The sequence below is a fragment of the Lynx canadensis genome, chromosome A3 (assembly GCF_007474595.2).
Source record: "Lynx canadensis isolate LIC74 chromosome A3, mLynCan4.pri.v2, whole genome shotgun sequence".
Lineage (NCBI taxonomy): Eukaryota > Metazoa > Chordata > Mammalia > Carnivora > Felidae > Lynx > Lynx canadensis.
In genome coordinates this window covers 127,253,792-127,542,149 of record NC_044305.1, presented here as the reverse complement: position 1 = coordinate 127,542,149, position 288,358 = coordinate 127,253,792, and the positions used below count along the sequence as shown (strand labels likewise).

The window sequence follows — 288,358 nt, the reverse complement described above, 5'->3', positions numbered from 1 at the left end:
TGAACATAGGAGAAGGGAAGGAACATTAAGAGAAAAACAGAGAGGGAGGCAAACCATAAGAGACTCTTAAATGCAGAGAACAAACTAAGGGTTGCTGGAGGGGAGGTGGGTGGGGGATGGGCTAAATGGGTGATGGGCATTAAGGCGGGAGTTTGTTGGGATGAGCACTGGGTGTCGTACGTAAGTGCCGAATCCCTAAATTCTACTCCTGAAACCATTATTACATTACATGACAATATGTCAACTAACTTGAATTTAAATTAAAAAAAAGTAAAATAAATAAAAATTAAAGACATTAATACATATGCACATACTACACAGATATATGTGATTACAAAAATAGTAATATGTGTTTATATCAGGCGTCCAATGATTTTCAGATGTCCGTGTCCTAGGAGAGCCCACTGTGGGAAACAAACTAAAATATTTGCCCTGGTTCCCGGTTGCTGGGGGCCAAGCACATCTGAAGGACATGCAGAGGCAGTGGCATAAAGCCCAGGAGAGACACGAGGCTGAAGATTCCAGAGGGCCAGAGGCCTAAATTGTCTCACACATATTCGATCCACCCGGGCGTAGTTTGTCAGAGTATGCTTAGGTCCTGTGACCCCGGGGACCAGAAGCACTTGACCGGTTGGACAAGATACAGGCCAGCCTCTCAGAGTGGCTGGGAGCTTGCTTCATTTGACTTCAAATCTCTCTCTTTAATTCCTGGCCATTTCCTTTTCTTCTCTCCTCCAGGAGACTAGAAGAGCAGGTCATGACCTTTCTTATACTTGGGCTCAGCCCAGCAGAAGCCATAAAGATAACCACCAGCTCTTCAAAGCCAGTCAGATCCCTGATAATTCCACCAAGGATTTTCCCAGCGCTTAGGGGGAATGAGGTTTGGGGAAGCTGCCGCTTCTCCATGGGGGGGGGCTAGTGTAAGGACTGGATGCCAGTGAGGCTTGAGGGCACCGCTTCGGGGGATGAAAAGGCACTTCACAGGGACACCTCTGCTGGGGATGCCTCAAGGCACCGAGGGGAGCTGGTCTGTGCAGAGACCGTGAGCACACGTCCGTGGAGCCCGTCTCTGGGAAGCCAGCTGCGCTGATGAGAAAGCTTGTTTCCAGTGGTTTTAGGAAGTTTTCCAAAGTTCATTTTTGGTTTGGGATGATGAAGGTGGGTGGCGAATGAAATGAGGGTTAGACTCTAACACATACCTGAGAACTTGCTTGCAAGGACTCTCAGTCCATTGGTATTTAAGTTAATATACTGCACTTTATATAAGTCTATGTATGTATATATACATATGTGTTTGTATCAGGCGTCCAGTGATTTTCAGATGCCCATGTCCTAGGAGAGCCAACTGTGGGAAACAAACTACAATATTTGTATACATATATGTATACATATATACATACATAGACTTATATGAAGTACAGTATATTAACTGCACATATATGTACGTATATATGTGTAGGCATACACATCTAACATACAGATATAAATATCTGTATCTTTAGCACCTACTAGGTACTAAGCATTTTAATACAGTAAAACCTTGGATCGCGAGGAACTTGTTCTGTGAGTGTTCCACAAGACAAGCAAACATTTCTAATAAATTTTAACTTGATAAAAGAGAGATGTCTTGCCATACGAGGAGTACGTGACACCGAACATCGCACGATCACAAGTGAACCAATGGTTTTTGAAATTCATTTCGATAGACAAGTGCTTTGGACTACGCGCACGTTTCAGGAATGAATTCTGCTCGCAAACCAAGGTTTTACTGTATTTGTCATCTAATTGAATCCTCCAAAAAACTGTGTTATAAATCGTCACACCCATTTTACGGATGCGGGAACTGAGAAGCTGAGAGTCTAATTTGCCAAAGGCAAAGCTGGGTTTCAGTCTTGGGGCCTTCTGATTCCCGTGCCCGCTGTTTTTACCGCTATGATCAGCAATATATGATCAGTTGTGGAGAGATTGAGTTTCAAATTACAGGCCACTGTTACATTCCTGCAAATGCTGTTCTGAGTTGTTTTTAAAACTTTTTTTTTAATGTTTTATTTATTTTTGAGAGAGAGGGGGGGGGAATGGGGGAGGGGCAAAGAGAAAGGGAGACACAGAATCCGAAGCAGTCTCCTGGCTCTGAGCTGTCAGCACAGAGCCTGACACGTGGGCTCGAACCCACGAACCTTGAGGTCATGACCTGAGCTGAAGTCGGACACTTAACCGACAGAGTCACCCAGGTGCCCTTGAATTATTTGTGTTTAAATGACACTATATCACATTATGAAAATGTATGAGCTTTGTGTGGAAATAGGAAGACTTCCAGAAAGATATTGCCGTTCTCTAAAAGCTGCCTAATTCTGCTTGCTTATAATTAGAGCTCTTTACACACCAGTGCTTATTATAAATGTAATAATATAATGATGTATTGAACAAATGTTTATTGTGAGCCTGCTATGTGCAGTCCCAGGGACACAGCAGTGGAGGAAATTGTAAGTGTCCTTGTCTTCCTGTAATGCACAATGAAGTGGTAAGTGATGATTTATCAGTGACCCCATTTCCCTGTAGATGTTTTGCTTGTGGGTTGAGAGAACTCAGCTTGACTTCACTTGGACAGGGACACATGTTGCCTCACCTATCCAGGTGGAGAAAAGTAGAATGGCTTGGCCTTAGGGACATCTGGAACCAGAGACTTGGGCACTAACAGCCAGACTGAACTTCCTTCCCCTCTCATCTTGGCCTCTCTTGATAAATGTGCTCTACCTGTCTAGACCAGCCTTCTCCTTTCTGCCAAAACTCATCCTCCCAGGCCTCACATTGCTTAATGTCATTGTCAGAGAGGGAATGAGTCTCTCTGTCTCTCTCTCTCTCTCTGTGTCTCCTGGGTTTGAAAAACCTGAGCAAAGGCACTGTTTGGTCCAGCTTGGATCACAAGTCCATCCCCGTATCCTCTGATGGTGGAGAGTAGCAGAATCTGTAAGACGATGCTCTCCAGCGAGCAGTTGGACCGCGCTGGGGGAGAGAGCAACAGTTTCCAGGAGGGAACCGTGATGGGCGAACAATACATGCCCACTACAATGATGGTCCCTGTAATGCTGTATCACATACAATGAGACTTTATGGATGTTCCCCTACTCAAACTAACCCCATCAGCTTTGCAGGACAGAAAGGATGACCCTCATTTGACAGATGAGGAAAGTAACGTCAAAGAGGTGAGGCTGGGCCAGGGGTCTCACAGCCAAGAAACTGAGTGAGAATTCAAATGCTGATTTTCTGGATTCAAATTTCAAATCATGAAAGACACCGAGAGGCCTTCTGAATCAATCGTGCTTTGTGTAATTTCACGGCTACGTATTTTATTGTGTGTGGGTACCCGCAATGCTGGAAATTCCAGCACAGCTTAACAGCTCTCGATTGACAAATGCGTTGGGTCAGTACCAAGCATGGTTTCCTGGGCAAGGTAGACGACTGATATCTTGTATTTGGATGGCAATGCTAGGTGGTATGTGGGCAGAAGCATTAACTGGATTTTTCTGAGCCATCCACTTTGTTACTGTGCGAAATTCTATAGCATCCATCATGGCTGTATGTCAAAAGCTTTTTGTTTGTTTGTTTTCTTACTGAATCTCCTTCTAAAGCAAGGATGGAATCGGGATTCCAGTGGCATTTATTCCCCCATCCATCTATTCATCTATGCTCTCATCCATTCAAACATCCCTCCGCTGACACCTCCACCCACGATTCCGTCTATTCATTCAAAAGTGGGTTTACCAAGTGTGTTACGCCAGGCCCTGAGCTGACTAATGAATGGGATAGAGATAATGGAACAAGCCTTTTCTTCACGGGGCTCTCAGTCAAGGTTGGGTGATGTCATCTACTGTCTAACGCCAAAGGTAACTCTACGGAGTCCACCTGAGACTCAGAGTGATTAAATATCTACTCAGTCCATTGTAGGAAGCAGATTGTTACCAAGCCATTTAAACCTGGTACTTGGTTACAATTTCAGAAGGCATTAATTCTTTAAAGGAAAAGGTACCATTAGAGAGGCCATGGACATATAAAAGCAGGGTTAAGAGAGACGAGTGTCTGAATCCGTGTAGCACTCTTCACGTGATTTGCATCCGGGCCCTCAACTGATGCCCTATGAAAACCACCCTTCAGAGGGCTAGCACAATTACCTCCTGAAATTCAGGAGCAAATATCCTTCCCGAGTCATTCTACTTCTCTACCGTGTCTAGGCTAACCAAACAACATGTGTGCAAATAACTTAAAAATTTTTTTTAAACATTTATTTGTTTTTGAGAGACAGAGAAAGGCAGAGCATGAGCAGGGGAGAGAGAGAGAGAGAGAGAGAGAGAGAGAGAGAGAGAGAGATACAGACTCTGAAGCATGCTGCAAGCTCTGAGCTGCTTTTAGCACAGAGCCCGACACGGGGCTCGAACTCATGAACTGCAAGACCATGACCTGAGCTGGAGTTGGACGCTCAACCGACTGAGCCACCCAGGTGCCCCAATGTGCAAATAATTTTAAATCTAAGCTATCAGGATTCCAGGATGAGGCAAGGGGTGTGGTACCACAAACAGAGTTTTCAAGCACTTTAGCATCTGTGGGTCACTGATTTTCATAGTATCGCTGAATGGGTTAACATTCTGATTTATTTATCAATCCTTTGTACTTTTCATTAATTTGACTCAGTCGCTGGGATTCTGCCAGAGGCAAGTACCCAACAGATCAGGGTCGAAACTCTGGAACAGAAACGCTCAACCGAGGTGCTGTCCTTAGAGAGTCCTGCATGGAACCAGGTAGCCCATGTGGAAGGCATTTCCATAGGCATGACACATGCTCACCTTTGTCTCCTTCACCCTGCGCCCTCTCGGCCCCATCAAAACATGGCTGCTGCCAGGGTGAATGGAATAATTCAGACAAGCGGAGAAGGAGACATAAGCTCTTGACGAGATTGGAATGTATTGTAGATGGGAAGTGGAATTTGAGCTGAGCCTTCGATGTGAGCATGATTTTGACAGGCAGGGAATGTAGGTAACTGCGCTCCTGGCTGAGGGAAGCACACGAACAACTGCATGGAGGTCAAGGGCGAGGCATGTTCAGAGAAATGTGCATGGGGAGGCGATGAAAGCCTGGAGAGTTAGCAGATGAGGCTGGGAAGGTTGATTGGCTCAATATTGTGGAAATTTGCAATGCTTCGTTAAGAAGTTTGGTTCTTCTCTGAGGGAAACAGGAACGTTAAGCAGGGCGAATGATGTGATCGGATGTGTGTTTTTGCACGATCACCCCAGAAGCAGGGGGAAGGACAGACTGGAGCCTGGAGGCTGACAGCACAGGTGTGGGATTGTTGCCCTGGGCCAGGATAATCAATTTCTAATCTTTGAGGCAGGATTAAACTTTCCAGGGACGCTGTGATGTTTTTTTCTAAAAGAGGTCAGATTTGCTTCTGAATAATTATGAGTGCGTCCACACTTTTCAACTACTTAGTGTGTTTTGATTTATTTATCCAGTCCTGCCAATCAAGCTGAAAATGCCAGGAAGCTGTTTCACATGTGTATGCAAACTTAGGAGAAATGAAACTCAGCGCGCAAATATTTACTGCGAGCTGATTCCCCACACAGCACACTGCCAGACTCCTGTGGATGATAAAGGAAAGGCTTAGGACTTGGGTGTGTTTCCATTTGATGGGTGGGAGAAAGCCTGGTTGGTCCAGACCACAGGGTATTTGCCTCTCTACCAGGCTGAGTGACAGGGTCCATGGCCTTCAAAGAACCAAGAACCCTAAGGTGGAGAAAAGTAGAGAAAAGGGGCTTTTAGGAGCAGGAACCCTGGGATGAGATTCTATAGAAACCCTGAGATCCATTCCTGACTGAGACCTTCAGTGAAACCAGTGTCTGGGTTCTGACATTCTGCTGCATCACAGTGGAACATACCAGAACAGACAGTCTACTTACGACAGGTTGGATCACAGTCACACTGAGGGGATGCTGTCACCAGTGCTAGACTGTATTCCTCTCCTGGAGGTAGAAGGGGTCACCCTTGGGGCACGGCGAGATGCCAGACCCAGCTAGAGTAGGGTAGGGCCTGTCAGGGTCTTGTCCAGGAGCAACAATCGATGGCCAGAGTCCCAGATGCTTTGCAATTCTCCTGGGCTTTTTCCCTTTCCTGAAACCTGAGCAGACAGCAGGTGGAGGTGGCTTACTTGGGCCCTTATGGTTCGAAGCCGCTCTCAGGCAGTGACAAGTTCTGCTTCCTACGTGGGCATGAGATGCGCCGAGAAGAGAAGCCAGGATGGGAGGCCCGGTGGTGGTCCACCACTTGTCATCTGGGATGTCCTGGGAGCGACGGCAAATGTCCGAGAGCTGTTTCTCTGTTATAAGACACTTTTCATGAGTCCTTCTGACGTTCTAGCCGAGAGAACCGAGACTCAGAGAGGACGTTGCGGCCGCTCCAAAGACCGTAGGGTAATGCCGAGAACTTCTATCTGCAATCCTCGTGTCCTTTTGGCCCAGAGAGAAAAGCCCCTTAAGCCTGAAAAAACTCTCAGGGCTAGGATTTGTAAACCAAAGATAAGAACATAGTAGATGCCTGTATGGCTTGGCTGGGGCTGCCATACCAAAGTGCCGCAGACCGGGCGGCTTAAGCAGCAGAAACGTGTTTGCTCGCGATTCCGAGATCAAGGTGTCCGCCGGGTCGGTTTCTTCTGAGGCCTCTCTCCTTGGCTTGAAGACGGTCGCCTTCTCCCTGTGTCCTCGCATGGTCTTCCCTCTTTGTGCCTTTGTGTCCTCATCTCCTCTTCGTATGGAGATACCAGTCATATTTTATTAGGGCTCACCCTAACGCCTTCACTGTAACTTTGTCGCCTCTTTACTTTTTAAAATTTTTTTTAAAGTTTTTAAAAATGTTTATTTATTTTTGAGGGACAGAGAGAGACAGAGTGAGCAGGGGAGGGCCAGAGAGAGAGGGAGACACAGAATCTGAAGCGGGCTCCAGGCTCCGAGCTGTCAGCACAGAGCCTGATGCGGGGAACTCACGAGCCGAGAGAGCATAACCTGAGCCGAAGCCAGAGGCCCCACCAACTGAGCCACCCAGGCGCCCCGTTAGTAGCCTCTTTAAATGCTCTATCTGAGAATACATTCATATCTTAGCCACCAGGGGTAGGACTTTGACACATAAATTTGTGGGGGAGGCGGGGGATCCAGTTCAGCCGTCAACAATGCTTCACGAACACTTATGGCATGAAAAGTATCTGCTCCATACAGTTCAGGGAGTTTGCCCAAGCTCACTGGAGACAACGCATCCATTTATTCAACCACTGAGTTCCTCTTCTTTAGCTATTTTGACTACTTCAGACACAGGACCGCATCCAGCAGCCCCCGAGTTGCACAGACAGCGAATGGTGCGGTGGGGGTTCGAACTTGCGTCTTTGCGGCCAACCTCATTCTTTGTAAAAAAAAAAAAAAAAAAAAAAAAAAAAAAAGTGGTTCGGGTTTAACAGCAGACGTGCCCTGTTCCTTTCCCAGTTGCCCAGCTTTTGCTTGCCCTGAAATTATTAAGCAGACAAGGGGGGGTGGGGGTGGGGGTGGGCGGAATGCAGATACTATTGCTTTCAGAAAATGAGGCTCCATTGGGCGACTCTTTCTTACTGTCTCAGCCGGGGGAAGGAGCCCCTAGCCAGAGGGAATCAAATACTTTTCAAATGTCTCATTAAAATAAAAAGGTGATTCTTGCATTGGTACCATGATAAAGACTACAAAGCAGCAACATGAAAACTCCCTGGTTTACCCCTCTGAATAGGCCTCCGCTCCAGCCGCAGAATGAATTAGCGGCCACCCCATTATCTGTAAGCCTCAGAGAGTGCAACCCAGGCTTTGATCTGCCAGTGTCGAGGAAACTGATAAAAACTCGTTCTGTTTCTAAGCTTTCCCGGCCTGAAATTCTCTTTTCCCTTCAGCACGCTGTAAATGACCCTCTGAAGTGGCTGGGCATTCTTTCACAGCCTTGTGTCCAATCTATTCATAACCACGGTTATCAATTATTATACCAGCTGGAATTTCTGAGGGCCAGGAGGCTGTCAGGAGCTCTAATTGTGGTTCGGGGATAAAAGCAAAAACACACAAATTTTAACCAATCATAATTAACTTATTCTCCAAGTGCAAGGAAAAAAAAAAAAAGAAACCCCCCAAAACAAAACAACACAAAACCAAGGCTTATGAATCCCTCCCAGCTAATCACTCTTGAAAGCAGTCATGGACAGGGAGAGGGGCGCTTTTATTGCAACGGTGGCTCCCGATTGGCCTGTGGCGCCAGGTTCCCCAGGAAGGAGCCGGGCCAACTGGCAACCAGAGAAGTTCTCAAATCATTGGGCTTTTTTTTTTTTTTTTAATCTTAAAAAAACCCTCATTTTTCAAAGTAGCGTGATGTTTTCCAAGCTCCTGACAGAGCTTTGAATAAAGAGGCATCAATTTCTCATTGAGCCCAAACAACTGATCGAGTGGTCCAAAATATTTCAGTAAAAAGAAGTTCGGCGGCAACTATCACATTAATAAAGGAGGCGCGTGTGACCTGGAAAAGGGCCTGAGGGATCCGATCCCCAGGAGCAAGGTCAGGCAGCAGTGGGAGCTGGGAAAAGCCTCCGCACAGGACCTGGCACTTAGTAGGTGCTCAAGAGGCTAGCTCCAGTCCCTGCCCTGCTCCCTCTTAGACTGGCCAACAGCCAAATGTCTTGCAGGCATCTGGCTCGTGGCAGTGGCATCTGAATGGAGGGCCCATGATGTCATGGAAAAAGCATGGTTTTGGAGTGTGACAGGTCTCAGTTTTTAAGCCTCTCTGAGCCTCGGTGTCCTTTATTTTATAATGGTGATTGCGTGGCCAATTTGTGGAGTTGCTGTGGAGGTTAGGAAAGAAAGCTCCTAGTGACATGCCCGACACAAGATAGGTGCTAAATAAATGTCTGCTGTGGTTCCTGGTGGTACTTTGGGGATGTGGTCTTAGTGAATGCATTTCTGGCAAGGGGCTGCAAAAAATCACTTCCTCCCTCTAGCTTGTTATTTTGCATTTGCACAGAATCCTTCACTATCCTCGTTAGGCCGGCAGATCTGAAGAAGGGCTACAGTCTTCATATAGCACAGACGCCGGGGAAGCACATCAAAAGAAGAGACGTCACTGAACGCTTTCCAGAACAAAGGCAATAAAGCGCTGATGCAACAATTAAACAATATCTTTATCGCCACACAGAGTAACTGACTACAGAAAAGGAGATTTGTGTTTTTGTCTTCGGTGTCGAGCATGGCGAAAGCAGCTTAACCAGATCTCACCACTGTGGGCTTATATCGTTCTGTGAGATCAAGAACCCAACTTTATTTGTGACATTTGTTGATCTAGTTGTAACCTAGAAGTGTGAAACGTTGATTCATAAAAGATGTGAACGCAGGGGTTCCCGGGTGGCTCAGTTGGTTAAGTGTGCGACTCTTGATTTCGGCTCAGGTCATGATCTCATGGTTTGTGGGATGGAGTCCTCAGTTGGGATTCTCTCTCCGTCTCTCTGCCCCTCCGCAGCTCATGCAGTCTCTCTCTCTCTCTCTCTCTCTCTCTCTCTCAAAATAAATAAATAAACATTTGAACAAATGAAAAAAAAAAAAGATGTGAAAGTATTCTCTTGGTAGTTCTTACAGAAGCAGACATAATTGTCCTAAATTTTTTCAAAGGAGGATTTTCTGAAAACATTTGCATATGTGGTAAGAGGCAGCATTTGAAGACTGGCTTCTCACTGAGTCCAAGTTGGAAGATGCATGGCTCAGATGAATTATTATGAGTTGTCCCAAGAGTCAGACTCTGAAGCTGTAATGGTCTAACATAATAAGGATTATTTCCTACTCAGGTGACATCGGATGAGGGTGGGCACCCTTGTTGAGGGGGCTGTTGCATCCAAGGGTCTTACAGCCTGGGAAGAGAGGAGGAGAAGAATCACATGAGCTTGAAACAACTTCATCCCAGAGGTCATACAAATTACTACTTCTGCTCACTCTGATCTGAGCTATCACAATGGCCCCACACCAACGGAGAGGGAACGTGGAAAATGCAGGGAAGAGTGCGATGTGTTTGCTGAGCAGAGGTTGTCTCTGCCGTAAGGATGATTGGAGATGGTAATCTGGCCGAACCCATGACATAGCGAATGTTCCCAGGAGGGAAGGGGAATGAGATGAGGTTGCTGGGACATAATTTTCTGAATAGAGTAGTCTGAGGCATGAGGTTGGCTCCCTTCAGGAAGAGCATATAGTCTCCAAAGAGCATGGGAGCCTTAGCGTGGGGCAGTACCAATGGGTTGATATTTGGGGCTGGGCAATGCATGCATTTTTCAGCTTTAGGTGAGGATTTGGGTGTTCGACATAAATTAGGAAGGTCCATTAGTGTTCATGAAAAGGACTGTAGATGAGGAGCTGTCAGTACTTTGATTGGGGGTAGGGTTGCCCCTGACCTGCCTGATTCTCAGAGCTTGGATTCAGCCACAGATGGAAACTGGTGAGAAGTGACCACCTGGTTAGAAGCCTGAGCAAGCAGACAGGACAAGAAAGGTAGGATAGGGAGGCTGTCGCCTTCTGCCATTGCAGGTGTCACTGTAATAAAGTTCACCCCAGTAGACATTAGTTAGAGTAGCAGCAGAGTATTTCCAGACTCTGCTCAAGGCGGGTTGGGGACAGTACCAAAAAATTCATCAAAGCCAGGTAGGCTGAGCCTGTAGGTATCTTTACTGGTTGCTTAAAGGGTCCAGGGCATCCTGGATCTAACAGCACATATCATCTGCTCCTACACAGTAATACCTGAGCTGAGAATAATTCCTACTACTGTATTTTTAAAACTATTCTTCTTTTAAGATTATTTAGTATTATTGTTATTATTATTATTATTATTTTGAGAAAGAGAGAGCAAGCAAGGGAGGGGCAGAGAGAGAAGGATAGAGAAGATCCCAAGTAGGCTCTGCACTGTCAGAGTAGAGCCGGATGCGGGGCTCAAACTCACAAGAACCTCGAGATCATGACCCGAGCCGAAATTAAGAGTCAGATGCTTAACCGACTGAGCCACCCAGGCGCCCCCTTACAACTCTATTTTAATAATTTTTGGTCAGCTTCTCTTTGTCGAAGATAAAAGTCACGAGGAGGGGACAAGATCCTACAAAAGACACAACGAAGGGTGTCTGAGAGGGCAGAGATTGATGCTGTTTGTGATCCTGCCACACCAAGGGTCTTCCATTGTCACCCATGAACTCATTTCTTCCTCCCTACGAGGCCGTTAGGTATGAGAGGATTGTATATTTTTCCCATTATGTTAATGAGGAAGTCGGGATCTTTTGGGAAAGCCTAAGTGATTAGCTCAGAGGAGCAGCTAATACGTTGGCGGGGGGTGAGGGTGGGGTGGCTGGAATTCAAATCCAAACCTGAGTGTCTTGTGCAAGGCTGCGTCTCGGCGGGAGGGAATCACTGCTTGCAGAAGCTCCATCTTCTCCAACATCATATTCCCCTCCTAAAAGTCATCCACCGCTCTGCCATGAACAACCTCTCTCCTCTGATCTGCCTCCCAGGGAACTGAGTTTGTACAGATTCCTTCACCACTTCCTAACTAATCAACACCAAAGAGTAACCATGCAGTGTGAGAAAGGATCCACGTTACTTCATTTGGCTTCATATCTTCTCTTTGGGCCCCCTCCAGGGGCAGTAGAGAGGGCCTATTTTAGTTGAGAAGCCAGGGGGAAATGAGTGTGGGAGAGGGGGAGGCATTTGGTGATTTGGTCTGTCAATAAACAACCACTGAGCATCTACTATCCCCTGCGCTGGCCTGGGGCTAGCTGGTGGTGTGACAGAGGTGAGTGAGTCCATTCCCTGCCATCGGCGTCTACCGTTGAGTTATCGCTACACTTTGCTGGATCTCCGTAGGAGTAAGTTCTTGGTTCTTATTTCAACTCCACAAAGCGTATGCGGCCTATTGTTTCAGTGTGAGCCCCAACTTCCAGCTCGCTGACAGTTTGAATTTGGAAGTAGTGAACAGACATGAGGATAGCCTAGACCATGGGTCAGCTGACTATGGCCCACCCAAACCATCTGTATTTGGAAATAAAGTTGTGTTGGAACATGGCCATGCCTACTTGTTTACATATAGTCTATGGCCACTTTAGAGCTATATCAGCAGAGCAGAGTAGTTGTAACAGAAAACATATGGCCCGCAAAGCCTAAAATAGTTGCTGTCTGGCCTGATGGAGGAAAACTTACTCCAGCCCTAGGTTCTTAGGGCCTCTTATTATAGATGAAGTGCTGTGCTGCTGTTCACTAGAGCCCATCCACTCCTGTCTACTCGAGGCCATGGCTCCAATGATTTCCCCACCATCAATACTGTACTCTCTACTAGATCTTCCCACCAGGATACACGCATGCTGTTATTCCTCCCATCTTCGAAAACAAAACCCAACAGAGCCTCCTCCTGACTCCTTTGACTCCACCAGTCACCGCCCATCTCTTCGTGCTTCTTGGAAACGTTTCCAAAGCATTGCCAACTGTAATTTTGCTTCTGTCCTTCTTTCGTAAACTTGTCCTAACACCCAAACTGCTCTTGCGAAGTCACTGATACTCTCCGGGTGGGCGAACCTGATGGTCAGTTCCAGGCCCTCACCGTGCTCGACCTCCCAGCAGCAGCTGACATGTTCGGTCACCTCCACTTTCTCCCTCATTTCCTTCACTTGACTCCAGAGTGGGTGCCTTGCATCTCGTCTCCCACGTCACCTGTGGCTCCTTCTCTACCGCTTTCACAATTCTCCTGCTTCTCCTGAAGTCTTACGTTGGCAAGTCCAGGCTTCAGTCGCTGACCCCTCCTGCCCTCTTTCCACTCACTTCTCTGATACTCTCAACAATCTCATGACTTTAAATGCAACCTGGACGCTAAAGACTCCCAGATTTTAATCTTTGCCCCAGATCTTTCTCAACTGAGTACGTGCCCATCAATTAGCCCAAAATCAACAGAACCAAAGCGGAAGTCTTGAGAACACTCCCTCTGCCCCACAGGAGATGGGGCGCCACCATCAGTGGCCTAAGCCTCAGACTTCAGAGTCACTCATGACTCTTTTTCCACAGTCTCTATCCAGTCCTCTAGAAGGTGCTCCCACCATGGGACTTCAGGTGCTGCTTCTCATCCAGGTTCCTGCAATAGTCCCCTAACTCATTTCTCTGCCTCTGCTTTTGCTTCCTTCATGTTTTCAGTCTATTTTCTTTCTTTTTTTTTTAATGTTTATTTATTTCTTATTGAGAGAGAGAGAGAGAGAGAGAGAGAGAGAGAGAGAGAGAGAGAGAGAATCCCAAGCAGGCTCTGCATTTTCAGCACAGAGCCCGATGTGGGGCTTGATCCCACAAACAGTGAGATGACCTGAGCCAAAATCAAGAGCTGGACGCTCAGTTGACTGAACCACCCAGGCGCCCCTTCACCCTATTCTTGAAAGAGTAGTCAGTTACTCCTTTTAAAATAGGTCAGATTATATTTGTCCTTTCTTTAGTCCTCTCCAATGGCTCTTTCCTTCTCTCAGATTAAAAGCTGAAGTCTTTCGTAGGTTTGGTAGAGCTGTATGTGATCCGATCCTACACAACCTGGCCCTGCCTCTCTGACCCCGTGTCCTAATCCTCTGCACCCCTCAAACTCTGCTCCAGCCACACCAGCCTTCTTCAATGCGTTGAACATGCCATGCATTCTGTTACTACAGGGCTTTTGCACTGGCTGTCTCCTCTGCCTAGAATGCTCTTTCCCTAGATAGTGCCTGCTCAACTACCTTATTTAAAATTGCAAACTGCCCCCCCCCCCCGCAGCGTTCTTTTCCATCTGCTCTTTTTTTTTCATAGCTCGGCCCCTTTGTAATAGAATACATTCTTCACTTATTTGTTATGTCTGCTGTTAATTGTCCATTTCCCTCTGCTGGAATGGAAGTTTGGCCAGGACAGGGGTTACAGTCTCTTCTGCTCACTGACTTATCCCGTGTGCCATGAACAAAGTCTGGCTCAGTGCAAGCACTCAACAAATATTTGTCCAAGGAATGAATCATTAACTGTGAGGTAGCGATCGATTCAGATGATTAATAATGTTCTCTACTCTTAAAAAGAAAACACTGGTAGCAAGAGATAGACTTGGGAGAACGTCAGGAAGAGGCAGCCCCAGAACAACCCAGGATGTTTTGGCTTCTGCGCCGCTGACCAGCGGTCAGAGGTTCAGAGGGCATGTGGCTGAGTGGGGCTCCCTGCACGTCCCAGATAAGGGGTATCATGTGCGGTGGTGCTGGCTGTAACGAGTGCAAGGACTATTTTTACATAACAGAGGGGAAGATAATCCTACAGACGTGATGTAAAGGTCTGAAACATGTTGTACCATCTCAGGGACGCTGGCAAGTTATGTTGTTTATCCCAGGGGCACCTCATTCCCAGACACTCTTAGAGAGGCTTAGGAAGGAATTTGTAGGTTGCTTCTGACCAGGGAAGATTTTCCTGTACTCTCATGCTGTTCCATGACCTATGCAAGAATTTGGAAGCTCTCCTTGAGCGGGAAAAGCATGAATTTGGAGTCAGAAGAAAGGATTTTGATTTATGTCTCTATCATTGTAATGTCTACACCTTGGGCAAGTTATTTAACCCCTCGGCACCTTGATATTTTTTTTTCTGTACAGTGGGGATAAAGGTGTCTCCTCTTTCAATATTGAGCTTAGGAGTAAATGAAATCACACACATGCATGCTATTATTAATCGAAGGAACCATATAAGGGAGTTCCTACAGTCATGCACACGCACACAAAAAAACAGGGAATGAGTGAAAAGCTCATGCAGATTTCCACGATGTCATCTTGCTAGTAAACTCCAAAACAACTACAAACAATTTACTAGCCACTTTTATGTTAAACCCTACACGTGTTCTGCATTGTGAGGGTTAGAAGGTCTGGAGCAACGTCATTACCCCTGATGACCAGGCTTGTACAAAGGGGCAGGTACTGAGCAAGGCCAGACAGCAAGTGCTGAGATTCCTAAGTGTACCTGAGTCATCTCCCGATCGTCTTCAGTCAAACTCATATGTACTGACTCATTATTATGTTCCGGACCTTCTCAGATAAATGACTTCATGAGCGACAACAACTGAGGGAGGAGGTGTTTATAGATCTGGTTTGCAGATCTCTGTAGTCTCTGTCAGGTAGAGCGATTTTTCCGGTATTATATCGTTAACAAGTGGCAGAATGAAGAAATAGACCATAAAAAAGCATGCATTGCCCTGCAATAGAAATGCAGGTGCTTGCAAGTTTAAGTTAGATGTCTGGAGCCTCTGGCCTTTTGATTTTGTGAACACAATCCATACCCAAGGCTGACATTGTCTTTGAGGCAGCTGTGCTGCATGGACATCTCATCCTGGCTTGATGTGCGTCTTGCCACAGCATCACAGAGTATAGACCGACGTTCAAAATTAAGTGGGTTACCTTTCAGTGAGCTCAAGTGTGTCTTCCTCTAACTTATGCCCTTGGGAACTAGTTTTTTTGTTTTTGTTTTTGTTTGTGTTTTTCTATGAACCGAGATTAATGGAACCTCGATTCTCTTCCTTCTGGACCACAGCTGGGCTCTGTTGCCCGGTGTCCTCTGCAGTTAGTTGGGGACACGTACCTGAGTTATAGCTGAGGAAATGAAGACGAATGGTTGTGTGTCACTGCTGGCCTAGCCCAGGCACTTTGCTGACGTTAGTGCCTTCATACTTTTTTTCCCCCTTCTTCCACCTGAATGTGGGTGAGAAGGAGGTCCTGGCATAGTAGAGCCACAATGGGGAAGGAGTTTGGGGTCCCAGGATGACCAAGTGAAAGATAAAAACCCCATGGACATATTCACTGTCCCAAGATTATCAACATGAGCTAGAAGCAGCCTTTGACTTTGTTAGGCCACTACCTGTTAGTGCTTCATTCAATAGCTGTGTTGAGCTAACTTGTGCTTATGTTTAATTTCATAGCAGAGAGTTCTAGCTCTCATGACTAATATACCTGGGACAGAACAGTGTATCTCCCAAGCATGCCCATGGCTTTCAAAACCTCTACATCATGCTGCATAGATTGTATCTGCAAACATGTCCTACCATCTACAGTTAATTCATATAAAACCTGTAGGGTTCCAAAAGACAAAATGAGGAAAAATACAAACACATATACAATCTTTTCTAAATCTTTATTTACAGCTTAGAGCACATAAACCGGCATTTGGTAGGGGGTCAACTATACTCTGATGACTTTATCTACCCAATGGATAGAGAGTGGAATTCTTTTTGTAATAGATATTTTTTTTTATTTTTTAAATTTTCGTTAACATACAGTGCAATATTGGTTTCAAGAGTAGAATTCAGTGATTCATCTCTTACATACAACACCCAGTGCTGATCATAGCAAGTGCCATACTTAGTACCCATCACCCATCTAGCCCATCCCCAGCCCACCTCCCTCCATCAACCCACAGTTTATTCTCTATCATTAAGAATCTCTTGTGGTTTCTCTCTCTTCTCTTTGCCTCCCTCTTCCCATACGTTCATATGTTTTGTTTCTTATATTCCACATATGAGTGAAACCATATAGTATTTCTCTTTCTCTGATTGACTTATTTTGCTTAGCATAATGCATTCCATCCACATCGTTGCAAATGGGAAGATTTCATTCTTTTTGATGGCTGAGTAATATTCCATTGTATATATACATACCGCACTTTCTTTATCCTTTCGTCAGTCAGTGATGAAATTTGGCTGTTGTTGATAATGCTGCTATAAACACTGGGGTGCATGTACCCCTTCGAATCTGTATTTTTGTATCCTTTGGGTAAATACCTACTAGTGTAATTGCTAGATCGTAGGATAGTTCTATTTTTAGTTTCTGAGATTGGTGTTCTTTGGCAGGTTTCTCATTTGTGCACATTTATGGGCCAATGTCCATGGATGGCTGCACTCACCACAGAGAGACCTTGAACATTATATTTTGCCGAAGGAATACACTGTCTTATTTCTGGCTAAAGGAAGACAGGAGAATAGATACTAAAAATGGTTTTCCCCACCTGTTCTATTTTCCTGGAGATTTGAATTCTAAAATTTAAATTCTGTATCCTTTAAAAAAAGGATTTTCTAGATAAAACTTCCAAAATTCTTCTAGAATGAGCGTCCTAGCATGGCCCATCTGTTCACCCTGTGTTATTAGGTGTTGCCTTCCTTTCAAAAGGGCCTGGTTGTGCAGACTTGAGCTCTGATGTGGAGAGGACTCTTTTGCTTTCAAAATTTACCAGGTCTTTACTCCTATATGGCAGACATGGGTCTATGCTCTTCACACACACACACATACACACACACACACACACACACACACACACACTAAGCAAACAAACTGCAGTCTTCAATCTCTGAGCTGGTCATTTGGAAGTGATGAGCGTCATGCCAGTAGGGGTGTTTGGACAAACCTGCACATCCATGAGTCTGTATGTTTTCAGACGTTCTCTTTCCTTTTCATAAAGTTGTTTCTGGGCATCAACTAAGTTCCAGTTATAGTTGAGGTTGTATTGTGGAGGTCTACAAATGTGACAATTCTTATTATTTATATTTGACCCTTTCCCAAAAGATCTATGGTAGTTTACAAAGATGGAATAATAGAACAAGTTAAAAAAATAAGACACCATTAGAGGCACATGATCGTTAACACAACAAACCTTGCAGAAATAGAAGAGTAATCTTAATATCCAGTTGCAAATTCTAATGTCCTGCATGGTCACTTATGTTGACCTGCAGTTCAGCCTCTGAATTGCCTTATAGCAAGTGGAACGAAACGTGTGATCACTTATACCATTCAGTCACACCTGATGAACATACATCAGTTGCTCAGGAAAAGTGCTAGAAATGAGACCAGGATAAATTCCCCCCCGGAGGGCCCCATGAGACAATTCACTGTTGTTCTGAATCAAGTCGACCATAAAGTTTTTGCAGTACATATAATGGAAAGAATATAACATCTCTTTGTGCCTGGCCCTGTTATAATGCCCAAGCACTCTTTGTAGGACAGATGGGAATGAGGGCCAACATGGTATTATTTAGGGACATAGCTTTATAATGATCGGATGCTGCAAGAGTTTTGATGAAATAGACGTTCTGTCTCACAACCAAGTCTATATATTTACTGTCTGTAAAGGAGCTTCTGGTAAGTCTCAGAGAACAGTAGGGGTTATACTCTAGTCCCTGACTGGAAGAATCCCAGAGCTTAATATTTGTTTGGGATGCCAGTCTCCTTGTCATCCCTTCCCACGTTCAAGCCCCAGGTTTCTAGAGATTTCATTCTTTCCTTTGTCTCTCATCAATGCCTGCTTTTTGGAGAACATCTACTGGTTATTTGAGAACCAATCTCTGTATAACTCCCCCTCCAGTGCCCACTTAAGGGGTCCACTCATGGTTCCAGAAATCGTTTTAAAATTTCTGCTCAAAATGCCACCTAATAGTATCTCACATAGTGTTTCATAATCTCACATTGAAAGGGCTGTAGAACTCCTGTGAGACTCTGGAAAGAAATTCCAGCAGCTACAACACTAGCAGATACATTGAGGATCTTGGTTTGTAGTTGGCAGGCATCGCCCCTGAAAGAGATCAATGTGACCATCCTGGAGAGAAGATGGGGAACCACCATGCTTCTCCCCATGGGCTGCATCCATGAGGGTTTGAACCCTCAACGGCTGCACCCTGAAATTCTACCCACCTGTTCTCATGCTGTCTTTTGAGGTAACCCACTTCCAAAAAAAGCGACTTTTTTTTTTTTTTTCAGCATTACTGCTCTCTACTTTCCTCATCAGAAGCTTCCATTTACTATCTGGAGAGAGAGTCTGATTCTTAGGTAATGAAAGACAAGTGGCAGAAGGGACTTCGCCAAAGAAGGCTGCCCCCTGAGTGGTGTAAATGTCCAAAGCAAAACATGGTGAATGCGGACAGAAAAGACCTGGAGTGGTGGTCCAAGAAGGAGCTTCAACTTGCCCTCATGGGGAGAGACAATGATTTAGGAACTGAAGAAAAGTTCCTTCACATGAAAAAGCAAATGTTAAAATCAGCAGCCAATTGCAAACTGCTTGAATTCACAACCCCGAGATCAAGAGTAGCATGGTCTACCGACTGAGCTAGCCAGGTGCCCTGTTTCAAGATGTTTTTGAGTAAAAGAACGTGGGGGACTTTTTCTTCCAAATATTAAGCCTTCCAAAGCTACAATCATTAAAAACATTAAATATGTGATACCAGTATAAGACTCAACGAACATTTTAATGGGCACAAGATACCGCCTTGGAGCAGATGGCAGCATACAATAAAAGTACCATCACAACCCCACGGAGAAGCAGGGGTGCACGTAACAAATGGGGTTAGATTTAACATTATGGTTTTAGGAAAGTCTCCCAGAGGGGTCTTGTTTTGAGCCATGGCGGTTGATCGAAATTATCACAGTAAGAACAAAATATTCATGAATTTCCTAAGTTCTGAATTGTGCACTCGAGACTCAAACTCATCAAACTCTTTCATGAACCCTTATCAGTAATAAAGTTTAATCCTTACCCCCAACACTTTTCTTTGAGAATAGAAGGTAAGAAACACCATAATAGAAAGAGGTTTTGTAATATTCCTTCTCAGCTGTAGGTATTACCCAATTTGGTTATAAAGTGTGATGAGTCTATAAATTGAATACATACTTTATCTCCACGGGGCCCCCAGATATTTTTGTCCAGTATGTTCTTAATAGTTTTTTATTCTTTAGATTTTTTTAAGTGGTCCCCTGAACAACTGATTCAGAAGTATGCTGGCAGACACACATATTTAAGGATCTTCGGTGTATTTAAATATTACTCAATGGGAAGAAACACTAACATCTTTTCTCTCTTCTCTCTCAGCCTGCAGTGACTAATTCACTCCTGTAAAACATTCAGAGTAATATAGCTAAAAAGAAATATCTACAGTTTATGAATATTTCAGAATGTTTCTAATTTTGTTTCCATTTCTTATGAGATCTCCCATTCCTAAATTCATTAAACTTAGTGATTAAACAGTAAACGTCACACTGGCCTTGTGAAGGGAAAATGCAGCTCAGAGCCACAACAGTTTAATTCACAAGGCTTTCCTGAGAATGTGTGGCCAGGCACCCAGAAATATGTGGTGTAGAGTCTGTGAAAAACCACCCTCAAGGCTCAGGCGAGTCTCCACACTCTTGTCCAAGCCTCCTTGGCCAATGTAATGCCTGGTCTTCTCTGATTATGGGTTGCTTGTTCAACCTGAGGCCAAAATTTTTCTTTTTTTTTTTTTTTTTCTGTGAGAAATGCCAAGATCTTGTGGGAATCAAACCAAAACTCCAGTCTTGGTCTCTGACACGTCATTCCCAACCATAATCCATAGACACAGTTCTTTCCACTTTAAAACTGGGTAATCATTAACCTGTTTTTGGTGGAGGAGAGGGAAGAAAGTGGGGAACACTGGTCACAGGAGTGAATTCAATGCCAACACTGATTTCTAATTTTAATTTAGACCAAAAAAAAAAAAAAAAAAGGAGGTTTCCAAGGGTTCTCACTCTTTTGAAACTTTAAAGATGGAGAAAATGCACCACTTATGGTTAACAGTGATGAGTTTCATCTGACTAGGGCCATTCTCTTGACTTCCCTTGCTCAAGGAAATTTCTACTTGGGAAAAGAAAGAGTACAAACCAGCCTTGGGAAAGTCATTGCTTCCAGCCATAGGAAAACGGTGACATATTTTCATTCTGGCCTTTATATAGAAGAGAAAGTTTGATCTCTAAGTTATAGGCATTTTATTATATTACCTGATCATAACAGGATAAAACCTCCACTTAGAAGTATGAAGAATCAGGACAATGACACATGTCAGCCTTTCATGTCTGCTATTAAAGCTTTGGTCACTCTGCATAATTAATCTCTGTTCTTAGCAAAGGCCTGGATAACTCATTGCTTAGTAGTAATCCCTTTGAACTGGTTCTCCTTTTCAATTGATTTGGCTAGATTTGGCCTATGTGTACCATTCAGGTGCCATCCATTCTGTAGAACCCCTGCTATTCATTGATCTCTGACTATATGCCATGCATTGAGCTAGGGTTTTGTATACATTCTTTTGTTCAATTCTCACCACGTTTGAGTAGGTTTTTAATTTCCAGTTCACATATTTAAGAACAAATAACCAATCGTGGTTTTGAAAAGAAAGTAAGTGGTTTTGTCTACTGGATTCACCCATTCATAATGAGGTGATGGATAGGCGGGAGAAGATTTAAAAGTGCTAGCTACTTCTCTAAATAGGTGCAGATGACAATATCTTAGAACAAATGTTACTTATGTGACGAATCACCGGCATGCCTTCCTAAGTTATAGAACTGTAAGGCCAGTAGGTACTATTGGCTTAGGGGATGATTCAACAGAAACTTCTGGGCTTGATTGAATCCACTCACTTGTAGGATGAGTGCTGGCATAGGAAACACAGACAATCACCTCCACACTCTAAGACTCTCAGTGTGGCCGATGGTAATGGTGAGTGGGGGTATAATGCTGAATAAGTGGTTGGTGGCGTGGAACTCTGAGTCCAATGATGACCAATGGAGCTGCCTGCCCAGGCAGTGGCACTGAAACTCTTAAGATGAGAAAAGCTATGAAGGAGGACACATCAATAAAGGCATCTTGGAAGAGGTGGGGTTTGCCCTGGCCCTGAAGCCTGCTTTATCTGGAGCAAGACATCCTGACTCTAACTGCCTTTGACAGCAAAGCAACTATCCTAATAAAGATGCCTCAAAAGAGTGGGCTCATTGTGCCTTGGTGCCCCGGCTCCAGCTCTGCCTCTCTGCGGTTTCTCTCAGCTGTGTCTTCCTCTGAGCTTTGGATGGCAGCATGATGACACAGTAGTTCTAGGAGCCAAATCCAGGCAGGACAAAACCCCCAAGAAAAACAGGACCTTCTCTTTTTCTGCCTCTTTTTTAGGAGCAAGGAGAAAATTCCCAGAATTCCACCCGGCAGAGGTTTTCTTATAACTCATTGACCATAATTACATCACATGCCCAATACTACACCCACCCTTGGCAATAGGAGGGAAATTACCCTGAATGGCTTGTACCAATTAGGATTTATTCTTGGAGTGGGGTTAAGGTGGGCTTGGGAGGGGGCCACTTTTTGAAAATAATGTGGGTTCCTTTAGAAAGAAGGACCAGAATGACACTGTGCTGTAGGCAACTAACTGAGTATATCATACACATAATTTGTTTTACATAATTAGTGTAGGGAGAAGACATTCTAACCAGGAGCAAAAGTGAGGTTGCCTCATTTGAGGGGGAATGATTAATCTGGCTGGAGTTTGAAGGCATGATGGAGAGCTACATCCACAGAAAAGGGTGGAAGCTGGGTTGATAGTATCCTCAGCCTGGAGCGTTCCTCAGAGCTTTGACGTGAATGCTTCATGTGCCTCTTGAGTGCATATATCGGGTGCTGATGTACCTCTAGTTAATTGACATTCTGCTTGAAGCTGGGATGGGTATTTTGGATAATGGCGAGTTAACAAACTGAAGACAGCCCATATCAAATAGGCTAAGGAAACTGTCAGAGTTAAGAGACCAGTCAGCTTTTGCCTTCCTTCCAATGATCACTGCCAACTTGCATGAGGCCAGGTGACTTTTCTGCATCTTCTTCCTCTTCACGGGAAATGTGTGGTCATCTCGTTCTCTGGCAGTCTGGTGACAGCAGTCTTCCCAGTTGGAGTCAATGTGGTACCTTCCTAGTTTTGTTTTGAACATGGCACTACTTTGGTGCTCCCAGGCATGGACAAGACATGGCATCCGATGAAGGAAAGGGGACGCTGTTGCTGCCTTGTGTTCATGTGGTGTGTGGTTTGAGACTGTGTTGACAGAATGGATGGGACAGACTGTTTTGAGAAGCTGAAAACCTGAATGACAAAAAGGTAGTTATGATACCAGAAAACTTCTGATTTCCCCCAAATACTTCATCTGACGCTCTTACCAACTGCGAGAGAAAAGGAGGGAAAGTTTTCTCAAAGGAATCCGAAGCTCATAGCAGACAGGTAGATTTTCCATGGTTACACAATTTGTAAATCATGAAGCAGATATTAGAATTCAGGTCCCTTGACTCTGCCCTGTGATCTTTTAGCGACTTCTCAGCAATGAGCTGAGGCAGGTGTATTAGTTATCTGTTGCGATGTGGCTAATTTTCCTCAATAATGACTTAAACAGTATTTGTTATCTCACAGTATCTGTAGGTCAGGAATCCGGGAGCAGATCAGATGAGGGGTCTGGTTCAGATGAGGTCATAGTCCAGCTGTTGACTAGGATAGGTCTGGCCCAAGGCTTAACCAAAGCTGTAGGATCTGTGTCTATGCTTAGTCACATGGCTTTTGACGGAAGGCCTTGGTTCTTTCCTGGCCATTGACAGGCAGCCTCAGTTTCTCACCACATGAACCTCTCCATAGAGCTTCTTGAGTCTCCGCATGACATGGCAGCTGGCTTCCACCTGAGCAAGCGATACAGGAGAAAGACCAAGAAAAGTAGCTGCAATGACTTTTATGACGTACACTTGGAAGTCACGCTCCATCATTTCAGCCACATTCTGTCTGTTAGGCAGTTAATAAGCATGGCCCACACTCAAGGGAAGGGGATTTAATCTCTGGCTCGTGATGGGAGGAATATCAAAGAATCTGTGGCTATATTTTAAAACCACCATAGCGGTGAAAGTGCAGCCTGTATCCTGACATCTGAGATGAGTTCACTGTAGAGAAATTACTAAGTCTGAAGGCATTAGAATACAAAAGTGACAATTCTCACCCATAGTAAACTCAGATGGTTCAGTAGGAAATATGGTGTTGGGAGGAGGGGTTGGAATTTGATGAAGGCTTATCAGTAAAAAATTTCAATTATGTTGATTCCATAGCTATGGATGAGTGAGGAGGGAAAGCATCTCTCCTATGTGGGATGGTGGGGAGTGGGTGAAATTCCCTGCAGGCCTGGTAACACCCCATAAATACTTGCTATTATAATCAGAATAACACTTCATCCCTATTTCCGCTGGCCGTGTGGCCATTGAGCACCTAGGTTTCTGTCTCAGGAGAGACACTTTCCATGATCAGAAAATACAAGATTTATAAGATTTCTTCTCTTCTTCTTTCTCTTCTCTTCTCTTCTCTTCTCTTCTCTTCTCTTCTCTTCTTTTTATTTGAGTTTTTAGTTTAATTCCAGTTAGTTAACATACGATATTATATTGGTTTCAGGTATACACTATAGTGATTCAACAGTTCCAAGATCTTTTTCTAGTGCAGCTGAACTTTGAACCCCAGGGGAGGTGGGGAGGGGCGCTGACCTCTCACACAGTCAGAAATTCATGTATAACTTTTGGTTCCCCAAAAGCTTAACTACTAATAGCCTGTATTGACAGGAAGCCTGACGGGTAACATGAACAGTTGATCAACAAGTATTTTCTGTGTTATGTGTGTTAGAGGCTGCATTCTTACAATAAAGTAAGCTAGAGAAAAGAAAATGGTATTCAGAAAAACATAAGAGAAAATACATTTACAGTACCGGACTGTATTCGTAAAAAAAAAAAAAATCGACTCATAAGTGGACCCAGGCAGATCCAACGTGTGTTGTTTCAGGGTCATCTGAGCTCTCTTAGCCGTTTCCAAAGTTCTGGAGAGAGCCTGGTGTTCTGGGACCTGAAAGGCAGACACAGAGTGGTACCCTCACCTTCCCCCACAGAAGCCCCAGTGAGGGCTTTCAATCCAATGGCTTCATCCTGGGGAACTTGGAGAGAGAGCTGGCAAATACTCTGAACAGATAAAAGATAATTGAACAAGGAGCGAGTAGTAAACGGTGACAAAGTGCTATTTCCATAATAAGCTTATCTGAGTAAACTTTCTCAGAGCCCCAGAGTTCCCGAGCAGGGTGTGGATTTGGCAATAGTAAAGAAACAGGCCACGCCAGGAATGTCTGGGGAGCTAATGAATGCCCCTGAAGTGGTTGACGTTCCTATCTCTGCTTTGGATCCCGGCCACCTTGACGCTAATGTCAGCCGGTGTTTAATTGGCAAACAGGGCTTCAAAGGGTTGCAGGGCCCTGCTCCCAGGGCCCTGGGGCCTGTTAATGTTTAATTGTCATGTGCAAGGGCCCACTAGCTCTTGGTAGATTTGGGCGTTTTATTGCACTTTGAAAAAGCAGTATTATGAGTCTCCTTCTTGCTCCGTGGGCATTTTTACAGACATGCCTTAGGGTCACATGTTGCCTAATCTAAACTATTGAGTAGCAAAGGCACCCAGATATTCAGCAGGGGTAGTAAGTGAGTCACCTTCAAGCTGGAAATAAATACTCCAGATTTACTACATTTGCCCTAAAATCAAGAAGTATCCAGGGAACATCTGGAATGTCAACAGAAAAAATTAAATGGGTTAGGGATTTGAGGTGGGGGTGGGGAGAAGGAAAAGTCACAGATGCGCAGCTACTGAATGGCCAAAATTATACAATTCTGCCGTGGAGTGGTGGGAGCGTCTGCCCTCCTTGAAGCCGGCTCTGGTAATCATGACTCTGCTGGAAATGCAACGTTTCTGTGTGTGTTGTGTTGTTTTGTGTTTTTTGTTTTTTTTAAATTTCTGCTCTTGAAAAAGGCCTATGTGCCATATAGTGCTCATATAATTTAAAAAGTCAAAAGAGACTGTCTTAATAAGTTTATATAACCTTCATCTAATTACAGAGGGAAGAAATAACAGAAGACAAATACATTTGCCCCCCCCCCCCCCAACTACATGGAGATTGTGAATACAAGAGTAGCTTCCAACTCCCAACTTTTGAAAAGCTCTACTTCGAATTGAATATGAGTGATTTCTTTGAATTGTCGACTCAATTCTATTTAATTGAACACATCTTCCTTGAGTGCTTACTAAGTGTTCATATGAAATAATTTCTTTAGTTTTGAATTAGTGGCTTTTCCGGAAATGGTTTCTTTTGCTGTACCGTGGAAATGTATCAGATTATTGTTTTAATTATCTTTTTGCTGATTGTGAATATCTCTCTAAGGAGGAATGTAAGGAAAAATCTCTAATTACACCATTTATATCAGAATGGTAAAGCATATATTTATGTCGTTTGTTAATTTTGTATGTCACAGCTAAAGACTGAACATCAGCTAAGGTCGACAGTAGCCAGAAGGTTCTGGTAAGCATCAGGAAGTAGGTGAATAATACATAAAAAATGATACAGCAAGTAGAAAGCATGTATATCCTTTATATGTTTAGATTGAATGAAAATCTCTTTGTTCTCCCTTTTTGCTCATTTCTGCTTCCAAAACGTAGTCAGGTTTTCATACCACGGTCTCTGAGAAGCATGGTGTACGCATGCGGTCAGGTTTTTTTTAAGGCAACGACACTTCACGTCTTTCAAAGGATTTCATCTCTTTTCTCTAGTTATCTTGTTTGCCTTAGTCCTGCGTCCTTCCTTCTCTACTGCTGACTTAGCAATTCCCCTCCTTTGCCAAGAGGAGAGCAGACAGCGCCCTCCAATCAGAGCCAGCACCCTGAAGTTCGGTTGCGTTCGGGGTTCCTGGCCCCTGGGCTCCAGCCTCTTCTGAATGCAGATTCAGGAATAACCTATTATGCATGTGCCCTCCAAATCCATATGCACAGTTAGTTTAGAGCCCTAAAATGTTATGTGATTCCTTTCTTAATAGAAATGAGAAGTGGTAAAGACGGGAGGCCTTTATTCACACTTTATCAGCTATTTTAAATTAAGGGGTATATTATTCTCTGGATAGATTTACAGGAACAGCCATTATGCACCTCACTCCTATTATCATTAATGGTGGTAAATGCATGCACGCACAAGCAAAGCACTCTGGGGTTTACACAAGAGGCCACTCTCTTCCTTCTATTATTAACAATTCCTGCTGCACATTTCTTAAATATCTCCAAAACGAAACAAAACATTGTTCAGGATTTAAAGACTATCTGGGTCTATGTTTTTCAAAGGAAATTGGAATGGTACATTACAAAGGTTTGCAAATTTGCTTTATGATAGCAAATGATTATGATGCCTGCTTACCCTCCAGGAACTGCTCCGGGGGGAAAAACGCAGGGGTGGGGGACCCATCTGAGGTTTTCCATGTCAGCACAGTAGAAGGCTCTGCTAGGGGGGAATGAGCATCTTTAGCCTGTTGACTATTTTCTTGCAGTGTTGACAAAGTCAGGATTAATGGCTGACAGAGACAGAAAACAGAAAAGTGGGAGAATAGACCATCTTTCCAACAACAGGGAAGAAGCTGTTATCTATCCATCCATTCATTTGTTTATTTATTCACTCATTCCTTTGCTCTATATACATGTGAGACACCTACTGTGTGCCAAACCGTACTAGGCAATGAGGATGGCAGAATGAGGAGGAGAGATTACGTGTTTGCCCCCGGGAAACTCACAATCAAACTCACAAAATTAAACAATTGATTGCAGTTAGTTCTGTTAGTATTGCCATGAAAGAGGAGCGTAAGGAGCAATAAAGAACTTGAATGAGTGGAGGGGAGAAGCAGGACAGGCACCTGGAGGGATAAATACATGAGTGTCACTTGAAGGAAGTGAAACAGTTATCACTGTGATGGTAGATAGCTGAGGAAGGCCAGGCAGGAGGAACAACATGTGCAAAGGCCCAGAGGCAGGTGGGATTCCAATGCTGGCTCCGCCACTCAGTAAATAGTAGTAACAATGGCTGGTGCCTCCTTCCCAAACACCCTATGGAAGGGTGCTTTTGCTTTTTTCTCCCTGCTGAAATAAAAGGGACGTAATGAGGGCTGCCCACTTGCCAAGAATCAGTTTGCCATGAATCCGAAGCTGGCCTCCAACCAAGTAAACTCTTAAGGTTTGGATTATAAAACTAGAAGGATCCTTGCTAACTCCTCCTACCCCTCTCCACCCCAGACACAGAGGACAAATCACCTTTGTGCTCCTTCTGACAGGGGTCAACCTCTGAGAGGTGGGTCTCATAGCTCTCTGTACCTGTGCTTCTCAACTTGTCTGTGATAAAGACCCGATTTTTAAAACCTCTGCTATGAACCAATATTTTTATAAAATATGATAAAAATGCATTCCTGGGGAAATGATCGTGTACTTTGATATCACAGCTGTATCATTTACTATAAAATTTTCTAGAAGCTTACGGTCAGTGTCTGTACTAATCTCCTTGTGCATCGACAACAGTTTGCAGAGCGGTCCTCCTCTTAAAGATTAAGACTCTCCCTAGCCTTCAAATATTGCCTCATGGATCCGGGTGAGCCTATCATCTGAGAATGTATCTACAACTCTTGAAATTATTGACATTTCCTGACTGAGTCACTTCTTGGGCAAGAGGTTTCCCTGCATGACTCCCCACAGCAAGAAGCAGGATTTCCTTTGATAAACTTGCATCTCTAAAACCCTAAGAGACACTTACCTTAACTTCTGGTATTTCCAGGGCCGGCAGGGTAGTCCCCGATGGCCCCAGTTGATGGCTTTTTTTCCAAAGACTTCGGTGTCGATGTGGGAACTAAGATTCAAAAACCAGTAGATGTGGAAGGCTGGAAAATCTGGGCTGGGGTGGCTCAGCATTCACTCAGGGGCTGAAGAACCCGAGTGTTTGGAACAGGAGGTATGGGTAGGTTTGCGGTGCTGTGGCTGGGCCTGAGAGAAAGACAAGTTAAGGCAAGAGATGGACAGCAAGGCAGAACTGTGGTGGGGTCCCTGGCAGAGCTCTCTGTAGGCAGACTGGCCATGGGCTCTGAGTGTGAGCAGTCAGGAGCCTAGTCACTGGGAAGTCGGGGCCCTGAGTAGAAAGCAGCCCCTGAGAAGTCTCAGAGGAAGAAACCCAACTCAACTCCTCGGCCCTCCTTGCTGGCTTTTCTTCCTCCATGATCTTTACCAATGTAGGGGACCATAATGCTCGGCTGGCATGTCTTTAACTCTCTTACTCTACACTCTCCCTCTAGATTATCTTGCTTACCCACATGGCTTCCATTATTTCATCAAAACCCATGACTTCCAGAGGATATCTCTTACATACAGTCTCTTCCAGGCTCTAGATTACATATCGCATTAACCTCTGACCCTTCGTGATGGGCTGAGTAATGTTTTCCCCAAAGACGACCATGTCCTAATCTCTAAAACCTGTGAATGTGTTATCTTTACATGGCAGAAGAGACTTGGCAGAAGGAATACACCCTGACTTTAGCCAATGAGTCTCATTCCATACTTCCAATCTCCGGAGTTGTGGGACAAATCTCTCATAAAGGGTTCAGCTCCGTGTGGCAAAAAGGAGAGTATGGGAAGGTGGTAGAGAGATGAGGCAGCTGGGACCAGACCATAAAGCCTGAGGACACCATGCTAAGGACCCTGGTCAGGCCGCATTCTCCTCACTGACCTAGGAAGGCAGGACCCTTCCTTCTCCTGCCTGGACCACCATGGCATGTAATTCACTTAGCAATGAGTACGCAGGGTATGAACCATGGCCAATCAGGTCACATGCTGGCCATAAATAGCTGCATGTCCTGGCTGCAGATTAGCTCAGCTCCTAGTCCTAGCACATGGTGCCCCTCACTCCAAGGCTGAAGGGACACCAGGGAGGAACTACATGTTGTCATATGGTAAGAACAGAAGTATGGGAACACTTCGTCTTCTGCAGTTACCTTCATCCATTAAAGGATTTCCACATAAAGAAAGAAGGGAGACTGGTACAGGAAAGGAGTCAGGGACCTGGGTTCAAAATCTGGTGTGACGTCTAACAGACCCTGGGGAATTGAGGAATTAGTTTTCTGTCTTGGATGTCCCTTTCCTTGCCCGGAAACAGAGTTAATCACACCTATGCTACAAGATTGTTGTGAGGTTCAAGTGAGAACAGGTCTGAAAAAGTGCTTTTTTTTTTTTTTTTTATATGTGCTGTTTAGAGCAAATAAAGCAAAAACAGCAAAATACCACAAATCTACTACTGAAAGGTCTTAGTCTTAAAGGACACAGACTTTTCAGGGCCCCCTGTAGAAACCATTCACTTCTTATCAAATAATGGTTGAAGCCCTATGCATTCCAAGAATTGTTCTCACGTACATACTTTCAGAAAATCTGTTATCGTCCATTGTGTTGAGGATGTCAACTGTACGTCTTCTCTCATCGGGACCCATGACTGAGTTCGGTGCCTCCTCCATCTTCTTCCTTGGCCTCCTGCCTGAACCATCCCTAAATTCTTCCTCTACCATCTTTTTCCTAGGTTCCCTTCACCTGCGGTAGCAGCCATCATGGCATCTGCTTTTAGCTCAGCTTGTCGAGACAGTGCTGCTAAATGAAAGCAGGTCTGTGTGTTAGAGGGAGCTGAGTATACTTGTGCTTGTGCTCAGTTAGGTAAGGCACTTGAACTTTCCTAGAGGCCTTGCAGAGTTACGGTGTCTTCATCCCAATGGGTAGCTGTCATGGGAGGAGTCCAGGTACTGGGGTAGCCAATGGCGAAGCTATTTGGATCCTCAGGAGGATCTCTGAGCACTTTTCACTCACTATCATCTTCTAGAAGAGGTCTTCATTTACTATCAGAGTCTCTGCATTGATCTTTCAGGTTCAGCTGTCTCACTGGTACAATTGGGATTACAACACTAAGAATATCGTTCTTTCAGGACTGTTGGAAGGAACAGATTGAAATGATCATGATCAGGAATCAACTCTGTAAATGTTGACCTCCCATGTATATCAGTGAACTACAGCTTCCAGAACAATATACCACAGGCTGGGTGGCTTACCTCACAGAAATTTATTTCCTCATAGTTCTGGAGGCTGGACATCCAAGATCAAGGTGTCAGCAGGGTTGGTTTCTGGTGAAGTCTCTCTCCTTCTTTCTGTGTCCTCACATGGCCTTCCCTTGATATGCACACAACCCTGTGCATCTCCTTTTGTGATACGGACGCCAATCCTGTTGGTTTAGGGCCCCACCATTATGATCTCATTTAATCTTAACTGCCTCCTAAAAGCCCTGTTTCTGAATACAGTCACAACGAGTGCTAGGGATTCAACGCATGAATTTAGAGGGAGACACAATTCAGTCCATAACACCCAGTGTTCATGCAGAACAATATTATTATAATGCTCATCTTGGAAACAAACACGAATAGGCCACAAATTTTTTCCAAGGTGGAATCTTTGGAAAGTGAATCATCAGTAGGAACATTTCCAGAATAAAATTAGATTGTGCCCTTTCACCTCTTTATGCACCCGAATTCCAGCTATCCGTCCAGCCCACATCAGACTGCATTTCTTCATTACAATTACCCCTTGGAGATCTGTGCAGTCACTGACCAGGGCATCATTTCCCCAGGGATACTGCTAATCCTGGCCGGCACTCAGAGCTTTCTCAGCTTCTGGGCTGTGAGCATAGACGTGGGCCCTGGACTTCCCAGAGTTTTCCTCTCACCAGCTTCTCACCTGGAGCTATGCCATGGAGTAATGCAGTTTCTATCTGCAGCTCAGGATAACTGACTGAGAACAATCTTGTCCTTTTACCAGAAAGCTTGCCCAGCATTGAAAGGGCCAAATAAAAAATCATTCTTCTGAATAGAAATCCTATTTGGGGCGATTTCTATCAGGGGCCATCTCATCCATTGGCTGAGCTGTGGACTGTAGAAGAGAGACTCAGGGGGCAGACCACTGAGGATGGGAGGAACCTTGTCCAGGACAGGAAAGTAAGATCCCTATTCTTGCTCAGCCTGGGCATGAAGAGGAAATGAGTCAGAGGCTCCTATGAAGCAAACAGCAGCAGGAATGGAACCAAAATACCTAGTATTAAGGATAACTCTTGGTCAAACTAAAAGATTTTTTATTTCAAGGCTTCTTTTGGTCCTAAGCTATTTCCAGTAAAAAAAAAAAAATGAGTTTATAGAGCGGAAAAGGGACAAGTGCCTTCTCATATTCACTTGGGGCTGCTTAGCCAATTCATTCAGCTCTTTGTCATGGGGCAAGTTGGGTCTGGGGACTGAAGGAGAGAGGTCAAGTCTTCCAACTCAGAGCTGGCGATGGTTGGAGACAGAAGCTGGAAGGAGCTCAGTAGAGAGCCAGCCCTCCAGTGTGTCCTATGCTGGGGGTACAGGGGTGGTGCCCTGGCTTAAATTGCATTCTCTGTGCTTCTGAATTAACGTTACCATTTCTCCATTTTGTTCCTGTAGGTATAGTCATGCATTTTATTTAACAAAGGCAACAGAACAGGAATGCTGGACACTGGAAACGCAGAGATTACTGGGAGACATCAGGACACTTGAAATCTGGAGGAGGAAACCTAAGAGGTGGGTGGGAACCAGGTTTGGTTTATTCATCTGCTTAAATATGTCACTGAGGACGCAGTTCTCTGTTATGCCAACTACAGCCTCTATTTCAACCTGAAGCCTTTGTTGGCTCACAATTGTGGCCAGTAGTAAAGTAAAGGGGGCTATTCACTGTCTTGTCCATACCCACAGGAGAGAGAGAAAGCCTCTTCTCAAACCATAAAACTTCCATGGGGCCAACTTAGATGCATAACCCTGGCCCTGTCACTATTGTTAGTGCAATGCCATCCTGGGACCCAATGCCATTCTGATCCCAACTCTTGAAGGAGTCAGAGGTACCACGATGGGCTGAGACAAGCCAGAAGTCTCAGATGAGTGTGAAACCACATTGCTGGTCCACACTGGGAAGATGGGATGGGGCCTTAGAAGAAGCCATTGCACAAACCATACCAGATGATATATAGCCCATAAAACCTAAAATATTTAAAAGTTTACCAAATGTTGCTCTACCCTTCTAATAGAGTAGTATTAAAATTTTAGCAACATCAGAAATGATTTTTTACATTGTTATGACTAAGTGAACATTGCTTATTATAAGCGCAAGTGATGCACTGTGAAAATATTCCCTTGTACATTTTTTTTTAATCTGGTCTTAATAATTGTACTGATTTTTCACCAGTCCAGTTTTTCAACTCTCTTCAATCATTGCCAGGCTCTAGAAAATGTATTGAATGTCTATTAATGTTATTTTTTTAAGCATAATTTATTGTCAAATTGGCTTACATACAACACCGAGAGCTCATCCCAGCAAGTGCCCTCCTCAATGCCCATGTCCCATTTTCCCCTCTCCCCCACCAGCCCCCATCAGCCCTCAGTTTGTTCTCTGTATTTAAGAGTCTCTTGTGGTTTGCCTCCCTCCCTTTGTGTTTGTAACTATTTTTTTCCCCTCCCCTTCCCCTATGGTCTTCTGTTAAGTTTCTCAACATCCACATTACTTTTAAATCCCAAAAATGTTTTGCATCGTGGGCCAATGTTTGTGTCCCCCAAAACCCATATGTTGAATCCCTGATGTGATGGTATTTGGAAGGAGAGGCTTTGGGAGGTACCTAGCTCATGAGGGCGGAGCCATGGTGAATCAGATTTGTGCCCCTACAAGAACAGAGAGATGATCTTCCTCTTCTGTGTACCTTTTTTGTTCTATTTTTATCTAAAAAAACTTGTGGAAATCTATTATCTGCTTAATATTTCCATTCTTGTTCCCTTTGTCATTGTGGGTTTATACTTGTTTTTTTTTTTTTTCCTTTGTTAGTATTTTAGTTGGAGGAGAGTTCATCAAAGCCTATGGTCAATATATTCTACTTAACTGTAGGTGTAAGTAACTCTACTACAGCTAGAATGTTAAGGAAAATAAAGAGGTGCAGAATGTACTATGAGGGATCCAAGGATTTCCCTTTGGTGATAGTCATGGACAATTTCATGGGAAAAGGGGATACTTGGGCTCAACCTGATGGATTGATATTAATCAGGCAGGTGGATGTGGGGTACGGGAAAGCAGTTCAGGCAATGGAAGGATTAAGAGCAAAGGCAATAGGGTGGGGAAGGATGGGGCACTCAGAATAACAAACACAGACCATTGTCTGATTTTCCTAGAGTCTTAGTTGTTCATTCCAGAAAAGGGCAGGGCAGAAACGAAAGATGGGAAGTAGAAAAAAGAAAAAAAAAGCAGATTTTTCAATGTTAGGAAGGAAACAGGTGGACTCATTTTCCAAGGAAGACTAATCTACAGGTGTAAGGAGTCAATTGGTAAGAAATAGTTCGCAGTAGAGATGTTCAGAGCTGACGGTGTCTGCAATATTGTAATTCATAAGAAATGTATATTTGGTCTTTGTCCACCTTTCCTGGCTTACAGTTCCCAAGACCCTTGGAATTTCCATAGCAATAAAAGCAATGGGCATATCTTTGTTATCATATTTGGTCTCTTGTCCTTAGTTTCTGAGTCCTTCAGAGTCACAAAGGTGAAATGGGTGTCTTATTAGTCACAAGTTCCTTTCCAGAACAACAGGGTTTATGTTAAAGATGTGATTTTTTGGAAAGCATGAAAGATGGGAGCTGGTTGCCAGGGAAACCCACCTGAATAGAGGGTTGGAACTTTCAGCCCCACCCCCTGACCTCTGGGGAGGAGGGAAGAGAGTGGAGATTGAGTTCAATCATTAATGGCCAAGGATTGAATCAATCATGTCTATGTAATGAAGCTTTCACAACACCTTGAAAGGACAGGGTTCAGAGAGCTTCTGGTTTGGTGAGCACATGAAGATTTGGAGACAGCGAAGTGCTCAGAGAGGGTGTGGAAACTCTTGCACCCTTCCTACATACCTGGCCCTGTGCATCTCGTCCACCTGGCCGTTCTTGAATTATGTAACCTTTTATCATAAACCAGTAAGTTCATAGGTAAAATGTTTCTCTGACTTCTGCCAGCCACTCTAGCAAATTAAACAAACCCAAAGTGGGGGGTGGTGGGAACCTCCAATCTATAGCAAGTTGGTCAGAAGCACAGATAATGACCCGGGCTTGATTCTGGTATCTGAAGTGGGTGATGGGGGATGGTAGGGATAGCTTGTAGGACTGAGCCCTTAACCCGTGGGATCTGACACTATCTCCAGGTGGATAGCATCAACATTGTGTTGAATTGCAGGACACTCACTTGGTGTCCTGAGCATGGCTTGGTGATGTGATGGGGAAAAACTCCTCCACGCATTGTAATTGGTGATCAGAAATTTCACTGTCTCAACATTTGCTCCAACAATGGAGTTGTTATTTTCTGGTTCTGTGCTAGGGGATAAATATGTATAACTGTAGGTCCCTGCACTCATGGAGCTCAGAGCCTGGGAAGAGCGGGCTGGTGAATAGTCAAACAAACGTTACAAACGTAAAGATGGGATTGTGACAAAGAAAGTCCTCTGAAGGAGAGAAATTCAGGGGCTATGAGTCCCAGCTGAGAGATACTTGGCTCAGGATGTTGGAGAAAACTTCCTGACTGAACGGCAGAATACTTGAATAGATTAAACTCTACAGTTGGATAAAATGGTTGCCATTGAGTCTCCTAGAGTCTTACATAGGCTGGAAAAACCCATGTTTCTCCATCGGCAGACATGGCTTGGGGTGTGCTATGAGCTTGGACTCTGTCCTATAGACACAATTCAGTTTATCAGCACATGTAAGACTGAGCTTTGTTCTCAAGGTGTGGGGCTCAAGGTTAACATATAAACCGGTATTTCTTGAGTCTCATTATATGCCCAAAATTGTGCTCTTTCTCGAGAATTTATTTCATGAAATGTTCATTATAGTTTTATGAGCTAGCCAGACCCTCGTATCATTTCTACTTTATAAGTAAATCAATCTGGAGTTAGAGAAATGAATTATCTTATCAAAATATCTTCTATAAGTGATGGGGCCAGAAACTGAACCTCGGTCTGTTTGAATCGTAAGATTGTCCTCTCAACCACTAAGATATGTGGTGTCCCACTTTTAGGGGAACAGTGATATGCTGGATGCCCTGAGCACACACTTGCACTCAGAGTTTAAAACCAACACAATCTCTGCCCTGGGTCAACCCTATAAGGTGGATGGTATCTGTGTTCATACAGAACAACCTTTAGACCACAGGTCTCAGGAAAATGTTATCGAAATGAGCAAGGATTTTTCTCTAAATGCATAGAGCATGAGAAGGCATTAGAAAAAATGAGGACTTTTCTTTCTTCTTACTGCCCAAAGCTCTGAGATGGTTAATGAAATTGATGGGTCAGGGCCCTCGGTTGCCTGAGGTTTATTAGTCTGATCTTTGAGTGGATCCAAACTGTAGGCACTCCAAACAGAGGCCACAAACCACAAGGCTGAGGCCCTGCTGATCTCCCTGCTTCTGAATGGCCCCACAGGACAGACAGACCCCATGGCCTCAGAAAGAGTTATGAGCTTTGGCATCCTGTAGTGAAAAGAACAGGCATCTTCCCTCAGCCAACTGCCCTTAACACACTGAAAATATGATTCATGATTCATGAGAACTATTTCTTTCTTCAGAGGGACCCTCTGGCTTTGCTTTGGGTGCAGGAATAAGTTGGCCACAATCAACTCCCCTGAAGAAGTGGTTTCCCCACCACATAACTCTTCATTCTGAGGACAATGGCTTTGCTCAATGTGGTAAAGGGGAAGTTTAACCAAAGGAAAAACTGAGCCCACACTGATAAAACATCACTGTTATCAACAGACTGCCAGGCGTGAGAGCTGAAGCACCCTCGCCTTGCGACGACTTTGGGGGCACCCTCGGTATGTGTTTCCCAACTAACTGCCCCCCAGCATGGATGTGTCCCCCCCTAGAACCACTGGCAATGCCAGAGTTCAAGCAATTTGGCCGTTTAAACTTCGACTTACTCTCCAACTCTCCTGCGTGCCTCACATAATTACATTTACCAAGGTTCACAGTTACGCATTTACTAAAGGATATGACACTCACCTTTCTGGAGGCAGCCTCTGCAGCACCATGGAAGCCGCTTATGACTTGGAGTAGCTCCTGGTGTTGATTACCACATGCCTATTATATGTCAGAGAACTGTATTCGATGCTTGTCCTTGTTCTCAGATTTAATCCCCACCAGACTCTATCAGGAGAGTAGTAATTGTCTATTTTTAGAAACGGGTGCAAAGGATTAAGCTACTTTCTTAAGGTAGCATAGATGTTACAGAGCAGGATTTAAACCAGGGACGTCCGATGCAGAGGAATGTGCTTAGGCTGTCGTGCAAATGTCCCTATCTATTTTAATACGTGAACCAGGTCTCAGGGAGAACAGAGAATGGAAATCACATATGTTCCTGTATGCAATTCAGAAAGATCTTCAGTTCCCCCTAAATCCAAAAGTGTAAAGTTTTCCTGATTAAGAAACAGAGATGCCTACGTTTTTAACTTCCAAGTGGGAAGTATGGCCCTTCTAGCGGACACCTTCCCTTGCGGGGAAAGCTTTCAGGTGTGAAGATGGAATCATGTGGGACAGGAAGTATATCCTTTCTTCTCAAAGGGGAAGAGTAACCCAGGGCTGGGTCTCTAATCCCACTCCCTGCCCAGCCAATGAAGGTGGGGACCAGGGAAGCCCCTGAATCCTAGAAGGCCATGCCCACCCCTCAGACAAATTAACTAGGGAAGATTCATATTTGGTCTGGTGCAGGAGCCACACACAGAGATCGCAAGGTTTTTATTTGATATATAATTTATAACACATACAACAAATTATACCGTAAGTTAACAAGGTAGACATGAATGTTATTTATTTTTAAAAAATGAATGTACAAGCATTTGGGGAAGCATGTGATCATGGAGGTTTCTTTTTTTTTTTTTTTTTAGATGCTGATACATGTATATTTTCCTAAAAGTTTTGAGACAACCATAATCTAAAGGGGGAGACTGATGTGACCGGAAAGCAGTACAAAGTACCATTGGGATGATCACAAGGCGAAAACACTATGTTTGCACCTGGTCCTGGGAAAGGGGCAATAAAGGTGTAGAAGGAAAAGACTATCATTAGATATTATTATTATTATTATTATTAATGGTGATAGTAGCACTGGATAAACATACTGTTTAGACATTTAAACTATCAATAGATATTATTTTCAATTATTTAGATATTGTCATTAGTAGCACTATTTAGGCAATTTTGTTTGAATTTTCAGAGTTCTCCCCTCCCTTTTCCTTTTACAGGCTTTGGACTGGCTTGAAAGCTGCATCTAGGACATTATTCCGAAGGAAAGAAGCCTCCTTTACCGTGAAGGCCTGCCGATGTCGGGAGCTTCCTGCTCCCCCAGCAGAGCCTCTCCACACCGCTCGTACCTTAGGGTCTGAGGAGGGAGCGCTGGGGTGGAGTGGGCTCCGACCTCATGCTCCTGTCTCTACAGTTGCTCTTCCTTCCCTTTTTCCTCCTTCAGAGAACTGACGCATTGTTCATCCTCTTCGTGGGGTCCTTCATCACTACACTCTGCATATCTGCTAATCATCAAAATGGCCCCTGGAGTCAATTTCCTAACATTCTGTCTGTCGTCTCCTCTCTGCCTCTACCAGTATGACCTTCCTTCATACCACCATCATTTATTGCTTAGAATACCACCACAGCTTCCTAAGCTTCCTCCCTGCTTCCAGACACACCTCTTTTAGTCAATCTTTACTCTACAGAGTAAACTTTCCAAAGCACACATGTGGGCCAAGCACTCCTGATGAAACATTCTTCCTTTGTTCCTCATTCCCTAACTTGGTAAACCATGACCTCCACAGTCCGGCCTCAAGCCTGAGTTCCCAACACAATCTGCCATGCTGCCTACATTCCAGCCGTACACTATACATTTGACTTGTTTCTAGAATTTTCTTCAGAATGTTCCATATGCCTTTCTCTTTCTTTCTCTATGGCATAATCTTTCCTGTCTTACAAAGCCTTGTTCCCAGGTTTTGTGACTCCGTTCCTAGACCATAGGAACAACTGATCTGGGTGTCTACTGCACCATAGCTCTTATGACCCTGTTGTCACTGTATATTTACATACCTATCTACCCTGTTAGATGAAGAGTTCCTTGGAGCACCTGAGTGGCTCAGTCAGTTAAGCATCCAGCTCTTGACTTTGGCTCAGGTCATGATCTCACGGTTTGTGGGTTCGAGCCCCAAGTTGGGTTCTGCACTGACAGTGTGGATCCTGCTTCTGATTCTCTGTCTCCCTCTCTCTCTGCCCCTCCTCCACTCGTGAGCTCTGTCTCGTCTCTCTCTCAAAATAAACAAACAAACAAACTTAAAATAAGAGAGTTCCTTGAGGAGGAATAGTGTCCTTTCATCATACTCTCTACACCAGTGGCTCTAGGCAGTTTTGAGTACCACAGTAGTTAAGCTGAATTCCTTCCTCCAATACAGGTCTTGACTGTCTCAACTAGTCAAGAGCCATGCATTTCCTCAATGAGAATTTTAAAGTCACTCAAACAGATAATGGCCATTACTGGATCTAAATATGATTGGCTTACTACCAACATGGTTCCACTAAGGGTTAAGAAATGCATTTTGCTTTGGAATCTAGAAATAAACCATCCTAGATAAAGCATCTGAATTCTGGCCAGAGTAGTTAGTACTCTAGGGAGGCACTAACACTCATTCACAATCAGGCTGCAAGATAAAAACCTCTTTTCTATCCTTAACCTCAACCCTCTCTTGGTGGTCCAGACAGCCCAGGATACATGTGGGAATGACAAACATGGTTAGAATCAACTGGTACATATACAAAAGGGGGATGGAAGTCAGAAATGTTGAGATACATTTCAGAGATCAACATATTCTGGGAGTCCAAGAATGAAGGTATTTGGAGGAAAACCCACACCAGGTGAAGGCAGCTAGGGAGGGGCTGTCTAGGATTTCAGTGAATCTTTCAGTCATTACTGGGATCAGGCGATTCGGGTTTTTCTCCTACACCAGCTGTCCTTTCCTCTCTATTCCTCTTTATATTCTTTTGTGTACTCTTTCTTCCTTCCTTTTAGTCACTCAACCCTCAGAGGCATGCCAGCTCCTCTATATCTTTTCTAGAGACTGAGTGAAGGGGGAGTGATTACCATCACCTCTAGGCAGCTAGAGGAGAAGAGCTAAGGACATAAAAGTGAGCCACTTAGCTGGTTACTTCTCATGCCCAGATTCAACTGTAAGGCTTTAAGAGGCTTTACTAGCAGGGACAAAGGATTGACCAATGCTCTGAAAAATATCAACCCTGGCTGCTGCAAGAAAACAGATCTCTTTAACTCTAGCTAAAATTCAGTGGGTGGAAGAATCTCAGCTAATTTCTTCCCTCTGACCAGATCTTAGTGGCCTTATCCATGGAATGGGAAATGGTGTGTGTCTTCTGAAGGTAAAAAGCTACCTGCACTGAGTAGGAATGCTAGATGAATCCTGGTATCTGGTTGGCTTCATTGAAAGCAAGAAAAGGATCTTGTGTTGGGTTTAGAACTTCTGCATACGGTTGCATAGATTGTGCTCTGTTCAACTTTAGGAGATGCCATTTGCTTAACCTCTATAAGGTGATAATCACATACACTGTAATGTAAGTGAATTGCCCTAGAGTTGAGCAGTACATAAGCCACGTAAAGGGAGAACCTCTGCCATGCCAGAGCAATCCTGGACCTCCGGTGACGTAACTCCCATGGTTCAGTTGGATGAGCTTAATTTCTGGTTGGAAGGATACATGCACACTCTGGGGAACCTCTCCTCTAGAAGGAATATCAGGACCCATGTCTAACAAAAGACTTTTCCTGGGAGACTGATGTCAGAACTGATGTCATTTGCTTGCATAACAAAATCCAAACAAACAAGGCTTTCTTTTTTTTCCCCTCAGGAAATTGAAGAAGGAGCTAAGAGTGGTTGAAGAGACACATGTGAATAAAGGAACCTGTTTTCTCTGTGGGAAATGGAAGGAATTTGATGAGCAGTAACTTCCCCGATGCAAGAGTAGACAACTCAAATGGGGTGCTGGTTTTTAATGACTCGTTTTTTTTTTAATGTTTACTTTTGAGAAAGAGAGCACAAGCAGGGAAGGGGCGGAAAGAGAGAGGGAGAGAGAGAATCCCAAGCAGGCTCCATGAATGGAGCCTGGAATGTACCCAGCAGGCTCCAGAGCCTGATACAAGGCTTGAACTCACAAACCATGAGATCATGAGATCATGACCTGAACCGAAGTCAGATGCTTAACAGACTGAGCCACCCAGGCATCCCCAAATATGGCAATTTAAAGAGAGTTTCTGCACTAGAATTTTTGAGGTAAGGTGAAAGGGATAGGAATAGTTCTTACACAGTACCTTGGAAGTGTCAGCACTATAGTGAGGTTCTACCGAGCCTGAGATGTGCACATACGAGGATACCCCAAACCATGCCTCAACCCTCTACCAAGCTGGACAATTACTGATCTTGCCCCTGGGTCTAAAGAGAGCCACAGCAAACTGAACAGGGGAAGTAGGTTTGCTTTGGACTAGCATCTCCCAACCCAAACTTGTCACAAGGGACCATGTCCTTTTGACCTGGCCGTGACTCATGCTCCTGCCCATGTCCTCTGCTCTATCCATCTTTACCTTTGCATTTTATTTTTTCAGTCTGGGCAACCTCTGTATGACCTCACCTCCTCTGATGGCTTCAATTACAAGACATAAACCGATGATTTCCACAACTGGTCTTATCTCCAGCCCAGATTCTCCTCTGAGCTCCAGACTCACAGTTCTAATCATCATCCAGGGAACAGCTCTAGTCGGACGTGTTATACTGAGGCTCTTTCTCCAAACCCACAATATCAAGATAAATTTGTATTTTGTTCTCTGCCCTTCTGTGATCAATTGGTTCTACACTTAGGGATGAATTGATTAAAGAGATATGATTCATATCATCCCTTAAAACCTCAATAATTCCCATTTTATAGGTGGGGTAAAATGAGACCTGAGGTTGATGTACACTGAGCCCAGAAGGTAAAAGTCTCATATAAGGTCGTTTATACTAAATAACAGACTTGCAATCTCAATGTACATTTTTATGAAGTCCAAACTTATGATTTTTAGTACATAATTCTAGGCTTAGGTTAGAATAATTTGTTTAACCATATCGGTATTTAACATAAGGCCATTTATTGGGCGCTTGGAAATCAGGTTTAAGTATCGTTGAAATTATCATTACTATGCCCCTCTGGGTTTTGTATAATAACATTTACTGCCTCCACCCACCAACCCCAGCCCAGCAGCCTCCAGAATTTTGTGTTTCAGGTGTGTAAAGCTAGGCCTCAGCAACAACAAGAGTATTCTCTCACCATTACTTAAAATTTCTGTTCGATGCTTAAAATAGAAATGCTGAAGAATGCATCGCCTTAGGTAAACCGTATCTGTTTATGATAAACCAAGGTTTGCAAGAGGATATTTTAAAAAGACTCATGACATATCTCTTTTGTACTTCAAAGGCCATTTGGTCCTGAGTCCAACAGGCAAAGTGGTTATTATGGTCCCATGTGGGAAAAGGCGGGTGAGGCTGGAATGTACCCAGTAAACATGAAACCCCATCCACAGAGCTCCACTTGCTCTCACTGCCCTGGTGAGGCTAATTGGAGGAGAGCAACCTTTTTTGAGAAAGGAAAGAAATTTCTGGATTTGAAGCAGATGTCTGGACCTTGCCGAATCTACACTGCAGGCTTTTAAAGGAAATATTGCAATAATTAGGAGTCCGGTTTGAAGTCAATGTGTTGCTGTAAAAATTAAGGATGTTTATAACTGTGGGAAGGTTCTCTTTAAAAACCCAATTCTGATTCCAATTTGCTAGCAAATTGCATCCTGGCCCCATGGAAGGAGTGATCAGGGGACCTGTTTAATAGCTCAGGATCCTCAGTGTCCGAAGAAGAGTATTCGTTGATGTTGATGAAAAGTAAATATGAATTCTCATGTAGCATCCAGAATTTAAACAGAATATTTTCTCAGTTGATTTACAAAAAAGAAAAGAAAGATGAAAAAAAGAAACCCAAAAAACAGAAAAGAAGGCTTGGCTTTCCTTGTGTGGTCCCTGGAATGGGAAATCTAGCATTTGCTGAAATCACAGTAGGTTTTCAGATATTGGTTAGTCAAGAAACACCATATTATATTCAATTTCAGCAGAGTCAAGGACAAGAAATTAGAGAATATGTGGATTGAGTTTCCCTGCAGTCATGGATAATTATTAATTTTGAGGGGGAAAACATTTGACTTGCATGCCCCAGAAAGGGAAAAAGGTTTCAGTTTATCAATCAGTCCAGAGTAAGACCAAGCAGAAAACGCTGTAGTGAAAGGAGGTTGGAGGAAGATACACTTGAGTGCAAAGCCAGTTTCTATTACACAGTTTTGTGACCATAACATTGTTGAGCCTTGATTCCTCAACTCTATTAGGGATAATGATATCTACCTTTCATTGTCGTTTTGAGAATTGATTATAATAGCACATGTAAAGCACTTATCATGGCAAGGGGGCATCGTAGATACATAAGGAAAAAAGAACTCCCCTCCATTCCCATCGATATGCCATATGTACACACTGCCCTATTTGTCAGCTCCCAGTGCTTCATTCACATATCAGTAGGTCAATGGCATTGTTGGGACAATACAACTTATAGCAGCACAGAGAGGAAAGGAAGGAAGCTATATTAGTCAACTAAATGTTACTAAATGCCTCTTCTTCTTTTTAGTAATTGGACACCCAAGTTATAGTTGGGCACAGGATTTCTCAGCTAAATACTACATTTCTTGCTTCTCTTGCAGTGAGGTGTACAACGTGACCAGATTCTGTGTGCGGATGTGACGATGCGCACAATTTCTACATCATGCCATTTGTCCTTTACCTGTTGTTTGTCTTCTCATGGACATAAACACGCACGCAATGGTAGTAAGCCAGTGTTTCCCTACAGATGAAGGCAATATCTCAATGGATGGAAAGACACAAAAACAGAAGAAGCCTGGGTGCCTGGATGACTCTGTGAAGCAGAGCTTCTCAGGCCTCTGGGATCATCTGTCTCTTCAGGCTTTTATATTAGAGAAAACAATAAAACTATTTTGCTTCGGTCATTTTTATTTTGCTCATTGTTAAAGCACTTCAACATACACCCCCCTAGTACAGTAACTTAACTGTACTGCGTTCTGAAGTACCAATTAGGTCACGTCAGTCATTTGATCCAGAAACTGCTATAGCCCCGCATTGTTCATCAATGAATTGCATTTAGGGTATCCCAGGCATGACTGGTGACAAGATTAAGAATGGCCAGTTCTGGGGCAGAGAGGACACCACCAGCCTAGCTGCAGGGTGGCTACGGGCTGTTAATAAAGGGAGATCACTGTGGACAGGTGGCTTGAGACCACCTCTCAAGGGGTGTAGTTGATCCTTGGGCTCAAATGAGGGGCTGTATTTGATCATAGAACCAGCTTCAGACTGTTAGGTTTAGGAAGTAATTTGGGGGACTTCTGTCTAGCCTGGCTGAATTCTACATGATTGACTTTGATTTATCTATCTCCAAGCCTTCATCTTTTAGAGGCCCCTTTTGAATATGCAAAGACACACTGAATTGGCACTAAGCGTCTTCTTTAAGGCCTCCCTCAAATGCCACCTGATTCTTAAAGCCTCCCCTCATTGCCCTTCATTGTCCCAGTCAGGTTGAATTCCAAGCTCCCCTATGCTCCGCAACATTTCGTTGCTCACTCATTAATTCAGAGGTCATTAATTTAACAGAGTTTATTGAACATTTACTATGTGCCTGGTCAGGTACTGAGAATTCAGATATGCCTAAAAATTAGCCCTCATTTCCATGGAGTATGCAGTCTAGACTCTATCAATACTCATTGTCAATGACTGGGCTTCCCCTTCATGACAGGTCTTTTGAAAGTGTTCTAAATGGAGAGAAAGCCTTTGTCTTCAGGAAGCCCATGATTTACAATTATTATTAAATACGGTCCTCATTTTAGTTCTGCCTTATAATTATAGACAGTTATATCGTACACTTGGACCTCTCAGTAGATGAATTCTTCGCGAGTGGAAACTGTGTTGAATTTATCTATGGTCCTCTCCCCCTCCACAGAAAATATTTTGGGCCTAGTGTATACTAAATATTCTGCAAATGTTTGTTGAAACTAAATCCATGCATCCCTTCAAAATCAGGCATCTCCATTCTATAAAGCCAAAGGCGCATGTGGAGCCATTTTTAATTTCTCAATCATCATTAAGCACCATCAAACTAATTATTACCAAGGGAATAATTTTAAAACACAGAACAAGCCTATCTGCTTCAATGCTCTTCCCCACTTTTCCTTTGCTAATGGGAAAAGATGGTGATACTTCATTTCTTCTCAATGTTTTCCAGAAACACTTTCTTTTGTAACTGGTAAAATTCGAGTGGTTTTTCAACTTCATTTATGAGGCAGTAACTGTGTGAATGGGTTTTACACTTCATTTATAAAGTAGCAACTGAAGTACATGTGTAAAAGTTATTTTGAACTAATTAAAAAAAATAATGTTTATTTTCGGGGGGCGGGGCAGAGAGAGAGGGAGATACAGAATCTGAAGCAGGCTCCAGGCTGTCAGCACAGAGCCCGACGCAGGGCTCGAACTCACGGACCATGAGATCATGACCTGAGCCGAAGTCGGACGCTTAACCGACCGAGCCACCCAGGCATCCTGAGTTTGAACTAATTTTTTAAGACTTTTGTGATTTTCAGTACCAAATTCCACATTTGCAAAAAAAAGGATAAATTCATGTCTCAAGACACTTACTTAACTCATTTTGCTTGGAGGACGATAAATTAATTTAGAAAAATGTATCCCCATATTCTAATAAAACACCAACTATAACATATTAATTTTTTAATGCCAGTTGAATAAAAGTCTAATGCATAGTGACACATATAGGCCAGAGCTATGTTGCTCCCAACCAATAAAGAGAAAGTCAAAGAACTAATCTTAAAGATTGGATGTAAGGAAAGCTTTAAAATATCATTCAGAGACTCAAAGAAACATCTTGAAGAAAGCATCAAATAGAAACACTTGCCTAGTACTAGCCTCCGTTAAGCGTAGTACCTCTAGCAATTACCCCAAATACGAAAACCAATGACCTAACATAGTTTTTTATTGGTGGTTTAAAAAGAAAATGCAGGGTTTATGTTATCTGGAAGAGGGAGAAAAGTGAAAATAACTGTCTCATTAGAGAAATACTCAATGGTCTTCTTTAAGTCAGGGCCTTAAGGCTTTTTGCTTAGATAATTAAAAGAACCTCTTAACTGGCCTCCCTGCCTGCCACCCTCCTACATAATCTCTCCTGAATCCTGGGGCCAGTATGAGCTGTCTAAATTGTATATTTGACACTATCACTCCTCCACTTCAAATCTTAAAACTCCCCATTACTTTCAGATATCATAAAATGATATACAACTGTGCTTTCCAGGCATGGGTCCAGGGACCAGTGGTGGCCCATATTCGTAAGTTTTCACTGGTCCGTGGCTAAATGAGACAGAGAAGGGCAATGTGGCAGGTTGTTCATAAGCTACACTGAATAGAATTTATTCAACTTATTAAAGGTCCTGTTCTTTATTCTGCGGTAACATCAGTCTGACTTTTGGAAACTCCTTATAGTGTATGAAATAATGGTCATTGGTAGTTTTTAAAGAAACACTCTTCACTGGCAAATTTAAAATTTGGGGTTGACCAGAGCTCTGTGGCCCTTCTTGCTGCCTGAGCCTCGAGTCCCCTCTCACTAGCGGTGTAGGCCTCGGCCATGGCCTCCATCAGACCCATGGTCTGGGATGCCCATCACTAACCTCCACTCCAGAGTCACCCAGGCAGGCCCACGCTCTCTCATGTTATCTTCCATGTTGCACAGGAACTAAAGCAGCCTCAGGAACCCCAAGACCCTTCTCTCCTGACCGTGTCTATTTGTCTCTGGAATTGGGTTGGGGCCCCACCGTCTCCACTGAGCAAAAGGGTGAGCAGGGGAAGAGCCCCTCTGCCCGTGATCTCACTTAGTCATCGTGATGATTAAGTATATGCAGTTATTATACCCATTTGTACAAATTAAGAAATGGGGACAGAGGACAGTCAGGTCTGTACTCACAGCGCCATGTCCAGGAAGAGGGGATCGCACTCCTTTTCATCCGTCTTTCCATCCCCAGCATCTAGCAAAGTTCCAGCGCAGAGAGAATATTTGATAAATGCCTCGAGTAAGTTTCATTTCTTAATTAAAAGTATAGTTTATTATTTTTTCTTTATAAGAATGTCATATAAATTAGATATTATACATGTTTTCCATAATCTACTTAAAAAAATGGTTATTTACTTTGAGAGAAAGAGAGAGGGATCACGCAAGCGTGTGTGAGCACACAAGTGGGGGCGGGGCAGAGAGAACGGGAGGGAGAGAATCCCAAGCAGCATGGGGCTCCAATCCACAAACTGTGAGTTCACGACCTGTGCCAAAATCAGGAGGTGGGTGCTTAACCAACTGAGTCCCTCAGGCACTCCCATAACTTGCTTTTTTACTCAACAGCGTCTCATGAACAATTTGTTCAACAAAAAAAATAGCGATCTGTATATTGTAATATTAAAGAATTCAGAGTATAAAGTCATTTGGATCTACCATGGTTTAACTAACCAATGCTTTAACTACATCCCGCAAATATCAATAAGTTGTTTTTTCGTTTTTATTTATTAAAAATATTTTCTAATTTTCATTATAATTTCTTTCTTTAACATAAGTGATTTAAATTGTTTTCAGCTTTAAATTTATAAATATTTGTGTGATTTTTCAGATGTAGCTTTGATTTTTAGCTATTGGTTTTAGTCTAATTCTGCCATGATCAGAAAGTGTAGGTTATATGATCTCAATGTATTTAAATATTTCGAGATTGTTATATGGCCCAGAATATGATTCCCCTTGGTGGATGTTTTTGTACACTTGAAATTAATTTGCATTCTGCTATTTTTGAATTCCATGTTCTATAAATGTCGATTTGATCAAACTGGTGTGTAGTGTGGCTCAGTTCTGCTCTGTCCTGAATGATTTTTCTGAATGTTTTATCAGTTACAGAGAAGGAAATGTTGACATCTCCAAGTAGAATTGTGGATTTGTTTAATTCTTGCTGTGGTTCTATCTGTTAAGTTATATAACTTAAGATTTTTGGAAGCTTTGTTATTTGATTTATACCAAATCAGGATTGTTATAGCTTCCTGATTAATTTACCATGTAATGTTGGGGCGCCTGGGTGGCTCAGTCGGTTGTGTCCGACTTTGGCTCAGGTCATGATCTCAGGGCTGGTGAGTTCAAGCCCCGCGTCGGGCTCTGTGCTGATAGCTCAGAGCCCGGAGCCTGCTTCAGATTCTGTGTCTCCCTGGCTCTCTGCCCCTCCCCGACTCATGCTCTGTCTCAATCTCTCTCTCTCTCAAAAATAAATAAACATTAAAAAAAATTTTTTAAATTACCATGTAATGTTTATCAAAGTCTCTATCTCTAGTAATATGTTTTGAAACTACTTTGACATCACTGTAGACATTTTATGTTCCTATGGGTTAGTGTTTGCGTGGTATATCTTTTTCTATTATTTAATGTGCCTATGTAATTATATTTACAGTAGGGTGGTTTTTTTTTTTGTAGAAAACAAAGCCTTGATTCAACTGGTTCTTACTTTTTTTTTTTTTTTTAACCAATCTATTAATCTCTGCATCTCTTTGGGACTGTTAAATCATTTCATTTAATGTAGTTGTCAATATGGTTAAGTTTAAAGCTACTACTTTGGTATCAGTTTTCTTCTTACCCGTTTTTGGCCTTTCCCCTCATTACCAGTTTTTGTGTGTTTTAATTTTGTATATTTTAGGATTCTATTTTAACTCTAATTGGTTTTGTTTTTCATTTCTTCCATTTTCCCCTTTAGTCCTTTGTATCCTTGTCATGCAGTCTCTATGTACTATAAACCCACAAGATAGTTACTCGTTTTTACCTTAAACAGCTCTATAACTTAAGTAAGTTAAGAAAAAGAAAGAAAGAAAGAAAGAAAGAAAGAAAGAAAGAAAGAAAGAAAATATCTTTAAAATTTACCTATGCATTTGCCATTTCTGGAGCTCTTCATTTCTTTAAGTAGATCCAAATTTCTATCTGGTACCATTTTCCTTCTGCCTAAAGAATTTCCTTTATCATTAAAAAAATGATATTTATTTATTTTGAGAGAGGGAGAGAGAGAGAGAGAGAGTAGGGGAAGGTCAGAGAGAAAGGGAGAGAGAGAATCCCAAGCAGCCTCTGCACTGTCAGCACAGAGCCTGATGCGGGACTTGATCCCTCACACAGGGAGATCGTGACCTGAGCCGAAACCAAGAGTCAGGTGCTTAACTGATGGAGCCACCCAGGTGCCCTTCATTAACACTTTTTAATAGCACATACCGGATGTAGATGAATTGTTTCAGGTTTTTCTTAGGAAAGTCTTTAATTCGCCTTTATGTCTTAAGTTCGCTTGGTAATAAATTCTAGATTTACATTTTTTTCCCACCACTTTAAAAGTGTTGCTCATTATCTTCTGTTTTGCATAGTTTCTGTTATAAGTCTGCTGTGATTTTGTTGTTGCTGTTCCTCTGTCTGTTCCTACTGTGATTTTTTTTCTGTATCCTTTAAAAAGTTTTCTTTATGACTGGTTTTAGAAACTTCATTACGATGTGCTTTGGTGTGGTTTACTTTGTTTCTTCGGTTTGGATCCATTGAACTCTTGGGATCGGTGTGTTTAGAGTTTTCATCCAATTCGGAAAAATTTCCAGCCATCATTTCTCACCCCTCCCCCATCACCCATATATTTCTCTTCTCCTTCTGGTACTTCACTCACATGCTTGATATTGTCTTATAGGTCACTGATACTCTGTTTATTTATTTGTTTATTTTCATTAGTTTTCTTTTTGCGTTTCATTTTGGTTCATTTCCATTGCTGTATTTTCATGTTCACCGATGGTTCCTTATGCATGTTTAATGTGCTGCAAAATCTTTTTCATGTTTTTTCTTGTCAGATACTTTATTTTTCAGCTCTTAAAAGTTCCATTTGGGTCTTTTTATATCTTCCATTGAACTTCTCATCACATTCATGTTTTCCTTTACATTCTTGTATCACCAGAGTGTATCTATCGTAGCTGTTTTAATGTTCTATCTGTGGATATCACCATATTTATCATTTTAGTGTCTGTTTCTACTGACTGATTTTTCTGCTGGTCACGGATCATATTTTCCCACTTCTTTGTATGGTCGACATTGTGTAGATCATAATTTTCATCGGATGATCTACATTGTGCACTTTACAGTGTTGGGTTTTGGAGTTCATTGGGATCCTTTAATTAGCATGGATTTTATTTTATTTTTCTTAGGCAGTTAAGTTACTTAGCATCAGGCTGAGCCTCTGTAGGATTACATTTAAGCTTTGTTAGAAAGAACCTAGAGCAACTTTTAGTCTAGGACTGGTTTAGACCCATTACTAAGTCAATCCCTTTTGGATGACTGCACCCCCACTGTGAAAAGGGGTGACTGCACCCCCACTGGGAATAGTCTTTCATGAGCTCCCACAATTTCTCAGCCTCCTGCTCTTTGCTGTTCCTTCCCCTTCTCCCCCCACCCCCCATTTCCTAAAGTTTTCCCCAAACATGCTGTCCTCCCTAGTCAAAGATTTGAGAAAACCTCTCTGTAGATCTCTGGACATATCTTTTCAGGTTCTTCCTTTTTTCACATACACTCTGCAAATCGTGGTCCTGCAAACTGGGTTCCCAGAACTCTTCTCTCTGTCCTCAACTCAGTGAGACTGTGGGTTTTGTTTGGGTTCTCTTCTGCTCTGTGTCCTGGGGGCTGTCTCCAGGCAGCAACATGGGCGACGGACCTCCAGGCTCATCTCATTTGTTTCTCTTCCCTTGGGGACAGTAGCACTTCTCTGCTGTGGCCCAGTATATGAAGACTTGTTTCATATATTTGCCTGGTTTTCTAGCTGTTCATGGTGGGAGAGAAATTCCCATAGCAGCTAATCCTTCCTGGTCAGAAGCAGATGTCGGCGTTAATATTTTATAAAGTCCATTGGGTGATTCCATTATGCAGCCAGGGTTGAGAACCAGTGGCTCGTCAATATTAGTTCTGTTTGTCTTTTAAATCCTTGTCAATTCTTGAGATGAAAAATGATACATCCATATTTTGTACTTCAATTATTTGTGAAGTTGAATGACTTTTCATATTTCCTGGCCATATACGTTTCTTCTCTTTATAGACTAACCTATTTAGGATTTTTTTAGCCATTTTTTTTTTAAATTGAGAGATTTGCTTTATGCATATAGATAGTCAAGAACTCTTATGTGTTACTGATGTTTTTGTTTGCCCTTTAAGTTGCAAATGGTTTTCCCATTGATCATGTATGTTTTTGTCTTGTTTATGGGGGGTCGTGATGTGGAGGGAGGCATTGTGCGTCGTGCTTCTAACTCTGTATGTAGCCCCAAATACTAGTTGTTTCCTTTATGGTTTCTAGGTTTCATCTCAGTCTGCGAAAGCTGCTGTTCTCTCAGTAGATGGATTTATTTTATTGTCCACAGCTTTCTTTAGAAATGCTCCTCCCAAGGCATTCGTTTTAGTAGTACTTTGCCTTTTCTTGGTTAACAGACTCAGGAATATGATAGAACATAACGGATTGTACGACCTCAGAAAGCACATGTACACACATGCTCCAAATTGGCATGAAGTCACGGACTTTGGGCCCCTGGTTAGTGCCCCTGAGTGTAGGCTGACTGAAAGAGAAGGTTCCATCACCAATACCTCTGAGTGGGAGAGCCAGGAAGGCACAGCGGACTTCCGGTCATCACCTGGAAAGGGTATTGCCATGGGAGGGGGCTATTGGTGGGGCATTTTTCCTGCTAGGATTCCCTGCCCACTCCCCTCAGGTACTGCTGCGTCCTCCTTCAGTGAAGTGCACGGTAGAATGAAAAAAGTCTGCGTTAGGAATTTACGAAGAGCTGAGGTCACCAGAGGTCAGTGGGATTTCCCGCAGGGCAGCTAAAGTTTGGTTCTGCAGATGAGCTCAATTCCCTACAAGTTCTTCCTCTAAAGACATAAGACTCCCGGGATGTTTGGAAGTCACAAACATTCCTATCTGGGTTTTTTTTTTTTTTCTTTTAAACCTTCATTTTCTCCCTTAGGTGACACAGGAAGACCAGAGGGGCTGGAGTAGAAGAAACGCCTGCCCCAGGTGGGATAAGGCTCTGGTGAAGCCTTGCCTCTAGAGAGTAGGCCTTTGTTGTGGAGAACACTCCGGACTATTTGAAAGTGGTCACCTTTCCTCTCCCTTTGTCACGGTTAGATGGGGTCTTTTCTCGCGATGAGAACCTGATGGGGTCCCAGAGGTAAACCCCATCTCTGTCCCACGGGGCAACCCTGCCTGCCAGTTGCCTGCGAGCAGCTGACAGAAATGTCTTCCTGCCCGACAGATTGAACATCATGCTTCCTTGACTCCCCTGGAAGGGATCAGTCTTTTGGGGGAGTTTAGGGACAAAGGTGGCAGTGGAGAGAAATGAGATTTGACGAGTGGGTGGGGCCCAGGCCAGGAAAAGGACAGTGGACTTCCCTCTGTGCCCATTCAGTGGGCAGTGGGGAACCCCCACCCCCACCCCCAGAGTGAAAGGGGTTTTCAGATTTGCATTTCTAAAAGGTCACTGCAGGCGAGCGGGTCTGGGGGGGCAGGGATGAGCTGAGAGTCTCTTGCCCTCATTAAGGCCAGAGACAGGGCAGGAGTGAACAGTGGTATCTCTGGAGGTGAGGAGGAGTTTAAGGACCCACGAATAGTGCAGAAGCCACATATTTGGTGACTAATGGTGCGTGGTGGCAGAAAAAGTCATGGAGTCTGGGTAGGCCCAGCATGTGGCAGCTCCAGAGGCCCCCAAAGTCCTCCCAGAGGTGCTTAGTGGAGGCTCCACCCCAGCCCAGCTGCCCCCCCCCACCCCTTCCTCCAAGGAGGCGATGAAGGATGGCGCGGAGGTGCCTTTAGAACTCCCTTTATCCACCGTCAGACACAAGCGTCAACGTGCTCGCAGGTAATTGCTGAGCACGGTCTAGTCAGATTCTAATCACACCAGGAAACGCTTATTTGAAATTCTTCACGCGGGAACAGTCCTGTTACACCACGAAAGACTGGCAAAATATAAAAAGAACCGGGTTTATATGACTAAACCTGAATGTGCCAATTAAGCTAACTAGCGGAGGCTTATGCAATTGTTTTGCATCTGGGAAGTCTCTGCACGGAAATGGGCTCAGCGGAGTAAGAAGAGTTTATATAGCACAGGTTTAGATAACGCTAGGCCAGCTGGGTACCCATGCCAAGTGACCTACCGCCACGGTCCTCAGAGTAGCAAGGACCGCCTGACCGTGGTCTGGACCAGCTCCCCGCCTTCAGGAAGGGACCGCTGTCATTCGACTGATGAGCCCTCGGATGACTGAGCCATCGAACGAACACCCGAGTCCTCTAGAAACCAACATGTCAGTGATTGCACAGACCTCAGGGAGTTCTTTTCATAAAATTAAAGGATAAAAGTATCAATCCCACTTTAAGGTAAACCTTATTCTTTTCATTCAACTGCTCTGAGTTGTTAGTTTCAAAAATGAATGGTAAAAAATGTCTATGGCAACTGGATAAAGATTTGAAGGCTTGGGGGATAGAGAAGAAGATAAAGAGGTTAAGAAATCCTTTTCTCTGTGGGCTCCTTTCACCAAAGCCAACACATAGCAGGCATCAGATAAAGAGTTTTAAAAATTAATTGTTTGTTATGTCAGATCTGCACTTCAGAGAGGCTCGGGCCGCCATTTTCCACATTCTCAATCATAATCAGCTATCTATGCAAGTATATTCATATCAGTAGTCAGAATAACATTTCTATTTCTCACCAAACTCTCAACCCCAAAAGTAAGGTTGGAATGCTATGCTCACCAGTCCTAGGCGGAACCGATCTGAACTCTCTACTGTCTTCATAGGGCAGGATAACGTGCATGTCCTTTTGGCTCCAATGAGTAGAGAAGATGATCAGCGGCCTTTGCAAAATCATTTGCAAATGCTTGTTATAACCATTTTAGAAGTGCTTTGGCATTTGGAAATTCCATGAGTCTCAGTGTTGATTTCCTCAAAAATTTTTGTTGTTCGTTATATGGGTGCTCTCACCTACCTAGGCCTTCCCACCCTGCAAAGGACTTTCTTTTTCATAGCCTATTAGCTTGGCATTGTTTAATTTCTGGCCAAGTGGGAAGGCAGCCCAGACTTGGGTCAGACAGAACTGGGTTTGAGTCTAAGCTCCACCATCATCTCACTGCAAGTATTTGAGCAAATCACTTCTCTCTCTGTACCTCAGTTTTCTCATCTGGCAAATACAGGTGTAGTCAAGGCTCATCTTAAGAATCAAAAAAGGAAACAAGGAAAAAACATGTGCAATCCTTTTATAAACTTTAAAGGAAGATATAAATATAAAAGATTACTTCATCTCTACATAATATAGGGAATTTTGTCTGATGCCGATCTGTCCCCAATTCTATTACACAATTGCAGAGCCTGAAAAGAAATGCCTAAAGAGAGACAAAGGACAGACAGACAACGTTCAAGGTTGACAAAGGATTAGTGGAAGACTCAGGTGATACAATGACCTCTATTACTTGTAACATGCTGATTGGTCAAATCTTACTGCACCTAAGGTCTTTTTAGAGCCTCAAGTCCATAATGACAGTGCCAGTGTCACATGGTAAAGGAGAGGGAGCCAGACCCAGGCCTTGTGGTCCCCACTCTCTTTTCCCATATCTCTACCTGTCCAAGTACATCCTTGAAAATCTGTAGCAGGACAAAATGGTACTGCTTCTGTAGATGGTGAATTCCCCATATTCAGAGGCTTGACAACCATAACAAGTGAAAGAGTTTGAATAATGTCGGTCTTATATTTGGGAGTCCGTGGGAGATGGTGGTAGAATCAGTGGCCTTTAAGGATCAGTGGCCTTTAAGAATCTTCTGACCTTGAGTTTCCGGGAGGTCCTGGCCCATTCTGAGCTTATACATCCAGTTCTAGGCTCCTGATGGTCACAAGAACAGGAGGCTGAAGGGGAGGGGTAAGGATGTGATGCAAATGGTTCCTGAGCTGGGCGCCTGTTTGCCTAGCTTCAGCTTCCAAACAATGCATTTTAGAATATTCCCAGGCTCGTGCATACCTTTCACCTCTGGGCACAGGGAACCCAAACAGACGCGCGGGTAGCCAAAGCCGCTTCTCTTCCTTCCTGCACCCCAACTCAGTCCTTGCTTTCTGCTCTGGCTAGAGAGAAAGACAGAATTTATCCCTAGATTCAAAATCTATCAGTCCAAGTCAGTGAGAGGTGAGAGGTAATGGGAAGGTAGCCATACTTCTGTCATCCTGGACAGTCACAGAGTGGCCCTTCAGGCAATAGAAGTATCGGGAGGCTTTTCAGAAATGCAGAGCCATGAGCAGGAAACTCCAGGAGAGAATCAACTTGCCCTACTCAGGAGAGGACTGCAACTCACCCTCATTTCTCCCCCAAAAGAGCCTCTTCCCAGACTCTTAGGTCCCTAAAACAAGCCTCTGTTATGCTGAAACACTGGGGCCTTGAGGGAAAGTCCTACGGAATATACTCCCATCAGGAAGGTTTTACTTGCACGTAGAGAAGCCCAAGTGAAGACTCGAAACCACATGCTCCGAGGAGTAGCTGAAGGGCCTGGGGTTGGTCAACATGGAGAAGAGATGTTGCAAGGAACACATCACTGCCCGTACACCTCACCGAAGGAGGTTTTCTGTGTGCCTCTGTAGGGCAGAGCTGGGGCCAATGGCATGGAAGTTACATTGAGATGGATTTGGATCCAATTTAAGGAAGAAATTTCTAATGGTGAAAGCCATTCAAATGTGCAAAGGGCTGTCTGATGAGAAAGAGTGCTCCCAGCTACTGAGCTTACATGAGGCCAGGCTGGCAAACCCATTAGGCATTTATTCAACACAGAATGAATTAATAGTTACATAACCATTACTGAGCAACTACTCTGTGCTTACACTGTGCTTGGCAATGGAAGACGGAGACAAATATTCTGCAGTCCCTGCCTTTTAGGAACGTAAGGCCCAGCAGAACTATGGTGACGGTAGCAAGGTGTTGTGGAGGAACTGGGGGTGAGTTGGAAAAAGCAGGTTGTCCTTAATGACCAGTGTAAGTACTCTCTGTATTGAAAATCCTATGAGATTCCCTAGCTTACTCTTTTTCTCCCCCAATTCAAAGCCCATTTCATCTGTGCCTCTTTCGAACTTTCAGATGACCAGATAGAGACAGACTGGAGGTGTAGGCCCCTGGGCACGGGCAGGCCAGATGGCCTGTGTCCCTTGTTCCATATCACAGCTGTTGTCTTAGTAGATCTGAGTGGAACACAAGACTTAGATAGTGCCCCTGAAATGCAAAGGGCATTCATTGTGCAGAAGACTGTGTGAGCGAAGAAAGGTCCTTGGAGAAATGAGAACAGCCTGCCTCGGGGGAGCGTTTCGGTGGAAGGTGAAGTCTTTGGGGCCAGGGTCCACACTGGGACAATCTGCATTGGTACCATCCAAATCGCTAGACTGGCTGGAGTTTTAGAAAACAATGTACTTTGCCACTGTAGGAACATTCCTCTTCTGAGATGATCTGTTTGTAAACATAACTCACAGTTTTGTGAGAATAGTTCACGGGATACAGATCATAGTAATGATCCAATAGGCCAACTGATAGTCACACATGATAAGATAACCCAAAAAGTAGTAATTAGACAGGGACAAATGGTGTGATTTGGGGATGCTGGTGGTTGATATATAAAGAGAATTGCTCACTGAAATGAACATGCAGACATATGCACACACGGTTCACCTAATGAAGTCTGTTTCTGCTCATGTGCTGGGGTAATTATTGTGCAAACCTGTCCCCTGACTCGTCACCCAGTTGCAGGTGTCAGCCAAGTCCTCTCAGCACAGTGCCCCAACTAAGAGAAGAATTGCCAGTGAACCAAAGTAACCTCTCTGTTGGCCCATTCGGCATAATCTGGGCTCAGCTAAAATGTAAGCCTCGTGTCACATATCAGTTACACAGACATGTAGCCAGAACACCTACTCATCCGTGGAAGTCACGCTTTTCTTTTTCTCCAGGATAACAAAAGGGAGAAGGGGCTTACTGCTCACTTTGGAGGCAGAAGGATAGTCTAAAACTCAGAATGTAAACAAAGTTCCACGGAAATTCAAGTTCGTGAAGAGAAAGAGCCCAAAGGCCACCCAGAGGAAAGAAACAATAGACAGAGACCAGCTTCCTGGTCACAGAAGGTAGAGCAAGTGGCTGTGTGGGGAACAGACAGATGGCCACTGGCACAGTTCAGATGCTCTTTAGGCTTTGGATAGCTGGTTTTCCCCAAAGGCCGGAGCAGAAAGTATGATATCAGCTTCCCACTGAATTTCCTAGGAGCAAACCTGCATCTTAAAGTTGAGAGGAAGCTTCAGAATGTATTGATTTGTACAGAAGGTCTGTTGTTGTATCTGTGTTGATATCAGCTCTAGTTCTGCAAGTTGAACTACAACTTCATCATATCAAAGAATTTGCAGTATAGGGAACTTTCCATTTTACAATGTCAGTAACTGTCAATTAAGATGTGTCCGTATAGATCATATGTATCCTGTGTTCAAGTGAAGCCTGTCCTTAATAGCCCTGGATGCAATGTCTTCTCTTTGTCCTCATGGCAGGAATGTGAAGCTGCTTAGCTGCAGCCACGTCGTCATGGGCAACATGATGTCAAGAAGAAATTCAATGGAAAGGAATGTGCCTAATCTATGTGTTCAAATCCCTGAAGGGATTTCATCAAAACACATGCTTCCAAGGCAATTTTTTCTATTTTTCCTTAGACTTGTTTCCTACTCTACAAAACCATTTCTAGTTCTCCCCACACCTGAACTTTACAGCAGGTTGAGAAGACAAGCAGACCAAGGAGAATGACCCCATTTTATAGATGAGGGTGTTGAGCCTCAGAATGCTTTGTTGACTGGGAAAGTGTCACAGAACCAGTGGGCAGGGTTCACCTCTAGCTAGTCTTGTGCTCTATCTCTGAGAGGCTTCTTTTTTTTTCCTGAGGCCTATGTCATTGCTAAACTGGAAGCACAGTGGCCTACAGAGCAAGAGGGTTGGATTCTCCTCTCTGCTCTGTCACAACCCTGCAGTATGACTACAGAGAAGCCATTTCTCCATGTTGGTCTCTGCACTTGGGTAAGGGCTCCCTTTCTCCCTGTGGGTTACGGCATGGATTCCTTACTAGTATCTCTGCCTCTAGAGCCACATGGGGCATGCACAGCTGCTGGAATGTTCCTTCTATAGCAGATCTCTGCATTACACCTGCTCACCTAAAACACTCCAGTGGCTCCCCATCCTTGGAAACATAAAGGCCACACTTATTAGCCTAGTGTTAAGGTCCTCAGTGAGCTTGCCCTTGCTTATCTCTCTAGCCTCATTTCTCGTTCGTCCTTCCCCCACGCTCTATGCTGCAGACCCATCAACACGAATGATGTCTAGACATTTCTCTGCCTGTATTACCTTTTCTCATTCCGTTTCATCCTCTAGCTCCTACTGTAAGACCCCTGTTGCGAATCTCTTCTCCTCAGAAACCATCTAAGACCCCTGCACACTGTCCCCTTCCTAAGCAGATATTTCAATTAGTGTTTCCCTTCTGGGGTCCTGTAGTCCTCTGTGAATGTCATGGCTGTATTTGACTTATATTACAGAGAAATAACTTCTTTTCATGATTGCTTTTCAATTTACTAGGACGTTTCAGCTTATTTTGTTTTGTTTTTAAAATTAAGATTATGTTTGAGTCATCTTTCAATCTCTAAGATATAGTATTATATCCAGCACATAGATGTTAAAGAAATATTCGTTGAATACATGAATGAATAAATGAGTGAAAATGGGTTAGAGCATCTCTCCGGGGCTTTCTACTTCTACGTTTTCAGAAGTCTGAGCCGTACGCACGCCCGGGACATCCTGCCAGAACAGATTTACTTCCCCCTGATGGAGTTTTATTGCTTCTCATAGGGAGCTCCATACCAACGAGCAGCGGGAAGAACTCAGAGGTGAATTCCCGGCACCAGAACCCCCAGGAACAAGGAGCTGGGCAAGGGCCATTGCGGCTGGTCCAGCTAATCCTGGTGGACAGCTCTGCCTGCAGTGACAGAGAGGCCACCCAAGCTGTCGTCTGATGTGGCCAGGGCAGGCTCGAGCCTGGGTGGTCAGTTTCTCTGGTTGGCCGAGGTGTGGGTGTGCGGGAATCCGCTCCTCGCCCACGCAGCCCAGGATGCCCGGTCTTGCCCAGAGGCAGTCTAGGGAGAAGGCGAGCCCACTCCTTCTGGGAGACCTGGCTGTTCAGGGCCTTTCTAGGTTTTCCAGGAGCTCAGAGGCACAGCCAGAAGTTGACTCAAGAACTGAAGAGAAGTGGAAATATCTTCATCTTGTAGAACAGATGGGCAGCTGGAGGCGTCGTTCCCTCCAGCATCCTCACTTACAGGTTTGGAAACCGATTTTTAGGAGGGGGATCTTTTATGGTCACTTAGCAAGTGAGCTTTAGGGAATTTAACTTTGCAGTGCAGAGAGAAATGAGATCGTGTACCAAGGTCATGAAACCACCATGAGTGATCCTAGGGAATTCACACCATCACATGCTCCCAGCCCTCCCCTCTGTCCCTCGACCTCCACACCTCTCCCCAAATTCATGCCCATCACACTGCTTCGTTGATAAGGCACTTGCCTCACACGCAGGTAGATTCACCTTACGCAATGCACATCCACCGAAAGAGAGGAGCCAGTGTAGACGTTAAGGGCGTGGGTGGTGAAGCCACCAGGGCAGGCGGAGTGTCTCAGTTCTACCACTTATTAGCTCGGAGGCCTTGGATAACATACTTAGCCACTCTGTGACTCAATTTCCTGAACTTTTAATTGGCTACTATTAATGCCCATATTATAGGGCTGCTTTGTTAACTCTGGCTACCTTTAGTTGAGAATTTACCACGTTCCATGACCTTTACCAGCTAATCTTAAACAACACACTGCAAAGCATGCCCTGTTATCTACTTTCCAGGACCAACTCAGCCTGTAAGAGGGGGTTGCTGACTCCATCCCAGGTTTGTCTGACCTCAAAGCCATAGCTCTTTTGTTATACCTCGGCCGATATCCCAGTTTCCAGGGAAGTTCTAATTAATATCTATTGTCTCGAAATAATTATTAATAGTGCCTCTTCCACATTCAAAAGGTCCTGGTTTGTGTGATAAATTATGTGGTTGCCTTACTGGCTCCATATTTCTTCTCTGAGAAGGAAATTCTACGTTTCTATAAAAAGCATATTTACCTTGGAAACTCTATCTGGAGAGCCAAAGGTGGCCAGGCAAGGTTCCTTGGTTTGGTAAATAGACTGGGTATCTTGTTTACTGACAGAATTTGGGGCCCGCTGGAAGGAAATATGGGAAGAAAGACCATCTCCCTTTCCTTATTTTTGCAAGTTTCATCAAGATGCATCTATAATCACCTGGTCTTTTCACAAACTATTGTGGAATTCAGAGACTCGTTTTGTGGTGGTTACTGAGTTATCTACCCTTAACTGGGATGTTCTCTTTCTACAGTATTTCAGAGGTCAGGCCACACAGCCCTGGTAGGAACCGCAGGGTGGTGAGTTCAGAAAACTTTTCTATGGACCGTTATCTGTTTTTATTCCTGGGCTCAGAGTTTTAATCCTTTCATAACATTTCTCCTCCTTTATAGAAAATGTTGATATTGGACAGAGAAACAACAATAACTAAAGAATTACAATAAAAACTAAAAAAGAAAAACCAGAAACAACTACCAACAGGTGAAAACAGAGTGTGTCCTATTTTGAAGTCAATAATGGAAAATCATTTTTGGAAGAGAAAGCATTTCCATTTAGAAAAGACTCAAGGACAAGTGGTTAAAGAAGAAGTCATATATATATGCAATGGAATATTCCTCGGCGATCAAAAAGAATGAAATCTCACCATTTGCAATAATGTGGCTGGAACTAGAGTGTATTACGCTAAATGACATAAGTCAGTGAGAGGAAGATAAATATCATGTGATTCCACTCATATGTGGAATTTAAGAAACAAAACAGATGAACATAGGGGAAGGGAAGGAAAAATAAGATAAAAATGGAGAGGGATGCAACCTATAAGAGACCTTTAAATACAGAGAAGCAACTGAGGGTTGCTGGAGGGGAGGTGGCTGGGGGGAAGGGCTGAAGGGGTGAGGGGTGTTAAGGAGGACACTTGTTGGGATGAGCACTGGGTGTTGTATGTAAGTAATGAATCCCTAAATTCTATTCCTGAAACCATTATTACACTATATGTTAACTACCTTGGATTTAAATTTACAAAAGGGGGCGTTGGAAGGCTTAAGGAAAACAGTTGGGATCTCATGAATGGTGATGACTTTGATGGCGCCATATTATTTATTGCCTAGATTTGCACTTGCTCAGAATTCAGAAGAAAGGAAGTCTTACTCATCGCTGATCCACACTCATGCACAATAGATTCCCAACAATTTCTGCTTCTTGATCTATGACTTTGAACAAGTTATCCTCGGTCTCTGCCTCAGTAGCTACTCTGTAAATTGAAGGGCTGGAAGAGGTGATTTCCAAGGGCCCTTGATTCTCTAAGTCACCAAGGCTCAGCACTTATACTATGTCCTACCTTTTATTTGGCAAAGTCACTATTCAGTGCAGTTATGCTGGGGAATCTATCAAGATAAATGGCTAATAACTGACTAGGTTATTCTGCTTATTGTAGAGAGGTTTGAAATTCTTAATCTTTCATTCTCATACTCTTTGAGCCCATCGGGGGAATTGTGTTACTTTCACCATAGTATCCCCCAATGCCTGGCATGAGGACGTATTCAACAATTATTTGTTGAATAAATGAATGCCTGATTAATTTTTTATCACCAAATGGACATCTGACATCTTGCTTTGATTGATTGATTGATTACAAGATTGATTACAATCTTGCTTGATTGGAACATCTCTTAATGATCCTTATGAAACAATAGCCATCATTTCAAACCCTCTTATAGAATTAGGTGGAGAGAAAAGATAGAAATATTAACAGGTGTGTATTAATCGTTGCACTTTCTTTTAGTAAGTGTTATTTTCAGGCAAAAAAAAAAAATGGGCTTGCTTATGTAGTGGTTCAGGTAGGAAACCTAATCAGTTGGTTCATTTGGCCAAATTTGGGCTCAGCTAAAATGCAAGCTGGATGCTAAAAAGGAAATACATACAATAATCCCTAATCCCTCAGCAACTATGGGCACTGTTGTCTGAAAAACAACCCCTCCCCCCGAAAATCCTGAGTCAGCAAAAAGAATAAAAGAATAAAGGTCTTACTGAAAATAAGGTGTTGAGGACAATACTTGAAATAGTGCTAAAAATAGATTTTTAAATGCAGTAAATAAAACCTCTAGGAAAAATCTCCACTTCCAAAACAAACTGGTTCTGTTCAAGGTAAACATTTAATCTTAGAAGCTATCCTCTGTTCAGGAAAGGTTGCTGCAGCCTCATGGATTTTCAGTTTTGTTACAGCCAGACTCATTTTACAGTGTTTGAACCCACCATTACCAACTCAAATTGCACTGTTAGTCCCCCTTTTAAATTTGTGCATCTGTTGGCAAAAACGCATTGGTAATCACCTGGACTTTCCATAGATTGTTGTGGAATTTACAAACCTGTTTTGTGGTGGTGACCAGGCCATCTGCCTTCAAAATGGGATACTTTCTCTCTGCAGTATTCCATAAATCAGGCCACATAACCTGGGCAGAGAGCAAGGGTGGGAAGAAATAAATTCTATTGTGTTCTCTTGTTTAACAGGACTAAATAAAATCTCAAGGATTAAAAAAAAAAAGTCCTGAGTTTGAACATTTTGACACACAATTATAAACCAGTATCAGCTCTAATCCTTAAATTGGCAAGAGATTATGAGAGCTTCTGACTAGAGGTGACACTTGACTTAAGCAGACTGCTCCTTCCTCCCAGCCCTTTCTCTCCACCTCCCCCTTACCGACAACTCCTCAGCATTTTCATGGGGGACTGAGCAAACACCATGGTCCTATGGGGTGAGGCAGCTAGGAGGGTCACCTCCTACCACGTTGAAGGGAGGTATTTGGGGATGTGCAAGTTGAGATCTGTGGATAATTAAACTGGAGAAAAGGTCCAAATAGGTTGTCAAAACAAGGAGGGCCTGAGGCTTATTTGAGGAATCAGATAACAGAGTCAAGGTGTGGGAGAGGCAGTGAGATTGAGCAAAGGCAACAGAGGGAAGGAACATGTGGAGGAGGTTCTCTGGGTGACTGTCAGAGCCAGGGAACAATGGAGCATGGCTGGCTCTTCAGGCTTTCTGTGCTGGCTTATGGAGTGGGTTGGAGCCATTTGAAAAGTAGGGGATGAAGCCAACATACTGCCTTCTTTTCTAAGCTCTTCCCAGACCCTCACTTTTATTTATTTATTTATTTATTTATTTATTTATTTATTTATTTTTATTTGAGAAAGATTGAGTGCACATAAGCTGGGGAGAAAGAAAGAGAATCTCAGACTCCATGCTCAGCATGGAGCCCAACACAGGGTTCAATCCCATGACCATGAGATCATGACCAGAGCTAAAATCAAGGGTCAGATGCCCAACCAACTGAACCACCCAGGCGCCCCTCAACCCTTCACTTTTACATCCCTATTTCTCCTGAACCTTCCCTTCCCGTACCATATCCTCTCCCACTAGAACTTGTGATCTAATTTAGGTTTTCTAGTACAATATACCCGATGGTCTCACTGTGTGAGGGCTTAGTATCATCAGCACATTATATGCATGAGGGCTGAGAGCGGGTATGGAGTGGGGACTCCTGTGTTCCTGAGGGTGCTGAACATTGAAAGGGCGGGCCTACACCGGCCAACAACATCTTGTTCTGTGTCCTTCACCTTGACCACACCTCCTCACCTTGAGTAACCTCCCGCTCACCTGCCTAACAGGACTCAGACCCTTCCCCAGCCAAATGGCTGAGGCCACAGCCATTACCTCACCAACTGCCCCTAGGCCCCAATAAAACCTTTGTCCTTTTGAAACTCGCTCTCTCTCCCGGTATCTCACCGCTGCGTCGGTGCAGGTAGGGGATTGAGCTCGAGCTAGCTCGAATAAAGGCTCTTTTGCTTTTACATCGGACTCGGCTCCCTGGCGGTCTTTGGGGATCACGAATTCTGGGCATAACAAACATCACTGTTGGTGATGTTCTTCCAGAGACATAGTGGGACGTAGAAGAAAGAAGATTGGACTTCAAGTGCGGGTCTTCTGTCCTCAAATCCAAAATTCAGTCCACAGCACTGTACTTGAAATCTTGGCTGGATGCAAGTGCTGACACTCCCAGGCCCTCTAGAAGAAACAGAAGATGGAGAGTCCCTTTCTTTAAGTCGAATACAATATAATAAAGGGGTTGGCATTAACATCCAGTGCAATGAGAGAACAACAGAAAAATGATACAAAACTCACAAGGTGGATGTGGAGGAGTTCATATTAGAAGGAGGATGCTGGAGGAGTTCATATTAGAAGCCAAGATCCAGACCCCAGGAGAAAGTTCCATGTGATGGTGATAATGATAAAACAATCAGTAGAATGAAAATAATGTAACTACCATTTTGAGTGCCTATTGTGGGTTAGGAACTGTATTAGGTGTTTTATTTTAGTTCGTTTTCTATTAATCCTCACACAAATCCATAAGGTAGAAGTTACTGGCTATATTTTGTAGATGAGGACATTGAAAATCAGATTAAGGGTCTAACCAGTGTCCCATAGCTAGTGCTAGATAGGGCAGGGGATATGTCCCTGATGCTTTTTCTTTTGCACTACAGTGTCTCAAATCAACAATGGAATCTTAGTTCAAACTCTTTCATTGAATAAAGTGAAAGCAAGTCACTGCTTTAATGGGCCCCACCCTCTGAATCTCAATTTAGTTACCTGGCTTCTTCAGTTCATTCATAAAAAGCTATGGCTGCAAAACTTCCCACAAATAGGATCCTTAACCAAAAAGTAAAGTGGAGACAGGAGACTCTGGAATTTCTTCATGTGTCTTATTTCAAACTGCTTTGTTGGGCTCAAAATAACCTACTGAAGCTTTTAATTTCCTTTCTAAATCTTTCATCATTCTTATTTACTTGTTTATTTAAGGACCTCCTTTTAATTACTAGGTGACATACTCATTATTAATTCCATTTTTTTTTTTTAAGAAAGTATAAACCCCACATGCTCAGTGAGTAGTTGGCTGTCTTCACTTCAGCCGTGGAAGGTTGATCTGCTCTGGAGAAAGCATCTTTACCAGGCAACAGAGACTCCTCTGCTCTGAGCCAGCAGTGGGGGACCATTACATCTGACCTTATTCAGTTTGCTGGGAAAAGAGAGGGCTTTGTGTGACACTGCTATCGAAGACAATATCATCAGGACATGAAAGCCATGACAACAGTGTGTATAGTGTGTGCATACAAGAGAAATGGAGGAGATGGTGTGTAATGGAGAGAGAGAGACAGAGAGAGAGAGAGAGAGGATAAAAATCACCATCATTGAGTGCTAACTCTCTTCTAGGCACTGAGCTGGGTGCTTTACCTAAATCACACGTCATCCTGACAATGTTGAAAGGTTTGTGACACCATCACCATTTGACGGAGGAGAAAAAACAGAAACTGAAAGCCAAGTTAAGAGACCAAGGCCCCAGGGAAATCCAGCTGACTCCCCAGTTTGCCCACATCTCCCCACAGCTCGTGCAGGTTAGGTTCATGGAAAGCCCAGCCCTATGCTGGTAGAGTCGGAGAGAAGTTAAGTCTGGGAAGTGGCGAGATGCAAGAGTGTGAATTTGCCTATATTCATGGAACATCTGAATTAAGGAGAAGGGCCCAAATACCCTGTAACAGGTCAAAGTTAAAGCCAAAGACTTAACTGCAGTAGTCTCTACTAAAAAAAAAAAAAAAAAAAAAAAAAAAATATATATATATATATATATATATATATATATATATGTATGTATATACTCCTAAGTGTCAAAGTGTGAATGCACAAAATCTGGGGTGATAACATTAATACTTTTATGCAGCATGTAATTCTAAGAAATTTGGTCATTTAGAAATCTCACTCACAGCAATACAGAACAAAGCAGGAGGATATGACACCATTATTGCTGTAGAATAGATGATCTGATTTTGAAGACAAAAAACCAAAAAAACAAAAGCAACAGAAAAAAAAAAACAACAGTCTAAATCCAATGTAGATTTAAGCTATCTCACACCGTGATGACATATATTCAAATAGTAAATGCACAGGGCATAAAAGAAAAGATTGGTCTATGTTAAGAAACATATCTTTAAGAAGATCACGAATTGTTCTTATATGGTCAAAGTACTTTCAACCAAAATGGGAATATACGATTACATAGAGAGTTAGGGACATAAATATAATAGCCTTGAGATTCTAAGCTTCAGGTCAGAGGCAGCAGGTTGAGTGAAAACTCCCACATCCCTTGGATTCAGAAGAAATGGGTTGGAGGCCAGCCTTCCCCACTTGCTGGACAAAAATTCTTGGACTTTACCTATCTGTGACGTAGCCTCTCTGGCTACAAAATGGGAGAAGACACCCAACCCACCTTCTGTCCAAGGGTTGTAGTGAGGCTAAAATGAGAGAATGGCTACCGATGTGTTTTATAAACATGATCGAAGGATCGTGGTCATGGTTGCCATCAGGAAAAAGTCTCATTTCCTGGCCATGCAGGCTCTATGAGGTAGCTTTGCACCTGGAATGACTGCATGATGGGACTGCTAGTCCCATTCTAGTTTTCTTTTTCTCGCTGTTTCTAGAGTCCTGCCAATCTCAGGCAAGGCAAACTTTGCATTTTGACTTTTATAAGCAGTGTGGCTCTTAGGCTCTAGGTTCAGACGATAACAAATAGGTTTGTCAGCTACCTGGAAGCCCAACGGATCATTAGAAAATTGTGGGAATATTTGTCATGCAAACTTATCTCATAAATTTCATTTAGTTTCCTTGGTGTTCATGCATTAAATGTCAGGCTCGCCTCCAAATACTGTGACAACAAAAACACCTGTAAAATTTACCAAAATGGCACCCATGGAAATAACTCTAGGTCAACTCAAACTGACTTAAAATATGAAAAAGATTGCTATGATTTTCTTTCAGTTCTTCTCTCTGCAACAGTTTCAGCCTCAATGCAGCAGCAAGATGGCTATAGTAGTCCTGTGACAATCATCTGTACTAAATCTCATCCAGAGGAAGAGAGACACCATATGCTCTGATGGCTCTCTATAGTGAAGAACTACTTTTGCAGGAGCACTAGAATATATCCGTTAGGTCTCATTGGACCAAGCTGCAGCCTTACAATTCCTGAACCAATCAGTAGACTTACTCGAGCCAATCAGTCTCGCTCCTGGAACTGGGAGTTCAGTTGGCTTTCTTTGAAATACAGAAGCAAACCGAGAATGTGTGGACGTCTAAGAAAAAGGGATGAAGGGAGAAATGGATTCTGCGTAGGCAACCTAAAATGTCGCCACCATGTTTGGAAGGTTGAAGATTGATTTGATCCAAGGACATTCCAGGTGTGTTTGTTCCTTAAAAGACCACCTGGCCCAGAGGTAACATATATATGAAATGTGGTGGATTCCAAAGGGATAGTCAGAGTAGATGAGAAAGGGAGTGGGAGCCCGGGAAAGGAGGAGGCGGGTGCTACAAGTCCGGACGAGCTGCCTCATAAAAGGATCAAAGTCCTGTGAGATCCCTCTGCCAAAGCTCTTGCAGTGTGTGACAGGAACCCAGGTGAAAGATGGGTGTGAGTGGAAACTGAAAGAGACCCCTTGATGATTTCCTGAGGAAACTCACCTGTTTGGCAATGACTTTGCTCTGCAAGTTTTCCTCTTGCATCCACATGTCCTCCTCAACTCCAAATTCACGGGAAAGCGTGACGGTTGTGAAATTGAAAAGCAACTTTTGGCAGATGCTGGTAACTCAAGTTCAAAATTAGAGGGTACACAGTGCTGTTTAGCACCTGTGTCACCATTTTGGACTCCTTCCTCTCCTTTACCTTGTTCTCAGGCACATCTCCAGCCCTGACATTCCATCTATACAGTCTCTCTCAATCCATCTAACAATTACTTCTGCCACTGCCTTAGCATCGTTCCCCACACCCCACACCCCACGTCTGAGTTCAGCCTTATCCCTGCAATCTTTCCTGCCTGTCATGACCATCTAGATTTTCTTAAAACAAAGCTCTTACCCTTTACTCCCTCTGCTTAAATACTTTTGGGGGGTGCCCATTGCCTACAGGATGAACTACAAATTCTCGTCCTGAATGTAAGAAATACCTCTAAACACTGGTCAGCCGTTGGGTAAGCATTCATTGCTCTGTACCAGGCATTGGGCAAAGTGTAAGAACTACTGAGCATGATTTTTTATTGCTCTCCTTCTTATAGCCTCTATGTCAAACCAAATATTTTCTGCCCATCAGAACTTGTGGAACATTGACTTTCTTGAAGTACTTCACTGATGTTTCTCCCATGGCACCTGCATTATGGTCATGGGTCTTCCTAACTGATATCCTAACAATCTAGACAATGAATCAGGCATCATTGAATTCCTTCATCTCCTTCTGAGGACCCTAGTTCCTGGCTTAGTCTGTGGTAAAAGATATATACTCACTAAATATCTCCTGTAGTTCTGGGATTATTAGTCTGTGGTAAAAGATATATACTCACTAAATATCTCCTGTAGTTCTGCTCCTATCACAAATTGCTTCACTCCATTGAAAGCAGAAGAAACTTACAATACTTACAATACATACCTGTTATTTTTAATAAGTTACTTTTCAACCTTGAGGTTGATTCTCCAATGTTTAACAATTCGGGGGGGAGGAGGATGCTCTTATACAATTTTTTTGGCTCGTTGTGGATTTGGAACTCATAATACCACCAGCCTGAAACAACAACTATTAATATTTTGGTATATGTCATTCAAGTCTTTTATCCCAAATAATATTTATAGCTCGGAAATAGCATATAGAATAAACTTATTTTAATCTTGCTTTCTTTGGTTGACATTACACTATCATTTTTCAGCCAGAAATATTTGCCATGAATATTTCACCCATTGTTTTTTTGTCTGTTTGTATTTGTTTTTGTTTTTGTTTTTTGTGGGTTTTTTTTGCTACTATAAACAATAATGTAATGAACATCTTTGTGTACAAAGCCTTTCTTGCATTTGTAGTAGTTTCCTGAAGATATACTTCCAGAATTGCAATTGCAGAGACAAAAGGGTCTAAGCACTTTATGATTCTAAATTGCTACCTTTGCTTTGTTTTTAGACATATACTTGAAAAGACTTCCAGAAGCCAAGATGGCTGCTTAGCAGAGGTCTGAGAGGGGGGGCAGGCATCTCCAAATGCCACCAGCCTGGCCTAATTTATTTCATGACTATGTTAATGTTTGCCTTTGCCTTCTTCTCAATTTCAAGAAAAAACACAAAACTCTGAAATCGGATTCAGAACTAACCTCTCCCTCTCACTTATAAAGTGTGCTTTCTTGATGTGAGTGGGTGAGAACTTTAAATCTCTCTCTGGGAAAACATGCAATGAAATTGGAGATGGTGGGACCCCAGCTTCACGGTCGTCTTTAAATGAATGTGTTTTCCCAGTGCTTTGGGAGGATTGAAAACTCTGACAAAATAAAATCAAGACCAATCCCACATAATTCAGTTTCTTAGCAAAAAACTTTATTTCTCTATTACTAAGGTAGATATGTATAGATGCAAAACACAGACAGCCTGTCATTGCCTTGAGTTACAAAACAGTGATTTCTGTTGAAGGTCATCTTGCCTAAGGGGAAAAGAAAAAGCCTGGAACTTGGCAGGGAGGCGGTTGAGGCTGGTGCATCTCTGCCAAGGACCTTTGATATGGGCGCCCTGGGAGAGTTTCCACCTTACTCCTGAACAGGTCATGGCCTGGTTTACTGAGGGAGAAAGAAAGAGGAGGAGAAGAGTTGGAATAAAATGAAAGAGAGAATGGTATTCTCTGAATCTTCTGAATTCTAAAATTAGAATCCTCCTAAACAAATTTTTTAAAAATTGTAAAAAGCACCTGGACCCTTGAGATAGCATATCTCAATCTATCTATACAAGTCTCTTCACAAGAATCACTTTATTCTAAAAGTGGGCCGTTTGAAGGGAAGAGTCAGCTCTGCTCTAGATTCCTGGAAGGAGCCAGGCACACTGGTAGCTTCTTTTGGGCTAAGCGTCTTCCATCTAACTAACTGAAGAGAAGTCAGGGGAGGAAAGATCCCCCTCCCTCACCCACCGCTGAGCAGGGGATTTTTCTGGGACGTGAGGGCCCCAAGACTGTGATGACCTTTCATCCCATTAGAAGGCTCAAGGAAGGCGGTACAGGAGTCCCCTCATTCTGGTCTAGTGTCAGACTGACACGCCTTTGTCTCCCACGCATCTCTTACCCGTGGCCCCATACTCATGGCAAATTCAACATGTCCCCAAGCTGGACTTTCCTTCTAGGGCAGCTTCTCCCTTTGTCCTCTATCTCAGTCAGTGGCTTTAGGAAGGGCCTGTTTACACAATCCAGAAAGCCAGGGGCCTCCCTCCTGCCTCTTGCATTGCAGCTGGTCAGTTCTCTCTTCCTGACACTTCTGTCTTGCCTTCCCCTTCCAGGCACCCCAGCCCTGATCTGGATGATATCTTATTCATACTTTCACAAATGTCCCCGAGTTGGTTTCCCTTCTGCACTCTCCTTCGCACCTCACCTGCCTGTTCTCTGTCCTGCCCTCACCCTCCCAACTGTTACCCACATCAGTGCCAGAATGATCTCCCTAAAAGAAGATCATCAAGTTACTCCTCTGCTGAAAACATCTCAGAGGCTCCTCGGGGCTTTCAGAAGGAAGATCGTCCTCTTAGCACAGCACTCAAAGCCCTTCCTCACTTTTTCAAGCTTTCCACATTCTACCTCAAACTCTACACTGGGCACATACCATATTCTCCACATGTGCCAAACTCTTTCAAATCCCCATCCTCTGAGATAGGTGTAGCCTCTGCCTGGGATGCCCTTCTTCCATATTTTTTCACTTAGCTAGGTTCACTGCCATACTCATCTAAAAGGCCTGATCCTGAAGCTGCCTGTGCAGAGCCCTGTCGTCTGTCAGCTTGTGTCGCGGTGACCAGTCTCTCAGCCTGCCTTTCTCACTGAGTGTGAACTCCTTGAGGGCAGGAATCATCTGCATATCCCAAGGACATTAAACGGTCCTAGGCATGTAATACTTACTTAGTAAATTGAATGAAAGAGAAAAAATGAAAGATAAATCTGTGCTCTGGGTTGGCTGTTTGGTTGCACCATACTACGTGTGTTCAAGTTCTCTGTGTGAGAATAGGCTAGTTCCCTGTTTAATAGATATTCAAAAGCTGAGAATAGAGTGTGTGGAGATAGGTATGTGCATAAATCTGTGTATGTGTAGGTATGTGTATGAATGTATGTATGAGTGCACCTGTCTAACTGTATGTCCTAGCCTCGGTTGATTATGGGCATTATCTTTTGGGAGATATTCTTACGACAGAAGTGTATGTTCCATGACATACACTTTTCAAAGGGAAGGTGACATTTCCTCTGGAATAAGATCAAATCACAGAACAGGAGATCCAGCAAGAGGAATTTTGGTTTGTGACTTGATGAATATGATCCTGGTGTAGAGAGTGGCACTAATTTGAAGCTTCTGTAGCCTAGGTCCTGCCCATTATATGAAATAATATTTAGGCTCCCACAGCGACTTCCCCAATACCGTATATTTAACAATTCAATTAGTCTTTCCCAAGTGAAGCATTCTAATTGATTATTTTTCAGTCTCTGTTGATGATAAAGATAATGGATGTTTTTGTGGAGTAAATTGGCTTCCTTGCTTAATATCTGTTTCTTGATGTCATTGCCCAGCAAATAAATGGTGAAGCGTACTGCTAAAAATAGCATGATGGCTGGCAGAGGAAAAAAAAATAGCTGTGTTTCCTGACAGTGCAAATTTCACACTGTTTTAATTACCACAAACGTTCACTCCTATCTCAGAGAGCTGGGCAGGAAACAGGGAATAACAACATTTGTAGATGCGGCAGAAATGACAAGCCTGGATGTGGCCTCACGCCAGGTCCCCGTGACATCCTCTGGGCGCTCAAACTCTGGGAGGTGAATGTGGACCCTCTGGGAATCAACCAGATGAAACTTGGAAATTTGTCCTGCTACTTGTACTGTGGCTGCTTTGCAAGAAAAGAGAGAGACACCTGTCTCCCTAAAATAAACAATTTGAATTTCAAACACACAAAAAAAAAAACCAAAATAAAAACACAGAGTGTGGGAATTTTATTTAGGCAAACACCTACACAATGTTCACAGCTCACAATTTAGGCAGTGGTACAGAAAAACAGGAATATGGTTAAGATAGTCTCTGAATGCTAGACTTTCTGTCTCCCTCCACTGAGTGTGGAGGCCTTTCTCTCCAAGGGCTGGCTGTCTTTCCAATCCCATTGCCTTACCTGTTTTCCCTCTGACCTTTCCCTCTCTGCCCCATTACCTGGAACCACCTCTCTTCTTTGCTGAATTCTGGCCTCTTTCAGGCTTTCCTGAAATCCCACTTCAACACAGCATGGTATAAAAATATTATTTGATCCAGCATTAGAGATCTTGCTCCTGGGCCTTTTGTTGGTTTTGAATTTGGGATGAGAAATCTCTGGCTCAAGCCCAGAAACCTCTACAATACTTTGTAGTAGTGGAAAAAGCATGCACTGGCACAGGCATTTATAATTTATGCCAACCTCTCTTATACCTTTTCCCATGTGAGCATTAAATCTCGTTGGATTTAGACCCAATGAAATTGGAAACAACAGTATCTTATAATTACTCAGAAGAGTTTCAAGGCTTAAGCAGATGGTACAGAGGGAAAAGTCTTCACTTCCCATAATGATAAAGATGTAGTTTCTTACAAAGGATAGGAGGTAAGTTTGCAAGCCTTAGAAAAGTCCCAAGAGGGGCTGACAGAGATCTGAGGACCCAGTCAGTGCCTCAGCTCCATAGACTATAAGGAAGTGACCCTTTTCATCTATCACAGAGTAGGCATTCAATGAATATTAATTGATTGAACAAATGAGCATCCAAAATAAATAAATGGCACAAAAGGGTGCAACATGGATTAAAGAAAACTGTTACTCAATGTTTTAATTAGAAGTAAGTTTAATAAAAGCCACCAATGTGGCCAGGCAGCCAAAGTTCATACTATGATACCATGTTTCAGTACCAGAAGGCTAGCCATACTAAAGAAAATGCTCAAGAAACTTAAGTATCATAGGTTGTATGTCATAGGAGACATGTCTTACATGGCCCAAGACGGAAATCCTAAGACCACATTGGTGGAAGTTACAGTCCAAAAGACATTAGCTTCATGTAAAGAATTGCATATGGAAGCTCAATGATCAAAGGGGTGGACTGTGCTGGTTATCAAATTGCCAGTAAGTTCCAAATTCCCTCTTTTGGCCTCTTCTTTCAAACTGGAGCTGAGCTCCTTAAATATTTTTTTCTTTTGCTAACCAACAAAGGAAATGGATGTTAAGCTTTGTCATTAGAGAACAGTGGAGAGAATTGCAGGAGGAGAATCTTTTCTTCCTGGTTCCAATATGCTTGTTCAGCAGCCTCTTGTGGTACACATGACTTCTCCGATACCAGTCTCCTGCAATGCATTCCGTTTTCCCAACACTAAACTCCTGCAGTGTGGTGGCTTCCATAGCTTCAGGCTTTTTCAACATGAACAGATACCATAACACAGAGAGGCCAGCAGCACCTAGTGGCTTACATTTCATGGTATTCCCAGCCTCAATGGGTTTTATAGCAAAGAGCCTCCAGTGAAACACCTCTTCATGAACAATTTTCCCTGGCACCCTAGACACCAGATTTCCAGCAATTTTTATTGGTATGGCATCACACCAACTTCTCTTCCACCCTGTGAGCTCTGGACTCTCCAGTAAGGTCTGGACCTCAGCCCAAGGGAACATTTTCCTTAGCTATGCTATCTTAGTCCTAGGTATAGTGGCTGCTCCTTATATCTGCTATTCCTATATCCTTTGGTGTTCTCTTTATTTCTTACTAGCCTATCTCTCATTGCTACAGTCCTCTGTTACAGTTAATAATTTCTTATATTAGATTTTTCCTGTCAACATTACCATGCAGTTTTGTTTTACTGATTGGACTCTGACTGATACACCCAGCAGCTACATGGGGTCTTGAGAAATGGGTAGAATTTAGGGAAGCATAGAGGAAGAAGAATAAATATTCAAGGCAGAATGAAGGAATCAATCAAAGTCCATATTTCATATTAACTTTATAAGAATTAAATAAATACACTCAATCTGATTATAATTTTTTTGAGGAAAACAGTATGTCTTTCCATATTGCTTGTCATACTGTAATTCTTGATGAAAGAACAAAATCTTCTGGTCATCGACTGGTCAATCCATTTAACCATAATGGAGACCTAGGAAGAAAAATCAGTCCTCATTGAGGTGCTTTGCAAAAAACAAAAACAAACAAACAAAAAAAAAAAAACAAAAAAAAAAACCCCAAAAACAAAAAATAAAATAAAACAAAACAAAACAAAAAACGTAATAATATTAGTAATTAAAAAATGTTAGAAAAAAGGTAATACTAGGGACCAGGTTTCCTCCGAATGAACTCATAAACAAAGACCCTTAAAATCTTTATGAGATAAATATTATTATTATATCTGAAGCACAGAGAGGTTATGCAACTTATTTAAATTCACATAACTAATAAGTGGCCAAGCCAGGATTTACACCAAAGCTGTCTGGCTCCAGAGGCCCTGCCCTTGATCACTACACACTACTGCCTCCCTACTAGGCTTACAGCTGTGATTACATACCACAACAGTGGAGATCTTTCCCTTCAGTTCTGTGGGAATAAAAGAGGGGTGTCTTTTAAAAACACATTAAAGAAGGGAACGTTTTCTTTATATATCGAGAGGCCTTCCATTGAGGGTGAGAGAAAGGAAGGATTTCAGAACTCTACTGTTTGAAATATTGCATATCAAAACAGTCCCTATATTAACTGGTACATTTCTTATGAGGAAGTGTATGTCCTGGGCTTCTACCCTCCAGAGCATTTACCTTTTTATCCCCATCCTTAAGGAGATGTGGTTCTGAATGTTTGGGTCCCCCTTTTGAGATTCAGAGTGCAGTAGGCAGAGCTCTCATTTGGGGCAAAGATTCCTTCTGGCTTCCCTACGATGACCCGTTCTCATTACATTCAAGGGCTGCTCTGATTTCCTTGCCCCATGATGAAGTATTTGGAAAACCATACCAGCCCACATCCAAGTTTTCCATTTCTATTTGATGTGCTGTTATTCTGCAGAAGTTGGAGTCTAGGATGCATCTTCTGGACTCCTTGGATATTAATTTTCCGTAAGACCCCACTTGGCCTAATAACACTTTTGAATTTCCTTGACCTATAAAGTCTTGTACATATTGTTTATTCCACCTGGAAATGTTTATTTCCCTCTTTAACTGCAAGATTCTACTCAAATGGGATGCCTTTTGTGAGGTCTGACCCAGCCTTTCACAACAATTAGAGGTCTTAGACTTCATGGCAACCATCTCTGTTAGGTCCTCTTGTGTTACTCTGGGACTGACACATGCCTGTCTCCCCTGCAGAAAAAGACTTTTGGAAGGCAGAGGCTATCACATATCCATATCTGTTTTCCTATACCCTGATGTAATCGGTAGGACTGAGTGGGTACTCAGTAGACATACTTCGCTTAAGTAAATACATGGATAAGGGAATGCATTGGAGCCTTTTTCAATCCCTATGGGATTTATGGACTTGGATAGAACATATCACCTCCTTTAACCTCAGGTTAATTATCTTTAACAAGAAACAGTGTGATTAAGTAATCTCAATGTTCCCTTCAAATTCTGGCATCTTATGGGTATGAAATGCAGTAACCGCTTTTATATGTTGCCCTGTGGTTGGCTAAGAAACTTCTGCAAACCCAAAGCTTTTAAAATTATTCCAAACCTTTTAAAAAACCTCAACTCCAAAGATCTCAGGGACAGGCATTCTGTTTATATCTACTTCAGAAGACACATGGGCTCAAATGTTAATAAAATTCTTTTGCCTATGGGCACAAGAGTCCATTGTATAGTGGAAGAGAAAAGTCACATTAACTATTTAAGCATCATTGGGGCACCTGGGTGGCTCAGTCGGTTGAGCGTCTGACTTTGGTTCAGGTCATGATCTCACAGTTCGTGAGTTCGAGCCCCGCGTCGGGCTCTGTGTGGACGGCTCAGAGCCTGGAGCCTGCTTCAGATTCTGTGTCTCCCTCTCTCTACCCCTTCCCTACTTGTGCTCTGTCTCTGTCTGCCAAAAATGAATAAATGTTTGAAAAAAATTAAACTGGGGCGCCTGGGTGGCGCAGTCGGTTAAGCGTCCGACTTCAGCCAGGTCACGATCTCACGGTCCGTGGGTTCGAGCCCCGCGTCAGGCTCTGGGCTGATGGCTCAGAGCCTGGAGCCTGTTTTCGATTCTGTGTCTCCCTCTCTCTCTGCCCCTCCCCCGTTCATGCTCTGTCTCTCTCTGTCTCAAAAATAAATAAACGTTTAAAAAAAAAAAAAAAAGAAAAAAATTAAACTATTTAAGCATCATTGGGGGGTATCAACCTCATCCACACAGCTCCTGAAGTTCAGATACTAACTGTCAATCCAAGACTAGGGATGAAATTGGCTCATCTGATACTGTTATAAACCTACAACATACCTTCTTTACCACTTTCATGGAGAAACTTGGAGCGACCAGTTGCTTCTCATGCTGCCTCTATTTAAGTAGTTAGCGTAGGAAGCTTTAATTCATAAAATTCAATTAAAACCCCCCTCCTTTGTCAGATACTGAATTTAGGAGAACAGTGAAGACATGTCCCTCCTAAGAGCTGTAGGTTTGAGCTATTTTCACATAAAGTCAAATTATAATTCCATGAGAATACCCATTTGGATGGGAGGCTGTATTCCCAGGGAGACTTCCCTATGTCATCATGCCTAGAGCGCCCCAGACCACACCACAAGTCCTGGGACCTTGGGCACAATTGGAATAACATCCCTGAAGATTTCCTATCTATGAGAGAAGATCACCATCTTGGTTCCTTCCTCTATTTGAGACTCGTATTGCATTATTTTCAGTTTACCCTATTGAACTATGAAATCGTGCGTTTCTGTGAAGCCCAGTCTTCCTTTGTGCTTCATCAAGAAGTTAAGTGTGCAGTTCACATTACAATCCCATGATCCGGGAGGGGATCTCTGCTCTTGAATTAGAGCCTGTGGTAATAGTTAGCCTCTCCTCTCCCTTCCAGATGCCAGGCATTGCGCAACTTCAAATTATGGGCTGACCAATGCCAAGGGAGGCAACGCCCCCATCTGGCCAGACAGAAGAAGCAAGATGGAAATAATGATGAAGAAATTGGAGTGTATTTGTTGACTTTTTTAAATCGATGCATAAATTGTCTCAGAGAGGTTAAGAGGGTAGTCTAAAGTTACAGAGCTAGTAGAATTAGCTAATTCTGAAGTCTTTTCTTCTCGGAGTGTGTGTTGGGGGAGGTGGAATGGGTGGGGTATGAATGAAACTCAGACTACATTTAAAAATACAAAAGTCCTAGACATTTCACTGTTCAAGTCCATTCCTTTCAAAGAAGAAGACAATTGAGATAAACAGGTGCTCAAAGCCATGACCCAAGCTGGCCACAGAGACAGGATTAGAACCTGTCTCTTTAGTCTCAACACATGGGTCTGTGTAGAGCATCCTCCTGAGGAAGCCTGGCACGGCTGAGGGAAGAGTACCTGGAAAAGCCACAATCGCACTTAGCATTACGCAACCGGTCAGCTGTTCGACCAACTTACCATCAATATTTTACCAATGAAGAAAATCAGGCTTAGGGAAGATAATGACCATATCGTACTTGTTTTATGGCGAGTAAGCTGAGATGATATATGTAAAGCTTTTATATCAGGGTCCCCATAAATGTTCTCTTCTTGGAACAGGGTCATTTAATTTTTAAATATTGTTATTATCATTTACAAAACCAATTCATGCACATGTTAAAAATTTATCAAATGTGCCGAAAATTTATGGAAGGAAAAGGTAATTGTCTCCCTATGTCCATTCCCCAGTGGTAAGTGTTTTTAGCCTTTTTTGGCTTCTGTCAGTCTTTGAGTTAGTGTCATAGTTCTAAATATTCCAATTATAGTTCTATTCGTTTATTTATCCACTTGGCGATTTTAATGCTTTCTTTCTTTCTTTCTTTCTTTCTTTCTTTCTTTCTTTCTTTCTTTCTTTATTTTTAACTTGTTTTATTATTATTTTTTAAATTTACATCCAAATTAGTTAGCATATAGTGCAACAATGATTTCAGGAGTAGATTCCTTAGTGTCCCTTGCCCATTTAGCCCATCGGCCCCTCCCACAACCCCTCCAGCAACCCTCAGTTTGTTCTCCATATTTATGAGTCTCTTCTGTTTTGCCCCCCTCCCTGTTTTTATATTATTTTTATTTCCCTTCCCTTAGGTTCATTTGTTTTGTCTCTTAAAGTCCTCATATGAGTGAAGCCATATGATTTTTGTCTTTCTCTGACTGACTAATTTCACTTAGCATAATACCCTCCAGTTCCATCCACGTAGTTGCAAATGGCAAGATCTCATTCTTTTTGATTGCCAAGTAATACTCCATGGTGTGTGTGTGTGTGTGTATATATATATATATATATATATATATATATATCACATCTTCTTTATCCACTCATCCATCGAGGGACATTTGGGCTCTTTCCATACTTTGGCTATTGTCAATAGTGCTGCTATAAACATGGGGGTGCATGTGTCCCTTCAAAACAGCACACCTGTATCCCGTGGATAAATGCCCAGTAGTGCAATTGCTGGGTCGTAGGGTAGTTCTAGTTTTAGTTTTTTGAGGAAACTCCAAACTGTTTTCCAGAGTGGCTGCACCAGTTTGCTTTCCCATCCACTTGGTTATTTTAAATGACAGACTTAAACTTCTGTTTCTTATTTCACCAACCCCTGGCAGAATCTCTTCTTTTGTACGATAGGATGAGAAACTTGTCACCCTCCGTCCCTCATCCATTTAACATTTTTCAAGGTCTAATATGGCATATCTGCAGTGACTTACATTGTCAAGGTTTATAAAATAGTTACATTGTATCTGTACGATGATTAATTTTTTCATTTCTAATCTGTATGTGGGCTGTGTACATGGAAACCAATGAACAGAATTTTAAATATTTGATCATATTAATATTATTCACTGCTAGACAAACTACCATATCTGGACCAATAAAAAAAGAAAATAGACTCCTCTGTCACTAACACTGTGTGATTAAGAGAGATCCGAACAATATATTCGAAGGGATTCTTTTTTCTTGTGCTTCGCTAACTACTCCAAGTCATTCCATATTTTAGTATGCTTTGTTTGATTCTTAAATTTGTAGTATGTTTTTATATTTCTCTCAGTGTTCCAAATGGCTTTTTTTTTGATTATCAAAGAAGCATATCCCTTCTTTACAATATGTAATCATATCCATATTTTCCATCAATCATATTAATTGTCTAATGATCTCATTTGGATCAGTTGCTTTCCCAACCTGCTGCCATTGCAGTGCGACTAAGGTGTTTTTTTTCATTAACTTTTGAATTAGTTTCTCTGTTTCTTGAATCTAATGCTTTCCCTTTTAGTGTCTATGTGTTTATTATTTTGCTGCAATGTACCTCAATTATTCTACCTCCAGAAACAGTGGATGGAACATAACTTTCTGAGGTCTTGTATAAATGAAAATGTCTTCATTCCATAATGTGTAAGGACTTCTCCATCTGCTATTGTTGATGAGAGGTCGGTTAAAAATGTAACTATTTTTGGTTTAATTGAAAAAAAAATTTTGTTTAGTTTTCTCTCTCTTTCTCTAAACATCTAAGCTTGTCTTCTTATTGTTGGCATATTAAACTTTCACAAGGATATGTGCGCCAAAATGTGGATCATGTTTCATTCCTTCTGCTTCGTGACTTTTAGTGGTCCTTGCAGCTTGAGGGTTGGTGGTCTTCCATTTTGGAAATTTTAGTTCTGTTATTTATTTGATAATGTCCCTTTTTGTTTTCCTCTGCTCTTTTTTTTTTTTTTTCCTGGAACATCTATTAGATTGTGAATATCTTGCATTATTCTGCCTTATCTTTTAATTTTCCTCTTTAATCTGTTTTTTTTTTTAATAAATTGTTCCTCTTTCTGGGAGACATCCCTGATTTTATCTTTCATATTTTCTATGGATTTTTTTGCCCAATGACAATTTCATTATAAATTTCAAATGATTTTGGTTTCTTTTCCAAGTGTTCCTCTTTTAGCTACTCCGTTCAAAAATAATTATAATATTGTCTGACTCGAACAATAATCTTATACTTTTACATTCTCTTTTGCTTCCTGGATTAACTCTATTTCTTCTTTAGGAGAGGAGTTATTCTTATATATCTCCCTTTTCTTCGTCTTTGAGTGTGGGGCAAATCTGGGTGTCCATTCATATTTATGAATGGGGAGTTGTTTGACTAGTGCAGGGAGCTGTCATGAGTTTCCTCCCATACTATGTTGACTTGTGTGGCCCCTTGGGAGGGCTGATGGCGAACCATGTGTGGTTGTATGTGTTTGCGCTGGCTGGCAGGGATTAGGTGGAATTTTGTGAGCAGACTGCCTTCCTGTACCTTTCCACCTTCCACCAGCCTGCCAGACAAGAAGGCTCGTGCTCGGAGGCCAGCGTTAACACACGGCCTCTAAGACTTTCCCCAGCAACGGTCAATGTCCACAGAACGGAGTGCTCTCTGCCTACGGCCGTGTAACTGCCAGTTGCTGTGTCCAGGGAGGGGAAATGGAAGCATTCAGAGACTCCATGAAGAGTTTTGGGGGGGCTTTTTTTAAAAGTTAAATAGCATAGACACTGATCCTTAGTTCTTGGCTTTCCATACCCACAGACTTCAGATTTGGAACCTGTTTAGACGTTAATTCAAACAGCTCCACCTTTGCTACGAACCTGCCCTCTTCTGTTCTGGCCCTCCCCCTTCTCCACTCTGGGTTAGCCATTCCTGGGAAGCCATCTACTTGTCACTTTTCAAAAATCAAGTTTCCTGGTATCCTGGTGTCCCTATTTCTGTTCTCTACATTTGATTGGCTTTATGTTTCCTTTCTTTTTCTGTTGTCCTTTCCAATTAGAAAGAAAAAGAGGTGTGTTCAAGTTTTCGTCATGAACCAGAAACCCCTAACCATTGAAAACCATGATCTAAACTTTCGAAAGGATTATATGAAGTTTTTGGCATTTTCTCCTAAGTCACTAAGTGGCATATCATGAGAAAAAAAAATTAAATATGAGTCATATCAGTTAATCCTGAAGGAATACTACGCTTGGATAAGAGCTAACATGTTAACACCCAAACCATTTCTCAGTATGAACTACTAAGACTAATTTAAGCCTGTGATTTTCAAAAAATAGAAAATAAAGCCTAGAAGACAAAGACCCATCGCAGGCAAGAAATACAGATGGAGGCACACATGCATGCCTGTGTACACGCGCTCACGTGCACACGCACACGTGCACACGTGAGCACACGCACACACACCCATGCGCACACGTGCACGCTCTTTTCTCTCCCCGCGGGAGTTAGGACCTTCTAAACCACTGCACATGGCTTCAAACCCATTTCTTTGGCTGCATGTATTTGTAGTCAGCCCTTGCTGGGTTTATCTCCTTGGCAAAGGCGTGTGGCGATTAAAATGGCATTGACAATCCTTCCCCACCCCCGACCTGCTCTTGGATAATAGGAATTCAGGTTAAGGGAAGATTATGCTAATGGAGGAGAAGATCTCAGAGTGGGAAGGGCTTTTTGAAGGCAGCTTGTTCAGTTCTCCGACTGACACATCTCTCTGTCTGTAATACCCTGCCTAATGGTCTTTTCTTGATCATCTCCAGTAACGAGAAACTTGTAACCTCCAGAGGCAGCATTTTTATCTTTACACGTGCTGTTAAAAGGCCTTTAAATGTAACCCTGATGTGGCTCTGTGTACCTCCCAGTGTGTTCACCAGCTGTGCGCCCTACGCTTTGTACGACGTGGAGCACAAATCTAACCGCTGTCATACGGAAGAGGAGTTTGATATCTCGCATGTTTAACAGGACAGGTAAGAAAGAGATCTATTTAATGTCACAGACAGTTGTCACTTCCCTAGCTAAAGATGCTTGCATTCCTTAAGCGGGTCTTTACAAAGAGCAAGGCTGTTAAGTGAAAGCTTTAAAAATAATTCCATTACCCACTTTACAAAGACGGAGTGACAGCCGATCATTAGAAGCAGAAAGTCTTCACGGATGATGCACAACTTGCAAAAGATGTGATTTCACCCATTATAAAAGGAGACGTCCGATCACTTCCCACCAAGATGAGTCGTGTTTGCTTGTGGCCTCTATCGCTGCTGTTAGGTTTACAGATGAGTTTTGCTGCAAGTCCCCTTCAAACTTTTAAAGGAGGTCTGTGGACACAGAGAATTTGGTTTTCTTGAAATGCCTGAAAGGTTAGCTACCTTTGACTGCCTATAAAGAGACACTCAGAAGGTTCAGGAACATGGCCGAGCCATCTGTACTTCCGGGCACAACGCACCTGCTACTTTCTGCCCGATGGGTAAATCTGAGATGCATAAGCAACGTCCACAGGCTACAGCTGGGAGGTCGTTAGTCGTCACCTTCTGTTTGCTTATCGTAGATAGGAAGACTGAGGTCCAGGAGGGGCAGTCAGACATCCAGAGGCATTCAGGAAGTCAGGTGCAGAGAAAATACTATAAACAGGGGCGTGGCTCCCTGGTCCAGAGAGTTTTGTTTTTCTCTATCCTTTACTCTTCTGTTACGGGCTGTGTTTCTTTATTATTGTTATTTTTTTTTTAATGTTTATTTATTTTTGACAGAGAGAGGGAGACAGAGCATGAGCGGGGGAGGGGCAGAGAGAGAGGGAGACACAGAATCCGAAGCAGGCTCCAGGCTCTGAGCTGTCAGCGCAGAGCCCCACGCGAGGCTGGAACTCACAGACCCCGAGATCGTGACCTGAGGCGAAGTCAGAGGCTTAACCGACTGAGCCTCCCAGGTGCCCCCTGGCTGTGTTTCTTTATATCCTGGCCCCAGCCCTGGCTAATACTGTCTTCCCGACCTCTCCCCCTTGCTCGTGCTCCAGCCATGTGACCCCTTATTATTCCTGAAACACACCAAGAAAACTCTTTTCTCAGGGCCTTTACACTTTCCCTGAGTGCACCAAGCATGGTCTTCTTCCTCATAGCTGCATGGTCCATTCCCACTTCATCTAGGTGGCTGGCCATATGTCACCTTCTCGGGAAGGACTTCCCTGATCGTTTTATATACAATAGCCCTCTCTGCAACTATCTATCTCTTTCTCCTGATTTATTTCTCTTCTTAGCATTTACCAGTATCCTGACGTACTAGGTTGGTCCTGCTATATTATGAATGTAAATGTATACATCTCTCCCCGATAAAGGTCTGTCCTCAGAAGGTGAAGGCTTCATGAATTTGTCCACTACTGTATCCCCAGCATCTCATGGGTGCAAATAAATATTTCCAAAGGCCTAATTAAATGAAACCTTTGAAAGCGTCCGGCGCTTTGTAGGAGGTGAATCGATGGAGAGTTCTGATGGCACAACGTATGCCCTTCTATTTCCGGGAACCCAGAACCTCATCCTACCAAAGATGATGTGGTTCCCTTGCTCTGCCCTCCTTTTCAATGCATAGCTTCACTCAAATATTCACTGACCCCACGCACTCAGCAAATGTTTGTTAAATGAAGTGACAGATACAATAACAGATTCAAAAGGCACATTTTGGAATAGAAGAACACAGCAGACTGGACACCAGGAGACCCGGAATGCTAGTCCTTTCTCCGCCGCCAGCTACATCAGCTTAGGTAAGCCTCTGATGTGATCTCCATCTTCAGTTAATCACCAAATAATCAATCAAAGGGTAAAACAGATTAATTCTAAGAGACCTTCCAACTCTGACATCCTAGAATATCATAAAATATTCTCTTATTTTCTTCTTGCAAATGGCCGGCGTTAATTGATTTTAGAAATGCCATTGCATTTGCAGACCTGCGGGAAATTCGTTCTTTACCACAGCCATGGCCAAGGTCCTTTCAAGTAGCCAACATCCCAGGCCACAATTAGACCCCATTTATCCACGAGTCCATTTCCCAGCAATCTGACTCACTCAGGACCTTTTGATCCCAAACCCATCAAAAGAGTCCCCTGGGTATCCACATAAGCGGTCAGAAAGCCCCAGGATTAAAGATTATGTGCATAGCTTCTCATGCCCTCTTTCAAAGCCTTATATAGAGTCTAGATTCTCGTTTTCCATCAATTACTCAAGGGTACTGTTTCCTCTGTTGGAACCTGTCTTCCCTGTCTATTCTTTCTAGTGAACCCCATTTATTTTTCAAGCTTATCTCAAATTTTTACTGCTCTAAGCAGCCCCTATAACCTCCTCCCACTGCCCACAGAGTTTGTTGTCACTCTGTCACGTGCATGGTTTCATTACAGTGTTTGCCTCTGTGTATTACTGTCACGCGTGTGGGGGGTTGAAGCTTGTTGACGTTGCTGTTACGTTTTATTTAGTCTATTCCCTAGGATGGAGCTTGGTGTCGAGTAGGTGTGCAGGCAGTGTTTTCTGGAGACTTCTAGTGATCTATTTTCCTGGACCTTAGTAAAAGAAACATAGTACCCTAGTAGGGAAAGCCTTGCAAAGGCCTTCAGGGGAGACGGATACATGATGAGCCCTAAGCAAAATCCAGGTGACATTGTATGACACTGAGGGAGGAGACAGAAAGCCTTAAAACCCGATACAGAACTGTGATACTGTTCAGGATGCTAATGGGTCTTCAGAGTGACATCTCTGAGTGATTTTGAAATTACATAGTTCCGTATGGCAGATGGGAATTCAGAATTTCTGGAAATGTCAAATACATCTCAGAAAGATGTCTATTAAAAAGAACTAAATATATTTGTTTGGTGTTCGACAGGCTCGACTTCAGTTATCTGGAAAAGGCCAAGGTGCCAGAGGCATGGCATGTGAACTCCAGTCATAAACTGACTTGATTTGGTTTGATTAAATGCTATCATGTGCCCAGCATTGCACACATGTACAATAAAGAACCAGAGACGTGCTCTCCAGGGAGGGAACAGATAAAGCTGAAACAGCTAATATGGGCAGCACAATGTTCACACCCAACTGACTGACCCAGATTAGGAGGATTATAGTCCTTAGCAGATAGAAGGGACATGAGGCATCCTGTTAGCCTGGAAGATATGGGGAAGACAGGTGGGACTTGGGCCAGCCCTTATAGACTAAGAAGATATCAAGATTAGTGAAGAAGAAGATAAGGTTCTCTAGCTGATGCAGACCACTCCAGGAAAGGCCCTGGGGTGGGACGGGCAAGAGGAAATGAGATCATAGAGTTTGGAGTAGTGAGTGGGATAATGTATTGCCTGGTATGTCAGATAATGGGGACTGGTGACCCTTGGGCAGAAGTACTTGCTTCTAGATGTTGTGGCCAAGACAAGGAAACAAATGGACTGTTGCGTGAATGGGTCAATTATCTAGCCTAGTTGCTATTCCATAGTCAAGTCACAAATAGTTTGGTGGTATTGGTATGGAGAAAGGCCCCCAATGTCTAGAATGCCTCCAGGGGCCTTCTGTGCCATTCACTGCCTCCATAAAGGGCTTCAAGGTCCTGTATTATCTCCTGCTACTGTCCCCTATACTTATACTCCCCCACTCTGGCCTCCACACAGCCGAGCGCCCTGCCACCTCAGGGCCTTTGTACTTGCTGACATTCTTCTTTCCAAAATACCTACATAACTTGGTTCTTCTTCCCCTTCTTCTTCTTCTTCTTCTTTTGTTTTCTAACATTGCTCAAATGTGACCTCATCAGAACACTCTTCTGAACACTCAATGCAAAACAGCACCTGTGTGGAACACTGTCTTTCTTATGCTGATTCATTTTTTCTTCCTGGTAGGTATCATCAGCTAATACCTTATATATGTATTTGTTTATCTGTTCACTGTCTTCCTCAACCTTCGGAGTGTTAGTTCTTGAAGTGCTGAAATTCCGCTTCGTATCACTATATTCCTAGTGCTTAGAAGAGTGGCTGGCACAGAAAAGTGCTCAATAAATGTTTCCGAAATAAATGAATGGCAAATCTATAGGAGGCCTTAGGCAGCCATGGAAGTGCATTTATAGTTGTGTCATATTTTTCTAAATGATTTCCAAAATCATCAGCAGATTTTCCAAAGGACCCATGACAAATAATTTTAAAGAACAATAGAGAACACAAGTAGGTATCAGAAAACCTGCGATCTCATCCTAGCTATCGGGTTTCACTACCTGAGCCTCAATTGATTTCATCTTTAAAATGAGAATAATAATACCTGTCTCATTTCTATTGCATTTGCAAAAGCCAAAATTGTGGAGGCCTCCATGTGCATATTGCTGTGGTCAAATAATGACCAAGATCGCCATCTCTCCAGCCTCCAGGAACTTGCAGTTCATTCAAACCACACACGGGCGAGAGGTGGCAAATGTTATCAGCTGTGAGTTGCTAATGAGATCTAGTGTGAACAGTCTTGCTCAAGGTCACCCAACCACAAAGAGGGGCTCTACGAAGGGACCTTCCTCCTTCCTCGCCATCTCTGCCCCACCCCTCCATATTTCAGTGGATGTTTCCAGGGCCCCAAATAAGACTAAGCATGCCTTTACCACTATTACCCAGTATTTAAATTTATTTATTTATTTTTGAGAGAGAGAGAGACAGAGACAGAGACAGAGAGAAAGCAGGGCGGAGAGAGAGGGAAACAGGGAATCTCAAGCAGGGTCTGCGCTGTCAGCGCAGAGCCCGACATGGGGCTCGAACTCACGAACTGTGAGATCCTGACCTGAGCGGAAATCAAGAGTCTGACGCTTAGCCGACTGAGCCATACAGGTGCCCCACTATTACCCAGCATTTAACTGAACTTTTGCAAAGAGTGTTTACATGCCTAGAACACATGTGACAATTTGTCCTTTTATCCTACCTTATAGGGTTGTTATAATAACTAAATGAGATAATGCCTGCACAGTTCCAGAAATATAATAATTATTATTGTTAGCGCAAACCTGCTAAACTTTTACTAATGCTGAAGATGGCACGTAGGTGGTAACAGAAAGAATTTGGAGGTATAGAAGGAAAAAGGGAGAAGGAGATGATTATATATATATCATCTTTCTCTATATGGTCTGTTTCATCTACAAAGCTATATCCACTTTGCATATTTAATTGGTTAGCTGTTCACTGAACCTGTTTAGAAATCATGGAGGTGCTGCGTGAGACACAGACCCTGACTTTAAGCTAAGCCGTAAAAAGACTGATCTAGATGTGGGTATAAGACAGATCCAAACAGGGATAGGCTGAAGGCAGGGACACTAATCAGGAGCTGGCTGTAGTCGTTCAGGCGAGAAATTGTAGGGAACTGAAAGAAAATGGTCACAGTAGGGATGGCAAAGAAGGGAAAAACACAAGGCATATTTGGAAGGAGCATGGGATAGAGGTTGGAGGCATGTTCATTCCTTAACCATTTCATTCATTCAGGTCCTTGTACTGCACCCTTGTTGCCAGGCTGTGCAAAATGTAATGGAAATAGAAGGACACGAGCATCGTAATACGTTGCTTCTGTTTTGTCTGCCAGGAACCAGACTTAGTACTAGGAAGCCCATACACATCGTGTGTTTAATGGTTAGGAGGCCCCGTAAATAGGTACTGCCGTTCCCACTTCGCAGTTATGGAAATTGGAGCTCAAAGAGGGCAACAACTTGCTCAAGCCACACAGCTAGGCTGAGCTGGGGTTAAAATCCAGGTGTGCGGAGTGTGAGCCTGGCTCCTTCTGCCGTAGCAGAGATGACTAGGTTGTGGCTCATGTGATGGAAGGGCTCAGAGTCTAGCAGCTGGAGGTGGGAGACAGATATGGTAGAAGATTACAACAGACACACCCAGAGCCTCCGGGAATGGAACAGAGTCAAAGGAGAAGAAAAATCCCAAGATGTGTAAGCTGTTGACTCTGAAGAATTTTGCTTGCTTCTAACTCTGTGAGAAGGTGTGGAAACCATCTGGGAAGTGCTCTGGGCTGTGCCTCCAAGGGTTGTGGCTGAATCCTTGCTGTTCCATACCACCTACGGGACCATGGGCAGTTGACTTTGCTTCAATGGGCCTGGGTTTTCTCACCTGCCAGGAACATTGGACCTCATGTTCCCCAAAGTCCCTTCCGTCTCCATGCTGATGGTGGCACGCAGACAAAATGAGTTCCAGTGGGTTGGCCAACCACGAGAAGTCGAAGTCGATAGGAGGGAGACTCAGCTGGCCTTCCTTGGCACTTCCTTTTCTCCCCATGCAATGCTTCTTCTCTTGCTTTCCAGTTCAGCCCTAACGTGTGAGACACAGAATCCCAAGGCTGGAGTTGTGGGAGAAAGACTGTGAGGAAATCTCAAGGGGAAACCAGATGGGGAGCCTGGACCAGGCTTTCTTCCCGGGGGCCCGTGACATCACTCACAATTCTGTGGAGTTTGGGGAACAGAGTGCCCTATCCACTTTATCTGAAGACAGAAGGGCAAAGCGGGAGACCACAGGATCCCCATGGATAAAGGACACAGGCTGGCCCCCAACTCTCAGCACTGGGAATGGGGGATGAAGGGCCAGGACATGGGTGTGAGGTAGAAATGGATGTGGGGGAACTACACACTTCTTCAAGATCACACTCTAGATCTTTCAGCCAGTGCTCCACGTGGCTGAATGGGAAAGCTGAACACCTGACTATCGCCGGAGGCGGAGCTAGTATACAGGTCTGGGCAAAAGCAAAATTGGGGCAGAGAATGGACTTCTGTTCAGGCAGGACTTTCAAAGGGTTTGGTGCCCACACTGATGGTTTCTGTTGGCAAAGACAGCGTCTGTTCAGTTGAAACTGAACTTCTCCGTAAACCCTGTTTCCTCCTACCCGCTTTCCCCATCTCTTTCCTCACCCTTTCCTGAACAATATTAAGAAATAGTATGTTTTTTAATACAATTTCCAGTGAAAATACACTATGCCCTTGACAGTGGTGTTCTTAAGCCAGCTTATGAGCCGATTGTTAAATTTTCAGAAATCGTGCGAGCTGATTGTTCAACATAGCCATTATTTAAAAATTAAGCTATAAAACTTAATTAAATAAGTTATGATGAAAACAACAGTAATAAATGCTCAAAGTCATCACTTCCTAATTATTGCACTGTCTCTTACCATTTTCTGTGCTCTTGAGTTTACTTACATCCATCACATCTGTATGATGAAAAATACTGTATAATGGGGGTCACATATCTTTGTAATTCCATGTTCAGCAAAATTATCTTGGTAACTCTAAAGTAGTCATGGTTGGGAGCATTTATACCACGGAAATCAGCAAACGTCACAAATCAAGCCTCGATTTATTAATTTGTTGATTGCCTAGACATAAAAGAGTGGTGGATAAAATGTTAATAATGCAAGTTAAACTTAAAAAATGTGCCATGTCTATAGCTGTTACATTGTGAATAACCCACAAAAACACAGAGGAATGTTATTTTCATTTTCAAAAACTGATCTGAGTCAGCAAAGAAGCTGCTCATGTCATTGATAAACAAGCGAGATGCCAACACACATCTCCATCCTTTCACTTCCATCTTACTTGTTGACTAAAATGAAAATATCAGGGCACCTGGGTGGCTCAGATGGTCGAGCATCCGGTTCTGTTTCGACTCAGGTCATGTTCCCAGGGTTGTGGGATCAAACCCCTTGTCGGGCTCCAAACTCAGTGCGGATTTTCTCTCCTCTGCCCTTCCCCTGTGTGCTCTCTCTCTCTCTCTCTTTCTCTCTCTAAAATAAAAAAAAATGAAAATATCAACTAACATTCATATCTAAACTGTTGTTCATCAATAGCTATCATAGGTTGGTAACGGATACAGTAATTTGGCAAACGTCAATGGAAGCATTCTGTGAGAACGACTTGGCTGTGTGAAATGTACAATAAGGAACATTATATATTTTCTTATTATTTGTAAATTGTGTACTATAATATTTTACATTGGGAAAATTTATAATCACCTTATGTACGAATGCATATATTCATATATAGGCAACTTGTGTGTGTATGTGTGTGTATATATACACACATATATATTTTATATACATATATTTTTTCCCTAGAGAACTTATTGGCAGATATTTATCAGCATACCACTGACTCTTGGAGTCATCACCTGACTAATTGGAAAACGGACACTCATACACAATGTCACAACATTTGTAACATTGGGCCCAGATAGCACTGAGCCCAGAGTAGATACTCTAGTTACGTGACTTGGAGACTATATCAAGATTCCATAATGTTACTAGATTATATGAAAGTGCTCTATTCCTCTCATTTCCAATGCTTTCTGTTGACTTCCTAACATAGCCTTGCATTCCTTATCTCCAAATAAAACTTTATGACGGTAGTCTTGGACACGGAGGACTTCTAGCAGGAGAAACATGGCACGCAGGAGGACCCAGGGAGTACAGCCCGGGAAGGAGGGAACAGGCTGGGAGCTTTCTCCTTTGAAAACTTGGGTGCCTAGGGAGGGAGAGTCCATGCCAGAACAAGCTGGCGGATGGATGCCTGGAAGTTCAGTCACACCCACCTGTTTACCTCTAGCTGAGTATACACTAAGCACTCCATAAATGCAGAGTTCGCAAGAAGTCAACGCAAAGTCAATCAACCCAAAGTAGCTACCATTTATGAAGAGTGTGCTCTGTTTATTCAGTGCTTGATGTTTCGTATCCGTTATCTTTCACTTTCGCTAGCCCCCTGCAGCCATTGGTATCATCTGATTCCATTTTATAGATAAGTAACCTGAGGAGCAAGGATGTTAAGTAATTTTTAACAACCAACTTTTGGCAGATCTGATTGCCTTCCTTTGCGGGGCTCTCCAATCCCAATACCTATCTTCTTGCCCTGTACCAGGGGGAGGGAGGTAGGGAGGTAGTACGTGAGAGCTGGTGCGTGGCAGGGAAAGAGGAGCACACACACCCCGTGGTCTGTACTTGAGTATAAAAATGAAGTACAGAGTCCACGTTACAGGAGGCTCTTCTCAATGCGTCAGAATGACGTAAAGATCCTCCGGAAGGACTGTTTTCCGGGAAGCTTCCCTGGCAGCACAGAAACAAGAACTATCGGAGAAGCGTATGGGGCCGCGAGGTGCCTGAGGTTGCCGGGCTGTAAGACGGGGGAGCGTCCAGAAGCCTGCCTCCTAAGCAATCCACTGCAGCGTTGGCTGGAAAGTCTAGGCGGGCTTCCCGGTTCGTATCTTTAATGAATTCTCTGAAGGACAAGAACGAGAATAAAAGTAAAAACGGCAAACATTTATGTAGTATTGATCAGGTGCCTGGCACTCAGGATTCACATATATGAAACTAACTTCATCCTCAAGACACCCTACAACGAAGGTCATACATGGCGACAAGATTGCTGGATGGTTCTGTGACCCGTTCCCTTCTTCCTGGCGCACAGCTGGGACCGTATCTCCAGTTTTCCCTGGATTAGGTGTCTCACACCGCTCGGCACTGGCCAATGGAAAGCGAATGGCCGGGACGTGTGCCTGTTCCAGATCAGGCCATGGGGCTCCCGTGTTCCTCTTCCTCATGGGGTCTTCGGAAACCAGATGTTGCAAACAGCAGAACAACTGTCAGACTGAGGCTTCTGAATGACTGGGACAGAATTCCCTGCGCATCTGAAACTACGCTATTTTGTGAATGAGAAACTTTTCTGTTGAGCTAATGCATGTTTGAGTTTGTTACCATTGCCTGGTCTACTCTAACGAGGTTGTATACTGTCCTCCTCCTCATCAGTATCCCCATTTTACAGATGAGGAAATTGAGGCACAGGTAGCTTGCCCAAGGTCGCACATCTAGACGGTGGTACAGCTGGAATGTAAACCCAGGCAGTCAGCTCCAGAGTTCACGCCCTTGGTCATCACATTAGTACGCCTCCTTCTGGACTGAAAGAAAGTGGTCTCTGAGAAACAGACTGAGTTGGTGGGGGGGGGGGGTTGGCACTGGTCACCAGGTGGGCTCATGCCCCTTCTTTCAGCTTGCCTGGATGGGTAAATCGAACTCTTAGGAGAAGAGGCTTCCCCAAGACCCCCCACAAGGTAGTCAAATAGGTAGGATTAAGGTTCACGTCTCCAGATCCCCCAATCTGTCGGCCGCATCGCTCAGCCTGCCCTACGACACATAGTCTAACAATATGCATCCCTACAAAGCTGCCCAGACTCCAGCAACATAGCTTAGCAAAACCTCCACATTTATAGATGGGGAATGGAGTCTTGGGAAGATGAACTGACCAGGTATTAATGGGGTAGGGCGGGGGTTCAAACTCAGTGAGACTTGGGGCTGTTTATTTAAGGAGCATCCCATGGGCCTAGTGGCACCAGGTGGCAGGGAGTGAGTGAGAGGCTGGCAATCGCCACCCTATCACTCAAAGTGAGATAATGGGAGTCGTGAACGGGGCTTTGAAAGCAAGTGTACTCACCCTCATTTATCGGTAATAACAATGTTCACAGCCTCCCCACGGTTTTCTGGCATGTCCACGAGCTTTACCCGACCTGCAGTCAGTCCCTCCTCTCACCGTCCTCTCTCAGGACACGTGTCTTTGGAGGTCTGTGGGTTTGGCATATCCAGGGCAGGCCGGTGTCACAGGCAGCAGGGAGCTGCCCGCCGGCACGAGCAGGAGCACGGGAAAGGTCTGCTGAACGTGGAAGTGAGCACGCCGGGGTCGACGCCTGCACGCCCGTTTTGCAGGTGGGCAGCATGAAGGTCACAGGGGTGACCTGCCAAAGCCCCCGGGCTGGCATGGCTTCTTAGCAGTTACCGGTCGTGTCCCTTGCAGCCCGGAATCTGGGGCAATGATCTGCGAATGAGTGACAGCGGAACCCGACCTGGCAAGTGGAACCACCGACGGGGCCTTGCCTGAAGGAGGTCCCCAGAGACGCCCTGGAGCTCTCAGCCCACCTGCTTCCCTGCAGGGGTGGGTGGTGGCGCAGGTGGGCCGGCGCGGCTCAGACTCCCGCACCCCCGGGCTCAACCGCTCCCGCCGAACGCGGGCGCGCAGGGCAGCGGCTCCCCCTTCGGGGAAGCGAGAGGTCCGCCATGCAGGGGTCCCCGCGGGCGGCCCGCTCGACGCGCCGCCGCCCCCGCCGGTCCTTCCTTTGTCCCGGCCCGCCGTCTGCGGCAGCCGCGAGCTGGCTGCAGGCGGGGCGCGCCAAGGCGCTGCCTGGTGCACCAGCACCATCTAGGGGTGGTCCGGGTCGCTGGGGTGGCACCCAGAAAGGGGGAAGAGCGCTCTGAGCATCCCGGCGGGGGGGGGGGGGTCACTTCCAGGGCTTGGGCAAGTCGCCTCTCCGGCCCTGTCCTTGGTTTACCGCATTCCCGTAGAGGGGACACTCCTACCGACCCCATCAGCTGTCACGTACTCTCATGCCATTGTACTCCCAGATCGTGTTGGATCATTTCAACAGCCACTGGCACGTAAGGAGAGACGCGGAGGCTCTGAGAGGTTAAGTAACTTGTCCCAAAGGGCACGGCAGGGTGAGGGAGCATCTAGAATCCAAGCCAGGTGCTTTTGTGCCCCACACCCGTGCTGTCGTACCGCCTGGCTGCGGGCTGTTTCTGTAGACATAAAAGTCCACGGGAAAGCTTATCTTGTGCCTTGTCCTCCACGGGCTACCTCCTGTGTGATCTTGGCCAAGCCACCTAACCCCTCTGAGACTCAACTGTGTCGTTGACCCTCAGGGACCATCTGCAGCCCTTCCTTTGCCCCTGCTCACAGGGGCGCATCTGCCTGCCACGGGAAGGTTCCTAAGTCAAAATGCACTCCGAACGGGAAAATCAGATGTTGTGAGTCATGTGAGGATCAAGAAGGAAGTCTCGCTGTAAAAAAAAAAAAAACAAAAAAAAAAAACTAGCTCCATAAATACATGAATTACATTCCCACACACACAGGGCTCCAGAGCCGTCCAGCCAGAGGCAAACCTTTAGACCCTGGCTCGGAGGTCTGCAGCCTGTGTCATTATCTCCATTTTACAGCTGAGAAAATCGAGGCGCAAAGAGCTACAGACGTTTTCTCAGAGCTGCTGTCAGAGGTGAGCCAAGACTGAGGTCATTGCCTGCTGCCCGCTCAGGTCCCGTCTCCCGGGAGGGGGGGCGCCCCTCCGAGGATTCTCAGAAGGGCTGAAAGCACAGGCTCCCCTGAGGCCCCCGCTGGAGGGTGGAACCCTGAGGACACTCTGCGTCAGGAAGGAGGACGTGGGAGGGTCTGGTCTGGAAGAGAGAAGACCAAGAGGAACACGAAGGCTGGCTCTAAATAGCGGGAGGATTGACACATGGATGAGTAAGCAGAGGAGCGAGGCCGAGAAGGGATACACGGGGCGGGGGAGGGCGGGGGATGGGTGAAGGTTGTAGCAAAAGGAGGCGCCGAAGCAGAGACGAGGAAGTCCTGCCACCGAGCGATCTGTGCGGTAACCTTCTTCCCAGAGCCGTCTGGAGCCCAGGCCATCTCCCTGAGGCCACAGCCCGGCTGTTCCTGAGCTCCTGGGGCATTCTCACCTTATTCTCAAAGGTAACCTGACAATAAGCCTGCGGCGATTGTCAAGAACAGGTGCACGACTTCAGAAAGCATCTTTGTCCTCTGTCCTGAGAGGGCAGGTGTGCGGTGATGTGCAACAAAGCCCAAGCCACCCTGGGAACTGCTGGGCCTGTCGTTTGTGTAGGCTCCCTCGACTCTCGTCGGCTCCGCGTAGGATCGCCATCACGTCAGGGAAGCAGTGAGTTTCCGTCTTATCACCCAAGGGCCTAACTGATGCAGGTCCTGCCATCCGTCCTTTCATGGAGCCACGGCCTGAGAGTGACTCTTGTTCCCTGGGACCGGGATCTCCAGACTATTTCCCTCATTCTCTGCCCCACACCCCCCACTCCCACCCCAGCACGATGCCAGTTAAGAGAGAATTTTCTGGAAGCACTGTTGAAGTGATAGCACTTGAACCCCTCCCTGGCATCTGTTGTCACTCCAGCGGCTTCCTGCCACTGACACAGCCTGAGGATTTGCCAGACCTGGGTGGTGCACTGGCAGATTCCTCCCCCCCACCCCCCCGCCCCCGGACAGGCACGTTGCACTAACCCCGCCACCCACGTATCTGATAAGAACTAGCTTGCCAGCTTGGGAATGGGCACGGTCAAGTCTTTCTAATTTTCCTGGTCAATGTCCAAGCCCCACTTGCCCAGCTTAGCAGGAAGGTTTTCAACCCCTTTGAAGGCCAACACCTACCCCATCTCCAGTTGTCTACCAGCCTATGAAGGATCTTTAGGGCTTAGTCAGACTGAAGGGATAGGTCCTGCTAACACACGTGAGATGAAGAGACAGCTGGAGTATGGTAGGTTCAGAGTTCACTGCGGTGGAAACTGGTTCTGGACACGCTGATGAGTCCCTGGCCACTGTTTCTATGGTGCCCTTATTGGCCTCTGTCCTGCTCTGGCCCCCACACTCCCAAGGTTATAGCTCATGGAGTTTCTACTCACATACTCAGCCATTGTAAATAAATGCCATCATCTCCTGGGCCACCAAAGCTGGGTCTGCAGGGACTTCCATCCATCCTCAGCCAAGATCTCACCTTTCCATCATAAGGCACCTAGCTTTGAGCCTGGCCCACCCAGACCCTTCTGCCTTCCTGCCAGTGGGCTGCATAGGTGCTCTCTCATTCTTCCAGAGAAGACCCAATAGCAGAACATCTCAAAAGAGGAGTTAAGACCCAGCTCCTTTCCAGAAGGTTCCTTGCCCCTCCTGCTTTCCTTTTAATCAACTCTCCTAACCAAGACATGTTATCATATATCAGAAGACATTAGCTTTGTTGCATAAGGCCAGGAAAAACCTTATCACTCCTTTCTATCTGGGGTACAGACTAATGTTGCTAATTTGTAAACAAGGGGCTGGGGTCCAGATGGTTGAGATGTCTTGCTCAGGATCACTTGCTTGACGGTGGAGCCAGAACTAGGATCTAGATCTTGTAACAGGGAGGTGTTTATTCCAGTTGCCTCTCCTGGCCAGGAGTGAAGTGCTAAGAAGGTTGTCCACCTTACAGACGGAGGCTGCTTTTCTACTCTTTCTGTGGAGGAAACGGTGACATTTTAGTACGACTTCCAAGAAGTTGAGACCTCTGGGCACTGGCTCAGCAAGAACCCAGCTTGCCTCCCACCCAACACCCCCTTGCCTTTTGACCACGGATTACAGCAAGGGGAAGTGGACTCAGGTGTCAGAAAAACTTAAATTAAATCCTGACCGTTTATCTTACCGCTCATGTGATCTTAGCCATGATCCTTCAAACCGGAGTGCCATCTCCAGTTTCCAGAAGCTAATAAATGTCTCTGCTTCTTGGCCCTTGCTCCCTGATGCTAGCTGCATCGTCCGATGCAATTTTAGTGTCTATATTTAGGCCTGGGATTTGGATCGAACACTCAAGGTGCCTTCCTCTAGGTATGAAACTCGGGTTGGCATTGTTCCTGTCTGATTTTCACTGGGAACAGAGGTCTCTTAGTCCTGGCTGCCAGTACATGGACCAGGCCTTCATTAATTTCCAGTTCCAAAGAGGCATATTAGAGTTTCCCTGTGGAATAACCCCTTTGGTCCACACTTAGGATGATTGCCCAGCCAAAAATGACCGCCCGTGGCTGCAGTAGCTGCCGCCGATCTTTGGGGCCTTCTAGACTGTGATTTCCCTGGAGACTCTGCCCGGGTGGGGCTGAAGGCAGCTCCAGGATGCTTGCTCAGAGCTAGCTCATCTACCAGTCACAAAACATGTTATTGTGCACACTTGCATCAGAACAGGGATTGAGCCTATGCACAAGGGAGACACTAAAGAGATCGAAGGCAAATTAAAAGGCAGAACTGCAGTTGGACTTGAAGAAGGAAAGCAGAGTGGAGGAAAGAAGTGAATGGAAACCAGTGATTATTCATTGTAACTTATTTTTTTAACTTTGCCCTGCAAGGTATCTGCATAAATAAGAGGCTTTTAAAAACGTTATAGTTAGCTAATCAAAAATATTGCACTTTTTAAAAGGAAAGGCAAGTAATCAGTTCTTTTGTTCTGATCTGAATCTCAGCTTGAAGCGTGAACCTTGACGTCTATAAGCATAGCAGCCAATCAAGGTTGGTGGACCCTTCTGGTCGTTGCACTAGCAACGATAAGCCCCTAAGTTCATTGCGTAACTGTTGCTAGCTTGTTTATTAAACATCTTCTAATATGATTTTTTAATGGGGATGGAAGGCCGACTGCACTGTATATGCAATACCCTGGGCAGGGCCCATCCCACTCTGGGGTATGAGGAATCAAAGAATAATTAGCAAAACCACTTACTGAGCTGATGTTCATGTTCCTTTGGGGAAGGGTCATCTTTCCTTAATTCAAGTAGAATTTGATGTCTTGATCCTAAGTGTCAGTATCAGAAAGTCTTGGCTGAGCCTTGGTCCCTCTTGAGCAAGGCAGGATGTGTGAACTTCAAATACATATGTGCCCTGTCATCTTAGTCCCTCTATTGATTGTCCAGAAATGAGTTTAATGAAGACAGAATGTCTCCTGTAAACAAATCATTATCCCTGATCAAGGAAGTGTAAACAGAACCGGGCCTGGGAAGCAGGCTCTTTGTCTCTCCCTACCACAGTCATGTGAAACGCCTGGGCTCTGGGGATTTACCGGAGTCTGGAGTCAATAATGGAACTTCCTGGAGCATAGGGGGAAGACCCAAAAGACAGACACACAGAGCTCCAACAGTGTCTTCAACATCAAATCTTATTCTAAAAAATTGAAAAGATGGAATTAAAGCAAGAATAGGTGAACTTTATTTAAAAAAAATTCAAATGACCTTCAGTGTTTAAAATGCTGATATAAAGGGGATGGAAATATATCACAACGCATTTTTTACAAGACTACTTTGAATGATAGAACGTAGAGTGAGATCGAATATACTTAATCTCACTAAAATCAACATTTGCTTTCTCCAAGCTCCTGGATAAATCATTAGAGCCTCTCGATTCTTCATTTATAATACATACTTCATCTTCTTTGTATTTTAATATGTACTCTAGGAACTTTGTTTCGTTTGTTTTGTTTTGTGATGAAGATAAAGCTGCTTCGATAATTGTGAAGGACGGGGTAAATATGAGGGGTTATATTTATACAATGCCCAGCACACTGGTCCTTAATAAGTGGTTGCTCTTGTAATTTTTATCCTAATTATCGTGATCACCGTCCTTCTTCCCATTTAATTACCTCTGTGCAAAGTGAAGGATATAAGCATGTTCGAATCAATAATGTAATAATGGATACCTCTTGTTGATTGTAAAACTATATGCCAAGTCCGTATACATACAAATTTTGCATGCGAATTAACGTTTTAGCGATCCCCAGAACACGGAGAGAACGGCATTGTGATCATCACTTTACTGAGGCTCAGAGAAGTCAGGCATTTTTTTTTTTTTTTTTTTTTTTTTTTTTTTTTTTTTTTTTTTTTTTTTTTTTTTTCCCCAAGTTGCCCAAGTGATTCTCATTGTGTAGCCAAGGTTAGGAGCCGTCGTTCCAGAAGTCCCGTGGTCATCAAAATGGCTTGTTAAAATGGATCTAGCTCGTGTTCTTCAGAAAAGGAAGCAGGAGAAAAAAACCCACCACCTGCTTTCTACAGGGCTGCTGTGCCAAGGAATAACTCTAGGACACTGGCACCCCAATGGGTGAGGGGTTCTGCACTTGGATCTTTTCATTACATCGCACTCACACCCAACCACTCAAGTCCCCTGATTACCCCTGCTCAAGATGAGTCTGCTGGCCATGCTGGGAGGTCTAGATACTTTTGAAAAGAGGAGGCTCGGATGTGACAGGCAGGTTACATTTCTTTAACTCACTGCCGGGTCCCGTCTGTGTCACTTCCAAACTCTGGGCCTCTGTGTCTTTTGTAAAATGCAGATCCTAGCCCCTGTCTCACTAGGGTGCTGTGAGGTTCAAAGCAGACCATGTGGATGGAGCCCCTCTGTGGTCTGTAATGGATAAAGTGCCTATCCCCACGAAGGCGGTGGCTGAGTGAGGGAGGAGGGAGACTGCTTTGCAATGCATCAGAGGGAGGGAGGCAGAGGGGACAGACTGAGGAGCCCAGGAGAAGCTGAGCTAACCTGGGTGGGCTTTCCTGAGATTCGCCCCTAATCCCCCTACCTGTGAGAACCCCATGCTTTCCCAGTTCCTCCAGACGGAGTCTGACCACATCAGAGCCTCCCTCTAGTGGTTTCGGTGCTAGGCAGCCAGACTTCCCGATCCCACCCTGCCATCCGAATTCCTTACAGGTATTGGCCTCGCTTATAATTCCATCCAGGGGATCAGAATCCCCACTTTATCCCCTCTGCTGATTCCCTTTCTGTGAACTGGAAAAAGCATCGACATACGAAATCCACCAGCTCTCTATTTTCTTCTTCTCCTCTCCCCCACCCCCTCCAAACCTCCTCCTCCTCCTCCCCCCCCCCCTTTCAAAAACAGGTCTTCTTGTCCCACACCACAGCTAGGGGCATAACTCACAGTTTCTGTTCTTTCAGCCTCTATATCCCTCAAAATGGCAAGTTAAGGTCAAAGTGAGATGCCTGCGGGTATGTCTTTCAGAACCAGCATCTAGATCCCCCAGATCTGGTGCATCTGTTCCTTCCTTCCTTCCTTCCTTCATTGAATTTGTTGAATGAACGTGCAGTTCCAGGAATATGGCAGCATTTGTTGAATGGGCACTTGCCTGGAGTCAAAGGACAGACAATTGGGAAGCCGAAGGGATCCTATCATACCTCAGCCCTCCCACCATTCCCATCCTGTTCCACTTCCTAAATCCTCTTAGTTTCCTTCTTTTCTCTTGCTCGCCTCCCAGGCTGGTCTCAACAAAGAAGTCAGTGGGTCCTTTTTAAAATGCAATTTATAATAAGTCACTCCTCGTTCAAAACTCAACAATGACTCACCATTTCACTCAAAGTGGAAACCCAGATCCTTACTATGACCTATAAAACTGCCAGATCTTCCTCTGCCCGAGTCGCTCCTACTTAGCTTTCTGGCTTCTGTCTTCACATTCCCCTACTCTGGCCACCAGGCTTCTCACATTCCTCCAACACAACAGGCACTCCTGTGCATGGGCTGTGAGGCTTCCCTGCTCTTCTCTCTCCTCTTTGCTCATTTCTTGCATCCTAATCCAGGGTTCTTGGCTGCCCAGCCCATTTAAGAATGCTGAATTCCCAGCAGCCCCAGCACAGGAGACAATGGAGCGGTCTGGAGGTTCAACATGTTAAGAAACACTAGTCTGTTCATTAAGGATTTCCTAGTCTGCTTCTACCTGAAGCCAAACATCTGGATGGAATATGCAAAAGCCAGACCACATAGTTGGGTGTTCTTCACATGTGAGTATTTGCCAGCAAAACGCAGACCATCTGGTGACTGCCGCTGTTTCATTCTGTATCCTTAAGTTCAGGTTCAGTGACTTTAAATTCAACAAACATTTGTTTACACCAACCCTTTGCTGGACCCTGTGCTGGTGGCGGGGGATCTAGAGAGGAATGATTCCCACCGTGGACGAACTGGCAGGCCAGGAATGGGTGCCAAGGTCACAGTTGATTTTCTCCACGGCAAAAAGTGCCACATGAAAGTTCCAGATCTGAATCAAGGGGCTGGTTAAGCGGGTGGGGGGTGGGGTTCATAGACAACCAGTGAATTGGAACTTTGGAAGCTGCAGCCTGTCAAGGCAATGAGAGAACCTCGCAGAGCTCAGTTGTTTAATCTGTAGAATGGGGGAGACATCCTTGGGTTGCCCAAGGCTAGAGTGGACAGTGAGGAAAAGAATATGAGGTCCGTGGTGTAGGGGCCCTGCCATCTTTATCTGCAAATGGGTGTGAGCATGTAATGTAATGTAATAAAAATTCTTCCCCATGTTTGAAAGTATAGGTTAAACTGTGGACCAACCAAATATAGGAGTTTTACCTCTTTTGAAAGTAGCTCCTCCTCCTCTCTTTACTGCGTCAACATTTACTCACTTAAGACACAGACGCTTGCTCCACCCTCCTGGAGAAGTCTTCTCTGACTGCGAGTACGTGAGCCACTTTTAACTGTCCATGGCCACCCCTCGCCTGACTAAGCTCTGCCACCGTTCCTATCCCCCCCGTGTTCTCATCGTCTGAGTCCGGGACTCCTACAGACCAGATGGAAGGGAATACACGCCCTCCTCCCTGGACACTTCAGAGCTCACTGACTTTCACACTCCAGTGTGGTGCCTTCTCCAGACACTCTACAGGGACCAAGTCCTGAAGGGACCGTGAGGAGCGGACATAAGGACCCTGGATGGCTGGGGTGGGGGATGATGGAGAAAATGGACGTTGCCCGGAGGCAAATAGTGCCCAGCCCTTTGCCTTTTTTTTCAGCTGGGGACACAGAAGACATTTCCTGACGTGCACAATTCTGCCATAAGTGGCTATGTCATGAGGCTGGTGTCAGGATGCTTGGGAGGGCTCCCTCTCCCTTCTTGCTCCCCTCCTATTCATTCCACATGGCTTTATGTTTTTCCTTTCTCTTGCGTCCTTTTTCCTTATTCCTCATTTACCTTTACCCTGCCTTTCTTTTCCTTTTCCTTTCCACCTACCCATCTTAATTCCCATGACTTAGGAAGGTTGGGGATCCCGTAACTGAGGAGGGACTAGGTAGGCGGAAGGGGAAGCCCTACTGAGTTGACTGTGGGCTCAGCCTACCTCGCCCGATTTCATGCTCATCATCGCTCTGTCGGCAGATTTTTCTTGTTCCTCCTTTGCAGATGAGAAATCTGGGGCTGGAGAGATCAAAGGGTGTTTCCAAAATCACACATCCAGGAAGACGTCACCAGGCCGCTCTTGGAGCGCCAACTACACACTAGGTCCTGCGCAAGCCCTGGAGGGTGAAGATAAACACGGCGTTTTCTGTCAAGCTCTCCTACTCCGGCAGCGGCCGAGCGCCTGTGATTCTGCTGTGATTCTTCGTAACACGCTGCTTGGCATGATCAAATCACAGGTTGGGCAGAAACATACAAAATAAAAGTGGGTGGCAGTTACAGCTGAAGCAAGAATGGGAAAATGTTGGTGCCTGTTGAAGTTGAGTGATGGGTATCTCGAGATTTATTGTACTGCTGTGTTAAGCCTGGTTAATGTTTGAAAACGCCATGTTGAGTGGCTCCTAATTATGTCTTCTCAAAACAGACAACCACCCCACCCCCAGCCCCAGAGAATCCCTTCTGAGAAATTAAGACTCCTAAGGACAGACACCTTCCCAAACCAGATTTGTCCCTGTAAGCCCTTGTTCTCGCATAGGGTTGTCTGGGTAAAAATGGCCCTAGTTTGGAAAGGAGGAGCCAAATCACAGGAACAACATGTACCCCAGCTGTCTGTGGGCACAGGCAGGACAATCACATGGACTGAGAAGCCTCTGTCCAACTGGGACATCATGGAGTGCATTATCCTCTGTTTTATAAGCCTTCTGTGATACACGCACTATTTATCACGATCGTTTAGAAGACACTAGAAAAAATTATGATCCTCCCAGACCCATGAACCTTTGTTCTTTTGTCTTACAGGAAACCATTCTCTTCAACATCAGAGTCTCCATTTCTGAGAAGGCAATAGAGTAATCAATTTCCTACAGTGTTGCTTTGCACAGGAAAGAGCTTGATTGAAAAACCAAAGCCACTGATTGTATCTCCCGTCTACTCTGAGGAGGCTTTTCGTCCTGGTTCTTTGAGATCTTGGCCATGATGGCTTGTTGGCAGATGGGTCCATCTCTATATTGGGCGTGGTAAAAGGCAGGGTCCTGAGTTAATGACACATCTCTTCCCACCCCAGAAGTGACCATGTAACAATCTCAGATAGCCACTCCTCTGGTTCTTTCTGGATTTAGAAACTTGTGTGAACAGCGGACGTGCTGCTTCTCCTGCATGTATAATCGGGATCCCGAGTGTGACCAAAACCCGGCTCTGCTGGTGGGTGAAATCTGCTAGGCTGTGGGGAACGTGGGGTGATTGTACCAATCTGTCAGTTCAGTGTTTTTCCCTGAGTACATTCTACATGCTGAGGCTTGTGCAAGGAGCCTGGGAGAAACAGAGGGGAACGTGATTGTGTCCTTTCATGTGGGAGCCGGGGAGACAACATAATTTAAACTGAACGTATTCCAAAGCAAGATTCTCTCATTTTACCCAAAAACTCACACCTATTTCTGTGAATGATCCCATTCACCCCCCCCCCACCCCCTGCCCCCATCACTCTTACCAGAGACATGGGATTCATCCTAGATTGTTTCCTCCTTCCCACCTTCCCACACCCCATATTAACATCCTAAATCTTCTAGATTATTCTTCTGCACCTCCTTTCCCATCTCATGAGCTCTACCCCATTGGCTGTCTTGCATGACCTCCCTCCCAAGTTTCCCGGGCCACCCCTTCCCAAATGACAGATCATTGACAGGTTTACTCTTGAAAACCTGTCAATGGCTTTCCATCTCCTTTCAGGTCAAGCCTGTCAATCATCTGAAAACCAGGTGCTTCCCAAGATGCTGACTCAGGAGACATTTCCCATCCGGTTTCCCACCGTTTTCCTTTGGGAGTCGCCCAGCCAGTTTTTTTTTTTTTCTCCTTCTGGGATTCCATTCCATTTTCCTGATGGCGCCCCTTCTCCCTGACTTATATTCTGTCTGACACGTATCTCCCCCTATTTAAATGCTACCCATGCTTCCCGCTTACTCAAATGCCACCTCCTACATGAAGCCTTGCCTGATCTCCCAGTCTGAAGTCACTTTTCATCTCCAAATCTCTCAGAGAAGCATTGTGGCTAGACCAATGCTTGAGATACAACAGGCTTGGACTTGAAATTTGATTACGCCACTAAATAACCAGGTGCTATTAGGGAGTCAAACTCTCCAAGCCCCAGTCTTTCTGCCAATGAAATGGGGACCAATCATTCTTCATATTTTTGTTGTGAGGATGAGAAACTACGGTCTTAGCACAATGCCCATAGCACGTGTTTGCTAAAGGGGGGGTATCCTTAACACCATCCATGGCCATTATTATGCTCTGTCTTTAAGTTGTGTGGGCATTGGCCAAAACTCCCACACTCTGAAGCGAAGTGGGTGAGGGCTGCATTTACCGTACGGTGGGGGTCTGCTCTGGCGGCCGAGGGCACGGAGCGGTCAGGTCACGGAATGCAGCAGGCTCGGGGCCGACACTACCAAAGCCCCTAGGCCCCGCAAGGACCAGCTTGTTTCATTAAAACAAAGGGAAGGGTTTCCTTGGAAATCCTTTTTTTTCCCCAGATTTCCCTCTTGGCTGCTTCTGTGGCCACACATGTTTCCGATGAGTCCACATTCAAATGAATTTCAGCCGACAAATAACTCGATACAGCTCTTTGGTGGGAGAGAATTCCTTCGGGATGAGGTCGTGGTTTGGCTACAGTAAAATTAAAAATAACCCAGAACCCCCCGCCGCCCAGGCTGGCATCAAACCAGGACAGTGCATTTGGGAACCATTATCGGGTTTATCGGGGTAACATATCGCAGAAAACCTGCTTCTGTTTATAGACCATTTTATTATTCCGTTTTGACATTTCCCTTTTTTCTTCAACCTTTTTCCCCCTTAAGCAAATATCTATTAGACTGAATTGAAATGTGATCCAACCAAATATACTGTTTTTCAACTTCAGGCTAAAGCAGGTCTGACTAGAAGCAGAAACGCTTAAGTGAAAAGTTATGATTTACTTTCTTTCTAAAGGGAAACAGTGTCAGAAGGAGAATTTTATGTGACAAGGGAGCTTGTGGAGCACGGAGCAGGGGGCTGGCGGCTGACGGGGGGCCTGGGAAAGCCCTGGAGCTTAGAAGGCCAGGAACGACCCTGCCCGAGCACCCCCGGGGGGGGAACACTGGGAAGAGTGCACAGGCAGAACCTGCTTTTTCCAAATCGGCAAAATCCCCAGATTGGATTGTACGTATGTGAATGGTCAGATCAGGAAGAAAACCTAGAGGTGGTTGACCTCCCTCCACCCCTGTTATCTTACTATTGGGTAAACTGAGGCCCACAAGGCTGCAATGACTCGCCCAAGATAACTACACTGAGCTCTGGAGCTCAGCACATGTGAGTTTGAGGACCAGCTCTACCACAAGACCCTGGGCAAGAGACTCAAGTCCATTGTCTATGAAATGGGGTGATGACTGTTTGTGCCCTGCCTATGTCAGACAGTGATGGAAAGATCCAATGGAGAAACAGCCAATAGAGCAATTACTTCCTGAGTGCTTTTTCTGTCCTGTGCGCTGTCCCAACCCTTCACACACCCACCGGCTACTCACAGCAATCCTACCAGGTAGATTCCTGGATGGTCCCAATCCTGAAGGTAAGAGAGCTGCGTGAGGCTCAGATAAGTTCAGTGACACGACCACAGTCAGGTCGTTGGAGGACGGTAGATGCTTGATTTGAACCTGGAGCATCTGATACGAGAGTCTGTGCTCTTGACCTTGACGTGAGCGGGTCTCTGTGACCACTTAAATCAGAACCCCGATTCAAGGGTGAAATATGAAGTCCATGCTCAGCCGGGACAGAAGCCCAGGTCTTCTGAGTCTTGACCCTTTCTCCTGTGTCCTTTGCCAGGGCCCGAACTGTCCAGCTTCCGTCTCCAACTGGGGAGATGGCCAGGCTGCTTTCCTGCCCTTGTTGTCAGGCCTGGAGCAACAGATGCAATGATGGAATGGAAAGGTGATTTGGACTCTCCGCGAACGCAGCAAAGTACAGACCCGGAAGGAATGTGTGCTGGCGAGTGCTGGGGGCTCCAGAGGTGGGCCTGCCCTGAAGGCTGACACGCGTAACAGCATTTCCTGGGTAAGGCTGTGAGGTTGTGAGGTCCCGTGGTTGCTGAATCGCGCTCTGCCTTTGCGTCTGCTCTCCTCCCTCTTCCTCCTTCCCTTTGACTTCCGATTGCTCCCAGGCATGACTGCCTCCTGGCTCCCCTCTTCCTAAGTGCCTGAAGGTCTGATGCCCTAACTTCCTCTATCATGTCCATGTTCCTGTCCTGTTTGCTGTCTGTGTTCCAGCTCTACTGCTGTGTGTGTGTGTGTATTTTGTTCTGACTTCTTGGATGCACCAGGCTCTCCCTTCCCCCGGGGGCTGTTGCCTTGGCCCAGAATGCTCTGCCCTCCACTCTGCCCAGCTAACAACTCACCCTTCAGGCCGAGGTCCCAGTGTCCTTCCTCAGTGATCCTCTGTCTTAATCTCTCCCTACATCTCCTTGTTTTTCTCTCTCATAGAACCATTCCTTCTCCTTTGTGCGTTTCTGACACTGCACTCATTTAGTTTTTTACCTCTTTATCGAGACCGGAGCTCAACAAACTATCACTGTAATAAACTATTTATTGCAGCCTGTACAGCCTGAGTAGAAATGATTTTTACATTGTAAATGGCTATAGAAGCACCAATATAATATCCTTGATTTTGCTTCTTTGCCCTGCAAATCCTAAAATATTACTTGTATTTATCTTTTAAGATAAAGTTAGCTTACCCCGCTCTAGACTGTAAGCTCCATGAGGGCATAGACCATGTCTCTTTAATCTACTCCGTGTGCCGATTACCTGATTCAGTGCCTGGCGTATAGTGGATGTTCAGTCAAAATTGGTTTACTGAAATGGTCAATGAATTCTCCCCTCTTTCCAGCTCCCCCAGTGGAAGGCCGTGGGTTTGGTAGGAAGAATTCATGTGGCATCCAAAAATCTCATTTGAACTCCAACGCTACTGTTTGTTAGCTGTGGGGGCTCCGGATCGGTCAACATCTTTGAACCACAATTTCTTCATCCTTTGAAGGAAGTTAATGGGAGGGGTGAAATAAGGTTATAAACATAAAGGTGACTTGACAAAATGTAAAGACCATATAAAATGTTAACTATTGTCATACTAATTGATGCTATTGTGCCAAATATCAATTTATTGCCTGTTAGCTCCAAATTCACCTTTTACTGCTTGCTCTGTGATGATGAAGGACCCTGGAAATATTTTCCCTTTGTCAGCTCATGCAATGTTTAGCTTTTCCAGTAGAGGGCGCAGAAGGGACAGGTCAAGAAGAAGTGACTTCACTCTGGCGGGCTGCTTCCTCCTCCTACCATTCTGCTGCCAGAGTCACATTTAGGGACATCTAGTGGGGCTCCCCCTATCAGTTTGTGGTGGCCACCCTATGGACAATTTCCCTTTGACTTTCAGTGCCACCTCTAAGGGCTCACAGGCTCTCCAGCGGCCAGCTCCCAGCTTTGCCTGCATCACAGTAGGTTTCCAGCTTGTCAGTCATGCCTGTGGTTTCTTGCCTCCCGTCTTTGGCCCGCAAGCACCACGGAGGAGCCTTTCTTTCTTACCAATTCCAGCTGTGGGCCCCTGCCCATCTGTCTCAGCCTCCTTATACCTGGGAGGGGTATTTCAGCTGTAGTTCCCTGTCCACCACCCTCGTCCTGGTGTCTGGGCATCAGCTTTGACCTGGGACAAGCCACTGAGCTTCTCTGCTGTCCACAGAGTGCAACCTACACCTTCTCCAATGAGGAGAGTCCCATCCTTGGAGAAAGGCCTCTGCCTTCCCAGTTTATTGGGATGCCCTCCATCAACCTTAGGGAATTCTTAGGTGACTCATCACTCTTTTATAGATGAACTGTGGCTATTGTTCTAGTTAGTCATTATTTATGTTACATTTTCTCTGTTCAAATAACTGTATGCATTCTGTCTCCTGATTGTGCCCTGGCTGATGGAGAACTGTTGTGGCAAGTAGTCTCAGGAGATAGACCCACAAAGATGAGATTTAAGGATTGGTTTGGTTGTGTCTTTAAACTTGAATGTAGTGCTGGGTTTTTTTTGTTTTTGTTTCCTAATGGGAAATGAGAAGTTAGTGGTCCATGGCATGCAGTGAGTGGCCTGCTGGTTAGTCAAGCTGTCACCTGTGGTTGAATGTGGTGAGGTGCCAACTGAAGACATGCCTTGGGAGCCCAAGTGGCTCCTGCACATGACCATTTGGTAGTAATGATGACCACGCGAGCTGTGGTGTGGGAGGACTCTTCTGAGTACAAGTGAGCAATTACAGAACAAAAAAATGACAAACTCTAGTCCTTTACCTATCAACTCAAGTCCTATGTTAAGGATCAGAAAGACCCTAAAATATGCTGTTATTTCTTATAACCACAGGGCTACTATTAGGAAAATCAACAAAAAAATGTATTGGGCAGGTTGCTGAATTAAAATGGCAGTTGCATTCAAAGTCTTGTCAAGTTCATCACGTGAAAGTCAGGACATTTATTGGGGATTACGAAGATACGAAAATCTGGCATGAGAACAACTGGTTGGATGCAGATGATACTGACAATCTTGAGCCTCCAAGTTGCTCCGAGTCCATTTGCCACTGAAATTGACTTCTTGGAGACTAGCCTTCCTTTACCTGAAAACCTTCTCATAACTTTACCTAACTTTACCTGGGGTCGGTTATTCCTGTCCCATGCCTTAATAGAGGCTGATTATTTTCTTGAAAATCTACCACAACCACGTCTGTTGCCCCTGGATCCATAGCCAAGGTCACATCTGTACCGGCTCCAGCAATAAAAATACCTACCAAAGCCCAGGTGGAATAGTTTAAACCAAAAAGGATTTAAATTTCTGCTAATATATAAGTAGAAAGCAGGGCACACGAGTGGAAGCTGATTTGACAGATGTTAGACCAAAGAAGGTAGAATATAACAATAGAGTGGGCCAAATTCATTTGATATTACTAAATATTCCAGATCATGTGCTAACTCCTACATCTAGCGGTGGCTCTCCTAGCTTACTTGGGAACTATGAACCCGCTGGAGAGGTGCAGTTTGTAGAGTGAGGAAATGCAGAGGATTTCAAGCCTCCTCTCTACCCTCCAAAAGACCAACTTTGCTGGGGAGAAAACCATATAGATCCATGTGAAAAGTGAGTCAGAAACAATCTCTTAGGAAGGCAGCCACCTGGGAACAGTGGGAAAACAAGCAGCATAAATAGCCACAACTGTGGTGTTCGGAAGGGTGGGCTGGAGGAGTCAGAAACCATTCGTTGGAAGGGAAGGGCTCTTGTTGGAGGTGGAGGGATGCCTAGGTGTGGGGCGGTCATGACAATGGAGTGGGGTAGCTGAAAGAGAGAGGCAGGCTTTTAGATCAAGAGTGAAATCATGGCCACAGAGCAGGGTCTTCAGATCTGTGGAGTCTGACAAATGTCCCACAGATGCTTAGGGAAACTCAAGGTCCCAACAACAGACTGACTCCCATGTGTAAGTATGACCTATGACCTCAGCACCTTTGGCCTGTGTCTGGGGCTGCGGTGCTTCCTTTCTACATCCAAATGGCTCATAACCACAGTAATAGCACTTTGATAAGATGCAATAGTATTGCGACTGGGATTTTGGTAAAAAAAAAAAAAAAATATGGCTCAGTCCTTGGGCAAGTGGCTTCCCCTTGGTGAATTTGCCTTCCTGCCTAAATGATGAGCAACTTGCACTAGGCCATCCCTCAAGCTTTGAGAACTTAGGATTCTTGTCTTTATGTTTTTTAAAGTTAAGTCCATACAAAGTATCCTATTTGAAGGTCTAGAAACCAGTAAGACAGAAACGGAGGTACCAGTTTCTCTGAGAAGAGACTATCCACATCAGCGTGGAAAGAAAAATCAATGGGTTCTACTTGTTCTGTCCTCCAGACTCTGATGTTCATAACGTTGCTTCACTTTAGGCTTCTGAGCATTTGTAGTAGTTGGTTAACCAAAAGCGCCATTAAAAGAACTACAATCCTATACTTTAGCTGAATATAAAGAATATATTCAAAATCCATGTTAAATGGTTAATTGACCAGTGTTTCTTCAGAGGTATAAGCTCCCCAGCCCTGGGGGGTGCAGATATCAGCAGAACGACTCTCTTCTAGGAGTGTCACAAAAGGGCGTTTCTGAATGACAGAGAACCCAGAGAACACGTGCCAAGCTGTCACTGTCCGGATTTATGCTGATTAAGCTATGAGATAAATATGTGTGCTGGTCACCTGGGGTTGGCTTACTCCACCTATCACAGCAGAGAAAGAAACACTTCCTTTGTTCATGGGTCTATTTCTGAATTGCATGGATATTACAACCCTGATATATCAGTACCTTACGCTTTTTTCTTAACTAAGGAAGAGACTTGTGAAAAGAAATAAGAGAAGACACAGAAAGCTGGGTGACTGCCACAAGGCTAAATTGGATATGTCATGAGTAATAAAATAAAGATGAAATATGCCTTATTATTTGCAAATTTAACTAAATCTATGAGAAATATTTAATTATAGCTATAAAAGTTGTCATCAAAATGACCTACCCTAATATGAACATAAAAAGAGTAGACAATGAAATCTTCATTAGTTAATGAAAATTTCTTAATTTAATGAAGTAAGTGTCATTCAGATAGATGAAGTTAAACAAATATGGTATGCCCTGTAGTTTACAAATGAAACCCTGAAAATAAAAATGGTTAGAAAAATAAAATTCTGTCTTTGTTTTGTGAACTTGTTCATTCAGTGCCCTCACTATAGTCTAATATAACATGCATGTTATCAAACGTCAGAGCTGGAAGGATCCAGGACAAAATGGATGGGACTCAGTAAACATTTCTGCATGCGTGGATAAACATCTGCTCCAGCACGCACAGGGCATTTAGAGGAAGAAACACCTGGTGCCAGAAGCACTCACATTGGACTAAGGATAAGATACCTCTTCCAGAAGGATATAGCAGCAATGGTGGCTTTATAGACACTATCTGACATCTTCGGATGAATTGCTCCGTGTCGATGCCAATGACGGTATTAGGTTGAGCTAGGGGTGAAAGAATGAGGACGATCGGGTGTCTGTCTCTCCCACTACTGCGTGGCAATCCTCCTTTGGAGATCGCGAAGTGAGTTTAAAAACTTCATTAACCGATCAAAGTCCCAGACCAGGACTTGTTGAGAGGAATGTATCAACGTTGGCTTCTGCAGGAAAAGCAGGCCAAGCTCAGGAACCCAACAGGAGACAATATTCTGGCACTGGGATGTGTGCTATGTTAACCAGCCAGTGTCTCCAGACCCGCTTGATAAAGGATTCCCTTGTCCCCTCTATGCAAATCTGTGCTTTGAGGTGATAGTTGCACATACCTCCTAAGCTATCCTAGATCTAGTCTTTGAAAGATCAGAGATTGATTGAAGTCTCCATTCCCCGATGCTTCATTCATGTATTGTTACCTCCTCCTGAAGCTATCATTTCCTTTACTCCGTGACATATCAGTGCCTAGGCTGTGGAGTCCCCAAGTCCCGAGATTCAGCTTTGAAGTTTCTTAGGGCCAAAACAGCTGCCCCAAACCAGCACGTTGTGGAGAACCCCGGGAGAGGTGTGATGGGAGCCATGTAGCACTGGTGGCTTGGAGAGCAGTGGTATGACCCAAACCATCCCTTCCCATTGACAACAGGTGATTTGTCACTGATCTTGGCTTACTGGGGAACACTGTGACCTTTAAACCTTTGTACATATTAGCTGTGCAAACACTCGTATTCAAAATATTACCTATGTTTCCAGCCTCAGTTTATGCACCACAGGCCCTAGAGAGATAACACTCATAATTCCATGTTCACATCATCTACCTTCTCGTTCTTTAGGGAATTAGAACCTCAGAGCTCCTGGGAAACTCCCGTAACTTCTGGACCAGTAGTTTCCAAAATGTGCGTTTCAATATCCTTGGTCTTCAGTGTTCCGTGAATGTCAGGCAGTGAGCAAGTAGGCATCCAGACCCACCGTCCCTACCTCTTCAACCAGCTCTGGTTGTCTGCGTTTCATGGTGTTCTAGGTAAGCTTTTGCTTAAACACAGGGATTTTTAGGCAAAAATGTTTAAATTACCTACCTACAGCCACTGTTGTGAAGAGGAACTGAAATAAACACTCCTGTGTGCTCAACACATGGCTTACGGGTATTGAGTGTGCAAGAAGGTTCCCGTTTCTGAAGCACAGTGATGGAGAGCATGAGCCGTGGAACTCAGCTGCCTGGGTCAGAATTCTAGACCTGCCACGTACAGCTCCGAGAGCTTGGAGCATTTCCTTAGCACCCTTGTGTCTCAGTTTTCTTCGCTGTAAAAAATGAGGATAGAGAGGTTAATCTGGATAACACACCTTCTGGGCCCACCTCCTGGTGAGTGCTATTTATAAGCATTTATACTTACTTGTATCCTCACTACTAATTGCCAGTTCCCTCTCCAGTTCCCTCCCTTCAGTCCATGTTTTCCAAATCATCTTCCCATAGAGCCATCAAAATAATCTCTGGAAGGCATAAATTCAGCCATGTCGCTTCTCAGTTTAAAATCTTTCCCTCTCTTCCTATCACCCTCATACATTTTTGCCTTCTTGTCCAGCCTCACCTTCTACTGGTCTCCCATCTTTTATACCCCCAGGGAAAAAAACCCATGTGCACCAGTTATATGAAGTCCTTGATGGTGCCATGCTCTCCTGCCACATGCTGTCACTTCTGTCTGATGTAGTCACCCTCTTCCTCCTGCCCCAATGTCTGTCTCCCTCTGGTCCTCAGAGCTCAGCTCAGCCACCATCACCAGGATGACTTTCATAATTATGTTCTTAGCAAGTAGCGCATGGTCTTACACTCAGTATAAGTCATTGGATAACTGAAAAATGGAATGAAAAAGGAGTTCAGAGAAGAGATGAAAAATGTTTTCATTTAGAATTTCCTCCCTTTACCCCTGGGCAAATGCTCTTCCCTTATCACCTTAGGAATTCAGACATGCTAACTTGAACACTCTCTGAAAAAATCGTGCATGGGCAACTACAGTTCTATAGGTCCAGTCTAGCTCTCTTGAGGGCACAAAATGAGTTAATAACAGGTAGTTCAAGTCAACATGCCGTGCATGGCTGCTTCTCAAACAACCCAACTCACTCTAAGGCTAGAATGGGACATTTATTAAAAACACTGGCAAAATCTGTCAGAGTGAGACCTTTCATATCCGTAATTCTTACCATCTGTAACATCTTACGTTACATAAGATCCCCAATTACCAGTAGCCGTGTTAATCCATCATCTGTCCTAACTATTTTTAGCTGTTCTTTCTGTTTTTGTAAGTGTATGTTTTTTAGTCACCACAATTAATTTTATGCTGACTTTATCAGATTATGGGACCATCCAAAATCTTTTGGGAATGATTTTTCAGAAGGATTATAAAGTGCAATAACATCTTATATTGAAACCAAAGAAAAAAGGACAAGTCTCCTAATTAAGGAGAGGCAATCAAGATTTCCTCTCCTTTCATAGAATATTAAAAAATATAATTTCTTACAGAGCTGTTATTTTTATCTAATAAGAAGGCACTCCATAAGGTCTGTGTTACTATTTTGTGAAAGTAATAAAAATGCATCTTCAGGAAATTATTCATGCTAATGAATCTAGAATGCATCTTTTATCTATTCTTCACGAGTACTAGAGTTATTTACTCTTCAAGTTCCAGTTGGACATAAAGAAAATCTTCCTCAAATAAATATGAGCAATGGTTTACCATTGGTCGATTAAGAGGACGATGTAGAGCTGTATCTCTATTTCTTTTGGAACGGTAGTACTCTTATATGTCCCTAAATAGTATTGTCTGCTTTGTGAAATATTGGGTTTCTTCTTTATACAAATATAGAAGCCAAGACTGGAAATCACACCTCAAAGAGGCTTAAAAATGTAACCTTATCGTTGGTGCACTTTGCAAATAGAGATCATTTTATGAGCACTAGACAATATGGGTCCCCACACCTGAGCCCACGGGCCTACCCGTGATGTCAGAGGCAGCTCTGGCGAACAGTTCTGCTGCTCATTGTCAATGGTCTGCTCAGGGGCTGAACTCTCCCTCTCCCCATGTTTTTGTTTCCTGCTTTCTCTGATGTCAAGGAAGCTTGCTCAACCCGTGCACAGGTGCAGCCCAGGGACAAAGCTCAACTAATTGAGGGGTAGGGGGGAACTGTGGGTGAATGCTCTAGCATCCAGCCCTTCAGTGAGAGGCAACTGAGGAGTTTCCCCCACAGTTCTGTAGGGGGTTTTGAGAGGACTGTGCCTCAGTTGCCCACATAAAGTAACTTGTTCAACAAGGGATCAATTGTCAGGTGCTCCTTCTCCCTCTTTGCTTGCTCCTCCTGTCTGGTTTCATCTCCTCAGTACACTAGCTGTGCCTAAGTGATGGGATCGAGCTCTGTTTTGGGGGGGAATTCAAACTAAGATTAGGCTACAAAGAAAAACTTGATGAATTCCCAAATGGTAGTGGTAGTATAATTTTTTTTTTAATGTATCTTTATTTTTGAGAGAGAGAGAGAAAGTGTGAGTGAAGGGGGGGCAGAGAGAGATGGAGACACAGAATCTGAAGCAAGCTCCAGGCTCTGAGTTGTCAGCACAGAGCCCGATGCGGGGCTTGAACTCATAGACCACGAGATCATGACTTGAGCCAAAGTCAGACGCTTGACCGACTGAGTCACCCAGGGGCCCCGGTAGTGGTAGTATACATCATACATTCTGGTCATGATACAATAATACCAATATCAATGACAAAATTAGAGCATGAAACCCAACAAAATCCTCAATTGCTTGGATATTTAAGATCACTCTTAAATAACACTTAAATGTATTAAAAATTATACCCAGAGTATAAAACAGCATAGTAAAAACGGTAATGAGATGCAGCTAAAGGTGTTGCCACAGGAAAATGCATTTCCTGAGTTTTTCCATACACTAAGAAAAAAGCACTAAATATTCCACACGACGTTATTTAAAAAATCAATTAAAAAGTTAATAAATGAAAATAAGAAAGTTTAACCAAGAGAGTACGAAATAATGAAGTAGTTGTAACTAAAAATTAATGATCGGTTGCCATATACAAAGCCCTTTGTTATTTTTAGTAATTAATGTCATTTCACTGATGGCAAAACTGAGACACCAAATTGCCCAAGATCACGCATTTACTAGGTCACGAGAGCTGACTGAAAACCCAGGCTGCTGCCCGAATTTAGAGCTCTTCCTCCCTCTCTTAGGCCACGTGCTGCTACTCGGCAGCTAGGTCATACAGCACACACACATACATGTATGCGGGCACACGTGCAAACAGATAAGGCATGCATTTGTCTAATCGAGGAAAAGAAGGAAGAAACACAAACTCAAAAATATTACTTCCACGGAAGTGTCTGTAACTACAGATAAAGAGAAAACAGTGAAACAATGTATAATTAATAAAAATTTTTGCAAAATGTTTTCAAATACAGACAAAACATGTCACTTTCTACAAAAACGTAAACTAAAAATCAAAAGAAATGTACATAGTACGTGAACAAGGCTCACACATATGGAAGAAATCAGTAATACTGAGTGCGAATGCCTCCCTAAAAATGTCGGTTGAAATAGTTTCTTAAGTAATTTGTTTCAGGTCGTCAAACAACATGTAAGTCTTTCCTTTTTTTTTTTCCCCCATTCTAGAATTCATAGCAAAAAATAAACAAATCTCTCTGATCTTTTTAAAGATCCTAGAAGAAACTCTATGTAAGGATTGTGTACCTGCCTATTTGTACACATACCCACGCATAACAGACCAGTATCACTATTAATATTGAGAAAAATGCTAAATAAAACTAAACCGAAGAGAAGACAGCTATAGACGATACTACACTCTAAAAAAGGATACAGTTTGACTATGTAGAGTTTGCCCAGGATGTAAGAATGGTACAATATTAAGAAATTTGTCAATATTATTCCTGACACCATTTTATCTCACAGGAAAAAAATACAATCTTCTTACTAGATCCTTAATAGGGCATGTGTTTCAAAAATTAATGTACTTAACAAGGAAGTTGTTCAAGTCCACCATGAGCTACACAGTATTATTAGGCGATTGTGATAGAATTGTGAGCAAGCTGGAGAAAAACTCTGACTGCATGAAGCTTACCTCTGGCCAAAAATTAATGGTAATAAAGCAAGTATAAACATAATACATGCTTTGAAAGAGTAAATATAGTGGATTATGCTACATATACCTAGGAAAGATGCAAAAATCTAAGGATTTAGATAGGGCTCTGAAAAGAAAGTGATCCTTAAGCTAATATAAGAAGACTGGGAAGGAATTAAGTAGGTCAAGGAGTTTAAGGAGGGGTGAATTCTGTCCAAATTCCTCCAAAAATTGCAGAGGATGGAAGACTTCCTGACATATTTTATGAGGCCAGAATTATTCTGATATTAAAGTCAGGCAAAATCATTACAAGCAAAGTAAACTAAAAGCCAATATCCCTTATGACCATAGACGCACAAATTTTGAACAAGTTTTTTTTTCAAATTTTGTTAATGTTTCATTTATTTTTGGGAGAGAGAGAGAGAGAGAGAGCAAGCAGGTGAGGGGCAGAGACAGAATGCGAGTGGGTTAGGAGCAGAGAGAGAGGGAGACACAGAATCGGAAGCAGGCTCCCGGCTCTGAGCTGTCAGCACAGAGCCTGACACAGGGCTCCAACTCACAAACTGTGAGATCATGACCTGAGCCGAAGTCGAACACTTAACCCACTAAGCCAACCAGACACCCCTCAACAAGTTTTTTAAAAACTCAAAAATAAAGATGTGTAAAAGGACAAAAAATCATGAATAAATGGAGTTTACCTCAGCAATGCAAAGTTGGTTTAACATTCAAAAACCAATCAATATAATTCACCATATTAATAGACTAAAAAGAAAAGCAAAGATGTGATTTTCTCAATAGATTCAGAGAAAGTATTTTCCAAAATCCAATAGTACTCTTTTTTTAACCCCTTAAACATATTAATAGTAGCTTTTAAAAAGTTTTTGTGTGCTAATTTTACCATCTTTCCATTTATGGATATATTTCTATTGTACTGACAAATTTTCCTTGATTCTCTGCACATCAACTAAATTTACTAAATGTTGTACATTGTATATGCTATATTTTTGAGAAACTAGTGTGGTGAATTTGTGTGTGTGTGTGTGTGTGTGTGTGTGTGTGTTTTATTTCATTTTATTTATACATTATCTATCTATCTATCTATCTATCTATCTATCTTTTTAAATTTCAGTATAGTTAACGTACAGTGTTATATAAGTTTCAGGTGTACAATATAGTGATTGAACAGTTGCACACATTACCCAGTGCTCATCATGACAAGTGCATTTGTTTATCCTTATCTTCTATTTCACCCATCCCGCCCCCCACCCCCACCCCTCTGGTAACCATCAATTTGTTCATTCTAGTTAAGAGTGTGTTTCTTGGTTTGTCTCTCTTTCTCCTTTGCTTGCTTGCCTTATTTCTTAAATTCCACATATGAGAGAAACCATATGATATTTGTCTTTCTCGACTGACTTATTTTGCTTAGCATAACACTCTCTAGTTCCATTCCATCCATGTCATTGCAAATGGTAAGATTTAATTCTTTTTTATGACTGAATATTATTTCATTGTGTATATATATATATATATATATATACCACACCTTTATTCATTCATCAATAAGTAGATACCTGGGCTGTTTCCATAATTTGGACATTGTAAATGATGCTGCTATAAACATAGGGGTGCATGTATCCCTTTGAATTAGTGTCTTTGTCCAATATGTATTCTTAATAAAGTTTTTCAGCAATTAAAAGAGATTCTCAATCTGACTAAGGGCATGTACATATAACCTACAACTAACAGCACTCTTAATGTTGAAAGATTAGATGTTTCCTTCTAGGATCAGGAACTAGAGAGGAATATCCATTCTCACACCTTTTATTCAACATTGTGCTAGAGGTTAATTAGTGTTATAGGGCAAGGAGAATATACAAAAAGGATTCATGTTGAGAAAGAAAAAGTAAAGCTATCTTTATTCACAGTTTATGTTAAACATCTTATGAAATCAAAGAAGACCTTATGGGGAAATTTACTATATTCACAGATCAGAAGACTCCCTATTTTAATATGTCCATTCTTCCAAATTGATGTGTAGATTCAAAGAAATCTCCATGAAATCCCAACAAGTTATTTTGTGTGTGTAGAAATCAACAAGCTGATTCCTATGCAGAATATGCTGTACCCTCCTGTGGAGATTTACAATGAATAAAAAAATCTGGTAGTAAAAAATAGGTAAGTAAAATACGTTTAACCTTGTTTCATAAGTACTTGAAAATTGAAAACTTTTTTTGATGCAACATCAATTAACATCTCTGAGAACATGTTTTAGAACACGTGCTAAAGGTAATAGTATTATATAAACATGGTCAGATATATGTCACGGAAAGAGGAACGTTGGCTGTTTAGAGAATGGTTTAGAGGGAAAGTAAAGGCTAGATGATCTTCTAGGGAAAAGATGATGAAAGTTGGAGGAAATAAAGAAAAATGAACTGGGGAGAAATTGATTTTGAGAGCTCTTTAGAAAGGATAATTGTTAGGACTTAACGATGAGCTGAAGGAATTAGGATAAGGAATAAGGAAGGTCATTCCTATGAGTTTGGTTTGAATCTAAAAACACTATATGAAAACTCAAGATGATACCTGGCCATTTCCAAAACCATTTTCTGCCCATCTTATGTGATATTCAGAAGTCCAAGGACAAATAAAAATGCTTTTCCAGCTACCTAGCAACGTCATTTTTTTAATGAACATATTATCTTTTATAACCAGAGTTCTAGAGACAAAGATGAACCAAGTAATAGGACTTACAGGTTCCAGGATAAATGGCCATGGACTGACTGTTGGACATTCCTAGATTGCTATCCAAGGTGCTGAACTGATTTGTCTAGTTATTGGAAACTACTGCTGTTGCCCTTTTGCCTTTGCCTCAAGCTTAGTTCTCTGATGGAGTACCAGCCTTGTCTCAGAGTAAGCTAGACTTCATCTGATAGCATGCCTGCCCTGAGCAGGACTAACTGACTCTGACTTTTGATTGAGACAACAGCTTGATTTCTCAGTTGGACTCCTGGCATATCAGCTGCAAGCTGCAAGCTATATGTCCACAGACATTAAAAATATCCTGGCAGGTAGGTAAATATTTTCTCCAGGAATAAAATTGACCAGCCAATGGAGCAAGTAATTTGTTAGTGTGGATGGCTGTGAGCTATAGAAATTCTCAGGGTTTCATTTCAGCACATTCAGGTGTCAGAATCCTGAAGTTTTCCCTTTACAGGCAGCTTCTGTTGGCTGCCTGCCTATGTTGAACTTGACCCTATAAGGGACACATTCTCCTCCTTTAGGCACTTAACATCTAGTATAAAAAACAAATATATAAAGTACTGTTCAGCGGCCTATATTTAGCATCAAATAAATCAAATGCATTAGAGATCAAGACAGAATTAGCATGGATTGCAGTAGTTGGGGAAAGCTTCTGGAAGAGGAGGAGTAAAACACAGGCCTTGATGTACAGATAAATTTTAGATAGGCAGTGAAGAAAAGGGGGTACAATATCACAGGTGTGGAAATGCCCATGGCACATGAAGGTAGTGAATACTCAACTGGTTCAACCTAGAGCTCCCTCTACTTTTATCTTCTCAACCCACATTCACGTATAACACTATCACCTTTCTTTGTATCTCTCCCCACAGTGATGGCATTATTTCTCTTACACAAAAGGAAGAAAAACCATATACATTGACATTTGGAAGAAAATAATTCTATAATTTCCTTCAAGTACTTTTGATATTTCCTAGTGACATGCTTCTTCAATGCGTAAGGAACCTTTTAAAACTCCTGGTCCTCAAGTCACAAGATTGAAGACTCTAGCTCTTAGGAAGAGTAGGAATGGCTAATAAAATGTAGCCCCTGGTTTGAAACAAAGCTGTCATGGTGCCAACAAGGACAATTTAAAAATGAACAGTAAGTGCAGGCAGAGAAAAGGAAGAATCTAGGAATATGCAACTTGTAGGGAAAACTGGAAGAATTCGTAGGGAAAAGACATTCTTAAGTGAGTTTACAAGATCGTCCAGCCTACATGAGTCTAAACAAAATTCTGAGTCTTATATAGAATCCTTCTTACCACGATTTCAAAAAATACTTTGATAGAACTTGGAACCTGATGTGACCAGGGCAGAAAAACTCCCTTCTTTGGAGTTTGACTTTGAGCTAAAGAGATAGAAGACTCAAGACCTCTATTTATAAGAGGAGTGTGTGGTTGTAATCAGCAAGTTGTTTGTTTGTTTTACCACTACACCAAGATTTTGGCATTGGATGGAACAATGTACTTAATGAACATGAATACTTTAAGTAAATTGATCAATATTATTTAGCATTATTTAATCACTTAAATTGTGATAACTGCATATAGTATAGACATTTCCAACAGCAATGTCTGCCTGTAAAATCTACCTACTCAATGTTACCCCAAAGCAAGAAGTTAGTGTGAATACAGATTGCACTGTACTCACACGTCACCAGGTTTCATGAATGTGGCCAGCTAAACTCTTCATCTCCATTCTTCCAAGAGAACCCCAATTAACAACCAACTTCTTGACTATCATGAAGGGTATTCCTCACTAGCTATATTCCTCTGGACAATCACACACACTCATTTTTTCATTTCTCTTGACTCTCAACACTCATTTAATTAGGGTCTCTCTCTCTGTCACCTTTGGTCCCTTTCCTTCTTTCTCCTTCTGGCTTTTGTCCATTTATAATCTGTCAATGTTTCTATTTACAGAAAATTTCCCATTTCTACTCATTTCCCTTTGAGCTCCAAATCATCCTAATTATTGTGCCTTTGTCTTTTGTATAGGGCACCATGGAAGGTCTTTTTCTGACCTATTGATAGCACACACAATTAGGTCTCAGGTGAAAAGCTTCAAAGGTGCAGGGATGTCCTAAAAATTTCCACATTCAATTTTTAAAAGAATTGCATTAGGGCTTAAGTTTCCTGAAAATTGTACTTATATAGAATAAGTTAATGGCTGACTTTGCTGAATCCATAAAGTGTTACTGCACTAAAAAAATGGGATACATGGGTATTTATTAGGAATTCTTAGCATCCTTGAACAAATAGGTCTCATGCATCTCTAGATATCAATCATGTCTCTGTTTATTTTATAATGAATGGTCTTTGCTGAAATGAATAAATATAGCTGGTACCAAGAGCAGAACATTGTAAGTATTTCATGTTGTATATGATGAAGGCGAAAGGCAGATGGTGTGATTTGCTGGTACCCAAAGCAGGTATTTAGCAAGTATAGATGTTCAGCAAATATCTATGATCATGTGCTTATTACCCACTCAAACTTGAACATCATAAAAATAGAGGTATATTTTTAAATATATGTACCAAACTTTAATTTTCATTTCACACTCAAAACTTCTGTACAAAAAGAGGCAAAGCAGGCAAAAAAAAAAAAAATCACAATGACTTTAGCAAACAACATATGACAATTTTAAAACAGCTTTGTGTATGCAACAGCCTTGATAGATGTAATGGGGAAATTGGGTTCCAAAATTTTTGTCTCTTTAGGACAAAATTCCACTCTTTATCGTTAATATTTTTTTAAAATGTTTGTTGCTGTTTGGGTACAAGATTGAATAAGAATTCTCTGAATTCTGCTGCACAGTTGGATTCCAAGATTGGGTAGGCTTCTTTTTTCTTTTGAGGAAGCATGATTTTTTTTAACCTAAATGTGACGATGTATAAAAACCTCAGTTTACCATTAATGTCTTGATATAATGATGATGAGTAGAAGCAAATGATGAAGCATGATATTAACTAACAGTTAAAAGATAGTATCCAAGACTTTCTTTCTGGTTGTTAGTCAGTACTGCAGCCCTAATGGGCTACCACAATTCAAAACACTCACTGCCACTTGCTTTCTATTAGTAGTTGTTAGTGATGGATGAAAAATTTCTGCAAACATAGTTATGATGCCAAAGCAGCAGTGCATCTGAGAAATGTAATTTTCACCTGTTGCCTGCCCAAAAATAAATATCTGAGTAATGGCAAACACTGTTTACTTGAAAACTATGAAACATCAAATATGAAATAGAATTAACATTGACATGGATACTGTGGCTAGCACTTTCCCCTAAACCACCCCATGGATCTTGAACACATGTGCATGCAGCACACAAAAAAAAGCATGATTGTTTAAGGACTCCTAATGCCTGGAGGACAGTCTGTTAAAAGAATTTGTCTCCCACAGTAGCTCTGGAGTGGACCAGAGATCCATCACCTCGTAGTGATCACAGACATTCAATTAACTTGTCCTCCTGATAATCATAGGCAATAGTTCAGGCCCTGGACTTTTGAGAATCCATGTACGGGTGAATCTTAGCTTTGAAACAAGGCAGCCTGGCTAAACTGGGGCAGGCCAGCAGCCCCTCCCATATGTTTGGTCCCACTTGATAAAAAGTCTAATTAAAAATTATAAATATGCTCAACTATTTATTCTGCAAGTCCTTTCCTCTCTCCAAGACTTAAGCTCCTCACCCGATAAAGGAAAAAAAATGGACTCCATGATGATAAACATTGAGCGCCTCTATAATTCTTGACAGTTGTTGCCCAAAGATAACACGTGGCTGCCAAATAGAAGATTTCTTAAGCTGAATAATCAATGAATTTGTTCATCCATTGTTACCCCATTTTCTGGCTTCCTCTAAGGTATTAAAATCCCTAGGCTTGAAAAGGTCATGAAGGCCATCTAAGTGCATTTCTGTTCTGATGAGAGAACCCCCCCCATCTAGGCAGCTGTACTTGTTCAGCTTGAAAAGCTCCAAGGAAAAAGGTCTTTTCTCTCTCTGTTGACTGACATGTAGATATAAACCAGAGAATCTTTTCTGCCACTTGACTGGGTTTGTTGTTATTGTTAAAAATAAAATAAAATTTAAAAAAAGTATGTTTCCCTTTTTTTTTTTTTTTTTGGAAGACTCAAGAGAATGCCATCTGGACACTAAAGTCTGGAAATCAATTGTGTCTACAAGTTATTCCTTGGAACATGGTGAATGAAACCCTGATGTACCCAGGCCCAATTTCTGGGATTATCAATCACTGGGCAACTCTTTCCTTCTATCAGAAATAGGCAAATAATAATATAAACCAGACTTAAGGCTGATTTAAAAGTGTCCAGTCTCATCTTATAGTATGTATGCATAGGCCACATGGTGAACAGGGGAAGATTCAGGAGTGAGGTATCCTGGGTTCTAGTCCTACATGGAGTTGATCCTCTTTGACTTCAGCCTTGTCTCATTTCTGTACCGGAGGTTGAGACGGGAGATTTCTAAGATTCCATTCCAAGCTCTGATCTGCAGAAAGGATGACTCTAGGCCTTGCCATATATTCAAATATATTCAATCATCAAGACAAGATGGGGTGATGCTTCCTGGCCTCTGTTTACTAAGGAAGCATGTAAGAGTCAGCCATTTTATTGGCTCATTGCCTTGTAGGGCTCTTGGAGATTGCTTTAACTGCCCATTTCATAGATGAGGAAAGTGAGACACAGAGCTTAAGTGTATTTTCAAAGCTCACACCATGGATCAGTAAGGCTAGGACTCAACCCAGGTACTCAGACCAAAGGTTTAAACATTCCAACCAGCCAGCAGTGTGGTCAGGGAGGAGCTGCCTTTTAAATATTAGGGGACTGGAAAATGCAGGGATTCCCCTCTCCGAATTCCCCAGTTTCCTGGTAACCAATGAAGTACCCTAGGCCCCTGTTGCCGTACGGATGGTCCCCAGAGGACAGGGCTCATTTTAGGAGGGACTGTGTACCCAGCACCCCACAGACAACTGGAATGTCATCAAAATTACTACAGTTTCACAGCCAAAGGGCTGAAGCGGAGAGATGACTGTCCTGTTGCCTGTGTGTCCTTCCTCCCAACCCGTCCCCCACTTCCCAGACAACCACTTTCACAGCTCAGCTATGACAGCACATCTGTCTATTCTCACTTCTCTCTCACAAACTGATTCAAGCACAGGTGATTTTCCTCTTGAAGAATCAAAAGGGAACGTTAGAGGAATATAAATCCAGAATAAATACGTGCAAACAAAAAAGCTGCACACGTGGTCTGCAGTCTGAGGAGAGAGAGGGGGCGTGCTGAATTCGAAACACTTGAATCTGTGTCTTCACATGCATTTTTCTTTTCTTGGATTCCTCTCTCCCTCTGTCAGGATAACAGTTGTGTTTCTTGTAGCCAAGCCGACACAGGAAATCAAATACTTCATGTTTCTATAAGTATACTTCCCAGAGAGATTACACATCTAGATTTAAAACACTACCACAAACTATTAGGAATTTCAGATTGTTACAGGTGTAGTTAAAGGACTCCAGTAGTAAAGATCGAAATCTCCAAATTTTGACTTTGGAGAAGGGGGTTTTGTTTTAGACATCAAAGGTAAGGCTCTCAAGTCAATTTATGCTCTGCTGGGTCGAGTCAGTCAGGATACAAATTAAGGTCCGTGTATTTCAGTGACAAGGAGGAAACGGTTATGTAAATACACAAGTATTAACATCAATCTGTATTAAATTATGTAAACATATACATCTTCTGAGGTCAGTACATAGATCCTCTTCTTTGAGCAGAGCTCTACTGAAGCATTGCTCGAATCTGTTTGGAAGTCGATTCATCATTCAAGTGCTTTGTAGTGAACCTGGATGGAGAGAAAACACTGGGGGTCAGTGTGTAAACAGCACCTGCCAGACAGAGCACCAGGGATGACTCTCAGCCCATCTTGACCTTGAGAGACACAACTGATATTTATAAATCAACCCGGGGCTTGTGCCTTAGACAACTAACCACACTTCAATGCCCAGAGTATTCTCAGACAGACTTAATATTTGATTCTTCTTTCCAAAGGAACTTTGTATTGTGGTTTATTCAACAAGGAGACTTTTGTCTAATCAAAGAATTACACGGGGGAGATATAAGCTATTCCATTTTCCGGGGAGGTAGACGTCACGTGAATGAGTGCAGGATCTCAACCATCTAGGCTAACCCTGCTGAGTTACAAATTTCAGCATATGGATCGGCTAGCAACATTACCCAAAACTTCAACGTCTATGGTTTTCTACTTTCCTGGGGACTCCTATGCTCACTGCCACCACAAGAGGGCACAAACGCAGGTCAACAAACAAAACCAGGCAGCACATCTGCACCCTCACATTAAGCTGGTATAGGAATGGTTTATGAAAAGGGAAGAAAAGGGAATTAAATTGTAATCGAACCTTGACCACGTCCTAGACATTTCATGTCAGTTTTCATTTCACTCACTAACTTTGCAGGAGAGGTTACTGCCTCCACTTTACAGACGAGAAAACTGAGATTCAGAGAGGTTTAAATGATCCATTTCAGACCCCAGATCTGACAACATGTGATTTGTGAACCATGCGTGGTTTCTGATTTGGACCCAAATGAGTCTGCCCCAAAAGCCTGTGCTCCTTTCCTTCACTGCACTATCTACAGAAGCCACAAACGCCAACACTCAGAGGCGACTGCCCTGCTTTTCACAAAACCTTGCTTGATTCAATGAAGCTGGAAAGCTAAAAAAAAAAAAAAATAAAATAAGAAAACATCAGAGGCGCCTGGGTGGCTCAGACGGTCGAGTGTCTGACTTCGGCTCGGGTCATGATCTCGCGGTTCGTGGGTTCGAGCTCCACGTCGGGCTCTGTGCTGACGGCTCAGAGCCTGGAGCCTACTTCTCATTCTGTGTCTCCCTCTCTCTCCGCCCCTCCCCCACTCATGCTCTGTCTCTCTGTGTCTCAAAAATAAATATAAACATCAAAAAATTTTTTTTTAAAATCAGACGTGAGAGTCTCACTGTGCATGGGAAGCCCTCCTGCTGTGAAGTGGGCACCAGTGGAGAAATGCTTGGTTCACGCACAGAATCTGGAAGGCTCCCGTGTTAATGTTGCATCTGCTCTGAAGAATGATGACCTAGCGACTCCACAAAATAGCATCAACCTCAGTTTCATTCATTTCACGTGTGGCTGTTTCTTCATTTATTAAATGGGGATAATAGATCACCTTCCCTCTGAGTTGTGATGATGAACGTGCTCGGGAGCGGAGAATAAGACGTAAGTGTTGTATGTAGGTAGAAGATTATTGATCCATTCCACTTATACTTATTGAACATTTACTGCATGCACAACACTGAGTGGAACTCGGGAAAATCAAAGATGAATAAGGCAGCAAGGACCATAAACCTTCCAGACTGCAATCCGGCACAGGAATGATTTACACAGTAGTGTGATTCCACAGATTCCTGTAGATGTGTCATAGCTAAAAAATAAGCATCCCTTCTCTAGAGTGTATTAAGCACACGTATCCTTGGGAGAGAGACTGCTTGGGCATTAGTGGTTGGCAGGGAGAAGCTGAAAGGGGCCACCGCTGCCAAAAACTGGGTATTAAGATAGGGTAGAGCAGGGTTTTCATTCACAGCTGTGTATGCAAGACTCCTAGGGAGCTTTTAGAACAAACACAGAGTGGATGCCCGAGTCCCCACCCCAAAGACTCGAATTCATTCGGTCTGGGTTGGAAACTCTGCCTCAGTGTTTGCAAAAGTCCACCACAGTTCTCATGTGCAGCCAGGTGAAGGGGAGAGTGAGACTCGGGAAGCTTCTTCCGGTGAGTCCCCACTTACCATAAAGCAGCGCGGCGGCCCACAGTTAGGCCCATGACCCGTGGGGTCACACAGACCCAGGGTTAGGTTCTAGCTTGGTGCTCGGCCGGGTGACTTTTGGCAAGTTATCTGATTTCCCTACATCTCAGTTTCTTCCCTCTGTAGAAAGGCTATGATAAAAACGATGCTGACTTCAGCTGGTTGTTGGAAAGATTAAACGTGTGAAGACATGCACGAGGTTCTGCCTGGTGCTCCAGTGCCGGGTCCCTAACAGCATCTAGATTCGCAGTCTCTCGGAAGGGGCGCAGGGTTGAGGCTCACCTGAGGGCATTCAGCAGCCCCTCCACACTGTCCGGGGCCTGTTCCTTCAAAACCTTTATGCAGCCTTTCATCTAGGAGGAGAAAGCACCGCATTTTGTTAATACTACAGCAATTGCGTCCATGATAGTATCTGTTCAAACAACCATGTGTGCATGATCAGATCACATTACTTCTGCCTGGAGAAATCACACACAGAAACGACCAGCAGACCTCCCTAATCCCTCACGTTAGCGAGAGGTCGCCTCTGGGCACTTCTAGAAGTTGTGTATCACTTCTCACACTCTACTGCCATTGAACGTTTCACGTGTGTGGCATTGAGGCTGTGACCCTGGCATTGAGGCTGTGATCTTGGCATTGAGGCTGTGATCCTGGCATCGGGGCCGTGATCTTGGCATCGAGGCCGCGATCCTGGCTCGCACTCCAGAGCCACATGCAGGGCATTCCTCTCAGTGGTTGCTCGGTGTAGACTGACTGCCTGAAGGACAAACCTGATGATTTTTCCACCATCCCACTTTCCAGGGTGCTTTTCCTCCTTTAGCTGATGGACTGGCAAACACTTAACTTTTTTTCTTTGCTTTCTTTTTCTCTTTTTTTGAAAGGACACAGCTAAAGACCAACACCAGGAGGCCTCATCTCACCTCACGACCTTCACCAGGTAGAAGTAACCACCACCTCTTTGTGTTCCTAATAGTAGGCTGGCATTTATCAGGGAGCCTTGGAGACTGAAGCACCCAGATCAACCTGTCTCCCTCACTAGATCAGGGGAGGACTGGTGAAGGCCACAGGTTAAGAATGTGCGTGCTTGGAGGCAGGCTCCTTGGGGTTCCTCCATTCTTGCGTTATTTAGTACCTGTGTGGACCTACACAAGTTTTTGGTCTTTTTGTGTGCCCTTGGAATATAATTTATTCATAATTTGGGAAGTGTAAGAAAGATACATATATAGAGATCACATTCCATTATGCATAGCCTAAAATTTTTTTGACAAAGGAAGTATCTCCCTGCAAAAAATACAATCACTCATCTTCAACTCAGATGTTCACACTCTGTATTAAATTTGGGGAGACTAAGGAGCTCTTTTATAATGGTTTCTTATAAATATTTTCTGTGGGTATGCTTCTGGTATGTAGGAAGCTTTATCTTACAGCCTAATGGACCCTGATAGCTTGATGGAGGTAGCCAGAAGCACAGGGTTGAGAATCATTTGGGAGTCACATATAGGCTCATCAGGAAAGAAATGCCATGGGCAATCAGAGATGTCTGTCATGGGCGCAGGGTGGGGGTAGGCTACAAACATGCCAGGTATGTGTCACTTGCAAGGATGGAATCAAGCTCAGGGATGCACAGATTTGGTCCCTCTCCCAGTGGACTTCATGGTCTAGTGGAAGGAGGGAGAGAAATAGCTCATCAGCAGTGTGAAAAGTGTTCTTGTAAAACATGCCCGAAGAGCAATGATGACTTGAAAAGGGGAGAAGAGCAGTAGCTGCTCTTTGGGAATTTCTAGTTCTGTCTCAGCCTGATTATAAAGCCTTGGGTGTGAATACGACCCAACCAGGGATGTAGTCGGGCCCAGATCCAGTGAGAGTTTAATAGCATGTTAAGGAGTTGGCAGGCCTTTGCCTGTAGAAAACACCCCTGGCAGGTGTTAAACAATCTAGCAATGTCATCAATATAGGAAGGGATCAGAAGGATGCAAGTCTAAGGATGGAAGGGTCAGTGAGAGCCCCTGAGGCTGTCGAGCGTGAGAGGAGCAGTGACATGGAGAATCATGGGGAGGCAGGAGTATGGATCCGAGGTCCGTCCAGTCCACGGGACCCGGTGACTGATAAGATATGGGGGCGAAGAAGAGGAAAGAAAATAATTCCAGTCTCCAAGGGACAATTCCTGGTTTCCAGCTTAGATGTCGGGTCAGAAGATGATGAAACACCTGAGGCAGGAACCCAGGAGAAAAGGTTTGTAAGGGAAAGGATGGTCTTTGATTTGGTGCCGGCCATGTTTCAGGTGTCCAGAGGAGGTTGGGTCTGGAATTCTTGGTGAGCTTTGGGCTGGAGACCGGGGTTAAGGAGTGATTCCTTATCAGATTATTACAGAAGTCTAAGGAAATCAGCAGAAAACACCACCTCACTTCAGCCTGGCTTCCTGGAACCCAAGGATAGCATCTGTTCTCTCAATGACCCAACCCCTCTGGGCCTCGGTGACTTTTCTCTGATGATTCATTCCTCCAGAAGTACTCTTCCTTCCCTCTTTCTACTTGGGAAAATTCTACCCCTTTCCCAAGATCCACCTCAAACATCACCCTCTGTCTCTCCTCTAAGCGGAATCAGCTTCTCCCTCGTCTGGGTTTCCAGGGCATTTTCTTCGTAAGTGCAGATAACAATGTGCATCTCAGGGTTTCACAAATAAATGCTTATCTTTTCACAGTTGATGATATCCTAAGGATTTATAAACCCAGTGCATGTAGCTGCTGGCTTAGCAGCAGACTGGCATCTGAAGGAGCTCCTTTATGTCATCAAAGAAAATGGCCCATGTTGAACACATGTTGCGTTAGGTAAATCTGAAACTTTCTCGGAGAAACACGCAGACTTCAGTAGGAACAAAGCTTTCTTAGTGAGATCGAAGAACAAATACATTTCATGAAGACTATGTGTGGTTAGATTTAACATTATATCATATTTACGACCTCACCAGACTCAGTAAATGACAAGCAAGGACAAGCTGTTTAAAGGTTAGGGTTACAAGACATAATTGTACCTAGTATATTTTTATTTTTTGACTCTGTGACAAGTTACCAAATGGCACTGGTAAATGAGAATGTCCCGTGAGTTACCATGTAATAAACTCCATCCACATTCAAATGATATTCATGGAGTTATTAAGAGTTATTTATACTCAGTCCATAGTATAAAAAATGTTAAAGCCTCACAAAGAATACAGTAAAAATATTTATTGGTATGAAAAAAAAATCCATGCTATGCTGTTATGCAAATAAATGTTTTAAAAGAGCATTTATAGCAGGGTGCTAATTTGTTAGGTACACACATGCATCTACACAGACATCCATATAAAAAGAAGGGACGAAGATAGGCTGCCATTATCGACAATGGTCATCTGTCTGTGGTAAGGTTACTACAGATACATTTAACATTCTGTATTTTGATTTCCTAGATTTTCCTAATTTTTTATACTAAACACTTTTTTTCTTGGCAAACACAAATCACTGCCCTAAAAATAATACTCTATGAAGACCCATGACTAGCTATGCTAGGAGGGGAGAACTGCAAAATGAGTAACCCAAGTTGCATTTCTAACTGATAAATTTCCTTACATCCTTCTGACTCGTGGTCCCTCTGGGCATGAAGACTTTCTGTTGGCACAGCACTAAAGCATGAGAGATGCTGCTCTGTGCAGCTGAGTAAAAACAGAGTGTGCTGCCCAAACTTAGCATTGTCAGAATAAGTTAATACCAAGAGGTCCCATTCTGCCCTTAAAAGGCTTTATATGTATTTTTTGGTTTATTTATTTGGTGGGGGGAGGGAATTAAAGAGAGAGAGAGAGGGAGAGAGAATCCCAAGCAGACTCTGTGCTGTCAGCACAGAGCTCGATGTGGAGCTCAAACTCACGAACATGTGATCGTGACCTGAGCTGAAATCAAGAATTGGATGCTTAACCGACTAAGCCTCCCATGTGCCCCGAAAAGGCTTTATATTAACACATGAGATACACTATTGGGTTGATGCTGCAGACAGAAAATCCAGAATGCTAAGTGCTCTGGGGCCAGAGGAGAAGGGAGGTTCTGAGCATGCAGGGCACAAGAGATGTGCTCCTGGATGAGGTGACATTCGTGGAGTGTCTTAAAAGAATCCCCACATCAGAAAGAAGGGACGGCACTCTGGGCAGGGCAAAGGGCTCAAGTATATCCCGATGACAAGAAAAGGCATGGCATTGGGGTGAAGCCACCAGTTGGGGGCGGCAGGACAGGAAGTTGGAATACTGTTTGAAATGTGACCATATCTTGCCATGTCTTGCAATCCAGTATCTCCCAATGCCGCTAACTTTAAGATGCCTATAACATATAAAAATATATTCATATGGCACACCGGATACGTTGAAGGGGAAGTTTGCAGCTAAGTGACTATTCATCTGCTCAGCTCCTCTACCGGCTGAGGGGATTAGTGTCTCTGTGCTTCTGCTGTGCTTTTTGATCGGATGTCTGGCTGTAAGCACATGAAAAAGATTGGGCTTCTTGCTATGAGGACGGCTGCCACGAGGGGGCTTGCCCCTGGGGAGAGATCCCTCTCAACGGGGAACGGAGGAGAGAGAGAGAGAGAAGCAAGGTCTGTTGTGCAACACTCACGAGCTCTTATTTAGAAAGCAGAGTTCATAACTATTCTTACATCGATCTTGGATGTCTTGCAGAAAGCTCCCACGGGATGGACGTGGTCATAGAGGATGATTACTCCCACCATCACCCTCATGCAGAACATCAGCGTTTCTTCGCTTGTAAACCTACTCCTGTACTCCCTGGAAGAGAGAAGAAATGGCAGCTGTGTTTCTTCTTGCCAGAGCACGTTCATTTCTGGCTACTTTAGACTCCTCCAATCATCTCTTGAGAGCAATCCCATACCTGCAACAACCAGGTTAATACGTTCTTAAAGAAACCCATGATGATCATTCTCCTTGAATCTATCCAATCAGCAATTCAGTGTGAAAATAAGGTAAATTAGAGGGCAGTAAATTCTCTTCTCTTCTGCCCTTCAGCGGGCCAGCTCATCACGTACATCACTCCCCCCCACCCATCAATCTTGAATATTTTATAGCGGGTCCCTCTGGCTGTCCAAGATTATAGAGAATAATGGCTTCATTATGGAGAGAAAGAATCAGGCTCATTGCTACAGAGCAGCGATCATGTCTCCAGTCGGAGTAACTTCCTTTGTTAAGACACAGGCTGCAGATTGAATTGGATTGGCAAAGATGCGTAAAAGAAATTATGTACCATTCACTGGGCCGGGAGTACTTGTGGAGTGTGAATTTTGTTCACTTACCTTGACAGGGTCCCTGATGATTCAGATAATTCAAGATAATTTTAGAGGCTTTCTTAACATCTCTCTCATTATGAATTAGGCCCACAATGAAGATGATTACTATTTCTGTCTTGGAACAAGTCTTAACTTTGGTATAAGTGAAATATTTGAAATTAACACCATCTTACATATGAACAGAGCATCACATTTTATAAGGTGCTTTTGATGTCTTTGGCCCTCCCAAGCCCTCTACAGCACAGATGACATTATGGGAACTTCATCAGAGGAGGAAACCGAGGCCCACACAGGCCATTTCGCTTATCTGCCGGCACACAGAAGTAGCTAAAGAGATAGCTGGAGCCCTGACTTGTGGGTGTGTATCTCCTCATTACTGTGCTGCCTCACCATTAACGACCTCAGCCATTTCGAAAATCTAGCAACTAGTTTAAGCACAAAGAAACTAAGAGAGACAGACAGAGACAGAGAGGGAAGGGAAGGGACAGAATGAGAAGGACAGATGGAGAGAAAGCTCCATTATCACCCTTGCCGCAGTCCTACTACTTCTACCCTTTGTTCTAAATCTTCTGTCAAATCTTTCCTCCCACATACTCATAATAATACCCAGTCATTTAGGCCAACCCTCCACGTGGCCCTTCCACATCTTCCACAGCATCTTTGATTTGAGTCACAGTTCTGCCATCTAACAAGCTATGCAGCCTTTGGGAAGTCAGTGAACCAATTTGGACCTCAGCTTCTTCAACTACAAATTGGGGCGACTTACACTTAGCATCCAGCGTTCTTTGTGAAATGGATTCAGATCATATACATGGCCATGTTAACGTGTTGACCCAAATGTCACCATCGTCGTCACCATCATAATCGTCAACATATTAACAGGCCCTCTCTAGGTGAACCCTGACCATGAATCCACCACCGATGGAACTTACGGTGTTTCCAGCATGACTTTACAAACACTTGTCATCGTACTGAGGCAGTCTGTGGTGTTCTCTATTGGCAGGGTTTTGTTCTAAGAGGGAGACACAGAAGGAGGTTAGTCCTGCTAGCAGCTTTTACGTGTAATTCAGAAAAAAGGACCTCGGCGCGTAGTTTCACTCACTTCAGAGACAAAGTGCATGGTGGCGTTGCTGAGGGTTTTCAGCATTGGCGTGGCTTCTGCGTAGAAGAGGGACATTCGATTGGCCATCTCATTATTGACTTCATTCTCAATGTCTAGCTGATGAAAGTAAGAAGAGAACATGCAATTGATAAACAGATGGCCAAAAATCCCGACACGATGTCTGCTGGAAAGGGAATCACAGAAGAGGGCTGGCTTCTCCCTGTGCCCTGCCTGAAGCAGAAATCAGAGGAAGACATGGGGAATGGGCACACACAGACCAGGGGACCCAGGGGCTCACATGCATGTTGTTGATGCGGTTGCGGCTTATCGTCCTTCTGTAGTAGCTGAAGTCATTCTGAATGGCTGGGTTCCTCATCTGAAATTCAGAAGAGAGGAAAGAAGGTCATCTCTCCACATCAGATGGGGGATGCGCATTAGGAGCCCAGACACCAGACTATATAAACATAATAGGACGTCTCTTGGTTGTAACAGTCAAAGCAACTTCTGGTTAAAAATAAATACTCAGAGGGGTGCCTGGGTGGCTCAGTCAGTTGGACGACCAACTTCAGCTCAGGTCATGATCTCCCAGCTCGTGGGTTTGAGCCCCGCATCAGGCTCTGTGCTGACAGCTTGGAGCCTGGAGCCTGCTTCGGATTCTGTGTCTCCCTCTCTGTCCCTCCCCTGCTCACACACTGTCTCTCACAAAAAACTATACATTTAAGACAATTTTTTAAAATCCTCAGAGCCTTATTATTTTATCGTATGGCTACAAGCTAGATTTCAGGGAAAGAATCCTTGTTCTCCATCAGGATGGAGTCCTTCTCCACTTGAAAAGGATTCCTCTTATTGAATTTGGCAGATTTTGAATTTCTGTTTACAAACCACTGACCTACATCACTTTTACTGTAAGGAAGGCAAATTCTCAGCTTACATGTCTCTGTAGGGAAGGAGACACCTCTTACTCACTGATTCCCCACCCCACGGCATTAGCAGAGTGCCTGTACACGGTAGGTACTCAGGACAAGTTTGTTAAATTGTCTGAGCGTGTGCGGTCTAACCTTGAGCTCATCAAATCGAAGGGTAAAATGAAGAATTTCCGCAAACTCCTTCGCCAGGGCCTGCTCCCTCTCCAGGTGTTGGGTCGGTGTGTAGGGCGGACAGGTCAGAGATTCTAATAAACTCTGAAGAGCTTTTTCTGAAAGTCAAAGTGAGTAATACACATTTGAGGTGGCCCACGGAGATTCTTCAAAAAGCATAGTTCTTAGGTCCTGCAGACATTCTCAGAGATAACCTTTCTTCTCCATGCTTTTTGCCATAACTGTGTGCAGGGTGATGTGTGTGGATAAGAAGAGGGAGCCCATCATGCCTGAGCAGACTGCCTCCCCTGCGACCCCCAGGGCCACACAGATTCATCTGAGTCTCTCAGAGCTCGGCTGAACTCTCCGGTGTGCACCGTGCTAACTCCTGCCACTGTTCAGAAACCACAGATACGTGTTTTTGGATCATGTGTAGGAGATAGCCTTTCATGACAGGGGAGGAGATGAGGTGGCCCAGAAAACATGGCTAGATAACCTGCACTGCAGGGAAAGACTTTGGGTCCCTTTCCAGCTCGTCTCTGCCCCTATACTCCAACCTGATCCAGGGGAGCTTTCCTGCAAACCCATTGTGATACCGACCTCCATTATTGTCCCCGAAACAGTCTCATTAAATCCTCTTGTCCATTTCCAAACATTCCCTCCAGTTTTTCCTTCAACGTATATCTAACAATGCCAAGTGGTTTAACCAATCCTTGACAGCAAGGGTTGGAACCAAACTATGGCACACAGGCCAAATCTGGCCCACTGTCAACTTTTGCAAATAAAGTTTTATTAAAACACAGTCACACTTTGTTTCTGTTCCTTAATGTGTGGACCATGGCTACTAATGTCCTACAATGGCAGAGTTGAGCAGGTGCAACAAAGATAGGCGGGCCCAGGAGCCTAAAAGATTTATCATCCGCTCTTTACGGTAAAGTTTGCGGGCACCTGATCTACGGTTTTTAATGGTCTTTTACAGCATCTTCACAAGGACATCTCTTGCCGTTTCCGTTTATGGGAATGCCTGGCCTTCTGAGTCAGCCAGTTCTACCTTGGTGGTATCTTTTTCCTTCTGTTAAAAATCTGGCTCGTTAAGATTTCAGTTCATGGGGTCTAGATACACACTTTGAAGAAACAGAAAAAGGAAACAGAGGAGAAGCTATCTGAGAGTCTTCAGAGGCTCTCTGTTCTTACAAAACTGTTTTAGCTCATTCAACCACTTCCTTTGGGTCTTAGCTTCAAGTTCTCTCGACACCATGGCTATTATTCTCCCCCAATTTTTTTATTTCTCTGTTTAACTCTTAAAATATGGCATTCACTTACAGAAAAAGTAAAGTAGAACATGACTACCCCTTTCTTCTTTCTAGATATATTACATTAACTGATGGAACCTCAGAGAGCTGTATCCTGGGGGAGTGGTTATATCACATAGGTGGACACATCAAGCTTCCTGTCAACCAGACTTGACTTTACTCTTGCTTCTGCAAAGCCATTCTGAACCTGTACAGGTTGCTTTTAAGGCTAAAGAGCGGAATGTTGTTTGTTTTTCCTGTGTTTTACTATATTAAATTTATCACATGACTCTAACCAATCAAGTTCTTTTTTGGATTAGTCGGTGATCTTTTTCAACTCCCCTGTCATTTAGAAATGTGGTCAGACCACAACAAAACTGTTACGAGTGAGACTTAGCTGAGAACAAGACTAGAGGGACACCCAGGAGAAGAGACACCCCCAATGTGCCAAGAACCTCAGAGGAAGGAACTCTGAGATGAATTTAAGGGAATGAAAACCACACGTGTTGTCCATGAGTGGCCTCTCCTAAGACATTGCCGATGGATGTGGGACATCTCTCAGGTCACTGAGCTAGCTCTTCCTGCTTCTTTCTCAAACTCTGTAACATAACTCCGTCACACACAGGATAAAAACTACACGTACATACTCACCTAGCCTTATGGAAAATTCATAAAATCTCTTTAGCCTCACAACCAGAGGACACACTGCATTCCAAGCTTTTTCTTGAAGCTGGATGTCGTTGGGATTTTGAATCGCCTACAAAAACGCGACAGAATTGTCTGTTTAAAAAAGAAGCAATAGCCTCCACATCAAAATGCCTCAAGACTGAGAAAGTATGGTAGTTGAAGAAAAACACAAGTCCTGATCTATTTTGCTAGTGTGCTCTTAAACTGACATCGGTTCACGGGACTGTCCTCCAAGATGCTCAGTTAGAATGAGATTTTAGCACTTGACCATAATGCAAATGACCCTACAATCAGATCCTATATCATCTTACTTGTTTCTCTTACTTTAAATGCAAAAAAAAAAAAAAAAAAACATGCAAATCTGATTGGAAGCAATTCAGCCTTCCTCCATCACGTTTTGATTCTACTAAAGTCAAGCCAGTGCTTATTAGGAAGTGCAGGTCCTGAAGATGTCTTTCTTTCTCTACGATACATATTACGTTCCTTCCGTTCTGTGATGTTACCTAAATTACCTAAATTAATGGGGACCACGACAGAGAATAACCACCTTTGAGAAGCTGTCACTTTCTTAGAAATGCTGTTTTGTCTGGGTTGCAGCAGCTTAAGGACTAGAGCGTTAGTGGTGTTTTTTCCAGAAGGATGGCGGCAGTGGCCGTAAAGTGTGTGTGTTAAGTGAGCATGTGTGCACATTTGTATATGTGTTGATGCTGCCACAAAGCTAATTATTTCACATAAAAGGAGTATCAAGTTTCTTGCCTTTAAGGCATTATGCAGCCTTAAAAGCCATGTTGGCAATTTTGTTTCGGTTGTTGTTTTTCGGGTATTTATTTTTTTTTAATCTCAAGTCATTGCAAGATGATAGACCTACAGGCTACTTAAAGCAAGGCTAAAGCAAGGCAGCTCATGGCGGTTGTTTCTGATACTGTGGAACCTGCCAAAACTCTTACAAAATGCTGGAAGTCTGTGCAAACCCAGACCTCATGACTTATGCTTCAACTGTTGTCCATAGGCTTTGTATGGACGTTTCCCTTAAATGAAGTAATATACCGATCTATCGTTGTTTAAACGTCAGTCCTGTGATAACAAATGTATGACGGAGAAAAGAATGGCTAATATTTTACACGGTCTACCGCACCGTGTGTTCAGATTAATGTACTAGAATAAAAGGGGCCATTCATACTTTTTTAAAAAACACATTACCCTCCTTGTTCTTCCTAGTACACTAGGAAATACTAGGGCTATTACTTAATCTTGCTGGGTGTGTGTGCGTGTGTGGGTTTCCCTTCTCCTCCGAGGGTGCTGTCAGCTCAGTGTTATCATTGGCATACATCTCGGATCTCTGGCCCCGCGCCCTTGTAAGCTTGCAGGTCTGCGAGGATGCTCTCAGAATCCTGGAGGACGGCGCTGATCTGGTTCCATATTTCCCTCTCTCCTTCCGTGGGCTGGGCATCTGAGCAGAAGGGAAACCAAAAGACACAGAGGGCTTGTGTTTACAGACAGCTTGGGAAGAAGATTAGCATTCAGTCTACCTGATAGACAGTCCTATTTGATTCCTACAGGTTTGGTCTTTACTCGTTGACATAATAAGCTGCTAGGAAAGGAAACTAACACGATTTCTGTATGTTACTTAGTTCGAAACAGTCATCGGTCTCTCTGCGCACGTCAAACCAAGCATGTTGGAATCACTGCGGGTACTGTATTTGTTTGTGTAGAACATGCTTTTTGCACACCGATTATCATGTGCCAAGCAGTTAACTGGGTGACAGAAGAAATAAATCTTGTTTTTTGGGGTCCACATTTAATAGGAGAAGCTACTGAATATTTCTGTTCTGACTAAAAGCCTGTGAATCTGAGTACAGACGGGAAAAGCAGTCCCCCTTACATTTCCACATAAAAAATAAGCTTAAAATATTAGATAATCCTTCAGAGCCATGAAGGAGATGTATCTTTCTGGAACACAATGACACGGAGAAAGCATTGAGACTTCCCATTGAACATGAACTCAAGAAGTACAGGAGTTTTTTTTTTAAAGAGACCTGTACTGTTCATCTTTGGTCTTGACTGTAAATGCTACTCACAAGAATAAGTGACACATTCAGGCTTACATAAATGACGAGCATATTCTGATAACCACAGAAGCATTTCCCTTAGCTCCAAATTCCCACTTGATTACATTCCTGTAGGTAATATATGTTCTTGTCCCTTTGAGTATTTTGCGGGGGTTGGTGGGTGGATTTTGGTGGTAAATCTCACAATACCTATAAAATAGGTTGCTTGCCTGGGCTAGTGAGGAAAGTAGCCTCCATCCCAAGCAAAGGCATTGCTAATCGAAGGGGGATAGATGTCACCTCTTAAAAATTTGTTTTCAAAAATCCCAGTCCTAAGGTAGTGAATTCTCTCAGGAGACCCCACTCATGAAAGGGTAAGTTAGAGCTATGTTTGTTATAACATTCCCCAGATCAAATCCCAGTTTTGACAAGTCTCGGTGGGAGCACCAAGGGCTGATCCTGAGAAAGGTAATAATTCACAGGTGTTACTCTGAGAGTATAAGAGACAGAATTCCTGAGCTAGGTGACATTGAAGTACGGTGCTGACCATGCCGACGGGGCTTACAGGAGGGCTGAGTATCAGAGGAAGGGTTGGGCCAGATGCGGCTGCTTCTGCTTCGGCCGCCACCTGCTGGACCTCCCCTAATCTGAGGCCAGAGCTTTGAGAAAAGATGCCCATTTTTAGATCATTTTCCTTACCATGTCTTGCTAAGACCTAAGAGATTGGTGGAGTTACCTGGGAAATGAAGGGCGAAACTCATCAGAGTATGAGAGTTCTCTTTAGAAAGAAAAATCCCAGGTCCCTCTAGACTATTCGGATATTTTGCAAACTCTGCCTTTTAGGAAGGAGATGGATTTCAATGAGAGAAGGGGTAAGGACTGAAGTGCGTGTGCACCAGGATTCAGAGAAGGAAAAGACAAGTGTGGTGTGGGAGGAGAGACAGTCACTCAATATAAAGGATGGGCTTGAGCTGGCTGGCTGGAAGGCCGAAGGGAGTGCGACCTGAAGAACATGACAGAGATCTGGCAGGTTATGGTACAGATCCTAGCCTGGGAGGCAGAGGGGCAAGAGGAAACGTGTTATTCCTTTATCCTTTTCTGCCCTTCCACTGTTTCCATAAAATTCTTTGGTGCGATGATATGCACGTTATTAATCACTTTGTAGGCTATCCTTTCCTGCTTTCCCAAACTTTTCTCAAAGGATGTCCTAAATAGAAACCATTAAAACCTCATGAGCTAGGAAGCCTGTCACTGAAGACAGCATTTCAGTGAACAGAATTCCAGGGCTATATCTGAGTAAGAAGAAAGTCAGGGAAGAGAACCATGTGACAAAAATGCAGCACAGAGGTCCCAGAAAACAAGGAAAAACAAAAGCTCATTCCCTCCAACCCTCTCCTCCTTTGGATGAATAAACTGAAAAATCATCAGCCAAAAAAGGCAATTTCCTAGAAAGAGAGAGAGATATTTGAAGAGGAAGAAAAGAAAAATAGGCTGTGACCAAGATTCTGAGGGGTGAGTCTCTTTGAATGTTAATTAGAAAGCAGTATGTAAAGAAGGCACTTGGAGACCAGAAAAGGAAGCCTTCTGAACTTGGCTGTCACGGTGACTCCATCTCAGCAAATCACCCCTTGGTAAGTTTTAGACAAAACCAAATTAAAGCGAAGTGGCTGGAAGAAGACAGCCGGACAAACACAAAAACCCATTCTGCTGGTGATTAACACAAAAGGAGAAAATTTTCAGTCAGTTTTTGAAAACAGAAGCCTTTCTTAGGCGCTTCAAAAAGACGGTTTCTAATAGCGCAGCCCCAAAGGGGTCCTGGCTGCAGACGGGCAAGCTTCACTCTCGCTCCCAAGTGAAGGGAATCTTGCTGATCCAACTCAACACTGACCCTGATGTGACCATAAAGAGCTGGACGAACAACTTGGGGCGGTGTCGCCTCTCTCTCAGAGGTGGCAGATTTGGGGCTTCAGCGAAGCAGGTTCCATCATACAGTAACCCTCTCCCGGCACCGCAGTGACCTATGAAACAGGACCCCCGGTCACAGCCTCTCTCTCTGGGGAGATGTTTCTTTTGGCAGATGTCCTGGTGTCTTCATAAAAAACGTTTCTCATATGGCCCCATTTAGCAGGGGTGGGGTGGGATGGGAGAAATCCAATCCATCAGTCCTTCTTCATCCTGACTTAGAAATGTGTCGGCTCATTTTCTTCCATAATTTGTTAGTCTTAGCGGATGCCCTCTTTTTTTTCTCCTTCCCCTGTCATGGAACCGAAGTCCCCTCTTTCAGCTAACAACGAGGCCCTTGATGCTGGCAGCATGGTCCCTACCTTCTGGGGACTCAAATCACAAGTGGGGTCAACTTCCAGGGTGGAGAGTACAGACTGGGAGAAGCTCTAATCTGTGTATTTTGCTTCTTCAAATAGAAAGAGGACGGTGTAACCCTAAGTGACATTCGGCATCGGCTCATATACCTATGGAAGTTCATGATTCGTTCTACTTTGATCCCCCAGCTAAGTGATTAGACAGCCAGGACTAATGAACGAGAATCTGATCCATTAGGCTGCGGGACTCTGGCCTTATTTGTTTCGTTAAACCTCCAGGACCTAGTGCAATGCCTGGTACATAATGCCTGCTCAAGAAAGATTTGCTCATTCAAAGAACTGAATGAATGATTTGTCACTCACACTATGTCTTATGACGATTTTTCTGCTTGTCTTTGTATTTGGCGATCTTTGGAGACAGAGTCTATATTCTTATTCTCGGTGCCTCCATATGTCCTACCCATTGGAGACACTCAGTGCGTATGTCATGACTCAATAAATAAATGAGGACGTTGACCAGGTGGTACAGAATGTGAGTGTTGGGAAGCACTAAAGGAAGTGAAGATCGTGTTACTTCTGGATCCTCTCCTCTGTCTCTTCTTCCCAAATGGCTTCTATACTGTTACCTCTCTCTCACTGTTATTGTTTATCTATCTATACCTATATCATCTATATCTATCTATATCTATATCTGTATCATCTGTATCTATACCCATATCATCTATACCCATATATACCATATCTATATCTATATCTATATCTATATCTATATCTATATATCTATATCTCTATCTATATATCTATATCTATATATCTATCTATATAGATATCTATATATCTATATATCTATCTATATAGATATCTACATATCTATATATCTATCTATATAGATATCTACATATCTATCTATATATCTATCTATATAGATATAGATAGATATAGATATATGTCTATACCTCTATCTCTATCTCTGTCTCTCTCTATATCCATCTACCTACAATCAAATTGGCTATTCGTACTTTCATTAACACTTGTGTTTTTAAATCAGCCATCATTTAGCTACAGCCTCAATGTCTCTTCAGTGTGGTTAATACACTATTAGGATATTTGTTGAGTGAAAAACCGCACTGAAGTTGACTATCCCAAGTTTAAGGCTGTTATCACTTGTTTTCCAGAATATCCCTTTAAGAGGCTTTGGGGTCTCCATATTCAGATTCAGTTGGTACCCATGTTTTAAAAATGTATGGTGTCTTCAGATGTCAAAGAGAAACATCTTGCAAAATTGGTGATTGAAAAGGTCTGCTGATATTCAACCTATCAGCCACCTCCTAAAGCACTTGCTGAGTGAATAGGAACTCTGAATTACGGGTTTTTTCTATTTTTAACACAAAGATTGACCTTTTGTCAAAGGTACACACACGTGCATATGCCCACCAATAACATTATTGATGGAAATGAGTCCTTATTGTCAGTGGTAGCCGGTGAATCTCTCGGTGATGTTTCTTCCGAGAATCACATTCTAAAATTCTAATCATTGTCAATTATTTCATTGCCATTGAGAAGAATAGTTACATCAGGCTGGGCTGCTCTAGTCTAACAATAAAGCTGTTAAAAAAAAAAACAAAACCTGTGATTTACACAGGCAATTTCAGAAACCAATACTTTGAGGGGCCCTGGAACAAGCCTATCCAGGCCATTCCCCAGGGAATGATTTAAACCCCTGTTCTGGACTTGCTATTGTGGAAGGTATGAAAATGTATCATGTGCACTGTGACCTTGAATACATTGTCAAGAAATCGCTGAATTCCAAGTGCCTAGAATTTTTAATGGAAAAATACCCTCTATCAATGAAGACAGTGAAGCAGTATTCATTTTGTTTACAGGGGATCTATTTATCCTCCTCGGGCTCAATTTGCTAGTAATTATGGATATTAACAGCCAGGATTCTGGTGTCACTGGGGTCAGGTGGAGGCTTTGCCATGGAGGACTGTGATGTTTACTGAGAGCAGAATGCCTAACATTCCACCGTGTGGATGGAGAGGAAGGTGGCTGAGTGCTATGCTTGTCAGGAAGGAACATCTTTGGTGAACATACCCCAGGGCACAAACCAGGCTGTCAAATCAAAGTGTTCTTATCTTTGTAAATCAGCCAACAACACACTCTGTCTTCACAAGCATCGGGAACACACATACCTTCTCTTAACAACCTATTCAGGACTGTATGGAAAATCTGACAGAGAATCAAACAAATCAACTGAAGATAATGTGAGTAGAAGACACAATTTATTTGGAGATGTCTTTGGCTTTGAAGGAAGCTCTGGCCTTTCATCAATAGGATATATTTCTATCTCTGCACCTCGCCAGCTGTTGTATAAACAGTGAAGAAAGGTACAGCACAAAGATTTGCCCAAACCATAGATTAAATCCATAGCTCTTCTTTTCCACCACGTCCTTACTTCTCTGCCCCTCGCCCCTTCAGGATAAACGAAGATACACAGCTAATTATCTATGATTAACATTTGGGGATATAAAGCAGTAATGATTTACAGCAGAATGCTAACTGCTTACAGAAACCCCATAAAATTGCAAAGATCCATTGGAAAATGTGTGTAACTGGGCTGACATATTTATTTGTAGAGGAACATCAGTTGTCCTGCACCAGAGCCCAGAGCCCTCTCCTATGGAATTTCCGATGAGGTCCTGTATAAAGCAGGAAGGGTTGAAGCTTGAAGGCTCATCTACTTCAGCTCCATGCAGTGGGACCCCTGTGATGTCACAGGAGGAGGGAACTCAGAGGACAGAGATTTTTGAGCCTTAGTTCCTATTGTCACTTTCGCCACTCACTGCATATGAGACCTCAGGGCCAATCAGTTCATCTTTCTGGTTCTCAGGTTACTTCTTGGTAAAAGGAAGGACATTGACAAGAGCCCTGTCCCCTCTCTAACTGGTCTTGTTGGGATTAGGACCTGTAGACCCGCAGAAGGATGTTGACAAAGATAAAAAGCATTTAAAAAGCAAAAGTGCTAGAGATTTCATGAATTTAATGACCGGATTTCTATGTTGGCATAAATAAATTGCTTTCCAGGTCTGCTCTGTTGGTTTTTGTTTGTTTGCTTCGCTTTTAAAGTGACCAGGAACATCTCCTATCTTCCCCCCTTTCCTCTCCCCAAATTATCTAGCCTCTTCTGAACAGCCTTAGCAGAAGTGAGGATGTTAGCAGAGATGGAGATGTGAAACAAGACCTCAGTAGTGGCAGGGGGTGGCCTGCATCAGCAAAATCGTCACAGATGAGCAGCTAATCTGACATCCCTCCTCGTTTTGAAAAGTAGGAGACCATAGTCCCAATAGAGCAAAATATTCAGAGCCTTTCTGAGAGTATAATGGTTCAGAGGCTTTAGAATTGCCTTCCCAACTACCCCCACCCCCACCCCACCCCATGACCACTGTTATCGTTCTCGGTATGCTCTTAAAGGTGGGTTTGTCTTCTAAGAAAATCATTTCTCGGTTACCGCCTGCCAAGAAACTTTTCTTCAGCTCAGCCTTAGACTTCCTGTATTTTCTCTTTTGGCTGGCCCGTCACCTGCTCTCCATTCTTCCAGGTAGGTTTCTGTATGACCTGTACTATTACTGTCTATCCAGTGCGTCTGCATCTTCTCTCCTCAGGAAAATTATAATAGTTTGTTTTTTTTTTTTTAACGTTTATTTATTTTTGGGACAGAGAGAGACAGAGCATGAACGGGGGAGGGGCAGAGAGAGAGGGAGACACAGAATCGGAAACAGGCTCCAGGCTCTGAGCCATCAGCCCAGAGCCCGAAGCGGGGCTCGAACTCACGGACCGCGGGATCGTGACCTGAGCTGAAGTCGGACGCTTAACCGACTGAGCCACCAAGGCGCCCCAAAATTATAATAGTTTTTGAAGAAGCGGGCATGTTCTCCCAATGTTCCTATATTTATATGCCCTATGTCATCCCTCCACGCCTCTCTGCCTCCTAAGATCTCATCCCCACTCCTCTTGTTCCTCCTGACGCAGGAGATGCTCCGCATATAATTAGTGAATTAGCATCAATAAAAAAAAAAATCAAAGTTCCTAAGCTTAGACTTCAGGCCCAGCTCTCTGCTGGACACCGGATATGCAGTGATAGAAGCATAAGATACCATCCAAATCTTCTCTGCAGGGAAGTTCTTCATGCTGAAGTGAAATGAAAGCAAAGACACCTAGTTATGTAAGAAGGAATTGGAGGGCACCGGAACAAGTAAATACGTCAGTCAATACAAAAGATCTATTTAAATTACGCACACACGCGTGCGTGCACACACATATGTGCACGCGTGCGGGCGCACACACACACACACACACACACACTATTGAGAGTTTAAAATGTAAGGAAAAACACCACCACCACACATGGCAAATGGGGAGTGCATAGCAGATGTCGAAGCAAAACATAAAAGGCACAAGGGTGGAGGGAGGGTGATCGGATATGCTGTGACAAGATTATTGAATTCTTTATGAAATGAAGAAGACATTTTGAAGACAGATTGCAGTAACTTAAAGATGTATATTATAATCTCTACAATAAGCCCTAAGAGGCAGAACTAAAAAGCCAACAGAAAAGATAAATGAGAGTACCGAAATTATTCTATTTCATCAATCATGTTTCAAAAGATTCCGAGAAAAACAAAGAGCAAATACAACAAATAGAAATCAACATCAAGACAGGCTCAAGTACAAACATTAATTAAATGTAAATGGGCTGCTGACCCCAATGAAAAGGTAGATATTATCAGCATGGATGGACAGCTAGAGCCAACTAGCTTTTGTTGTTGACAAGAAGCACACTGTGAAGGTGAAGGCACAGATCAGATGGGGAAACATACGCCATACAGACCATAAGCATAAAAAAGCCGTTACGGTCAAAATATAAAATGCTTGAAGATACACTTAACAAAAGATATGCAAGAGCTCTAGTAACTATAAAATCCTGCTGAGTGAAATTAAAGAATATCTAAACAAATGGAAAGATATACCATACTCCTAGGTAAGAGAATCAATATCATCTAGATGTCAATTCACCTCAAATTGATCTATGGATTTAATACCATAATAGTCAGGGGCGCCTGGGTAGCTCAGTCGGTTAAGCGTCCCACGCTGACCAAGCATCCCACATGGCTCGGGTCATTATCTCTTGGTTCGTGAGTTCGAGCCCCGTGTCCAGCTCTGTGCTGACAGCTCAGAGCCTGGAGCCTGCTTTGGATTCTGTGTCTCCCTCTCTCTCTCTGCCCCTCCTCTGCTCATGCTCTGTCTCTGTCTCTCTCTCTCTCTCTCGCTCTCAAAAGTAAATAAACATTAAAAAAATTAATATCATTATAATCAGTATCTCAGCAAGATTATTTTGTAAGAATTGAAAACTTAATTTAAAATTTATTTAGAAAAGTAAGGGAGCTAGAGTAGTCAAGGCAATCTTGAAAAAGAACAACAAACCTGAAGGACTTACTCTTCTTGACTTTGAGACTTATTATTTGTTATATTTGGGTATTAATTAGTGAAAAAGATCAGTAAAGCAATAAGAAAGAAGAGAAGGCCCAAACATTACAGTTAACTGATTTCTGATAAGGGCATTCAAGCAATCTACTTGTGCTAGAAAAAGCTGATAACACACGAAAAAAAATAAACCTCTCTCACAAAATACACACAAATTAGTTCAAGACTGGCGCCTGACCTAATTTAAAGCTTAAGTTTCTAGAACTTCCAGAAGGAAGCAGTAGAATATCTTTAGGCCCATTGGGTAGGCCATGATTTCTTAAAAAGGATATAGCGTGTCCTTCATACAAAAGAAAACAATCTTCAATCACACTTCATCAAAATTTAAAACTTCTGTTCACACAAAGTCAAGAAAATAAAGAAACGAGGCCCTGAATGAGTGAAAACATTTGCAAGCTATTAACTCCCAGATGACAGGTATCCAGATGTAAGGAAATCCCACAGTTTATTGATACAAAGAAAAAGAAACTCATTAAAAATGGGAAGAAGACCTAAGTGGTCAATATGGTCTAAAAACGCTAAGCAAATATCCCATAAGCACGTGAAAAAGGTTCAACATTATCAGTTACCATGGAAATGCAAATTAGAACCACAAGTGAGAAAACATCCCACAACCACTAGACTAGCTAAAAGGAAAAGGTTGAGGATACTAAGTGTTGGGGAAGGTGTGGAACGTCTGAAGACTAAGCTGCTGGCAAGAATGGAAATGAGTACCTCCCATTAGGAAAACTATCTGACACTGTCTTGAAAAGTTGCATAGAACTGACCCGGCAAATCTACTCTTAGGTATGGTAATACAAGAGAAATGATGCCCACGAAGATTCTACAAGAACGTTCACAGCATGTTTAGTCATAGTAGCCCAAATCTGGAAGCAGTCTAGGTGTTCATCAACAGGGAATGAACACACAGACTCTCCTACAACAAGAGTATTCAGCAAAAAGGGGGAACGAATTAGCATCACGTAATAACATGGTTGGATAGCAAAAATATTATGTTGAAGGAGAAGAAGATACAAAAAAGCATAGATTGTATAATTCCATTTATATGAAGTTCAAGACCTTATAGATTAGGTAAATTAATCTTCGAGATAGAAATCAGATCTGACCGGTAGTTGTTTCTGGGTGTTTGTCAGGGGCAGGGGATTGTCAGAGAAGAGGCATACTGGAACTCTCTGGAGTGAAACATCCTGTCTTGACAGAGTGTGGTATTTGTCAAAATTGACTGAAATATACACTTAAGACTTGTGCATTTCAGTGCATATAAATTATGCCTCAATAAAAATAAATGTTAAACAGTGGAACAGTCGGGCAAAGAAGAGAAGTTATCTATTCTGAGCAGATGGAATGGCTTCAGAATTAACCAGAAGCAAGAAATCAGATTTTCCAAAAGATGCTTGTTATTATTATTATTATTATTATTATTGTAACAGCTTTATCGTGATATAATTTACTCATCCCAAGTATACATTTCAGTGATGTTTAGTATATTGCCATTGTTGTACGACCACTGACATCATTAATTTTAAAACATTTTCTTTATTCCTCAAGAAACTTTGAACCCATTAGCAATTCCCCATTTCTTCCCAACACCCCCAGGTCCAGACAACCACTAATGAACTTTTTATCTCTGTAGATTTGCCTAATCTAGACATCCCACATAAATGGAATTATACAATATGTGCTCTTTTGTAACTGTTTTTTTTTCTAACTTAGCATAATTATTTCAATATATCCATCTATCAGTACTTTACTTTTTATTGCTTAAGAATATTTAAGTGAATGGACACATCACACTTTATTCGCCCATTCATGATTTGATGAGTACTTGGGTTGTTTCCACTTTTTGGCTATTATAAATAATGTTACTATGAATATTTATGTACAAATTTCTGTGTGGATACATTTCTCTTGGGTATATACCTAGGAGTGGAATCATTGGGTGACAGGGTAACTTTATGTTTAGTGTCTGAGGAAATGCTAAACTGTTTTCCAAGCCATCTGTACCATTTTCCATTCACACCAGCAGTGTATGAGGGTTCCAATTTTTTCACAGCCTCACCAACACTTTTATTTATTTTGAGAGAGACAGAGAGAGTGCAAGTGGGGAAGGTGCAGAAAGAGAGGGAGAATCTCAAACAAACTTCACAGCTCAATGCTGGGCTCTAATTCATGAAATTGTGAAATCGTGACCTGAGCTGAAATCTAGAGTCAGAAGCTCAACCAACTGAGCCACCCAGGCGCCCCACTCATCAACACTTTCTACTCTCTCTCTGGTGAAGTGCTATCTCGTGGTTTTGATTTGCGTTTCCCTCTTGGCTAGTGAATGTTTTTTTTTTCCTGTGCTTATTTGTCATTTGTTTATCTTTGGAGAAACACGACTCAATCCCCATGGAATATTTTGATAGATCAAGTTGTTTACTGAAACAGAGTGTCTTTGAAGCAAGGTGACCTTGCATAGATTTTAGTCTACCTGAACTTTGACCTGTCTTAGAGACCTTCCACTCCAAGGCAGATACTGTATGAAGGACTGAAGAAGTGTGTCATTCGAGAGTCATAGGTGTGATTAACGGCTAACTCTCTACTGCCTATGTGGCAAGGGAAAAACAGGGCAACGAGAACTAAAAGGAGTTTTCTGTGACCAGTTCTGGAGACCTCAGCTCTGGATCTTGGAAAGGTTGCTTGGTTACATCCCCTGTCCCAAACCCTAGGGTGAGTTAATGCCTCATTTGGATGCATTAGTTAAATGTGGTTCCCAAACTGGTTAATCATCAGAACCACCTGGGAGATGTGGGCAAAAGCAGATCCCTGGAACTAGGCCACTGAATCAGAATTTTGGGAGACTTTCAGACAACTATGTAAAAACCGTATCTACCAGATGTTTCTAATGATCATTTCAGTCCGGGAATCACTGGAACGATTTCACTGAAAGTCTAATGTCTGCTGCCCACTTTGGGTGCCATTAACGAGTGGATTCAATTGAACAATCATCAACAGACCTTCAGGCATACGTCTTCTGTACAGTGTCTCCCAAACCATCACTCATGCAAGATTAGGTTGCATTTTACTCCCCCTCTGTCTCCCAGCCTTCAAAGAAGAAATGGAAATATGACAGTAGAGACGGAAAAGGGAAAAAAAAAAGTAGTGGGTTGAAAAATAAAACAATAAAAAAGATGTTAAGTGGTTGTGTAGAAATGTGAGCAAAGGGTATAGAACTCACTGCAAAGGTCAGACAAGAATTTAAATTAAATCTACACAACTAGAAAACCTTGGGACAGATGTGTCTAATTTTGTATTATATTTTGACCCAGCTTAATTATATCTATTTGACCCAGTTCAATTATATTCCATCACTGACTTCAAAAAGGATATTCAACACTCAAAGTAGAGGTGCCAAATTCATTTAAGCTGTTGCTACATGCTGTTTGGCCTTCCTTCCTCCCTCCCCTTCTTTCTCCTTAACTCTTTGCAATCCAGCCTCTATACTCAAAGGAATAACTCTCGAATCTGTTTTTCCAGGTGCCACTAGTAGTGGGGTAGTCATGCCCAACTTGCCATTCCCTTTCCAAGCCTTATCCATCCTGACTACTCTGCAACATGTGAATCCACTTACGTTCCCTCCTTCTTTACTGTCTGTGATCTCCTGACTGCCTCAATCTAACGTGTTCTATTCCGTTCCTTCACAGGGCCAGCATCTGTTACTGAGGCTTTGTTTGGCGATCAGTGTTCCATGGGGCTAAGTGCTGGGTTGCAAACCTGAGCGGTAGGGTCCAGGCCTAGTTTGGTCTCGGCTTAGTGAGATGTTCTCCTTCCTTAATAGTGTAATCTCTTTTTCCTCTTTTCCAGGAAAAGTCCTCCAACTTAATCAACCTCCCTTGAAGCATGAGCACACCTAACATTCCTGCCTGCCGTGCTCTTGTCTGCTTTCTAGTTTTCCCTCAGGGAGTTCAGCTATTCTTTTTTGGTTTTGTTTTTTAATCTTGTTTTAATGTTTATTTATTTTGAAGGAGACAGACGGAGTATGAGCAGGGGAGGGGCAGAGATAGAGGGAGACACAGAATCTTAAGTGGGCTCCAGGCTCCGAGCCATCAGCACAGAGCCCGATGCAGGGCTGGAAATCAGGAGCTGTGAGATCATGACCTGAGATGAAGTCAGACGCTCAACCGACTGAGCAACCCAGCTCCCCTCAGCTATGCGTTTTGAGGACAAACCCAATTACAGACCCGATTACGGACTGTTAGCCCTGAGCTTCTGCAACCGCTGTGGTCTAGCCCAAGCCAGCCTTCCCTTTCTGCCCGCATTTCCTTTCAGCAAGCACGTGCTATTCTCTCTAAATTGGGCTTCTTGTTCTTCAAACATGCCCTTTCCATTCCTATCCCCATTTCCACTGTTGGAAAACTCTTCTCCCTGTATGCCTATAGAAAAATCACTCATTCTTTAAAACCCATTCCAAAGGCCACCTTTTGCTGGAAGACTTCTCCAGTTCCTTCCGTAGTCTTCCGTTTCCTGAAACCAGATGCATTCTTTTTCTTCTTCTTTACTCCCAGGGTGTGGTGTGCCCTTAAGCCCCTTATTTTATCTTGTCTTGAACTCTGGGCTGATATTATCTGCAAAGTAGCCTCAGACTCCATTAGGCAATGACTGTCCTTGTTTAGCTCTGTCTCTCTGACATTGTCTGCCTTACATGGATGCTTGTACCCATATTCCACATACCACTACTGAGTTGAGCTGAAATCTACAGACTTAAAGAAAAATCATGACCACAGCTGACCTTTCCTACCCTTCTGGCCCATCATCATTCTGTTTTGAAAATCACCGTTAGGAAATAGGGTTTTCAGGATTAAGAAAAAAGTATTTTTTCCATGAGATGTCTTGGTTCGCAGAGAAATAAGATGTCCTTCCCTAGTCAGAAATGGAGGTTGCTTGTGATAAGCACTTAAGGAGGATAAAAGCCAGAAACCTGTGTTCACGTTCCCATCTTCATAGTGAAGTCATCTTCACTATTGACTTCTGTCCAGTTATTTATCTTTTTAGAGTCTCAGTGAAATAATGTTAACCTTCTCCTTGGGATTGATGAGGAAATAAATAGTTTATATATTTTCTATAAATTGATAGTTTTATATTTTCCTTAAATACTATTGCTCTAGTCCTAATGAGCCACAAGGCATGAGAACCTATTCTACATGTTCCTTGTTGAAGAAATTATTAACATATCTACAAATTGAGTTTCAGTACCATAAGCCACTATCAAAATTCAGGATGTTTAAATGTTTTTGTTTTTGTTTTTGTTTTTGTTTTAGCCACCATGACCTTTTTAAAAATAAGAAAAAGCTAAGGAACTATTCAAACTACAAGACTGAGCAGACCAGACTACTAGGTCATAAGAAAGAAGGAGAGCAGTCCCTCTGCTATAGCCAGGGGCTGGGGATCCCCTGAGGAATAACCTCAGAACTCTGGTACTCCAGAGAACACCCTTTGAAAACCAGTGTTTTAAATCCCTGAAGATTTTTATTTTATCACTTGGAAGGCTTTTAAAATTAGACTTGACAAGGAACTCAATACTACTCTTTATAAAAGCACAGAAAGCCAAGAATCCAAAAACAGGTAAATAGACAAATGGGGGCCACTGAACCTGGTAGGCAATTATAAGCAGCATGTGCAGATGTGTGTAGAATTTAGAGCTTCAAAAAAAAAGTGCAGACATTTGACTACCTTAGGTGTTCATATGCCCCCCAAGTTTTGAGTGAATGGGGTATTTTACCTCCACGTCTGTTTTGGACTTCGTACATGCTAGTTGCAACAGTGTAAAATGCGTGTGACAAGAAGTGGAAGGAATCAACTAAACACGCAAGTAGTAATATGAGGGGGTAGGATAAGAGGTGATTTATCTTGTAAAATTCGTTAAAGTGACTAATAAATTTTCATTTTAACAACAATAGTAACAACAACAAAGATATGTATATGGGAGTTGTGAAAGTTACACCAGTAAAAAAGCCCATTCCTTTCAATGTGTCAAATCACTCTATTGTTGAGTTCCCACCTACACCGCTGGCCACCTATGCCACCTCACCAAACCTAGCCAAACACAAGCCAACCCAACTAAACCAACTCAACCCAACTCAACCAGTCCAACCAACCCCAGCCCAACCCAATCAAAACCAACCAAACCATCCAAGCAACGATACCAGCAAAATGAGTTAAATCAGAAGTGAGATATCTTCATGGAATATAATCTAGATTCAACACTTTTTTTAGGACCCATGAGTTTTGGGAGTACTTTTCCTTTCCAAGTAGTTATTTTAGACTCACGAAAGATTCAGAAAAGGCATATCTAGGGAGCAGTCATCTTTTGCTTTACTGTATCTTGAAAGGGTCTTCTAACATTTACTTAGAAAATCTCTGTTAGCAAGTTTAATATATATGCCATGAAATTCTGACTTATTTTTTGATATAAGTAGATACTTGAAAACTTAAAGTTTAAAGCAGATTAAAGTTTGCAACAAACAGTGAACACTGGGAATAGGAACATTTAATGTTCTTGCTATTGTAGAATTGTGATTTAGAAAAGGGGGAATACAGGAGTGAAGGTGGAACCATAAGCTTAGTTGATAAAACATGAATGTGTCACTCATTTGAAAATATATTCAACCAAGAAAATAAACAAGATAAGAATAATAACCTCCATGTTTATTCAGTCATAATGCACAAGCCACTTTACTTTAGAAAAAAAAAATAAATTTTTCATAAAAGAAACATAACCTTCAAATTAAAGAGGGGTATCTCAAAATTTTGAAATAGTTTTGTGCAATCAAATAACATAAAAAACAGAGATGACTCAAAAATAATCTGTAAGCCTATTTTCTAGTTTTATAATTTTTTTGTGTCTAGTGATATTTGTTATATTAATCTACATAAATTAGTATACATACTATTTTTCTTTAGAATATGACATAGCATTTCATAAAAATTATTAAGAAAAATACATGATGATGACTGATGCTAGCTGATGAAAGCTGACTGGTTGTAAAATCCAAGAAAACCCTACATACATTACAAATTTTTCCTATTAGGTTTCTTAAAAAAATAACAGGAAAAGAAAGAAATAAAATGATCTTTGAAGACTCAGAAAGAACGAACGGTAACATTTGGATTTAAGTATCATATAAAATCTTTATGTTATAACTTCTCTATCAACAAGCTATTAAGAAAGTAAAAGGTTCCCGTCATTATCATTTGATTTTTGGAACTTACTTTCAAAATCCAGGAAAAAATGTGGATAGTTTTCAATTTCTCTGGTAAGGACTTTGAGCAGGTTTCCCATCCCAGCAAACCTAGGAGAGGCAATACAAAACCAAATACCATTAAAAGGATGAAAAATAGACTTTTTTTTTTTAAGAAAAAAAAAACAGACTTCTTAAAGGGTTGGACATATTTTACTAATTTGTGTACATCACTCTGGAATTCCAATAACTGCATCTGATATAAAATATTTCCACACCAGGTGACTAGTAACTTAGCAACTCCTTCCTGAATCAGGGTAGGATAAACATCTGTGAGGTCCTGGCTCTCCAGAAGTTAGGGATATCCAGTGTAAAACATATAAAGTACGACAGTGAGAAGAACGTCACAAGCTGTCTCTGAAGAATACACTTGTATCTTGGGTCTCATTCATGATAATGACAATTAACCAAAGAACACTCTATTCTAAGAATCAGGTACTTTAGTTATAGGAGGGAGGGCTTAGGTGTATTTATGGGTTTCCCTTTGCCCTTCACCAAGTCCTTGAATCTTTACAGTTAATACTTGAGCTTTGCTTTGTTTCCTTTCCACTGATGTGAGAACATACCATGTTAATGGACAAGCACAACAAGAGCATTATTAAAATATCTTTCCAGAAAGGTCAGTTTCTTAAAATTTCTGGAGAAAGGAGTTTAGAAAACACAGATTTACAGCTCCGGAGACCCCTCATGGCCTGTGGAGGAGGCCAGATTTCCCAGAGGTGCAACTAGCTGGAAAGTCAGAAGCTCTCATAATTTGACATTTCAGTGGTAACAAGATTGGGTACTTCATGAAGTGTAAACATGAAAAGGTATTCATATTAATCCAAAAAGTTATTTTCAATGAAATTATAGCATAATTGCATGGGTGAATCAAACCAGCAGAGAAATACGAATTTGACACATATTTGCAATCCCAACTTAAAAAAAGAAAGAATAGGGAAATAGTTATTATTGAGGTAGAACACAAAATTTCTACTTCTCTCAGCTCTAGACGTTAAACTATTTTCTTCAGGAGGCCACTGGTCCATTCAATCATTCGGCACCTACTCACGGAGCCACAGTTTGATGCTGGATGCTGTGCTCTTTGGAAGGCATTTCTCTAACTCACGACTCAGACACCTCAGTTTGTAAAGGATCAACTTGAAAAATCATTGGACCAGTAAAAGAAAACCGCAAGGCTGCAGTTTTCTCTGCACAGGGCTTCCAACAGTGTTTATGCTGACACAGGAATTCCTAAAAATACACCACTGTTAAGAAAGATGTGATGAGAGGAGAATGCTTTGTGTGAGACAGTATGCAGCCAGAAGTTCCCTTGGATGCAGAAGGTGGTAGTCTAGTCCCCATAATCCTCCCATGAAAAAACACCTGCACACATCATCCACAGTATAGGTCACTAATGTGGAGCTAGAAACGAGACTGGGGAAGCCTGATTTCCATCCTAGTTCTGTTACCCAGGGCAAGCTGCCTTACTTCTCCAAACCTCAGTTTTCTCATCCGTAAAATGAGTTTTTGAGATTTATCGATTTCAGGGCACTTAGGTGGCTCAGTTGGTTAAGCCTCCAACTCTTGATCTTGGCTCAGGTCATGATCTCAGAGTCATGAGACCCCACATAGGGTTTACCATTGAGTATGGAGCCTGCTTGGGATTCTCTCTCTCCCTCTCTCTCTGTCCCTCCCCCACTCATCCTCCCTCTCCCTCTCTCTCTCTCTCTCTCTCTCTTTCTCTGTCTCTCTCTCAAAATAAAATAAAATAAGTGAAATGTTATCTATTTCATTGAGTCTTGAGGATTAATGAGATAGAAATATAAAATGCTTAGCACATCACGTACAGGAAGTGCTCAAGAAATGTTATGTACTACCAGTGTTAATAATGATGATGATGATACCACCATAATCATTATGATGATTACAACAGCCTTCAAATACTTATTTAGGATTATCCTGTGGAAGGTGGATTAATAGGTTGCATGCAGCTCTAGGGAAGAGAGCTGGGTCACTGAAGAAATAATTGAAGAAGATCTTCATTCAGAGTCATGAAAAACAAAACATTAGAGTTGTCTGAGTATTGAGGGCTTTGCCTTGTGAAATAGTGAAGTTCCTGTAACTGGTGTTGTTTAAGTAGAAATGTGTTCTACTAGCCTGCAAAAATATTGCAAAAATGAATTATGTGTTGGGCAGAAGGCTGGACAAGATACTTCTTAGACTTTTCCCATCTCGTGGTATATGAATATCTGGGCATGCACATACACGTGGGTGCACACACATACACACGCGTGTATGCACACACTGGGAAGCAAACACCATGCTTTGCTCTTCCAAAAAGAATCTTCCTTATTCTTCCTGTCATTTTTCTCTTCCTCCCATGCACATTTTTTTTTAAGATACCTTTGAGCAAAAGCCCTGTATGAGGTAGATCCTGGCAAATTCAGAAGCTCAGAACTGGTATAGTCCATCCCTACTGCTGAGCAACATTCACAAACCCTCCTGGGGTCTCTTGGAAAGAATCTGTTTCCAGCTTAATGAACAGTTCCACTTCAGACCTGGAGACACTTCTGGTAGTAAGATGATTCTACAGTTTAATAGCAGTCCCAGCTTCCACATAAAATGCTCTAATGGAAGTTAAATATTCTTGATTTTCCTGGTTTTGTGCTATTAATGTGTCGCAAGAGACCTGAATGGATTTAGCTGCCTCCTAAAACTCTGTCTTGTGCATGATTCTACTGTCAGACTACCTGGGTGGGAAATATGTCAATCCTTTGAAATTAGCAACAGCCTGAAAGGAACACACGTGGAGATACAATCAAATATCACTTGGCTACAGAATTCTAGATGTTCAAAAGGATAAAAGATGTTATTTAAGCTGGTTGGCTCATGTAGTCAAACATTTTGGAACATGATTCTAACATCAACTGGGGTCAATTAAGGAACTCCCAATATTCTAGATGTTTCATACCCCAAACAGGAAATGTCTACAACAATGACTGTGGAACATTATGTAGTATTAGGGGTCAAGTGCAGTCCTATGGAAGCTGCATTTCAATACACACTCTTTGAATAAGTACAGAACGATTTGAGGATTTCTATTCCTCTTCAAGGTCAACAAGAACTCACAGAAGTGTATGCTGGCTTAAGGTCTACAAAGTGAGTTAACATCACACAGACAGTCACTGAGAAGAGACCACTTGGAAGGGATCCTCACCCATGGGGCTTGCACCACAGCCCCAGCCATGACCTTCACGGCAGTGACTGCTCTTTGCAAAGAGCTCCTCCGTGCATACAAAATCCATTGCTATGCAGCGCGTTACTAATGAGATGGTTTCATTAATACGATGATTATTTTTAATATTTCATCTTGTTCCGTAAAAGAACATAAGATAAGTTATTACACACTATTAGAAAATGCAAATACTTACATAGCACAAGTGGGGAGAAGAAAGAAATAAAAGTGGAACAGGAAGATAAAGAGCAAGTAGTATGTGAGTTATAGGTCATCTGGGCCATAAAGTCTTCATGTTTACTGGAGACAAGTGTTCAATTTGGACCTGAGCTTCTGCGGGCCGGCCGAAGCAAAGGAGAAAAATGTTCTCTTTCAAGATTTGGTGTCCGGAAAATAAAAACAAATGGGTTATGCTAAAGAAGTAGAGCTTCTTGTTCTACTTCTATTTTTTTTTTTTTTTATTAAAAAGAAAAAAGGAAAAACTGATCATAGCTAAGAGACAGTTGAGACGAAGAGAAGTTTCCTATGGCTGAGAATAGACAGAGGAAGTCACGTCTGGGGAGAAGCCAAGTCTCAGGGCTCCCGTGGGTACAGAAGAGGTTTTGCGGCCAAATGGGTGGCAGGCAGGGAAGCGTGGTGGGCAGTACAGGGCTGATGAGAAAGCGCGGACTCTGGTTTCCACGTTGTCTTTGGTTAACTCCATGGCTACAGTTCTAATGTGTCCTGCTGCTGGGTCTGTCCAAGGGATGCCAGCTACTTGTCATTCTCCCCTACAGCGTGGGGACATATGCCAGAGAGAAGAGAGAAACCCAGCAGGTGCTCTGGGTCTTGTAGGAGAGCCATAACCCGAGTCCCTTAAAACAAGAATGATGATTCTGATGATGATTCTTGGTGGTTTCTATGCTGTTTATGTAAGTTCAAGGGATAGGAAAGGTCTCCCCAGTAATATAAGAGGGGAAGGAGAACCCAGTTTGAAGGAGAGAAGTATATCAAAAAACATAGATGCTAAAGTACTTCATAAAATAATAGAAACTGAAGTCACAAAGGAGGATGGTACGAGGGATTCCAGGCATAAAAGAGATGAAGCAATGAGGTCTAGAGCGTTTTTATTACTGAAAATAGAATGTTGTCTGTATTGTGAGGTTTAGACTTACTTTAAACACACACACACACACACACACACACACACACACACACACACACAACTCCTTTAACATCTTCAAAGATCATCTTAAAGTCAAGTCCTCCTGGGACTTGCTATAGCCACAGTGTGCACCTGAGTGTTGTGAGATCTGAATTCATTTCTGCAGGGAGAGTCTGGCAGGGGGGCAGCAAGGGAAGAGTCCAAGGTCTTGGCTATCAGATGAAGAGAAAGGAAAAGGACATACCAGTTGGATAAGTACTTATGAAGGGTTGGGTCCTGCAAATACGCTCTCTGACTCTTTTACTTGGGATGTCTCCTGCTTTTGGAGAATACCATCGGAAGGTGGTTCTCTTTCCATCAGTTTCCACTCTGGATGGCCTTTCGCTCTTAGAGACATGAGTCTTCTTCCACGGCTGGATTTTCTAGGACTGTCCCTTCCCTACCAAAGCAAAGATGTGTGGGTATCTGCTTCACTGGGTCCTTGGCATGTTGGCCTTAGCTATTGGCTGGACCTGTTTTCCCATGGCATTGCAAACTGAGATTTACTGACAAAGAGTAAGACATAGTATTGAGAATCTGAAGCAGAGTAAGTCAAAAGAACAACATGGCCAACGGATGCTCTCAAAAGATATATAGTATAAGGAGTAGATGAAGGAGATGACACAGAAAAAGTTGAAAAAGCTGCACAAACATAAAGAACCATCCAATTCTTCCATTTTTTCCGGAGCAAGTCATTTTGGCTGTGAGACCTGGGGTCCTCATCTGCACGACAGTCCTATAATAGTATCTTCTGTGCAACATTCTTGCAAGGACTAAATAAAATGGGTGTGAAAACATGGCATATAACTGTAAAATGCCATGCAAATATTAGTTACCATTATTCAGCATTACAACTCATGTTATGGCTTAAGATATGCAGAGAATCAAAGAAATGCAATGTCCCCGGACTCAAATAAGGTGCATTTTTCTTCATCCTTCATGTTTGGTCTTGGAAGATTAATCGTTTCTTTCTTTCTTTCTTAAGTTTATTTATTTATTTTGAGAGAGAAAGAGAGCCTGAGAGAGAGAGGGACAGAGAGACAGGGAGAGAGAGAATCCCAGAGAGGGAGAGAAAGAATCCCAAGCAGGCTCCAGGCTGCTGTCTCTGTGAGGCTCAAACTCACAAACTGTGAGATCATGACCTGAGCTGAAATCCAGAGTCAGAGACTTAACCGACTGAGCCACCCAGGTGCCCCAATCCACGTTTCTTCATGCAAAAAGCTTTCACTGTCACCAGACCAAGATGGAAAGGCATTAAAAGCTAGCACTTTAAGATACCTTTCTACATGCTGAACATTGTATTTTAGATAGATTCTTCTTATTTCATCTTCAAAATATACATAGGAGGAAGATATATTTTCTAGAAGTAGAAAATTTAGGAGTATTCAGATTAAATATAGAAACTGATTAAAAAATATATAAACACTTATTAAAAACCCCAAAATTCTCAGAAAACCAATATTTATGTAAGTCTGTAATAATTTGAGGCTGGGGTCTTCTGATAACTCTATAGATCATTACCTATTTCCATCACAAAAATTCCAAGCATACACAAACGCTTTTGAAAGTAGGCATAAGTAGGTCACTCTTTTAGTAAATGCTAGAAAAATCCTTGAAAATTGCAAATGTTAGCCAAATGGTTATGTCTATGACTGTGTCCCATTTCATAAATATAGCAGGAAGTTTAAGGAAAACACGAACATCTAACGACACACCAAAGTGGCTTACGAAACACCTCCACAGACAAGAAATGGAATGCCGAAGGACAAAGGGGTGACACGCAGACTTGCCAGCAGTTTAAAGGAGAGGACGTTAGGATTACTGCCCACTCAGTCCCAGGAGGCTTGGTTCCCTCCAGTGTTAGCCTTCCTCAACACTGATTCTATGATAGTGACCTATCGAAAAAGAAGGAAAAGGCGAACTCCTATTTCCAAGACAAGGGACTCTGACAGCAGTTCGGTGGGAAGTTTCTTTTTCCCCTTTGTTTTTTTAAAATAAAAAAAGCCACCTTTAATAATGACCTGAGGGAAACGGTCAATGACTTGTTAAACGCCCTCAATACACAGGACACGTGGGGGTGAGGTACGCAATAATGGAAGGCGTGGCCTCAGTACGCAGGGGATGCCCATTCTATTGGGCAGGGAGACCGTAACCGACTTAAGAATGTGATCTACCCAGGAAGCATATAACAAATTTCTGATAAGTGGTAGGTGCTCAGAAATGTTAACTGAATGTGAAAGTAACAGTATGTACTTGGTACATCTTAAGAACCAATCAGAGACACTATAGCTTTTCATTACATTATTATACCTAAGAGGGACAAGAACATCCACAGTTTAAAAAAAATTTTTTTTAATGTTTGTTTTTGAAAGAGAGAGAGAGAGAGCACGCGTGACACAGTGCGAGGAAGGGAGGGGGCAGAGGAAGAGGAAGTCACAGAATCTGAAGAGGCTCCAGGCTCTGAGCTGTCAGCACAGAGCCTGACTTGGGGCTCCAACTCACAAAGTGCAAGATCATGACCGGAGCTGAAGTAGGACGCTTAACAGACTGAGCCACCTAGACGCCCCCAAGAAATCCACGTTTCGTTGAGTGCCCACTGTGTGCCTGGCACTATGTTTGAGCTTTTGCACACTTTAGTTCACTCAAACCTCCCAGCAACCCTTCGGCTGGCTGTCATTATCTGTACGTATATTGGAAGAAAAAGAGGCTCGAGCGGTTAAAGCATCTTCCTGAGGACTACAGGAGAGTCAAAGAGAGAGTCTGGGACCCTGAAGTCTATGCTCTTTTCCCCATAGCAGAAGACCTGGAACTTCAGACCCCCAGGAGGTCTCCACCTGGGGACCCTGGGAGGCCACGATCTGTGGAAAGTGCACGCGGGATGGGCTGTTATTGTACACATGCACTTTCTTTTTTTGGAAGAGGGTCTACTGCTTCTGTTCCCTTCCATTCCAAAGTGGCCTGTTCCACACTGGCACCGCTCACTGGTGCAGACAGGGAGGGAACTGAACACCGCAGGGGGTGGAGTCTCCCTGAGAAGCTGGCACAAAAGAAGTGAGCTGCCCCAAGGGCAACCCTTCGGATCTGGACTGGCCCAGAGAAGCTCTCCAGCTGGGGGTGTGTGGGGGAGGGTGGGGGGAAGGGGGTTTAGAGAGGAGAGGAGAACAAAAGTCACAAGCTGGATGGTGACTCAGCAAGTCTTCCCAGTACAGAAGTCTGATTCCTCAAGGTTCTGTTACTGGTGTATAATTTTGAAGTGGGTGCTTTCATACTTTTTCCCCAAATAGTCTCGAAGGAGGAGGGTGTTTCTCCAGTCACTCTAGGTGTGTTAACAGTGCCTGTAGAGATGGCCCTCACGTTCCTGCCAAGGGAGGCTCTCATCTCCCAAGGGTGACAATTTGGGATGTGCACATGGTGTTTTCTACGACTACTTTCTTGGCTCTGAGCACAAAACCACTTCCACGGGACTTAGCTCTAAGCCTGCTCAGTGGAAAACAATGACCGTCTGGAAAAACAGTTCTCTGCTAACACACACACACACACACACACACGTGTATTTTTTTTTTTTTTAATTTGGAACTCTGTTTTTATTTGGAAGAAAAAATATTGGATAATAGTATTAGCTGTATTCCCAGAGTGTAAAATCAAAGAAAACCAATCTGAGCTTGCTTTTAAAAAACGTGGCCGTAGTTTGTGAGGAAATTAATTTGTTTATTATAAGACATAACAAAGGACTCGAGCACAGGGTGCAAGCATTAGTGTGAATGCTGACTGTTCCCTGCATACAGCAGAACTTCAATACCAATCTTCATGAATAGGCACTTGGGAGATTTCTTTAGTAGCTATGACTATCTGAAAAGAGAATTCCTAAGCCAAGACCACCTTGATCAATAAAGAGTAGAAGATGAGAAAAAAAAAAAAATAGATCAAACAGTAGTCCTACACAGTTTTATTTTCTAATGTTTTTCTTCAGGGTCTAAGATGATAAATACCCAATACCTCTATCAGAAGGGATAGGTTCTGTTAGCATTTTAAGTGAGCCAATACCTTCAAGAATCTACAATACTTAGCATCCCTGGTACAAAGATATTAATAAATCAAAGACTTTGATTCTTCATAAGCCAGTATTTGGGGGAATAAGAAGTTCTAGTCGATCTTAATATTTTTCTGCAACATAGCATGTAATCCACAGACCAATCATGAACACAACAATGACATATTTATATAACATCACATCTTTGTCAAAGATGCGTCTGGCCACATTCATCCTCACCATGAGCATGTGTTAAATGTAGAAAAGGTATTATTGGACCCGTTTTACAGATCAGAACTCACGGGTCAGGTATAGAAAGTATCTTTCCCAATGTCTTCCAGTTGGCTTCTGGACTTCCTGATCCATAATCCCAAATGTCTTCACAATACATTCTACATTAGAACCGGGATCATCTTTTTAAAGCTCTTACTTAACAAAAAAGCACTTGCTCAAGGACACACAATACATTTGGGCCAAAGAAGGGTCTAGAATGGAGATGTCCTGCCTCTCAGTCTCACGCTCTGTCTACCCAAACAAAGAGTAAATGGGACATCAAATCCATCAAATCCATTCTTCTTTTTTTTTGTTTTAATTTTTTTAATGTTTGTTTTTGAGAGAGAGAGAGAGACGGAGACAGAGAGCGTGAGCCACTGAGGGGCAGAGAGAGAGAGAGAGGGAGACACAGAATCCGAAGCAGGCTCCAGGATCCAAGCTGTCAGCACAGAGCCTGATGCGGGGCTCGAACTCACAAACTGCAAGATCATGACCTGAGCTGAAGTCGGAAGCCTAACTGACTGAGCCACCCAGTCACCCCTAAATCCATTCTTTAAGACATAAAAAGTACAGCTCAGTGTATTGTTGCCACTGGAGGGTTTCTGTTCCATGCTCATCAGCTCTCACCAGAACATGCTAATCAGCTACCTAACAAGGACACCACCAGATGCTTCATAAAACTGAGCACATCTTTCTGTCTCTACCTTGGTTGTCTTACTTCAGACCCTCAGCAGAGCAGACCCTACCTGCATCCAGAAACAGCTCCCAAACCGATCTTCCCGACGCCAGTCTTGTTACCCTTCCATTCATCTCCACACGACTGGCAGAGCCCTCTTTCTAAACACAAATCTGATTATGTTACTTCCTTGCTTAATATGCTTCCACTGCCCCGCAGTGCCTACAGGGAATAACATGCCCCAGGCACAGAGACACCTGGCCCCTGGCCCCTATCTTCCTCCCCGTCCCGGGACCCTTGACTCCACTCACACCCTGCCCTTCTCTAAAGGAGCCCCGCTCTCTAGTGCCTCAGGGCCCTTGCACATGTTCCTCCTTCTGTTTACAATTACAATGGCAACCAGCATTTCTTAATGCTTTGCAGGCCATAGTGATGACAGCTTCTCATGTATCACCATATCTTAAATTTTACAGCCACACATGAGGGAGGAATTGTTATTATCTCAATTTTTAGAGATAAAGGAATAATCTTAAAGACTTAGAGACTTGCTCAAGACCACAAGGAGCAGAGCGGGGTCTGGCATCCAATTCCGTCTGACCGCTAAGCACTGGTCCTTGGCAAAGGCCTCCCTGGAATTCCCTTTCAAGTACGAGTTTGGAAACCAGAGCCTTCAGGAGTCCCCTCACTTCTCCCGACTCTTTGGCCTGACCTCAGGTAAAGGAAAACCCACCTACTTGAGTGAGCTCTGCCTCTCTCTGCTCACCTAACATGCTGTGATGACCATGTCACGGTGTCCTCCAGCCTGGACTGTGATTCACGCCTGTTCCCTTATCTCTCTTGATGCAAGGTCTTCTGGGGCAGGGCCATGTTTACACCTTACTGTGTCCCCAGCACTTAGCACAGGGCCTGGCCCACGGGTGGCCCTGAAAAAATAAGAAATCCTTAAAACTGCTCTGCCCAGTGGTTCCAAGGCATCAATGAGTCAAGGGCAAAATAAGAAAAACTAAAGTCTGTGTTTTGGGCCACGCAGAAAGCTAAAGCTTTCTAAATTTTACTGGTTGACGAAATTCAAAAATCTAGGAGCTGCTAACCTGGTCAGTTACTTGCTCAGGCTAGGAAGCAGAGCTCCAAGGGGAACCTGCTCTCTGCCCTCAGGCCAGTGCCTCCGGCTGGATCCTGCTACCAGCCTTGCCATAAGTCTTACCAGTTTTCCCAGGAGTCTAACTTCCTAACTGCAGGAGCGCCCTGAGATTTCTCTAAGCAGAACTGAGAAAAGCAGGCCAGTTCTGGCTTTGCGAATGTTTCCGGGGACTGTCCGTCTTTAGGAGGGCTATTAAGACAATGTACCTTCCAGCCTGATCAACAAGGTTCAGAGCTGCAGAAATCATGACAACAATCAGGATGGCAGTCACTGCCAGTGACACCAGAGGCCTGCGGACTCCCCACACCGCCCTGCAAAGCAAACAACCCCTTTGGCTTGCCTTCCGTGAACCACCAGCGGCATCCAGGGAGATGTCCCAGGAGGAGAGTGCAGCTCTGAGAGTCTGCTATTCATACAGCTCACACACCCTTTCTCTGGTAGCCACAGAGCCCTCTCCCGTACGTACTGCTTTCCCACAACTTGATGGCTTTGAATTATAAGCAAAACCGGTTAACCATCAGCCTGTAATGTATCAGATACAAAAGAGGGGGCTTGAAAAAATAACTTCTCAAGTAAAATCAAGGTACGCTGCCTAAACGAAATAAGCACCTGTTTTGCTGGAGGGAAAAATGCCCCGATGGAATGATGTTGGCTCAGCTTATAAATTCCGGGAGCTGAAATCTGCTAAGCCAGGTTAGCGATTTTAGATCGCTGGGCTGGGCTGCAAGGCGCTCCCCCATCTGCCGCTTCTGTAATGAAGTCATAAGGTTCTCTGTTGTGTTGCCGAATGGGTTGCCAAGAATCCAACAGATGATTTCATTCCGAGCCGAAGGAGGAAAACTGAAGTAGAGTGAGTCTATTAAAGCACTTTCATCTGACAATAAAAATGAGTTAATGGCTAAAATGTGTTTTCAAAACGTTTTAACACTACAAGTAATGGCACTCAAATGGGAAAATGCCTTGAATATTCTCATCGATCATTAATACCATGGTGTCCCTCAAAAGGGCCTGGCATTCCCCAGGGAATTCAAACTGCTAGAGTCCAGTTGTAAGGCAATCCGTGGGAATTCTCAAAAAAAAAAAAAAAAAAAAAAAAAAACCAAGAGACCATTATGGAACCGAACGATTAAGTGCAGGTTTAAAATAGCCCTTTCGATATCTGAGTTCAGTTTTCTAAAATAGACTATTACCTCATCATAGCTAATTTCCCCGTAAACATCAATATTATAGCAGCAAAAAGCCTCTGAGAAATGAGGGCAAAATCCAATTCTTTTTTAGGGATGCCAGTCAGCATGCCCCCCAGTTTCAAATGGTAGCGAATATGGAAACAATCAAGCTGGGGCTTTGCGCTGGACCGGCCCACCACTGGGAAATCATTAGTGAATTTGTTCCCTTTCACTTGTGAAATCAAGAACACGGTTATGAGCAAACTGGTTGGTCAGCCTGTCCCTTAGCTCGAAGGAGGGCTGACAGTCTCAGCCCACCCAGGCCAGTTCTGCCTAATTTCAAAGGGAAAGTGACTCCCTGCAGAGCCAGCAGCTTAGGGACTGAGCTCTAGTCTTGGAAATGCCTTTCCCTGGGCAAGTTATTTATTCCCCTTCTCTGGGTTGGCCTCAGTTCAGCCTAGAAACCAAAAGGAAACACCAAAACACCAAGAAGTTACCCCAAATTTGGGCAGTTCTGACCATCAGTGTTTTAGATTGAACACTGGCAGTTCTCTTGGATTACCAATCTCCATTTTCCCAGAATTCCTTCTTAGGTAAGTGGGTCAACAGGCACCCGGCAACCCCTTTGTCAGAGGGAGGAGCTGCAGAGAAGATCCTGGAGGGTCTCTGTTCCTCTCTCTTCTCCCTGAACATTCCTTCTCAAGTTTCCAGTTCCTCCATGTAACCTTTAAGTGTTGGCCTCCAGTTGTCTTTCTTCACACCTTCTTCCCTCCTCTCAGGTGGGACCCTCCCGACTCCCAACTTTTGCCCATATGCTGAAGACTTCTCAACCTCCGGCCCCAAACTGGACCTCCCTCCTCAACTCCACGCCCTTAAATCTAAATGGATTTCCTGAAAGCATAGCGATTTGGAGGGAGGGGTTAATATCTTTCCCAAATATCCTCCCCCCTCCTTTGTTCAATAAAAGGCATCATCATTCAACTAATTATATGAGCCAGAAACCTGAGTGTCATCTGAGACTTCCCCATCTACTATACTCCACAGACCCATTCTCTCACCAAACTCTATCCACTTAACTCTCCCATCTCCCCGAGATCCACCCCTCTCCATGCCTTCTCTTTGCTTCGGTATGGCCAATAGTCACTATCTCCACCTCTCTCACCCCCTCGAATGCAACCCCAGATACTCCAAGCACCTGAGATCATGTACCAGTCTCTGAGCATGTTATAGGAAATGCCGTGTGCAGAATCAATGCTACTGAATTAAATCTCTTCCATTTCTGTTATCTTACAATATAACACTAAAAAAAAAAAAAAAAAAAAAAAAAGCTTTCCCCTTGTCTCTGCCTGGTTTTCATTCCATGGGCAGCTGTATCCCACATTTGTGCTTGAAGTTTCTTTGCCTCCATAGTTCACTGTCGGGTGGTAGGTGAAATATGACCTAGCGTGTTGAGGCACAGGGAGGTGTTATTGAAAGGAATTCTTCTGGGAAGTGAAGGCCCCTGAAGAATCCCACCCACCCCAGGGCCGTGGGTTGACTTGATTCGTAGGTCTAGATTTTCAGATGCTGAGTTTTCCTAAACTGGGGTCCACCTGTGTACCAAAGGTGACGTTTGGAATTGACAGATCAAAACATTAGGGGTTTTACGTCCCAGGTCAAATTTATCTGGGGGCGGGGGGGGGGGAGGTGGGATGTCAAAAATTATGTAAGTACCAAAAAGACCAACAAAAAACATTTCACATACTAAAAACCTGAAGAATTTGAAGCCCAGGGAGGTTGGCACGCTCCATTTCATCTCAAGCATTGAGGACATCGCAGGGGCTGCAAAGCTCCCTTGAAATGTCGGAGGCGGGAGTGGTTCTGCTTTTGTGTCCAGTTTCTGAAGTGAGCAACCAGCTGGATTTCAACGTATTCTTCATGGCAGATCAAACTAACGTTCTCAAATAAAATCCCCGGCTTGAACCCCAAGCACGTGATGAGGACCATCAACACAGGCTGGACAGGGAAGGGGCGGTGGGGTGGGTTTGCTGAGCACTGGGAGACCTGGCTCTTCCCAGGGGTTAGCTGGGTAGAAGGAAGGCGTGGTTTAGCATAAACGTTTCCAAGCTGGCTGTCAAATTAAGAGGAGGACCATTTTTTTTACATGGTATTCAGGGCCATAAAATCTGACCCAAAGCTCTCTTTCAAGTTTCAGCAACTTTGAACACTCGGTACTCTGGTCACACCAGAATCTGGACAGTACCAACAGCTCTGGCCCCCTTCTTCCTTCTGGGTTGTTGTTGTTGTTGTTTTGCTTGTGTTATTCCCTTTGCCTGGAATGCCCTTCCCCTCTCCTCTGCCTCCAGATGTTCTGTCTGTCTTTCAGTACCCAAATCAAATAGCATTTTCTCCCAGAAACCTCCTATCTGGATTTCCAAGCTGAATGAACCACCTTTGCTGTGAATTCTTTTCAAGGGCTGTCTTCTTCGTTTTCAGAATGTCACCCATTTCACTTTATCCCCCCCGACTCCTGCCCACTGAGCACCAAACATGGGTCCAGCACACGGCCCTCTTCACTGATGTCTGCCAAAATGGATCGGAAACGTTAGATGAGTAGTCACCGCATAGCAACAGTAAGATATCAGTTGTGAATAAACTGAACAGAGAAAATAGTCATGGTAACAGGAAGAGATCAGAGAAAATAAGCCTTTCCCAAAATAGCAGTATTTTGGGGTGCTTGACTCTGTTGTTTTATGGTCACAGATGACTTTGAGAATCTGATGACAATCAGCCTTTTCAGAAAAATGCACACATCCACAGACTCACGTATTTTTTTTTTTTTTGCATATAATTCCAGGAGGTACTAGAAACACACCAAAGCCCAGGAATGGCAACTCCTCATCTGTTTTAAAATCACCAATTCCAGTGTATGAGCAGCCCAACGGGATGAGGAAAGGCATCTTCAAGTGTGTGGACCAACAGACCACACTGAAGAAGAAAGGGAGTCATTTAATGGGAATAGCATGAGCTCTGGACACCTTGGGCAAGTCGTTCTGCCCTTCTGAATCTGACTTTTCCTCATCTGTAAAATGCAAATCATAATACTTCCTTTACAATGTTGCTATTGAGTAAGTAAGATATGCAGATTACGTAGCGAGTGTAGTATCTGGCATGCAATCAGCCCCTGACAACAAATACTAGTTTCTGCACCTCCTGTCTCGCATGGCAAAAACTGCAGCCACAGTGCAAACAAGTCATTTCCCTTTCAGCAATAAATACTGCACTGCTGCTTTGGGGCAAGGGAAGAAAGCCTACTCAGACCACCGTCTCCGTGAAGAGGTGAAGCCGGGTGCTGAACGGCTGCTGCAAGCTCATTCGCATGGCTATTAATCATACAAGAGCCCATTTATGACAAACACAGGTCCCTCCCTTTGCATGACAAGGCATATGGGTCCACAGAGCCCCATTATCCAAAAAAAACAGAGCATTGTGGGCGACACAGGCGAAGCCGAGCGCACACACACAAGCGGACATTGTAAGGCTGTTTGCACAACCCCGCAGTGCTCCTCGAGGATTTCCTGCCAAGGAGACATTTAGATCTCATAGTCTGCTGCAGACATTTGCTCATTCAACATGGCTTCAGGCAGCCGGCTGCAGAAACCCGGGTGCGTGGTCCCCTCTGCTGGCCATCCCCAGGACTGCATGCCGGGGATCCTGGGATGATCCGGCACCCGAGGTGCTGTCAGGATCCCAGCCTCTTCCCTCCTGTCCTTTCTGGAGCAGTGCGGTGCAACAGGCATGAGCTTGGGGATCCGGAGAGCCTAGTTCACATCTCAACAGTATCCCGCGCTAGCCGCAGACCTTGGACAAGTCACGTCACCCCTCAGACCTTACTCTCCCAGATGGGGTCCACAGCACTCATTTGCCTGTGACGAGACCTAATGGAGATGACAGCAGGGCAGAGTGCCTGCGGACGGCCAGTGTGGCACGAACACCTGCCTCCAAGGAGGATGGGCGCTGTTCTCTGACAGCGAAACCAGGAAAGGAAATCAACAAGCACCTGCTGGTAATATCTTTGCTTAAACTGTAGCCGGCGTTTAGAGGGGAAGTGTGACCCTGTCTTCTCATGTCTCATCTCTAACGCTTTTTCAAATTGTCCCCCCCTTACTTTACATTGTGTGTCGTGTTGGTGTGGGCGGCACCGTGTGTCCCCTCAGGCTTTATTTCATCCGGCACCTGAAGTGCCCCATCTTCAGGACGCACACAACTTGAAGGCGGGGGGCGAACTGGCAGAAATTCTCGGCCGAAATGTGTTCTTCAAAGACGACAGAAGGACCACGCCCTTGAACTTCTTAAACTGAGCTGTGATCTGCTTCCTGATGTCCAGCATAGCAACAGCCACACGGACTTAATCAATGTATTTAACAACATTTACTTAACCTCCCCGAGTCTGAGTTTCAATATGAGTAAAACAGAGATTACTTCAACCTCTCCAAGGGTGGCTTTTAGAAATAATGAGACAACATAGGTAAGCAGTCAGATGCATAAGTAAGTGGTAGTTGCCATCATCACTATTACCCTTGTTATTTTTATTGTCTCAGTTCATGACCAAGAGCTCCTCTTTCCGACACAACTATTGATATCTGTGAAGGCTTTAAATATTATCTTAGAGATGTATGCCAATGACTTCCAAATTCACAACTGTTGCCCGACCCCCTCGTCTGAACCCCTGACTCATGTATCCAATTGACTACGTGACTTCTCGTAAGTAGCTGAAACTTAACTCACCCCAAATTAAAGTGTTGCTTTCTCCCCTCAAAAACTGCCCTGCTCCAGTCTTCCGCATCTCAGCGAATGACAATCCCATGTTTCCAGCAGCTCAGTCCCCAAAAGCTGGTGTTATCCTTGACTTTTCTCTTTCTCTCATACCCCATAACCAAGCTAACAAATCCCACCAGCAGTACTTTTAAGATGATCTCAATTCAATTGCTTCTCACACCGTCCCTCATCAGCACCCTAGACCAAGCCACCAGCCATCAACTCGTGCCCAGAGTATCATACTCACCCTTTACACAGATTTCCCAGCGCTGCTCTCATCCATTCCCAACCACCCAGTCAACTGCCTTTCTGGCAGCTTTGCTGATGTTTAAAAAGTTACATTATGTCACTCCTCTACTTAAATTGTTTCAGTGGGGCCCTGTTTTACTTATAGTAGGGTACTAGATCCTTATCACGGTCAACAAGGCATCCTATGTGATGGTACCCCAAAGTGGTTCATCCCCTGCAATCACTGTGATTCAGCTACCTCTGCCTCCTTACCTTTTCTTTTTTGAATGTATGACATATCTTTCTGTCACAGGACCTTTGCACTTCCTAGTCCTTCTGCCCAGAATGCTTTCCCTCCTCCTCCCATATATCTACATGGTTTGCCTTTGGGCCTCCGTTCAAGGTTTACTTTTCAGTGGAGCTCAACCTAACCAACTGGCCCAAAATAGTATTTCTCCCCACCTCACCTCACCCCACCCCACCTCACCCCACCCCGTGCCCAGTCACTGCCTTTATTCTTCTTTCAAATCTCTATTACCATTGACTTGTGTATCTTCAACTCCTAGACTACTGCCTCACACACAGTGGGAATGCCACACATACATACATGTGGAATGAATTAAGTCATTCATTGTAAACAAAACTCCCATGACCCCATGGAGCTTCTCTGTCAACAAAACCTAAGATTTTTCTTCCATATCCCATGGGAGGAGAGGCTCTCAGGTCATCTGGTATTTGGGGCAGACACTGTCTTTTGGATAAGAATGAGGGAGAATTAGTCATTGCAGGGGATGGGGAAATGCATGGTCAGTGAGCATGGTCCTAAGGAGGGACAGTATGAAACCATAAAATAGAAAGTGCATCTTGGAGGGGAGGGGAAGGAGAGAAGGTCAGAAGAATCACTGAGGACTGATTACATACGAACTTTGCAACCAGAAAGTGGGAGCAGGGACATTCCTGGGCAGAAATGCAGCCTGGCACCTTGGGTGGATCAAATGGCTATTGCGTAACTCAAGGCTTGAAGTACACAGGCGATCCCATTGACTGTAATGCCTCTGTAATGCCACCAAGTGAACAGAGAGTCATGGGCTCTGTGCCCTAATCTCATTTTAGCCACTTATGTGCTACAGGACCTTGGGGAAGGTCATTTTCCTGCTCTGAGCCTCATCCTTATCATCTGTTGCCCACACTGCTCCATGTTCCAACCTCCTAGGGTTATACAGTGAGGATATGCAACAATTTCCAAATATGTACCCAGGCAACCTAATGCCCAATCATGAGCTAAGCTAATTAGAAGGGGGATGCACCTTTCCTCCCAGAAACACCATTTCACACTAACAGCACCTTCCACATGCCGCCCCGGTCTTGTTTCTTGAAGCCGTGTGGATTGCAAGTTACATGGCAAGGAGAGTGACGACAGGACGCCAGCACTTTCCAATGTCCCCCGCTATATCAAAATTGGCCCACTGCTGCCATCAGGGAGTGCTACAGAGTTAGTCTGTGAAAAAGCAGTAATTCTGGTATCTGGTAGAATGCCTATACTACTACAGAGAAACTGTTCTCAAGCCCTTGTGTATGTTCGAGGCAGTAAATGTTGTGAAACGCAAAGGCATGCAAACTATAAATAATTTTCATACATTCAACAAAGTTTCCCCCAAGCACCTCTACTGGGAAGTGCTTGGATAGCCTAGTTTAATCCTTCATGTGTATTCAAAGGACTAATATGACATTCTCTAATGCAGACCCTTTTTCCTTGGGAATTCAAGAAGCAATTGAGCACCTGCCAGGTCCCAGCCCTAGAAGCCTCAATCAGGTCTCATTGCAATTATAATAATAGTACAACTGTAACATTAAGGCATTAGGTTGGCGATAATTTGCAAACACCAAAGGTCTACTCTGTGGCTTTCAAATTTCAAATTTGAAAAAACAAATCCCATGAGATGACAAAACAATGATGTTAATACAGATCCCAAGGCTTTGGGAGTCTAGTTGCCCAGGAAATGGCAGCATTTTGTTGGAATAAGTAATAAGCATTTTTCAAAACTTCTAGAAAGTACCACTATACCCAAAGATTTTGTTCAGTTGGCAAATTTCCACTGGCTCTGCTGGGCTCTCTACCCATTTATAGTCAATATAATTTAGCTGCTCCCCCACTGGCAATGAAATCAAATACCTCGTCCTCACCCCACCCTGACACTTGCTCCCAAATTAAACTGACCTCTTCCTTCCAATGACCCTAGTAGATATAGACATAGATGATATAGATATAGATATAGATATAGATGATATAGATATAGATATATAGATATGGATATGGATATAAATATAGATTTTTTTTTAGTTTTTTAAAACATTTATTTATTATTGAGAGACAGAGAGAGACAGAGCATGAGCATGGGAGGGGCAGAGAGAGAAGGAGACACAGAATCCAAAGCAGGCTCCAGGCTCTGAGCTGTCAGCACAGAGCCTGACATGGGGCTCGAACTCACAAACTGTGAGATCATGACCTGAGCCGAAGTTGGATGTCTAACTGACTGAGCCACCCAGCTGCCTCGAGATTTTCTGTATATAGACAACTCGATAGAATATCTATCTATCTACATACACACATCCTGTAAATGCTGTGTATACATTTCTTCCAAAACTAAAATACTTATACATGTCTGTTGAGCTGCTTGAGGGCAGGTCTTAATTATCGCTCCATCCTCAATACCCAGCACAGTCCTTAACAGAGTATAGAAAGTTGGTGAATGGTTTAAGGAATAAATACATGAACATCTGCTCTTTTTAGGGACTAGTGCTCAGTAAGACTCGATCCCTGCAGTGGTCTGAGATAAGAGCACAACCCAGTGAGGGCAAGAAGCCATGTTCAAAGCCCACTGTAAAGGATGGAAGGTTCTAGTGAGGACTGCGATTGGGGTAAAGCAAAAACGTTCCGGAAAAGGGGCGCAAGAGAAGAGGTAACTCATCTGGGCTGGAATAAGCTGTTAAGGTTTCAGGCAGAAGGAGGCTGTGGACTCGGGAGGGAGAAACTTGTCAGTGAACATCCGGCAACCGGTGAGGCTCGGGAGCTGGATGGAAGGTAAGGCCAGATGATGCACTCTTGGTGGGTGGGTGGGTGGAGATGAGGGGCCTTGGGAGTGACAGCTGTCACAGGCTCACTTGGAGATCCTTCGGCAGATCCCAGTCTTCCGGTTACGATGAAGGGGCGGGACTGGTATTCCTATGCGCTTTTACACCTGCGTTACACGTAGTTCTCTGCCAGGTAGACTGATATCCTCGGCTGGCCTGGGGCTTGCCTGGATGCCTGTCCCAGTCCTGGGGTGGGAGTGGTGTCCCCTGCTGTCCACCTCTCACCAGAGCCCCAGGAGTCCTCACATGCAACCCTTCCACGTTCCAGTCACTCCTGCTTACCTGTCTGCCTCTCTTCCTAGAAGGTGAGCACCTCCAGGACAGGAGCTAGGACTTTATGCTTGAATCCACAGCAGGCCACTCAGGGAATACGTGTTTGCTAATAAAAGGGGGGGAAAATGAGTGCAAAGTGACAGCGTGAATACCAAAATCTGTATCCAAGGATCTCGTGTCTGAGTCCCAGCCGTTTGCTTAGAGAAAGAGGGAAGGAAGAATGGGCAGGCAGAAGAGGGGAAAAAATGTGACAGGGAGGAAGGAAGGAAGGAAGGAAGGAAGGAAGGAAGGAAGGAAGGAAGGAAGGAAGGAAGGAAGGAAATGTTTTTCCCCTTTTCACCTAGTTTAATGAAGCTATAACTGGTTTCTGGCATATGAAGAAGCAGACAGGGATCTCATGTTATAGTTGAAAATTAAAAGGAAGGAAACTCGAGCCATCTGAAAGCAATCTACACCCTCAGCGAGGCACAAATGAGCTGAAGACAGGCAGCAAGGGGCTTTGAGAAGAGTCTGCTTCACCCGCTTGGAGGAGACGGTCAGCGACTCATTCGCACAAAGAGAAGCCTGTGACTGTCCCTGCCTTTGGCCCTGCCAATCAGATTTGGAGGCTGAGCTGAGAGAAGCTCAAGGTCAGGGACAGGCATGACAAAATGACATGTCTCCAGGCTGTGGATTCGCATTTGCAGATGTCTCTTTGAATCGAAATTCCCGTGCTGAAACCTGGGTGCACTTGCAGAAGTGGGCTTCGCTGCCTCCAGGCTGGTGGGCCAGCTGTGAGACAGTCCTGTCCCAGGTGAGGACATGCTGACATATCACCGCTGACACGGAGGACCTTGACCTAAAATCCTGGGGACTCGAAGATGACTTCACTCATCCCCTGCTTACCCACATTCTCCTTGTCAGATAACCACGGTCACAGCCACTGTCAGTCCTGTGCTCAGTGCTATTTTAAGTGCTGCCCACGCATGATCTCATGTGATTCTCCCGATGACCCTTAAAAAATAGGTACCCTGTTCAGTTTTAAGAATTATGAAAGTGAGGTCGTTCGCTAAAACAGTTTTTCTTTGGGCAAATGCAAAAGCTTGCAGTTATGTGTCTTCTCCACTAAGGGGCATTATTGTCTCACATTAAAAATGCCAGACCAGGTCAGGGTAGGGCCTTAGCACAAAAGCAGAAGTTTGTAAAAAGGACAAAGCAGAAGGATTGATTTCAATGACCTGGATATTTTCTAAACGTTATTCCTCTTAGTAGTAGAATGTTCAAATTCACAGCTGTAGTACCCAATGCGTACTTAACTCAGTAACTCCCTTAATTCCCGTTCAAGGTCATTTCAAAGGCACTGACTGGTCTTAAAGAGTTGGCCAGCAATGGGCCAAGGCAACTGGGGTGGGGAGAAAAGATTAATAGATTCAACCATTTGGCTAAGTAGTCATCCTCCCCAGCTGCTTTCGCTAATTTCTTACGTCACGTTTTCCACCAAGGGAAACACGGCTTGCGGCTGAATCACCTTGACTCCAGTTGGGAGTGTAAAGTGAAAGAAAAAAAATAGGAAAAAAAAAAAAAAGAAAGAAAGAAAGAAAAAAAAAAAGGCCGACATTCTATCCCAAGCTTATCAAAATGAGTTTCTCTGGCTCACTTTGGCACAACTGGAAAACACTCTGGAAGTGTACATTAAGATAGGAGGGGCTCCTCCATTCGTGGCCGTACCCCCACCCCTGTGCTTATAGACAGATAGGCTGTTTCTACACAGATGGGCTTCCGGACATGTGACACTGCTTTCAGACATGCTCCTGCAGGAAACTCACAATACACAGAGAAGGCAGCAAAGTCACCGGGGGGCTTCCCTGTTTGGATGGATGCACCAAGACCACAATTAAAGCAAACAAACAAAGTCACCGAGTTTATCTCCAAGTTTATTTTAAAGCCCAGCCCAGCTCTTGATGACTCAACCATACGCTATCCCGATTTAAACTTTACCCTGCAGCTGGGGTTCCCAGGCTGGTGTCCGTGGCCACCAATGACTAAATTTGAAAGCACTGCTCTCCATCTGCTGCGGAGCTCACAGCCTCACAGACGGATCAAGTACTGTTTAGGCTGCGTCTTAATCCCACTTGAAGATTGCAAATTTTCACTCAAACACGAGGTCTGAGGCTACTCTGCTGTTCGCACCAGCAGGAAAGCCCGCTATATGAAACAACCTCAAGTCACCTGGGCCCAGCGGCGTGTGGGAAACAACACCGGAGAGACTGTGGAGACAGCAACTCACCTTCACGGCGGCCGAGCCTGTGCCCTTGGCCGTACATTTGAGAAGCGCTGCGCTAGACTAAGGATTTGAAGTCCCCTTTTTTTTTTTAAATTTTTTTTTTCAACGTTTTTATTTATTTATTTTTGGGACAGACAGAGACAGAGCATGAACGGGGGAGGGGCAGAGAGAGAGGGAGACACAGAATCGGAAACAGGCTCCAGGCTCCGAGCCATCAGCCCAGAGCCCGACGCGGGGCTCGAACTCACGGACCGTGAGATCGTGACCTGGCTGAAGTCGGACGCTCAACCGACTGCGCCACCCAGGCGCCCCTGAAGTCCCCTTTTTATTCTGCGTCTCCAAAGGAAGCAGTTGTTTTAGGACGAAGGAGATCAGGAGGCTCCCCTGTACTGATTCAACATGCATTTTGTTTTATGAGTGTTTCATTTACTGACCCCACTTGGCACGCATGAAAGTTCAGAAAATAATCAGGGATAGCATTCACGGAGCCCCACGGTGGACCCAGGTCTTGCGCTAAGTGCTTTACACACGGTCTCCCGCTCCCGGAGCCCAGGACTAGATGGCTACAAAGACTTTACGCTTCTCCCTGTTCAAAATGCCTCCTACTCCTCACTCACCCAGTCTCAGTTTACTCACCTGAAAAAAGGATCAGCCAGAAGCTGGACCAGATGATCACACAGATCCCTCTGAGCAGTAAGCTTTTATGAAACGTGGAAGGCAAAACTATATACGCGTCTTTGTTAAAATAGAAAACCCAGGTGTTTAAATGCAACACTTGCTTCCTTAAGGGGAAAAAAACCCCAGAAAACAATCAACCCATTGTGTGTAGCAATACTTAATTTGACCCTCTACTGTTTTGTGTATTACTGACCAAGCAGCCAGCCTCTCTTAGAACTGACACCAGCAGCTCCTCCTGGGCCCGGACCAGGCACTCAGCAACTCAACACGGTCCCGGGCGTGACCGGGAAGGGACACAGGCGCACGTGGCGGGGGCGCCATCTTCCTGCCCCGGCTGGGGAGCAGGTTGGCATGGCAACGCCGGAGCCAGTCTTCACTTGCTCCCTCCCTTCCCTTTCACGCTATTATCACTGTGTGAGATCTTGCCCCAGAAGAACAGAGAAGTCCTGAGGGCGAGGTCTGATGTCAGGGGAGAACAAGCAAGGCTTTGTGGGGCCCTTCAAGGAGAGGAGGCCCGGCCAGGGCTCTTCGCGCACACAGAGGGGCCTGTGCTCTCTCAGCGTCGGGGGCAGAGAGGTCTGCTCCCGTCCTGCCTGCAGGGCGGGGCCTCCACCAGCACATGGGGGGCCCTGTCCCTCCCCCGACAGGGAGCTGGACAAGGTGGACGGATCTCCACCCGGTGCCCACAGGCTCACCCACACCAACCCCCGTGACCACTGTCAAGCAATCTCTCTCTCATTAGCCATTCTCCCACCTCCCGTTCAGAACGGCACCCCCACCCCTCCACCACGCTTGCAGATCTCTGCCTCCTTCTCACAACCCGTCATCTGCTCCCAGTCTCCTGTCTCCAACCCTCCTGGGCACCACCACTACTCTGAGCCACCTCTGCCTCTGAGAAGCCTCCCGGGTCAGTGAGCTGCCCTGCTGCCTCTGGTCTCCTAAAATGCTTCAGTTGTTCTAATGGCACAGGAGGTGTCACACATCTGATGTTGGTCTGTTTATCACCATTGCTGACTTCGGCTTGGAAACCCCATCGTCTAGGACCAGTTCTGCACGCCGAAGATGCTTACTAAATAGCTTTAAAATGCTCGAACCCACAGAGCATCCCGAAAACGTACTTTTTGCGATATATTTTTTCAATTTATTTGAGGTGGGGGAGAGGAGCGGAGAGAGAGGGAGACAAAGAGAATCCCAAGCAGGCTCTGTCACCGCAGAGCCCGACACGGGGCTCAAACTCACAAACCATGAAATCATGACCTGAGCCGAAACCAAGGGTCGGACACTTAACCGACTTGAGCCACCCGGGTGCCCCCCAAAAACTTACTTTCAAGTAAAATATTCAACTGAGGCTTTAGATCAAAATAAGGAGAGCTAACGCTAATTGAGTCCTTACTATGTGCCCAGCACCACCGGGAGCAGGTGCACATGCTGGCTCATTTCATGAGCAAAGCAGCCTTACTTATGAGGAAGGTGCGATCGACTCTCACTTTACAGATGAGGGAACTGTTGGAGGAGGGATGTGCTAACTGTCTGAACCCACCAGCTAGCGAGCGGGAGAGGAGGACTGTGACCCAGGTGGGCTGGGTCCAGTCTGTCCTCCTAACCATCATGTGGCACAGTGTTTCATGATGACCACCGCTGAACCAACCCCACCTAAAGTCCCCTCTGATGCACACTGTCACGTGTCATTCCCTGAAAGTAGGGACACACGCCTTTGCAAACGTCATCACATTGCCAGGCCCCTTGTGTCCCATGTAATGGCAACTGAATAATTCTGTCAGATGGCCATGTTCCCCTTCTTCCTGGGCCGGCAGCACGGTCAGGAGAGCAAGGTGGCCTGTTGGGAAGTGAGGTCTTTGGAGGAGACACGTTCGGAGCCCGATTTCCTCAGCAACAATTCTCTCCGCAGAACGCGTCTGCCCATTTGCAGCCTGGGCCTAACTCTGCTGTGCAGGTCAGATGAAGTCCCCTCATCCTGGGACCACTAGGCTGGCAGCTTCCAAGCCCCAGAGAAAGGCGGGCTCGCCATCAGGGCTAAGCCAAGCACCCTAAGCTGATTCTCCTATCTTCCAGCACAGAGAAGAAGCACAGACAGAGCTTCAAGAAGCTGGAAAACTGGAAGAAAGGGGCAGAGCAAGGGCACCGGGGCTCACAGCATCAGGATGGGGGCAGGGTGCAGGCTGAGCCCTTTTACTCTGAGAACCAGATCAGCCGTTCTGTGCTCCAGGGCCGATGGAGGCCCTTCCTGCCATGAAAAGGGGGGGGGGGGGGTCCAGTTTCTCACCTTCCAGAGGTGCCTCCTGGTTCCGGTGGTGCAAAAGCGAACCCCACATCAGGGTCCTGCTGGACAACATGCGGGTTCAGCAGCCATGACTCTCTCTGGGGTCATGTTCGGAAAGGGAAAGCCCTGGACGGTCAGGCCCGACTCCCGCGTAGTGACGATAGAGAGGGGAAGGGGGTGTCCAAGGTCAAATGGTGAGTCCGTGCCACAGCTCGGGCCAGAACCCAAGTTAATCCCGACACCACAGCCATCCTGTCCTTCCTTCCTTTTCTTTCTCATCTCTGCTCCTTCTTTTCAAACTTCACCTTATGTCAGTCAAAGGTATCCAAGAGAAATGCTTACTCGCCCTGGTACAGCCAGGCTTCTGGAGCAAAGAGGGTGAGAAGAAGCTCACGGTGAGGTTTTTCCTGAGAGGGAGAAGAGAAGAAACCCAGGTGCCATGTCGTCTCCTCTGCCTAGCCCGTCAGGGAGAACAAACAGACCCCCCAAGAGAAGAGTCAAGGAAGCCCTGACTGATTCTCCTGGTTCTCCAAGAGGGGAAATGGAGAGGAGGGTACGTCATGGGGCTCTATCTACCGGAGACTCCAATCAGAGCAAAGCACTCATCCCTCAAGCTGCTTGCTATTGACATGTTTAAGCCTACTAGAAATGAGGGTGAGCCTGGCTGGCTCAGTCAGTGGAACCCGCTGCTCTTGATCTCAGGGTCATGAGTTTGAGCCCCACATTGGGTGCAGAGATTCCTTAAAGACAACAACAACAGCAATTGGAAGTAAGCCTACCAGAATGGGACAAGGTTAAGTTCAGAGACAGCTCTTCAAGGAGGGAAGGATCCCCAAGTGCCCACAAGCAGAACCAACTGTCGTTATCAAGTAGTGAGCTCCCCGTCCCTGGAAGCATGTAAACAGACACCCGTGGGGCAAGCTGTGGAGAGTCTGCTGGCATCGGAAGATCCGGAGAGGACTCCAAGACAGGATGCCACTGCTCTGTCCAGTGCTGCATTTCAGAGCTCTAGGTGAGGGCCACGTTCAGGGATGATCCTTAACTGCTCCTCATTGGTTTATCAGAAGGATAGCACGGCATGCAGAGCGGAAGGGGAGACAGTCACAAGTGAGTCTGAGTCCTGACCACCTAGGAGCGGGGGGCCTTGGGCAAGCTGCTTCATGTCTCTGAGCTGCAGTTTCTTCTTCTGTAACGGGCATCCTGGTGTGCTTGTGGACCTCTGGTGCCGGGAGCACAGACCTCAACACACCCAACACGCCCAAGGAAGTGGTGCAGGTCAGCGAGGCCAATTCTAACCCATCCGTTCGTCTTTCAGCCGGCACGAGTGGCTGGAGGGCGTCGGCACCAGGGTGCGTTAGGCTAGAATAGATTCTACATACTACATACGTGTGCGTGTCTGTGCGCGTATGTATGTATATACACACACATACACGTATCTGGGTATATACAGACACACGAACATATACATATAACTTTTTTCTTTTCATTTTTTTTAAGTTCATTTATTTTTGACAGAGGCAGAGTGCGAGCACGAGCTGGGGAGGGGCAGAGAGAGAGGGAGACACAGAATCCGAAGCAGGCGCCAGGCTCTGAGCTGTCCGCACAGAGCCCGACGTGGGGCTCAAACCCACAAGCTGTGAGATCATGACCTGGGCTGAAGCCGGACGCTTAACCAACTGAGCCTCCCAGGCGCCCCACATAACTTTTTTCTAAGAGGAAGGGAGAGGAGCACAGTTCTAAACACCCCGTTGCAGTTTTCACCGGGAAGAAGCGGACCTGGCTGTCTGTAAAGTTGAGTTTTGCTACCAGAGAGCCCTGGTGCAAGCTATGCTGTTCCGTCAGTGTTTCTGGATGATGGCGATGGATTCCCTCCTCCTCTTTCCACTTCTTTTCTTGGTCCCTCTCATCCGATTCCACTCACTAACACCTCCATGGGTCAGAGAAGAGATCGACTCAAATTAGTCAATCTGATTATTTTTAGTCACTGTTGGGAACAAGGTGGGAGGCTAAGGAGGAGGCTACTAATGGATTCTAAAATGCAGAGTTGAGGAATTATCTGTGCACGATGATCACTCTGGCTACTTCCTCTCCACTGCCACCACAGATGTTTGAACACTGGCCCTTATTTATAGAGTGCCATTCTGTACTAGGGGTGTCTCTCGCCCAGCTCCCAACTCCTACTCACCCTTCAATACCCAGCTCAATTTGGCCCCTCTTGGAAATCTTTCCTGACTTCCCAGGGCAGAGGACATGCTCCCTTTCTGTACTTTGTGCATGCAAGGGCCTCCTACCCACTATCTGCGTCTGTGCCTCCTTTGTCATCGTCACAAACATGATCTCCTTGGACGGATGAGCAGGCTTAATTTGTCTTGATGGTTTCCAGTCCTCATACATTCTCAGGTATTGGGACTCAGGTATTGTCTGGCCAGTGAATGTGTACTTTCTAAAGAGAACATTCTTACTGTCCTATTCAACTAGGAGAGGATTAAGAGATAGATATTACCCGTTTGTTTTCTGACTAGAAAAAAAAAAAGGTATCAAGACCTAAATTCCACCATTTCTACTAGAAAAGCTTGGGCTTTTGCCAGCTACTCCCTCCAGTCAGAAACAAGGCTCATGTTCTCACCGCTTTCTGGCAATTTGAGTGCCAAGACCCCACACGAAACCACCAATGTTCAACATTCACTAGGGCACCAGGAGGCAGGAAGCGCCATGAATTCATCAGCTCCAGAAGACCATCTCATTCAGCCCATCTGCATGAACCTATTTCCCATCTGAGGAAGCTATGATCTTATAATGTTACCAGGAGTAGGTATAAAATAAGCACGTCAAAAATGAAGTATTTTTTGATCAATCAGAACAAATTCAGGGTCAATAAAATTAGACCCTTAGTTTCATCTAACTCCAATCTCCTCAGGCCATCAATCTGGGCTTAAAAAACTCTTCCCGCTCTAGGCTGCCCTCAAGTGCACTCAACATCCTTGGCTGGGCATTCAAGGCTCCTGGTTAGCCTTCCATCTCCCCCCTCTGAAGGGGCCTCTCAGACTTGCCTCACCTCACACTCCAGTGACTGTCAGGCATGGTGACAGGCACCGGGCATCCCCTGCTTATGTCCTTCCTCTGCCTGGAAACTCCCAACACCCCTCCCTGATGTTCCCCACCCTCCTTGCCATTCACTGCTCCTCACCTCTAGGACTGAGTGGAGACGACATGCCCAAGAAGCTGCCCCGTCCTGCCCCTCTGTCTGCATCAGGAGCGTCCCCTTGGGCTCCCTCACAGCCACAGATCAGTTGTGTTGGTTGGTCACTAGCAAATGTCCCACTAAAACCATAAACCCCTCGAGAGCAGGGTGTAAACCTAGTCGTCATCTGTACCCAGTGTCTACACTAGCACTGACGCAGAATAGGCACTCAGGTGTTTGCTGAGTGAATTCATCCTGCCTCTACCCTGAAGGCAAGACTTGGTAATACACTATGTGAATGCATTTCAAGAGAACCGGTAGAAGTGACCTGTGCGAGGTGCCCGTGGAAAATGGCCACTCTAGCAAACTGGCTCCACAATGACCAAATCAGAACAACGACTCATTTCGACCTCATTTACCAACGCAACTTTCTCAAGCAGCTTGAAGTAGCATTGGACCATGGGCACTAGAACAGGGCTGCGTCTCATTCATCTCCAGAGTCTTGTTACCAATACAGGTTTTTGAACGGATGGCTTGTACTTTACTGGGCAAGAGCATCCGTCCCTTTCTCTACTCAGGGAGGCTTCGGAGATGGGGCCTTTAGAGATGTTCTAGGGAAGAGGGAGGAAAAGTAGGAGAATCTCTGGAAAGGCCAGCCAGAACATAAAAGCCCACGTCCTTACAGTGGCTTATGAGGCCCTACATGATCTGACTGCTTCTCTCTGCCCTCACCCCCTTCCACTGTGCCCTGCTCCTTCTGCTCCAATCCTACTGGCTGCTTGCAGTTCCTTAAGCACATTCCCGCCTGAGGGCCTCTGCTCCTTCTAGCCTCACTCCCTCCCTCTGTCTACACCCTACTCCAGTAACACCTAGCCAGGGAGGCTTCCCCTGGACCCTGTTTAGAACAGCAGTCCTGCTCTCCCCACATCCCATCTCTCTGGCTTGCTTTATTTATTTAGGTTTTCCTGTTTTACTTTTTTCCATAACACTGAACACTGCCTGATACAATGTACAAATGTTTATTTGTTGATGATCCCACAATTGGTGCTGTAGGCCTAACACCAAGATGGCACCTTCTTCGGAGCTAACGCACACACAAGGCACAAGGTTACAAAAGAACCCAATGGGGGGGGCGCCTGGGTGGCGCAGTCGGTTAGGCGTCCGACTTCAGCCAGGTCACGATCTCGCGGTCCATGAGTTCGAGCCCCGCGTCAGGCTCTGGGCTGATGGCTCGGAGCCTGGAGCCTGTTTCCGGTTCTGTGTCTCCCTCTCTCTCTGCCCCTCCCCCATTCGTGCTCTGTCTCTCTCTGTCCCAAAAATAAATAAACGTTGAAAAAAAAAAAAAAAAAAAGAACCCAATGGGGGATCAAAGCTACACTTAAGTAGCTCTAGATAAGACTGGAGAGGAAAAGGAGCTAACATTTGTTGAGGAAGAAACTATGTTAATGCATTTCAACTATATCCTTTGATCTTGACCACAAGTGGACAACATAGGGCATATTGTCCCCATCGTACCGATGGGGAAACAGAACCTCAGGAATTTGAAATGATCTCAGCAAAATCACTCAACTAAAGAAGCAGAACCGAGATTTGAAATCGGGTCTGTCTAATTCTAAAAGCTCTCCTCCTTCCTCTAAATTATGCTGTGGCCTGGTGGCCACTCTAGGGAAAGAAACCATAAGAGGAAGAAAAAGGAAGGGAGCACAAGACAATCCTATTCCCTCAAAGAATGAGAATTTGGTGTAAGCCACAAGTCTAGGATGAAACCGGAAAACACCTTAGAGATCACCTGGTCTTGCTTTCTGTGCTACACTCAGCTGTATGAAATGTTTCTGCTTTTGGTTTTAAGGGAACTCAAGGCATCTAGATGAAGAAGAAGAGCTTTTGGACAGAGGGCAGCAGAAGGTAACACCAGCAAGTGGAGAAAGATTAACAGGTGCATGGCCTTCTCAGTGTATTGGCATCTCCTTCGTGACTCCTGGTCTTGTCCCGGTGGGCGTCCTGGGCCAGCTTATGCAGATGTGTTAGAATACCAGAACCCAGGCTGCTGAGCCCTCAGTAGAACCTGAGTCATCTGGGAGGGGTGTCGGTTCATGTCACGTCCGAGTTCAACGAAGAAGTTCAAGCAGATGTGGCCCAGTCCTTGCAGATCCATAATGGATCAGGAGGAGGTGACAGAGGAGGAACGCAGTAACAACAAAGAACCCATGTGCCTGGCAACCTGCAGCTGGTGTGTGGCGATGGTCCTGGATGAGAACTTTGCAAACTAAAAATGTCTCAAAAAATGTTACAGCCAGTGCGAGGCAAACCAGACCTCTGGCACGAGACCCGAATTCCATCCTGGGTTTGCTACTTAAGGACTTTCCTGCTCACCTGAGTCTGCACGGCAAGGATGGGCAAGACAGGAACCCAGATTGTGCTTCAGAGGAAATGAATTCTGCAAGGACAAGTCACCTGGAGGTACAGTTCTCACCTGCTCTCTCCTGCATGCAGTTCTAAGCTCCTCTACCTCATGCCTAAACACTCACAGCTCAGGACAGCTACAGCTCCCACTCAGAATGTACTGGTAGAACCCAGGGACCTTTAACCACTTTATGTATGTATGTATGCACGTATGCATGTATGTTTATTTATTTCTTTTGAGAGACAGAGAGCGAGCACACGAGCAGGGGAGAAGCAAAGAGGGAAGCAGCAAGGGAATCCCAAGCAGGATCCGCACTGTTAGCACAGAGCCTGACGCAGGACTCGATCCCACAGACTGTGAGGTCATGACCCGAGCCGAAATCCAGAGTCGGACACTCCACTGATTGAGACTCCCAGGCACCCTCCCTTTAACCATTTCAAAACTATAACCTTGGGGTGTTTTTTTTTTTTTTTCCTTTTATGTGTATATGGTGTCAGGAGGCATGACTTCTAATCAAAGATGACAAATCTGGTGAAGTGACCACCTTAATACTTTCCAGTATTCTATAAGCACACACAGCGCACATCCTTTCCACTAAACAGGAAAGTTACCGTTGTGCTGTCTGCCATAGCCAAAGTCACTTGTTTCTTACCCAGCACTGTGTCTTGTGATTCAGGCTCACCGATCCAGGCTGATGGGACAAACCCACTGAACAAGATGGCCGCGGCAAGTCTGGCTCCCAAGTCAGGGCCGTGCCCGCTGGAGTCCCGTGGCTTCTCTGTCCTTACGTGAGTGATAATCTGCTAAGAGGGAATGCAAGTCATGTTATTTTGAGAGGCCATTTCCTGTTCTCCTCTAGAAACAAGACATCTTTTAAGGAGACCAGAGAGAATACCAGAATCACAGATTACCAGGGCTGGAAGAAATCAATGCAATAGCCTTCTCTAACGCTTTCATTTTGTAGCCGGGGAAACTGAGGCTCAGAGAAAACAGTGTCATTCAAGGATTCAGCAACTTGGAGAATTCAGATCAGAACATGTCTCTGACTCTCTCAGAATTTTTTTAAAGAGCAGCTTCATGGTCCGGCTGACTTCTCCATTGACCCTGAATGGGAAGGGTTTGTTTATTTTATTTTATTTTATTTTTTTAATTTAATTTTTTAAACAGATATTCAAAAAGGGAGGTGGGACTTTTTCCAGATCGCTGTTTTTGTAGTTTTGCCCCTGGGAGCTAAATTAGTGAAACAGTCTACCTCAGGCATGTGGTTGGGATTGTTCTGTTTCCCATTAGAAAAATATTGTTATGGGGGCGCCTGGGTGGTGCAGTCGGTTAAGCGTCCGACTTCAGCCAGGTCACGATCTCGCGGTCCGTGGGTTCGAGCCCCGCGTCGGGCTCTGGGCTGATGGCTCAGAGCCTGGAGCCTGTTTCCGATTCTGTGTCTCCCTCTCTCTCTGCCCCTCCCCCGTTCATGCTCTGTCTCTCTCTGTCCCAAAAAAAATAAATAAAAAACGTTGAAAAAAAATTAAAAAAAAAAAAAAAAAACCTGTTCTTTCCTCCATTTCAGGTTAAAAAAAAAAAAGAAAAATATTGTTATGGAACAGAAGCGTCAGGATCACGGTAGTGGGTGGGCTTTGTTTTTCAGTGATTTGTGCCCAGTCAGTAGGTCTCTCTGTCTCTCTGCCTTTCTCTCTCTCTCCATGTTTCAGGAAAACACAGTAACAGATACAGTCCCTCCTCCCATGGGTGTCATTTATTATGTGGCTTTTCTGGCTACTTTGGATTTGAACCGCCCCTCCTGTTTGCAGAAAACCAAAACCCAACAAGCGATCTCACGTTTATTTTATTTTATTTTATTTTATTTTATTTTATTTTATTTTATTATTATTTTTTTTTAATTTTTTTTCAACGTTTTTTATTTATTTTTGGGACAGAGAGTGACAGAACATGAACGGGGAAGGGGCCGAGAGAGAAAGAGACACAGAATCGGAAACAGGCTCCAGGCTCTGAGCCATCAGCCCAGAGCCCGACGCGGGGCTCGAACTCACGGACCGTGAGATAGTGACCTGAGCTGAAGTCGGACGCTTAACCGACTGCGCCACCCAGGCGCCCCGATCTCACGTTTATTAAGTAAATAATATCTACCAGGCATACCAAGTGAATCTTACAGTACATTTTCCTGATTTGTCCTCAAAAATTCCCCACAAGGTACCCTGAAGTCCATTTTCTCAAGAGGTGAGAGAACCGAGTTTCAGAGAACTACGATGATCCGTAGAGTCATAATGGGAAAAAGGCACAGAACCAGAAATAAATGCATGTCTAACTCCCACATCTATGTTTTGCCCATCTACTGTAGACTTCAGTTATTAGGCCAAAACACTAGGACTTGTCTTACTTATTTTTCCAGTGTTTTAGCTTGAATGCGGGAGAAAGTTCTTTGGAAACTATAAATTGTTGTAAGGACATGAAAGATTATTCTTGTTAGATTCTCTTTCAGCCGGGAGGCTCTGAGGCCCTGCTTCCTGCTGTGCTCCCAGCAGAGGCTCCTGTGTCCCAGAGAAGCTGCGCCTGGGCCCTGGCACTGAGAGGGCCCATCAGGAAATCATGATTATCTACGCTTGGCGCTTTGTTCCTGTTCTCAGACAACAAGGGACAAGGCTGGAGAGCCGGGCTAGGGGGGTGGAGAAAGAGGAAGAAAAAAACAGGAAGTGAAGGGGGGGGAGGAGGAAGGAAGGAAACGATAGGGAAAACACAGCAACTTTGAAAAGTCCTTGGCCTGATGAGAAAGTGATTTCTGAACTGACATCATGTGGGGATGGCCCTGCATTTTGGGAAAGCAGGTCACGGAGGTAGAGGAGGAAGGAGGTTTGTTTCCTCTGGATTTGGGGTTGTGTTCGTCAATTCCCACCACAGAGCACAGCCTGAGGAAAAGGGTGCCCTGACACAGGGGCTGTTTTCTATGTGCTTGGGTGTAGACGATGAAGAATGTGAATTTCTGAAGAAGGATCCTGGGGTAAGACCGTGTCTCTCACCTCTTGGCTGTGGCTGAGAGGCCAGATGTGCCACGAAAGGACCTGGAAACAAGAGGGAAGGTGTTGAAGTGATTCAGTATTGGAGGAGCCATCCCTCCCCACCACTTTCTTTGTCAAACACCCTCAGAATTATAATACGTTTTCAGTGTACATGATAGAGACTTCATTCTCCCATTGGGGCCCAGCAAGAATCCCACTTTCTTCCACCAGAAAATTAAGAGGGTCAGGCCAGTAGAATGCTGAGCCTCTCCCAGACTATGACTCTCAGGTACTTCCGGAATGTTCTCCCACCCATGTTGACCCCTCTACTCATTTACAGACGCTCACAAGAGTACCCCAACTCCCAACGTGCATCTTTAAGGATACAGTCACCTGGTTAAGTTGCACAAGAACACAAATAACCCTAATCATAACCTAATCATACATCAAAGCTAATACTATTAACTCTTTCCAGTCTTTTGATGGGGACAAGGAGGGGGCAGGGAATGCGGAGCTTCCTGACAGGCAAGTCCAGTCCCACCCACTCTAGCAGTTCCCAAACTCACTGTGCGCTGGAGAAGCTAAAAGTACAATTTTGGCCTGGCATAGCGGCCAAAGCTTCTGGAGAGTTTTGATGTCACCAACCTGGCTCTGTCCATGGACCAGCCTTTGGGTAACTTGTGATCCTAATCCAGCCCTCAGCATGCCCCAACTCCTTCCATCTTATTGATTTGGTCACAGAGGCCTTACCAGGGAGGAGGGGCTCACTCTGAGGATCTGCCCTTGATTCTGTAAATTATTCCCCCAGGATCTGCCCTTGATTCTGTAAATGATTCCCCCCACCATCCAAACAAACACAGGACAACACAAAGTAAGCATATCCTTGAGAGGAGTCCAAGCTTTTTGAAGCGATGGCTGGTAGTTTCCTGACTGAGTCACCCATGGGCCAGATGTCCATCAGAGAGAACAGAGGTCAAGCAGGGAAGGACACTGACAACTCCCATCTCAGGTCCCCACGAGCACAGCCTCACACAGCAAACACCAACACCGATTTGCTCCTCTTGTCAGCAGCATGGACTGTGGCCACAGCTGTTGCCACAAACCCTCTGCTCCATCCGAGACCAGCGGGAGTCCTCGCTTCTGTAGCACGTGGCAGCCAGGAGAACACTCCTCAAAATCTCATGTTTGGTCATTTTCAGAGAGGTACAGAGCAGAGGGGATAATGACCGCCATTTTGAAAAGGGAGAAGCTGCAATCCAGAGACATGAAATGGCTTATCCAGGGTCATACAGCAGAAGCAGGACTGCAACAGGGATCTCTTGCCCTCCAGTCCAGTGACCTGTCACATTGTCACTGTATCATGTGCCCCTGCCCCATTCAGTGGAGGGACTCAGAGCTCAGAACAGCTGCATGTCTTCCACTTTAGAATGTCTCTGGAAGTAGAAGGACAGGGCAGGGACAAACCAAAGAGAAGGCAGATGGATAGGGAGAAGACCAAGCATGGAGGACCTGTTCCCACCATCCAGTCTGAGCAGGTAAGGACTCACTCTAAAGCCCCCGGTGCGAGCATGGTCCATCAGAGTCCCAGCCTAGACTCGGAGTCAACAGACCTTGCTGCAGCCTCCTTCCTACCAAGAGCACCAGCCAACATGAAGAAATATGAACGGGCAGGTTTTTAGATAATGAAAATAGTTCCCCTTCTGCAAGTACCTACTGTACGTACATCAGGCGTTGTTAAGCACGGTACCTCTGGTAACTCCTGAAACCTCCCAGCAACCACACTAGGTAGGCATTATTCTTGCCCCTTTTTCATAGATAAGGACACTGACGTGGTCATCCAAGGGACTCAGCTTTTGAGCGGTAGGTAGAGCCAAGATTTCCATTCAGGCAATCCGGATGGAATTTCCGCTTTCAACCACCACCGTGATCCTCCCTAATAGGGCAGTCACGTCAAAAGAAAAAGGAAAAAAAAAACAAAAAAGAAAAAAAAAACGAGGAAAGAAAAGGGAGGCTTACAGGAAGGCAAATTAGTGGAAAGAGACAGGGAATAAAGTAAGGACACCGGGAACAGATGACACTTACATTCAAAAGGCAGAGGAAGGGAAGAAACTCCCCAGCCAGGGAACATTGAGAGGCGCCTCGCCGGCCCAGCCAGAAATCTGGACCCTTCCCACACTCGGGTGGCAGCCCCCGAGTCAGCCGGCACCAGTAAATGACATTCTGGCCTTGGTGTTTACACAGTACTGCTCATGGGAGGAGGAAGTAGGCTGGGCCGAGGAGGGCCAGCGACGAGAGAGTCCTCAGGGCGGGTAGAGGGATGATGTCTTGGGAACCTATTTTCCATGTCACCCAGAGGGACGGATCCATTGGGCAGGTGGGCAAGTGAGACTCTGCCGAAAGTCCTCACCTTAAACGGTGCACACGCTCCCAGCAACCCTAGGTGTTGAGGATACTACCTGCTTTCAGCCTCACAACGACCTGGGGAGCAGGGCAGGACAGGGATCATCCTTTACCATGTCACAGATGGAAAGACTAAGACCAAAATAATACTAGTCATAAAATCATAAAATCATCATCATCATAATAAATAATAGCGGCAATGCCATTTGTTGGCAGCTTATCACGTGTCAGGAAATAAGCGAGATGCTTGACATGGGTGATTTCATAACAGCACCAACTGCTGAGGTCTGTATGATTATTCCCAATTTACAGTCGAGATAAGCTAAGTAATTTCCTCAAGGTCAAAAAACTAGTAAGCTATGAAGAAGGATCTAAACTCCTATCTACTTGACATTTTGGCCCACGATCTCACCTCTCAGCAGCACGTGCTATGAGACGGTGATGTGACTTAGCCACAGCTGTAGAACCATGCTACCCCTACAGCCAACTTCTGAGAGGTTGAAGCACACAGGTATAGGCTTTTACCTAAACACATTATCTACTCTGCAACTATACAAAGTGCACATACAAAGTGACCCACGATTAGGGTGACCATGCGATTTATCAGCCAAACCTGGATACTTCTAAGAGCGAAAGGGGGCATATTAATAACGCCCAGGGGACGACAGGCATAAAGTGGAATTGTCCCAGGCACACAAGACATATGGCCAACCCTAATATAATCCACAGCCCCATGGGGCTGGTTATTCTTATGCTTAGTTGTGTTGGACTCTCCTGGATGACCCCCTGCTTTCCAAGCCATGCAAATGCCCCTCTGCGACCATTCACTCTCCTTTGCTCAGCAGAAGGCCTTCTAAGTCTACTGGGCTCGTAGACCTTACATATAAAACAGGCTGACGTAACTTGATTAGGAAGCCGTCGTGCTATGATTCAAGAAGCAAGGAGGGACTAGTTTCAGCAGTATCTTTTAAAAGGACTGCTGGGTTCCTTGTGCCCTCACACCCAGAACCTGAACGTGAAGCTATTCGGATAACCAGCCAGTCCCCCAAACGTGAGGGCTCAGTGGCTCTTTGCGGCAGCCTACGGCAGCCGGACAGGCGACTGGCATGTGAGCAGCTGTCCAGCCCCACAGGAGAAATCAAGTGCACCGACAGCCACAAGACCCGCTTCCTCAGGGTCAGCAAGCACGGACCCGGCCTGGAGAGGGCAGAGCTGGGATCTGGGGGGCGGGGAGTCCGGTCTGGTGGAGGGGAGAAGGACGCAGCACTCATAGCCTGCTTCTATTTTATTCCTGCCCCCAAGAACTGCCTGCTTAAGAACCAGGCCAAGAGGAAAAAGCATCTGCCATTGTTTTGAAACCAGGAAATCAGTCTTGAATCAGACTCATACATCAACACAGGTAAAGTGAAATGTTAATGAAGGGCAATGAGCCTCAGTTGGTTCTCTGAAGAGATGTTGTGGCATTCGTTTAATCAAGGAACATCACAGCACCGGTAGGCCAGCGACTTCTGACAGCTCTAGAGAAGCCTGCTGGCCTGAAGAGGCTTAGCGACGCCCGAAGAGGCTCGGGGAGGCACTGGCCTCATCCCACGGGAACACAAAGGGCAACGCCTGCCATCTGCTTTGGTAGGAGCTTCTGTGAGTGATGAGATTTGATAAATAGGTGAGACCCTTCTTTCTTTTATAAAAAAATTTTTTTAATGGTTCTTTATTTTTGAGAGAGAGAGAGAGAGAGAGAGAGAGAGAGAGAGAGAGAGAGAGCATGAGTGGGGAGGGGCAGAGAGAGAGGGAGACACAGAATCCAAAGCAGGTTCCAGGCTCTGAGCTGTCAGCACAGAGCACGGGGCTTGAACTGGCGCACCGCCAGATCATGACCTGAGCCGAAGTTTGTCGCCTAACCAACTGAGCCACCCAGGTGCCCCAAGACCCTTCTTTCTAAATTAGGTCATATTTATAGGTGGTAGGGGTGAGGGCATGGACTTTTTGGGGGGCCACCAATAAACCCACTACTGCTATCGGTATTATCATTACTACTCCTAATATGATTATTCATGTGATTCAGGGGGTCCCTGAGTTCTAGAGAATGGAACGGACTTATCCAATGCCACCCTGCTGGTAGGCAGAAAAGCCATGACTAGACGCAGCTCTCCTGACTGATTCTGGTTTCTTCCATCTTGGCATGTAGCTTCTTATGCTGGGAATCCAACCCGAGAGCAGCCCAGAGGCCAGATGGTGACTGTCCAGGGTGCCAGTGCTCGGGCAACCCTAGACTGACCATCAGAGGTCAACCAGTGGGTGATGGCGGTGGGATAAACGCAAGTCACTCTTTTGCACCGTGTACTGACTATGTGCCGGGTGCTGTGCTGCACATCACGTGGCCCTCGTATCACTCTTACTGCACACGGCTGTGACCCCCCTTAACCTCATCATGCACATAAGGACTGGGAGAGCAGCTCCGAGAGAGGCCGAGCGAGCAGCCAAGGTTGATGGTGGGCGGGGGGTGGAGCACACCTCTGAACCCAAGTTCAATCTCTAACGTCCACAGCTGCCAGATATGACGCTGCGCGCGAGGGCCATTGCCAGTGGCAGGCAGTAACAGAACCCGGACAAGAGCCCAGGTCTCTACTCCCGAGCTCATACCTGTTCCATTTCTCAGGGTCATGGCTTCCCCATCTGTCCTCCTGGTCACACCCAGACAGCGAAAAGGTCACTCCCCCACGAGGATGGCAGAAGGAGACCACCTTCTCTGGCTGGAACCCGTCGGAAAACTCTGCCCAGTCTTTCCAGAAGTTCAAATCTCACTCTCTGAACACAACTGCCACCATGGATTGCTGCTCTCCGAGAAGGTATTTCACAGGGTTGGTCACGCCAACCAGAGGTCCTCCTCTGGGGATGGGGGTGGGGGTGGGGGGCAGGAGACAGTTTTGAAACTGAATGCGACCAGTGGCGCCTGGGTGGCTCAGTCATTTAAGCATCTGACTCTTGATCTCAGCTCAGATCATGATCTCAGGGTTCACGGGATCAAGCCCCATGTCGGGCTCTGCGCACACAGTGTGCAGCCGGCTTGGGATTCTCTCTCTCCCTCTCTCTGCCCCTCCGCCCCCCTCACAATAAATAAACTTAAAAAAAAAACAAAAACTGAATGTGACCAGGCCCCTCTCCCTGACACCCCTGAGTGTCCTAGACAACAGGGGCATCTTCATGTTTTCTCCTCCCTTTCCAGACTGCACCTATAGGAATGTCACCTTTCCAGAAGAAAAGGGGCACAACTTAACAGGTTTGAGGCGTCAGCAGCTGACAGCTGACTTGTCTCCATCAGGCAGGCAGCAGTAAGACAGACACAAACAGTCCAGACTACAGAGGCTGTCCTTAACCAACCCTGGTGACGCAAGGCGGGAGGATGCCTTGATGCGGCAGGAACGCTATATAGGGGCGCAAGGAAAACCGGGTCTGCTCCCAACCTGGCCTTGGCTGGGCTGTGTGACCTTAACTTGGTCTGATCTCGAGGTAGAAAGTCTATTAAATGCAGATCTTTCAGCAACATACACCAGCAGCCTCTCTGGGCCACTTTGAAGATCAAATGAGCTTTCTCTTCTGAAGTATGAAAGCTACTTGTGTTCACGTTTTCTTTCTGCCACGGGATGGGGAGCCCCTAAGAGGGGGGGGCACGTCTTTCTTATCTTTACAGGGTAGTCACACCTACTGCAACCAGCCCAGCATCCTGCACAAATGCCAAGGGCTGATGGTCGAATCTGTAAATTCCTTGAAGGCCGTGGATGGCTCAGAGTGGCTGGGGAAGAAGGAAGGAGGTAGCAGAGACAGTAGGAAAAGAGGCTGGCATCAGGCTGTAATGGGCTTTACCTACATTGGCGCTTGCCCTGATGCCAGCAGTGAATCAGCACAGCAGATATTGTTGTGTCAGCAGGGAGATGGGGCCACGGAAAGAGCCTGGGGTCTTGAGTCCAACAGCTGTGAGCCGTAACTTCTTTGCATCTTGGCCCCCCTGTCTGTCCATCTCAGGGTTGTTAGGGCTACCCAACGTTAAATGTGACCAGTGCGGTACTCGGCCCCTACGTCAGCTTTAGCAAATACGACCGCTCCTGAATGAGGGGGCAAAGCTGACCTGGACTAGGAGAGTAAACGATTGCTATGGAAGTTTAACGCCAGGGCTGCCCAGGAGTAGGAAACTAAGAAATGGTGCCACGGCCAGACTGCACTGAGCACGATCCGAAAGCCAATCTGGCTGGAGTCATTTGCCGTCCAAATTCCTGACGACTGCGGCGGGCTCCAGCATACTGTGCAAACATCCGCGGCACTCGTCCTCCCCAAGACACAAGAATGTCACACGGCCAACGCCAACTGTGAACTCCCCACCAGCCCCTGGCCTACAACAACAAAAGGCACTTTTCAGGTGGCTTATGCTGGGTGTTTTCTAGCGAGAGCACCATTGCCGCGAGGCCGGAGGGAGGCAAAGCACTGTGGGTGGAGAAGCTGGTGTTCTGGGAGGCAGTCTCTGCTTTGACCCTGAATCTCTAAGACATCGGGCAAGCCACTCGCTGCCTTCTGTATAATGAAGAGGTGCTTGGGACTTGGGACTCCTGATGTCTACAACAGCCCATCAAGGGAGCATTTCCGTAAAAAACCTAACCTAGGACATATACTGCCGTTTGAGAACGCAACTTTCTTACAAGGCCGACCTCTGCTAAAATGCCGTACTAATGGGGACTCTAAATCCAACAGGGGTACGCTGAAGTCCAGAGGGTGTCTGCTTTCTGTCCTCACCCTACCAGCTCCCGATGGTGCAACGCTGGGTGAGTCGTTTTCCCTTCTGAGCCTGTTAACTCACGTGAGCCTCAGAGGTGATGCTATCTAGCTCGTATCATTTCCCAGCCAAATCCATGTTCCTAACACGTCACGGGGAAACCCAGAGCGCATTTAACTGGGACGCTGTGAGACTGGCCATCCTTCGCCTTGTGGACAGGGACGGACACACGTTCACGAAACTGGCATGCGAGAAAATGGGGCATTTCCTTCATTCTCAGTAAGGGGAGACAGTCAGAGCCAACAGGGGGAGGAATGATTGAGATCGTACCTGCGGCAGCTGCGAGACGGCTTATCGCGAGGGACAACGGTCACCCTGGCCTAGGCAGACAAATACTGGGGACACGCTCAGACAATAGCACAGCTGCTCCCTTCCTGGGCCCCCTGCTGTGAGGCAAGTCAGAAGCCACACATCAGCATTCAGTGCTGTATTCATCCTCAAGAGTCAGAGGCACTGTGCTTCCTCAACAGCAGGGGGCTGCAGGGGGTGAGTGTGTGCACCCGCTATTCAGGGCCCCAGGCACCCTACACCTCACCAAGGGAAAAAAGCAAGTGGCAGCTGCAGACAGGAAAAGGCCCGGGATAAGAGCTGTGCAGAAACGGACTGCATGAAAATGTGCGTTCCCTGTGAGGACCACCACCTTCTAACAGAAGCCACTTTCTTAATCCTAGGGTCCAAGTCGCTCCATCAAAGGGCCATTTACATAACCACCCTTTACATAAATTCTCAGTTTAAGCCCAATGTGATTTACTGCAGTGTTGCGGGTTTTTGCCCAGTTCTGCAGCCTAGACTTACACCTCCATACGCCTCCATCCTTCCAAGTCAGCAGCGGCCTCGCCTCCTCCGTGAGGTCTTCTCGGACACTCTTCTGACCTCTCCCATCTCCGAACTCTCACAGCATTTTCTGTCTGTGCCACTCAGCTAGTGCGCATGGGACGCCTCATCACTTTTTGACTGGGCTGCTGAACCACTCCCTAACTGGTTTCATCCTGCCTGGACTCTGGCCCTGTGCTCTGCAGAAAGAACGTTCTAAAGCACACATTTGATGATGTGTCTTCTCTTCAAGCACTTTCCACCGCCTTCAGGATAAAATCCAAATGCCACATCATGCTCCCACCCCTCCCATGGGGATACCCACATTCCTGTCACCATGAAGTACTTCCCAGGGTTATGTAACGGGGCAGTACCAAAGTTGGGACAAGAACCCAGGTCTTCTGATAACCAGCTAAGGGTTCTTCCCACAGTCCCAGCTCAAGTTCAGGTCTAAGGCTGGACCAGAGAAAAGCATTTGGCACTGAACCATGGCCAAGATGAAAAAGCCAAGACCAGCTGAGTCCTTAGGCCTGAGGAGCTTATACTAATTATGACGACCAGCCAATCCTTCAAGTAACCGAGTGGGTGAGTACACCCCTGAAGCTCAGACATAAGCTGGCTCTCCTTTCACAGGTGTGGAAACTGAGCCTTACGGATGTCAAAGTTCACACCTGGATTAAAACGCTAGCCAAGATCCTACTCCTTACCCTCCAGAATGGTATCTCCAATAGCCCTGTAGCCGTCACCACCTTGTGATCACTCACTATGTCTGATGTTGACCCACAGCACTTAGTTCCTGCTCAGGAGCGGACTGTGTCCAGAAGACCCTATTGCCGACCTCTGTAAGGTCTCTGCTCTCAGATCAGAGCGTCCTACTCCTGCAACTCCTCAGGTGGAACGACTGGGAAACAAAATGCTGATTTAACAGAAGAGGGAGAAAATTCCACTCTAACTGCCGTGTACTTATCCAAAGAGGCGATCAATGCCCTCACCAGATGAATGCCTCCCCGTGGCACCCTCCAGTATATCTGTTTATGGGGGAAGAGGAAGAGGAGTGGAAGAACAAGGTCCGGAAGAGAGCGAGGCTACCGAAACAGAAGTACACGTGGGCCCAGTGGTGTCCTGGAGCCAGCCGGCACCTGCTGACCAGAACCAATCACACATGTCTCTTCCCAACTTCACGTTCAATGACGTCTTTTGAGAAGGAACCAGCCATGGTGGGAGTACTTGCGCCATGAAATTGGCAACCTCTCCTAATCAGGTTTGTTCTGTTTTTGTTTTTCCCAGAGAACCAGTTACTAAACACTTGCGGGCATACCATTAAATGCATCCGTAAGAAAGACACTGGGTTGGGAAGACGGGAGATTTAAATTGTTAACTTCAGCTCTTTCCCTGACCTACTGTTGGATAGGCAAGTTTCTTCCGTTGCTGACCCTCAATTCCTTTAGTCATAAAGGGGGAGCAAAAATCCTTATGCGTAACTATATCAACTAAGACAACTATATCAACTAAGACAGACACAAGTATGTTTCGGTAAATGCAAAAGTCTGAGGATGTATTTGGCGGTGTCGGTAGACATTTGTGGCTGTCACAGCTGGAGTGTGTGGGGTGCCACTGGCATCCAGGGTAGAGGCCAGGGATGCTCCAGAGAACCTGAGAGCCTCCCACACCAAAGACTTCCTTTGCCCAAACTGTCAGGGGCGCCCAGGTTGAAAAACCCAAACTAAAGATATGCCAACACAGTGGCCCATTCGAGTTCCATAAACACAACAGCATCCAGGAGAAAAATTAAGGGGACTTGGGTCAGTTCACAGGAACCCTAGACGGCAGATGGGTGCAGAGCATTGAGATGTAGGCGACAGGGAGAGAAGACAGGAAGAGGACACACTGCTGGACACAAAGTACATGCCCATTAATGGCTTGTAGGAGGAAGAAATGGGTCTGAAACCGTGGGGTGCTCTCTCGAGAAAGCCCACCCTCCAGTGCTCTCAGAAACACACCCCTCCCAAGGTGGACACCAGAAGGAAGAAAGTGACCAGCACAATTTCATCTCCTCTGGGAGGGAAATGGTGTCGAGTGCCAGCCCTGGAGACTCAGGTTAGACAAATCATCACCAGTCTGGCGATCAGAGCAGCAGTGGTCAGAAGAGCAACTTTATTTAAGTCGCTTTCTAATAGGAGTTGAAACATCTTGAAAGGTGAGGTTTTCAACCCTCCTCTGGGGAAGCCATTGTTAAAAACACACAGCAGGCAGCCTTGCTTTCGACACATTCAGAAACCACTTTTTTAAGACAATCCTTTTATCCCTTGTACCACATGGGACTGAAAATGCATTTAGCACAAGCCGCCCGAAGCGGAAACCATGTTGGGTAAGAAATAATCCAGGCGTCGCGGCAACCGTGGGGAGCCAAAAGCGAATCAGAGCAGGCGGGCACAGCTCAGACACTCACAGGGAAAAAAGCGATGACGTGCGGTGTCAACGGTCCAAAGGCCTCTGGGGCCTGGAGTCAGAGGGGCTGTGGGGTAAGGATTAGCCGCAGCCTCTCTTGGAAGTCCCCCTCGAGACTCCCAACTTGCTGTCCCCGCACTGGGAGAGACGGCGGATTTCTCAAGGAGTAGATGACAGGACAGAGGACCTCCCTCCGTGTCTCCCTGAAGATCTGAATCTGACCATAAACCATCTGACTCACAAAGCCCTTTAATTAAAAGCCCAAGGGTTCAGAGAGAATTCTAGATGTGGCAGGACCCAGTGGCTTCTCAGGCACCAGAGCTGCGAGCAGAATAATGAGGGTAATCTGGCCCTTCCTGGTCCGTGAATGACAACTCAACCATAAATTAGACTCCCAGAATGCCAGAGCTGGAAGCCACCTGGGCAACTGTCTGCCCTCCCCCTGCACCCCCTGCACGAGGGGCTGGTGGCCCAGGGGGAGGTGGCGGCCTGCCCCAGGCCTGCTGTTGGGTTTCTTACTGACTCTCAGTCAAATGCAGTTTTTCGAGCGCCCAGAAAACGCTTTTGTTCAGGTCTCTATGCTAGACTCCAAGGCTACTTGGAGCTCAGGAACAAGCTGGTTACAATCCAGGCAGAATTCATAGGATGGGAGTAGAGCAGCTTCAGGGAAAGAAATTTCAAAACCACTTACTGAGAACCAACTCTGCCCTTGGCTGAGCATGGCCTTTTCCACTCCTCGCCTCTCATTCATTTCTCACATCCACACCCTGGCAACATGGGTCTCATTATGCCCATAATGGAGATAAGGGAACCCAGGCTAAGAGAAATAAGGAAATGCACCAAAGGCCAAAGAGCTAGTGATTTTTTTTTTTATTCTGATGTTTGTGCCTTGAACAAATTATCTCCTTTTTTTTTAATTTAAAGTCGTAATATCTAAAGCAAAAATATGACGACTTACTTCTTCCGTAATGGTAAAATCATTTTGATATATGTATTTTTTTTTGAAAGAGAGAGAGAGAGCATTTGTGCAAGTGGGGAAGAGGGGGAGAGAGACAGAGACGAGAGAGAGAGAGAGAGAGAGAGAGAGGCAGAGAGAGAATCTTAAGGAGGATCCATGCTTAGCACAGAGCCCGATGCAGGACTCGATCCCACAACCCTAGGATTATGACCTGAGCTGAAACCAGAGTCAGATGCTCAAGCTCTGAGCCACCCAGGCACCCTCCATTTTGCTATATTTTTAATAATCTGATTTATTGGATTGGAAGCCAGACTTTTTTCATACTACTGATGCTCAATTTTATGAATATCCTTTAGGTACCAAGTACTTTACAAAACAATCTTTGTTATTAAAAGATAGCCTCAAACAACATCTCTCCCTCATTTTACTGAGATAGACACAAAGGCTCAGAGCATTTAGGTCAACTTCCTGAGATCACGCGGATCACCCGTTAGTGGCAGAAATGGGATTCTCACGCAGGTCTGCCTGAACCCTGTGTTCCTTGTATCCTAACGGCCTGCTTCTACCCTAGTGACTTTGTTGACTCAGTGCTAAGTCAGACACCAGAAATGCTGGAGACCAACCTCGTAAAGTGTGTTAGCTGGGCATAGCACCAAAGGCCTGGGTCAGTGGAGGTAATAAATGAGGCAGCAGTGGTGACCTCATCTTGGGGTCTGAAAGCAGCCACGCACCTGAATGGTACACAGGACAGTCACCAAACCCTGCCTGGGAGGCTGACTCCCTGTTTAGGGTTCATCCAGAGGGACCGTAATAGGGAGGAAGGATCCCACCAAGGTCTGCCCTGCAGCCTACTGGGGCCTTCCCGTATCTCTTCCATTCTGGGGGTGAAGCTTCTGAGAACAAAAGTGTGGTGCCTCACTCACATTTGCCAGGAGCTCCCGAGCTACCAGAAAAGATAAATACATGAAAGAACAATTAAGAATATGGTGTGGCAGGGGCACCTGGGCTCAGTCGGTTAAGCGTCCGACTCTCGATTTTGGCTCAGGTCATGATCTCTCATGGTTTGCGAGTTTGAGCCTCGCATCGGGCTTTGCACTGACAGTTCGAAGTCTGCTTGGGATTCTCTGTCTCCCTCTCTCTCTGCCCCCACTGGCACGCTCTCTCTCTCTCTCCCTCGCTTAAAAATAAATAAACATTTTAAAAAATTTAAAAATACAGTATGGCAACTGCCACAACGGGGAGCGTGGGCTGTTATGGGAGTGCCAGTAATGGGTGCCTAACCCACACGGTGGGAATCTGGGGGATAAATTAAGGCTTCGTAGAAGGGCACGGAAATGAGGAGCATGAGAAGGACAGCGGGGAGGGTGCTTGGGCACACGTTCACGATGAGGCAATACATATGGACGGAGATGATGGAGCTTGTGAAGTAAGGAGCGCCATGTGGTTACGTATGGTTGGGATGTAAGAACACGACGTAGTGCAGCGGGAAGGAAGCCCGGACGGAAACTTGAGGCAGGGGCTGAGCTGGAGGACAGAGGGCCCGCGAAGCCTCATAAAGGAATCTACCCTCCAAATGGGAGCCGATCATAGGGTTCGCTTTTTATTATTCGGCAGAGGCAGAGTAATAACCATCGGGTTTGTATTTTATATCATGTACATGTGTGTTGAGATGCATGTATATTTCATGGCTCCAGTGACACAGACTCTACTCAATTACATCTCCACTCTAGCTCTCGATTATTTCACCTTCCAAGATGCTGAAAACATGGTATGCCCACCATATCCCAAAATATAATAAGGACAAAGGGAGATAGTTAATAAAAGGATTATTAAAGATTAAAAAACGATGAGAAGTCTGTGTAAAGAATTGTACCTGGCTTCTCTCACTACAGGAGAGCTCAGCACGGTAAAATGTCCACCCAGAAGAATGGATTGGGAGGGAGATTATGGGCTCCAGGGCAGAGAAGACCATTTCTGCAGCCACAGGAGTTCTTATCTGGACACCTCAGCCAGTACTGTGCCTGGGGGTGCATCGTGTTCTCGGTGACTATATTCCGGGCTAACGTTCTCCTCCCTTTAAGGGCCGTAAGGAGGCTAGAGAGCAAACACCAAGCACCCGCCTTTCCTATTTACCCAGTTAATGTCTCCAATTTCAGATAGAGTTATGTTCATAAAGCCCTCCTTGAATATTAGAAGATACACAGATGGGTAAAGCATATCAGATAGGCAGACGTCGGCAAGGTCTTTGTCATAAAGGGCGGATGCAGAAATGCCCAGTTCACGTCCTCGCTCACGCAGCCCTGGCTCTGTGGGTGTCTGAGTCCTGCCGAAATCAGGCAGGACAAAGCCAGAGCAAGCTGCCCGCTTAAGCACCTGGAGTGCAGGGTCGGTGTTGGGGGGACAAAAGCTTCCTTCCAAGGGGAAACAGAGCAGTTTCCAATCATTGCACAATTACCTTTATTAGCATAACGTCTCCTCATGCATTTCGTAAAATACTTTCCTTTTCCGTCTCAGGAAGAAGGCAGAGGCAGAAATTGCTGCCACCGAAGGGGGAAAAAAAAAAACGTCTGTAAAATTTAAACCATGGGGCATTTGTTCAAGACTCCTGGGTAATGATGTCTCTTGATATATAATTCATGATAGCCTTAAAGCTTGGCCTACTTCTGACACCGAGATCATATATTTTGGAGAAGTCAGGGAGGGGGAGGAAGAAAATCACTTTTAAATGGTTCTGCTATACTTTGCCTTTTGAGTAAAGCCAGACAATATTTTGGACCATTCTTTTCTACCATAAGGGCTTCCCTTTAAAGCTTTAATTTTTTTTTTTCCTCTTGTAAATTGAAGAAGCAGCATATCATCTGTAACATTCTGTAACACTAGATAAAAGATGAGTCTGAATCCATCTGTTAGCACATACAGGCTGGAAACTGTGTGAAAGCTCGCTTTCTCTCTCTCTCTCTCTCTCTCTCTCCCTCTCCCTCTCTCTTTCTCTCTCTCCCCACCGCTTGCAGAAAGGGGGAAAAATCCGCACTTTTAAAAAATTTATCATCAGCAATCCTACCCAATGCCGACCAGATAGCAGCACTTTTATCCTTTTATGGGCAGATTCAGGAGGAAGCCAGGCTTGCCACAAAGGCTCTTCCCCCTACGCTGCCACATGAATCGGGATGCTGGGGCTGGCTGCGGGCCAGCCCCTTCCCCCACAGCCTGGGGTTTCAACCTCCCCGAAATCAGCGATGATCCCCCCGGGTGCCATTACCTGCCCCGTCTGAGCCCACTCGAGCTGATGCTGGGAGAATCGCAGAACAGCGGGAGACTTTCTGTCCTCCGGTAGTAGGGAAAATGAGCAGGCAGGCTGCCTGGGCCCCATCTGGGTCACTTGGCATTTCCTACGACACTGCAGGTCGGGGTGACACCGTGTATTGCCCTCTCTGGGCTCTGAGAACTGCTTTGCCCGACAATGTGGGAAACGCCGTGTGCCACTGATCAGACCAGACGCGGCAGAAGATCAGAGACGGAAGGCCGGAGGTGGCCTGGATGGGCGCTTGCCAGCACTCATGTCTCAGCTCCAAAATCACCTCCTCCCAATCCATTCTTCTCCTCCCATTCCAGAGTCCTGGAATGCAGAGTTCTTTTGTTTCTTAAACGCAGAACCGGCGTTAATCACAGAGTTCCAAGCTCCATGCCATTAATGAGGTGAAGCTCAAGCACTCACGGTTCAGACGAGGATGGGGGTGGAGGTGACAAGTACAAGCGACCAGGGACTGCCTAGGCCACTGCCCTTCAGAAGGCTCATGTGTATTTTCTTTCTAAGTTTATTTATTTATTTTGAGAGAGACCTAGAGAGCAGGGGAGGGGCAGAGAGAGGGGAAGGGAGAATCCCAAGCAGGCTATGCGTTGTCTCCGTGGGACTTGAACTCACAAACCATGAGATCATGACCTGAGACGAAGTCAGGAGTCGGAGGCTTAACCGACGGAGCCACCCACGCTCCCCCAAAGGCCCACGCGGTCTTTAGGGAAGGCCTAGAGCCGCAGCTACATGCCGTGCACCCCGCACTCTTCAGTGCTATGTCCTGCGGGTTCTTCCTCTGCTAAGGCTCACAGCACCCCTACCCCCACCTCCCACCGCCAGTGCCCTAATTTAGATCCTTCTTATCTTTCTCCTGGACAGTTTTGCACACGCAGCCAGATGACTCTTCCTGAAGCAGCACGGCTATTGCGTCATTCCATGGCTCAAAAGCCTTTAATGATTTCCCCACTGACAAAGAGATACAGCCCAGCCTCTAATTTCTAAGACTCTCTTCACAGGTCCTGGCCAGAATGCTAGCCCTCATCTCCCACTTCTCTCTCTCCTTCCCACACCCTGCCCTGCAGCTCCGTGCCCCCACTCCCGCTGCCTCCCTGCACACCCTTCTCCTCTAATTCCCTGTGTCCGATAGAGTCTTCCTCTTCACTTTACCTTATTTCCAAATCCCGCTCATCCTTCAAGACCACATTCAAAGGCCACTTCAGCCGTGAACTCAACCTTGACCCCCCCAAGGAAAATTTCTCTGTCCTCTCAACTTCCATAGTTTTATCATACCTCAATCACTCCCTTTTGCTGTAACAGGACCCAGACACCTTGTTTTTCTCCCCAGACTGTAAGATATCTGAGGGCAGAGGAGGGCCCAGGTGACTTTAACACATCTGTTCTATCTAGATGCGTCCTGATGCATGATTGGTGTTCACCAATATCACCTAAGTAAATTAGTGAGAATGGCTCCAAGATTGCCATCGTAAGCTACTTTGTGGGAGCACGGCTTTGAACAGATCACATGGGGGCCACGTACAGCATCATTAAAGGAGCACATGGCATGCAGAGGAAGGACGCTGGGTGGGTGGGGTCACAGTGGACCAGGCCCATGACCTCCAGGATGCTAAATCCAATGGTCAGTTCTCAGCCTTCATGTTTACTAGCCCGTCATCAACTAACTGTGACACCACCGAGTCATCGTCCATTCCAGAAAGTCTTGTTTCCTTGACCCCTAGTGACCCCTAGATCGCAGTCTCTTATTGCCCCTCCTTGCTAATGCCACTCCTTCTTAGTCTCTTTGGCTCATTCCTTGTCTTTCTTCGAAAACTCTTTATGTTGGCATTCTTTGGGACTCAGGTCTTCAGTCTCTCTCTTCTCTATCAGGATTCACACCTTCGGTGACCTTCCCCAGCATCATGGCTTTAAATGTCAGCTGTATTTTGATAAACCTCAAATCCGTATTTCCAGCTTGACCTCTCCCTTATTTGCAATAACCACAGCCTACTCAAAATCTACACTTGGGACACCAACCTCGAACTTCTCCAGGCCCCAAACTGAACTCCCTGTCTCCTCCCCCAATGCCGCCCCCTCTCCCAGTCTTTCCCATCTCAGCTAATGACAATTCCATCAGTCCAGTCTCTGAGGACAAAATATTGAATCATTCTAGCCTCCTCTCTTATTTCATGCCCCACATGCAATCCTTCCGAAAATCCTTCTGGCCTTACCTTTAAAATCTATCTGGCATAGATCAAAATGTATTCCCTTTACTCTGCTCCTTTTTCTCCATCACTTTTTTGACCTCCTAATATACTAGAAGGTAATAAATATCACTTGATTACCTTTCCCTGATTTATTATGATTATTACTTTATTATCTACCTTTTCTTAAAAATATCTTAATGTTTATTTACTTTTGAGAGAGACAGACAGAGACAGGGACAGAGGCATGAGCAGGGGAGGGGCAGAGAGAGGGAGACACAGAATCCAAAGCAGGCTCCCGGTTCTGAGCTGTCAGCACAGAGCCCAACATGGGGCTCCAACTCACAGACCGCGAGATCACGACCTGAGCTGAAGACGGATGCCCAACCTATTGAGCCACCCAGGCGCCCCACTTAGCTACCTTTTCCCTCACGGATGTAGCATATCCCCAGAGTTTAGAACTACGCCTGGCCCAAAGTAGCCGTCCAACAAATGTTTGTCCAGCGCTTGAATGAATGACTTTAGCCGATGGTCTCTGAACTGCAGCTTAAAAAATAAACAGCACTTAGCCACAGAGAAAGTCATCTGTAGGCAGGGGAAATGCAAGCAGCAAGGGCCGACAGATACAACTTTCTTCAATGTTTTAAGATGCAGCAGTGTCCCTAAAGCCTGCCTGAATGACACAAAACCACAGAAGGAGCAGACCTGAATACTCCAGGCCAGCCAAGGAAAGGCTCAAGGGACTTCAATGGATAATTATGCTTTTTTGTAAAATATATATACAGTTGGGGCACCTGGGTGGCTCAGTTGGTTAAGCGCCTGACTGTTGATTTCAGCTCAGGTCATGATCTCACAGTTTGTAAGTCTGAACCCGTATTAGGCTCTGCGTTAATGGTGCAGGGCCTGCTTGGGATTCTCTCTCTTTTCCTCTCATTCTGCTCTCTCTCTCTCTTTCTCTCAAAATAAACAAATAAACTTAAATATATATATATATATAGTCAAACTGAAATGAAACACACTGAAGTTGTGCATAATTGTGCATAAACATCCCTCTGCAATTTTATTTAGATTATACATTTTTCATATATCCCCCCCCCCAAGATATGACAAAGATAGTGTCCTTGGCTCTTCTGTATTTGCCCACAATTCGATGTCCTATAAATATGTTTTCAGGACCAGGCCCACGTCAGTCTTGCTCCCTGTCATTCCCTCAGTGCCCACCAGGAATAGTGTTTTCAACGTATTTGTTCGATTAACGAAGACATGAATAAATGCCTTCTGAATGTCTCCTGCCCGGACCAGTTCCACAATATAAGAATATATTCTGAGAAACAACTCTCCACCAGACTTGTCCTCAAGGCAGAAAATGCATTAGCCCTCACTTGCCCCCAGCGCCTAACACCGTGGCCAGCTCCCAGTAGACATTTGACGGACGTGATGCCTAAAAGTCAAGTTCACCTGCCTGCAGGACGGGAAGTGGTGAAGGGCACTGTCATACGTCCGTCCCTCTTGCTGAGTCTGTGTGCCAGCACCTCAGCGCTCTCTGCTCCGCTGCTGTGATCTGACCCAGGGTAGCGAGCGGGCACAGGGCAAAGTGGAACACTGGACTTGGCTACCTGTGCACCTGCTCCACAGAGCGGTGATGATGGGAACCGGAAAGGCCCTGCGCCAGGACCAGCCGCCATAGTGGACGGGGTGAGTCACAGAGGTCTCAGTGTTTGCATCTAGAGAAAGGACATCTTCACAGGCTGTGGTGAGGAACTGCAAGACCCTTTGAAGGCTGATCTCACTGATTTGACCTCGGATGACCATTTCTTCTATGGGAGCTGCCTGCCGCATCCCCCAGTGAGATGTAGCTTATCACGCTATTCGAGAGGCATCTGTCAAGCGGGTGCTGTGGCTTAACCACTGCTCTCTGTGAAAAGCTTCCTATAAGCATGTTTTCTTCCCCAAGCAGACGTTTGTGAAGAGACTTGCCATTTCCAAACTCAGAAGCATGATTAGGGGCTTTGGGGTCTGATTAGAGTCAGGAATGAATTGGGCTGGAGAAGCAAGTTCCTTGGAGGCCACACTTAGATAATCACACATAAGATGGATCCCACATTGCTGCACGTGCTCTCTTCTACTTGTGGGGGGTCTTTACCATGGAAGGGGGCGATTAGTTCTATGGAAAATAAGAAAGTAGAGCAGAAACCCAAAGCAGGACGTTCACTGCCCTGCCACCTGCACACACACGTGCACACACACACACACACACAAGCTGCAGCCACCAGGCCTCCCAGAGACCAGCAGCCGATTGGATTTCTCTCATAGATGCAGGACTTATCAAGGAAATGAATTAACATCAAAATGAAATGGTATAAATTCCAGTTTTCACTGTGGTGGAAATCAGGAGGCAAGGCATTCTTGCATCCGAAAGTCACATTTCAATAGAACTTGCAGACGTTCCCCAGGGACACGGGGAAATAAGGAGAACACATCCATGAGAACAAACATTCTTTTCGTTTGTCGCCAGTACGAGGGCACCTTTATGACCAGTAGCAAAAATCACACGACTTATGTCCGGCATCTATCAGCCTCCAAGTTCATTAGCTCACTTCTTCTTGGCTTGTATATTTATTTGGCAAAAAGCTAAGGTCTGAAGGATGTATCCTGGGCCGGTGCAAAGGGTGTGGGACTTGGGTCGGAGGTTTTGACCTCAACTAAAACCGTCTTGAATGGGCACCTCTGCTCTTTAAGCGTCAGTTTCCTTGTCTCATACAATGAAGCATAAAAAATTGCCGCGTCCACCCCACAGGCCTGCCGAAGTCGAAATGAGCACCTGTGATGAGACTTTGTGCAGTGTCTGATAGGTAATAGGCCCTCCTCAAAATATGCTGACTCTGAATCGAATGCCACGCTGTTACATGAAACCTCTCCTCTCAAAGTGTCTGTATGATTGGAAAGGAAGATGGAATCCATTCACCTCTGACTCCAATATAAGGTAGAGACTAGTTAGAGCTCTAAGATGTCACAGAAAGAATGCTCTGGAAGGTCAAACAAAGCAGATGTTGTTTACAGCCAGGGACATCAGAGAACGCTTCCTGGAAGAACGGACACTTGATGTAGCCGCATGCCACGGTTTATTTTAAAGGTTATGGATGATTATTCATTTATACTTTAAGACACAGAAAAGTCCAAGCCATTACTCTTGCTAATTTGGAGGGGATAGGAGAAGAAAGAGAACATGACAAAGACCTTGTCCCTAGGTCGTTTATAACCTAGTCGGGAAGAGGTCATGTGTGTATACACAAGTGCACACACATACACAAGTCCTTTGTCTCTGACAATTTGTGACAAATGATTAGGAACAGTTCAGAAGTTTGGAGCCATGCAGTGCGAGCAGCAGTGTGTAGGGAGGTCTCAAGGAGTAGCCAGCTAACTCTGGCTTTTCCCCTCTCTGGGCATCAGTATCCCCATCTGTAAAATAGACGGGCTTGGTCTAAATCAGACTTTTCTCCACCATGTGACAAAGATGGGCTAAAGTACGCCCACAGCCCTGGGAGACAGCTGGTGAGCTGCAGGTGGCCAGCGCCCCCCACCCCAGGCCACTCTCCTGTGGCCACAAGCAGCTTCATCCATTTCCTCTGTGCGCTCTACAAATGGTACCATGTTCCGTGTGACCATGACATGGACCATTTTAGAAAATCCTTATTCCAGATGATCTCAGAGAATCTTGACTGTCTGATCAACCTAGCAAGCGGAGCTTGAATATTTTCCCGAAAATGCAGGACCCCGGAAGTGGCTAAAAGCAGTCTTAGGAATCGAGAGAAACTGATCCGTGCAAGGGGGGCCCGGCCCCGGCAAGTGAGGCCAGGCCTCCCCGCAAGACCAAAGAAGGCACGTCCACTACTGAAGCCTCCTCACTGCAGCTTTCAAGTTTCTTTATTTGTATTTATATTTATCAAAATGGCCTCTGTGATGGCTGGTACCATGTGTCAACTTGGCGGGACATGGGGTGCCCAAATACCTGGTTAAGCATTATTCTGAGTGTATCTTTGAGGACGTCTCTGCATGAGACGAACATGTGAATCGGTCAGCTGAGCAAAGCAAATGTGGGTGGGCCTCATCCAACCCCTTAAAGGCCTGAACAGAACACAGGGCAGGGTAAGATAGAACTTGTACTCTCCAACGGTCTTTGAACTAGCACATGGGTCTCCTGCTTTCCAGAAGCTCCATCATCTCTCCTGGTTCTCAGGTCTTTGTACTTGGACTAGAACCACACCATCAGCTCTGCGGGGTTTCCAGCTTGCCCAGTGCAGACCTTGGACTTCTTGGGTATGCATGTGTACCTTCTGTTGGTCCTGTTTCTCTGGAAACGCACTAATCCATACCAGGTGACAGGGGAGGTGTGAATTTGCTCAAGCTATGAAACCACATCTGATATAATCTCCCTTCCAAAAGATGCATTACAGCCATTAACTCAGTTCATGCAAGTTAGAGAGGAGAAATTGAGCCTTCCTGTATCATCAGGGTTGATATGAAGCAGAAACGCTTAAATACAGTCAATGGAACAACATGGGTCTGAACTGGGCAAACCCAGGTATATGTGGATTTTGTTACAGCACCGTACTGTAAGTGTATTTTCTCAATAGCATCTTCTTTTCTCTAGCTCACCCTGTTGGAAGAATATGATATATAAAGCATAACATACAAAATATGCGTTGACTGCTTGTGTTATTGGTAGGGCTTCCAGTCAATGGTAAGCTATCTGTAGTTAAGTTTTGGGGGAGTCTAAAGTTATACAGGGACACAAACTCCTCAGGGGGTGGGCGCTTCTAACTCCCACTTTGTTTAAGGGTCAATTTTAATTAAGAGATGTCTAACTTTGAAGCGAGCCGGGGGCGCCTGGGTGGCTCAGTGGGTTGAGCGTCAGACTTCAGCTCAGCTCACGATCTCATGGTTTGTGAGTTTGAGCCTTGCATCCGGCTCGCTGCTGACAGCTCAGAGCCCACTTTGGGTCCTCTGTCCCCCTCTCTCTCTGCCCTTCTCCTGCTCATGCTGTCTCTCCAAAATAAATAAAACATTAAAAAAATTTTTTTTAATTTATTTTTTAAATAAATTTTGAAATCCAAAGGACTTATGAGCGACCTGACTGCAGACCAGCACCTCAGCTTTCTCAGCTGTTCCAGCTTCTCTTGCAGAGTTATTACAATAATCTTTTTAATAAAATTAGACCCGGCTCAGAGCTGAGTGCACAATGGGTGCTCAGTAAATGTTGGTTTCCGTTCTCCCTGTTACAAACCCATTCCACAAGGCCCTACAGGTCCTGCTCGACTTCCACCTCCCCCCTCGACCACTCCTGCTTCATTTAGTCCCCCCACATCCTGCCCGCCTTCTCCTCCTGTCTCTGAATCGGTAAAATGTCCTCTCACTGTCTTTTCCTTCTGCCTGGTCCAGTCCACCTCTCCCTGCAAACGCTGACAAGGCTCATCTCCCCCTCCTTTCGGGAGCCGGCTCATCAGACCGCCTTCTCCGAATCACCCATATAGAAGGCAACCTCGTTCACTCTCCCCCCCCAACCCCCACTGACCACCCACCGACCACCCAGCTCCATTTCTTCCCGTAGCGCTCACCACAGCCTACCATAGTGCGCATGTGTCGGGGTGTGGGTGTGTGCGTGCGTAATAGACAAAACCTGGGGTTTCATTGTCTTCAGCGGCAGGGACATAATAGGTGCTTGGTAAATATTTTCCGACAGAATTAGGGAATAAATGAATGAACGAACCTGGCTCAGTCAGCACGGTCCTGTTGCCAATGCACGCGAGCAGAAGTACAAAGAGAAAACATCCAGTCTCGGGGAGAGGCTGAGGACAGGGTGCTCATGGGAAGAGCTCACCCACCAGGGAGCCCAGGCTCGACCACCCCGAGTTCTTCTCCCTCCCCCACCACCGCAGCGTTGCAGAGAAGGCCCTCTGCACAGGTGACTGCCTCTCCTAATCGCCAAAACCACCCTCACATACACGCTTTAAGCCACACCGTAAAGGTTTTTATAAACACAAATCCTCGCTCACTTTGGCCCAAGCGGCTAGGGCCGAAGTGCCCGCAGAAAGCTCGAGGTGATCCTCACGCAGCCGACGGCTACCCCCCGCGGGGCCGAGGCCACACACTCCAGATCAGATCGGCCTCCGGGATCTGGCCGGAAGTCGTGGCCCCTCCATTCATCAGCTATTGTAACCGGAGCCCAACTGCTCACCCGAGCCCCTGGACTTCAGTTCCCTCTTCCATAAAACGGGCATAAATAATAAGGTATAATTTCCACAGCTGCTGTGAAGAGTAAGGGAGACAGCGTAGGGGGGAACCAACCTGAAAATCAGGGCCGTGACCCTTGCACGACACACATCGGAGCTGCACGCAGAAATGTCCTACCCCACTCATGCTCACGGAAGGGAAAAATGATCGCATTGTAACTAAGGCCTCTATTTTCCCGTTACTCCTAAAACACAGCCTTCTAAACGAGCTGTTTTCTCTGGATAATACCTGTGAATCCTGGTGACCAAAGGGTTACATATTGAAACGGATTCCGAAATTTCTGGACCCTCAGGATGAAATCGTTTAAATTCAACATGTTAGAGACAGGTGGATCTCAATTACAGAATAAAAAGCAGGATGACACTGCATTTTTTTCAAGTTTCGTAATACAGTTCACGCTGGCCTCTTAGAACATTGTCTACTCAAGGGGCGCCTGGGTGGCTCAGCCGGTTAAGCGGCCGACTTCGGCTCGGGTCATGATCTCGAGGTTTGTGAGTTCGAGCCCCGTGTCGGGCTCTGTGCTGACAGCTCGGAGCCTGGAGCCCGCTTCGGATTCTGTGTCTCCTTCTCTCTCTGTCCCTCCCCCACTTGTGCTCTCTCTCTCGCTCTCTATCAAAAATAAATAAATTTCAAGAACATTGTCTACTCAAGGTCTTAGGGGGAAAGATGATGACGGTTTGCAATCTCCTGTGTGTGGGATGTGGCTCCTACTGTGTGGGGCAATGGGATAAGGAGCACCCGCCTGCATTTATATGGAGCCCCCTCACCTGAAACGGGCTCTGAGAGTTTCTCCAGCTGCATTTCACACCTAGAGGCCCCACGCCTTCCACCGACAAGCAGGCACTGCTTGACCCAGACCCGAGACAAAGATGAACAGTGTCCCTGTGGATGTTCCTTGTGCCTCAAATGAACATTGTTTCGGAAAGCTCTCGGCCCGAGTCACCTTCACAGCAATTTGAGGCCCACAGCCCGAAATGACCAGAAGTCCTGCCCAAACAGGAAGCCTAGAGGGTCTCCCTGACTGCCCAGGCTCAGGTACAACAGTGGTGAAGGCCCCAGACCTGAAGAGTTTTCCAGTCTCTGCACCGTATCATGAGATTGTTCAAGACAGGAGCGTGGCCACATCTGAGGCAGGACCCTCCCTTCCTCACCGCCCATCTCAGACCCTCTGTCCATGGGGTCCCACATCCCAGCCTCAATCCAAGACCTCGTTTCTGCTTTTGCTCTCCCTTTGGGGCCGAGACTGGACAGAGCTACTCATTAAAATGGATCATGAATGTCCTGCACTCACTATTGACAAGCATGGCTCCAAACCCGTCACATATATCACCCCATTAGCTCCGCCCAGCACCCAGGAGGAAGATGCTATTATTATCCTTACTTTGCAGATGTGAACAATAAGACACAGAGAGGTTGAGTAACCAGCCCAAGCTCACACAGCTGGTGAATAAAGCAAGTGGTCCGTGCCCTCTGCACAGCCTCTTGCCCTGCCCTCACATCTCGGGGTCTTCGTTTTCTTCTCTATATTTAGGAGACTACCAGCAAGATAGGGTAAGGACAACAATAAAAGATAGGAATAATCACATGTGCTTTGGAAAGCCCCAAAGACACCACAGTGGTCAACAGCACTATTATTACTGTCCCTGACAAGGACAGTAGGTCAACAATGCTGGGGACCCTGAGTTATGTGTGCCCAAGAGTTCTCCGATGTAATGGCATGAGTTCCAACCTAAAGGAGTAAAAGGCTTCAGAGATGTGATTATGCTTACATTTAAGAAATACACTGATAAACCTGTTTATCTAGTGCACAGTTACAATCCGTGCTTTGCCAGATTTTCTCATCTTAAACAGACTGTGGAAACTTTAATTATATTTGGCTTTTGAGTTCCCAGAGAATTAGAGCAGCTGTGACCTCACGCAGTTATCCAGAACACCCGGTCTGTACTGGTTACCTATTATTTTCTGGGCAAGGTGTGAGGTTTTACCCCCGAGCACATGGGGGTAAACGATACAAAATTTCTTTCACCCTGGAGCTGCTATCTCCTGGTGCAACTGAATGTTGGCTAGGTCGCGGTATTTCAGTTCACTAAAATATCAACAGGAAATAGAGGCTCAATCCTATTTTCCTAAGAATCTGACATTCCCATGTTGTTTAATAGGTTTACGAGGCATGGGTTAGGCGGCATGATTTTCTCAACTGTAAAAAGATTATACTGCCTTTCTGGTTGCCGTGTGACTTGCGTGTACTAGTTCCCTCCCACGGGAGGGAGGCACAGTTGACAGAGGACTTGGTCACTCACCCTGTTTAGCAAAGGGAATGTAAGCGGAATAAAGCAGAAGCTTCAAGAAGCATGTCAAGTTTCTGCCACCTTTCGCTCACTGTCTTCCCCGTGATGACCATGACGCATCCCCAGAAGTGCCTGCCCTGTCGGTCCAGGTGGCAGACAGAGAAATGTCGAGCAATGCCACGGAACCAGCCTGCAGCCCCTGACGTGTGGCACAAGAGAGACGCTTGTTGCTACCAACCACTGAAACTTTAGGACTGTTTCTTACCGCCACAAACCTGGCTGATACACCACATTATGGCGTATAAAATCATGTCACATTCACCGGTATTAGGTTGAGGACAGCAAAAGGAATTATGCCCATTTTGTGGACGAGGGCCCCAAGACCTAAGCGTGGTTAAGTGATGGGGGAGAATCGAAGAGCGGAGAGAGGAAAATAACGGACACAAAACCAGAGGCATTATTCTAGCCCAGTGTGATTAAAAACAAGGCTGACACACCATTAGGGTAAAAATCTCTTTCACAAACTACACGTTGATTAAAAGACCAACAAACCACGCAGGTTTCCCTGGTCTCCGGGCCATTTCCTGGCATCGGGGATGATCTAGCCGAAGAGCAAGAGACAGGCAGTGCGAGAAATATGGAACCCGAGGGCGGAGCTCTCATCTGCTTGACCTGAGCGGGGGCTAGCCTCAGCTCTTCTGCACCATGGCTGAGGGGCACCACTGAAACTTTTCGGGGACAATAGCTATTCTTCTCCGGCCATGGCAAGGCTTCGTGAGCTTCCACAGTGGCCTCGCAGCAGCTACATGTCACGTAGCCCCAGGATGCCCATCACGTGCCTGAAGCCAGCACTGGGAACAGTGTGTCATTTCACCAGGAAATCGGGCCAGAAAGACACCCCGACCTTAACACCTGGTCAGGGAGGTAGTGACTCAGGACAGAGGTTCACAGGATCTGTTTGGAGTGACTAATTCAATTTTCTTGTTCCTATTGTTTTAAACCCAAACCTATTGTTCTTTGTCTTTGCTTTATTCTCTCCTTTCCCTCTTATTTTCACTTTTTAAAAAAGCTCCTTTCAACGGGAGTGAGTGAGTCACCCTAATTATTGATTTAGACACATTTCGGGCCGGCTTTACACGCGCCATCCCGGCGTACTGACATATATGGAAAGTATTCTTTAACAGCTAATCTCTTCACCAGAAAGCTCAGTTTCCAACAGCTATATTTGGGGGTCTGAGAGGGTTGGCACCCTGCATGTCGCTTTTCATTCACACTGTTGGTTTCCTACCCTTGACCCAAGCGAGGCTGACTTCTGACACGTCCCTCCCCGCTCTCTGCCCACAGATGCTATTTTCATACAGCACCCAAGGCTTTTCATATCCTGAGCGACATTCTGGCCTTTTTTTTTTTCTTTGGTGTAATATGCACCAAAAATACAACCAGCCCCATAGCATTTAGGTGCACATATACGTGTGCCTGTTTTAAAAAAAAAAAAAGTTTTGCGTTGAGTTGCAGAAACCAGACACTGATATAATGTCAGGAAAAGCCATTCCGGACGCCGGGAGAAAGCCCACACGGGCAGCCGGAGACATACCAGGAGAAGCAAAGCTTCTAACGATTGAGTTGTGAGCAAACTTTAGATTTCATCCAAACCTCTCACCGGGTACCACCTTGCTAATGGAGGTCGCTTACCAGGCATGTCAGTAACACTTTGAAATTTGTAGAGAGCTTTTTAACTTCTTTTCAAAGTGTGTTATGTTCATAATAACCCCAAGAGGGAGCATTACCAGGACAGAAGGTCAACTCCACCGACGAGAGCCTGGCAAGGTTGTGACTTGTTTTAAACAGGTCATTGGTGCGTACAGAACTAACTCCCCATTCTTTCAATGTCACGTCCTGTGAATTTTTATTCCCCTACTTTTATTTTTTTTAAGTTTTTAAAAAATGTTTATTTTTGAGAGAGAGAGAGAGAGAGAGAACAAGCAGGGGAGGGGAAGAGAGAGAGGAGGACAGAGGATCCAAATGAAGTGGGCTCCACGCTGACAGAGGCAAGCCCGATGTGGGGCTCGAATTCACGAACTGTGAGATTATGACCTGAGCCAAATTCAAACGCTCAACCAGCTGGGCCACCCAGGGGCCCCATTCCCCACTTTTAAACATTTGCAACATGCATCTGAAGCCAGGACATTCAAGTGATCTCATCTCAAATGCCCTGAATAAAGCTCTTCTAGAAATCCCCGTAGAATGCAGACTCTATGAGGGCCAGGCTGATCTATCTACACAAGCACCCAGCACAGTGTTTGTCCACAGTCCATTCTCAAAAAAACAAAAACAAAACAAAACAAAAACAAACCAAAACCAAAACCAAACCAAACAAAAAAATATTGTCAAACAATTGCAAGACAAACTAGTCTTCCTCCAACTTTTCTTGTTTTTTTTTTTTAAATTTTTTTTTTTTCAACGTTTATTTATTTTCGGGACAGAGAGAGACAGAGCATGAACAGGGGAGGGGCAGAGAGAGAGGGAGACACAGAATCGGAAACAAGCTCCAGGCTCTGAGCCATCAGCCCAGAGCCCGACGCGGGGCTCGAACTCACGGACGGCGAGATCGTGACCTGGCTGAAGTCGGACGCTTAACCGACTGCGCCACCCAGGCGCCCCCAACTTTTCTTGTTTTTAAGCAAACCCGCCACCTGACAGGCCGGCTATGAAGGAATTACTGTCCTTCCCAACTCTCATTAATGAACGCTCTGAAGCTCACAGCTATGTCAATGGCATACACACGTTGGCACACACATACATCTGGTTGAAAATCCAATTTCATCACTGCCTTGTTGACATCCCCCAATGGCTATCCACGGAGTTTAGGACGTCCGGTTTCAATCCCACTGCCCCAGACCCCCTTACTCTGACCCTACTCGGCCACTTTTACCAAGTGCTACGATTGGGCCAAGTTGCTGTAAGTCTCCTTTGCCCTGAAGATGCGGGGTTGCAACCGGGAGCAGTTTCTGAAGGCAGGAGCAGACAGCCATGGGCAGCCCCTCAAGCTGGCAGTCACTGGAGGCCCCGTGCTTCTGCCTGGCCCTCTTCCCTTAGCCCATATGCACCTCACACGCCCTTTCCCCACCTCAGAAGCAGCCCAAGCCTCTCAGAGACCGGTGTTCCACTCTGTGAGGGGAAACTCCCTACCGGGGAAAATGCTCTTTTCTCTCCAGAAAGGTCTCCAGAGTTGAGGCTTGCCCGGTCCCCGCCCCAGCAATCCTCTAAGAGAGCAAAGTGGTGAGTGGAAAGTCCTGGCAGGTCTACTGACACGCTTTGAGGGTTTCTTAAGGCTCCTGTTCTAGCCGGTGGTCACTTTTTGTAAACATCAGTCCCTAGCAGGGAACTGGGCCATCCTGCTAATCCCTGGGGGTTTCTGGTGAGGCCCTCTTCCTCCTGACTCCAGTGAACCCCCTCCTCCCTGCAACTTTCACTTCCAGCTTTTTCCTGGCACCTTACTGTCTCCCTAGCAAGCCCATCCGTTTGATGGCTGTCCAAAAAGGAACTGCCTAATTGGAGTTTAGAAGCGGCATTCCTTCAAAATAACCTTTTTTTTTTTTTAATCAAAAGGATCACAAATAATCTTTAATTAGAACACTTGGCCTTAAAAAAAGAAGAAAAGGAGCAGTGTTATAAACGCTGCCCTCTTCCTCGCCCCTAGGCCTGTGCTGAGGGCTCGGGACGTGAAAACTGTGGATAAGCGGCCTTCCCTCCAGGGTGCACAGGCCAGTGTGGGGACAGGTCAGGGGAAAAGGTGTTCATAAAAATACCGTGAAGGCTCGCGGTCAGAGGGAACACCAGGCGAGCACCGAAATCACAGGCCAGCTCCAGGCTGTCTCCCCAACCTCTCTGCCGGCCACTACCCGCCTGTCACTCTGCTATAGACCCCGGTCTTCTTGTGGCTCCTTCAACGGGCTGGGCACGACTACCCTGCTCACTCTCTTCCTGGAGCATGCTTTCTCTAGAAAGCTACGTGGTTCATTCTCTCACTTCCTACAGACCCTCCCTCATCTCACCCTTCGTGAGGACTTCCCTGACCCCCCCAAGTCCAAGCAGCAACTCTTCCCCTAAATCCCCCCACTCTCTCCTCACTCTGTATACCATCTCTACTCCATTTCTCTTCATGGAATATATGACATCTAACATAATCATTTTACTTGTTGACATGCTTATGGCCCACCGTTCCCCAATAGAATAAAGCCTCATGGGGCAAATTTTCACTGCTTCACTGTGAATCTCCAGAAATTGACACAGAGGAGAGGTCACCAACTCCCTGTGAGTGCCCAATAAATGTTCATTGAATAAGCGGATGGATGGATGGATGGATGGATGGATGATGGATGGATGATGGATGGATGGATGGGTGGATGATGGATAGATGGATGATGGATAGATGGATGGATAGATGGATGGGTGGATGGATGATGGATGGATGGATGATGGGTGGATGGATGGATAATGGATGGATGGATGATGGATAGATGGATGGATGATGGATGGATGGATAGATGGATGGATGGATGGACTTGGTGGGGAGTTGGGGGATGTATCCAGAAAAGGGTACTAAATCTTAAAGGACCTTTTGGGTTAATACAAAGCATTTAGAAAAGAGAATGCCTAGCCCATGCGTGATCTTGGGTAAATCATATTACCACTTTCTCCTCTGTAACATGAAGCTAATGCATAATATTGGCAAGTCTATGATGAGCAATGAAACTAAAACAGTTCAGACTAACTAAAATGAGCTAAGGATGGCACAGGCTAATGCAACATGGGAAGAGACAAGAGGAACCATGCCTTTCTCCACAACCACCAAATCAAGTTCTAACCACAGCAGACAGAGACTGAAGAAGCCAGGCACAATGAGGGTGAGAGCTAGGTGGGTCGGCTGAACTTGATCCTGTGGTTCAACAAGGGGTACTTTGGTCCTAGGCCAAAAGCAAAGCCCCCAGCACGCTATAGAACTATATTCTAAATTGTTAATTCAAAAAGCAAATCACTTTTCATATGCTACTTGCCTTTATGCAAATAATTGCATCTCCCTGAGCCTTTGTTCCGCCATAAAATGAAGCCCACATCTTCTCCTACTAAGCGACGTGTAAAAGTTTCTAGAACAGTGTCTGCCACTTTGAAAGTGCACAGTAAAAGTTTTCTGGATGGAAATACAGTATTTGCACGCAGTTTACATTAAAGTAGGGAGAGCCATGGGACTCCTTTCTGGAAAAAGGCAAAGAACTCCAACCGAGTGTATTTTCTGGGGCTTAAGTGGAGTCATGGCAGGGGAAAAAATTGTATTTTCTTAAAAAAATAAGACTGTGGCCTGGAAGCAGTGTGAACTATGTGGTGTGGGAAAGTGTAGGACTTTGAGAGCCAGGCAGATTTGAGCCAAAATCCTGGTGCCCCATTTTCAATCCTGTGTCTTAAAGCGAGTTTTTAAAACTCTTTTGTTGGGGCGCCTGGGTGGCTCAGTTGGTTAAGAGTCCAGCTTCAGCTCAGGTCATGACCTCACGGTTTACGGTTTATGGGTTTGAGCCCCGCTTCAGGCTCTGTGCTGAGAGTCTGGAGCCTGCTTCAGATCCCGTGTCTCCCTCTCTCTCTGCCCCCTCCCACTTGTGCTCTGTCTCTCTGTCTCTCAAAAATGAATAAACGTTAAAGGAAAAAAAAACCCTCTCTTGACTTGATTGTCTTTATTTTCAAAAGAGAAATAGGGGCACCTCCGTGGCTCAGTTGGTTAAGCGTCTGACTCTTGATTTTGGCTCAGGTCACGATCTCTGAAGTTTATGAGTTCAAGCCCCACGGAAACAGCACAGAGCCTGCTTTGCCTAGGATTCTCTCTCTCCCTCTCTCTCTCTCTCTCTCTCTCTGCCCCCCTCCCCAAATAAACACATAAACTTAAAAAGAGAGAGAGAGAAATAAATATATCTACCTTGCAAGGTTGTCTATAAGGTGAAAAATGTATATAAACAGATGAACAAAATAGAATTAATAGGTGCAAAATGCATGCTGAAAAGCATAATTAATTTCTACTAATATAAATGAAAATTTGAGTGTACTTTGAACAATGAGGGGCCATGTCGGTCCTGGGTAACCTGTAAATCACTAGGCAGAAAAAATAATTCCTGTTGCATAGACCATGAAATATCAAACATACCATAGCTATTTTTGTTTATATGAGCTACTCAAAGTATTTCCTGAGGTTGAGGCTGAACAGATAAATTTATACAAGCCACAACCTTACTAGCAGGTTACCCAGTGAACAGTGTAAAAGGGAACCAGGGGGTGGAGTCTTGACACAGTGTTTCAAAGGAGGAAAAAATAAGAGATGTGTACATAGCACTCCATTCATCGGGCACGCGCTTACACAACCCTCTCCCTCTCCCAGAGGCAGCCTTGAGCCCGGGAATTCAGAGCCAGGCTTCCCTCATCGACCCAGACCCAGGATTCGCTTTACACTTCATCCAGTGAAACCCACTCTTTCAAGAGGCACTGGAGTCCAGGGGGGAAACTCAGTTCTCCAGAGACTCCCCAGGCAGTGCTCCCTCCACATCCCACTAGGTCTCCCTGCTCCTTGGAAGCGTAGGAAGCAAAACTGAGCAAGGATTCCTAGCTCCCTTCCTAGCTCCTAGCTCTTTCTCTGCCCTCACCTCCAGGCTCCCGACGCTGCTTTCCTTCAACGAGGGGACCAGAAAACCATGTTTCCTGGGCAGAGGCAGCTGCCACAGTGTCTCTTCGGGGTTTCTCTTTCTCCTTCTCTTCTCTTTCTCTTTCATAACCTTTTCCTACGTCCCCCAACCAGTTAGTAAATAAAACTGAATATTTTCCTAGTCCTTTATTTTTTTTCAAACCCATATTAGGCTCTTCTTCCATTTATTTTTATTTTTAAAGTAGTATGCTCAAATGATTTGAGTGTTTTCAAATATGTCCAGAGTAAGATTTGACAGGGTTCTGTGTTTCCAAAGCAAAAGAGTTAGACATGTCTCCCTAAAAAAAATGTGATCTGGTTGCTTCCTGCCAGGGAACCTCGGAATTGCCTATCTCAGTGGTGGTCCCTGGTCCTTGAAACACAAAAGGCCCCCTAGCCCCGTGGGAGCCCCTCAGCGGTCAGTTCCTTAGTGAGCTACACAAAAACCAGGGTTCAAGTTGAGGGGGAGCCTTGCTCAGAGAGCACCTGGCAAGGCTCTGGCCTTGGTAACACCTCCCTGAAGTTGAAGGGGCTCCCCATCTTGCACATGCACACACACACACACACACACACACAGGAGTCCGGGCCTCTCGGATTTACGAGGACCAGCCAGCCCCAGGAAGCACCCTGGGGAACTTCAGGACCAGGGTGCCCCGGTGTTGACCATGTTCACCACTCCCCAGTGGCTCCCACAGTCTGCAAACTGAAGGGCCTCAGGATCCTAAAACTCAAGGTCACTTCTCCGTTGTGGAAACCCCCCGTCCACAGTCAGGCCCCTGGTTCCTATCATGAAATACTGCCAAGTGAGAATCCCCTGGATGATCAGGGCGGGTGCTCAGATAGGAGCAGAGCGACCGATTTCTTATACGTCGTGAGATCCAGGAGGACATGCGAAACTTTCAACCTGGCAAAAGCCAGAGGTGTGATACATCAACTGTAAACTTAAAGGGCAAAGAAATAGAGAAGGAGAGAGAGAATAAGGCTGGTCCCCAAAGCCCCGTACCTCCATGTTCTACAATCCATATTTAGCCCACAAAGGTGCACACTATTTCAGTTCCTTGGGTAGACCTCCCCTGGTTCCATGCTCTACAACAGGGAATTTTCACTCTCCTTCCCGACACCGCTTCAAGAGTGCCTAGCCGTGACCTTCACTACAACCCCAGTCACGAGAGCAGCTGCTGGGATGGCCGCCTCCAGCAGGGCATCGGTCACCTGCCGTGCATGCTCAAGCATTGAGTGAGCCCTCGCTGGGCATCAGTGCAGGTGGATCCCACACAAACCAGCCCCCCACCACCAAACCGGAGGATCAGAGTTGTGAGAAGTAAAGGAACAGCCGGAGGAAACCGACGCACGGGGCAGGGAAGCCTCTTGCCTCCCCCCGGCCTGCACGGAGGCCCTACGGAGGACTGAAGCTTCAAGAACACAGCCAGCAAGCCGCTCGGCGCTTTTCACTCTGATGGGGGCCCCCACCTCCACCCTAGCCACTCACAGCGGGGGAAGAAAGACTTAATTTACTTAGAAACAGAGTTCCTGGTGCCCAGAGAAGGGAAGCAACATGCCCAAGCTGACTCAACAAGTCAGAAGCAGACCCAAGATAAGAAGCGAGACCTTCTCACGCTCTGGTTACCGCTTTCACTTCCCCATGCTCCCTGGCCAGGCCCCGGTTCCCTCTCATATGGCTAAAATGATGAGTAAGATTTAAAAACTCCCTTCTACCTTCCTCCAACGGCCAATGATGAAACTTGCCTAGAAGCCACACTAGTCCAAAAATTCCCAGTTTATTTTTAGTCCTATGGAATTTTTTTAAAAACTTACTTCGTCCCATCGAAACGCTGGAACCTATTCTTCAAAATTTTTGTTGTTATTGCTGCTGCTGTTGTTTTGTGTTTGTGCCAAGAATGGTCATTTATTTCCTATTACAGTTGACCCTTGAAAAACATGGTCCACTGACCCACAGATTTTTTCAATAAATGCAGGACAGTAGCGTAATTCTATTTTCTCTTCCTTATGATTTTTCTTAACATTTTCCTTTCTCTAGCTTACTATATTGTAGGAATACAGTATATAACACACGTCACATACAAAATACGCATTAAGGCTTTTGATGAGCACCAGATGAGCCGTGTCACCAAACCATCTAGTATCAGAGGCAGGACATTTGAGGGGCGCCTGGGTGGCTCAGTCAGTTAAGTGTCCGACTTGATTTTGGCTCGGGTCATGATCTCACGGTTCACGAGATCGAGCCCCACATTGGGCTCTGCAGGGACAGTGAAGAGCCTGCTTGGGATTCTCTTTCATCCTGTCTTCTGTCCCTCCCCGTCCCTCGCTCGTTCTCTCTCTCTCTCTCTCCAGGGAAGCTACGTGTTCTTTCGGGTTTATGAATAAGAGGTCCACAAACCCTTCTTTGATATTCTTTCCTTAGATGTACTTCTAAATTCAGAACCTTTCAGATTTTAGAACAATAGTACAGTGCATGTACTATGTTATGTATACCCTGGCAGGCTCCCGGACACTCATCCTTCTGATGAAAAACTTATTCACCTAGAGTGGTATAAATGAAACCCATGAAGAGTCTCATGTACAATCAGGCCAGCTTTTGACTTCAAATGAGTTATGAAAAACAACACTTTAACTTTTCAGAGCATTTTGGATTTTGGACTTGCAAATAAGGGAATGTCAATCTTGCAACCTTATTCATTACATCTGAAGGTACCCAAGGGCCCAGATTTGAAACCTCAACACTTCAGAAAGAAAACACACCTATGCACACTTACAAGATAAGGAAAAGACTAAGGGTGGGGAGACAGATTATAGATTAAGTACAACACTTGTAACACTCTAGCAAACAATACAGCCAGGTTTGATTCAAGTATAATATGAAGACTCACAGCTAGAAACATAAGCTCAGAGGAGTGGATCTGGGGGCTTTGTCGAGGGGCAATTCAGGAATGTGTCCGTCAGAGAAAAGAGAAGCCCCGTGTCACTTTCTACCCCACACAACAAATAAAGAGGAGCCTAAAAGAAGGAGCGAAAAATTTTTCAAATTTTCTTCAAAGACCAGGCAAAAAAAGGAGGCTGACACGTGGCTAATTAATTTCTTCTTTCCAATATTCCTGAGACACAAATATCATTAACTTCAGTTCGTAAATTACAAAATTTAGCAAGTCTAAGGAATCTGCCTAGAGGAAGAGCCAGGATTTCAACCCAGGTTTGTTTGTTTCCAGGTGCACACTCGCCCTGTAGCCCCAGGGATATTGGCACAGAACTTCCATGTGTACATTTCACCCCTAGACATCTCAGAGAGTTACGGTCTGCTTGTAGCTTTCACAAGGCTGAATTCTGGTCCCAGCCTTGGAAAAGTCTCTGATATGGGTTCCCTATCTATCTATCTATCTATCTATCTATCTATCTATGTCTTTCTCTTGACCTCAGTGTTTGTAAAATAGAGGAAGTAGACCAAAGGTGTCATTCTTGTTTTGACGACATGTGAATCTGTCATTCTGCAAGCTCAGTCCACGGTTTTCTTGTGCTCCCATGACCTCCAGCTGTCTCAGGGAGAAGTCTGAAAAATAAGTTATACACAACCTGCCTCAATTGGGTGGGCTCCACAGCTCAGCAAGGCCATATGCTGCACACACCAGAGGCTCAGCTCATTACTGCTGGATGGCATTCTCTGATGAAGTGGGCTAAGCAAAGGACACCCTCCAAGGACGTCAGTCCAATGCCGAGATGCCGGTCACAGGGAAGCACTGAAAACACAGCTATATTTTCTTTCCTTTTTTTTTTTTTTTTTTTTTGTCCGTTTCAAGGTGTGGAGGGAGGCCCATCTAGCTCTTTGAGATGAGGATTTTCCCCAAGACACATCTTTTTAATTCCACACTCCTCACATATGCACGGTTCTCATTTCTCCTACGGGTGGTGGAGAGAGCCCAGGCTTTGCAGGCACACAGATGTGGCTTTAGGCGCCAACCCCGCAACCTTCCTGAATGAAATGGCATTCTGCAAGTTCCTTAGCACCTCTCCATTTCAATTTCTCCACCCAGAATGCGGCTATCTGTTTCCAAAGCTCATCAAAAGGTGACTAAAAGTGACAATAAGTGCTCATGATTCCTGCTGACAATATTTACATGGTTCAGAAGCTGCCACGGCCCACGTGTTACCAAAGGGACCACAAGACTCAGAAGATGAGAATTTAGGCTGCTAGGGAGTGGGCAGCGTGGGTGGAAGACCCCGGGTCTTCTCTGACTCCCTGTTAGTTCGCCCCCTGGCCCCAGCATGCTGCCACCCTATTCTAGGCTACTGGGACCCAGCCCCATGGTTGCCCCTGGAAGGGCCTATGTTTGGTCAGTGGGAAGGACAGAACTTGATGGAGTGTTGACGAAGTTGTGTGTTTCCCTCTGTTCCTCACCATCCTAAAATGATTGTGCATTTTCATTTATTCTAAGGCCTGGGAATCATCGAACCAAATTATTTTTTGAAAAACGTTAACTTAAGACAACGGCAGTAACCAAGGCATCTGTGAAGCCAAGCCCTCCATACCCATGTCAGCAGAGACCCTGGAATGTAGGAGGAAGCTGGTGACTCTGCTCCCCACCTCTTGCTGAGTATTTGCAACCCTTTTGTCTCTCCCTGTCATCACTGGCTTTGACTTATTTCCCTGATGCTCGATCAGAAGGTGGTTCCCTTTCTGTGAGGGAGAGCAAGGTTTCTTTGCTCCTTGAGAGGATTATTTGAAAACACACCAGCTCTGCCTCGGCAGCCTTGCTGACTAAGGCTGCCAGCCTTGCTTCCTTCCCCATCACTCAGGAAAAGGAGCCCAGGGGCTTATTATGATCATTAAGCTAGATGTGGAAGGGTCCTTTTAAGTCATCAAATCCAGCCTTCCCGTGTCACCAGGAGAGAAACCGACCCGGGCAGCGAGGAGCAGAGGTGAGAGCCACGCCCGGGTCATCAGCTGTCTACACCACGTGCTTCCCTATCCCAAGCCTCTCAACCTGCAACATGTCAGGTGTATTTCAGATGCGCCGCAAACAATACCATGTGGACAGAAATGGACCGCCTTGCAGCAAGAGTCAAAACAATTATATTTCCCTCTTTCTCCGGCACACGAATGCCAAGCTGCGTTTAGCAATGTGTCTCCTGCTCTGCTTCCCCACGGAGTGAGAGCCAGCTGCGGGCAGGGATGATGCCACACTGATCACTACGTGCCATCTCTGGCAGCAGAGGGCAACGGCCTGCCCTGTACGTATCTGTTAAATAAGTGAATGAGTGATCTCATCTTTACGCTTGATCCATCATAAAACTGCAATTAAATGCTTTGGGGGCACACCATTTCCCCGGTTTCATTTTAGAGATCTAATTATCTACACCATACAGAGTTTTTATTGGAGAGTGAAGTCATTAAATAAGCAGACACCAGACTCTGGCCCTGAGATAATTGCCCATAGGAGCACATCTGTCCGCAGCGCTAAGCTGGACCAGGTAAACACATTGCTGGGGAACACGGCACCATTTTCACACCTGATTCGCTGGGACAACGGGTTCTCAGACCAGGGAAATCGGGCTTCTGAATTCCTGAGAAAGGCTAGCGGTGAGTAATTCCACAATTGCTTCTCAATACTTTCCTACTCCTAGAGGTGGGTTCTAATGACAGTTATGAAATCAGTCCCATTTATTTCAGTGACAAACCGGTAATCCGTTCATGTGCAGAGGACGCTCCTTTCAGCATCATCGAACACTTCCTCTTAACTTGGACATGTCAGATTCCTCTTCCATTCATCACCTCCCAGAATGAAGCCTCGGCCAGCTGCGGAGAGCTCCATTAATGCTACGCTGAGAGCAAAACTCTAATAAAGTCTCTAAATATTTACTATGAGTCTAAGTTACCGACCAGGTCCTCCCTGTTAAAATCTGCCCTTGTTCTCCAAACACAATTACTTTAGGTCACTGACACACCAGCCAACGAAATGACAAGACTGTATACCAACGCACAAACAGCGAGCAAGCAGGACCCAGTTTTAAATTCCGGCTGATGGGCTCTGTGTTGTTACCTTGCCCCTCCCGGTTTCCTTAACTGTGAAAAGGGGCCGATAATACTAATGTCACAGAATTCTGGGGAGGATTTGAGAAAATGTATATGTGGTAACTTTAAAAAAAAAAAAAAAAAAAAAAAAAGGAAGCTACACATGCCCAGAATAAAAAGCATGAAGCATTCATTTGCAAGTATCCTTTGACAAAGGAGCCAAGAAACACAAGAGGGAAAAATGGTCTCTTCAATAAAAGGTGCTGGGAAAACTGGACCCCTTTCTTACACCATACACACATATAAGCGCAAAATGGATTAAAACCTTGAAAGTAAAACCTGAATCCATAAAACTCCTAGAAAATACAGGCCATAAGCTCTCTGACACTGGTCGTGGCAATGAATTTTTGGATTTGACACCAAAATCAAAGGCAACAAAGAAAAAATCAACACGTGGGACTTCATCAAATCAAAGTACTCTCACAGATAGTAGCTTATCCTTGAAACTCAGAGTGTTCTTTGCCATTTCAAATAGGTTCCCCCTTGAGAAAACAAAAGTGTTGGGGATTTGCATAGAGTCCCCGTGTGGTAAAGGATCATTTCTCTGGTGAGAGATAACTCAACGATTAACCAGCAGTTGAGGGTCCCGAGCATGGGCAATTTGCAACCTTCCCAGATAATGAGTGGATCTCCAAAGGCCAGAATTAGTCCAAAGAGCTCCCCACCTCTGCTAAGAGGACCCAGAGGCCTAGTACTGGAGAACTCTTTCCTAATCAATCAGACTAAATACTGGCAAGTGCACTACGAGGTGGGCACCATGCCAGACCCCATAAAGACATTAAGATCGTTTACATCTCAGAAGGCAAGTAGCGTTATTGCCATTTTACAGATACAAGAACTGAGGCTCTGTGTGGTTATCTAGTCCAGGATCCTACAGCTACAGAGTTTGGAGTCATAGCTGACTCCAAAATCCACTTCTTTCCAATCACCACGCTGCCCTGTGAGGGAATTCACGCAGCCTCTGAGAAAGGATTTTAACCAGGATGAAATAGGAGCCAAGCACACGATGCCCGATTCAGCCTTAACCGTGACCTAGTCAAATTGTCATCTCCGGGCCCTGCATCACCGTGACTTTGTCACACCACCTCTCTGACTGTATCCTAAGGATCTCTTTCCATGTCTGACTACATTCTTTGAAAAAAGGAATAATGCACATGTTTTTTGAAATCCCCAGTTCCCACAATTATATTTGGTGCCGAGTAGATGCTCAATGAATGTCAAGTAGGTGAACTAAGTGAATGCAACGTCAAGGGCAGACAAGATGGCTTTAAGGAATGCCTCTAACCCTGACATTTCACGGCTTAATTCTTTCTAGATCAGTTCTAATCTCTGGGCAGTAGTTCGGGGTCTCCAACACTGAGATTTCCCAACGGGATGAGGACATTCAGGTGCTTCAGGCTATCGGCTGTTCAAAGCACCCCCTATAGGCTACTCCACGCCATCCTTCAAGAGCAAGCTAACATAGATAGACACGTAAACCCCATTTTAAAGACTTGAAACTGAGGCCCATAGGAGTGACGGACGTCCCCAGGGCCAACATTCGACAATGAGGCTGCTGATTCCCTAGTCTTCTCATGTTACCATTTGCTTCTTCAGAGTATTATTAATAAGCCTGGAGCATAAGCAAAGTGAAGGGAGAAAGGGGAGGGGGTGAGAAAGGAAGGGAAAATAAAAGGGAAGAGAGGAAGAGACAGGGCAGCTTCTCTGGAGAGTGTCACTGACAACTGGCAGTCGGTGACCCTATGGCCCTGGAGAACTCTGAACTCCTCACCCAGGGCTGGCTGGGGTGGGGAGCGTGGGTTTACTTGGCTCTCCGTGCCCCTGACTTACCCAGTTGCAACTAGGCTCTGAGAGCAAAAGCAAACCGAATGCTTCTTGGTCTGAGTCAAAAACAGGAAGTCACAAGTGGCTTCTCTCCCCTCTCAACTTGGGTCTCCAACAGTTGGGGTCAAGGGTGCACCAAAGGACCTGACAGGGAGCTCCCTGGCAGCTCGCCTCTGTGGGAGTCCGCAGCACCTCTAGAACGTGGGGGTTGGGTTGCTCTGCTGCCCCAGGGAGTTGGCGGTTGGGGAGCAGGACCAGGAAGCCCACAGGGTGGGAAGGCAGGGAGATGGGCTTCACGATGCCAGCTCCATCCCTGAGTGCTAAAACCAGTGTGACCTGAGGGCAATAGCTCACTGGAGCTCAGTTTCGTCATCTGCAAAGTGGGGACAGCCCCTACGGCACGGGGCTGTCGTGAACAGCAGCAGTGAGCCCCTTACCATACACGGAGTCCAGTATTAGCACCGAGGCAGTCTGCCACCCCCTGTGTGCTGCCCGCTTCCCAGAGACGCAGATGGGAGGGGGTGTGGACGGGTGGGTCCTCACCTCTCTCCCCTCACAGGAGCCCAGGGCCAGAAGGAGGTGAAGTTCTGCCAGCCCCCAGCCTGGGCCCAGTGCCCATGTTTATGACTGTTTATTTCAGACCAAGTAGAAAGGAGAAATTAGAGCCATAAAAGACAGGACAACAGACCAATAAAAACCAGCTCCCAGAAGAGTCAGAAGGAGGAAGAGAGGCAAAACTGTCACCATAGCAACACAAGACAGTCAGAAGCACGCAGGGAAAACAGCCCCTGTTCTGCCTCCTCTCTTCACAGCAAAGCCAGCCTGGGACCCCATTCGGAGCTCAAGGGAAAGCCAAGGACCCACCCTAAGGCCTGAGCCCCCAGGCCCAGATGCCCAGCCTGACCCGGCTGGCTGCCACCCTCCTCCTGCTCGCCCTCGTGCAGCACGGGGTCCCAGCCCTTCACAGTCCCAGCCCAGCTTGCTGTGCCCTGGGGACTCAATGATATGCAGATGGCACAGGCCCTATCCAGAGGGATGGTGATGGGGAAAGACCGGAGGAAAAGTTTCCAACAGAGTAAGGCAGGAGGCCCACAGAGCTGTGGGGGCTACAAAGGCCCCAAACACTTGCCCCATTACTCTGCCCCAAGTCCTTGGGGAGCAAGCAGGGAAGCCAGCACATGGGTGAAGAGGCCAAGCCCAGAACAGTGGCCTGTCAGCTGCTGGGGGAATTTGGAGGATCTGGGGGTGGGGTCAGCAAATACCTCTAGAGGTCTTAAATGACAAAGGTCTTGGTTCTGGTCTCTGGGGACACTGGCCAGCAAGTCAGAACAGCTTGGAGAAGGACCTAGGAACCCACTGGCCCATTTTGACAGAGGCTTCTTGGTCCTTCAGCTGGCAGGCAAGACAGGTGTCTCCACCGAACAGCATGGCTGGCCTGGGACCAGCCTTTTGGGAAGTGGGTCAAATTGTTCTCAAAGCTCAGGATCTGTAAAGTCCCTCTTGCCAGCCTGGGATTCTGAGGAGAAGGAAGTGATCTAGAGAGGAGGCCTGGGTCCTAGGCACAGCAGTGTGCTGGCTGGCTAAGAACATCTGGGGCAGGTGGCAGCAGAAAGGTCCAGGTATGCAGGCACTGGGGAAGCGGTCATCCTTGCCTCTCAGGCTGTAGAGAAAGATGGGGAGCCCGGGCCTCTGGTGGTGGGAAGAGGGAAGCAGAAGGATGGGGTCTCCTGGAAGAATGGCTCTGGAGCCGATGATACCTGGCTGGGGGCCGGGGATTGAGCGGTTGAGGGGTGAGGGGGGTGATCTAGAACACAAGCAGGAGGCAGTCCCGGAGAGCAGGGCAACGGGCGCACAGACGGACATCTGGACGGCGATCGCAGGAGAAGGGCTGAAGGACTGGGTTCTCGGCTCTCCCTCCCTCCCTCCCGTGAAGGCTGCAGGGGCATCGGGGGCAGGGTTCTCCCGGCGCCTCCCGAACCCCCTTCCCCGCCGACCCCCACCCGTGCTCCCCGCCGCGTCCCCGCCGCGTCCCCGCCGCGCTCACCGGGCTCGCCGCCGCCCTGCTTGGCCGCGCGTCCGCCGCTGCCCCAGCCGCCGCCGCTGTGGACGCCTCTCCCGCGGCCGCCGCAGCCTGCGAGACGGCCCCGGAGCCCCGCCCCGGCCCGCCCCGCCCCGGCCCGCCCCCAGCCCGGCCCGCCGCGGCCGCCCCGCCCCGCCCCGGCCCCCGGGACTCCCTACCCCCGCCGGCACCCGCCTCGCCCCACGCTAGAGCGGCCACCCCTTCCACGTCCTGGGGCCGGTGCCGGCCATCTCCACACAAGGTAGCCCCTGCCCTTCTTTCGGCCTTGGCCGTTTGGCTTTGCCCCCCAGGAGGAAGCCCGGACCAGCCCTTATTGCTTCTACACACTGAATTCCTCCATACCCATTATTCCTTCCAAGAAAACCAAAAAAGAAAAAAAAAAAAAAAAAAAAAAAAAAGGCCCTGCAATCAATCCCTAGATAGATGGGCACGCCCACCCTCAATTTAGTGCCCACGCCCCCCCCACCAGACCACCCTAACCTCTACCCACACTCTCAAATTACTTTGGGTTCTGAACCAGCCTTCCTCCCTGTCCCTCCTTACTCATACTGTGAACAGATTCCCAGCCCTGGGGGCTGCGGTTATCTGATGGGTCCACCAAAAAAGTCTTGCAAATTCTCAGTCCAAATAACGTAACTACCCTAAAGAGTAAGCCTGCAAAAACACTCTAAAAATTTCTATGATGCAAAGGGAATGTAAGGGATTACAGTGTCATTGTCATGATCATTGTTTTAAAACATCTGCCACGGAGGCTTTATGCATTAGAGAGAGAGGTTCAGGAAACCAGAGAGGTGCACAGTGCCAAACAGGTTGTGAGTCAGAGCTCCTCTTGGGGGTGGGAGGGCAGGCTTCTCCTGCTTCCTTTCCCAGTCAGTCAGCCAGAGCATCATGAAACATCTATTAACCCCCTACAATGGGCCTAGCCATGTGCTTGCAGCCATGTCGGTTTCCCCCGGGGTGGGGGGGTGCTCGGGGGGCAGTCTGGGAGCACAAGGAGCCCAGATCCCAGAGCGTGGGGAGCTTCCGGAGACTTTGGTCAACCCATCTTCTGTCTGAGTTCCAGTGTCTCCACAAGGAACGTGATGCCATCCCAGCCTCTTTCAGACTCCAGAAAGCTTCCTTGAGCTGCCTAGCATGCCACCCACTCTGAGTTTTGGTAAGAATTCAGACAAGGCCCAGGAGAGCACAATCTAGTTAGAATAAAATAGTATCCCACTTGGAAGTGTCCTTAGAATGAACACGTTCCCCTTCTTTTGGTGGCCAAGCCCCTGCCCCCCCATGCCTGGCCCAACCCCTGTTGTCAATCCCTGCAAAGATAATCTATTTTCTCTTTGGGTAGCTCTATTAGAAGAGCCTTCTTAATCCACCCCCATACATACACACTCCGAAACTTCTGGCTTATTCTCTCCATCTTGGACCTGGCCAGGCTCTGGGAAGGACAAGGACGACCCACCCACAGATGCCATTCACCCCATAAAATGCTACCATTTCAGGGCATGGGGATACTCCTTACTTTACACCTGTCTGTCTCTAATAATATAGCTTAGGTTGGTGAGAAGAGACTATTTGATGTATGAGATTTCACTTCCACACACTTAAAAGACAGCTTCTGTTTCAGTAATTGAGGGATACCTGTATGGTATTGCCTAGCCCATTATGAAATAATAGGGTTTCTAATTATCAGTGTGGAATTTAATAATTAAATGTTTCCTAAGACACAATAATCAGATGAAATGGTCTTTCAACTTCATTAGTAATACTAATAACAGGTTTAGAAGTTACTATAATAAAGATTATAGTGAAATTAAACTGTCATTGAAGGGGCAGCTAGGTTAAGATTAAATTTCAGATGGTTTTCATTCACAATATAAGTTTGCTAAAATGAACCTTAATGTCTTAATTAAATTAACTTTAAAACGAACTGTTCTAGTTTCAGGGGCATCCTCTTCGTGTATTTATTTCTTAAAAGAGATTTCTCAAGCTTTGACAAAGGGCTAGGTACTGTGCTAAATGATGGCATAAAGGTGCATGTCCCCGGCCCTAAAGAGTACTCAGCCTGGTTTATGACAAGGCAGAATAGAAAGGAGACTAGAATAGAGCTATTTGCTGTATGGGCCCAAGACAAGAAGGAATTCAATGAGATTGGGGGAAATTGGAAGCAGATTCTTTTTTTTTTTTTTTAATGTTTATTTCAGAGACAGAGAGAGAGAGAGCGAGAGAGAGCATGAGCATGAGCAGGGGAGGGGCAGAGACAGAGGGAGACACAGAATCTGAAGCAGGCTCCAGGCTCTGAGCTGTCAGCACAGAGCCTGATGTGGGGCTCGAACTGACAAACCGTGAGATCATGACCTGAGCCGAAGTCAGACATTTAACCAACTGAGCCACCCAGGCACTGCAGAAGCAGATTCTTTTGAGCTGAACCCTGAGGGATGAGTTAGTCTTCAGTAGACAGGAAATGGGGTCAAGGACTCTCCAGGGAGAGGAACCAAAGGGACGCCCTGGTGGGAAGGGGTTCAGTGTGGCTGCCAGTACCTGAGGGACAGCACAAAGTGGGCTGAGAGTGAAGAATCAGAACATGAGCCTAAGAAGACTGCCTTTGACCCTGGGAGCTCCGGGAAACTGGGTGGCCTTGACTGGAGTGTCAAATAAAGAGGCTGAGGACAGGTGAAGTTGCTTGGGGACTGGGGCAGAGAAAGAAGAGGCCACAGTGAGAATGGTCACTGAGATCTTCCATCATCACTGGGGGCCTGTGGGCTGACCCCCACGGACCAGGTTCTGCTCTCTCACATTTGAAAACACATTCTCTAAAAAATCCTCACTGCTGAGAACAATGCTTGGCACAAACTCAGTGCCTGCTCATATTTACTGAATGAATGGCAGGGTCATGGAAGATAGACATCCTCTCTGGAGGCAAAGTCTCAAGGGCTGATCCCACTTAGAGCTCCTCACCATCCACCGAGATCCATCCATTCTAGGGCTGGTAGAACATTCCCTCTAATCCCTGGACAAAGTCTTGCTTTCTCCCCTCATTCACCCAAAAGACTTCTGCTTCCAAACCTTTGCTTCTCTGTATACCTCGGGTGACTTCCTCTCCATCGCCGGTTACCAAAGACTGCATGTTCTGATGCTCATGATGTCTGGAGGGCGGTGGTGGCACTGTTGTGTCCATGCTTCTTTATTCTGAATTCCTCTGAAACTAACAACCTGAGCCACTTCTGATTCATCACATACACAAGTGTCTTGAGGACAAGGACCTTTTCCGAGACACGGATAAAACCTCCACTTGACTTGAAATCAAAGGTGAGCATAAATCCCGATCCTGCCACTCACTGGCCGTATGAACTTAAGTTACCGAAGCCTTTGGAGTTTTGGTTTTCTCTTCTATAAAATGGAAGTAATAAAACCTACCTCAGGAGGTTGATGTGAAGGCTAATGTAAACTGCTTTGTAGCAGTGAAGGAAAGAACAATTGTGTGTGTGTGTGTGTGTGTGTGTGCACGTGCGTGTGTGTGAGTGTATGTTGCCTCCTTGTCCCTTGAATAATGCTGGGCATACAGTAAATGTTCTCTGCAGATGAGCTGGTTATTGGGTTGATTCATAGATGAGGATGGGAAGCAGAGGCTGAATGATCCCGTGTTCTGAAGCGCTACAGTGCTCTCTGCTTGCGGGAAGACTCTTTCTCTTCGGGAAAGGGCTCTTTCTCTTTGCCCTCCTCATTTACTTTTCTCCAGCAGGAATTATACGGCACTGGCTTTCCCTCTGGCGTTACTATAATGGCTTCCAAAGGTGGTGGATGTTCTTGCCAATTACAGACCGGGGTTCCTTTATGTAACTAGGGGTTTCTACGGAAACATGGCCCAGGCTTCAGAGGGAGCATAATAGATCTGATTATGAATATTGAGCCAATTTTCACAGCTGACATACCGCACACTTCCTTGTTGCAAAAAAATCACAGTCCAAACTATGTAGAGAAACTTGGTAAAGGCTGAAAATTCTGCATGTGGATGAATTGGAGCTTGTGACTTAAAATATCTGACTTTAATCACTTTTTAAATCACTGAGCGTGTCAGGCTCTTTCGGATCTCCCTTCCTTTGCACGTGGTTCCGATCTGCCTTGAACGACCTTCCATCCTGGCCCATTCATTGCGTTTTTTACTTAGTTGTTTTGTTTGTGTGTTTGTTTTTTGTTTTTAATCCCAGCTCATAAGCAACCCCTCTATAATGCCTCCTGCGACTCTCCTGGGTGGAGTCCATTGTTCCTTCTTGTGTGTGCCCACAGTGTGGCATTCACACCTTCACCATAGCATTCACCAGGCTGTGTCTTACATGTGTTTCTGTTTAAAACACCTTATTTAATGTGTACCTTATGTGGTTTCATTCATTAACATTGAACTCACAGCCAATAACACTGTAACGCACGCTTGAACGGAGCTTGTCTAACACGTGTTTTCTCGTAAGACACACCACAGCCTTTGCACACTTTGCAGCACAGACAGCACTTCAGCACTACGCTTGGGGGCCACCTGAAACAGTGAAATCACCACCATAAAGCACACAAACATGAAAAACATGGCACCAAGTAGACCATGGAAAGGGCACTTGTTTACAGCTGAAACAAGAAGACAGAATTTCGCCTCAGTCAACCTCAGCTAGAAACATGTGTGTTGGCGACTTGGGTTTCTCAGTGCTTGGTGCACATTGGAAAATGACACATTGGAAAAGCACCGAGAGTATTGGTTTTGAGGTTACAAATCCACTTCAGTGAGTGGGCAAATTCACAAACACAAAATCTGCAAATAATGAGCATAGACTCTATGTGCCTCCTGCCTAGACTGTGAACTCCTTGCAGCCAGTATCTGACTTTTATCTCCCTGTGTACCTTTCCAGCACCTTGAGGAGCACCTGATACATACAAACCTGGCACTCCATTAATGACATCTGATGAGTGAGCCATTCAATCCTGTCTTGCATTTCTTTAGCAATTTTCCCAACAATTTATAAATTTACATTAATAAAGCGGCAAAATGTCTCTGGGTTTTCTCCCATATTTGGTTCCTTGTGGCTATTCAAGAAGAGCCCTACCTTTGAGTGCAAGGAGGCTTATATATGGAAGATCCTTCTCATGTGAAAAATCTTCCAAGATGGGTAAAAACATGGTAAACGGCAACATCCACTCATATTCCCCTCCCCAAAGAGAAGAAGGAGCAATGAATTCCTAGGATCTGGAAAAACAGAGTCACATGATGGCCAACAATGGAGAAAGATTACAAAGCCCAGGAACTGAAAGGGAACACTGGCAGTAAAATATGGAGTGGTGAGAAGAAAGGAAAGTAGATGACTGGAAGCAGGAAAGTCATGGGAACCATGCAGGAGTTTTGCAGAGAGGTCAAGATTTCAGTCTGGGCTCCCCTTCCCCACTTAAAGCAGCGTGACTCTGGGCAGGTTTCTCAACTTCTTGCTTCCTTGGTAATCACATACATATGAAGCAGGGGGATAGGACTTATATAACCATACAAGGTTGTTTATGCAACTGACATTTATCGATGCCACTGTGCGCCAGACAGAAATGTGAAAGAGGTAACAAATACGCAGATAATTAATTAGTACCCAATACAGTGCTTGATGTAACTTAGCTACCAAATTTAAACTTTTTAATGTTTATTTTATTTTATTTTTTTTTTTGAGAGAGAGAGAGACAGACAGAGAGCAAGCAGGGGAGGGGCAGAGAGAGAGGGAGACACACAACTGGAAGCAGGCTCCAGGCTCTGAGCTGCCAGCACAGAGCCTGACGCCGGGCTCGAACTCACAGACCACAAGATCATGACCTGAGCTGACATCGGCCGCTTACCCGACTGAGCCACCCAGGCGCCCCACTCAGCTACCAAATTTAAAAAGTGATTTTTATTAGTTCCACCACTAAGGTATTTCTGCTTCCATTCTCTCTCTCTTCTCTCTCCTTCTTTCTCTAATTTGCAAGGTTTCAATGTCAGACGTCTAGTCTCTTCTGAGTCCAACCCGTCTCATAGTTTTTCATAGTCAGTTGATCTCAATATTCGGCTAGCCAGGTAAATCCAGAAATTGCTGATTGCATCAATTTTTGGCAGCTTTGACAAAAGTGAGTCAGACCCTCTAGGGGACTCTGCCTCACCACCCACAAAGCTCACACCAACTCCAAAATCACCATCAACAAAGTAATGACACATACATGGGGACCTTTGAGTGAAGGCTGAGAGCATTTTATAGGCATTGCCTAGTCATTTATGCAGCATCGCAAACAGGTAAGTGGGGTTCACTTCTGACTATACCCATTTTATAACCAGGGAAACTAAGGCTTGATGTAACTCATTCAAGTTGTCAGTTGAGTCCTAGCCACAAACTAAGAAAATGAAACACGGGTGTCATGGTTCAAAATTTAGAACCGAGCGTTGAATTCCTTGGACAACCAGATCGTCTTCCTTTTCCTTACAAATAGTTTCTTGGCTTTTCAGGAAGCTTATCAACGAGCAAGCAGACAGGTTAATTTGGACGTAAGCCTGGATTCTCTCTCTCGGTCTCAGAAATTGTGTCCAATTTGGGGAGCTGAAAACAGAACCGGGTATTAAGATGATGTTAAAATTCTCACCAAACAGAATAGTTTACTGCACTGAACTGCTTTGATAGCCCTGCTAATAATGTACGAATGTTTCATGTTTATATGCACGTGAGTACTATATGTGACGTTCCCGTAAATAGCCGTGGTAATGATTTTCACTCCATTGTATTTGTTTTTTGACTCCTTAATCACTTGAAAAGTGCCTTAAAGTAGTGACACTTGATATGTTTAAAACTCATAATTTCTTTTTTTTTATTCTCCCTTGAGCCACTGCTCAGCTCAACCCCTTATCAGCTCTGGCTTGAGTTACTTGGACAACTTTCTGTTTGGTCCTGTGCCTTCATATTCAGTCCACCCCATCCGCTGTCCATCTGAAGCTCCAGCATCCTCTCTGGGAGACGTACGTGATGGTGGCAGCCCCAGGACATGGTCATACATCTTGGCAGAACTCACATGGCTGTTGATAGTCTCCCCTTAGCTTGTTCTTCATGATGCATTTCTTTCCACTCTTTAACTCAGAATATTGTATCACTCTTCTCTCCATGCCTGTTATTTCCTCTCCTTGGAATGCCCCGTGTCTGTTGTCAAATAGACAATCTCCAAGTTATCCTTGCAGGTGAGAGAACAATACCTTTTAATAAAATCTTTTCTGAATCTTGACCTTCAGCCTGCCCAGCCCACTGACTTACACGCACCTTATCTCATGGTATTTTATTTCTGTGCATCACTTCTTTGGCTCCTGAAATTTAGAAAATGTATGCATAGGTACATGTACATACATATATGTATGTATCTCATATGTATGCATGCATATACATATATGCATATAAACATGTAAAAATATAAATACACCCCACTGGCATACATATATACATATTTTATACATATATACATATAAATATATATGTATAACATCTGTGTTCTCAGTGCTTGACATCTAATGTCCACTTGATAAATATCCATCTGGTTGATCTGAGTTCAACTGAATCCCTCAAGATCCAGAGATTAGAAAACCTGTCCTTTCAAGTTAGCTCTGGAAAAGTAAAGTATAACCAAGCTTGAAAGAGCAACATCGGATCTTTTTAACAGAAGAATGCTTTTTTAAAGTGCTTTTTTTTTGAAGAATAAAACAAAAATTCTACAATGTGCTTTTCTAGCTGTGTGATCTTAAAATAAAATCCACATTAGTGATTATTAACCAAATCCAACAAATAGTTCTCGGCTTCTGATGTGGAAACGCTTCCTCTCCTCATATGCCAACACCTCTACATTTTCTTTGTTTTAATTATACTAAGCGTCTTTTTGTTCTTCCTGGGACATTTGCCTGGGAGGCTGGGGCAAGCTATAAATAATAATCATCATCATTATAAGAAATACTATTTACAGAGTCTATTCTTGGAGCTGAAGAATAATCCATGAGCATGCCCAGCACAGCCTTGGAAGGGCTGCAGTGGTTTCTTGGGGACAGTCTTGGGCTCTTGAATATTTCACCCATCTCATTAGCATCACTCATGTGGCGTGATTGCTCAGATGGCAGATCCTTCATCCAATAAACTCCATCAAACTGCTTCCCATCTGTTAATGGGGAGGAAATGGGAGATTTCAGAAAAAAGATGATTTTTATGTTGTTGTCCATAAATGCAATTGGTTTTCTGATTTCCACATTTCCTGTATACCCAAGGCTTTCATGAATCTATTTAATACGGGGCTTTTTTTAGAAATAAAAAGAACATTATCTTTTATTACACACATTTAGGCATTTCAAGGTCTTAAAAGAATCTCAGAGCAGAAGGGGCTTTAGAAATAATCTAGTTCAATTTGTTCATTTGACAGATAGAAAAACTGAGGCCCAGAACGAGAAGGTGATTTCCCAAGGTCATATGGTAAGTAAATGGAAGAGCTGGGATTGAAAACATGGTGTGGTGGTTCCAGACTCGTGTTTTTTTCTCTCCCTGATGCTGAACAAATCTTCACCACCACCCCCTTCTGATTTGAGCCCTAAAGATTTCAGCTTGTTGCATATTTAGGATACTAATCTTCTGCACATAAATTCTCAAGTTACCCCCACAATTTCTTATAAATCCCCAAACTATTTTACTGGACAGTATTGCGTCTTGTCCCTGAGAGGGATGAGCCTAGGTAGTGAAAGTCCGAGGCCAGTTCTGGAGACAAGACCTGGAAACAGCCATTCTAAACAGGCATCGTGATCTGGGCGGGGGGGGGGGGGGTAGAACTTGTCCTTAATCCTGGGTTCTAGGAACAAATCTGCTTGATTTGTTCTATGATTTACGGCAGGTCAGTAAACTTACCTTGTTTCAATGCTTTGTTCACCGTGGATAATAAATACCTGCCCTGCCTTCCCTAGAGAAGTGTTGGGAGTATCAAATAAAATGACAGATGTGAAAAGCCAAACAAAAAGAAAATCATTATTTCATGTAGCAGCAGAAACACAGCAGCCTATTTTGCTTTTGTTTATTGCCAAAATGGCATGCATGGTAATGTGATGCTAATTTCCTGCAGGTGATCAGGTTTTCCTTGGCCCTTACTTTTCTCCTACCAGACATCACTGGAGTTTGGGACACATTCCAGATTTTAGCATATTTAAGAATTTACTTAGTATTTACTGTATGCCGGACACTCTGATAGGTGCTAGGGACATAAGGAAGGATGCTCTCGTGAATTCACTGCCCAGGTGGGAAATAGACAGGAAAATATATTAGAAATCAGAATATGAGAAGCATTTTAAGGAATTTTGGGACAGGAATTCGACCTAGTTGTGAAAAGGGTTTACAGGAAAAGTTGTGACAGGCTGAGAAGGACTGGTGTAGGGGAAGAAAAAGGAAAAGTTAGAAATAACAACACATGAACTGCAATGTTGATTTACCTGGAACATTATGAATTCTTTGGTTAAACAGATATGACTGAAGAGAGAATAGATTTAGACAGTGTTTATTACAGAGGGACTTTCTGATACCCTCAGAAGCTAACATTAGTTGAAAGTGAGTGGGAATCTTCAGTAGCTCAAGTTTAATTTCAGCATGCATCCATTTCCTATCTTTTTTCCTATCTTTTTCCTATCTTTCCTATCTTTGCTGGGGAATACACATACAAAGGATAACGTAACAAATAACCATGTTCCCATCACCTAGACTAACATCTTGTAATTTGTGCTTCATTTTTTTTCTATTAAATAATAGGATATGAATGTTTCATAATAGGACATTAATGATTAACAATGGGAGGTTCATGATTAATGATTAAATGTTCCCGTAGGTAATAGAAACTTCTAATGCTAAATCAATTCTGGTTCTTCTCTCCCTCTGGTTGCTCGGGAGACTACACTTTCCTGTCTTCTTTGCAGGATCTTGTCACTAGTTCTGGCCAATGGTTTGTGGGCAGGTGTAAGTAAGTCCCTTCTGGGTTGGGACAGCCAACTGCCAATGTGAGACAACAAAAACTTTTATCCCTCTTGTTGCAAAATGCAATGTTTATCATCCTAGGGCTTGGAGAAAGGATCACATTTAGAAGCTACCCCACCTCTACCACAAATGCATGATGAGCATTTAGTGTAAGACATAAGTACATCCTATTGTTTAAGCCACTGAGACTGAGATTTTGGAGTTGTTTGTAACTACAGCATAACCTTATCTAACCCAACTGACACATCTTCCAGCCCCAATCCCAATCTTCTTTACCCAGAGACAACCACTATTATGAAGTCATTGGGAATATTTCCATTTATATTTTCTAAAATTTTCCTAAATAAATTATGTACACTTAATATATAGTATTATAGTGTATGGCCTTAAAGTCTTCATAAAGGCCATCGTATGGTATTCTGGTTCTCACTTTTTTTTTTTTTTTTTTTTTTTTGAGAGAGAGAGAGATTGAGAGTGCAGGCTGGGAAGGGGCAGAAGGAGAGGGAGGGAGAGAATCCCAAGCAAGTTCCCTGCTCATCACAGAACCTCGACCCCATGACCATGAGATCATGACCTGAGCCAAAATCAAGAGCCAGACACTCAGCCAACTGAGCCACCCAGCTGCCTCTGGTTCTCACCTTTCTTTATTTAACAGTATGGATTTTTAGGACTATCCATCATGATAAGTATATAATTATGTAGATTATGTACATGTTTAGTTTTATCAGATACTGACAAATTCCTCTTCAAAATGGTTTTACTGTTTTAATACTCATAGTATCTATATATGTGTGCTTACCTCTCTATATATATTTCCCAACATTTCTATTGTCAGTGTCTATCTTTTTTATTTGTAAAATGTAATTTTATTGGTTTCATTGACATTGTCTTGTTTGGTAATGAGATTGAGCATTTTTTCATATATTTATTGATTTTTCAGATTTTCTCTTCTGTAAAATATCTGTTCATATCCTTTGCAACTCTGTTGTGCCATTTATAATGCTTGTCTATTATTTTATTATTTACTTGTAAGAGTTAAAAATTATATTCTCAATACATAATACACTGTTGTGATTAATCTATTCTTATGGTGCATCTTGGTAGCTGGTAGATAATGTGTCTACTTTTTCCCTGATTCTTAAAGAAATTTTTTGGCTGCCTTTGTATTTTCTCTTTGATATGGACTTTAGAATATATACCTTGATTAGTTTTTTAATTAATTTTAAGTGTTTGTCTTATTTTTTTTTAACTTGAATAAGGGTTGGCAAACTATAGCATATGGATTAAATCTGGTCCACCCCAAGTTTTTGTAGACAAAGTATTATTGACATACAATCACATTCATTTGTTTATGTATTCTCTATAGCTGCTTTTATGCTTCAAGGCTGAGTTGAGTAGTTTCAACAGAGACCATATGGCCCAAAATGTCCAAAGTATTTATTATCTGGTCCTTTACAGATAAAAGCTGTCAACCCTTGATAGGCATATTCTGTCAGTTACAGACAAGGGTAGCTATGACTAGGTCTTTCAAATCTTTATTTATTAATTTATTTTTCTTATCTTATTGCATGGGCTAAGAATTTAGTGCAATGTTAAATAATGCTGCATAAATGGGTCAACCTTGTCTCATTTCTGAGTTTATTGAGAATACTTTCAGAATTTTAAAATTAATTATAATAATTCAATAAGTTATTGGTAGCTGTTTTTATAAAATTAGGAATATTTTCTTCTAGTTATAATTTGACAAGGGTCTTTATCATACTTGATGCTAAATTCTATCTAATTATTTTTCTACAGCTCATATAGGTTTTCTTTTTAATGTATTTAATGTGATAAAATGTTATTAGTGGATCTTCTGTTGTGAAACTATTTTTGAAATTTTATGAGAAATTCTACTATAAACTTCTGAGTTGAAACAATTATATTTTATTTGGATTTTTGCATTTGTGTTCACAAATGAAATTGGTAAAGTGTTTATTTATTTTTTACTTCCCTTGTTTGTTTGGGTATCAAATTTACAATAGCCTTAGAAAATCATTCAGGTAGCTCTCCTTGTTCTCAGAAATAGTTGAGTGTGTGTGTATGTGTGTGTTTAAAATAAACAATAATCATCTGTTTTTTGAAACCATAACTCATTTGTGAAAATTTTAAAATATGATGTTCCCTGAAGAAGGTGCACATTTTAATTCTCTATTCAGTTTTCTGAATGAGATTGTTTTGTTCAGGATTTCTATTTTCCTTGAGTCAATTTTGGTAATACATATTTCTCAAGAAAATGTCTATATCTAAATTTCAAATTTACTAACATAAAGTTTTGCAACACACTGTTATGCATTTTTAATATTTTTACTGTTTTAGTAATTATAGAACTCAACATAGGATCTTTTTATTTTTAATATAATTGACATTATTCATTTTCTCTCATTTAAAAAATCATGCTGGGGTTTGTATATTTTGTTGGACTGTTAGTATGTAAACTTTTGGTTTTTAGTGATTATTGTGCATGAATTTCTGTATTTGTTTTTGTTTATTTTATCTCAGATATTAAGAATTGAGTTAATAACATCATACTTTATAATTCCTATATTCCATTTTAACTCTCATCTTTATAACCTCTTATTTTTGACTTTTTGAGATGTATTATGTTTTTGCTTTTTTTAGTTTCTTAAATAGAAGACTGAACTCACTTTTATTCTATACCTTCTCATTTGTGAGTAAATGAATTTAACACCGCAAATTATCATCTAATTGCTGCTTTAGCTATCTCCCAGAAATTGTGATACGTGAGTAACCTAAATGTTATACTGTGCAAAGCTTTCTTTGTTATTAAGCACTATATATAACTTCTATTTGGCCTTTTGTTGTTAGGAGTATATTTTTTAGGTTTAAAAATTTTCAGTTTAGGAAGTTTCTATCAACATATCTTCAAGCTCACTGATTCTTTCCTCAGACCTGTACAATCTACTGGTGAACCATGGAAGATATTCTTTGTTTCTGTTGCAATGTTTTTGATTTTTAGCATTTCCTTTTGATTCTTTCTCAGGGTTTCCAAGGTGTTCTTACATGCTGTCCACTTTTTACATTATAACCTTTAGCATATTAATAATAGTTACTTTCAATTCCAGGTCTGATAATTCCAAAATCTATACCATATGTGAGTTTGGCTTTGATGTTTTGCCTTGTCTCTTCATACAGTGATTTTAGTATTATTTCTCCTCCTTCTTTTCCCTTCCTCCTTCCTTGCCTTTCCTTCCTTCTCCCCTCCTTCTCTTTGTTGTTGTTGTTGTTCTTAATTTTTTTAAATGTTTATTTATTTTTGAAACAGAGAGAGACAGCCTGAGTGGGGGATGGGTAGAGAGAGAGAGGGAGACACAGAATCTGAAGCAGGCCCCAGGCTCCAAGCTGTCAGCACAGAGCCCTCATCACGGAGCCAGATGTGGGGCTCAAACTCACGGACTGCGAGATCATGACCTGAGCCAAAGTTGTATGCTTAACCAACTGAGCCAGCCAGGCGCCCCTATTCTTCTTCTCCTTCTCTTACTCTTCTTTCCACCTCCTTCTCTTCCCATCTCCTCCTCCTTCCCCTTCTCCTCCTCCTCCTCTTCCTCCTCCTTCTTCTTCTTCTTCTTCTTCTTCTTCTTCTTCTTCTTCTTCCTCATATTTTGCCTTTTAACATTTTTGTAATTTGTTATTGAAAGCCTACAGGATATATCTATCAGGTAAAAGAAACTGAGGTGTGAGGTTTTGTATTTATCTGGCTAGCAGTTAAGCTGTGTTATTGTTTCCTGTAGTTTTGGTGCCAGAGGCTGAAATGTCCTCTAGTGTCCTTGTTTTGTCTCTCCTGTTATCTTTGTGGTTCCCTTTTTAAATGGGGTTAAGGTTTGCATTTCTTCTGGTTTTAATCGCCTCTTGTTAAAGAAGAGCTTGGTTGATGTTGTACTAAGATGTTGGGAAAGGAGAAAAATTGTACAGTCCTATGATTAAGTCTTACTCCTGTAAGTCAAGGGGCCCTCTTAAGGCTAGGCCCCAGAAAGTTTTAATCTCTCAAACTAGCCCTCACTTCATTTCCAGGTATTAGTCAATTCAACTTTAAGTGTTCTTCCCAGGATCTACCCACGGTTGCAGCTTCTGCTTCTGTGAGCTCAGTTCTCTGATATACAAAAGTTTGTTGATTTTCAGTTCAGTTTTTCAGCTTTTTCTTGTTGTGAGCATGGGAGCGAAAATTTCCAAGTTCTTTATATATGTATTTTTTTCATTTCTTCTTACTTATTTATTTATTTTTGTTTTAGAAAGAGAGCGAGATAGTATGCGCGAGTGGGCAAGAGGGGCAGAGGGAGAGAGAGAATCCCAAGCAGGCTCCATGCTCAATGCAGAGCCTGACGGGGGGCCTGATTCCACAACCCTGGGATCATGATCTGAGCCAAAATCAAGAGTTGGACACTCAACTGACTGAGCCACCTGTTTTTTCCAAGTTCTTGGCATGTTGAAATGAAAGTCTCCACATCTGAATTAAAAAAAAAAACAGTTCTTGTTTAGTTTTACTTACATTTCGGTCACTTGTGTTCTTAATACATTTTTAGTTTTTAGAAATGGTTCTTGTGTGCTTGAAAAGATGGCATAGTCTCCATGTTTGGAGTGTCATAGGTTTCAGTTTGTTTTTAGTTGACTTATGTTTCGAGGATTTATTATTCTTATATTATCTATTTCTTACGTTGTGATTTCTATTTTAGTCTTCTATTTCTGCAAACATTTAAAAATACTTATTTTACAGTCTCTTAAATATGATTCTATTATCCCTAGGATTACTTGTTTTTCCTCTTGCTTCGTCTTCCTGATCATTCATTTTCTCATAGGCTTTATAATTTTGGCTATGATCTCGTTGGCAGTGAAGATATTTTCCATGAAAAACACATGTAACATGCTTTAGGTGACAGTTTCTTATTTGCATCTGCTGGGACTTTATGGATTTAACCATACTGGACTAATGTTTATGTTCATTTATTTGGGGTCCTGAACTATTCAGGTGGCTTAAATTTGGATCTCTCATCGTGTCCTGATTACCTGCAGGTGTGTCTATTTTTGTCCATGGGTCTAGGTGAATAGGAAACTCCATTATAGCTTTCTTGGATTAGGTGGGCAGTGATTTTCTTACCAATCGTGATGCTAGGGGCTGTGGAATAAATTCAGGCCACTCAGTTCCAGCTGCCCACCCACATGAGGCTGCTGGCTAAATTTCTTTTTCTGTGTGGGCATAATCCCTAGTCCCAGCTGTTAAGGCTTATAACAGGTTCCAATTCTCCTGTAACGCTTTTCAGTTTTAACTCTCACTTCCCATTTTTGAGATTCCCTCTCATTTTTTTTTTCAATTTGGGGTTTTCTCTTCTTGGTCTCAAGTTAGGCTATGAATTTATGATTGTTAGCTGATTTGTTTTTCTGTTTTTAAGCCAGCAATTCTATCCTGTGTTGAGTAAGACAAGTCAGCTCTTACTTTTCAGAGTACAGGGGACACATATATTCTGAAAGGAAGAAAGACTCCCCTGTGGGCTGGCCCACACTCGGTAGGTACAAAGGAAACACCGGGCTGAAGCTGGCTTATTCTTGACCTCAAATCAAACCGCCTCTTTGGCAAAGAGGCAGCCCTGCCCATTACACAGCTAACCCCTTCCACCACACCTTCCTTTGGCTTCTGAAGTCCCTGAAGTCTGTGCCTGACTCTCCAGGACCTGCAGAGCTAATGTCTGCTCTGAGTGGTGCCCGGCTGGATCCCCGGGAGACACCTCCGCCTCTAGTGTGTACTTAGACCCCACGTGAAGTCCTCTGTCCATCCCTACAGGAAAACAGGACACCGGCACCTGAGCTACAGCTGCGGTTGTTGTCACAGACATTCATGCCTTTAGAACGGATGTCCCCTTTTTCTCAGTCTGGGTCAATCCCTAGGCTAAGTGACTTTAGCTAGACAATGTAATTGCATTTAAAGATACCCAAAGATGTAAAAGACCATTTCGTCTGTCTCAAAATTCATAAACTTGAAAAAAAAAAACTTACCACTGTTGTTTGATGACTTCAGGCTGTTAAGGCAATGTGTCCCTTAGTCCACATTTAAAAATTTTAGTTACAGAAAATCATCCACACCCTGAGGTTACGATGTAATGAAAATAACGCTACGTGAGTTCATTAGTCTCTAATGTGATTTTTCTCCTCATTTCATTTCCCAATAAGGAAAGCTTTTCCAAATGATGGATTTCAGAGGCTGAGGAGAAAGAATTATGATTGGTTTCTTCATGGTTATTATCAACCATAAGAGAAAAATTCAGCCAGTTTGCAATTTTAAAAGAAGTGGAGAGATTGCTTTGTTAATATCTATTCAGTTCATTTTCTATTTCGGGAATTGACAATTCGAGTGTGGTTGCAGAGAAATGAGTGGTGAGAGCTTCAGCTGCAGTCCAGTGGTAGTGCTCCAACTGCAGAACCACTTTGAAGCTGCTTATAGTGAAGGTGGGAAGGTAAGAACTCTAGCCTTGTGACCCAGAATTGCACGCTTAGCCTAAACGAAGGCTTTTGGTAAAAATCACTATTGTCATCCAAAAAGTATTTCTTAAGTGACCTTCTGTGCTTTGTTCTTTATAAAGGCTGGAAATATACCAAGGTTCAACGGGAGATGGTGCAGGCACTTGCAGACATTATTAAAGGGGTGACTATCTTACACAGAGGGGTACAAATACCTGAATAGGCAAGGCTATTACATAAAGAACTGGCGTATTGAAACTCTCTATAGGCCAAGGGGATGTGTTGGGAAAATGCACTGGAATGGAAGAGGGGAGTCCTGGGTGTTAGTCTGGGCTTTGATAGCACCTGGCTGAGGGAAGCTGGGAATCACCCAACAACGTCCTTGGGCCCCGCTTTCCTCACGTGAAGGCGGACAAAATTAGAAAGTCAGACAATGGTTATTGATGAAAAAGTCACACTCAGTTTCTTGACATATGGTCAATAAAACATGAGTCTCTGCCTCCAGGAAGCTCAATGTATTCAAGAAAAGCAAAAAGCCCCAAGTGCCATGGCCGCGACTATGGCAATAATGGAAGAATTTCTGGCCAGTGTTCCTGAACTGCTGTAGAATGAAGCCCGAGTCAGAAAAGGTAGATTATCAGGTATGGCTTTCAGAGGGAGGTACCGGGAAATGCATATTTAGGAAGAAGGACTGTATATGTACCATTAAAAAAAGAAGAAATCCAGGTTGGGTGAAGGCCTAAGTAAAAGCCTGGGTGGAACTGTTACCCACTTACAGACCCAACACTGAGCGCTGAGCCCGAGGAAGAGAAGGCTCCAGGAACCCATGAAAATAATTTCCATAAAGAACGGTGGTGCAAGATCGGCTGGTGCCTGGGAGAGAAGGAACCTGGGTCCCCTGTGACACCTGAGGACAGCAGTATGGGTAAAGGCGACATCACAGGGAGGCAGAGCTCAGCCACACCTAAGAGACCACTCAGAGGGAGGAAGGCAGTGTGGCTGTCCTAGCCCAGACGTCGCACGGACTTCCCCTGGGACAGGGAGGGTCGTGTAGCTTTCTGGCCCCTTTTCGCACATGCGCTACAACAGATGTGTGTTCCAGGGACCTTCCAAGACCTTTTTTCCTTCGCTGTGACTTTGAGGAAGAACTTTCTGTTGGAGTTGCACAAATCAGAGAGGAATATAGTATGGCAGGGACTCCCTTGTCATTGGCTATGCGCAAGGCTGCTGGAGGGGATAACTTTGACCCTGGGTCAGGGAGAGGGGTTGGGTCACCTTGAATGCAGGTCTGGAAACACACCGTTGGCAGCAGGCTGCAGATCCGCGAGGCCAAAGGCATCCGAGAGAGGGCTGCAGCGGCCCCAGCTCGCAAGGTCGAGGGGTGGAGGAGGGCAGATTCTCCGGAGGCTATGACGGAAGGACAGAGCCAGCTGGCCGAGAACTCACACAGAGAGGGAGAGGGAGAAGATGACAGGGCTGTTCCCGGAATGGAAGGAAAGACTCTGTGGGCGAACACGAGCCCAGGAAGATGAACGAATGCATCTGTGTCTGCCAAGTTCACTGCTGGGCAGTGGGATGGAAGCTCCAGTTTATGATTCAATTCCATGCATCCTTGCAGAGGCTGTCAGAGCTGCTCAGGGCGTCACCACGCAGGCACAGAGGCAGCCCGCCCCGTCCAGGCGCACAGAGCTCAGCCCTCCAGGCAGAGATGGCTTGCTTTTGCCCAGAGCCAGAACCATGGCCGTCACCGGACAGGCCCAGACTGAGCAGTGAACTTGTGGAGGCCTGAAAACGCGCATGCCGATCCTGATGCGGACCCTGAGACTTTCCCCGGAGGCCCGGGGATGGGTGGGTGCCGATCAGGAACAGACGAAGCTGGAGGGTGAGGTGAAAATGTTCTGCCATTACTTGCTAAGGAAGACAACTTAAATTTTGATGGTTCTCAAGGTAGCTGTGTTAAAGCCAACGCGTTCATATTCTCAGGAATCTCAAGAATTGCCTTGTAATCATCTGGACAAAATACCACAGAGCCAGTAGAGGTGGGGAACACAGTTTGGGGGAGGGGGGCAGGGGAGCACAGAGGAAAGAGACAGGGCTGGAAACAGAAGAGGGTGGATGGAGCACAGCATTAGCCCAGGAAGGCTTATTTTAATAATAATTCACAAGAGGGTTTGTGGGAACTCATCAGGAGGGCAGGAATTTTCTGTGCTGACAATGGCACCCATTCCACTGGCAATTTATTATGATCTGTACACATAAATGCACTCTGTCCCATAGGCCTGGGTGACCTCTGATGATAGGTCCTTGCAGCTGACTCTCCTAGGACAGTGCCAGACACACAGCAGCCGACACTCGCTGGAGGTTTCTCCAGATAATGCCTTTTTTTTTTTTTTTTTTTTTTTTAGTTTATTTATTTAGAGAGAGGGGGAGAGAGAGAGAGAAAACAGGGGAGGGTCAGAGAGCGACGGAGAGAGAGAATCCCAAGCAGGCTCCGCACTCTCAGCACGGAGCCCGATGTGAGGCTCGAACTCACGAACCTCGAGATCATGACCTGAGCCGAAGTAAAGAGTCGGATGCTTAACTGACTGAGCCATCCGGGCTCCCCTCGAGCTAGTTTCACAGTAAAACTCGCTTTATTACCGGGTATCTCCTCCTCTTCGTAGGCACTGTCGCTGAGACCCCGGCCCATGCTAGCCTGGCGCCTGACACCCGCAGATAAGAAAGCTAAAAAGCAAATGAAGCCGGAGGCCACTGATAGGATGTTCTGGAATTCTCGACAAGAGCCTGACCAGGCTCCTCCCTCAGCTCCCAGCAGCATCTGGTCTACACAAAGGCCATTTCTGTGCCACTTGTAGAGCATCCCTTCTTTTTGTTTCCGCTCGCTGGTTCTTATTTGACCCCATGTCTTTGCCAGGTTGGTGTTTCAGTTTCTTCTCCTCTCCACTTGCAGTTCCCATTCTTTGTGCCCACCGAGGCTCAGCATTTGATACTCAGAGTCTAAGAACTCAGAACAGAAGGGAGGCAAGCCGGCTTGGGAGAGGCACTGGGGACAGATGGAAGGAGGAGGCCCCTGCTTCAAATAAGAGAGCAATTTTCTCGTTATGAAGCTGTAGTACGTCTTCTGAGAGACTCTAATTTTAGAAGAAATTATCCTTGGAAAGGGGTTGGTAGATGAAAGGAAGAAATGAGAAAATATATTTGAAGGTGGGCTGGCACAGATCATAAAGTCAGTTAAATGTCACAATAAGTGATTTCCTATGATTTTACTCATTTTCTCTTCTCCCTACACACCTTCCTTCTCCACACAATTTATCGAAAGGCTGCTACTGGAAGAGGTCACAAGTGAACTCTCATAACAACTTGGACTTTCGGAGAAAATGGCAATTATTATTTTTTTTAACTCGCATGCAGTTAAGTGGACTTGCCCCCAGATGTCTACATATTGGTGAGCCGGAATAAAACAAAGCACACACACATGCCGAACACGTACGGAACAGAACAAATACTATCCATACCCAAATTTCAATCTGGTGTAAAGCTTATTCTGGTCTTAAAATTCGAATCATCTCTTGAGATATGATTCAATCTCTCTTTGGATAACAACTGCCCCATCACTTGGGAATCACGCCTCCATACTCCAGTGCCTGGGACAGAGCCTGGGTATGTGAGGAGAGGTTAATGAGGCCTCTGGCGGTGGGAGAGCAGAGACCCCAGGCACTCTTCTGGTCTGCAGACTCGCACCTTGTCCTACCTGAGAAACTTCCCCCTCTTCGGGCAATTGATATAGCAAGAACATCTCTCTTTTCAGAAAAGACAGTTCACAACTTACATTCCGGAAGCTAAAGAAAGGATAGAATCTTCAAATCTAAAAACTCAGAAAGTGCTGCTTGGGATGAATTAAAACAAACAAACAAATGATGGACATTCCTCCCCCTTCTGGTAAAGGCTCAGAAGAAAGGAGAAGAGAAATCCTCTCAAACTTTCAGAGATACAACAGTAACCAGGGGACTGTCGGAGGCTTGAAGATTAGATTATCACTTAACTTGTCTTTGGCAATGTTGGAAGCTAAAAAAAAGGAACACGCTTTTTCAAAGTTAGGAGATAAAATTATTTTGAAACTAGGATCCTAGAACAGACTCCAACTAAAATTTGAAGAGAGAGGAAAAAGTAAAGGCATTCGAGCAGTGCAAGGACTCGTAAAATTTACCACTTAGAGAGCCTTCCAATAACACTAAGGTTTTGCTTTGTTGAAGTAAAGGGTATGGATACCAGCTGGGTAAGTCACACAACAATGTAAGGACTTTGACCTGCAAAAGTGAGGCAGCATATGCAAACATTGAAAGGCTAAAGGAACAAAATGAACAGAGAAATCTCAACTGATTAAAACAAAAGCAGGGGGCGCCTGGGTGGCTCAGTCGGTTAAGCGGCCGACTTCGGCTCAGGTCACGATCTCGCGGTCCGTGGGTTCGAGCCCCGCGTCGGGCTCTGTGCTGACAGCTCAGAGCCTGGAGCCTGTTTCAGATTCTGTGTCTCCCTCTCTCTGACCCTCCCCCGTTCATGCTCTGTCTCTCTCTGTCTCAAAAATAAATAAACAAAAAAAAAAAAAAATTAAAAAAAAAACAAAAACAAAAGCAGGACAAGGAAATCAAAAGAAACACCAAGAAAGTGGGATAAACTGGGGCGGGGCGCCTGGTGGCTCAGTCGGTTAAGCGTCCGACTTCGGCTCAGGTCCTGATCTCACGGTCCGTGAGTTCAAGCCCCGAGTCGGGCTCTGCGCTGACCGCTCAGAGCCCGGAGCCTGTTTCAGATTCTGTGTCTCCCTCTCTCTCTGCCCCTCCCCTGTTCATGCTCTGTCTCTCTCAGTCTCAAAAATAAATAAACGTTTAAAAAAAAAAAAAAGAAAGAAAGTGGGCTAAATAGAAAATAAAGTGCAAAACTATGTCTAACAGACATAACCACGATGAATCCGAATGAAAGAGAGCCTCAGGTAGGGTGCCAGCTCTGAACTGTCCACAAGTCGAGTAGCACACCTAAACCAAAAGGAAACGGAAAAGGCACCAACGAAAGCAACTATTTTATCTACGCCAGGCCCACGGCTGTCGAACAAATGCTCAAGCAGCAATATTCGGTTTAGGCAAGAAAGAACTGAAAGTGAGGACTTCCAAGCGACACAACAGAGAGATAAAATATTTGATACAATTTAGAGCCTTAAGCTACGACCCGTGGGGTTTTTGAGGCCTCTAAGAATCTTGTTTCAAAATATGCAAAGAAAACCTGACACGTTCTGAGGGAAACAGACAAATCCACATTCATGGGCGACGTGTTAATACGCATTTTTCTGAAATCAGCAGATTAAGTAAACAATGAAAGAAAGATCGAAAGCTGAGCTCCTCGACTCTTCCCCACAGTGTTGGGCCGCAGATGGGTGACACAAGTGCTGAGATACTGATCCACGTGGCCATGGAGTGGCCTGATGGGACCTGAGGCTGAGGCAGCCACAGCCTTGGACCAAGTACCTCGCGCTTCAGGCAGCTCTGTTCATTTTCTGAAGGTGCCCTCCAGATAAATTCTTCTGTGAGCTGTGCTCTGACCTGAGCAAATTTGGGAATGACTGTGGGTGATTAAATGAAATCTGGAACATGATGTGATGGGACGTGTATGATACCTCACATGTATTTGTGTCGTATGTATTTGCATAGAGTTTCTATGAAACTCTGTACCAATAAAGACCAAGAACACATATTTTTTCAGAAGTGTAAATAATACAAAAAGTTGACTGTGTTGCATCTCAAGGAAAATCTTAATGAAATATAAAAAAGACAAAACGTTCATATGGAGCTTATTCTCTGGCAATATCGTAATATAATTAGAAAATACAACACAAGGATGTAAAAAGCTACCGATTTCAAATTAAAAACAAAATTTTACGCATTAGCCTGATACCTGTTTTTCTGCACATTTCTGTACGTATATTGTACTTCAACAGAAAGGCTATAATAAAAAGATTTTAAATAAGCTTTGAATTAAGAGAGAATATATCTATTTAGAAATAAGTTACATTTTAAAAGCTGTAGCATGTCAGTTTAGTAGGTCTTTATAGGAAAATACGTAGTCTTACTTGCATATATGGGAAAAAAAGATTGAGAATAAAAGAAGTGAGCATACAATTTAAAAAGGTAGGAAAAACATCAAAATGAATTAAAATAAGATAGGATTTTTGACAAAGAGAAAAACAAAATTATGGAAATTTTAAAAAGTGACAAAAGTCTCGAACAGTTAAAAGAAGTGATCATTCCTTGAAAACATCAATAAAGTAGAAAAATCTCTGACAAATTAATCTAAAATAGAAAAAATAGTAAAAAAAAAATAGAAAGGAACAAATGTAGAGATAGAAAATGAAAATGATAAAAAATAATAAAAATACTTCATTCTTTTTCTTAATGAAAATTGAAGAACTAAAAATCATGGGTGATTTTTCTGGTGACATACAATTTAGCAAAATTGAATCAATAGAAGTTAATATACCTATCTAATAACATGAGAGAAGTGGGGCAGAGGGAGTGCAGGGGGAAAGTAGCCAAGATCCAGCCTTATAAAAGATTTTTCTCCAGGTAGCTTTTATAAGTGAGATAATTCCTGTATTGTATTAACTGTTCTAGAAGCACTTACAATATTCAGCTTTGCAGTGGAATTCAAAGACTCTTGCATTATCAGGTTTCTCCCAACGCTTGCCATGTAATAATGGTTCTCCATCAGAAAAACAATAAAATTCACTATTTAGCAGACAGAAGGACAAGAGCCATGGAATCATCTTAATAGATATCAGAGACATTCTTTTTTTTTTCATTTTTTCTAACGTTTATTTATTTTTGAGAGACAGAGACAGAGACAGAGGACGAGCAGAGGAGGGGCAGAGAGAGAGGGAGACACAGAATCTGAAACAGGCTCCGGGCTCTGAGCGGTCAGCACACAGCTGGACGCAGGGCTCGAACTCACAAACCCTGAGATCATGACCTGAGCTGAAGTCAGACGCTTAACTGGCTGAGCCACCCAGGTGCCCCTCAGAGACATTCTTGATAACACACACACACACACACACACTCCTCAGTGAGTGAACAATAAATTGAAACATCCTCACTCCCATAAAGTGAATCTACATAGTTACACAATTCCCTCAAGGAAATCAAAGAGTAAGAGGCACAAATACTAGAAAACAAAACCAGTATTTGCAGACCATTTAATTATTCAATGATAAAATGAACACATGAGAATAACAAATTTTGTTAGGTGGCTAGACGGAAGATGAACGTGAAATCTGAATAGATTCCAATATATAATAACTACTTCTTGGAAATTGCGAGGAAAACATGTACTTCCTATGGCTACAAAATGAATTCAAAATACCCAGAGAAAGGTTAACAAAAATAGGCACAGCCTTTGGGAAGCGAATTAGGAAACCATTGAAGGGTATGAAAAGAATACCTGAATAGAAACGACCTAATATTATAAAAATATCACTTCACCACATGTCAGTTTATAGATTCAATACAACCCTATCTGGATGACCACAAGATTTCTAAAACAAAACTTAAGGGATTCAAATATTTACGTGGAATTGAAAATAATTGTAACCAATTATAATCAATTGAAAGTAATTGTAACCCATTGTAACCAATACAATTGGCTAACTAGGAACTGATGATTTAATGGAAACTTAAATCCCTTTAAAATATGTTCAGAGGAGGCAGTTTTTCTCCGTCTTTTGATGAAAACTCCAGCAGACAGACGATTTTCCTCCTCATTCTCAGACAGCAGATTGTTCTATGGTTACTTAAATTCCAAACAATCTCAATCCAGAGAGTAGAATTTGAGGTCCAAGATACTAAGTGGAAAGTCCAAACTGTAAATTTCGAGTGAAATCTTCTCCCTCCCAAGCTTTCCACTCTGGTTATTTTTTATTTCTCCACCTCACCTTACCTGTCCCCTGCACTCCGCGCCCTGCCCCTGCAGACACTGGCTTGGTGCCTCTGCAAAGGGGCTTCTCATTCCCTGGGTCTGGGAGATAATCACTGTGCACTCTCTTGGAGGCAATAGTGTGCATGCTGGGGGCCCCTCTGCCTGAAGACCTCTTACCTGTGCTTCCCAAGCAGATGGCATTTAGAAGTATCCTTCTGACTCCAATTTGAAATTTTATTTTGTTTTAATTGGAAAAGATATTAATTTTCTCAAATGTCAGCTTGCTCTCTACAGATATTATCAGAGTTTTTCCTTTTACATCTTGTTAATATTCTAAACTGCTTTAATAGATTTGCTAAAGATGAATTACTTTGACAAATAGAAAAGGAGTCCTATTCTTTCCATTTGCTGAAATTGCTAATTGCTAAAATTCAGGGCTGAATTCACCATGCCCTGAATAACCTTACAGAGCAGGCTTATTTTTATATCGTTTGATATATACAGTGTGATTCGCTAAGACGTAATGTATTTACATATATACATTTTCTTTTCAGATGTATTAGGTCTGTGGTTTTCTTTTTAAGTGTCGATGTAATGTTTTGATATTAGAATTCAGCTACGAAAATAATTGGGAAACATTCCATTTCCTTCTGTGCTCTCAAAGCATAATAACATGAGAATTATTGAGACTTTCAATGTCTACTTTTAAAAATATTTTGCATTACTGCCATTTTAAGGGGCTGGCTTTAAGTGACTGAGTTTTAAGTATCTTTCAAAGCTATTAATCCATCAGATTTTGGTTTTGTTCACGAGCTAGTTTTGGGAATATGTATTTTCATAAAGGGTTTTCAAATTCATTAGCATTCTGTTATACACAGAATTTTCTTACAATTTTAAATTTTCCTTTAAAGGTTCACATTTTTTTTTGTTTTTAAAAAAAATTTTTTTTCTTAATGTTTATTTATTTTTGAGAGAGATAGAGAGACATAGCACAGGCAGGGGAAGGACAGAGAGAGAGGGAGACACAGTGTCTGAAACAGGCTCCAGGCTCTGAATTGTCAGCACAGAGCCCAGCGAGGGCCTTGAACTCGTGAACCAGGAAATCATGAGCTGAGCTGAAGTTGGACGCTTAACCGACTGAGCCACCCAGGCACCCCTGCATTTTGTTGCTTTTTAATTCTGCTTTATCTCTTCCTTTCCATGATAAAATTTACTAGAGAATTACCATTTTATTGGTTTCTTCCCTCAATTCCATTTTTTAAATTATATTTAATTTTTTTTGTTTTCTAATTCACAATAAATTATAGTTTTTATGCTTTTAGGAGATTATTCTTGGTTTATTTTATTTACTTTCACTTAACTTTTTGAGCCTGAGCTTCTCTGTCTTTTGTATTCAGTAATAAAAAAAACTTTAAACGTATGAATTTCTTTTAGATATATAAATGGATAGGTCTTGCTATGCTGTGTTTTTGTTGGAATTAGTTATTAATTTATTAATAATTTATGACGTCAAATTTGAGGGGGTTTTTTGAAACAAAAGCTATTTAAAAGAGTGGTTTTAGGGGCGCCTGGGTGGCGCAGTCGGTTAAGCGTCCGACTTCAGCCAGGTCACGATCTCGCGGTCCGTGAGTTCCAGCCCCGCGTCGGGCTCTGTGCTGACTGCTCAGAGCCTGGAGCCTGTTTCCGATTCTGTGTCTCCCTCTCTCTCTGTCCCTCCCCCGTTCATGCTCTGTCTCTCTCTGTCCCCAAAATAAATAAACGTTAAAAAAAATTTAAAAAAATAAAATAAAATTCTGCCTTCCAGGGACGCCTGGGTGGCTCAGTCAGTTAAGCGTCTGACTTCGGCTCAGGTCATGATCTCGAGGTCCGTGAGTTTGAGCCCCGCGTCAGGCTCTGTGCTGACAGCTCAGAGCCTGGAGCCTGTTTCAGATTCTGTGACTCCCTCTCTCTCTGCCCCTCCCCCGTTCATGCTCTGTCTCTCTCTGTCCCAAAAATAAATAAACGTTGAAAAAAAAAAAATTAAAAAAAAAAAAAAGAGTGGTTTTAGTTTTTTTTAATCTTGTTTTTGTTTTGTTTTGTTTTACTAGAAATTTCCTCTGTTGTTGAAATGTGGTTAGTGAATATGGCCTGTAAATCTTTATTTTGGGACTTTTTTCTTTTTTGAGTTTTACATGACCAATATTCTGTGTACGTTCGGAAAAAGTATACTTTAGCCTATCGTGTTATTGTTCATTGTCTACTTGTTATAGCAAATCCTGAGGAAGCTTTGTTAAAAAGCTTTCCAAGCGTTCATGTCCATTCATGTTCATGTCCAAGTATTCTATGTCCATTGTGAAGTAGCCGTTTCAGTAATCTATAATGTGCCATTTATTGTTTTTTTTCTTGAATTCCACTTCGTTATTATAATGTGGCCACTGCAAGTTGGATTCTGTGTTTGCATTTTTTTCCCGGTATATTTTAGTTGGTTGTTTTATTTTAAACTTTCGACATCTTTTATTTTCGTAACTCATTTCCATTTATTACAGATAATGGATGCACTGACCTCATTCCTGCTGTTATTTGACGCTTTCTGTTAGTGTTGCTTTCTTATTATTTTCCCTCTGGTAAACTGTATTGCTTTGGAAGTTATTAATCCTAATTCATGTCTTCTCATGATTACTTTACATTAAAAAATACACCTGTGTCTCTATCAATGTCAAGAATGAAGCAGAATGTACATATTACCACCTGTAATCCAAGCAAGATGGTAGGTGGAGCCTTCAGAGCGCTGGAGGCTTTTCTTTGTTCTGTTCAGTTTTTAAGTGCATTCTACTTTTTCTCCCGAGATTCCATCTCCCTGTGTCCCCTTTGCTCTGAGTGCTGAGCACAGAGCTCGCTTTTGTAGACTCCTGAAAATGTTCATATACCCAGTGGTACTGGTCCATCTAACCATCTCCCAGGTTGGAGGCCGAACTTATAACTGAGATGGGCCCCCACAGAGGCTGTAGGGGGAATCTTGCAATTCCGTCTATGAACAGATTCTTCTTCACGCCCATCCTGTCAATCTAAAGTCATCCCGTGTCCCTGGCTGCCTGTACCTGTGTGTTTAAAGCAATGTGAGAGGACTCTTACTCTGATGAGTTCTGACACATGACTTTATTCTTCTTTCATCCTTGCTCTCCGTCCTGGACAATTGTCCAGGAGACGTTATGATATTGGCCGGAAGCTAGGAGGGATGGCAGTAGGATTGGCTTCATTTGCTTACTGCCTGGGAGGGTGTCACCCTTTAGGTGCTAAATGGCTGCTCTGTCCACTCTCGTCTGTGTCAGGCACATAGTATGAAGCTTCACTGTTTTCCAGTATTGTTGTGTAGTTGCTGTCTTGTTCCCTGGCTGATGTACTTCAGCGGAAAGTTGGAAAGGGGAGTGGAGATGCGGAAGGAATTAAATATATGGGCCATCAAGACCCTGGACGTCCTCGGTGCTTTATGGTATAATCATCTGTATTCCTGTCTTGTGTTCTTTACTAGTCTAAAAGTTCCTTGAGGGAATGGTTCAGCATTACATTTCTACAACACACACACAGGGGCTTTCACTGTTACTCCTGGATGACTGAATATTGAGTTAACACCGTTGTATTCATATCCTTTTTTATAGAGTTGTAAGCTTCTTTGGGGGTTCGATACTTTCTTAGGCGGTTTCCCAGAAGCAGACTGTGAGAGGAAATTCATGTGCAAGTGATTTATGTAAAATGTGTTGCCAGGCTAAACCAGTAAGGGAGTGACGGAAGTAGAACAGAAAAGGGGAAAGAGGAAGAAGCCAAGGAAGGATGAAATTACAAAGCAAAGCTCCAGGCTCAACCTGATTCTAAAGGGAGCTCTGGAGTGTAAATCATGCCTCAGAGTGGGTCTCCCCTTGAATCTCACGGAGTCTCATACTCTACGCTTTGGGGACCAGGGGTGGTGGGGAGATGAGGAAGAATGTAAATCCCCAGGTCTTCTGGCTCCCTGTGCTTTCAGGCAAAGCATCTCTAGAAGCCCAAGGAAGAGTCACAGGGGAGGCCTTACAAAGCAAAGAGGGAGAAACGGGTACCTTAAACACTACAAGGACCTGCGGGGATCTGGGAGGAGCCCCAATAGTGTCTGCTTCAGACATTGTTTTGATTGTAATTTCTGAAGTCACTTCTTCCCAGAGTATCATTCATTCTCTCAGTGCATAAACTTGGCCCACATTGAGGGATCTCCCTTTTCTATGAGTGGAGGCAAGTGTGATCATTTCAGCAAGGGACCAGGGCTCACGTTTCTGTGACCGGTCGGTGCTGGATCAAGCGCAGAAAATGCTCACACTGGGTCTTTTCTTCCGGAAGGTTATTTGGGGACTCCTGATGGCCACCTGCTACTGTCACTTTCACATGGAGTTTTCCTGTTGTTGCAAAAAGCAAAAACGCTCCTAAGGAAACACTGCGTGGACACTTTGGTCTAGACTTTGCATGGACTTGACAAACTCACTTTTGAAGATGCCTGACGTTTTTTAATTAGAAAATATTATTTAAAAAACTTTTTTTGAGGAACCTCCCTACCATTTTCCATAGTGGCTGTGCCAGTTTACTTCTTACCAATGGTGCACAAAGGTTCCTTTTTTCTCCACATCTGCACCAACACTTGTCTCTTAATCTTTTTAATAATAACCGTTCTGTGGGCTTGAGCTTCTGACGCCATATTCTTGCCAAGACTAATGTCAAGACATTTTTTCCCTATGTTTTCTTCTGGGGGATTTATGGTTTCAATTCTTACATTTAATTCTTTAATCCATTATGAATTTGTTTTTGTGAGGAATGAGATAGGGGGTCTGGATTCATTCTTTGCAATATCAACTCCTGCCAATACCATCTATTGAGGACAATATCTTTCCTGCATTGAGTATTCTTGTCTCCATTGTCAAATATTGGTTGACTGGATATGCATGAGTTTATTTCCAGGCTTTTAATTCTATTCCATTGGTCTATGTGTCTGTTTTTATTCCAGCACCATACAGCTTTGATTACTATAGCTTTGTAATATAGTTTGAAATTAGGAAGTGTGATGCATCCATCTTATTATTATTTAAAAAAAATTTTTTTTTAATATTTATTTATAATTGAGAGACAGAGACAGAGTGCAAACGTGGGAGGGGCAGAGAGAGAGGGAGACACAGAATCTGAAGCAGGCTCCAGGCTCTGAGCTGTCAGCACAGAGCCTGACGCGGGGCTCGAACCCACAGACCGTGAGATCATGACCTGAGCCGAAGTCAGACGCTTAACCGAGTCACTCAGGCACCTATTATTATTATTATTATTATTATTATTTTGCTTTTGGATTGTTTTGGCTATTTGGGGTTTTTTGTGATTCCATAAAAGTTTTAGGATCCAGCAATTCCACTTCTTGGTATTTATCCAAAGGAAGTGAAGTAACTACCTCAAAAAGATATCTGTATTCCTATGTTCATCACAGATTATTCACAATAGTCAAGACATGGGAACAACCTAAGTGGCCATTGATGCATGAATGGATAAAGAAAATGTGCTGTATAGATATACAATGGAATATTATTCAGCTTCCAAAAAAAAAAAAAAAAAGCAATCTTGCCCTTTGCAGCAATATGGATAGACCATGAGGGAATTATGCTAAGTGAAATAAGTCAGACAAAGAAAGACAAGTACTGCATGATCTCACTTATATGTTAAACCTGAAAATGCCAAACTCATAGAAACAGAACAGAATTGTGGCTGCCAGAGCCGGGGGAGGTGGGGATAATGGGGAGATGTTGGTCAAAGAGTACAAATGTCCAGTTATAAACTGAGTAAGTTCTGAGGATCTAACATACAGTAGAGGGCCTATGGTTAACTATATTATATTATATACTTGAAAGTTGCTGAGAGAGTAGACTTTAAATGTTCTCACCACATACACAAAAGTAGTGATTAGTATGTTATGAATTGTATTATATTATGAATGTGTTAATTAACCTTACATGGTAATCATTTTGTGATATATATACACATATATATACACATATATACATATATATATGTGTATATATATACATATGTACATATGTATATATATGTGTATATATATCAGATCCACATTAAACTTTCCCAATGATATATCTCAATTATATCTCAGTAAGGCTAGGTAAAATAAAAGTAAATTAAAGCTTACATGGCAAATGTTACGGAGAAGAAGAATAAGAAGGAGAACAGATGAAACGTGATAGGCTATTACCTGATTATTGTTGCAGCCAGATAATGGGTTCACATGAGTTGAATATAATATTGTATCTACTTCTGTAAACGTTGGCAAGTTTTTATTCTAAAAAGCTTTTAAAAAGGATAAGACGATGCCTGGGACTTAGTGGAATTCAATATCCACACAACCTAGTAATCAGATTTGTCTGTGAGTAACCCCAGACCTGGAACTTGATTTAACAGCATCCTCCTGCTCTTCTCTTAGAAAAAGGCAAAACGTGTAGGAGATGAAACATACTGTATGATGTAATTAATAAAATATATGATAATAATTATTCAATTTTACTCAGTTCCACAGACTGTCATAAAATTCCTATTATGTGTCAGGCATGGTGTCAGGCTAGGGAAGATTTAACTTGTGAGATTTCTAGTTGGGTGGGGGCAGGGCTGGGGGAGGCGTGCATGGAAGGGACTGGAAAGAGATCATGCCGTAGCTGGCAGAGCTTCTCCAACCTACCTGCACATCAGCTTATCTAGAGTGATTAAAATAAACCAACCAGTGAGAGAAAAGGATGCAAGAACGAATCGTGCAAGTTTTTATGAGAAAGGTTCTCATAAATGTTAACTATGGAAGGTCATTATCTTATGACAAGTACACTTCAGAATAGTCTTTCCTAAAATGTACTGTGCGACAAATTCATGGGATCAACTACTAAGAGGAATAAATGAAATAAGAATCTACTCTTCTATCAGAACAAGAAGAAAACTAACATACAAATAATGAAACCACTCATCTTTCTCACTTTTAAGTCACAGGTGTAAAATCCCCAAATACAACACTAGCAACCCCAAATCAGTAGTACATGTAAACATAGACAGTGACCTTGGAAATATTCTTACTGACCCTATCAGTTTTTAAAAAGTTTTCCATTTTATTTTAGCTCAAATTTATTGGCACATAGTTATTCCTACTCTCCTTTCATTAAAAATCTCCACAGAACTGGGGCATCTGGGGGCTCAGTTGGTGAAGCATCTGACTTCATTTTGGCTCAGGTCATGATCTCAGGGTTCAAGAGATCCAGCCCCGTGTTGGGCTCTGTGCTGACAGCGTGGAGCCTGTTTGGGATTCTCTGTCTCCCTCTCTCTCTCTCTCGGCCCCTTCCCCCCATCAAAAATAAATAAATAAACTTAAAAAAAATCTCTACCGAATCCAAAGTATGTCTCTATTTTTTGGAACATTATTTTTAGCCTTCAATTTTATTTTTGCTTGATGAGTTTTTCATATTTTATTAGGCTTTTGAAGAGAAAACCATTCCTGATATTTTGTTTGCTTATTTTCTATTACTATTGTATTTGTTTATTTAACATTCTTTTCACTTTGATTTTTGTGTCATTTTGCTCTTCCTCCATTGTTTTCAATTTTTATTGTTTTATTTTTTTAATGTTTTGTTTAATTTTTGATTTATATAGAGAGACATAGCGTGAACAGAGGAGGGACAGAGAGAGAGAGCAGAGAGAGAGGGAGACAAGGAATCTGAAGCAGACTCTAGGCTCCGAGCTGTCAGCACAGAGCCTGACACTGGGCTTGAACTTGTTGTGAACTGCGAGATCATGACCTAAGCCAAAGTCGAGGCTTAACCGACTGAGCCACCTGGGCCAAGATGCCCCAATTTTTATTGTTTTCTAACTGAGACAATTGGCTTCATGTTTCTAAGTCCTAATTTTAAGGTATAATATATTCTGCTCATTTTCAAATACTGATTCCTTTTTTTCCTATTTAATCATGAATTATCTAAAAATGAGGTAGCAGTATCCAGCTTTATATACATTTTACATTTAGTTTATATGTTAATATTTATAATCAATAAAATTTATAATTACTAAAGTTTTTTTTATCAACTCACTGTTGCTTTTCTTCTCGCCTTTTCTTTTTGATGAACTATATCCTTTAGTATACGTTAATCATTTAGAAACTGTATTGTTTTACCTTTCACATTTAGACAAACAATCTGATGTTTTTGTGTGATGTATATGATTTAAAGTAAGGGTCAAGATCTATGATTTCCGATATGAACGTCTGTTGGAACTAGAAAAAAATGATTAAAAAGCTTGTCCTTTCACCATGGCTTCGTAGAGCCATTTTTTCATAAATAAATTGCCCATATGTATGTGAATCTCTTTCTGAATCTGCTCTTAACCTCCACTAATTTCTTTGTCTTTAAGCCGAAGTCATACGCTCTTAATTACTGTAGCTTTCTAATAAATCTTGCTATATGATAGTGTAATTTCTCCGATTTCGTTTTATTCGTGGTGATCATCATAGCTTATGTGGTCCTTGGCATTTCACTTTAATTTTAGTATCAATTTATCAATTTTCCCTGACAAACAATCAATATAAATGAAAGAAACAAAGTCCATCTGCTGGTATTAATATTTTGTTTACAAGCAATTCTTAAATAAAATTGGAGGGAATTGACATCTTCATGGTATTGGGTCTTCCAATCTATGACATCCTATATTCCTGAATTTATGTTTTTTGTAATTTATTGCAGCAATATTTTACACATTTTTGTATAGAGTGTTCATGTATCCTTTGTTAGAGATATCCTTAAGTGTTTTATAATTTCTTTATGTTCTTTTTTAAAATTTATTTATTTTGAAAGCAACAAAGAGCAAGCGAAGGGGGAGGAGACAGAGAGAGAGGGAGAGAGAATCCCAAGCAGGCTCTGCACTGTCAGCATGGAGCCTGACATGGGGCTCAAATTCACAAACCATGGGATCACGTCCTGAACCAAAATCAAGAGTCAAACGCTCAATTGACTGAGCCACCCAAGTGACCCTCCTTATGTTCTTATAATGGAATTCACTTTTAAATTCATTTTCAAATTTTTTGTCGTTGGTATATGAAAAGACAAATTTTGTTAATTGACCTATCCAGAGAAGTACCTCGCTAAAATAATTTCCTAAATCTACCAGCTTTTATGTAGACTTTTTGATGATTTTTTTATCTATAGAATCATATGTTACAATAATAATAAAAAATAACAACATATTAATAATAAAATAATAACAAAAATTTTATGTATTTCAAAGGTTTTATTGTTTATTTATTTTTCTTACCTAAAGGCATTGGTCAGGAACTCCAAGACATTAAATAAGTTAAATGTGAAGCTTGTTAGTGTGTTTTAGTTGAATACCTTTATCAAATTGAAGTAGATTCTTACATTTTTTTAATTTTTTTTTTATTTTTTAAACGTTTATTTATTTTTGAGACAGAGAGAGACAGAACATGAATGGGGGAGGGTCACAGAGAGAGGGAGACACAGAATCCGAAACAGGCTCCAGGCTCTGAGCTGTCAGCACAGAGCCTGACGCAGGGCTCGAACTCATGGACCACAAGATCATGACCTGAGCCGAAGTAGGACGCTTAACCGATCGAGCCACCCAGGCGCCCCAGTAGATTCTTACATTTTAAAAATATCATTAATGAGGGGGTACCTGGGTGGCTCAGTCGGTTAAGCGTCTGACTCCTGGTTTCGGCTCAGGTCCTGACCTCATGGTTTGTGAAGTGGAACCTTGCATCAGACTCTGCATTGACAGTGCAGATCCTACTTGAGATTCTCTCTCCCTTTCTCTCTGCCCCTCTCCTGCAGGTGCACTTTCTCTCTCTCAAAAATAAATAAACATTTAAGAATATATACCATTAATGAGTATTAGATTTTTATCAAGTTCACATTTAAGAATGAATTCATTTTCTGCCGATAACTGAAATATTAAAATTTTAAAGCAAAATGTAAATATGAAAATTGACTCAAGAAGATATAAAGGGAGCCAAATGGTAAAGACTTTCAGTTATAAAATAAGTAAGTCATGGAGAAATAATGTATAGCATGATGACTATAGTTAATAATACTGCACTGTCTTTGAGATTTGCAAAGGAGTCAACCTTAAAAGTTTTTATCACAAGAAAAAAATTAACTAAACTTATTCTGGTGATCATTTTGTAATAGTGTATATAAATACCAAAGCATGATGTATGTTGGTATGTCGATTATATCTCAAAGAAAAAACCTCACAAGAAAGAGAAATGAAAACCTTAAGAAATTACCATCCATCAAAAAACTTTGATTCATGGTTGAAAAGCCAAACCACCAACCACTCTGTATGTTCCCCATGCTCATTTGGCTAAAGAAAGACATTTTACCAACTGTCAAGGAAGGGACAGTTAACCCCTAATGTATAGAAAATACTGAAGAAAATAGAGAAAGAAGTAAAACTGACTATCGCTTTTTGTGAGGTCATTAGAACCTTTAAATCAAAATTTGGTCACGGCTCGTTCAAGACAGTAAATATAGGGCTATCCTTTTGAACACCTGCTTGTTGCATATTAGAATTTCATATTCTAGCTTCCATTTCTCTTAGATTCTGTTGCTTCTGCATTTTAGATGTGTCTTTTTCTTGGTTTTGTTTAATCAGTTATTAAGGCATTGAGTTTCTCTCCCATTCCGATTATGGCCCCTTTATTGTTCTTTTCAAGAGTTTACATTCTCTTTTTGAAATTTACCCATTATGTTTTCATTCTATCCTATTTGTTTATATTTTCCCTTCCTTAATTTGTTTCTTTGGACATTTTAAACAATGCTTATTGAAGTCTCTCCTTTACCAAACTCCCTTCGCCGTGCAGCTGCTGCTGACGTCACACGGCAGTGTTACACGTGGTTTCTCATACTCAATGGAATTCCTTTTTGTGGGCGTTCGGCTGTGGACTGACTTGTAGAGGCAGCCATGTGGAGACCTACAGGATCTACCGGAGCTAGGTCACTTTTTAGTTTCCCAATCCAGCACTTTTACAACTTCTAAGAAGTGTTTAGTAGGGTCACATGAGGGTGCCCTTTCTAGCCTTAGAGCTTTAATTTCTCTGTGGCAACACTGCTTCTATCCCCTCCTTGGGTAGGTCATCCTGCTTCTTATCCACTGGTTGGAATATTTCCAGGCTCAGTCCACAGCTCTGGGCTTCATTCATACAGTGAATCCAGTTCTAGACCCCTCCAAATGCAGGGCAGTGTCGCTTCGTTTTTGCCGCAGGTGTTAACTCTTAGCTCCTGAGACAATACAAATATAGGAATTTACTTTGATTTAGACTCTTACTTATCTGTGAGCATTTGAATTCTCTTTTTTCTCTTTCTCTTTGCTTTCTTCTTTCTTTTTTCTTATCGTAGGAGAAGCAGAGGAGCGCAATGGGGCTCATTATCAGCTTACCATCTTGCCTGAATGTCAGGAGTAGGAATTAATAAATACTATTTTTTCTTAAAAAATCCATATCTTTCTCCTGTTTGTGAAATACGTCTATTGTTTATTTTGAAATGGATGAATTAACTAATGGATGGTTAGCTCACTCCCTGAACAAGATAATGAAGTTGTTCTCAATTCAATTTATAGCTTATTAGGTACTTAGTGCATTTAGCACATCAGATGCACAATGTTAAAAGGAATAAAAGCAAATTCATGACCATCAATGCCTTCCTAAGTCCCATTAGAGCTCATAGAAAAGGCCTTTGAAGTGAATTTAATGGTGACTTTGTTTGGCTCTGGATATTTAAAATCAAATGCCCCGAGAAAGTTCCATAAAGTGAAGAAATAAAAAGAGTTTTTCTTCACTTAGCTCCTCCTTCTGAAATGCATTTTGCACCTGCATTTGTTCAAAAATCCTGGGCCCAAGATCTTTGTTCTCCATGGAATACGCGTGTGCTTCCTGCATTATTTAGAATTGGATGCATGCCTTACTTGTAATTAGCGGGTCAGATCAGAGTTTGGGGAGCCATCCAGATGGCCTACAACCCAGGAAGGGCTGTCTGGAGTCTGAAGTACTGACTTGTAATGTGGAGAAACCAGAGTCAATAAGTAAACCGGGTTTTTTCTTCCTCGTATGTACATGTGTGCACATGTGTGCACAATGCCCAGGAGTCTTGTACCATTAAGAAAGTTGGCATCTACAATAAAGTTAGAGCTTTCTGGTCCCCCTGGGACTCTGGTACACTCAAGGCTCAGCCTGCCTCAAAAGGCTTTAGTTGGACATCATGGACTCTTCAAACTGGAAATGACTTAGAGACCAACTTGCTTATTAATCTCATGATGTAGATGGGGAAACTGAGGGAGAAGTGAAAGAGCTACCTGTCCCAGGGATCAACATCCAGGCTTGGTTGCTCTGAAAGAAAAGAAAGGAGCGTTGCCTCCTGAGTACTTAGATCCTCCTTTGTGTGTGCAATAAGGAAAATGGCAGTGGGAGATTCCTTGCTGTCTTTCTTCAACTGTCAGTCACCTCTTCCCACCACTTACCCCTAAGAAAGAAGAGCACCCCCAACCGTGGCCTCCCTCCCAGCCCAAGGAGACCAGGTTAAAATCAACAACAGTCTTGTGTTGATATTGGTTGTGTCAGGAGGTGTGGGTTCCGGGTTTTCCAGATCCTGTATACACCACACGAAGGTCTCCATACTCTCTCCCAGAAGAAAAGAGTTTCTCCCTTCCTAGAACAGTCTGCACAATCAGAGAGTAATACGTAACCGATAGAGATGCTTCCCAGAGAGCCAGTTTTGATAAAGGGGAAGCGGGGAGGGTCCTAGAGCTCCGACTTACAAATGGCACTACATCTGGGCAGGGTGCAGCAATCATAGGTCATTCCTCACAGTCCCAGGTGGCTTATACTAGCAAGCATTTTAAGCATCTTGATATTTACTTCCTGTTCTGACAAACTATTTAAAAATCGACTCTGGATTTGTTTTTAATCAGATACAGTAAGACATATAGACACAGAAGTGATTGGCACCAAGGAAGACGTTTTTACTCAAGGTTCCCTAGAAACAGGAGGCCCACCCACCCAGGGCCACATGGGGAAGCATCATGGTCAGTCAGGCGGCAGAAGGAACAAGAGGGAAAACATGGGCTTTCTTGTGGCTTCTGAAGGAAAGGCGAGGTAAGACAAGATAAACAGACTTAGCATTGATTCGTCTGAATAATTTCAGTAGGCTCTTGAGCAGAGAGGCTGTCCCTAGCTGTCTGAGACCTGGCTTTGGGATGAATAAGGCAGAGGAACATTACCTCCAAGAGTGTAAGAGCCAGAGAGAGGGGGTGGTTGGGAGTGTGGGCTCTGGGTTTGTGAACTGTGCACACGACAGATGCACTAGCAAGCAAGACCTTTGCTATCTCAGAGAATTAGCTGGCCCTGAGACGGGCATCTCTCCTTGGTCAGTGAGCCTCCAGATGCATCAAGAATATAGAAAATAAGGAATATAGTTAATGCACCAACACCCCTACTTCTGATTCTGCCCTCCCTTAGCTCCCCTCTACCCTGGGCCTTCATACCTCATCCCAGCTTCTTCCTTTCTTGTTCTGAACCAAACTTCTGTTTCTGACACCTGCTTGGCTGACATTCTCTGGCAGGTAAGCGCCCCGGGGTTCCTTCTTGACTGCCTCCCAGGGCTTCCCTCTCCTGCATCAGTGCCAAGAGAGGGAGGCTGGAGAGTGGTGAGGGGGAGGGATGCCTCCGGAAACCTCACCTGGAAGAAGGAACTGGCCCTCCCCCCACGACTCCCCTACTCCCATCAACAGTTGTCATCTGGGGAGAACTGGGTGGTGAGGTAAGGGACAAAAGGCACGCATTAGAAGGCACTAATATCAGGGAAGATGGAGGGAGTAGTGCACATTTTCCTTTCCTCTGTCTCCTGAGAGAATACATTGCTTCTTTAAGGAATCCCAGAATCATTCCAGTGAAGCAAACTCTCCCAGCTCCAGCTCCTCTTTCGTAAGATGGGAACAATAATACTGCGTTTGCGTAGTTATATCAGCCTCGAATGGGCTTGGGTCTGCCCATTTTTTAGTGTCGGTTCTGGCACATAGTAGGTGCTCAGTAAGCAATTATTCTCAAAGTCAAATAATTTAATCTTCATGACTTTTTTTCTTTCTTTTTTTTTTTTCCTTTTATTTTCCCTTTGGCTTTAAAGGCATCCAAAATGGAAACAACCGTTCAAGCCACCGCAGCAACCTTACACCCCATGTTCCCAGGCAGAAGCGTGGACGTTTCCAAACCTAACAGTCTTAGTCCTGGTAATACAGTTCACTGATGAAATTTCCATCATGTTTCTGCTGTCCCAGCATTTTTACTCATACTAAGACTTACAAGACCAGAGCCGGTACCCACAGAGCTGAGGGGTATTAGAGACTGCATTGGAGCACGTTGTGGGGCTGGGCAGAACAGACCAGGCCAGGATGGACAGGAAATTAGCATTACGGGTTAATTAAGATATAGTGAGTTACTTAAGGAATCATGTTTCTGCATTATTAGTATGAGATTTGGTAGAGTTAAAAGGAAAAGGTCAACACGCACTCATAGATGCACACAACCTACATATTGCCCAGAGATAACCACACTTAACTGGCTGTGTTATCCTTCCAGAACTTCTGTCATGCATTTGCATACAAATACATCTACATATGCAGATGTGGTCGTATTAAAACACATGTAAGTGTGGTTATTCCACATGCCATGTTTTGTAACTTGCTTTTTTGATTTGACAAGTTGATTTGTTTAATGTTAGCACAAATGGATATTCTACATATTTTTTTAAATGCTACTTTTATTCCCTGATATGGAGGTATCACCCACAGTTTATTTAAATAATTCTCTTTTGAGTAATTAAGTCTGTTTCCAAATGTCTACTTGGCACAAAAAAAAAAAATTGCTTCACAGGTCATATATACTGCTTTGCGCAATTGTGTTTTTCTCTGGAATACTATTCGTATTAGTTTGCTGTGGCTGCCATAATAAAATATCACAGACTGGGTGGCTTAAACAACAGAAGGTTATGTTCTCAAGGTTTGAAGTCTAGAAGACCAAGATTAAGGTGCCGACAGATTTGGTGTCTGATGAGGGTCTCTTGCCTGGCTCATAGACTCCACCTTCTTGGTGTGTGTTCCTGTGGTCTTTCCTGGATACACGCTCCTGGAGAGAGAAAGAACTCTGGAGTCTCTTCCTTTTGTAAGGGCACTACTATCACAGGGCCCACACTCATGATCTCATCTAGACCTAACTACCTCCCAAAGACTCTCCATATACCATCACCTCGGGGATGAGGAATTCAATCTATGAACTTGGAGGCAGGGACACAAATATTCAGTCCATCACAATAATGAATAGTAAACAAAAATATAGGTTTCTTTTTTTGAGAGACAGAGAGAGAGAGAGAGAGAGAGCAGGAGAGAGGCAGAAAGAGAGGTAGATAATCTCAAGCAGGATCCTTACTGTCAGTGTGGAGCCTGACACGGGCTCGATCACATGAACCGTGAGACCATGACCTGAACTGAAACCAAGAGTCAGATGCTCAACCAACTGAGCCACACAGGCGCCCCAAAATATAGTTTTGCATAAAGACAAATATTATGATAGAGGTAAAATATGACAGAATGTTATAGAAAATATTCCTATAGGTTGAGTGATACAGACAGACTTACCTCAGGAGGGGACATTAGGCTTTTGAGACTTAAGAGATAAGAAATAACCTTGTACACGAACAGAAGAGGGGAAATCTCTGCTGACAGAAGGAACAGCAACTAAAATTATGTTTGGAGTGCGCCAGGAAGAAACAGAAGTCAGTGTGACTGAAGAATGGCAGGTGACATAGAAAGTGGTACAAAATTAGGTTAAAGAAAAAGGCAAGGGAGAAATCCTAAGATCAGTTTAGATTTTATCTTAAATTCAGTCGGAAGCTACTGTAATTTCTTTAAGGTAGAGATGTAAGTTATCTGATTCACACTCAGAAAAGTCACTCCACTTGCTCTGAAAAACCAGAGTAAGGAGTGCAAGAACAATGATGGAATGCAGAGTTATCTGGGTAACTCGTTGTCATGATTTGAGCCATGGTGTCAGTAGGGAAAATGGAGAAGAGTGGAGTCAGGATGTATTTCAAGAGTGCAACTCATAGGACTTACCAAGAGTTCATGTGTGGGGACCAAGGGAAAGAGTGAAATCCAGGGGCACGCGTAGGTCTTGGCTTTGGACAACGGGGTGGACTGCAGGGCCATTGACGCAGATGGAAACGATGGTGCTTGGGGAGGAATAGGATGGAAGGCAGGGTGTTTTAAGGGAATATGAGACTCAGAGGACTTTTTATTTGTTAGTTATATTTCAAGCGACATTTACAGGTTGTGGTGAAGCTTAGTAACAGCACCCATCATACACCTGGCCTGTAATATGCGCTCAATAAGTTGACTCAATTATTAGGTTGGTCCCCTTTCACATCGTATAGCCCTAGAAAGAGTTGACCATCAGCCCCATAGTCTTTTGGAACCCAAGATTTTCTAAGCTGTCACTCTCTTTCATCCTTTCCTTTTTTTCCCCTCCTTTGTCTTCCTCTTCCCATGCCTGGCCAGTTTTCCAGATCTCACAGAATTCTAGAGCAAAGAGAAGCTATCACCCATGTAGGCAATACCCTTCTAAGAACACACTGCCATGGAGGTACTTTGTGAAGGAGGTACTCTAAGAAAGCCAAGTGCAGTTTGGAAGAAACCAGTTTTTTGAGTCATGGAACATGGGACTTAATTCCATTTCCACCACTGAGAGGCTCTGTGAACTTGGACAAGTTACTTAAATTTTCTATGTGTCCCTTTCCCCATTGGTAAAAAAAAAAATGGGGGTAATGGCACCTATTTCATAGGGTTGCTATAAGGAGTTAAAATGTGTAAAGTACTTGAAAGAGAACATGTGTTCCATACTGAGTATGTATTCAATAAATGTGAGCTACCGTCTATGTTTGGGTTTTCAGGCACATAGCTGAATGACCTCCCTCCTAGGAATCTCTCCCTAGCAGAGATTCATGCCTCAAGAAGGAGGTGTGGGATAGCTTCTGAGGTCCTTTCTGGCTCTGACATTTTTGGATTTGATGACTAGTGAGACAATAATTTGAGGGGTGGGTTGTGTCCAGAGATGGAAGGAAAGCATAAGTTTTGTTCTTACTCACAGAAAGCTGAAACACGTTCAGGCAGAGCTATGAATTTGGGCTACAAAGTCAAAACCACTTAAATTTTCAATAATGCCTTTTTTTTCCCCAAATGTCAAAACTTCAACTGCTTTTCTGGGCTTGTATGTCCTATTCAGATTTTAAAGTTTTCTTTGATAATTGATTTTCAGTGGTAGAGGCAGAATGATATAGAGAGAAGACCATGAATTCAGAGTTAATTCTAAATTCAACCTTTGGCCTCTCCACTTACTACAGAGTGGCAGAATGTCTCTGAGTCTCAGTTTCCCCAATTAAAATAAAAAGAAATAATAACACTTGATATGCAGGTTTATTGTGAGAATTAAGTAAAACAATGTACATAAAGAGACTCAGCAAGATGAGAATTATGCTTTTCTTCTCTGCCTATCCCACTGGACTACCAATCTCTCTCCGCCTACTTGATCCTAATTTCCTCCCAGATTCAAAAAATATCAATGCAGATAGCTCTTTCAGAACCTGGGGAAATGTGGATATATATGCAATAGTAGGTCTTGTTATTAGGTGATATTTATATATTAAAAAAACCCTACTGAAACCAGATTTATGACTTGAATTAATAATAAAAAAAAAAAGAGTAGTTTTGGCAAGTTCCAGAAATATTACTCAGAAATAATGCTCTTTCCAGACCTCTAATGCTGAGTAAGGTAAACTGAACTCTCATTTTAATAGGCTACTGATAAATCCCTTTATGCCAATGGGGAAATAAGTTAAGGCCAAGATATTTTTAACTGGTCTGCACAAACACATCTTCATTTGCATCCAGCAAGATGTAACCTTAGCAACAGTGTGTATTTTTGGACTCCTTTTCATTTAATGCAAATGAAGCAGCACTGATATGCCGGGAATCTGATGACAGAATTCATCGTGACCAATTCATGTGTCTGAGGCCTCCAAGTCCTTTGCCAGCCCAGTAGGATTCTGATTTCCTATCACCAGCATGAATCAGTATGATCCAAACTGGAATTATTCTAGAGCACTGATTTCTGTTGTTCACTTTTTTTAGTCACATTTAGCTGTCACTCCTGTTATAAATGATCTAAAATATGGAGGAAGCTGTCTATTGTGTAAAGAGCTTAGGTTTCACATTTCAACAGATAATTAAACACGGGTCTACATTTTTTCCAACGTCAGAGCATTTCCCTGCCATCTGTGAACCATGGTATCTTCTGGGAAATAGAGGCAATCATGAATTGGGCAATTTTCCTCCCTTGTGATGTCGTGAATATTCACTAACATTTAATACTTGAAAGTGATTTTTAGGCAGGTAAGATGGTCATCAGTTCAAGGGCATGCTTTTACAACTCACTACCCTCCATCGTGGCTGCCATGATGCCTGGCACATAAAAGTTCTGGTGCTGAATAGAACCATCGTTTCTTTTAGGTTATGGGAATGAGTTGGAGGAGATTGGTCTCTCCAAAAACTGATTCCCTCCACCTTCTGTAGTTAACACTTGGTTTGCGTCACTGTGTTTGAGCAATTTAAAGATGGGGATACGTGGGGGCACCTGGGTGGCCCAGTTGGTTGAGCGTCTGACTTCGGCTCAGGTCATGATCTCAGGGTCCGTGGGTTAGAGCCCCGCGTCGGCCTCTGTGCTGCCAGCTCAGAGCCTGGAGCCTGCTTCAGATTCTGTCTCCCTCTCTCTTTGCTCCTCCACCGCTCACGCTCTCTCTCTCCCTCTCTCTCAAAAGTGAATAAACATTAATAAAAGAAAAGAAAAGAAAAGAGAAGAGAAGAGAAGAAAAGAAAAGAAAAGAAAAGGAAAGAAAGGAAGATTGGCATATGTGGAATTGTTTGTTTATGTGGAAAAATGAGAAATTCCCATTTTTCACCAAAAGTGGAACAACAAAAACCTGAGTAACAGGGGGCTTTGCCAACCCTATTTGAAGAGCCGAAGCTACCCTAGCTACCCTACTCATTTTTCACCTGCTGTCATTGTGGTCTTCACTGGTCTTCAGGTGCCACGATGGTCTTTAATCTTGTTTATCTATTGTGTGCTGGAATAAGTGATTACATGAGTAATTACACTGTCAAATAGACAATGATGACATTGTCAAATTGCCATCACAACTCATCAGGTCATAGGGTAACAGATAGGGTCATAAATCCACGGATAAACGATGGATTAGGACAAAGAAATGTGTGTGTTAAGTACCTCCATGAGTATGAGTGTGTTTCTGAGTACGGACATGGATGGGTCTATGTGCATGCATTTGTGGCTATGCTCATGAATGGGTGCACGTGACTTTGTGGATTAGGGTTTGTGGGCATGTATAGAAGTCTGTGAGTTCATATGATGTGTCTGCACATGTATGTGTAAGTAAATTTACACGTGTACGTAGTTTGTCTATGTTTGTTGTTATGTAGGAGGAAGGGAGTGGCTGACGATTAGGCATCATTCATTTGTTTATTCAAAAAATATTCACATAGGAGATGAGCAAGCCAGACCTGGAGTCTGTGAGGTCACTGGTTCCGTCAATAGAAGAATCATGCCAAACAGAGATGGAGAAATGCTGGCTTCACTTATGTGCTTTGAGCAGCGCTGTGGCGAAATCCTCTGTCCATGGAGGCCCAGGTGGCAGCTCTGGGTCACAGTGAACCCCCTTAATGATCTCCAAGGTCATACACATTAAATCGTAGAGGGCTCTGTGTTTCCTTTCCTGCCTTCCACCCATTTTCCTTCTTTACATGGCCATCTCCCTTTCTGCAGATGGAACTCTTCTCTAGTTAGGAGGGGCACTGGCCTGGTGTGCTCTTTCTGGTGCAGTTGGAGATGCCATGTCCCTGGCCAGTCGGTTCAGTTTTCATTCCCCACAACATAGGCCCTAAGATGTCTATAGGGGCTTATGAGAAAGTCTAACTCACTTCCTATTGAGTGTTTATAATTAAGGACCTTGGTGAGGAAGATTGGTAGTAAACCAATCATTGTCAAAGTAGTATATTTGAGTGTTCTAGAGAACAGAAAGAAAGCTTATTATTTCCACTTGTATTAGAACATTAGGCTCAGATGATACCTTCATATTTCTTTCTGGACGGGAGAAAGGAGAGCAGCACGTTCCAGAAGGAAGACATGCCTGCCTATGGTTCTCAGCGGTGAACTTTTATGGGAGACTCAGGTCTCCCATTTCAAAATCTTTCAAAATCCCACTCCCTGTGATGGTTAGTTTTATGTGTCAACTTGACTGGGCCACGGGGTGCCCAGATGAAGCATTATTTCTTTGGCCCTGCCTGTAAGGATGCTCCTGGATGAGATTAGCATTTTAATTGGTAGACTCAGTAAAGTAGATTGCCCTCTCAAGTATGGGTGGGAATCATCCAATCCCTTGAGGGACTGAATAGAACAAAATGTAGAGGAAGGAAGAATTCACCTTTGCTTCCTGGCTGCCAGCTGGAGCTGGGATATCAGTCTCCTCCTGCATTCGGCCTGTGATTTACACCGTGGGCTCCCTGGTTCTCAGGTCTTGGAACTTGGACTGAAATCATACCACCAGCTTTCCTGGGTCTCCAGCTTGCATATGACAGATTGTGGGACTTCTAGGGTTCCAGGATCCGATGAATCAGTTTCTCATAATAAATATCAATACCTGTATTTTTCTATGGATTCTGTTTGTCCAGGAAACCCTGACTAATGCATTCCCTGATCTTTCTTTTCCCAGAAGACTCCAGGCTCCTGGTCTACCCCGTGTACTCCTGGAGCACTTGGAGTTACTTGCACAACACATCACACAGCTCCTTATAGCTCAGGAGGCACTTCGCCCAGCGCTTACTCTTGGGTGATCTTCTCACAGTGCATATGAGATGGGTCATTAGAACTATTGTAAAAATGGAGAAAGCGAAGTATCCAGAGCAGGATCGTACAAGGCAACACCAGAGCGGAAGGCTTGAATCCGGGTCCTCTGACTTGAACATGCTTAGTGTTTCACATGCTCACTTGCTCCAGAAACTAGGAGTTACTCAGGGCGGGGGCTTCTCCTGGTGCCTCCTCATCAGTGAGTGTGGGGCCTCACCTGGTGTGTAGGATGGATTCTCTAGCAACCAGCCTCCGAAATTGAGATCAATGTGCAGGAAGCTCACTGAGGTGGCCCCTCAGTGTCGATACCTATGGGGAACGGCAGCATTCAGATTGGGCAGAGACGTTTCCCTGCAGGGTAGTCACAAGACAGGCCTCAGCTGATGCTCCAGACAGCTCTGGAGTGGGGATGTCCCCTGCGTTGTTTTAAATAGAAGAAAGAAGTCTGGGCCTCTGGACCCTGTCTTTGGACATCGTTGGCCGCCTCCAGGATGGGCGCGACCTTGGGTGAAGCGTTTACCTTTAAGGAAGTACAATTCAGGGATTCGGAGAGAGGAACTCAACTGAGGGCCATCTGCTACCAAGACTCTCAGAAGCTGGGGGAGTGAGTGACTCAGCCTTTTGGGGCAATCAGGGTGATGCACCATAGAAAGAACAGTGAGGAGAGAAATGAGTGTTTCTCCACAACATCTCCACAACATACTTCCCTACTCTCTTACCAGCGAGCCCTCCCGGCGCATGTTTGGTATGTCCTGGCACTGGGTGCCCTAGATCTTTAAACACTGCTGCTTCTCTGCCGCAGTCCCCCTGGGATCCGTTTCAGGATGTTGCCTCAGTGTGTGCGTGCATGTGTGTGTGTGCTTCTCACCCGTATCTACTAAGGCTCATTTCTGTGTTGGTTTCTCAGGCAGAGAACTCAATATTTCCTGGCTGCCCTGGCTGCCATGTAAAACTGGGATTGTAATGGCGGCATCTGAGCCCCGGCATTGCTCTGTTTCTATGCTCAGGGCAGCTCCGGGCCCCAAACTTGTGACCTTGGGGAACTGCCCTGACACGGCAAGAGCAGAGTCTGCACCCCCTGGGTGAGTGTCTCCAGGTTGGGTGGGTCTGCAGCCTCCTGGGCCCCTCTGGGACCTCTAACAGGGGAGGACCCCAGCCGGGAGGGTGGACTGCTGCGAGGGGTGAGGACAGATGCCGAAAGGCCGAGGCCAGTTCTGGAACAGTGGCTCCATTCTCCACAGAGGGTCAGCGGTCACGCTGCGGCAAGTTCACTAGGGATGTTTCTGAGCCCCTGAATTCAGACTCTGTGGGACGTGATTAACTAGGCCGTGGGGCACGACCCCTCCCCAGACTGATTGCTCCCATGTTCCCGAGGTCACGCAGAGGGCCTGGTGTGAAAGGTTTCTCCTCCCCCAGGAGTTCATCCTTGCCCACGGCTCGCACTTCGCATTTTTCAGTGGGGGGTCAGACTCGATGATCTGTCTAGACTGCCAGTCTGGAATCCAGCCACTCTGAGCTGCCTTCTGAGCTGAGAGGGTAAAGAGGGAGGAGAGGGCTTCTTCCTTGGGCCATTTCAGGGTCTCTGGGAAGAGCCTCTGCCTTTGCCATGAAACCCCTGCCAAATGATGCTAGAATTCCCTTTTAGCAGATGACAGCATTTTTCATAAAGAACACGGTAGGGGAGGAGATAGAGGGTGCAATGTCTGATCTTCAATTTTGGGGGCCCAGCTCAGAGATGAGGCCCTTCCTGGGAGCGATGTGCCGTGGGGGCTGGAAAGGAGTGAGGGCGGCATGGGAGCCTGGAATAAAGAAGGCTATTCGAAGGTGGGAACATCATTAAAACCGGTGCTTCCTAGCATTGACACTGTCTCCTCTGGCAGACACATGACCTTGGGAAGGCCCAACAGAGGACATACGAACATGACTTCTCAGACAGACTGCAGTGCGGACCTGGGGGCCCATGGGCTGTGTGTCACCTCATGCCCACAGCGATGCTCTGTGTCCCCAGGTGCCTTAGGAAATACAATTTGGATGCTCATTTGTAAATGGATCACCTTGCTTGCCGTCAAATGAAGCTTTCCAGAGCAGGTGGTGTCTGAGACGGGGCTTGTGCAACGGGTTAGGACTCCAACAGGTAGCCTTTGCCCCAGTCTTGTTCTGCTCTGGGAGATCTCGGTGGGAGGCAGCAGCACTCAAAATTGTTGGGGGTCACCCCCCAGGGACTGAGCCATATGCCAAAGCCCTCATCACTGAATAGATAAGCAGGTGATTCCAGAAGCAAGAACTGAGAAAGAAAGCTGCTTTGAAAGTTATAAAGAAAAAGAGGAAGACCACAGCAAAGAAAACGTACAAAAGAGAAACATGAAGATGTCACATTCTTTGAAAATAAAAGGCAATTTCGTTGTACAGAGTTCTTTAGTTTTCACGTCTGCTGTCAGAAACCTCACAGGACAGGATCAAGGAAGGGCATGGCCTAGAGTGGTTTTCATTCCTCGACAGAGGCACTCACTTGTCTTTCACAAAGAAAACTGAGAGGTGGCTGTAACCTCAGGAGAGAGTCCTGGCTACGGCCAGCGGCTTGGTTGAGGGCGCCATGCGTCCCTGGACAGGTGCCTTGTCCTCTCCAGGTCTCCCTTTATAAATTCATAGACTGAAAGGTGCCTTTCCATGTTGACCCTCTATGGATCTCTTTTTAATAGAAATCACACTTACTCCTACACTCAGAGCTTGCCTTCATAACATCTGTAGCTACACAAACTTCCCCGAGTCAGAAAGAAATAGCATTTGTGAAGTGTCAGCTGCTCAGAAATGACTGGAAATCGGTGTGTGTGTGGGGGGGGGGGGTTCCAAGCTCATCCCCAAAACCCACTCTGTATTTCGAACACAGGGGAGGCTAAGCAGACCCGCCTTCCTGGCACGGCTGCCTCTCGGCGTGTTCTTGCTGACTGCGCCACGTGTTCTCAGGGACAGAAATAGAATCCGTCTGTCACACAGCAAGTATGCTCCTTGGAGGATGGGGTGTGTGTGTGTGTGTGTGTGTGTGTGTATTTTTTATTTAATTTTTTTTAAAGATAATTCTCTGGAGTGGAGGGTGGGGGCCCTGAGAGGCTGTTGGCTCCCTGCTAGACGAGTCACTTAGCACGGCACCCTGGTGTCCCCAACTACACACAGAGCCAAGAATACTCAGTACAGATCCTGCAGGGAGGTCTGGGGGCTACGGAGGGGGGCTCGTAGACCTTTGGGTGTAAAACTCCACAGCAGTGCGAGGTGTTATCAGGTGGTGGGGACGCAGAAGCTGCCTTCTGACCATCCTGGACTCAGGATTCCCATGAGCTAAACGGAGCTGGTAGCTCTGAGCTCATGCAACCAGTAGACCACAGACCACGATGCTCTGAAGTCACAGCTCCCTCCGCCCACTTGGAGCAGAGCTGTTGTCCCCGGCCTCCCTGCCAAGGGGGCATCCGGCTGCCACATTTACCACCTGAAGTCTGCAGAGCGGCCAGTGCACTTGCTCACGTCTTATCTCGCGTTGAAACTGTCAACAACTCGAAAACCCCTTGATAAAAAGTAGAGTCAGGAGTTCAAGTCCAAACTCCCCCTACATATAAGCTGTGTAACCGTGGGTGGGCTTTTTAGACCTCCCTGTGTGTCTATGTCACCTGTAAATTGGAGCTTGTGAAAACATGTGTCTTACCAACCTCGGGGGTTGTTGTAAACATCTCAAGAGGACATTGGGCGTCAAGCTATTTTACGCATGCCCTGGGCTGAGCAGAGGCCTGAGGACGCTCATGGGGCCAGACACTCACATCTGGCAAGGAGGGATAAGAATAGCACCCAGATGACAACTACCAGGACAGAAGCTAGAACCTGAAGCATAGGCCATTGGGAACACGAGCAGGCAGGAGAGGCAGAGGCATCTGTAAGCGGTTTGTGAAGAAGACCTTTACTGGAAACCCCACTTCCATCCCAGAACTTCTTCTTGGACACCTCTCAGCCCGAGGAATCATTGGCTTTCTCATATATGTGAGTCCTGTCCCCCAGCCCTGTGACAAGTCCCTGAGTGGCCAGAGATGCTTCTTTCCACGTCCTGTCCTCAGAACTATTCAGCTTAACACCAGTTAGGCACATCGTGGGGGCTCAGCACCCCTTTCGGAGCTGTCTCCTGCCCCTCGCGGCCCCCTCACTCCTGGAGGCACGCATGTGCTGTTCCCCTGAGACGTGCAGCTGAGCCAGGTCATGGCCCCCGGACACCTCGCTTCTCCGTTCTCTTCTCCCCAGGACCCCTAATGAGGCCACAGCCTCAGCATCAGGCTCCTTCAACCTTTACTCAGGCCCTTTGTTCCCTGTTCATCCAAGAAGGATGGGCACATTTCAGACCCCAGGTGGGCACAGTGGGGAAATCAGAGATAAGCAAGCTTGGCTCTAGCTCTCCAGGATCTAGCAAACAAGCCCCCACCAGGCCTGACTAGCTCGTTGCCGAGCTCCAGATGTGGAAAGTCACATTTGAATCGAGGCCATGCCAACAGCGAGCATCTAGAATAACTAGATGCTTCCTTTCATCCACATAGCAGCTCTGCGAGAATTTTCCTGATGGGGAGACTGAGGCTCAGGCGAGAGTAGTTAGAGTCAGAGCAAGGATCAGAGATAAACAATTCTAACCCCGGATAATATATCTTCCTAATAAATGAAGATGTTTCAAATGGCGTGCTCAGTGAGAGGCCCAAGATAAATTTGGGGATGAGAACAGTGGAAAAAAAATGCTCAAATATGTCTTGTTCTGCCTAGGATCAGAACTTATTCAATAAATGAACATGAGTCAGTGGGGAGGTGGCATTTTCTCCCTGGAAAACATGGGTGTAATCCGCAATTAGAGCTTCCAGTAAAGTGGGTGGGCACCTTCTTGGAAATATAAATCACGTCCAATAGGCAAAGTTGACCAGCTGTAGCTACAGAGGCTGGGGCCAGAGGACACCAGGAACTTAGTGTTTTATGTCATAACCACCTTGAACCTGCCCCGAGTTTGGCCAAAAATTCTCAATTGGAATTTCTTCTTCTTCTCATTTGCTTCTACAACCCCTCCTCCTCCCAGTCATCACAGTGATAATTATTTTTTTAAATGAATATATATATATATCCACACACACACACACACACATATGAATGTGTATGTGTGCATGTGTGTGTGTGTGTGTGTGAGAGAGAGAGAGAGAGAGAACCACGTGACATCTGTGGTTAAAATACTACATTGGTTTCCTACCTCCACAGGTAAAGTCTAAATTCCAGTATGGCTTTCGGAGTTGTCTTAGCTTTGGTTGTCTCCAGAGCAGATCCTGAGACAAGGATTTGATTCTGGCATTCATAATAATGAGCTTTAAAGCCTACTATTTTTTAACCTGTTGTAATTTCTATTATTTTACTTGCCGAATTAGCGAATTCATAGGATAATACATACGCTTTTTTTTCTTCTGTTTTGTTTTTTGAATCTATTTCAAGTTGGTTGTCATAAAAATTCCTTGATCCAAAAGCACTTGCTAAATGTCTTTTATGTGCCAGTCCTAGTGGGACACACCTAGAATTTATTATTCTTGTCCTTGAAAAATTTATTATCCTGCAAAGAAGCTGACATAGAAGCCCAGGAAATAACTCAGAAATTATTCCAGTCACTTGGCAAGCCAACAGGAGCTCATACCATGGGGTCATTCACCATGGGATGGGTCAACGTTTCAAGGACATGAAGCTCTGGCTGAGTCTTGAAGGAAGAATAAGATATGGTATTTCTTTTTTTTAAATGTTTATTTATTTTTGAGAGAGAGAGAAACAGAGCACGAGTGGGGGATGGGAAGAGAAAGAGGGAGACCCAGAATCTGCAGCAGGCTCTGGGCTCTGAGCTATCGGCACAGAGCCGGATACGGGACTTGAACCCATGAACCACGAGATCATGACCTGAGGTGAAGTCGGACACTCAGTCGACTGAGCCACCCAGATGTCGCAAGATACGGTATTTCTAATGTGGGGAGGACATCCTCAATTGCACAGAGCAACAGCCGGTATAGCAAGGTATGAGACAGAGGGAGATCAAGACTACGATGAATCTCCCGGCTGTGCTGGAATAGAGCAGGAGATACGGTTGGAAGGGAGACCTAGGAGAACTCGGATGCCAGCCAATGGGATTTGACATCAGACAAGCCAAACCCAGTCACTTCTTAGGAAACAGGGGGGCACAAAGATGTTTGTGATTGAGGAAGGGCGATGTGGCAGTTGTGTGGAAGGTGGATGGAGTGGAGATGAGAGCGTAATGTCCCACCATGACCTTCAGGAGAACAAGGCTTGAGGTGAAGACGGGAAAAGGAGATGCATGCTTGATGGAACATTGATATGAACAGCAAGAGAAAAGAAGGACATAATGGTGAGGACTTCAAGGTTTGGCTCTGGGCAAGAAGTGTGATGGATGTGTCAGCTGTTAAGAAAAACTAACCCAAAGAGGCAAGAATTGTTAAAGCCATATGAATGGGGAGTGTGTGTGCAGGGACAGAGAATTGTGTTGTGAGAACAGGAGGTCTGCAGCAGGGAAGGAGACAGAAACAGTCAGAGGTGGGGTTTGCAGCCCCTGTCTTTGAGCACAGCTTGATCTCGGACATACTACTTGAGCCATTCTTCGCACTGACTTCTCAGAGCATCAATAATGCAACATGGAAATTGCAGGTCTGTCCCTGAATAAGGACACTGGAGTGATGGAAGTAAGCCATTTGAGAAGCTCTTCCTTTATCGAAGTAATCACAAAAATGGCCTGTGTTCAGAATCTCGTGTGAAATCTGATGCTTGGCTTTTGGACACATGACCACAGAGTTTCCATACTCTCTCTCTCTCTCTCTCTCTTTGGCTGATGACTCTACTTAATTTTGCATGTAGATAAATATGCAGCCATTCAGAGCATGTACAGAAACGCATTCATAGGTGTTTTGCTCGAGAGCCCTTAAGTTCAGTGGCTTAATATTTCTTCCCCTCCTCCACCGCCAATATTTCTGCCATCCTAATGCCCTGAGGGGAATGGTACATTTGGATCAATGATAGAAGGTCAATTACTGTACTCCCAATTTCAGTGGGAGAATGGAAGGTTATATATTTTTCAGGGCTTGAGTCAGAATCTAGGGTGGAGAGAACAGAAAACCCTCCAGATGGTTCTGGTAGAGCTCCAGGAGGCAGCTCCCCCACAATGGAAAGAAGGGACCTCACTGTCTCCTAGTTCAAGCACAGACCGGCTCATCCTTCTACCAATTCTGCTTCGCCCCCTCCTCGGAATCCTGAACCTGGTCTCAACCCTGTACATCTCCAAGACCAGCTGTAGTTCTGCTTCATCTAAGCAATCACCCCTGCCTCACACAGCTGAGGGAATCTTTTCAATGTGCTTTCCTTGCCTTTCATTCAGCATTTGATTACCTGGTCTCCCCCACAGGCCATGGCTCCTTGAGAGCAGGCACCGTGTTTCCTGCATCTCTGAAGTCCATATCTGGCGTAGTGCTTGGCCCAGGGTCAATCCCTAGTGAAAGCTTACAGATCGAATGACAGAGCAGATGCGCGAACAAATGAATGAAGGCTGTGGTTAGATAAAACAGTCTTCCCAGCTCTGGGGGTTCAGATTCTATGACACATGAGTTGTTGCACACTGTGGTGGTTTTTCAGGAACTTCTCATTTGTGTGAAGCATTTTGAAATTCCCCAGGCATCATGTACTCTATCTTATCTTTACCTCCCTGCCATCCTGGGAGGTTAACAGGAAAGGCATCATTATTCTGCTGTCATGCACGAGAAAACTGAGGTACTTGAGAGTCAAGGGATGTGACTGAGGTTGCACTTTAGCAGGCGGAGGAGTTAGGACTCTGACTCGAAATTTTGTTTTTTTCTACTTCATCACATTTGATATTTTTCAATCAATTTTCATTCCCTTGTGCCTTTTAGGATTTGTCTGATATTCCTCTGTCAGAGCCAAGTAGGGGACTCCACACTGAATGCCTGATCATTTCCTCTTCTGATGCTTTTGGAAAGACACCACTTTCCCTGCCTGGAAATTCCAGAGGGAGCTGTTATTTCTGAGATGCCCAATGCCTGACTTCTGCCTCCTCACATTTCCCAGTTCTCTTCCAGAAGTCATGTGGGTCCAGAGGACTTTAGAGCCACCTTTAGAGTCATGGAGCGAGATGGATTGGCAAACACTATTTGGTTTCCATCTTCTTAAAATAGAATGCTAGAATATACATTGTTCTATTTTTTTAAATACTTTTTCTTCTTTCTCCTCCCACCACCCCCCTCTTCCTCCTTGCATGTCTATTCCTTGAGGCATTTTAAAGCTCCTCACAAGTACGGGTAATTAATTATATTTACCAAGCCATCCTTTGCTTTATCACATCGAAAACTTAAGCACATGTTTGTTTGGTTTTTTTCCTTCTGGTAAAGTCTCTGGCTAGAACACAAGAAACCTGAATTCCAGGCGTCTTGTCTCAGTCATTGGCTTTGTGACTTCAGAGAAGCCATATAATATTTCAGTTCTCTTGTTGATCTTGCTGCATTCTCAATAATTTACACAATCGCCTCCTTTATCAGACAGTGAACAGCCAGAAGGCAGGGGCAATATCTTGTTCAAATCTGTATTCTCGACACCCAGTACAGTTTCTAGAAAATATTGGTTGAGTTCAATAAAGCACTTGAATGCCAGAGAGCAAGTGGAAAGCAATTAACTGCAGGAAAGGGACACCAAGAAGCCTTGATCATCTGTCAGATGCTTTCCTTGATGCTTGAGAAGCAAAACAATAGGGGCAAAAGGGGTGCCGTGCGTGTGTGTGTGTGTGTGTGTGTTTGCACACTCGAGTGCACAGGTGGCATTTGTTCTGAATGGAGGACATCGAGTTACTGGCAGCAAGAGAGGGAAGGGAGCCATGAGTAAGAAAAGCCCAGACCAGAGAGTGGATCATTTAATAGCAGGGTCGGACATGACCAGAGGACCCTGTGTCAAAATGCTCTAGTCAAATACGCAACAAATACCTTGTCAAATACCCATGATCTTAGTACCACTGTGTGGCAGTAACTGGGAGCCAAGAGTTCTTCAAACTCATTGAAAGACATAAGGAAAGTTACCTATCATTTAGTGCGACCTTCAAATTTCCAAGAGGGCAGAGGGCAATGAAAATTGTTAGCTGGGCTTTGGGACGTGCAAAGCTGCACACAGCTTATTGAATATATCATGCTGATTTCTGGGGAAACAGAGGATTTCCCCAAATAGGATTTGCTTATTTTGGAATTGTTCCATATCAACATTGCCAAGGGAAAGGCTACAAACTACCAGAAAACCAAAATATTAGTACAAAGGATTGCTGGACTGGGGACAAAGAATACCCAGAAGGTAGAGGTTTTGTCCAAGGAAAGACTGTGGGCCGTGTGTGTGTGTGTGTGTGTGTGTGTGTATATATATACATATATATATATATATATATATATATATATATATATATATATACATCTTCACCTCTCTCTCTCTCCCTGACTCTCTCTAGAGGCAGGGGATGCAACAGAGTAACCACATATGATTAGTATAATTGAGATGAGGATATTACGGACAAGGAAATCCTGCTCAATAATTTAAAAGTACAAGAGCTATAACAAATGAATGCTAGGAGGGGACTCAATGTGTACTTTATAGGAGTAGCAATGTTTTGCATACCATATTCTTCTTGGGGAATGATTTCAACACTAAATTGATCTTCAAGGTAATGCAAATAATTAAATTTATAAAACAAAAGACTTAGTGTGAAAAGGTTCAGATTCTCAGCCATCTCTGAAATCCTTACGTATCCTGAGGCTGCCCCGGTGACAAAATCCCTAGGATTAAGCAGCATAAGACTCCAAGATGTGCACCTCCATCCTTCCCCGAGGACTTGGGGGGCACGTCCACAGCTCAGCTACCTGTGGTTCCCCTTGTCAGAGTGTTCTGTCCTCTTTTGATCACTCTCCCTTATGGGATGGGGAAAATAAAACAACCAAAACAAAAAACACACAATTCCTGGAGCTTCACCCCTTATAAGTAAGAAAGCTGCAAAGCTTTTCTTCGAGCATCAAGCGAACTTTTCCATGAGAGCTCAGCTTTTGTTCATTAAACTGTGTTTCGTTAAAATTTTTTCCCTTAAAATTCAGAAGCGGGCTCTTTCCCGTTATGATCTCGCAACGTTAGAGGTAATAGAGGGGACTGTTTGCTGTGCGTTTGTGTCTTGTGGGGCAGCTGCTTCTGCATACAGAGCTCTGATAGTTGTCTGGGGTCCCTTGCATCCCCCTTGTCTTCCCAAGGTGTTACTTTGAGTGGAGTCTCTATCTTAAGGGTCAGTAATCCGAGGACCAGAATGATCCAACAGTAAATGATGTCTTAAAACATGACAAGCAGTATCTGCTTTACACATGTAGCCACCTTTCTCATAACATAATCAACTATAAATCTCAAAGCCAGAATAGTTCTGAGACCACCTATGGCCCAAGTAGGGGAGGGAACTTTAACTCAGGGCATCCTTCATTTGAATGAAAGTGAATGTGATCCCTGAACAAAATGTCTAAAAGAAACTAGACAGGCATTGCATTTTCTTTTGCCTATAGAGTGAAGGGGCATGCAACACTGAAATACACTCACCCGTTACTAAGCTGTCAGATGAGAGCTGACCATGGGTTGGCAAAACTGGCAAACTGGAGGGGTGTGCTTTCGCAGACGCTGGTGTCCATACTCCCCACAGTGGTCTCAGATCTGTTGGTTCCCTAACCCTTTAAGGACTTGGCATTCAGACATTTTCCACTTAGAAAGACTCTGAACCAGGCCAGACCTCTCCCAAACCTCCCATCTTGTTGGAGCCCCTTCTCTTCCCTCCTCTGAAGTTACTCTATAAGGTGGACTTCACATCTGACAAGCACCAGTCACCACAGAATTGAAGCGTGGCCTGTCTCGGCCAGAGCCCACAGTGGGGAGGCGACTGGACCTAAAGTTCACACTCCGCATTTCTGGTTGTTAGTTTTCCGGGTTCATAATCTCTTCTTAGAGCTTCTAGGAGTCCTGAGTTCTAATCACTGCCCTGGCACTCACTCATTGTGTTTCTTGACAATGTCCTTCTCTCTTTACCACGATTTCTCCATCTGAATTTTCAGGCATCTTATTTGGTGCTGTACTTGAAAGCAGAAAGCAAAGCTCAAGTGAAGAATACATCATAATGATTTCCCAGCCACAGGGAAAAAAGTTTCATATGTTTGTTTTCACTGAAATGTTGACAACCTGCGTCTATTGAGACATTAGTCTCCTTCCTACTCAAGGGACCTTCCCCCTTCCCCTCTGAGTTGAGTTTCACATCCTATCTTCCAGCAAGAGACTGTTGCAAGGCTGTTCAGAATAAAGATATATTTGTCCTTCACTTAGAATTAATCTTGTCCCTGTCACCCACATAAAATATGGCATCTCAGGTCATCACTGAGAGGAAATTCCAAGTCTGCTAAATGCCTTCCTGCTCCTGACACAGGAGCACGAGCAAGGCTCCAAACGGGCTCTGGAGCCTTCCTCGTTTTCCAGCTTCACCTCCCCCAGCTCCCCCAACATGATCCCCACTTCAGACACACAATGACTTGTATTTTTCCATCGTCGGTGTTGCAAACGGCCTCTGGGCCTGTGTATACTGATGTCTACTTCATATGGAGATCTTGCTTTCAGTCTTCAAAAAAAAAAAAAAAAAAAATCCCACTCCCTGAGATATCTACATGTCACTTTGTTGCTTTGAGGGGGAGGTTCACTCTTAGTCCCATCACTGAATATTTGCATGATTTCTTCTCTTATCATGGAAAGACTGCTGGGTACTTCCTTGGGAGACCAGGAGCCAGGCACTTCGAGGCACAGAATGTTCTATAGGGGGCTTCCTAGCTTTCCAAGCCAGAATTCTGTGACCGAAAACATTTTGCCTCCTGACTTTACTGTAGGCCACGATTCGTGTCCTACTTTGGAAACCGACAAAAAATAGTTTCCAGGAAGGCATTCAGATCCCCAGTCCCCCACTACAAATAATGTAGGTGCATCTTTTGAGTCTGTTATTAAGTAGTGCGCCCATAGACACGAGGAGAACTTTCATTACCAGTGATTATTATTCCAGGAGCCAGATCTTTGAAAAAAAATCACATCAAAATGAAAATGCATTACCCATTACCCATTTTTCCTGAGGGTTTATGAAGCTTGTCTAGTTCCTTTGGTCTTGCCTTAGGAATCCTGCATTTTCACATGATTACTTTTGGAGAGCCAGCTAGAACTAATTCTTCCATGCAATCACAATATAGAACCATTTCATTGATTGTCAGCCCAGGAACAGACTAGGCCTGGGTGTCTGTTGCATTTAGATTCCACCCTCCCCCCCACACCACCAATATTTCAGATTGGCTTCAGTTCTCTTTCTTCAGCTCTTGAAAGTAGAGTTTTAGGGTCACACAGACCGATATCCCAGGACTCAGTGACCCCACTCTCTCAGAGACAGGTGACAGCAGTTTTCCATCCTCCCTCCACCCCACACCTGCCCCCAGGTGGTCCAGTTTCTTCACCGCAACTTAGGGAGGCTGTGCCCAGGTGCTGGTGCAGGAAGGGGCAGGTGGAGCTGCACCAACAAGGACCCATAGCCTTGGAGCATGGGGGGCGGGAGCGGGAGTGGGGAGGGGTAGGACTGCCTTAGGACCTCCAAGGCCTTTGGCACTTTTGCTTATGATGGGCCCTTCCCCCGTTAGAGTTGTGTAGTTTTTTTTTTTTTTAATGTTTATTTATTTTTGAGAGAAAGAGAGAGAGAGACAGTGTGAGTGGGGGAGGGGCAGAGAGAGAGAGGAACACAGAATCCGAAGCAGCCTCCAGGTTCCGAGCTGTCAGCACAGAACCCGACGCGGGGCTTGAAGTCGCGAACCTCGAGATCATGACCTGAGCTGAAGTCAGGTACTTAAACGACTGAGCCACCCAGGAGCTCCTAGAGTTGTTTTTTTTTTTTTAATGTTTATTTATTTTCCAGAGAGAGAGACAACATGAGCAGGGGAGGGGCAGACAGAGAGGGGGATGGAGAATCCCAAGCAGGCTCCACACTGACAGCACAGAGCCCAAGGCGGGGCTCGAAC

General features: G+C 44.3%; 1 protein-coding gene across 3 annotated transcripts; it reads right to left on the bottom strand.

Annotated features, from left to right (window-relative positions):
- Nucleotides 1–121,557: 121,557 nt before the first annotated feature.
- Nucleotides 121,558–229,716, bottom strand: CYRIA (CYFIP related Rac1 interactor A). 3 transcript variants are annotated; one of them, XM_030311614.1, is made up of 14 exons: nucleotides 229,659–229,708; nucleotides 187,499–187,540; nucleotides 185,122–185,272; nucleotides 173,672–173,768; nucleotides 153,518–153,597; nucleotides 137,691–137,812; nucleotides 136,327–136,432; nucleotides 134,366–134,502; nucleotides 133,606–133,683; nucleotides 133,308–133,424; nucleotides 133,138–133,217; nucleotides 131,564–131,690; nucleotides 127,172–127,242; nucleotides 121,558–124,882 (listed from the first exon to the last, which is right to left on the bottom strand). In XM_030311614.1, the coding sequence occupies exons 5-14, from the start codon at nucleotides 153,585–153,587 to the stop codon at nucleotides 124,819–124,821; spliced, it is 972 nt and encodes a 323-aa protein (XP_030167474.1). In that variant the 5' UTR covers nucleotides 153,588–153,597; nucleotides 173,672–173,768; nucleotides 185,122–185,272; nucleotides 187,499–187,540; nucleotides 229,659–229,708; the 3' UTR covers nucleotides 121,558–124,818. The 3 variants fall into 3 exon arrangements, with proteins under 3 accessions (XP_030167474.1, XP_030167473.1, XP_030167472.1); XM_030311613.2 differs by lacking the exon at nucleotides 173,672–173,768 and having other exon boundaries at nucleotides 185,122–185,269; nucleotides 229,659–229,716; XM_030311612.1 differs by lacking the exon at nucleotides 173,672–173,768.
- Nucleotides 229,717–288,358: the final 58,642 nt, after the last annotated feature.

What these genes read in the sequence shown, in the direction of transcription:
- CYRIA (XM_030311613.2), bottom strand. Translation starts at nt 153,587, where the DNA reads ATGGGAAACCTGCTCAAAGTCCTTACCAGAGAAATTGAAAACTATCCA. An exon ending in ACCGCATCAACAACATGCAT is followed by an intron (nt 133,425 to 133,605) that starts GTGAGCCCCTGG and finishes TACTTTCATCAG; the next exon opens with CTAGACATTGAGAATGAAGT. An exon ending in CCATGCACTTTGTCTCTGAA is followed by an intron (nt 133,218 to 133,307) that starts GTGAGTGAAACT and finishes TCTCCCTCTTAG; the next exon opens with AACAAAACCCTGCCAATAGA.